The following is a 288,358-nucleotide window of genomic DNA, read 5'->3' as shown; positions in this document are numbered from 1 at the left end:
ATGCTTGCTCTTTACACTTTTATTTTTAAAATTGCATGAAAATAAGTTTAGATCTTGTATATCATGCACATATGCTCAAAGTTTTTTACATATATGTTCTTACATTAATTAATCAAAAAGACTTTCATGGAGTATTTACTATAGTTTGTTCATTAAATGCATTTTGAAGCCTAAATAAAAAACATATCTTGTTAATCTTAAATGATTCTCAGTGTATTGGAGAAAAGAGAAATACAAACAAGCACCTCAGGTCACTAGTTTTTATGCTTAGCTAAGAAATCATGCTTTGAGAGGTAAAATAATCTATCCTAAGAAATCTAGAAAAACTGTACATAAAGTGTAGAGTAGGTATAATAAATGAAGAATAGGACAGTAGGCAGAAATAACATCTGATGTACCTGGTTTGCACGACTCAGAAGTCTGGATTTCCTTTCTTTAGAAATAGAAGACTTTTGAAAGGTGTGTACAGTTGCAACATAACAAATTTTTAAAAGTTAACAAAGGTAGTTGTACAGATATTAAACTATTAAAATCATATATCAAAGGTAAAAACAATAATGTTGGTGCTTATTGCAAAAAGCCAGGTGAACAATATAACAATCTTAAATAATAACATTTAAAAAGGAAAAATAAAAAGTGAAGAGAAAAGAATATCTTGAGGGATATTTGAGCAGTAAACTGGAGAAAGTGTCATCAGGGAAAGGGAACATGAGTGCCTAAAATGACACACAGTCACCCACACATGTCAGAGATATGTTATGTCAACTGTGTTCAATGCTTTTACCTAGTTTACTGGTGTGCACATGTTCCTTAAAGTCATTTTAGCAGCAATAGGTATGGAAGTTCTCAAAGTTGATTATATAATTTGTTTAAATGCAGCTAATCAAATTTTAGAGCTTTGTTGGTGGCTCAGACTACAAAGAATTTGCCTGCAAGGTAGGAGATCTGGATTCAATCCCTGGTTTGGGAAGGGAAATATGGCTACTTACTCTAGTATTCTGGTTTGCAGCATTCCATGGACTGTCAAGTCCACGGGGTCTCAAAGAGTCAGATACGACTGAGCCACTTTCACATTTTAGCAAAGAAATAACACAAAGTCTATGTTCATACGGTCTACATATTCTAATGGGGGGGCTTAATTGGACTTCATGTGAAAGTATCTTTTAAAATTTCCCCAACATCATTATCTGCAGTTTGATAAGCATGTGAATATTTATTAAGATGATAAATATTAATTGTTTTCTATGTAGATTTCTGGCCTTTTTGCCTATATACCTCTCTTCTTCAGTATTACCTTGGAAATCCAGCTAGCTCAGATTTTTGAAACTCCAAACTCCGTTTCTTCATCTTAATGAAATGGTTTCATTCAGCTTGGTTTCTCCTTGTGTTGAAGTCTGGAAAATGTCCTTAAGGAGAACTTGGAGGCCCTTTGAATTCCAGCTGTTCAATGTTTAAAAATAAATATTTTCTTTGTTTTTCTAGTCATTTAGAGAAGGAGGTCAAATCTAATATCAGTTTACCTATCCAGGTCAGATACACTTCTTTATCTCTTTTTCAAGTTATCTGTTTGACTATTTTTATACAATTAAATTCTCTTTTTAATTGATCAGTGTATTCATTTAGTTTGTCCATTTTTATGTATTTTGATTGAACATATTGATTATAGTTATTTTAAAGTCTTTGTCCTCCAAATATAGCCTGTGAGTCATTTGTGGGTCTGCTTCTATTGTTTTTATTTCCTCTTATCAGTGATAGTTTCTTGCTCTTTATGTCTAGATATGTTAGACTCTAAGGTGAACTTTGTGTATATAACACCCCTGATCAACCACCAAGGAGACTAGGAAATAGTAAATAACAACCTCATAATACTTAGGCATTGACTTATGTTGTGTATTTTTGCCATTTTAGGGAGACAAATGAGCTTCTGCTTCACTTTTCTAGATTGTGATTCTCCCAGGTTTTACTTAAAAGTTTATAGGTTTACTTCTTTTCAGACCTAAAAACTGTGAGAAACACAATTTTGTCCTTCAAATGTTCAGTCCAACTCTCCAGACTTCTGACCACTTCTTTTCAAAATCTGACAGATTTCTTGAGTGGAAAACCAGCTATGTTCTTGAAGCAGGTCTCCTCCTTCAGGTTTTTGTTGTTGTTGTTGTTGTTGTTGTTGGCTTGTTTAATCTGAGCCTCAGGAGATGTAGGAGATTTCATTCCACCTTTTCTCTGGATTTAGCCTAGCTTCCCAGACTCTCTTGCAGATGTATATTCAGCAAATGGCCTGTGGGCATACCAGTTCACCTTAAATGACATATTTTTACAATTTATGTTCAAGTCTGTTGAAACACTAGAAGATTTACTAGTTTCTCTTAATCCATCAGTATTTTCTCCTTAATCCATCAGTATTAAACAGTTCACTTGGCGGAAACCTTACAAATATACTGTTCTCAGTTCACCAGACAATCAGGAAAGGAGAAGCCCAAGATTGCCTCAAAAGTATGTAGAGGGCTTGCTTACTACCAAGGCTTTCTGTGACTTTGTATTGGGACCTATAGATGCTTTAATTTGATACCAGCCTCACAATGTTATTACAGATGCACAAACATCATTATATATGCATGTGTGCTGCATGATAAGTCACTAGCTGTGTCTCACTTTTTGCAGCCTTATGAAATGTAGCCCACTAGGCTTCTCTGTCCATGGGATATTCCAGGCAATAATACTGGAGTAGTTTACCATGCCCTTCTATAGGGGATGTTTCCAACCTGTGTCTCTTGTGTCTCCTGCATTGACAGGAGGGTTCTTTACCACTAGAGATACCTGGGAATTCCCCCCTTACGTACATACACATACTATATACTACAAGGAGATCCAACCAGTCCATTCTGAAGGAGATCAGCCCTGGGATTTCTTTGGAAGGAATGATGCTAAAGCTGAAGCTCCAGTACTTTGGCCACCTCATGAGAAGAGTTGACTCATTGGAGAAGACTCTGATGCTGGGAGAGATTGGGGGCAGGAGGAGAAGGGGACGACCCAGGATGAGATGGCAGGATGGCATCACGGACTCGATAGATGTGAGTCTGAGTGAACTCCAGGAGGTGGTGATGGACAGGGAGGCCTGACATGCTGCGATTCATGGGGTCGCAAAGAGTCAGACACGACTGAGCGACTGAACTGAACTGAACTGAACTGATATACTACACACACATACACACACACACACACACACACACACACACATATTCTATATACAGTTATATGTATGTGCTATTTCAATTTGGTTCAGTTCAGTCACTCAATCATCTCTGACTCTTTGCAACTCCATGGACTGCAGCATGCCAGGCTTCTCTGTCCAGCCCCAAATCCCAGAGCTTGCTCAAATTCATGTCCATCGAATTGGTGACGGCATCCAACAATCTCATCCTTTGTCATCCCCTTTTCCTCCTGCCTTCAGTCTTTCCCAGCATCAGGGTCTTTTCCAATGAGTCAGTTCTTCCAGTCAGGTGGCCAAAGTATTGGAGTTTCAGTTTCAGCATCAGTCCTTCCAATGAATATTCAGGATTGATTTCCTTTAGGATGGACTGGCTGGATCTCTTTGCAATCAAAGGGACTCTCAAGAGTCTTCTCCAACACCACAGTTCAAAAACATCAATTCTTTGGCACTCAGCTTTCTTTATGGTCCAACTCTCACATCCATACATGACTACTGGAAAAACCATAGCTTTGACTAGTTGGACCTTTGTTGGCAAAGTAATGTCTCTGCTTTTTAATATATTGTCTAGGTTTGTCATAGCTTTTCTTCCAAGGAGCAAACATCTTTTAATTTCATGGCTGCAGTCACCATCTGCAGTGATTTTGGAGCCCCTCAAAAATAATGTGTCACTGTTTCCATTGTTTCCCCATCTATTTCCCATGAAGTGATGGGACCAGATGCCATGATCTTAGTTTTCCAAATGTTGAGATTTAAGCCAACTTTTTCACTCTTCTCTTTCACTTTCATCAAGAGGTTCTTTTGTTCTTCTTCGCTTTCTGCCGAAAGGGTGGTGTCATCTACGTATCTGAGGTTATTGATATTTCCCCTGGCAATCTTGATTTCAGCTTGGGATTCATCCAGCCTGGCCTTTCTCATGATGTATTCTGCATACAAGTTAAATAATCAGGGTGACAATATACAGCATTGACATACTCCTTTCCCAATTTAGAACCAGCCTGTTGTTCCATGTCCAATTTTAACTGTTGCTTCTTTACCTGCATACAGATTTCTGAGGAGGCAGGTCCAATGGTCCGGTATTCCCATCTCTTGAAAATTTTCCACAGTTTCTTGTATCCACACAGTCAAAGGCTTTGACATAGTCAATAACGTGTAATATTTATATATATGTAATTATATATATAAAATTCAATATTTTTATATTATTTGAGATAGTTTTCAAGTCATCTAATTAGCCATATTACTAGAAAGGACAATTTATTTTTATTTAAATTTCATTATTCATCTGGTAGCTATCATTATTGTAAACTACACAAATTTAAATATATAACAGAATAAATTTTAGATTTTTTTGGAATTGTAATAGACTTGACACATGTCATTTCAGAGCTTATACTTTTAAACACCATACTACACTGGCTTGAATAAGTAAACTCCTTCAATTAAAATTATAAATGTTAGGATAAAAAACTTTTTTCCATCATAAGTTATGTGAGAGTAATTTAGTTCAAGTTAACATCTCCCTTCTAGTAGCAAATGCATGAAGCTAAAGATTCTTGTTAAAACATGAGAAAGTGATGTTTCTTTTACTGAAAACAATGTGTTTAAAGAAAAAAAAATGGTTTCTAAGTTGATAGGAATGTGGCTGATGGTAAGATACTATAGTTGAACTCATACCTGAAAATTTGGTGGAAGTTGGAAATTTGAAACTGGCATTTCAAAGTGTAAAGTGGATGGTCATTGCATTGCGATTTGTCAATATAATAGAATATAAAAGTAGTACTATTCCTCATACTGATTAAGATTCAGACAAAATAATAGATCTATGCATCTAATCTTTTTTATTGTACTGCTGTCTAATGATGTATTTATTTCTAAAGTATTGGGTATTATCTACTATACCACAGATATGAATAATGATCAAAGAAAACTTCCTTGGATATTTTATGCACAAAGAGCACAGCATGGGATCCTAGCTCTACAAGTTTTAACACTTTTCAAGAGTCATTTTTTCTTATTAATGTAATTCATTATGTACTTACTATCTTGAATGAAATTTGAATTTAACTGTATACCAGAGGTCATGTGTGTGCATGATAAGTTGCTTCAGTCATGCTCGACTCAGTGTAACCCTATGGACTGTAGCCTGCCAGGCCCCTCTCTCCATGGGATGCTCCAGGTAAGAATACTGAAGTGGGTTGCCATGTCCTCCTCCAGGCGATCTTCCTGACCCAGGGATAGAACCCAAGTCTCATGTTTCTTGCATTGACAGACAGGTTCTTTACCACTAGCGCCACCTGGGCAACCCAGGAATCACTCTACAGTTGAAACATTACAAAACAAAATATTTATTTTATTATCTAATTTCATTTTAAATTATTTTATTTGCTAAAGTATCATTTCCAAAGAGGTAAAATTATGACTCTGGTCAAAATATAAAGTAAGAACATATTAAAAATAATATTAAATGTACTAAGTGATGAGGGTTCCAGGAACATGTTAAAATCATTCCAAGGAACACTTTAGAATTAGTTGTTTACAGTCAGTTCTAAAATAAGATTTTCAGGTTAACTTTAAATACAATCTGTGACCAATAAGACCAGAAGCCATAATCCTTGGGGGTTATCTGTCCCATTGACTAGAAATCATTTTATTCTATACTAGACAAAAATTCTCATTGTCTAACTGCTACACATACAAATGCCCCTCAATAGTAAGACAAGCCTAGAATGCACGAAATGCTACTTATATCTCTGGCCTATATATTTTTACTTGATTTTTTACTTTATAAATTAAACCTTTTATTGTATTTTATATGTTTTTATTTAAATATAGTAAGATGTATACTGAATGCATTTCACAAGGACATTTTACAGCTCTTTTATGTATAATTGACATATCACACTAACATATTGCACATATGAGAAGTGTATAAGATGAAAATTGCAGTATGTAAAAACTCATTAAATAATCATTCTATGAATAAGGTAATGAATATGTCCATCACTTCAAAAGCTTCCCAGTTGCATAAACATCTAGAAAGAATTACCTAGTACAACCTCCCAAGACAGAATCAAGAAGAAATACAAAATGCAAACAAAAGCTTCCCAGTTCCCCTTTAAAATACTCTCTTATTCACTTGTATATGGGTATCTAGATGTTTCAACATCACTGGTTCAAAATATTATTCTTATGTCATGGACTGCCTTTGAACCTTTGTTGAAAATCAGTGCCTGTATATATATTTCTGAATTATTTATGCTGCTCCTTTAATCTGTTTTCTATCTTTACTCTGGTACTACACTAACATTGCTATAACATTATAATAAGTCTTAAAATCAGGTGGTGTTAGAGATGATTTGATCTCTTTGAAAGTGATTTGGCATTCTAGATGCTAGGTCTTTCACATTTCTATGTGAATTTTAGAATCATGATGGATGTCTATTTCTTTTTAAATTTATCTAGAATTTTGATGGTTATCATTATAGATTGATTTTAGAATATTAGACATCTTAATATTGGGTCTCATACCTATGACTCCATATGCTTAAATGATTTTAGTTTCTTTCAGCAATATTTTGTAGACTTTAGTGTACAGATGTTTCCCATATTTTCCAGATGTATCCTTTATACTGCACATTTTCACACAATTGCAAATGTTATTTATTGTTTTTAATTAGCTATCTTATTGTTGATTGCAAGTATTTTTAAATGACAATTTAATTGGATGATATAATTGAGGTTCAAAAATAACTTTTTTTCTAAGTTGAAGAGACTGCTATCATATATTAAGTTATAATTGCCCTCAGTAACACTCTTCTGGCTCTCAAGGATAATATATTCAAACAAAAGTCACATTTCAGCTTATAAGCAACATTACAAAACTGTCAAATTGCATATACCTTTATAAAACTAGAATAATAAAGGAACAGAAATACTAGCTCACAGGCAAGTATATTACTACATCTGAAAATTATCTACATACTGCTTTAACCACTTTTAAATTGTATGTTGATATTCTTTCCTTCCACCTCTTGAAATTCTCTTACACTGATTATTGACATTTTTCAATTGCTCTTCTTTTTCCCTATAACCTACTCTCTAATCTTTTACTAATGTTTTGTTTTTCTATTTTGATACAGCTTTAAAATATAAAATTCATTTTGTATTAAAAGTGGGGACACATACATTTGTCTGTGCATTCATGTTCACTGTCAAAGATCTGAAGCAACTCGAGTGTTTATAAACAGATAAATAGAGATATAAAATGTGGTATATATACGCAATGGAATATTATGCCACCTTAAAAAAAAAGTGACACATGCTACCATATGGATGTAATTTGAAGATAGTATGCTAAGTGAAATGAGCCAGTCATAAAGTATTGTATCATATCACATGAGTCAGTTAATGTAATCAAATGTATACAGACAGAAAGCAGAATGGTGGTAACCAAGAGCTGGGGGAAGGAGTGAATGAGGAGTCAGTGCTTAATGGACAGAGTTCTAGCTGTAAAATTAAAAAGGTTTTGGAGTTGGATGGTGGTGATAGTTGTACAACAATGTGAATATTAAGAATATCAAGAATGTCACAGAACTATGCATTTTAAAAATGTTTAAAAAATACATTTTATTTTAGGTTTATTTTACCAGATTAAAAGTGCACAGTTAACAAAAAATAGAATATATTTTATAGCATGGTGATGCTATTTAACATGCTTGCATATACTTAAAATTTCAAGAACCCTACTTTCAGATAAGGTCATTCAAGATTTCCCAATGTAGAGTAAAAGAAAGCTATAAACAATTCACATTTTCAATGAGATTTGTCTGGAAAAAATTACAAAACTAGCCAATTTTGTTTATCATTACTATTATATTCTTATTTTACTAAAAAAGTGTGCAAAAGCACCATTTAGCAAACCAACATCACATTGATATATAGATAATATATGTAAAATAGTGCAGGAAATGAGACAAAGAATAGAATTTAATTTAAATAACGCTGACTAGACTTCCTTATCTGATAGCCATTATTTTTTTTTCTAATAGTAATTAAGTACTTCATATAAAGCATCTAAGCTCAGTTTACATTTGCATTTCATGAGGTTCTATAGAAACCTGATTTAATGACAGAAGGACATTAATGACAAGATCAAGAAACTTCTTCTGGGGATTATTTCTTTTTAATTTTTTTCTAAGCTAAGCTACCCAAGAGACAACTGGTTCTCCTACTTTTAGAAGATTAAAAAACATGTGTTGGGCATGAAGTGTTAGCTACAGTATTAGCTAAATAAATTAAAAATGAAATAAATCTTCTCTCTTAAAAAATATTTACCAGAAGATCTTGGTATTTGTTTTCCTCAAGCAATACATTCTAATAAATAATTCTATTTGAAAGAAAACATCTGGGGAAAATGGAGAAACACTGAAGGACTTTAAGCATCTTTGGCAAAGCTATAAACTTCACAGCTTCTGTTCAGATGGATCTGTGTTTGGTCAGGCTCCAAAGGATTCCCATGGATACAGGTGTTTGGGATTTTTGACTGCAGAGCAGAAATTCTAGGTGGAACCCTTCCTGCTTCTGGAGCCTTACACAAGTACAAGCTGCAGTTTGCTATCTTCATCCCTAATTGTAATAAAAAAAAAATATATATGTCATCCTAAGTGAAGCACTTTATTTGGATAATTGGTTAATTTTCAGATTCATGTATTTACTGAGATCCAAAAATTGTCCATACTTAAAGAATTCTAAAGATTCTAAAAACATTTCATACTTAACAGAATTCTAAAAAGGGTTTCCCTAGTGGTTCATATGGTAAAGAATCTGCTTGCAATTCTGGTGACCCATGTTTGATCCCTGGGTTAGGAAGTTCCCCTGGAGAAGGGAATGGCAACCCACTCCAGTACTCTTGCCTGGAGAATCCCATGGACAGAGAATCCTGATGGGGTACAGTCCATTGATCCCCAAACCTCAGAACCAACTGAATAACTAACACTTTCACTTTCACATAGAATTCTTTTAAAAGAACCTAGAAATATAAAAAAGAGAGAGAGCAAGAGAGTAAAAGTGAGAAAAAGAAAGGAAACTGCATGGGCTCTTTAGTTATTATAACTAAAGATCAGAGTTATTTTTTGTTAATCTAATTAGAGATATTATTTAACATTTTTATATTCAACACACAAATTTATAATCCTGAAAAAGAAATTTAATTCACTGAAGTGTCTAACTTGAAATTTCAATATATCATTTTCAATAAAACACTATAAGGTGAAGCAAATGATACAGAAAACTGTATCCCACATTGAGCACAATCTCAGAGTTATATTGAAGTTTAGCCCAGTACCTGAAAGTCTGTCTGACACCTAAGATGACTTGTTAAGCCATTTCACAAGAATTGATTTTCCTATCATATGCCCAGCATGGTGAGAATTTCAGAACTCCAATGTTCCCTGTGCTATTTGGGCCAATTACTTTATATCTCTAAAACCTAATATGCTTAACTGTAAGATAGGGATAATAATAGCACCTAGTTATTCAGTTCTTACAATGTGATGTATATCAAATGAATCATGGTGTCTGGTATATAGTAGTTTCTCAATGACTATTTACCATTGTTTTTAACACAAGCAGAAGTATCAGGTTATGATGATAATGATGGTGTTCTCATGCTAGATTGTGGATAAACACAAGAATTATGTAAAATATTTAAGTGTCTCGAGAAGAAGGTGCTTTTAATTTAGGGTACTATTTTCAGATTAAAATATTTTATACTCAGATTGAAAAAGTGTTTTCAAATCAGAATATATTATTGAGCTTGAGCAAAAGAGGACAGGAAATGATATAAGTACTTACTGCTACATAAGAGAGATTTATTGGAAATCTTTAACCTTTACTTGGATTTGAAAGGAAATTCTAAGAAATTACTTAGAATTTAGGCAGGATTGACTCTGATGAGTCTGTGAGGAAAATATGGCCCACCGTTGTTCAAAAGAGACTACTCAGTCAAAGTACATTTTAAGGAAATGTTTTGAAGGAAGAGAACGTGAAATAAGGAAGATGGAGGTAATTATTACAGTAACATAGGAATATGATAATAAGCATTAAGAATGGTATTTTGTTGAATGGGAATACTTAAGGAACCATTTCTTGTTAAGTCTAGACGGGGTTTTACATTGTGATACTGCTGCTACTGCTAATGCTAAGTCGCTTCAGTTGTGTCCAACTCTGTGTGACCCCATAGCCGGCAGCCCACCAGGCTCCCCGATCCCTGGGATTCTCCAGGCAAGAAAGTGGGTTGTCATTTCCTTCTCCAAAATACACCAATATCCCAAATACACCAGCACATTTATTCTCAATCAAAATACTTTATTCACATAACTGATGACTATCTGCACTCAATTTAGTGCTGAAATGCCAAACTGGGACTTAAGAAATATAAAAACATCAGAATTGCAAGACACTTAAATTGAAAATAATAATACATTTCAACTCATCATTATTGAAATAAAGAAAATCAATATGAATGATATACAATTACATGAACATTTACTTCTCTACAAGGAATGGAAAATCATAAATGGCTGAGGGAGGGCTAGGCAAGTGTCTGGTACCATAAAAGCAGGCAAAAGTCCACTATTTCAGAGGGACAGGTAGAAGAAAATACATCAGCCTTTAGAAAAACTCAAGAAATTCCATGGTAGCCTCCCTTGATCTTGATCTTTTCCAGCAAAAGGAATGCTGATTATGGGAGGAAGTGGAGAAGTAACATATTTCCATCTCATCAGAGGAATAGAAATATTTGGGGGTCCAGGATCCTAGAGTAATGGATGCAGAGATGACTACTGCTGTGGAGAGTGAGAAAACCTCCAGTCAGTGGTCTCAGGGAAAGATACAGGGTTCCTAATGAAAGGAAAGCAAAATTGTTCACACATGTGGAGAAAAAAGTATTAGTCACTCAGTCATGTCTGACTCTTTGTGACCCCATGGACCTGCCAGGTTCTGCTGTCCATGGGATTGCCCAGGCAAGAATACTGGAGTGGGTGGGCATTCCATTCTCCAGGGGATTTTCCTGATCAGGGATTGAACCAAGTCTCTCACATTGCAGTTGAATTCTTTACTGTTTGAGTTACCAGGGAAGCCCCCCGTGTAGGGTAAGGTACTTTCAATGCTATAAAGAAGAGACATGCTACCACTGAGGACAGGCAATAAATATTTTCTTGGGAAAACTTAATACAGATAAAAGGCATAATCTGGTTTCCAGGTGAGTGAAAGGGAGTGCTGAGGACTCCCTATGTCTGAGTTTGACTCAGAGACTGGCTCATGGGTGCCATGAATTATCTTTCAGCCCCCAACATGAATTTTGTGCTAGTTATAAGCCATGGTGTTCTATGGCTGGAAGAGCAGCAAGAATGTAAAGACAGCTTGTCTGTGACACTGGTGTACTGAGATTGCTAAACGTGAAATGTGCAACAAGCATAATGACATATACCCTTCAGAGCTTCAGGCCTCATCATGTGCACAAGATAATAGCAACCTACTGCTGGAGGAATTTTAATAATGGCTCATCAAATATTATAGCAACCAAAGCAAAACCCAACCCAGTTCAATGATTAAATATAGTCACTCAACCCTTGCCCTTGCCCACACTGGCACAAGACAATCGTAACAACAATGAAATAACAACAATAATAATGAAAATTAAAACTCTGCGCATAAATGATAATCTTGTGGCTAATACAATTTTGTATATCTCATGCTTTACATTTCTGAAGAATTAGAAGACTCATAAAAGCAAGTCAAAAACAAATATCATCAACAACAAAGAATTATTTCCAAAATATACAAGCAACTCATGCAACTCAATAGCAGAAACAAAAAACCCGATCAAAAAGTGAGAAAAAATATCTAAACAGACATTTCTCTAAAGAAGACATCCAGATGGGTAACAAACACATAAAAAAATGCTCAACATCACTCATTATTAGAGAAATGCAAATCAAAACTAAAATTAGATACCACCTCACACCAGTCAGAATGGCCATCAACAAAAAGTCTACAAAAAATAAATGCTGGAGAGGGTGCAGAGCAAAGGGAACCCTCTTGTATTGCTGGTAGGAATGTAAATTGATATATCCGCTATGGATGACAGTATGGAGATTCCTTAAAAAACTAGGAATAAAGCCACCATATGACCACGACTGCTTTTCACTTTCATGCATTGGAGAAGGAAATGGCAACCCACTCCAGTATTCTTGCCTGGAGAATCCCAGGGACAGAGGAGCCTCGTGGGCTGCCGTTTATGGGGTCACACAGAGTTGGACACGACTGAAGCAACTTAGCAGCAGCAGCAGCAGCAGCATGACCCAGCAATCCCACTACCAAGCATATACCCTGAGGAAACCAAAATTGAAAAAAAAAAAAAAAATCTCATGTACCAGAATGTTCACTGCAGCACTGTTTACAATAGCTAGAATACGAAAGCAACCTAGATGTCCATTAACAGATGAATGGATAAAGAAGCAGTAGCACATATGTACAATATAATCTACTCAGCCATATAAAGGGATGTATTTGAGACAGTCCTAATGAGGTGGATGAAACTAGAGCCTATAATACAGAGTGAGGTAAGTCAGAGAGAAAAATATAAATAACATATACTGACACATATATACATATACACAATGGAGTATTACTCAGTCATTAAAAAGAATACATTTGAATCAGTTCTAATGAGGTGGATGAAACTGGAGCCGATTATACAGAGTGAAGTAAGCCAGAAAGAAAAACACCAACACAGTATACTAACACATCTATATGGAATTTAGAAAGATGGTAATGATAACCCTGTATGCGAGACAGCAAAAGAGACACAGATGTATAGAACAGTCTTTTGGACTCTGTGGGAGAGGGAGAGGGTGGGATGATTTGGGAGAATGGCATTGAAACATGTATAATATCATATAAGAAACAAACTGCCAGTCTAGGTTCGATGCAGGATACAGAATGTTTGGGGATGATGCACTGGGATGACCCAGAGGGATGGTATGGGGAGAGAGGTGAGAGGGGGGTTCAGGATTGGGAAAACTTGTACACCTGTGGCAGATTCATGTTGTTGTATGGCAAAACCATACAATATTGCAAAGTAATTAGCCTCCAATTAAAAAAATAAATTTAAAATAAATAAGTTTAAAATTTAATAATAATAAAAAATAAAGTGGTCAAAAGTGATTAAAAAGAATAAATGACTTGATTAAAGACAGTCAATAACAAAATAATAATAAAAATGTATCATCAACAGATATAGAAATCAACAGAATTAGACACAGATAACCAATATATTGGAACACACATGCCAATACTTTAAAATAATAATTGTTAAAATGTTAAAGGAGTTAATAAAAATATAGACATCATGCATGTAAAAAACTGGAACTTCCCACAGGAACAGAACAAATAAGGAGGTCCAAAGCATATGCTGGAAACGTGAAGGTGAAGATATGATCGCAGAGATGGAGTACATCTGCAAATTCATCAGCAAACTAGTCAGAGCAGAAGAAAAATTAGTAAATCTTATAATAGGTTAAACTAGCTTATAAAAAACTCAAAGGAAAAAACCAAAATGAAACAAAGCAAGCAAACAAGAATCTTAGAGATTCTAAGAATTCAATGATAATGCAAGAGAGACTAAAGTACATTTTGTTGAAACCCAGAAGGAAAAAAAAACACCAAGTGAAGCAGAAAAAATATTTGAGGAGATGACTGGGAATTTTGAACATTACTGGAAGAAAACAAATTATAGATCTAGTAAATTCAGAGAGCCCCGGAGAAGAATTAAGATAGAAATTAAACACATCAAGAATAATGATAGTGAAACTACTGAACACCAAACACATACACAAAAAACCTTAAACTCAGCCACAGCAAAAAGGGAACATTATCTAGAGGTTAAAAAAAAAATCAAATATCACAACAGCTTGTTTATTAGAACATATACAAGTCAGGATCAATGATATAACATTTTGAAAGAATTGACAGAAAAAAGGCATTCCAAGATTTTATACCCATTATATATATAGCTTAAAAATAATAATGAAATGATGACATTTCAGAAAATTAAATACTATAAGAGTTTGTTGACAACAGGTTTGCACTAAAATAAATGCTAAAGGAATTCTTAAGGCAAAAGGAGTATGGAAACAAATGGAAATTAAAACTAAATAAAGAAATAAAAAGCACAAAAAAGGATACAAATACAAATAAAAAGCCCAGTTATTTCCATTATTATAACAATAATTTATAACCTAAGAGAGAACAGTAATACTATACTAAGAAGATTATAATATTTGAGAGTATCATGCATGATAAGAATAGTAGAGATTGAGAAAGAAGAAATAGAAATTATATTTGAAAGGCTTTTTACACTATATAGGAGTTGGAATAATATGGACTTTAGGTCACTGCAGTAAGTTAAAATATATATTGAAGTCCCTAGAGAAACCACAAAAAAATTTAAAAACTAGTACACATAATATTATTTTTATAGAATTTCTAGTTTTTCTTTTTTAAAGTGCATGCATGCTAAATATCTTCAGTCGTGTCAGACTCTCTGTGACCTTATTGACTGTAGCCCACCAGGCTCCTGTGTCCATGCAGATTCTCCAGGCAAGATACTGGGGTGGGTTGTCATGCCTTCCTCCTAGAGATCTTCCTGTCCCAGGGATCAAACCCATTTCTCCTCGATATGTTGCATTGGCAGGCAGATTCTTTACCACTAGCACCCTCTGGAGAATTGTTTGTTCTATATTTGTAGTAAGATGATTTCTTAAAATCAATACAATGAGAATTCATGACAATTATAAATTGATTTCTTTCAATCTAAAGTAATAATAAATATTAAAACAATTATTTAAAAATCCCATTCTAACAACAGCAAGTTAAAAGTAATAATTTAAAATTAATATGGATTGTGTTAAAGTTTTCTGTTATCTCTTCAAGTCATTTCAATTAACTTCAGTCTTGCACATAATGTAGATCTGGGGGTCACATAAAAGTCACACAAAGGAATGACCAATATGGGCATGCTCAGAAAATTCTCAAACTAAAGAGTTCCTGAGGAACTTCCCTGGAGGTCTAATGTTTAAGAATCTGCCTTCCAACGCAAGGGACATAGGTTCAGTTGCTTAGGAGAACTAAGATCCCATATGCCATTGGGCAACTAAGCCTGTGCACTGCAACTACAGGGCCCATGCACTCAGGAGCCTGTGCACTACAACTAGAGAGAAGCCCACACGCCACAGCTAGAGACACCTGAGTATCACAGTGAAGACCCCTGGCACAGAAACTAAGGCTCAGTGCAGCGAAATACATAAACAAACAAGCAAGAATTTTAAAAATAGATTTTATATAATATAGTTATATGTATGACTACATTTATATATATATATAATATAAATTTATAATTATATATTTGTATGAATATATAAATATATACTTATATATTTATTTTTAAATTATATTTAATATTTCTTGTAATTATTATAAAAATAAATTAAAATAGTCAACAGATTTAAATATATATTATAAATTATATAACATAAATATAAATATATATTTTTATATAATCATAAAATATAAATTATATAATATAAAAGATATATGTTATATAATTTATAAATTATAATTTATATAATTGTAATTTATATAATTATATATATTTACATCTATAAATACATTCATATTCATATGCAACTCCTGCTAAGTCGCTTCAGTCATGTCCGACTCTGTGCAACCCTGTAGAAGGCAGCCCACCAGGCTCCACCGTCCCTGGGATTCTCCAGGCAAGAACACTGGAGTGGGTAGTATAAAAGTCTTTCAAGTATAATGTCTATTTCTTCTCTCTCAGCCTTAGAATATGTCTCTTTAGTTAAGTCTTGTTACAATTTTCAAAAAGTAACAAATCTTTCTTTTCCCCTAAAGATGAGTTCTGTAGGATTTGGAAAAGGCCTTATATTTTGATCTCTTTTTCCTTCATAGCTTTCATGAATATCTGAAACACAGGCAGATGATTTAGTAGAGTCAAAATCTAAAATATTTTCCTGTGTTTCTGGGTGGGCCTTTATCTTGAGTTCATATCACGCCCAATTCTTTTACTTTGTAGCTTCCTTGTCAATAATTTCCCCCAAATTTTTATCACACCGAATCTCTCAGCACGAACAGTTCTTATATCCCATAAGCATCCTTCCAGAATTCTCAGCCTTTCAAAAAGCATGACATGATCTGCACGTTTTATCAGTCTAGGTTATCCAGAGTAACAGCATCAATAGGATATACATACATAAATATAATTTCACCGAAATATATGTCAAATTCTACACATACACATATATATGAGGAGATTTATTATACAAATTGGCTCACATGATTTTGGAGGCTAGGAAGCCCCATGATCTGCTGTCTGTAAGCTAAAGAACCAGGGACAGTTGGCAGTATAACTCACTCGGAGTTGAAGGTTTAAGAATCAGGTGAGTTGACTGTCAAAGTCCCAATCCAAGTCCAAAACCCGTAAGAACCCAGAGTGCAGACATCTGAGGCAAGAGATAAACTCAAGCAGAAAACAGCTTCTCATTTCTTCTGCCTTTTTGTTCTATTCAGACTCTCAAGGGACTTGATAATGTCTATCCTCAGTAATGTGGGTAGTCTTTAGTCCATATACTGATACAAATAAACTCAACTCTTCTAGAAAAACTCATACAGACATACTAAGAAATGATGTTTACCAATTACTTGAGCATTTCTTAGCCCTGTCAAGGTGATATATAAAACTGATCATCAAAGATTCTTACATGAATATAAAAGGTAAATGTCTGGCTAGAGTATTAGTTCACTCTATAAATTACTTTTTTATTATAGGTGTCACATTTAAAAGATTATTGGAATGAACTGATGTTAGACTTGATTCAAATTAGGATGGAATAAAAGAGGTCAGCTTTATCATGACACGTGAAACAACAGGCAGAATAGATGACACAATGATTTATAAATCAATGAACTTTAGGCAAAAAAGCACAGTAATTCCAGAGATATGAACAATACACAAGGTGAGCTCTGCAATTACCCTGGCTTACTGCCTGGAGAGTTTCCAGGCTGTGGTGAATCATTTTGGGAGTGCAGGGGTTGTTGGAGCCTGGTGTTCTCCCTGAGTTGAGGCAAAATGGGTAATCTGGTGAAGTATGTGGATAAAGATCAGAGAGCAGAAAAATGGAGATTAGACAGGTACACAGAATAAAAACTTGGAAAATCTGCAGAGGGAACCCTTGAACTGTCCAACAGAATAGTGATTGACACATACATGCACATTAACTAGTAGTAGCTGGGGAAGGAAATACCTACAAAGGCTTAGAGGTTCATATTCCATAGGGCTCATAATCTGCAACATTGACAATGGACTTGTGTTAATACTAGGAAATTGTTGCACCCCAAAAAAGTACTACTTCGTTCATAAGTAACAACTTAAAAAAAAAAAAAAGACTTGTACATATGACACTTTTTCAAAGTAAGTTAACCCTGTTTTAAAGAAAAGAGTTCAAGAATATATATAGGTATAAAAATATATAACACTCAGCAAGGTGAATTTCAGGATATTTGAAATCCAGTAAAGTATTACTAGATTTGCAGTGAACAAGATGAGGATGGCTCATAATGAGGAGAAAAATCAACCCATCAAAGCCAACTCAGTAGAAGCTCAGGCTTTTTTTAAACATTAGACTAGGTGTGTGATGTCATTAGAACAGATATTAAAACTGTATTCCAGTTGTTCAAAATGCTAGAATGAAGAATAATCAAATATATTAAGTAGATAAAGGAATCATGTGTTTAAAAAAGACATAAGATTTTACAGAGGAAAACTAGAATGTCTGGGATGGGAAATAAAATGATGGGAAATAGCAGATTAGACATTGAAGAAGAAAATATTAGGGATCTTGAATACCTACCAAGAAAAAATTATCAAAAATGAAACAAAGACAGAAACAAGATCCTCTCATCAGGAAAGTAAAAGAAGACTGTTTCTGTTAGCTGTAGCAAAACTCTAAGTTGCAAAATATACAAGTAACTGAATTATTTGAGAAAATACAGAGAGGGAAAAAAAAACAAACCTCTAATCATAAGACATAGGAATGATACTATATCAAGAGACATCAAAATCAAATTTCTCAAAAATAGTGATAGGCAATCGTAAAGGCAGCCGGAGGAAAATGGCACAGTATATACAGAAGACCAGATATAAAGATGAGAGTAAGTTTCTAGTTAGAAACAGCAGAAATGTTATGAAAATGGAACATCTTTAAAATAGTTAGAGGAAACAATACATGTTGATTTAGTATTCTATACACAATAAAAATTTACTTTTTTAATGGAGGCAAAGTGAAGACTATTTCAGTTAGCAGTTCAGTTCAGTCGCTCAGTTGTGTCCGACTCTTTGCGACCCCATCAATTGCAGCACGCCAGGCCTCCCTGTCCATTACCAACTCCCAGAGTTCACTCAGACTCAAGTCCATCAAGTCCGTGATGCCATCCAGCCATCTCATCCTCGGTCGTCCCCTACTCCTCCTGCCCTCAATCCCTCCCAGCATTAGAGTCTTTTCCAATGAGTCAACTCTTCGCATGAGGTAGCCAAAGTACTGGAGTTTCAGCTTTATTCCTTCCAAAGAAATCCCAGGGCTGATCTCCTTCAGAATGGACTGGTTGGACCTCCTTGCAGCCCAAGGGACTCTCAAGAGTCTTCTCCAACACCACAGTTCAAAAGCATCAATTCTTCGGTGCTCAGCCTTCTTCACAGTCCAACTCTCACATCCATACATGACCACAGGCCATAGCCTTGACTAGACGGACCTTAGTCGGCAAAGTAATGTCTCTGCTTTTGAATATGCTATCTAGGTTGGTCATAACTTTTCTTCCAAGGAGTAAGCGTCTTTTAATTTCATGGCTGCATTCACCATCTGCAGTGATTTTGGAGCCCCCAAAAATAAAGTCTGACACTGTTTCCACTGTTTCCCCATCTATTTCAGGTATACAAAAACTGAAAAAAAAATCATTATTACCATTGCATGAAATATTGAAAAGTTCTTATGTGGCTGAAAAATGATACCAGATGTATGTATGGACATGAATATGAAAATAAATAGCACAAGACACTATATGTGTGTGTATGTGCACATCTGTGTGTGTGTGTGTGTGTGTGTGTGTGTGTGTGTACTGTTTTTCTTAAAATTTAAATGTCTTTAAAATATAATTCTTTCAAGAAAAATAAAGACTACATATGTTGAAGCAAGGTGTTTGGTCACCACAACACAAACGTTATGAGGAGAGAAAAGGAAATACACTGTCATAAATAATTTGTCCAACTGACTCATTAGAAAAGACCCCAATGCTGGGAAAGACTGAGGGCAGGAGGAGAAGGGGATGATGAAGAATGAGATGGTTAGATGGCATCACTGATGCAAGGGACATGAGTCTGAGAAAGTTCTGGGAGTTGGTGATTGACAGGGAAGCCTGGCATGCTGCAGTCCATGGGGTTGCAGAGTCAGACACAAATGTTTTTATATGCAGAATGTTTTACTATCACTTAAGGCTAAAGTGGCCTAGAGAAGGGCATGGCAACCCACTCCAGTATTATTGCCTAGAGAATCCCATGGACAGAGAAGCCTGGCAAGCTCCATAGGTCCCAAAGTGTCGGACATGACTGAAGACTTAGCACACATGCAAGGTTAAACTGAGGTAAGTTAAAGTTGTAATAGTATGCAAAATGTATACAAAAGTATACAACTTTAACTTACCTCAGTTTAACCTTATGTAATAGTATCTACTTCTGATTCACTGACTATACTAAAGCCTTTGACTCTGTGGATCACAACATACTGTGGAAAATTCTTAAAGAGATAATAGCAGACCATGTTACCTGCCTCCTGAGAAACCTGTATTCAGGTCAAGAAGTAACAGAACCAGACATGGAACAATGGACTGGTTCTAAACTGGGAAAGGAGTACATCAAGGCTGGATATTATCACCCTACTTATTCAACTTATATGCTGAGTAGATCATAGCATCTGGGTCCATCACTTCAAGGAAAATAGATGGAGAAACAATGGAAACAGTGAGAGACTGTTTTCTTTTGCTCCAAAATCACTGCAGATGAAGACTGCAGCCTTTAAATTAAAAGACACTTGCTCCTTAAAAGAAAAGCTATGACAAACCTAGACAGCATATTAAAAGCAAAGATATTACTTTTCTGACAAAAGTCCATCTAGTCAAAGGTATGGTTTTCCCTGTAGTTATGTATAGATGTGAGAACTGGACCATAAAGAAGACAGAGCAACAGAGAATTATGCTTTCAAATTTTGGTGCTGGAGAAGACTCTTGGGAGTCCCTTGGTCAGCAAGGAGATCAAATCAGTCAGTTCTAAAGAAATCAACCCTGAATATACATTGGAAGGAATGATGCTGAAGCTGAAGATCCAATTCTTTGGCCACCTGATATGAAGAGCCAACTCATTGAAAATGACCCTGATGCTGGGAAAGACTGAGGGCAGAACGGGGCTACAGAGGAGATGGTTGGATGGCATCATCTACTAAGTGGACATGGATTTGAGCAAACTTTGGGAGATAGTGAAGGACAGGGAAGCCTGGTGTGCTCAGTCCATGGGGTCACAAATAGTCCATGGGGTCACAAATAGTCCATGGGGTCATGCAAAGAGCTGACTCATTGGAAAAGACTCTGATGCTGGGAGGATTGGGGGCAGGAGGAAAAGGGGACGACAGAGGATGAGATGGCTGGATGGCATCACTGACTCAATGGACGTGGGTTTGGGTGAACTCCAGGAGTTGGTGATGGACAGGGAAGCGTGGCTTGCTGCAATTCATGGGGTCGCAAAGAGTCAGACACGACTGAGCAAGTGAACTGAACTGAACTGAACAGAACTGATACCTAATCCTGATCTTGCACTAACTGGGCATCTTAAGTCAATCATGATTTTGTGAATGAGGGAGGCATTGTGAAATTAGAAGACTGACTAATAAATAATGTAGAAGCCTTTGGTAAAAGAAATAATAACACTTTTTTTTTTTTCTTATTGCCTTTAACTATTGTGAAATCTCCTTTCTATTTTTTTAAGCTCTGTTTGGAAATTAAATGTTTAAAATGCTATTTAAAACCATACAAATGCACTAATAGAAACTATTTTGCTAAAGAAATAATGAGTATTTTTGCTATTTCCTCTAACTATTGGGATAGTGTTTCTATACCTTTAAAATTAGCTGTGATAGAGAATTAAATTGTTTTCAATTCCATTTTTTAAATAAAATATATTACTTCTATAAAAGCAGCCTTTAAAATATTCCCAACCTATTTTAAAGTCTAATTGCCAAAATGAAATAAACTGTTTATTCATTAAAAATAGCTATTTAATTAATCATATAGTTCCTAATTTACTTTTCAAGCAATTAATACTATCAAGCTGTAGTCAGTACAGTTTACTGCTAAAAAACATTATCAACTTTTCAAAGAAGACTTTACAACCATGTACATTGCAGTTCAATTTGTATCACTGGGTTTAAACCACAGATTATTGATACTCCATGTTGTCACCAAGGGCTTCCCCAGTGGCTCAGAGCTAAAGAATCTGCCTGCAATGCAAGAGATAAAGGAGACGCAGGTTGGATCCCTGGGTGGGGAAGAACCCCCTGGAAGAGGGCACAGGCAACCCACTCCAGCATTCTTGCCTAGTCAATAGTGTCCAACGCTTTGCAACTCCATGGACTGAAACTTGCCAGGCTCCTCTGTCCGTGGGATTTCTGAGGCAAGAATACTGGACTGGGTTGCCATTTCCTTCTCCAGAGGATTTTCCTGGACCAGGGATCCAATCTGCTGCTCCTGCATTGGCATGCAGATTCTTTGCCACAGAGCCACCAGAGAAGTCCACTGTGTCAGTGAATGTTGCTAAAATTATATCATTATGCTTTGAATCTAATTTCAGTTTTCTAAACATCTACATAGTTTTAAGATGTTTGGGATATATCTCATATTTTCTTCTGGGGTCATCTCTTTCATTTTCCTCTCCATTCTTGTCAATATCTGCACTGAGCCAGTTGCTTAGGAACTTCCATTACAATCAAAATGTGAAAACACAATTGATGGAGGGAGGGAAGCCAGGGAAAGTCTGCTCTGACTGACCTATTGCTGTGGTCAAAAGCAATTACCACAGTGCATAGCTTTCTGTATTCTAATAAAATTCTGAAAAAATATGTCATGACCTTCTTCTTCCTGGGACTAAACAAGCTTTCAATAAATTAAGAGATTAAGGGCAAAAATGGTGTTAAATATGTTAAATATGGATAAAAATTAAAAATGTTATCAGCTAATCAGAAAACATAGTGTATATACATATATACACAGTTCTGTCTCAATAAAAGTAATATTTAACATAAAATTTGCAACTAAATTACAATTATGCATATTAAGCTTGAATTTTATGTTCATATTTATGTATAAATAGAGAGAGTATAAATACAAGATATTCTATAAATAGAATAGCTACTTTGGAAAAAGCACTTTCATTTCAGGTTTAATCCTGTAGTTTAGGGGAAATGAGTGAAATTAGTATCAGAAAAGAAGAATAAACTTTTTTTTTCTACTCTTTTAAATAATTCTGGCTGGTCAAAGAATTAAGTTGACTTGAGACAGAGTAAGAGGAGAAATTCAAACCAAAGTTTAATAGCCTGTATGTATACATGGCAGAGACCCAAGAAAACTGAGTCACTCATTAAAATGGCTGAAGCCCTCACCTTCAATTAGCCCGCCAGGCTCCTCTGTCCATGGGATTCTCCAGGCAAGAATACTGGAGCGGGTTGCCATTTCCTTCTCCAGGGGATCTTCCCAACCCAGGGATTGAACCTGGGTCTCCTGCATTGCAGGCAGAAGCTTTATCCTCTGAGCCACCAGGGAAGAAAATACCACTGTCAGCTAACTACAAAAGAGGAGGTTGGGGGTGGTGCTTTTGGAATTCAAAGGGAAGGAAGACAGTTTACATAGAGATGGAAAAGCAAATTTTTGTTAAATAAATGTTTGCTGGGCCATGAGAGACAATGAGACACAGAGTGGACTGTGATCTCTCGGGCACTCCCTCCACCACAGACAGCTCATATTCTTTGCAAATATCGGTGGCAAAAGCTCTATTCCAGGAAAAGGCACTCCATTTGAGCTTTTCTTAGGCAGTTAAGGAGAAGAGGAACGTTTCTTTCCTGAATCTTTAGGATCTTTACTGCTTTCAGCTCAAAACAATCCACATGCCAAAAAGACATTTTGGAGTTAGAAGTTTTCCTCCCCTACACTCGTCTCTTTCTGAACCTCATGTACATGGATGAAACTGAAATGTAACTCTTGAATGGGCATACAATGGATCTGACAGCTAAGAGCTGGGATTCATTATTAACACCAGGCTTGGAAGGACTTTTTTGACTACACGATATCTTTTAATCTCTGAACATTTGGCCTTTTATGGGTTCAGTCCCAAAGAACCGACTAGGGGTATGCACATATTCCTCACAGGAAGTTCAGGTTTCTCTGTCCTAAGCCATATTGTTTGAGCTGACAGGCTCCTTTCTCTTAATGAATATAAATGTTTTGTTCTTGATGTGACAATGCTCTCTGGGGGTTAGCAATTCAGAAATAAAGCCTTTTGACTTTAAAAGTAATTCAGCATGTACACAATGGAGTATTACTCAGCCGTTAAAAAGAATTCATTTGAATCAGTTCTGATGAGATGGATGAAACTGGAGCCGATTATACAGAGTGAAGTAAGCCAGAAAGAAAAACACCAATACAGTATACTAACACATATATATGGAATTTAGAAAGACGGCAATGACGACCCTGTATGCAAGACAGGAAAAAAGACACAGCTGTGTATAACGGACTTTTGGACTCAGAGGGAGAGGGAGAGGGTGGGATGATTTGGGAGAATGGCATTCTATCATGTATACTATCATGTAAGAATTGAATCGCCAGTCTATGTCTGACGCAGGATACAGCATGCTTGGGGCTGGTGCATGCGGATGACCCAGAGAGATGTTATGGGGAGGGAGGTGGGAGGGGGGTTCATGTTTGGGAACACATGTAAGAATTAAAGATTTTAAAATTAAATTTAAAAATATATATATATATATAAGTAATTCAGCAAGAGTCTTGGGACTAGAGAGAGCACAAGAGGCAAAGTGGCACTGTTCAAGTAAAAGCTTAGTTGCCCTTCAGGGAGAAGCCCTAGCTGCTCCAATATTGGTGAGACTTATCACTACATCATCAGTCCAGTGTCCCTGAGAGAGCTCGTGTAAAACTTTGGGAACAAGTACTATTGTTGGCAGCTCTTCTAATATGAGGCTTTGCTGACTCTTAAAATGCACGTATGGCAATTACATTTCTTCAAGAACCTACTGACCTCTGTACTTAATACTCACAACTTATTTCAGAGAAAATTCAATTGAAAATAAGAAAGTAGGTTACTCTCACCTTGCGAGATGGTGTCTGAGGACAGAAAAATGGGAGGAGCCCCAAGGCTTTGACCATTCTGGTAAGTGTAATGGACCATGAAAGTCTTTCTCAAACTTACAAAGACCCTTGGTAATATTTTCACATTATACAAAGACTTTTTTTCCCTTTAAAAATCCCAGGAGTTTCTCCACAGTAGCACTTCACTAATCATATAGAAAGCATGAGCTTATATATGCAGATGGAATTCAGATATTAAGTCTGAAGTAAATTTTCACTGAGGCACATAGGAAAGACAAGCAATTTGTGGAGAATTCCCTGAACACTATGATTTAGAGCAAATATGACTCAAATCTGAATGCTTTGGAGGGTAACAAAGTTCAGAATATTTTTTCCTTCCATGGTTTCCCAAATGCAAAATGAAAATGTAATTCTCAGTATAGATCCCTTAACTTTACATGTATTTAGTAGCACAAAATAAAAGGAAGGAAATATATCACTGTTGCATGAAAATAATTGAAAAAAGAAAGAGTCAAGCCCTAGCTAAAAAGAAAGAAAATGTATACTTTTTACTCAGGTAGGGTTGTACAAATTTAATGTTGCCAAATATTCTAATAAAATTCCCACTAATTTCTAGACTCTTATTAATATAATTTCAAAGACCCATTTAATAGATAAGCAGTACTAGTGAAAAGAATACATTAAAAAAGAAAATTTGAAGGAGATAAAATTTAAAATTTAACCAACTATATATATATATATATATATTTACTCCCATCTTTTAAGGAAATGGATTTTAGCTGAAGTATGAGCTTTGGAGAAGGAAATGGCAACCCAATTCAGTATTCTTGCCTAGAGAATTCCTTGGACAGAGAACCCTGGTGGGCTACAGTCCATGGGGTCACAAAGAGTCAGACACAGCTGAACAACAGTTTCAGTTCAGTTTCAGTATGAGATATTTATTCTGATATAGCCATCTATAAAAATATAGAATCACTGTACTGTACACCTAAAATTGTGATAATATCATATGTCAATTATACCTCAGTCTAAAAAGAATTGATGAAGACCTAAAACACTGGTTGTCTAAAAGAGCTTACTAGGATTTTTTTTTTTAGAGAAGGTTAGTAATAGGATGATAAACTTTAAAATGCATCAACATATATGCACTACCATGTGTAAAGTATTAATAGATAGCTAGTGGGAAGTTGCTATAGGACACAGGGAGCCCACTCTGGCACTCTGTGATGAATAGGAGGGGTGAGATGGGAGGGGAGGGAGGTTCTAGAAGGAGAGGATATAGAGGTTCTGGAGAGGATATATATATATTCTTAGGGCTGAATAAAATTATTACATGTTAGAAACCAACTCTACTTTATGAAGCAATTATCTCCCAATTAAAAATTTGAAAATATAATAAAACAAAAACAATTCTTTTTTTTTATTTTTTATTAAATTTTAAAATCTTTAATTCTTACATGTGTTCCCAAACATGAAACCCCCTCCCACCTCCCTCCCCATAACATCTCTGTGGGTGATCCCCATGCACCAGCCTCAAGCATGCTGTATCCTGCGTCAGACATAGACTGGCGATTCAATTCTTACATGATAGTATACATGATAGAATGCCATTCTCCCAATTGGTTTTAGAAAGAATTAACACAGAATGTTATTTTATTTGCACACAGGGTGTGATGTGATAATAATATGAAGTAATAAACAATATACACAGTTTTCTGTAACTACATTTCTTTAATCTGGTGAATGTTTCTCCTTTCTGGGTCACTTGGCATGAAGGCTTATCCAGAAGTCAATTATCAGAAAAGAATTTTTTAAAAAGTGTCAAATATTAGGTTACAGTTTAAGAAATAATTTCCCAACTATTGAGTAAATATATTAACTAGAAGAATTGTGAAGCAATTTGCCTTGATTTCCTTCCTTTCAGCTAAGGAAGAACATATTCTTCTGGGTTACTGGGGAAAGAAAAATCAAAAGTAGAGAAATGACAGACTGCATGATATCAGAATTTTAGAATACAGGCATGCATTTTCTCTTCCCCAGTGAATTAGCTTCCCTGGGACTAGTGACAGAAATGGCAACCACAGTAGACCTACACCTCAATCCCATGTGGATACATGGGAGATGGAGTCTTTCACTAGAATCATTTCAGCCACTCCAGCTTCCATTCAGCAGAACAAAGAATGGTACAGTAATGGCATCAGAGACAAAGATGAAAAAGTCAACACCATTATTATTATTATTATTATTATTTTTCCCGCAGCCCTATATTGACAAAACATGGTCCACTGGAGAAAAGAATGGCAAACCACTTCAGCACTCTTGCCCTGAGAATCTCATTAATGGTATGAAGAGGCAAAAAGACATGACACTGAAAAGTGAACTCCCCAGGTCTGTAGGTGCCCAATATGCTACTGGAGAAGACTGGAAAAATAGCTCCAGAAGGAATGAAGTTGTTGTTCAGTTGCTCAGTTGTATCCCACAGTTTGCAACCCCATGGACTGTAGCACACCAGGCTTCTCTGTCCTTCACCATCTCCTGGAGCTTGCTCAAACTCATGTCCTTTGAGTCAGGGATGCCATCCAACCATCCCATCCTCTTTTGTTCCCTTCTCCTTCTGCCTTCAATCTTTCCTAGTATCAGGGTCTTTTCTAATGAGTTGGCTATTCACATCAGGTGGTCAAGTATTGGAGCTTCAGCTTCAGCATCAGTCCTTACAATGAATATCAGGATTGATTTCCTTTAGGATTGACTTGTTTGATCTCCTTGAATGTTTTGGCCTCAGACCAAACTATAGGGAAGGAACACAGCCCCACTCATCTGCAGAAAATTGGGTTAAAGATTTACTGAGCATGGCCTTGCCCACCAGAGCAAGACCCAGTTTTCCCCACAGCTAATCCCTCCCATCAGAAAGCTTTCACAAGCCTCTTTTCCTCATCCATCAAAGGCAGACAGAATGAAAACCACAGTCACAGAAAACTGTCAGAACCATGTTATACCGCTTTCTCAGAAACGTCTCCTGGAATTTCATTTTACTCATTCCTCTCCCTTGCTTACTCTTTCCCCACCCTTAAATTAGACATTCTGGCTGACAAGTCAGCATTAGCCAGATGCCGTTCTGCATGCAGAACAACCCCCCTTCTCTCCAAAGACCTTTCTTTACAACTCTCATGTGATTACCTCCAGACCTCCAGGAGGAAGCTTTCTTAATCTCAGAGTTCTGGCCTTTGTTTTGCTTTACTGCTCTTAGTTAAAGACTACAAAATAAGTTACCAATAAATATGTGCTCAATGTTTTCTTGGGGAGTTGCTCTTGTGCAAGCTCTCCCTGCACTGTGTCTCTCATAATCCTGTGTGTTTATTATTTGGTGTGAAACACTGCAACCAGCCAACTGATCACATGGATCACAGCCTTGTCTAACTCAGTGAAACTATGAGCCATGCTCCACAGGGCCAGCTAAGACAGATGGGTCATGGTGGAAAGTTCTGACAAAACGTGGCCCACTGGAGATGGGAATGGCAAGCCACTTCAGCATTCTTGTCTTTAGAACCCCACGAACAGTTTGAAGGAATGAAGAGGCTGAGCCAAATGGAAAACAAAACAAAACAAAACAAAACACCCAGTTGTGGATGTGTCTGGTGGTGAAAGTAAAGTCCAATGCTGTAAAAAAACAATATTGCAGAAATGTCAACCCACTCCAGTGTTCTTGCCTGGAGAATCCCAGGGCCGGGGGAGCCTGGTGGGCTGCCGTCTATGGGGTCCCACAGAGTCGGACACAACTGAAGCAACTTAGCAGTAGCAGCAGCTGGCCTGTTCATGAAGCAGGCTAAATTTGAAGTGATCAAACAGGAAATGGTAAGAGTGAACATTGACATTTTGATGTTCATGAATCAAGGCAAACTGGAAGTGGTCAAACAGGAGATGGCAAGAGTGAACATCAACATTTTAGAAATCAGTGAAGTAAAATGGATGGGAATGGGAGAATTTAACTCAGATGACAGTTATATCTACTACCGTGGGCAAGAAATGGAGTGGCCCTCACAGTCAACAAAAGAGTCTGAAATACAGTACTTGGGTACAGTCTCAAAAATCACAGAATGATCTTAGTTCATTTCCAAGGCAAACCATTAAATATTACTGCAATCCAAGTCAATAGTCCAATTACTAATGCCAAAGAAGCTGAAGTTGAATGGTTCTATGAATACTTACAAAACCTTCAAGAACTAACAGCAAAAAAGATGTTCTATTCATTATGTGTGCTTAGTCACTCAGTCGTGTCCTACTCTTTGTGACCCTATGGACTATAGCCTGCTGGGTTCCTCTATCCATGGGATTCTCCAGTGGGTTGCCATGCCCTCCTCTAGGGGATCTTCCCAACATAGGGATCAAACCCAGGTGTCCCACATTGCAGGCAGACTCTTTACCATCTAAGCCACCAGGGAAACCCCAACATACTGGAGTGAGTAGCCTATCCCTTCTCCAGGGGATCATCGTGACCCAGGAACTGAACTGAAGTCTGGGTCTCCTGCATTGCAGGTAGATTCTTTACCAGCTGAGATACCAGGGAAGCCCTATTCATCATAGGGGACTAGAATACAAAAGTAGGAAGTCAAGAGGTACCTGGAGTAACAGGCAAGTTGGTCTTGGAATACAAAATGAAGCAGGACAAAAGCTAACAGAGTGTTGCCAAGAGAATGCACTGGTCATAGCAAATGACCTCTACAAACAACACAAGCGATGACTTTACACATGGACATCACCAGATGCTCAACACCAAAATCAGATAAATTATATTCTTTGAAGCCAAAGTTAGAGAAACTCCACAGTCAGCAAAAAAAAGACTAGGAGCATACTATGTCTCAGATCATGAAATCCTTATTGCAAAATTCATATTTAAATTGAAAAGAGTAGGGAAAACAACTAGGTAATCCAGGCATGACCTAAATTAAATCTCTTAAGATTATACAGTGGAAGTTAAAAATAGATACAAGAGATTAGCTCTGATAGAAAGAGTGTCTGAAGAACTATGGATGGAGCTTGGTGACACTGTACAGAAGGTGATAATAAAAACCATCCCCAATAAAAAGAAATGCAAAATGGCAAAATGGCAAAATGATTGTTTAAGCAGGCATTAAAAAGAGCTGAGAAAAGAAGAGAAGGAAAAGGCAAAGGAAAAGAGGAAAAATATACTCATCTGAATGCAAAGAATACCAAGGAGAGATAAGAAAGCAATAGAATGAGAAAGACTAGAGATCCCTTCAAGAAAAACAGAGATACCAAGGGAAAATTTCATGCAAAGATGGGCACAATAAAGGACAGAAACAATATGAACTCAACAGAAGCAGAAGATATTAATAAGAGGTGGCAAGAATACACAGAACTATACAAAAAATATCCTAATGACCAGGATAATCACAATGCTGTGATCACTTAGAGCCAGACATCTTGGAGTGTGACATCAAGTGGGTCTTAGGAAACATCACTACAAAAGTGGTGATGGAATTCAGGCTGAGATGTTTCAATCCTAAAAGATGATGCTATTAAAGTGCTGCACTCAATATGGCAGCAAACTTGGAAAACTCAGCAGGAGTCACAGGAATGTAAACTGTCAGTTTTTCATCCCAGTCCCTAAGAAGGGCAATATTAAAAATGTTCAAACTATTGCACAATTGCACTTATTTCACATGATAGCAAGATTATGCTTAAAATCCTTCAAGTGAGGCTTCAACAGTATGTGAACTAAGAACTACAAGCTGGATTTAGAAAAGGCAGAGGAACCAGATCAAATTCCCAACATCTGTTGGATCATAGAAAAAGCAAGAGAATTCCAGAAAAACATCTACTTTTGCATCACTGACTATGCTAAAGACTTTGACTGTGTGGATCACAACAAACTGTGGAAAATTCTTAAACAGATGGGAATATCAGACCACCTTACCTGCCTCCTGTAAAACCTGTAGCACGTCAAGAAGCAACAGTTAGAACCAGACATGGAACAAAGGACTGATTCAAAATTGGGAAAGAAGTATGTCAAAGCTGTATATTGTCACCCTGCTTATTTAACTTATAAGGAGAGTACACCATGTGAAATGCCAGGCTGAATGAAGCACAAGCTGGAATCAAGATTGCAGGGAGAGATATCAATAACTTCAGATATGCAGATGACACCACCCTAGCGGCAGAAAGCAAAGAGGAACTAAACAGTTTCTTGATGAAGGTGAAAAAGGAGAGTGAAAGAGCTGGTTTAAAACTCAATGTTCAATAAAAGAAGATCGTGGCTTCACTTCTTGGCAAATAGATGGGGAAACAATGCAAACAGTCACAGATTTTATTTTCTTGGGCTCCAAAATCACTGAGGATGGTGACTGCAGTTGTGAAGTTAAAAAATGCTTTCTCCATTAAGAAAAGTTATGACAAAGCTGGACAGTGTTTTAAAAAAGCAGAGACATCACTTTGTCAAATTAGATTCCTATAGTTGAATATGTTTTTTCCAGTAGTAATGTACGGATATAAGAATTAACTATACTGAAAGCTGAGCATCAAACAATTTATGCTTTAAAACTGTGATGCTGGACTCTTGAGAGTCCCTGAGACTGTGAGGAGACCAAACCTGTCAGTCCTAAAGGAAATCAATCCTGAATGAAACTCCAATACTCTGGCCACCTGATGTGAAGAGCCAACTCATTAGAAAAGACCCTGATGTGAGGAAAGATTGAAGGCAGGAGGAGAAGGGGACAACAGAGGATGAGATGGCTGGATGGCATCACCAACTCAATGAATATGAGTTGAGCAAACTCTGGGAGATGGTGAGACAGGGAAACCTGATGTGCTATATTTCATGGGGGTCGCAAATAGTCAGACATGGCTGATTGATTGAACAACAACCAGACTGGCAAAGGGATTAGAACTAACATTATATACTCCAAGGATGTAAATGCATAATGTAACAGAGAATTAGAAAAAATGAATCAACAGGAGAAGGTGGAGGAATAGGATGGGGAGACCACTTTCTCCCCCATAAATTTATCAAAAGATCATTTGAATGCTGAGCAACTTCCACAAAACAACTTCTGAATACTGAAAAAGCAGCCCATAAAAAGCAGCCCATTGTCTTCAAAAGCAGGTAGGACAAAACATAAAAGACAAAAAGATAGACGAAAGAATTAGGGACAGAGACCCATCCTGGGGAGGGAGTCATGAAGGGGGAGAAGTTTCCAAATAGCAGGAAACCCTCTCACCCACGGGTCTATGGGGAGTTTTGGGATCTTAGAGCACAACATAATTGGGAGGAAAAAAAAATACACACACACACACACACAGAATATGCGTCTAACCACAACTCCCAGTGGAGAAGTAGCCCAGACGCTGGTGTCCACCATCAGCGAGCAGGGCTGGACTGGGAGGTAAGGACTGGGTCTGAATGCCTTGAGTACAATCTGAGGGAGCTAACATGAGATAGCAACCCCAACTGTGGAGTAGCCAGAGAGAAAGAAAAAAAAAAAGAGAGAGAGAACTTTTCCACAAAAAACCCTCTAACCTAAGGCGCAGCTTCGCCTGCTCACAGAACAAAGGATTGACTGAATATCATAGGAGAGCTAGCTGCCTGCAGACAGGACCCTCTCCCTGCCAGAGGCAGAGAGGCAGGTGGGTGCAGCCAGAGATTGAAGGGGATGGGGGAGGGGCAATCTCGGCCCTAGAGATGTCATCCTCCACCAAACTGTGTGCAGGCTCCCAGCTGCTAACCAAGTCTTCCTGGGACCCTGAACGGTTGACCTCTGCCAGGAGGGTCATAGCCAGAGATAAGCTCCCCAGAGGAGACACAGGGCACACCTGAGATGGTGCTCTTGCAGCACACCCAGGAAACCGAGCAGCTGGGACTGGGGAGGTGATTAAGATGTACAGCACACATGGGACAGTGCACTCGCCAAGCACCTGGTCGCCTGAGCTGCTTGGACCTGGAAGGGGCACACAACACATGCCCAACTGAGTCCATTAGTTCCTTTGTGGAGTACCCATAACCTGAACCTGAGCAGCTTAGACCTGGGAAGTGCATGAAACCCAGGGCCTGCTTCAGACAGGTCCCTTGCAGAGCAACCTGGAGCCTGAGCATTATAGACTGGGAAAGCACATACCACCATGAGCTGGGGCAAACCCAATGTGGTGCATACATTGTGAACACTCCCCACACATGCCAGTGATATTGTTTGCAGTGTTCCTCCTCCCTCCTCATAGGGACTTCTCTGGTGGCTCAGATGGTAAAGCATCTGTCTACAATGTGGGAGACTGGGGTTCGATCCCTGGGTCGGGAAGATTCCCTGGAGAAGGAAATGGCAACCCACTCCAGTACTCTTGCCTAGAAAATCCCATAGACAGAGGAGCCTGGTGCAGGCTACTGTCCATGGGGTCGCAAAGAGTCGGACATGACTGAGCGACTTCACTTTCATTTTTACTTTCCCTCCCCACAGCACAACTGAACAAGTGAGCCTAAATACATGACCACCTTCACTGCCTTTTGTCAGGGCAGAAAGTAGACACTGAAAAGACTTGGAAACAGAGGAATCCAAAATAAACAAAGAAGAGGGAATGGCTCTGGAAGTGACAGGTGCAATGTATTAAAGCAAAACCAATACAGTAAAAAAATAATAATAAATAATTAAAAAAAATTTTAAAAGATATTTGAAAATAACCCACATTAAAAACAAAACAACAACAACAACAAAAAAACCTTGTGGTTAGTATTGACTAAGCATTGGAAGGGGCCTATAGACCTTGAGAAGAAGTATAAGCTGGAACAAGGAACAATATGAAGCTGAACTGACTCCACACTACCCTCAACAGCTCCAGAGAAATTCCTAGATATATTTTTACTATTAACATTTTATTTTTTTTTTATTTTTAAGTTCTTTATTACTCCTTTACTTTTCATTTTTATAACCTACTATTATCCTGCAAAAAAGGCCCTATTTCTAAAGCAAATTTCATATATATATATATATATATATATATATATATATATATATATATATATATATATATTATAATCTTTGTGATTGATTTTGTTTTATATTTTTAACAATGTATTTTTCATAGTCTAACCTCTACTCTAGATTTTTTATCTGCGTTTTGGTATTTGTTATCAATTTGTACCTTTTAAGAATCTAATCTTCAGTATCCATTTTTACTTATGGGTATGATTACTGGCTTTATTGCTCTCTCCCCTTTTGACTCTCCCTTTTCTCCCCCAGGTCACCTCTATCTCCTCCCTACTTCTTCTCTTCTCTACTTACCTCTGTGAATCTCCCTGGGTGTTCCAGGCTGTGGAGAACACTTAGGGAACTGGTTACTAGCTAGATTGGTCTCTCCCCTTTTGACTCCCCCTCTTCTCTTCCTGGTCACCTCTATCTTCCTCCTCCCTCTTCTCTATGTAACTCTGTGAACTTCTCTGGGTGTTCCAGACTATGGAGAATACATAGGGAATTGATTATTGGCTAGATTGCTCTCTCCCCTTTTGATTCCCCTTCTTCTCCTCCTGGTCACCTCTATCTCCCTCCTCCCTCTTCTCTTCTCCATGTAACTCTCAGAACCTCTCTGGGTGTCCCTCACTGTGGAGAATCTTTTCACTGTTAACCTAGGTGCTTTATAATCTGTGCTCCATGGATGGAGAAGTCTTGAGGCTACTATAAGAATAAGACTGAAAGTCAGAGGTAGGAGACTTAAATCCAAAACGAGAACACCAGAAAAAGCCTGACTCCAGGGGACATTAATTGGCAAGAGCTCATCCAAAAGCCTCCACACCTACACTGAAACCAAGCTCCACCCAAGAGCCAACAAGTTCCAGAACAAAACATACCACACTAATTCACCAGCAATGCAGGAACACAGTCCTGAGCATTAAAATACAGGCTGCCCAAAGTCACCAAAAACACAGACACCTCAAAATTCACTACTGGACACTTCATTGCACTCCAGAGATCCATCTCCACCCACCAAAACACAGACATAAGTTTCTCTAACCAGGGAACCTTGACAAGCCACTAGTCTAACCCCACCCACAGGGAGCAACCTCCACAATAAGAGGAACCACAAACTTCCAGCCTATAGAAAGGCCACCCCAAACACAGCAATCTAAACAAAATGAAAAGTCAGAGAAATATTCAGCAGGTAAAGGAACATGATAAATTCCCACCAAACCAAACAAAAGAGGAGGAGATAGGGAGTCCATCTGAAAAATAATTCAGAATAATGATAGTAAAGATGATCCAAAATCTTAAAAACAAAATGGAGTTACAGATAAATAGGCTGGAGACAAGGACTGAGAAGATGCAAGAAATGTTTAACAAGGATCTAAAAGAAATAAAAAAGAATCAATAATGAATAATGCAATAAAAGAAATCAAAAGCACTCTGGGGAAAACCAACAGTAAAATAACTAAGGCAGAGGATAGGATAAATGAGGCGGAAGATAGAATGGTGGAAACAAATGAATCAGAGAGGAACAAAGAAAAAAGAATTAAAAGAAATGAAGAAAACATCAAAGACCTCTGGAACAATGTTAAACTCCCTAACATTCGAATCATAGGAGTCCCAGAAGACAAAAAGAAAGGCCATGAAAAAACACTTGAGGAGATAATAGTTGAACACTTCCTAATATGGGACGAAAATAGCCACCCAAGACCAAGAAACCCAGAGAGTCTCAAACAGGATAAACCCAAGGCAAAACACCCCAAGACACATATTAATCAAAGTAATGAAGATCAAACACAAAGAGCAAATATTAAAAGCAGCAAGGGAAAAGCAACAAATAACACACAAGGGGATTCCCATAAGAATAACAGGTGATCTTTCAATAGAAACTTTTCAGGCCAGAAGGGAATGGAAGGCCATACTTAAAGTGATGAAAGAGAAAAACTTACAACCCAGATTACTGTATCCAGCAAGGATCTCATTCAAATATGAAGGAGAAATCAAAAGCTTTACAGACAAGCAAAAGCTGAGAGAATTCAGCATCACCAAAGTAGCTTTCAACAAATGCTAAAGGATCTTCTCTAAACAGGAATCATAGAAAAGGTTTATAAACTTGAACCCAAACAACAAAGTAAGTGGCAACGGGATCATGCTTATCAATAATTACCTTAAATGTAAATGGGTTGAATGCCCCAACCAATAGACAAAGACTGGCTGAATGGATACAAAAACAATACCTCTATATATGCTGCCTACAAGAGACCCACCTCAAAACAAATGACACATACAGACTGAAAGTGAAGGGCTGGGAGAAGATATTTCACACAAATAGAGACCAAAAGAAAGCAGGAAGAACAAAACTCATAACAGATAAAATAGACTTTGAAATAAAGGCCATGAAAAGAGACAAAGAAGGACACTACATAATGATCAAAGGATCAATCTGAGAAGAAGATGTAACAATTATAAATATATATGCATCCAACATAGGAGCACTATATATGTACGGCAAATGCTAACAAGTATGAAAGGGGAAATTAACAGTAACAAAAAATTGTGGGAGACTTTCATACCTCACTCACACCTGTGGACAGATCAACTAAACAGAAAATTAGCAAGGAAACACAAACTTTAAATGATACAATGGACCAGTTAGATCCAATTTATATCTATAGGACACTTCACCCCCAAACAATGAGTTTTACCTTTTTCTCAAGTACACATGGAACATTCTCCAAGATAGATCACATCCTGGGCCATAAATCTAGCCTTAGTTAATTTTTAAAAAATTGAAATAATTTCAAGCATCTTTTCTGATCACAATGCAGTAAGATTAGATGTTAATAACAGGGGAAAAAACTGTTAAAAAACAAACATATGGAGGCTAAACAACATACTTCTGAATAACCAACAAATCACAGAAGAAATAAAAAAGAAATCAAAATATGCATAGAAACAAATGAAAATGAAAACACAACAACCCCAAATCTATGGGATTCAGTAAAAGCAGTGCTAAGGGGAAGGTTCATAGCAATACAAGCTTACCTCAAGAAACAAGAAAAAAATCTAATAGAAAAACTAACTTTACACCTAAAGCAACTAAAAAAAAAGAAAAAATGAACAACCCCAGCGTTAGTAGAAGGAAAGAAATCATAAAAATGAGGGCAGAAATAAATGGAAAAAAAAACAAATGAGACTATAGCCAAAATCAACAAAGGTAAAAGTTGTTTTTTGTTTTTTTTTTTTTTTTGAGAAGATAAATAAAACAGACAAACCATTAGCCAGACTCAAGAAGAAAAAAAGGGAGAAGAATCAAATCAACAAAATTAGAAATGAAAATGGAGAGATCACAACAGACAACACAGAAATACAAAGGATCATAAAAGACTACTCTTAGCAACTATATGACAATAAAACGGACAACTTGGAAGAAGTGGACAAATTCTTGGAAAAGTATAACTTGCCAAAACTGAGCCAAGAATAATAAAAATCTTAACAGACCTATCATAAGCCTGGAAATAATAACTGAAATCAAAAATCTTCCAACAAACAAAAGCCCAGGATCAGATGGCTTCACAGGAGAATTCTACCAAAACTCTAAAGAAGAGCTAACACCTATCCTACTCAAACTCTTCCAGAAAATTTTAGAGGAAGGTAAACTGCCAAACTCATTCTATGAGGCCACCATCACCCTAATACAAAAAAACAAAGATTTCACAAAAAAAGAAAACTACAAGCCAATATCACTGATGAACATAAATACAAAAATACTTAACAAAATTCTAGGAAACATAATCCAAAAACATATTAAAAAGATCAGACCTCATGATCAAGTGGGCTTTATTCCAGGGATGCAATCAATGTGATATATCACATTAACACATTGAAAGGTAAAAACCATATGATTATCTCAATAGAGGTAGAAAAAGCCTTTGACAAAATTCAACATCCATTTATGATAAAAATCCTGCATAAAGCATGCATAGAAGGAAACTACCTCAACATAATAAAATCCATATATTGATAAAACCACAGCAAACATTATCCTCAATAGTGAAAAACAGTACACATTTTCCCTAAAGTCAGGAACAAGACAAGGGCGCCCACTCTCACCACTACTATTCAACATAGTTTTGGAAGTTTTAGCCACAGCAATCAGAGAAGAAAAAGAAATAAAAGGAATTCAGATTGGAATTAAGTAAAACTCTCACTGTTTGTAGATGACATGATCCTCTACATAGAAAACCCTAAAGACAATACCAGAAAATTACTAGAGCTAATCAATGAATATAGTAAAGTTGCAGGATATAAAGAGAACACACAGAAATCCCTTGCATTCCTATGCACTAACAATGAGAAAACAGAAAGAGAAATTAAGGAAATAATTCCATTCCCCATTGTGATGATAAAATACTTAGGACTAAATCTACCTAAAGAAACAAAATATCTATATATAGAAAACTATAAAACACTGATGAAAGAAACCAAAGATAACACAAATAGATGGAAAAATATACTGTGTTCTTGGATCAGAAGAATCAATATAGTGAAAATGAGGATACTACCCAAAGCAATCGACAGATTCAATGCAATCCCTATCAAGCTACCAACAGTATTTTTTAGAGAACTAGAACAAATAATTTCACAATTTGTATGGAAATACAAAAAAACTTGAATAGCCAAAGCAATCTTGAGAAAGAAGAACAGAACTAGAGGAATCAACCTGCCTGACTTCAGACTATACTACAAACTTATAGCCATCAAGACATCATGGTACTGGCACAAAGACAGAAATACAGATCAATGAAACAAAATAGAAAGCCCAGAGATAAATGCACACACCTATGGGCACCTTATCTCTGACAAAGGAGGCAAGAATATACAATGGACAAAAGACAATCTCTTTAACAAGTGGTGCTGGGAAAACTGGTCAATCACTTGTAAAAGAATGAAACTAGAACACTTTCTAATACCATACACAAAAATAAGCTCAAAATGGATTAAAGATCTAAATGTAAGACCAGAAACTATAAAACTCCTAGAGGAAAACATAGGCAAAACACTCTCTGACATAGCTCACAGCAGGATCCTCTATGACCCACCTCACAGAGTAATGGGAATGAAAGCAAAAATCAACAAATGGGAACTAATTAAAATTAAAAACTTTTGCACAATGAAAGAAACTATAAGTAAGGTGAAAAGACAGCCATCAGGATGGGAGAAAATAATTGCAAATGAAGCAACTGACAAAGACTTAATCTCAAAAATATACAAGCAGTTCATGTAGCTCAATTCCAGAAAAATAAACAACCCAATGAAAAAATGGGCCAAAGAACTAAATAGACATTTCTCCAAAGAAGATATACAGATGGCCAACAAACACATGAAAAGATGCTCAACATCACTCATTATCAGAGAAATGCAAATCAAAACTACAATGAGGTACCATCTCATGACAGTCAGAATGGGTACTATCAAAAAGTATACAAACAATAAATGCTGGAGAGGGTGCAGAGATAAGGGAACCCTCTTACACTGTTGGTGGGTATGAAAACTAGTACAGTCACAATGGAGAACGGTGTGGACATTTCTTAAAAAACTGGAAATAGAACTCCCATATGACCCAGCAACCCCACCGCTGGGCATACACACCAAGGAAACCAGAATTGAAAGAGACATGTATACCCCAATGTTCATCACAGCACTATTTACAATAGCCAGGACATGGAAACATGCTAGATGTCTGTTGGCAGATGAATGGATAAGAAAGCAGTGGTGCATATACACAATGGAATATTATTAAGATATTAAAAAGAATTCATTTGAATCAGTTCTAATGAGGTGGATGACACTGGAGCCTATTATACAGAGTGAGTTCAGTTCAGTTCAGTTCAGTCGCTCAGTCGTGTCCGACTTTTTGCGACCCCATGAATCACAGCACGCCAGGCCTCTCTGTTCATCACCATCTCCCGGAGTTCACTCAGACTCATGTCCATCGAGTCCGTGATGCCATCCAGCCATCTCATCCTCTGTCGTCCCCTTCTTCTCCTGCCCCTAATCCCTCCCAGCATCAGAGTGAAGTAAGTCATAAAGAAAAACACTGATACAGTATATTAAAACATATATATGGAATTTAGAAAGATGGTTACCATGACCCTATATGCAAGACAGAAAAAGAGATACAGATGTAAAGAACAGACTGTTGAACTTGGTGGGAGAAGGCATGGTGGGATGATTTGAGAGAACAGCATTGAAACATGTATACTACCATATATGAAATAGATCACCAGTCCAGGTTTGATGCATAGACAAGGTTCTGAGGGCCAGTGCACTGGGATGACCCTGAGGGATGGGATGGGGAGGGAAGTGGGATGGGTGTTCAGGATGCAGAACACATGTACACCCATGGTTGATTCATGTTGATATATGGCAAAAACCACCACAATATTGTAAAGTAATTAGCCTCCAATTAAAATAAAGAAAGAAAAAAAGAAAAAAGAAAATTAATCAACAAAGATGATACATACACACAAATATACTCACAAGTGGAATACTATTTAGCCATACAAAAGAAGAAAATTATGCCATCTACTTCAGCACCATGGAGGAACTTGGAGAGTATTAAGTTAAATGAAATATGCTAGAGTATGACAAATATGATATGATATCTCTTATATTCAGAATCTTAAACATACAACAAGTGAATATAGCAACAAATAATCTAACTTTGTGTGGGCTTCCCAGGTGGTGCTAGCTGTAAAGAAGCCACCTGCCAATGCAGGAGACATAAGAGATGAGATTTTGATATTTGGGTTGGGAAGATCCCCTGGAGGAGGGCCTGGAAACCAGTGCCAGTATTCTTGCCTGGAGAATCCCATGGACAGAGGAGCCTAGCAGGCTATAATGCCAGGGTCACAAAGAATCAGAAATGATTGAAGCAACTTAACAAAACAGGAAGAAGGAAGATCCAATACAGGGGAAGAGTAGTATGAAATACAAACTCTTTGTATAAAGTAAGCTACAAGAATATACTCTACAACTTGGGACTATAGAAAATATTTTCTAATAACTATAAATGTAATATAACATTTAAAATTGTGAATCATTACACTGTATGCCTTTAATTTATACATCAACTATATTTCAATAAACAAAATTTTCACCTCAGTGAAAACAGATACCATGGGGTAACATAGCCTACAAATTAAAGAACCAATTAGGAATGCAAATACCAGTGTATAGGGAAAACCATACTTAAGCACGATCTGGTCCAGCCATGTGCCCACAATGCCACACTGTCACTCAAAAACCAACTTGGAATTTAGAGATCTCCTTAAGTCAAAAAAGGGTAACAGGAATTCTAAACAGATTGAGTTTATTGACTAAGAAAATTTTAAATTGACAAGGAAAATCCTGATGCTATTGATTTATCATTATATAGCATGGTAAAATGTTTAAAACTATTAAAAATATAAAAGCTCTATTTCTATATAATTGAATTTATGACATGAAAAATCTATTAGCAAAGTATAGTTATAACAACACATTAAATTATGTAATATTTATAGAATGTGCCAACTTCTAAAGTATTCATTTAGATGTTTTCAAAATAAACCATAAGACAATGATAATGGTTATATCCATTTTACAGATGAGAAAACATTCTGAGAGAGACGAAGTATGTGATTACCCCAGGCTACTAAGCAGATAGAGAAAAATGGTTCTGAGTTCAGGTGGTCTGACTTGAGACTCTGTATTCCCAGGCTCCATGTGTTGGACTATATAGAAATGATAATATTATGAACTAAAAATTCAGACAAAATAACAAGTGTAATTGGTAACACAGAGGTAAACTACGTGGTGTTATGGTGTTACATATAGGCATTTATAATAAGCCAAAATATTTTGAAAACTTGTGCATGTTTGTTTTATATTTTAATATACCTGGAGCTTTAGAAGTAGAAGATAAGGCATTTTCCCCTGAATACTCAGGTTTATTGTTAGTTGTTGTTGGTTTTTTTTTTTTTTTTTTTTTTTCTGTTTTCTATAGTTTCATGGGATCAAGATCTTTAAATCACCTGGCTGTGGATAAGTGGGATAAAAAGTCATGCATGAATACTAGTTTGCTTGTTCATTGTTTTATTCAGATTAAAAAATATGTTGAATAATAATTGTATTTATTGAGGAAAAACACTTGTTAAAAAGTGTTAGCTTTGGAGGAGCATAAAGATGGCAGAGGAATAGGACGGGAAGACCACTTTCTCCCTCACAAATTCCTCAAAAGAACATTTCAACGCTGAGCAAACTCCACAAAACAACCTCTGTAGGCTGGCAGAGGACAGCAGACAACCAGAAAAGCAGACCATTGTCTTCAAAAACAGGTAGGAAAAAATATAAACGACGAAAAAGGAGACAAAGGAGGTGGGGAGGGAACTCCGTCCCGGGAAGGGAATTTTAAGAAGAGAGGTTTCCAAACGCCAGGAAACACTCTCCCTGCCGAGTCTGTGGCGAGTCTTGGAAACCCAGAGGGCAACATAACAGGAAGGAAAAATAAAGAAATAATTTAAACCAAGAGATTACAAGCCCAACAGTAACTCCCCCAGCGGAAAAGCAGCACAGACGCCTGCATCCGCCATTGGGAAGTGGGGGCAGGGCAGGGACGCGCGGGAGGCACGGGCTGCAGTGCTTTGTAAGAATCCGGCAGGAACGCCCCACGCGCAACCAGAACGATCTAACTTGCGCTAGCAAACCAGACTGTGTGATAGCTACAGCACGAAAAGCTCGAACATAAGACGCCGCCAGGACCGAGCACAGAACAAAGGACGGAACGGAAAAAGCCGGCTGCGGACCATCCCCCGCCGGGGACAGGCAGCCAGAGCCGTAAGGACTGGAAAGGGGCAATTGCAGACCCGGAGAGACTTTACTTACCTAACTGCAAGCGGGCTTCTTTGCTAAGACTTCTGGGGGTGCTGGACAGTCACAATCTGCCTCACGGGGGACGCCAGCGGTCCACCCAGAAAGTTGAGCAGCAGCGACAGAAAAGGTGACAAGCCGCGGCGATCACGCTCGCCAAACTCCTGAGCTACTCGGCCCTGGGAAGGGCACAAAGCGCAGTCCCAGCCGAATCTGTGCCTCTGAGGGCTGCCTGAGCGCCAAACCTGAGCGGCTTGGACCGGGAAGTGCACGCAGCCTAGGGCCGGCCCCAGACGGTTCCCGGCTGTGCATCGTAGAGCCGGAGTGGTTTGTGCGCCGCGAGAAGGGACAGGTCAAGCGGGGCTGTGACACTGTGAACACACGACAGTGCTATTTGTTTGCGGCATTCCCCCTCCCCACAGCGCGACTGAACTAGTGAGCCTGAAAAACCAGCAAACGGAAGAAGTTAAACAGAGGGAACCACCTTGGAAGTGATCCCACACGGCCCAAAACATCAGAGAAGAGCCAGATATATTTTTACTATTTTAAAAATCATTCCTTTTTTTTTTTTTCTTTTTTTTTCTTTTTTTTTTCTAACCTTTTTTTTTTTAATTGTTAAGTCTTCTATTTCTCCTCTAATTTTTATTACTATAACCTATTATTACTATTTTTAAAAAAAAAGACTTTTTTTTTTTTTTTTTTTTTAAGGCAAACACCATATATAGCCTTTGGATGGTTGTTGGTGGGTTTTTTTTTGTTTGTTTGTTTTGTTTTTTTTTGTTTGCTTGTTTTTTTAATAATTCTTGGTTTTTTTTTTTCTTTCTTTCTTTCCTGCTTTTTCCTTCTGCTTCTTTTCTTTAATATTGTATTTTTGAAAATCCAACCTCTACTCTAGATTTTTAACCTTTGCTCTTAGGTTTTTGTTGTCAATTATGTTCATTTAAAAACCCAAACTTCACTACCCAAGTTTACCTGAGAGCGAGATTACGGGCTTGACCACTCTCTTCTCCTATGGACTCTCCTTTTTCTCCACCAGGTGGCCTCTGTCTCTTTTCTCCCCCATCTCTTCTCTATCCAACTCTGTGAATCTCTGTGTGTTCCAGACAGTGGAGAACACATAAGGAACTGGTTACTGGCAGGATTTGTCTCTCTCCTTCTCATTCCTCTCTCTTATCCTCCTGGTCACCTCTGTCTACTTCCTCCCTCTCCTCTTCCCTCTATAACTCCGTAAATACCTGAGCGGGCCAGACTATAGAGCGCACATAAGAAAGTGACTACTGCCTAGCTTGCTCTCTCCTCTTTTGATCTCACCGCATCTCATTCCAGTTACCTCTAACTACCCCCTCCATCTTCTCTTCTCCTTGTAACTCAGTGAACCTCTCTGAGTGTCCCTCAATGTGGAGAAACTTTTCATCTTTAACCTAGATGTTTTATCATCGGTGCTGGATAGATGGAGAAGTCTAGAGGCTACTGTAAAAACTGAAGACCAGAAGCAGGAGGCTTAAATACAAAGCCTGAAAACATTAGAGAACTCTTGAATTCAGGGAACATCAAGCAATAGGAGCTCATCAAATGCCTTCATACTTACACTGAAACCAAGCTCCACCCAAGGGCCAACAAGTTCCAAAACAAGACATATCACTCAAATTCTCCAGCAACACAGGAACACTCCCCTGAGCTTGAATATACAGGCAGCTCAAAATTATTCCAAAACCTTTGATGTCTCATAACCCATCACTGGTCACTCCACTGCACTCCAGAGAGAAGAAACCCAGCTCCACCCACCAGAACTCCAACACAAGCCTCCCTAACCAGGAAACCTTGACAAGCCACTGATAGAACCCCACCCACAGTGAGGAAGCTCCATAATAAAGAGAACTCCACAAATTACCAGAATATAAAAAGACCACCCCAAACGCAGCAATATAACCAAGATGAAGAGACAGAGGAATACTCAGCAGGTAAAGGAACAGGAGAGTTGCCCACCAAACCAAACAAAAGAGGAAGAAGTAGGGAATCTACCTGAGAAGGAATTCCGAATATTGATAGTGAAAATGATCCAAAATCTTGAAATCAAAATGGAATCACAGATAAATAGCCTAGAGACAAGGATTGAGAAGATGCAAGAAAGGTTTAACAAGGACCTAGAAGAAATAAAAAAGAGTCAAAATATAATGAATAATGCAATAAATGAGATCAGAAACACTCTGGAGGCAACAAATAGTAGAATAACGGAGGCAGAAGATAGGATTAGTGAAATAGAAGATAGAATGGTAGAAATAAATGAATCAGAGAGGAAACAAGAAATACGAATTAAAAGAAACGAGGACAATCTCAGAGACCTCCAGGACAATATGAAACGCTCCAACATTCGAATTATAGGAGTCCCAGAAGAAGAAGACAGAAAGAAAGAACATGAGAAAATCCTTGAGGAGATAATAGTTGAAAACTTCCCTAAAATGGGGAAGGAAATAATCACCCAAGTCCAAGAAACACAGAGAGTTCCAAATAGGATAAACCCAAGGCGAAATACCCCAAGACACATATTAATTAAATTAACAAAGGTCAAACACAAAGAACAAATATTAAAAGCAGCAAGGGAAAAACAACAAATAACACACAAGGGGATTCCCATAAGGATAACGGCTGATCTTTCAATAGAAACTCTTCAGGACAGGAGGGAATGGCAAGACATACTTAAAGTGATGAAAGACAATAACCTACAGCCCAGATTACTGTACCCAGCAAGGATCTCATTCAAATACGAAGGAGAAATCAAAAGCTTTACAGACAAGCAAAAGTTGAGAGAATTCAGCACCACCAAACCAGCTCTCCAACAAATTCTAAAGGATATTCTCTAGACAGGAAACCGAAAAGGGTGTATAAACCCGAACCCAAAACAATAAAGTAAATGGTAACGGGATCATACTTATCAATAATTACCTTAAACGTAAATGGGTTGAACGCCCCAACCAAAAGGCAAAGACTGGCCGAATGGATACAAAAACAAGACCCCTCTATATGCTGCTTACAAGAGACCCACCTCAAAACAAGGGACACATACAGACTGAAAGTGAAGGTGAAAACACAACAACCCAAAACCTGTGGGACACTATAAAAGCAGTGCTAAGAGGAAAGTTCATAGCAATACAGGCATACCTCAAGAAACAAGAACAAAGTCAAATAAATAACCTAACTCTACAACTAAAGCAACTAGAAAAGGAAGAATTGGAGAACCCCAGAGTTAGTAGAAGGAAAGAAATCTTAAAAATTAGGGCAGAAATAAATGCTAAAGAAACAAAAGAGACCATAGCAAAAATCAACAAGGCCAAAAGCTGGTTCTTTGAAAGGATAAATAAAATTGACAAACCACTAGCCAGACTCATCAAGAAGCAAAGAGAGAAAAATCAAATCAATAAAATTAGAAATGAAAATGGAGAGATCACAACAGACAACATAGAAATACAAAAGATCATAAGAGACTACTATCAGCAGTTGTATGCCAATAAAATGGACAATGTGGAAGAAATGGACAAATTCTTAGAAAAGTACAATTTTCCAAAACTGAACCAGGAAGAAATAGAAAATCTTAACAGACCCATCACCAGCACGGAAATTGAAACTGTAATCAGAAATCTTCCAGCAAACAAAAGCCCAGGTCCAGACGGCTTCACAGCTGAATTCTACCAAAAATTTCGAGAAGAGCTAACACCTATCCTACTCAAACTCTTCCAGAAAATTGCAGAGGAAGGTAAACTTCCAAACTCATTCTATGAGGCCACCATCACCCTAATACCAAAACCTGACAAAGATGTCACAAAAAAAGAAAACTACAGGCCAATATCACTGATGAACATAGATGCAAAAATCCTCAACAAAATTCTAGCAATCAGAATCCAACAACATATTAAAAAGATCATACACCATGACCAAGTGGGCTTTATCCCAGGGATGCAAGGATTCTTCAATATCTGCAAATCAATCAATGTAATTCACCACATTAACAAATTGAAAAATAAAAACCATATGATTATCTCAATAGATGCAGAGAAGGCCTTTGACAAAATTCAACATCCATTTATGATAAAAACTCTCCATAAAGCAGGAATAGAAGGAACATACCTCAATATAATAAAAGCTATATATGACAAACCCACAGCAAACATTATCCTTAATGGTGAAAAATTGAAAGCATTTCCCCTAAAGTCAGGAACAAGACAAGGGTGTCCACTTTCACCGCTACTATTCAACATAGTTCTGGAAGTTTTGGCCACAGCAATCAGAGCAGAAAAAGAAATAAAAGGAATCCAAATTGGAAAAGAAGAAGTAAACTCTCACTGTTTGCAGATGACATGATCCTCTACATGGAAAACCCTAAAGACTCCACCAGAAAATTACTAGAGCTCATCAATGAATATAGTAAAGTTGCAGGATATAAAATCAACACACAGAAATCCCTTGCATTCCTATACACTAATAATGAGAAAGTAGAAAAAGAAATTAAGGAAACAATTCCATTCACCATTGCAACAAAAAGAATAAAATACTTAGGAATATATCTACCCAAAGAAACTAAAGACCTATATATAGAAAACTATAAAACACTGATGAAAGAAATCAAAGAGGACACTAATAGATGGAGAAATATACCATGTTCATGGGTTGGAAGAATCAATATAGTGAAAATGAGTATACTACCCAAAGCAATTTACAAATTCAACGCAATCCCTATCAAGCTACCAGCCATATTTTTCACAGAACTAGAACAAATAATTTCAAGATTTGTATGGAAATACAAAAAACCTCGAATAGCCAAAGCAATCTTGAGAAAGAAGAATGGAACTGGAGGAATCAACTTGCCTGACTTCAGGCTCTACTACAAAGCCACAGTCATCAAGACAGTATGGTACTGGCACAAAGACAGACATATAGATCAATGGAACAAAATAGAAAGCCCAGAGATAAATCCACACACATATGGACACCTTATCTTTGACAAAGGAGGCAAGAATATACAATGGAGTAAAGACAATCTCTTTAACAAGTGGTGCTGGGAAGACTGGTCAACCACTTGTAAAAGAATGAAACTAGATCACTTTCTAACACCGCACACAAAAATAAACTCAAAATGGATTAAAGATCTAAATGTAAGACCAGAAACTATAAAACTCCTAGAGGAGAATATAGGCAAAACACTCTCAGACATAAATCACAGCAGGATCCTCTATGATCCACCTCCCAGAATTCTGGAAATAAAAGCAAAAATAAACAAATGGGATCTAATTAAAATTAAAAGCTTCTGCACAACAAAGGAAAATATACGCAAGGTGAAAAGACAGCCTTCTGAATGGGAGAAAATAATAGCAAATGAAGCAACTGACAAACCACTAATCTCAAAAATATACAAGCAACTTATGCAGCTCAATTCCAGAAAAATAAACGACCCAATCAAAAAATGGGCCAAAGAACTAAATAGACATTTCTCCAAAGAAGACATACGGATGGCTAACAAACACATGAAAAGATGCTCAACATCACTCATTATCAGAGAAATGCAAATCAAAACCACAATGAGGTACCACTTCACACCAGTCAGAATGGCTGCGATCCAAAAATCTGCAAGCAATAAATGCTGGAGAGGGTGTGGAGAAAAGGGAACCCTCCTACACTGTTGGTGGGAATGCAAACTAGTACAGCCACTATGGAGAACAGTGTGGAGATTCCTTAAAAAATTGCAAATAGAACTACCTTATGACCCAGCAATCCCACTGCTGGGTATACACACCGAGGAAACCAGAATTGAAAGAGACACATGTACCCCAATGTTCATCGCAGCACTGTTTATAATAGCCAGGACATGGAAACAACCTAGATGTCCATCAGCAGATGAATGGATAAGAAAGCTTTGGTACATGTACACAATGGAGTATTACTCAGCCGTTAAAAAGAATTCATTTGAATCAGTTCTGATGAGATGGATGAAACTGGAGCCGATTATATAGAGTGAAGTAAGCCAGAAAGAAAAACACCAATACAGTATACTAACACATATATATGGAATTTAGAAAGATGGCAATGACGACCCTGTATGCAAGACAGGAAAAAAGACACAGCTGTGTATAACGGACTTTTGGACTCAGAGAGAGAGGGAGAGGGCGGGATGATTTGGGAGAATGGCATTCTATCATGTATACTATCATGTAAGAATTGAATCGCCAGTCTATGTCTGACGCAGGATACAGCATGCTTGGGGCTGGTGCATGGGGATCACCCACAGAGATGTTATGGGGAGGGAGGTGGGAGGGGGTTTCATGTTTGGGAACACATGTAAGAATTAAAGATTTTAAAATTAAAAAAAAAAAAAAGTGTTAGCTTTGGGTAGAAGATGCAGCTTCCTGTTTCAGAAATTTAGCATCTGAGGTAGCATTGACTTATGTAAGTAAAATTATCTAGTCACAAATTAACACAAAATTTTAAGTTCAGGAGAGCAAATTGTAGAGCTGAGAAGGGATGAAGCTGTTCAGAGGAAAATACAGGGTAATGCTATATAAAGCTGAGAGGATAAGGACAAAGCCATCAGGAATAGGAACACTGGAAGAGTGGGCACGTGAGGATAAACTGTTAAAAGAGACAGAAGTAGAACAAACACAGGAGGGAAGCTAGGAGAGAATGAAGATAGAATTCAAGAGCGGAGAGAGTTTCAAAGACAGGGTATGCTGTTTTGTACACAAATCCTGAGAATTTGATTACAATAAGTAACGTGTATATATGTGTGTGTGTATGTGTGTGTGTGTGTGTGTGTTCAGTCACTCAGTCGTGTTCAACTCTTTGTGGCCCTGTGAACCATAGACCACCACGCTCCTCTGTCCACAGGATTCTGTAGGAAAGATTACTGGAGTGGGTTGCCATGTCCTCTTCCAGGGGATCTTCCCAACCCACAATTGAAGTATATTGTGTTGCAATTATTGACATACATGTCAAAGTGCTACAATTATTGACATGTAAATCAATGATGATTTTGTAAGACTACAGTTGATTCATGAGTACAAAAGAGAGAACTAAATACATGGTTTACTGAGTAGAAGAAGAAGAAATATATAAATTCATATTAACTCTATTATATTAAAAAAATACCTCATGAATGATTTTGTGTATGATCTTGATTTTGAAGTTTTGAACTCTGACCATCAGATCAGGAATTAATTTACCAATGTTCTCTATGATCTCTGATCTTCCCTCTATTTGAAAAGAGCATGAGGGTACTGTATTTATAAAACTGTGTTCCAGATTTCCTTCCAGCTTAGCTAAGAAAATTACAAACATGGGATCTGATATGGGATTATTGATTATTATCAATAATCAATTGATTATTTTGTGAGTCTTAGAAGTAATTTTGGCTAGAGGTGATGAAGGTAGTAAATTAATATCATTAATGAAGAAAAATATTTCTGATTTTAAAATTAAAACTGTCATTTCTTGAAAAAGTTGCCATGTCTGGATGGCACACTACACTTTGATTAGTATGTGGGAGTGGTATTAAAGAGATTTTTAACAATCATGTTTCATCTTCTAAGCTTTATGTCCTTTGCTCATAAGTATCTTGAATTGCCTGTGAAGATGTCTTGAAATTCTTAAAATTTGGGAGGGAGATTAAAATAGAAATGAATTCCGGCATTTGATGACATTTACCATAGGGAAAAAATATAATGTGAAATAAAATCAACATCTTATCTAATCTTAATTTCTATTTTCTTAGTTTTACAATTGATTGAGAAACCAATCACATCTCATTTCTGCGTACCCTTCCCCCATTTCTATTCTTCAAAATCTGCTAGATGTATTAGATGCCCATATTTAGGAAATTTTATCTATGGAATTTTAAAAATATAGCTTCTTTTGTGTGAATTTGCTTATAAATATTTAATTTTAACTTGTTTCATCTCTCTTTAAGCAACATCACGTCTAAAATGGCAATGGATTCAGTTAAGAATAGATGATAACACATTTTACAAAGTAGCTCTGTTTTCTGTGTAATATTTCTAGGTTTTTGTTTTGGACATTTTCGGACTCTGTAAACTTGAAACACTTTTTCTTTTCTCCCTTAAAGAGATGAGAACAGATGTTGAGGAAGACATTTCTTTGGGTGTTTGCAGACTTCAGGGCTACCCTGGTGGCTCTATGGTAAGGAATCCACCAGCAAAACAGGACATCTGGGTTTTATCACTGGGTCAGAAAGATTCCCCGGAGAATGGAATGGCTCTCCACTCCAATATTCCTGCCTGGAGATTTTCATGGACAGAGGAGCTTGGTGGATTGCAGTCCATGGGGTTGCAAGGAGTTGGACATGACTGGGCGATTAACACTTCCATTATTCATAGACTTCACAGCATAGTACAGTCAGGCTTCACAATTTTATCTTGTTGAATTATTTCAAGATTCAATTTCACCAGTTGTCATTTCTTTGTTCTAAGACAATCCATACTGTAAGAGTGTCTTGGTCAATGAACAGACTATAGTGAACTTTTTTTTTTTTTTTTTTCCCCACCGCTGTCTGCAACCCACTCCAGTATTCTTGCCTGGAGAATCCCAAGGATGGGGGAGCCTGGCAGGCTGCCGCCTATGGGGTTGCACAGAATTGGACATGACTGAAGCAACTTAGCAGCAGCAGCAGCAGCTCTACATTCCCCATCCCTTCCCCATACTATTTTTTACCCTTTGCTTTTTCTTGGGGAATATGTCTTTCCCTTTTCCAGTTGATTCTTCCTTTTGTATGAAGCATCTGTTCCATTTCCTCTGACTGACTCCATTGACTCTAGCCTTGCTATTTATAATACCTCATGCATCTGGTATAATGACTAGTCCTGGGGAAGGTACATGACACAGGGAGGAGCAAACACAAACTCCTAATTTTTCACTAGGATTTATATTTGTTTCTTGAAAGAAAAATTCTTTTCTTTCCACTCCCCACAACTGCCAATACTAGGTGGAATTGTATAGGGTCAGAACATTTGGTTACATTGTCCCCTGAATTTTGAGGGAAAAAAAAAAAAAAAAAAAACTCAAGTAGGAACAAGTGAGAATAAAATAGAATAAAATAAAAACATCAAATAAGAGAGAAAGAGCCTTCAGTAAAATCATGAGTTTCTCATGACTGAGTCATTAATCATCAAAATCAGCTTGGTATACAAAAATGGATTTTTACTCCTTTAACAGATCTGAAAGGTATTTACTTGCAAACAGGAGACTTTTCACTAAATTAGAATATCAGAAACCCATATTTCTAAGATGAACTGTTCTACTTTGTGCTTCTCACAATTAGAATAATATCTATGTGCTATATTTTACACACAACCCCCCTTTTCAGTTTTTGTTTTGAGATTATATTCAGGCATTTATATCTTTGTATACAGATCAGTGATAGACACATTTTTTAGATCAGAAAAAAAAAGTCTGAGTATTTTTGAGTCTCATTATTTTGACCATAAATTTTCCTAAGGATCATTATGTTGTTTCATTGTTAGAACATTAATTTTTCTAATGAAAGACTTTTAGAGTGGACATGTATTTTCCTTGATTCTGTGCTTCAATTTACATTTTAAGTGCAGTTTTTAAAAATTATACATATTGAAAATCTGATCACATTCCCAGGCCCAAATCTCTGATATAAAAATTCTTTATTTTTCATAGATTTTAATTACATCCTATATATGTGAAGGTTTGGTTAATACATTGTATTTTAACATGCCAGAGCTTAATTATCTAGGCAAAGAATCACTTCATAATGATCATTATTTCAGGCCTTCAATCTAATCACAATCATTTTAAGTGATCATTTCTGTAGAAAACTAATAAAATACAAAGCAAATATTTCAATTTGATTTATCTCTACAATTCAGAAGATAAATTATAGTGTATACCATCAATGTATAAAATAAGATGTCATTTCTTTAACTTTGAAAATTAGTGGACACATAGTTGGAAAAGTACTTATTTTTATGAAGATCCTCTATAAAATTCAAACTTGAACTAAAAAAAAAAAAAGGAAATTATACTGCATCTAGTTATATTAAATATCCACACATTAGGGGGAAAACAGAATGCAAAATTTATAAAATCTTTACCAGTTAAAATATTGCATTGCTTTAAATAAATAAAAACAACCAGATCTATAATATATGACCTTAAATGAAAGAATATATGCGTGCTGATATCAGGTTTGTCATGACTCATGTTCCAAATGATTAAAAAAACAAAAAAAACAAAAACCCTGTGTTTTGTTGTTGCTGTTTGCTTATTTCTATTTCTGTTCTCTTAGGTTCAGTTTTTTGGTGGTGAAATATCAACAGCTTGTGTGCCCCTCCATTTCTTCTTCTTGGTTGTCAAACTATGAAGAAGTCACCACGATCTGTAGAAACCAGATTACTTAGGTTTGATTCAAGTTCTCTAATTTTACAAACTGCAGTAAAATCTAACAGAAAAGGATTTTCTGAGAAGAGGACTTTGGATGGTTTTCCAAATAGGTATCAGATGCTAATGAGCCATTAGGAAATTGAGCATACAGGACAGGCATAATCTAGGGATATCCTCTACAAAAGAGAAAGGAAAGCTTTTGGTTAAATGCAGGCATCTCTGCTCTCTTTACTTCAGTTAATGGATTGCTTACACAGAAAAAGCAATCTGTCTTAGGCTTGCCCTTAAGGAAGTCTAGCAAAACCACATATATGTTTTACGGACATACAGTTCATAGTAAAAAATACTATTTTTTTATTAACTTGCCATCAATGCCTAGAGTAGGGCATATCGATGCAACCATTCCCAACTTTACCGGACAGTTACTAAGACCACTTACATATACAGCATCATGGCATCGTTGCATGACAATGTGCCTTTCCCTGAAAAATTCTTAACAGTGAAATCATAGTACTAAATCAAATAGAAAGGTTTGTGCATTTTAAAAAGTACATACTTTTTGGTTTTATCTTAAAAGTTGCTCCAAATATCTTAAATATTTCTTTATGCAATATATTCCTTATGAACAGATTTATGCATAGTACCCTCAAAATACTCATTTTTTATCTATTTCAGGGTGTTGATATAATTGACTAGACTATTTAAACTAGACCTCTGTAATAGAAGACTTTCATGTGTCTCAATTTTAGAGGGAAAAAAATGGTTAGTCTGTAAGTCATTCTCCCAAATAGAAACAGGCAAAATATTTAGTCAGCCGTAATAAAATCACTCCCATTTGCTGGGAGCTCAGATGGTAAAGAATTACCCTGCAATGCCAGAGACCTGTGTTTGGTCTCTGAAGTGGGACAGAGGAGACTGGTGGGTTACAGTCCTTGGTGTCACAAAGAGTCAGACACGACTGAGCAACTAACACCTTTTTTTTTTTTTCTTAATAAGATCAGCAAAAAGGTATCACCCCACAATAAAATCTAATGGCCAAAAGTATGTTCCTTAAGTCATACCTAATAAGCATGCATTTCTTATGAAAGATGGCACATCTATTTTGCTCGGGAACTTTAGACCAAGATATAACACATAATGCTTTACACATTTATAATTAGACATCAAACACATCTATTGTTACTTTTCAACCTGTAAACCTGGACTTATTACTGTTCTTCCTTCTTCTAAGTCCAGTTCTTATCTAAAATAAAATAATCTAATTAGATGAGACCTCAGAGTATCCTTTTCATGAAACTGTCTCAAGGGCATTTAACACTTCTATTCAACCAATATCTAAACTTTCTATATTAACTATTTTAAATTGTGCTCTCTGAAAACTAATCCCATATGTCTACAGGAAAAAATGCTAATTCCAGCACTATCACTGGGGCTAGCCATGAGTTGACTAAAGATATGATTAATGGATGTGCTTATTTTTTTCTCTTCTTTTCCTCAGAGTGTTAGTGTAAGAATTGAAAATCAAGTAAATCTGGCAATATTCTAATTGCAAAACGTCTCCTTCTTGTGAGCCATGTAGTTAATCTAGAGTGTAAACCCTAAGCCAGTAAACATAAAAAATAGACAAGTCAATATTGTGAAGTAGTATTTGCAAAAAAAAAAAAAAAGATTCAAGCTAAAAAGAATGATATTTTGATCTATACATTATGCATACTCATGTATATTATATAAATGAAACATGAATATTCAGGGAGTTTATTAATATTATGTCTAGTTACACAGAAATAAAGGGATCAAAATATATTTATATATGACCTAAATGATATGAAAATCATACCGAGATTTTATCTGGGTAACATGGTTTATATAAGTGCTATGTAATTGCTGAAAAAAATGAAAATCTTATTTTCTATATTCACATTAATAGTATATTGAAAATATTCTATATATGTATATATATATGGAAAATTGTTTGATAGGTGGTTTAGGAAAGAAGGTAGAAATTATTCTTAGTATTTCATTATAAGGAAATTGAATATAAATGAGAAGTTGTATGTGATTGAAGGAATTAAAAGAGAACCCAGGAGTATACAACAGAGATAAATGCCTATCATTAGACCTGGGGAAACAGAAGTTGCTGGAACACAAAAGCAAGGCTGTAGGCTGAGGGCTGAGGACATGGCATGAGGGCTGTGACCACAGTCTGATTTGCCTCAGTGAGTGGAGACAGGTAACAGAGGACCTTGATTCTTTTCTCTCCTCTTGCCCTCTTATATTCATAAATGCCTTTCATTGGCTTATCCTGCAAGCAGGGTGCACCAGAGTCTGGGAGGGGATGCTATGAGTGATAGAAAGCAGAGTAGCAGAAGGTTGCTGCTGCTGCTGCTAAGTCGCTTCAGTCATGTCTGAATCTGTGAGACCCTATAGATGACACCCACCAGGCTCCTACGTCCCTGGGATTCTCCAGGCAAGAACACTGGAGTGGGTTGCCATTTCCTTCTCCAATGCATGAAAGTGAAAAATGAAAGTGAAGTCGCTCAGTCGTCTCCGACTCTTCCCGACCACATGGACTGCAGTCTACCAGGCTCCTCCACCCATGGGATTTTCCAGGCAACCATTTTCCAGGAATGGGTTACCATTGCCTTCTCCAAGGAGAAGGTTAGGTGTATACCAAAGAAGCCTAATGTATATTTTAGGGGAAAAAAAAATAAGAATGATGAGCCATTTCCAGATATCAAGAAAAGCCCAGGAATTGGCCAAAACCATGATTAAATTCCACTCTGAAGTATTCTAAGGCCCAGAATATTCATACCTTTCCATAGTAATTTACTACACAGCCGACTGTGTTAAGAGGCAGCATTCTGTGGGTGTTGGGAGCACCAAACTGTATCACAAATCGTGATTGGATTCTCAGTTATCAAAATATTCCTATTTTTAAGATAGAATTCATTTATGATCAGATTCCTTCCGATTAAAACAATAATTTTTCTACTTTCTTTTTTTTCTTAAAGAAGAGTAAAAAATGTCCCCTGTACATTTCTTTTACAATATAATAGGCACATTATTCTCTTGCAGTAAAAGGGTAAGTTGAAAAGGTAAGACAGCATCTACTTCGTCAATACATATTGATAAATTTTAGAAAATAAATTAATCTATGACAACACAGTAAATGTAAGCAGAAAATCTGCAGGAAAAATACTCAATAAATAGTTCAGCGTAAATGAGTTGATAAAATTTCAAGCTCTAGAATGATTAAATCAAACTAAAGAGAACAAGAATCCTTAACTTGGAGAGCAGGTGTTACTGGCATAGAACTTTTTCTCCTTTCTCTTGCTCTTTTTTTCACTTCTTAGGTATAAAAAGGTGATATTGAAAATCCTCAAGGTAATTTATTTAAATTGAATCTTGGTAAGCTAAAAATGATTTCTTCACATACTATCAGGATGAAGCAACATAGTGAGAGAAATATTAGAACTTAAATGCAATACTGTTCTCCAGCTCAGCACAAATGATTCTCCAGAAGCTAAAATAAGGAATAGTTGTGCCACATTTATCAAATCAAAGAGGAATACACTAAAACTTATATATGTAACATTATTTTTATAAGCAAAATATGTAGATAAACTTACCAATTACATTTTTGTAACATAGCATATTATTTCAATGACCGTATTATCAATTAACAAAACACTTTTCAAACTTTCTTTATCAGATTGGTTTTTATTATACCCTGAAGCTCTTTAATGAAGTTCATTGTCCAGAATGATATGCATACATAATGGGAGAACTTATCAATCATGTCGTTTGAATAACTAAACCCACACAAAAAGGCAGTTTCTTCTGTAGATGATAGCACAGGGCATAGTACTTAAGCTAATGAGGATTACCATTATTTTAACATGAAATACTGCTAGCAATTTCCTTTTTCAGAAACAGCTGATGAATTTTCACAGATTCAGTCAATATCTGTGAAGGTAGTGGAGTCTTATCAAAAACTTTGTCACTTGGTAGGGGAGAATGAAATAAAAATAGTTACAAATGGGCAAATATATGTGTATATATATATGTCTTTGCAAATATGTGTGTGTGTGTATATATATATATATATATATATATATGCACACACATACATACACCCTCAAGTTTATGGTTCAACACTATTTTAAACTAAGGAGCCAATTACAGATCAACAAAACTCAGGTGTAAATTGATTATTTAGGGCTTTCCCAGATTCTAAATTTTTTGTCATAGAAATAGCCTATATATCTGTGTTGACCAATACAGTAGCCACCAGTTACATGTGGCTATTGAGGAGTTGAAGGATAGGGAAGCCTGGCATGCTTAAGTCTATGGGGTCGCAAAGAGTCATGTAGGACTTAGCGACTGTACAACAACAATTGGGGAGTTGAAATGTGGCTGGTGAAACTCATCAACTAAATGTTTATTTTATTTAATATTAAATAGTTTAAATATAAATCTAAGTAGCCATTGTGGCTAGTGGCCACAATATTGAAAAGGCTAGTTCTAAGAGACAGTATGGTATCAGGAGACATGTGAGTTATCGAAAGCATATCCCCAAGTGTGCGTTTGAGCTCAGTTACTTCAGTCATGTCTGACTCTTTGTGACCCCATGGACTGTAGTACTCCACGCTCCTCTGTCCATGGGATTCTCCAGGCAAGAATACTGGAGTGGGTTGCTGTTTCCTTCTTCAGGGGATCTTCTCAACCCAGGGATCGAACTTGTGTGTCTTATGTCTCCTATATTGGCAGGCAGGTTCTTTACCACTAGCGCCACCTGGGAAGCACCAGCCGACTCAGCAGTAAAGAATCCACCTGCCAATGTAGGAGAAACAGCTTTGACCCCTGAGTGGAGGAGTCCCTGGAGAAAGAGATGGCAACCCACGCCAGTATTCTCACCTAGGAAATACCCATAGACAGAGAACTTGGTGGGCTATAGCCCACAAGGTCACAAAAGAGTTGTACACAACTTAGCAACTAAACAATGACAATATCCCACTTAATATACTGGATTTTCCAGGCAAGAGTACTGGAGTGGGTTGCCATTTCCTTCTACAAAATATACAACTAGTAAATATAAAACCTCTGTTACAGGCACAGTTATGACAGATATTGCCAAAGAATTATGGCACTCTGTCCCTTAGCTTCTACTGCCTCAGAAATCTTTCTTTCCTTTTTTTCTTTAATATTTTTTAACTGAAAGATAATTGCTTTACAGAATTTTGTTTACTGTCAAACCTCAATATGAAACAGCTGTAGATAAAAATATGTCCCCCCTCCCTCTTGTTAGTTGGTACTGGCATACTACCTAAAACAAATTGTCCATTTCTACAACATTACAATACTTTCTAAAATGAAATGTGTATCACAGTAGAAGTCAGGTAGTGGTACTGATTCTTAGAAACACTGAGAAACTGCCTGAAATGGCATGTCTCTGACTCAAAAAAAAAGGGAGCCTGTTCTTAGGCTAGAGAAAGCGAATACCAAGCTAAGATAATCAGAGAAAGTAATAACAACTAAGTATGTGAAAAAACAATAGAAGTTTTGGTGGGTTATTAATATTATATGTTGGTTTACTTAGAAGGGAAAACATGTGAAAATAATAAGTAGATGACTCTATAAGGCAATAAAATTATTGAAAGGAAGAAAACTATCCTTAACTACATACAGTATCACTTTCAGTATGTGTATTTAGAGATATTGTAAAAACAGTTTCTAAGTAGAGAGAGAGGGTGTTTTTATTCCAGGAACTATTAGAGAACAGGTATCAGAGTTATTCCATATACAATTAGAAAATTGGGCAAATTAGTTGAAAGAATGAAACTGAACCATTTTCAGATATTGGACAGCAGGCAGTGCAGACAGACAGATGTGAAACAAATATGGTGGACTCTTGGAGGTACTTTCTGGACCAAAGTGCAAGCTAAGTCCTTCATCTACATAGAGCAGAAGATTCCCATCCTAAAGTGAAAGAAATCAGAGTTTGGTGAGGAGAATATATGGATATTTAAATTATGTGTGCATCACAAAAGTGGGCAAAGAAGATGTAAGTGGTAATAAAATATTACTGAAATATTTAATATATAACAGTTTACCTAGAGGTGGGAACAGACCAAGTTCTGGCCATCCAGAGTAGAGAGAACTTGAGAATATGTAGGAATTCAGTAAAAACCACAGAAAAGTCACATTTTAAATGATGTTTGAAACTAGTCTTATAATAAAGGATAGTCTATATTCAGTTTATAAAAAAGTAGATAAATAAAACTTTGACCCTGAAAAACATGGAGATACTGGAGCAAGTTTGTTGACCAGAAATGAAAAACACTACACATTTTAACAAAATTCTATTAAATATGGACTTTCAAAATTAAAAGAAAAATATAATTTACAATAGCATTCTGAAATGAATATAATTTAGTTGTATAAAAGTTTCTTTTGTATAAATAAAAATGTGCAGTATCTGTATGTGAAAACTACAAACATTAATAAAATAGGTCAAAGAAGATATAAATAAACAGTGTTCATGGATTAACTATTAAAACTGCTCTTTGATTTATAGATTCAATACAATTTTAATCAATGTAACAGCAAGTTTTTTGTGTGATCTCAATCATTTGATTTTAAAGGTTACTTGGAAAAAGTAACTAGAGTAGTTAAGATTACTCTGAGAAAGTAAAGGTAATGTCTAAGGGTTTATGCTATCCACTTTCAGGACTTAGTCTAAAGCTCAGTAATCGGAGAAGTACAGTATTCACGTAAGAGACACACAGAGCAATGGAACATAAAACAGAGGCAAGAAATACACACACTCCAAAATGTCAACTGATTTTTCGTATAGATGAAAAGGCAATGCAACTGAATAACTGTTTTTTCAACAGTCAGTACTGGAACAACTGGATTTCCACATGCCAAAATATTGACCCATGATCCGTACTTCACACTTTAAACAAAAATGAACAAAAAATGAATAAGCCTTAAACATAAAATGCAAAAGTATAAAAACATCTTGAAGAACACATGAAAGAAAATATGTGTGGTCTTAGGGCTTGTAATGGTAAATTGAACATTATTAAAATTTTTAAATTGTGTTTGGTGAAATTCCTTATAAGTAGAATAAAAGCAGAAACCAGCAAAAATATTCATGAATCACATATCTGATAATGAACTTGTACCTATAATATTTAAATAACTCTAAAATGACACAAATATAAACTAATAAAAGTTGGACAAAAGATCTGAAGAGACAGCCCACCAGAGTGCATGAAGATGCAAATAAATACCTTAAAAGTTGCAGTTGCTCAACAACTTTTGCCTTTGGAGTAAACCAAATAAAACAACAAAAACAATAGTGCAACACTACTAAACATAGAAGAGAATATGTAATATTGATTTAACTACCAATGCCATGTTTTAGCAAGAATTGTTGAACTGTCAATTATCACTGTCATGACTAACATGGTATAAATTAAAAAAAAATAATATAGCTATTTTGGTAAAAAAGTTTGGCAATTTCTAATCAAGTTAAACATACCCTTGCTTTAACAATCAGATTGCAGTGCCCAGATATTTACTCAAGAGAACAAAACATATATAAATATATATCCACACAAATCTGTATAAGGATATTTGTAGACTTTAATTTATGGTTGTTCAAGTTAAACAGTCCAAAATTTGCATTAAATGAAGAATGGATAACCATGCCATGGTATATACATAAAGCAGAATACATATAGGAATGTGCTACCGACACATTCAGGATGAATCCCAGAAACACTATGCTTTGCAGATATAACTTTGTTCAAAGGACTATACACTGTAGAATTTAATATATCTGACTTTTGCGCAACAGTAAACAAAAGGGATAGAAAGTAGATTAGTCATAAATTGATGGGAGAGGGAGATGGGATTAACTTCCAGGGACCTGAAGGAACCTTTTGCAGTGACAGATACACTTTTTATCTTGATTGTGGTAGCAACTGCATGACTATATATGTTTGTCAAAACTTAGGGACTATTACTGTTGGTGATTATACTTCCATAAACCTGATGGAAAAATGAAGAGAAAATAAAATGAAATTACCATTTGCTGCCAAGATGTTGAACTGAATCACTAACCCACTGCTAGTGGGAAAGTAAATTAGTACATCTGCTTGGTACTGTGATTTCACAGCATCTATGAATGTTGAACACAAGCACACCTATAAGTATGCAGAAATGAATCAGCAGAAATGTATACATATGTGAAAATAATATGCATATGTGAACCGACAATAGTACTATTACCAAAAGCCTTAAAGTGGAAACCACCGAAATATTTACCAGAAATAAAAAGCTTTGAGAAGATGGAATTATGAAATTGCTTGAAAAATTGCAGAAGTTAGTAGAATCAAATGATTAATACATTTTTCAACAAAGTTCTAAATAAAAATGGTACAGAGTAACTTGCCATGATGAAAATATAAATCACAAATCTGCTCATGAATTAGCATGTATTTAAAAAGTGATTATTCTTAATATTGACCATATGTCCACAATTGACCAAAATTAAGTCAATTTTCTCTCCTGCCCACAGGTCCCTAAACTTTAGGTCACCCCCAACCTGAGCAAGCACTAAAGTAAGGAAAGTGCCTTCACATGAACTTATCCCCAGAATCGACTGACTACAGTGAGACACATTTCCTGTCAAACCATGCTGATTACGCATTTGGCTTATGCTCTCTCCTTTGTTCAATTTTCCTTTCCTTATTTCTTATCTATGAAGGCGGGGAAAAAAAGCATTTTTCAGTTTGATTTTGAGACACTTGGAGTTCCTGAGATGGGAGCATTCATCCTATTCACTAGTCTTTCTGTATAAAGGCTCAGCTTATCTGGCTTTGTTTTTATTTGACAAAGTAGCTGTACCAAAGTGAAGTCACTCAGTCGTTTCCCACTCTTTGCTACCCCATGGACTGTAGCCTACCAGGCTCCTCCATCCATGAGATTTTCCAGGCAAGAATATTGTGGTGGGTTGCCATTTTCTGCTCCAGGGGAACTTCCTGACCCAGGGATCGAACCCGGGTCTCCCACATTGTAGGCAGGCGCTTTACCATCTGAGCCGTGTGCTGCAATCTAGCTGTACCAATGACAAACATAAATACCTCTGGTGTACATCACTCTCTTAGGACTTTGCAAACATCAGTTTAAAACTGATTATACCCACTTTTTATCTCATGGTTTTTTATAAACATACTAAAACTTTCTGCCCATCTTTAGTGTTCCAGTTTCATTGAAAGCAGAACTTCACAAAAAATGAAATGTCTCTACTTGTATATAATTGTAATTAGAAACTCACAAAGAATGCCAGTTAATTTTATTATTTAAAAAAAAAATTAAAAATGTGGATTTAGGCGGAAGATTTAGAGGGTTTTTAATGCTTCCTTGTTTTAATTTTGTTTGTTTGTTTCCTTTCAGCCAAGGATAATGCCTAACGTTATTACAGGCCACATGTGGCCTAAATGATAGTATTGTTATGTCTTACGGAATGGAAGGTGCACCAGGAAAGGGAGAGAGATAGGGGACAGCTGAACGGCTGAACTTGGTGGAACAGGCAGAACACACACATTTATTAACTTCACCATCTTACAAGAGTGTGGTTCATGGCCCCTCAAACTAAACACAAGAGTAACATCAAATATCCCTGATCAGAGATCACCATAGTGAACCTAATAATTGAAATATTACAAGAATTACCAAAACATGACAGGGAGGCAGGAAGTAAATGAATGCTATTGAACAGAACTAGTACTGATAAGACATGCTTGAAGCAGTACTGCCACAAACCCTCAACCTACGAAAAACATAAAACAGTATGAAAAATAAAATGAAGGATCTCTGTAGTAAATTTCTATTAAAAGTATTTCAAGAAGCAAATCAGCATAGCCAATATGCACTATCTCTCTTTTCTATTCATCTTCAAAGGGATTTGGAAAATGTCTGAGCCTCTAAAGAATTACCGTATAAATCAAATAAGTGTTCGGAAATTAGGGTGAAAAAAATGTACGGGATGCACAGTTAAATCTCAATTTCGGATAAAAAATCAAATAAATTTTAGTTTATTACAAATGAATCAAATATGGCATAGTTAATTAAAAACATAATTAAAATTTGAAATCAACTGAGTGTCTTTCCACCTTCTAAATCCAGCAATCATATATAACAAGAGGATTCAGTATTTGAGGTCATTATGTTCTCCATATTTTTGAATATAGACTCTTGTTCAAAATAAATTGCAAATTTCTCAAAGTATTAAATGGATAGATGACAAACATTTTCAGACTTAGAAGCTATAAGTAAATTATCATTATTGTAAATAAAGCTGTGAAATAGGACAGAATTAAAATGTATCCCTATAATAGCAAATTGGAGTGAAAGTGAAAGTGAAAGTTGCTCAGTCATGTCTGACTCTTTGCGACCCCATGGACTATACAGTTCATGGAATTCTCCACACCAGAATACTGGAGTAGGTAGAAATCAGAAACTATATGCAATTAAAATATGAGGGTTCAGATATGCTCCTAAGTCGCTTCAGTCATGTCCGACTCTGTGCGACCCCATAGACGGCAGCCCACCAGGCTCCCCCATCTCTGGGATTCTCCAGGAAAGAACACTGGAGTGGGTTGCCATTTCCTTCTCCAATGCATGAAAGTGAAAGTGAAGTCGCTCAGTCATGTCCGACTCTTCGTGATCCCATGGACTGCAGACCACCAGGTTCCTCCATTCATGGGATTTCCATTTTAACATATAAAATTGAGCTTGGGAAGTATCTTTTAATGAAGTTTCTATTTTTAACTGAAAATGTATATTCTGTATTAGAGTGGAATGAAACTGAGAGAACCTATGGTTTTGTAGCATTTAAGTTTAGTATACAATTTAAATGATTACAAATAGATAAATTTTGCATGATGAGTTTGAACTTACAAATACATATCACAGGGAGAAATGCTCACAGACATATGATACAAATTTATGGTTATAGAAGGGGTAAGATGGGAGGGAAAAATTAGGAGTATGGGATTAACATTTACACACTATTGTATATAAAATAGATAACCAACAAGGACTTGATATATAGGACAAGGAACTTTATATCTTATAATAATATATAATAGGACAGTTTCTGAAATATAATATATACATATATATATATACACAAATTTCTTTGCTGTCCACCTAAACCTAAAACAACACTGTGAATCAATCATATTTCAATAAAAATATATACATATATAATATATAAATACATACATAATATTTAATTATAATATATATATATATTTAACCTTTTCTTTTGTACTGGGGTATAGCTGATTCACAATGTTGTTTTAGGTTTTGGTGAACAGCAAATGGACTCAACCATACATATGCATGTATTCATTCTCTCCTAAACTCCCCTCCTAACCAGGTTTCCACATAACATTGAGCAGAGTTTCATGTGACATACAGAAAGACTTTGTTGATTATCCATTTAAAATATAACAGTGGATTCACTTGTGAAGCCCTGGATAAGGGCACAGAAACAGTAAAATTAGAAGATCATATGGGAAGTAAAGTACATTTTTATGATGTCAATACAGAATTCTGAGATAATTTTAGAGAAAGAAATGACTTAGAAACTGAAAAAAATGCATGAAAACATATAAGGAATAGACATTCTGTTTGTGTGATTTTTAATATTCAGAAAAGTAATATTAAATTGCTATAGTTGTCCTATTACTAATATTTATTTCAAGACCAATTTTATATAAGCAATATTATATGAAAAGGATTATTTCTCCTAATAGAATTAATTCATTGGTATGTAAATATGAGTTTGAAAATTAGAAAAATTTTAATGTTTCTAATATCTAAAAGCAAAAGCCTTACTTTAAACAGTACATCATATGGCTACTCCAATCTTTTTCATACACTCAAACACCACATAATTTTGTCTTCTTTGATGATATCTTTGATTAGTATGGACCAGCTCCCTCTCAGTGTTTTTCTGTCCAGAATGTGTACCATGCATTTTATTTATATATTAAATGCCAGTCTCTTCCATTAGATTCTTAAGAACTGAGGATATATTTTATTCATATTTTTATTTCTAGCTTCTAAAATACAATACTACATGCAGTATTTCTTAGTAATTGTTTATTAAATTGGACTTGAGTCATAGTTCTAGAAGTGCAATTATTAAGTTTTGTATTTTCATTGTAAATGTAATTTCTGTTTAAGTTAGAACTTTGGGGTTATGCACCTTTGATTTAGATGCTGTACAAAGTATACAATATTGAAGATATATTACAAAAATATGCATTTTTCTACACAGAAAATTAAAATGTGGGATTGTCAGAAATGGTTATATATCTTGAAATAGGTTACATAGCTCTCTTTTGCCTTAGGCAACAGAAAATGCCAAGTGGTGTTCTTCCTTTTTTATCTTATCATTTCAAGGAATGGAGAAGCCTCTGCTGTCAGCATAGTATATTACATTTAGTTGTTTATTGAAATTCTGCCTACCTGAAAATATATTTGAATCTGCTTATTATTATAAACATCATATTTTAAAACTATAGATTGCATTTGCATTGGCAGTATTTGTGGTAAGGGAGATGCAGGTAAAAAGAAGCATTGACAATACCTTGCTTCTTTTCTTTCTACTAGTGACTTTTTAATGTGGTTTCATACTTTCTTCTGTAGCTCACAGCTCATAGATATACACAGACTTTAAGGAGCTATTGTTGATATAATTTGAAATTAATCTTTAGTGTCTAACCTTAGCTTTTTTGCCTGACATACCTCGTGGAGACATTCAGCTGTTTATCATCTTTTAGTGACATGGAGTCATCAAGATATATAGGCATATACACTGTTATAGGAGAAAGAAAATCTTAAAATAAATCAACAAATTAACCATCTGGTAAATCTAAATAATGAAAACTTCAGATCAGAGGTTTAGGAGCACAAAAGAATTACACACATTAATACACACATCATAAATCTATTATTTCCTTGTCTATACAGCTTATAAAAATTAGTATTTTGAATGCATATATTTTAATGGAAAGGATGTAAAAGAGAGTAATACCAATGGGCTTATCTATTTACATTCATTTAAAAACTATTTTTTTAGTAACATTTACAGAAATACATCAGAGCTTAATCACACAAAAGTAAAAATTATATTTGGCTTCTAAGTTGGCACTAATAATAAAGAATCTATCTGCCAGTGCAGCAAATGCAAAAGAATAGGGCTCCATCCCTGGGTTGGGAGGATCCCCTGGAGAAGGAAATGGCAACTTACTCTAGTACCCTTGTCTGGGAAATGCCATGGGCAGAGGAGTCTGTAAGGCTATAGTCTATGGGAGTGCAAGAGAGTAGAACACTACTGAGTGACTGAGTATAAATACTATAATTATATTCATATATAATAATAGCATTCATTCAACTTATATGCAAGAAATTATATAACATTATAATATATTGCAGTCAATATTTTCTTTCATTCTCAAACAACAATATAAATAGATAACATTCTCATCCTCACTTTGTAGATGTGAAACTAAGGCATATCAAATAGTTCATATATTTTAATTTTGGATGTTTGGGCTAGATTCTAGTTTTTCTACCAAAATGCATATCTCAAAATAAGAAGCTAATTTCGTAATGGATATATTGAGATTAGTTGGCTATTTAGTGAAGGAATCCAAATTCTCTTGATTTAGCCTACATGTTACTAGCTAAATAGGCTTTTACTTTAAAGTATTGTTTTTATTTTTTGTTCACTTTCAATTGTGTACTTGGTTTGACGTCCTATTACAATTTATTCTGTTTTGATTTCTATATAGCAAAATTTTTACCTTGTATCAAACTTCTGCTACCTTATCAGGTGCAGTGGACTTTGAAATACACAAAATTTAGCCCCAGGCTTTTTGTCTCTCTGTCTAAAACACTGTCACTTTTTCAAATCTTTTAACAAAAACAGATTCTACTAAATCTCTAGGGCTGGATATTTTTGGAAAGGAATCAGATGTTCCATTATTGTGTCAGGTCCATAGGGAAAAGCTCTTCTTTGGCATAATTAGTTCTCATCTGCCCTGTGTATATATGACCCTAAGAATATAATACATAATATTAACAATTTCCTCTCTGGATTCTAAGGGTTCCCTTCTCCAAATTATACTTGGAAATAAACATATGCCATTTCAGAAAGAAATATACTTACTCTATTACATGAGCTTGAAAGAAATAAGTCAATTTAACTGTTATCAACACAATGGGCAATCATGACAATTAGAATGTATTTCAATCTCATTTTGAAGCTAATCCATGATGTATTTTTAGATAAGAAGGAAAATAGACTTTGAAACACTGTAAATTGGGGGGCAATAAGCATAGAAAAATTTAATATACATGCAAATAATGGGTTTTATAAATCAATTACTATCTAATTTTCACAGAACTGTAGTTCTGTCTAGGTAAATACCTAGGTGAATATACTAATATTTTGCTTCCATCAGAGATTCAATCAATATATAAATGTATGCACTGACTGTTATACCATGAATTTCAACAGCATTTCATATACTGTTGAATCTATAACCGGTCCTCAAAAAATATTTGAAAAATGATAGGAGTCTAATGTCTATAGTTTTGATTGTTTTTTTAAAGTCAGTGGAATAGTCTTCCTTCATTTCTGCTGTACTTTTGTTTTTTCTTCAAGAAGCACAGATAAAAAGAGAAATTAACAATATATTAATTCCTGATTCAGAAATGAGCTAAGAAGCATATTCTGAAGTCAAAGATCATATGTGCTCTTTTATGCAGAATAATGAGAACGGGTAATAGCAAACTTTTCTGTCAATAACATTAGTATATTGTGACACACTGTTTATAATTTGTGCCTTAAGAGAGGTCACACATTTTTCCTTAAAGAAAGTTGATACATTTCAAGAAGACTATCTCCATCATATTCTATTTTTAAATAAATTTAGATCCATTTTTTAATTTTTAAGTAAAACTGCAATGGTTAATCTTCAGGTTAAATTGAATATTCAATAAATAATTCTTTAAATAGTATACTTTTCTTGTTTTTAAATCACAGGAAATTAGTACAACTAAAGGATTTCTTACAAAAATATAGGGAAGGAGCAGGTTGTAATGTACTTTAACGATTAATTTTTTCTTTGTTAAAGAAAATGCTGAGTTAATGATTTCAATGGTAGAGTGATTTTATAACCTTCTCTACTTCTTCAGAGATCAATTAGGTGATTTACATATTTAATTCAATAAAGTTTTATTATAGCTCTATTTTTAATTATTTTTTTTAGGAACCTTCAAACAGTTGTCCATAGTGGCTGCACCAATTTGCATTCCCACCAACAGTATAGATGAATTCCCTTTTCTTCACACCCTCTCCAGTACTTTTTATTTGGAGACTTTTTAATGATGACCATCCTGATCAGTGTGAAGTGATACTTCATTCAACAACAGCATAATTTACACTATTTTCAAGCACACACTGAACATTTTCTGGACAGGGGATAATGCTAAGCCAAAATACAAGTGCGAAGATTGAAATCATACCAAATACTTTTTCAATCATGATAGGAAACTAGTATTTAATTTGGCTAAAGCCTTTGAATGTGTGGATCACAAAAATTTGGAAAATTCTTAAATAGATGGGAATGCCAACGGCCTTACTTGCCTCCTGAGAAACCTCTATGCAGAAAAGAAACAACAGTTAGAAACAAATATGGAATGGACTGATTCCAAACTGGAAAAAGAGTTAAGTCAAGGCCATATATTGTTACCCTGCTTATTTAACTTATATACAGAGTACATCATGTGAAATGCTAGGCTGCATGAAGCACAAGCTGAAATCAAGATTGCCAGAAGAAATATCAATAACCTCAGATATGCAGATGACACCACCCTTATGGCAGAAAGCAAAGAGGAACTAAAGGGCCTCTTGATGAAAATGAAAGAGGAGAGTGAAAAAGCTGGGTTAATACTTAACATTCAAAAAACTAAGATCATGGCATCTGGTCCCATCACTTCATGGCAAAATAGATGGGAAACAATGGAAACAGTGGCAGACTTTATTTTCTTGGGCTCCAAAATCACTGAGGACGGTGACTGCAGCCATGAAATTGACTCTTTCTCTGTGGTTGAAAAGGTACAACAAACCTAGACAGCATATTAAAAAGCAGAGACATTACTTTGCTGACAAAGGTCTGTATAGTCAAAGCTGTTTTTTCCAGTAGTCATGCATATGAGATTTGGAACATAAACAAAGCTGAGTGCCAAAACATTGATGGTTTCAAAAGGTGGTGTTGGAAAAGACTTTTGAGAGTGCCTTGACAGCAAGATCAAATCAGTCAATCCTAAAGGAAATCAACCCTGAATATTCACTGAAGGACTGAAGCTGAAGCTGAAGCTTCAATACCTTGGTCATCGATGTGAAGAACTGACTCATTGGAAAAGCCCCTGATGTTAGGAAAGATTGAAGGTCGGAGGAGAAGGGGGCAACAGAGAATGAGATGGTTGGATGGCATCACCGACTCAATGGACATGAGTTTGAGCAAACCTGGGGAGATAGTGAAGGACAAGGAAGTTTGACATGCTGCCGTCCATGGGATCACAAGGAGTTGGATATGACTGAGCAACTGAAAAACTAAACGCAAGTGCAAAGCAATTCCAAGATGAACATCAACAGAATATAGAAACTATAATCTTTAGAGATGGGAAAATAGGATCTACTAAATATATTCCTTTCAAATTAATCCAGAAGATTCAAACGCTGAGACTTGGATAGGGTAAGGTATGGCCAGTCTGTCATTAAAGGTGTTAGTTACAGACAAAGACTTACACAGAAGGTAAAAACATTACTACAGGTCATTGCCATGTATCTGCACCTCTGCTTGTTGGCAAAGAGAAGCAGTTGGGTCCACAGTTCCTGCAATTCCTCCCATATCTTTAGCTTTTGACTTCTGGGCCATATATTATTAATAGTAATTAACCTATCCTCTAGGGCACTCTGGTTACCAATATGGGAAGCTTGAATGAGGGGACATGACTTCAAAGTTTCCAATTTGTCCTTATACTTTTCAGAATAGTCTTGGAAGGAAAGTTTTGACCAACCTAGACAGCATATTAAAAAGCAGAGACGTTACTTTGCCAACAAAGGTCCATCTAGTCAAGACTATGGTTTTTCCAGTGGTCATGTATGGATGTGAGAGTTGGACTGTGAAGAAAGCTGAGCACCGAAGAATTGATGCTTTTGAACTGTGGTGTTGGAGAAGACTCTTGAGAGTCCCTTGGACTGCAAGGAGGTTCAACCAGTCCATCCTAAAAGAGATCAGTCCTGGGTATTCATTGGAAGGACTGATGTTGAGGCTGAAACTCCAATACTTTGGCCACCTAATGTGAAGAGCTGGCTCATTGGAAAAGACCCTGAATTTGGGAAAGATTGAAGGTGGGAGGAAAAGGGGACGACAGAGGATGTAATGGATGGCATCACTGACTCGATGGACATGAAGAACAGGAGCCTGGCATGCTGCAGTTCATGAGGTAGCAAAGTGTCGGACATGACTGAGCAACTGAACTGAACTGAAAATTCCCAGCTTGTGCTTTACATATAATTCCTATTCCTGATAGCCTGCTCAGTACCAGACCTAGAAAAATAGCCTAGTATAAACTTTAAACCAGATTCCACTACTAAGTATAGTTAAATCTCGGTAATACACTCTGATTATTTATAGATGTTAGTGTTATGGTTGAATCACCACTAATGCAGTCTGATACAATTTTAAACTTCCAAAAATATTATTACATTAATGAATAAATCGTTTAGAGAATCTTTGTGTCTCTAGGAGAACTTCCACAAAGCATGATCTCAGATAGTATTTTTTCAAATAAATTTGAAATAACAAATGATTGACTTAATCCATCAATGAGAACCCCAACAGAAAATGCATTAAAGTAGGAAGCAGGGCACCCTGGCAGAAGACTGTCATCATTTATTTCTTCCTAAATCTCTAAAGAGATTTCGGTGGATATAAGAAAAAAAGAATATAAAATATTGGCTTGAAAAATGATGATTATCTGAGGAATGAAAATATTATTCACTATACTATTTATCTAGTTTGCTAATTTATTTGTTTATGAAAGAATTAGTAAAAGAAAATACTTGAGGCTAAATATCAGATCATTTCATGCGTTATTAAATGCATTAAATAATGGACACAATTGGGTGCTCTCAAAGAAGTATTGATTTTTGTGAATAACTATCAATACAACACTAATTACTATAAAATCCCAGAGAGCTATGTCAAAACCCTAAGGATGTTATTTTATCTACACATGAAAGAGGTTATGCTTAAATGCTTCATGTTTAGAATACTTAGAGCAAATTTTCGGATCAGAATAATGTTTGTTTTCAACTTTCTTTCAGAATGTATTTAAAGACATGAAGAGATAGTGCTAGACCACAAGAATAAATATTGTCCAGCTTTATACTAATAAATACATCAGACTATGGAAAGTTCTAAAATCCTCTATAAGTATTTTAGATGTTGTGCTAAGAAGAAATCTGAATAACATTCTTTTAATTGGTAAAACGGTGTGTTATTATGGCTATTCTGATCTTGAAAATATCAAGAACCCACTGCACATGAAAATAAGCTTATTATGTTTCCCCAAAAGATAATTTTCTCTATTTAAAGTACCATTCAAGTAATCTTTAACTTGTTCATTAATATGGGAACATAGTGTATATACACCAATGTATTAACATTAATTCCAGGTGAGAGAACTAAATTATCTATCTAAACTACTATGGATAAACAGATTCAAGGAAGCCCAAGAATACTGGAGTGTGTATCCTATCCCTTCTTCAGTAGATCTTTCCAACCCAGGAATCAAACCGGGGTCTCCTGTATTGGAGGCAGATTCTTTACCAGCTGAGCTACCAGGGAACCCATATATTCACACAGTAGATTATTACTGAACAATAACAGTGGGATGAACTATTGCCACTTAAGACAACATGAATGAGCATAACACTGAACAAAGGAATTCAGTCACAAGAGTATATATATGCTTTCAATTATAAGTTTCATCTCTAGCAAATAGATATATACTGTTAGAAGTCAGGATAGAGGTTGCCCCTGCTTGGGGGTTAATGATTAGAAGGAGGAAAAGGGGGCTTAGTTGTAATATTCTTTTTTCTCTGTATGTTTTCATTTTTTGAAACTGCATTAGGATTTTACTTATGATCTGTACATTTTTATATGCATGTTGTACTCCAAAAGTATATTGACAATACATGTAAATTGTGAAATTAGCAACTTTGGTCCCACAGTGTAGTATAAATGATTCTCAAGACACTTCAAATAATTTTTTTCACTAAACAAATCAATTTGCAATCAAGGGAAATTACCTTGCACCCTTCTTAAAACTATAGATATATTCAAATGATGAATACATTTGGTTATTACATATAACTGTCCTGATTTAATCACACTTAGATGACTAAGCAGCAAAATAATGCATCCTCTAGGTGTATGAATTATAGACACATAATTTCTACTAGTCATTGTTTGATATCCAAATCGCTCCTTAATGAATTTGTAATGAAAATGTTCTTTTTTTTTTTTTTTTAACTTTCAGGCAGACCTGATTCCTAACAGAATTTAGATGAGGGTTCTTCAGATGAATCAATTATTAAAAACAAATTTTGACACAATGTAATTCTCCCTTCCTCTCTGCATAGAGCCCATGATCTCAATAAGTTATCTTGCTTAATATCATGAGAGAACACTATAATATGTTCAGCCCACTTACAACCTATTAATCCAAGAAAAATTTGTATGTATTAGACTGAGAGGTATCACAGGACATTTATAAGGGCCCCCACCTCTATTTCCAAGGACCTCCCATTGATAGAGAGAAAATGAAACTTTGAACCTAAATGCAGGGCTGGCTCCATAATTCGTAAGCCAAAGTGTAAAATGAAAATATTTTGTCCAAATATTAAGGATTTCAAAATGGCAATAACAAAGCATTAAACCAACAGTAGGGCCTTCCTAAACATGGCGCTTCCTGTGACCAACCAGGTGGCAAAACTGATGATCCAGCTGCACACAAGTATTTTATCTACTGCAGCCTTTTCTCTATACACTTTTTTCTCTCTTTATCCTTCTTTTTTAAACCAAAACTGTAATGATAGTGTACAAAATAAGATGAGAAAAACTGTAATTTAATTATTTTAATTTTAACCTATAATACAACTTGCAACTTTTTTTTTTTTTTTAACTTAGAACAACTCCTCAATTGTATCATTGGATGCTAGTGGGTAACAGATGTCCTTTCTGAAGCTTCAGTTTGGGACAAATCAAGAGCTTAAATATGTGTCATCTACTATTAAAAAAGGCAGAAACTGAATTATTGATTTTTCATTGTTAACATATAAAGTGTAGTCATCGTTAAGTTTTATGTTCAATCAAGAAGAAATCAGAAAATATTAAGTGCCAATTCCATATTATATGGGCCATGAAAACCCCAGAACTTTAATTTTTCACAGTTCTAGGCAAACAGGAAAAAAATAAAATAAAAGAGTCCATTAAATGTTTTATTCTGCACCTCCACTACATTTAGAATACTAGTTATATTAAGTAGATTGAGTAAGGAACTGCAACGAGACCTGTTGACTCTACACAGACCACTGTGTATAATAGATGCATGTGGCAAATAAATATATTCAAACTAGTTTTCACACCACATATATTTTAATTTTGATCAACACATAGTGTTTAATCTTTTTTTGAATTACAAAAATAACATCCTTATTTAAATAGTTGAAAAGAACTAAAAAGTGAGAATTGAAAAAAAGAAACTCACTACCCAAACTTAAATTGATAAAGTATAAGTGCCGCCTTCTTGCACCTTTTATTTTTAATTTGAATATTTTTGATGATCAAATTTATTGTCAAAAAATCTTTGATATGTTACAGTACTCATCTACATCGTTTCCATCCTTTGAGCTCATTAAAAGCATGGAATAGAGAAATAAGCTTGGTAAGTAAGAAATAGTTATATCTTTTGGTAGAATAATAGATATCATTGCTTTAGTTTCTGAAATTTCTATGTAGTATTTCTATGTAACCATTAAAACATATTTTAAGTAGTAGTATAATCATCTTATTAGATACAGTAAAAGACATCCAAATAACAAAAGCAATACACACCACTTAGTAACTGTAAAATAATAATAGGCTTACTATAACTGAGTTCTCCGAAATGTGACTCAGTCGTGGAAAATATATTATTAATTTATAATTAGATAAAGCATCTCTTTGCCCATACTCAGTTACAAAAAAGAAAAAGATGGAGTTGTTAGGGAAGCACACTGACTGAAACCGCCCACCCTGGCCAGGCACCATAGTAACCATTTGCACGAGTTGTTTTACAACAGAAGGTCCTGTTAAGAAACAGAACTAATAAGCCTCCACCAATGGGAAGAGTGGGAAAGGTCAAAAGGAGACACCACGTGTCCAGCCACCTCCCAGAATCCCTCTCTCTGGCATCCATCTTGGCTGAACACGGCATGCACCACCAGGAAGGACTCTGAGTTAGGATGCTTGGTGAAAGACAACCTGGAGACTAATTCCATCACCATAAAACCCAAGACTGCAAGCCATGTTGACAGAGATGTTCTCTTGGGTTCCCTTACCCTACTGCTCTCCACCTGGATGCCCTTTCCCAATAAAATCTCTTGCTTTGTCAGCACATTTCTCTTGTCGGACAGTTCATTTCTGAGTGTTAGACAAGAGCCCAGTTTCAGGCCCCGGAAGTAGTCCCCTTTCCTGCAACAGAACACTGAATTTTAAACAGCTAGTAAGATCTGCATTAACCTCATTTAAAAAGTTGCAGGAAATTTCTCTTTACAAATGACCATGAAATCTATGTCAGTGAGAATGAAGAAAATAAATATCTATATTTCACAGGGAAAAAAACAGTATGTCAAAAAAGGAGAGATAGGGAGAAAGGATGGAAGAGAGGAAGGCAGGCAGGCAAAGAATGAAGGGGAGAAGATCAAACACAGTAATTTGAAAAGGAAAAGATCTGACGATACTATGTGTCGCATCTCCAAACCCAGAATATATTTTTCTAAATTAAATAACCTAATTTAAAATATAAATGATATACAATGAAATTTGAGCTCCAATAAAGCATAAAACCTAACTCAGAGAAAAACAAAATATTTCAGACTTTGTTTTATGAAACTATTACTAGATACCTTGACCAATTAAAGAAAATCTCTTCCCTTTTGTCTTCTGAAAGAATTATGGCCTGCTTTGTGAATTTCTGTACTATAATACCTTGCCATTCATCACACAATAGCTTAATTAATTCAGACTTTTTAAAAATTTTCTGATGAAACAGAAATATATTCACCTATATGCAAGTACCCTTACCTCAAAGGTTCAAAGTAGATTTAGGTAAGCTCATTTACGTTGAATACTACTGGAGGACCATGTTAAGTAGTTCTTTTGAAGCAGGCATTTTTAAACCTCTGTGGGAGCACTTGGAGGAATCTATGAAGCTGATCCTCTGAAAAAGGACCTGAACATAAATTTTGAACAAAACAACACATTTTAAAAGTATTTTGTAAGTAACATATTTAGAATTAAAAAAAAAATAATCTGTAGAAATATTGAATGACAGGAGATAAGGCAAAACTGTATTGCATTTTTTCTCTGATGTATAACACTGCTGTTAAACCTAGTATTTAGGGTTATTGGGGATGCTTTTATTGCCTCTTTACTTCCAAGGTGCAGACCTGAAATGTGGATGATATCATTACAACCAAGACTGCCTTTTAACTGACTTTCTGGGTCATGGAGATAATGCTGTTTTAGGTACCTTATATCAACAAAGATGCATGGAGCTGACGAAGCTTCAGAAATGTAGCCATCTAATAAGATGTGCCCTAGACAAGAACTTAGAGGTTTCCCAGATGGCACTAGTGTTAAAGAACCAGCTTGCCAATGTAGGAGACCTAAAAGAAGCTTCTCTGAATCTTGGGTCTGGAAGGTCTCCTGGGGGAGGAAATGACAACCCACTCCAGTATTCTTGCCTGTAAAATCCCAAGGACAGGGGAGCCTGGTGAGCTTTAGGCCATGGAGTCACAAAGAGTCAGACATGACTGAAGCAACTTAACACCAGACAAGAACTTGTTTTCAGAAATAATTGTGTTTCTAAAACTTATTGGCATTTTATCACCATCTTGCTTCTATGATATAAAGCTTCTTTACCAACAATTTTATACGTTGATCAAATGAAAAGATAATTTATCATAGGAGGACAAACATACTTTCAGCATTAGTTAATTTCAGTTAGTAAGGAGTTAAGTTTCAAATTATAATCTTAGTAGATCAATAATATATAATGGCCTAGAATTTAAATACCATGTAAGAACTGAGGCATAATTATGCAACAGATTTCTAATATTATCTCCGGAATTACAAGCATGTTAAATGAGTCATTAAATTAGACACAGAGAAATAGAGATATAAATATTGAAGCAATAATTTCTTCTGCAACTTGTCAAATGAGCATCCCTACAGAACAGATTTTTATCACCGGTGCACAGAAACGCTCCATCATTTTCTCTAGGGCTGTGATTTCTGCCTAATACTTGTTTTCCTACTTAAGCTTATTATTATCGCTTATTACCATCAAAAAAGAAATATTGAATAGCAAAACTGTAGTCTATGTGAAGTTTTTTGAAGCAAATGAATAGATAATTTATATTTAAGCTGATGTCTGACTTTCAATGAGCATACTTGTAGCAAACATTATAATGAGAATATTATGGCAAGATGTTTTACATACAAAGCTTACAACACTAAAACCACACTCTATACTCAACAGTAAGTTACCTCCAATTTAAATGTGATAGAACACATAATACATAATACAAATTATGCCTAATATTTATGTGGAACATTTATGAATTAAAAAGGGCTTCTGTGTGTAGTAGTTGGGGAAATAGAAACAACGTAAGTCTAAATGATCAGTTCAAACTTCATTGTAAAGTTGTACTGGAGTGTTTGCCATAAGAGCCTCATTCTGTTTTCCTGTTTATTGGGTTTTGTCCTCTATTGCATTTAGAGAATGAAGAACATCATCATGAATAGTTACTAGATAAAGAACAGGGTCATTGAACTGCTTTTCAAATAGATTCATTAGTGATACTACTTAATTTGATAGTCCTATCTGCCTTTTCCCAGTTAAAACTGAAATGAATAAGAATATCTGAATGCCAACTAAGTAGGCATTACTTTAATTGAAAGCCTGAGGGATTCATATAAAAATTTACAAAAAGAGAGAGAAGGGAGAGAAAGAGAACTACTGTATGACCCTTGGAAGAGCTAGCATTTTTCTTGAGAGGCAAAGATGTGAATGGTTAAGTAGCCTCTTGTTTGATCATGTCCTATTTGTGTGAACTTTGGCTTTCTCTTTAACTATCTTTGACTTAATACCTTCATCTGTAAAATATGCATGTTAATTTTCATAGTGCATTGAGTTGCATGAAAAGTACATTCTAACTGGAAAATTTAGAATAGAAAAAGCAGAGACATTACTTTGCCAACAAAGGTCCATCTAGTCAAAACCATGGTTTTTCCAGTAGTCAGGTTTGGATGTGAGAGTTGGACTATAAAGAAAGTTGAGTGCCAAAGAACTGATGCTTTTGAACTGTGGTGTTGGAAAAGACTCTTTAGAGTCCCTTGGACTGCAAGGAGATCCAACCAGTCCATCTTAAAGGAATCCAGTCAGGAATATTCACTGGAAGGACTGATGCTGAAGCTGAAACTCTAATACTCTGGCCACTTGATGTGAATAACTGACTCATTTTTAAAGACCTGGATGCTGGGAAAAAGTGACGGCCAGAGGAGAAGGGGACAACAGAAGATGGGATGGTGAATGGCATCACTGATTCAATGGACATGAGTTGGAATAAACTCTGGGAGTTGGTGATTGACAGGGAGGCCTGGCATGCTGCAGTCCATGGGGTCACAAAGAGTTGGACACGACTGAGTGACTAAACTGCACTGAACTAGTGCATAGCCATTCTGTAGCTATCAGCAACTTATTGTATGTATGTTTTGCTTTGTGTGTTCAGTTCAGTCAGTTCAGTTGCTCAGTCATGTCCGACTCTTTGCGACCCCATGAACTGCAGCACGCCAGACCTCCCTGTCCATCACCAACTCCCGGAGTTCACTCAGACTCACGTCCATCGAGTCCGTGATGCCATGCAGCCATCTCATCCTCTGTCGTCCCCTTCTCCTCCTGCCCCCAATTCCTCCCAGCATCAGAGTCTTTTCCAATGAGTCAACTCTTTGCATGAGGTGGCCAAAGTACTGGAGTTTCAGCTTTAGCTTCGTTCCCTCCAAAGAAATCCCAGGGCTGATCTCCTTCAGAAGGACTGGTTGGATCTCCTTGCAGTCCAAGGGACTCTCAAGAGTCTTCTCCAACACCACAGTTCAAAAGCATCAATTCTTCGGTGCTCAGCTTTCTTCACAGTCCAGCTTTCACATCTATACATGACCACTGGAAAAACCATAACCTTATCTAGACAGACCTTTGTTGGCAAATGAGGAGATAAAAGAATGAAATGTCTAAGCTTTATTGTTTTATCTGCTAATGCTATCATCATATTGATATAAACACATTTTATTTAACAAAAATGTTGCCACAAATCTCAAATGTACACTTATATTTTCTAGGGTAGTGATTAATCCCCAAAGCAGAACTCACAGTATTCTACCTCCACACAGCTACTAGCCAAGATATTGTTTAGTGCTTGTTTTTAAAAAGCACCTTGACTGATGAACCACTGGAAAATTTATTTAGTATCATGATTCAATTCTTTTTCATTTTGTTTTACAAGATAGCCTCTAACAAGAGTACCTTTCACTAGTTCAAAATTCTGAACAAGAATTCCAGCTGCATATATGTATATGCACATGTATAATTGATTCACTTTTTATAAACTTGAAACTAACACAACATTGTAAATCAACTATACTAAAAAAATGTAAAAACAAAAGAATAATTGTAAACTGTTACATTTGATCTATGAAGTAAAATTATATGTGTGTGTGTGTGTAAATGTAACATACAAAAAGTAACATTAAATTTAACAATAGGCACAACTGAGTGCTTACCATGCAACCTGTCTTGCATATACATTACTGATGTAAAGTTCTACAAATGATATATCATTATCTATACTCTATTCATGAGATGAACAAAATGATTCTTAGAAATATGAAGGGATTTCCCTAAAAAAGAGACAGAAAACTGAGGATTTGAGATTTGCTGACACTTTGATTGCTTCTTTGAAAGGTAACATTGAATAGTCTTTGTCTATTGGGATAAAAATGAGTGAGGATTTGGAGCAATGGCAAAAAATTACAAGCAAAACTGGAGGAAAATGCAATTGCTTAGCATGAATTTTGGAGGAGGTTGATAAAATGCACAATATGTTAGCCTTTAGAATATATCTTTTGTCTCTATATTTTTAGAATTCCATTTTAAAATGTATCTTAGCTGGCGTGCTGCAATTCATGGGGTCGCAAAGAGTCAGACACGACTGAGCGACTGAACTGAACTGAACTGAACTGATTGTAATAGTAATTATTTTTGATATATATTCATCAAATTTAATAATATATAAATATGACTGTTTTGAACTAGATTTTAGACTTTTGCTTACAATAGACTAATAACACTAAAATTTTATATATCTTAGTCTAAGATTGCATTATCTGTTAAATCTACATTATATAAATATGCCTTGACATATTATTTGACAAAACGTTTATCTAAATTATAAATCCCTCAGACGGTGGGAGAAGGCAATGGCAACCCACTCCAGTACTCTTGCCTGGGGAATCCCATGGACCGAGGGGCCTGGTGGGCTGCAGTCCATGGGGCCGCTGGGAGTCGGACATGGCTGAGCAACTTCACTTTCACTTTTCACTTTCATGCATTAGAGAAGGAAATGGCAACCCACTTCAGTGTTCTTGCCTGGAGAATCCCAAGGACGGGGAGCCTGGTGGGCTGCCGTCTGTGGGGTCGCACAGAGTCGGACACGACTGAAGCAACTTAGCAGCAGCAGCAGCAGCAGCAGCAGACAGTAAAACATCTGCCTACAATGCAGGATTCCCGGGTTCAGTCTTAAGTCTGGGAAGATGGTCTGGAGAAGGAAATGGCAACCCACTCCAGTACTCTTGCCTAGAAAAGTCTATGGGTGGAGGAATCTGGTAGGCTATAGTCCAAAGGGTCGCAAAGAGTCGGACATGACTAAGCGACTTCACTTTCACTTTCATGCACAATATAAATAAAGATATATTAGATATATGTGTATACTTTTCTGATTTCCTTTTGTTTCAAGGATTAGCATCATGCTGACAATCACCATGAAAATATACGAATTTGATTATCTTGGGAGGGTTTACTTTCATGATTAATAAATTCAGTAATATCTGTATTCATAAATGCATAGATTCACAGTTAACAAAATGGATTTGGCACTTAAAATTGGGTACTTTATTATAAATGGTTATTTTGTAAATAGCTTTACAATAAATACTTTCATTTTATAATCATATAAATAAAATAAATCACATAGTCATAGTACTCTGAATCTATTACTATACAAATTCTGTTTTCTGTGAACCTTTTCCTTATTTATATTATGCATTTTACATAGTATTTTTCTTAGTAAGAATTGAGTGTAAAAGTTAACATGCAAATATTTGCTAAATTGTTATTTTGATTATATATTACTAGTTTTTTAAATTCCATTTTTAAAGTATCATTATAAAAGACTTCTTTATAAACATATTTTTATATACACATATTTACAATGTATATGCAATGCATATAAATATATTCCATGTAATCATATATATATATATTTACTTGTATCAATTTACTACTTGATTCTTCTGCTTAGATTTTTACTGGTTACATCATTTGCTTGCTGCTTTTTTTTTTCCCCAGGAATACACAAATCATCACAAACTCAGGCAGGGGTTAGACAAAGTTCTCAAAATAATACACTGATAAGTATACATTTAATCAAATGAGTTAATTATAAAATAATTTACTAAAATTAATGGTCAATTCAACTAACAGAGTTAAACAAAGAACCTCAAGTAAACATTATCAAAGAGTGCTAAACAGTTGTTTCAACACTAGCTGGTCATTATGACAGAGGAAATATTATAACAGAGATCTGCATATTTAATCCCTATCTTCGAGGGAAATTTTGAGGTATTTCAGTTTATACTGGCATTTCATCCTTCCTTCATCTACATTTCAATTGCAGCAACTCTCTACTGTCTAGTGAGCCACAGCCATGTCCTGTCCAACAATGTCTGGATGGAAATCAGTGGTGTCAATATTCATTTGGTGATTTATCTCAGACCTAGGAATAGTGGCTGCTTTTATATCTTCATTACTCTTTCAGACATAAATATCCTTTGTATTAAATTGTTCTCTTTAAATTACTGTGTGGTTTCTGTCTCCTAACTGGACTGTGAATTATATAATTGATATTTTCTTTAATCAATACATTTAAGTGATCAAAAGGTATCATATCTCTCTGGTAGCATTTTAAAGTCTAAATTAATAGAGAAGTAAAAATAGAAGCAGGTGTTTTTGTTTAGTTGCTAAGTCAGGTCCAACTCTTTTGTGACCTCATGGACAATAGCCCACTAGGCTCCTCTGTCCATGGGATTTCCCAGGCAAGAATACTGGAGTGGCTTGCCATTTCCTACCAGGTAGATCCAGAAAATAATCTATGGCAGTCAAACCATCAACCATTGGTGATGACTTGGTTCAACTTAGTAGTAGTCTGCCACATTCTAGATATAATTTGTAGGTAGGAAAAATAAGAGATCAAATGGAACATGTTAGAAAGGAGATTTCAAGGTTGACTCTAGAGCTTCAGCACTAACAACTGAAAAAATTATGTTACTTTATATCATATAATGTAGCATGTGAGACAAGCAGGTTTGGAGGAAAATACTTGGTGTTTATTTTTTAAATAGTTAAGTTTATGTTTATATTAATTATGTGGGTTTTCCTTGTGCTTAGATGTTAAAAAACAGCTGCCTGTAATGCAGGAGACCCAGGTTTGATCCCTGAGTAGGGAAGATCCCCTGGAGAAGGGAATGGCTACCCACTCCAGTATTCTTGCCTGGAGAATCCCATGAAATAGTTCAGAGGATTGAGTTCTGGGATATTTCCATCATTCCAAATTAAGAGAGACATAAGAAACCAGAGAGCTGAAAATTGAACAAAATTTTGACATAGAACATAGGTCTAGCATTAAGGTTAAGGGAGAAAAGAATGGATAGCCCTAACAAATTCTACCCACAGGTCAAATCATATGAGAGTTAAGACAAAGTCATAGGATTTTGCAATTTGAAGTCATTGATAAATTGACATGAGTACTTTAAGCAGAAGAGTAAATGCAAAAGCCTATGTATACACACTATTGATACAATGTATTAAATAGACAACTAATAAGAAGCTAGTGTTCTGTGGTGACTTAAATAGGAAATCCCAAAAAGAGGGAAAGTGTGTATGTATATAGCTGACTCACTTTACTGTACAATAGAAACTAACACCATATTTAGGGCAGAAACAGTCCAATAAAAATTAATTTTAAAATGAGTGTAAAAGAGAGTAAGAGGAGAGATTTTGCACTTGTAACACATATAGCTTTTTAAGGAGTTTTTCAAGTTAGATTTTCTTTTTTTAATGGGATAGAATCATATATTTTGTGGAATATTTTATTGGAGAAGGAAAAATCCGTGACACATGAAAGAGACAGAGGAGAATTGCTATAGTGACATTCTTGAGTGGTTTGGACACATAGACTGTACTGAATAAGATTAGGGGTTGTCTCTAGCCAAAGGTACTGAATATTTATATCATTGTAATGAAAGAGAAGATAGCAGGAAGGCATAGAAGAAGGTGTAGTAGTGGAAACCTAAGTTCCCTTCTGATTATATTTTCTCTACTGGTATCGTCTGAGAATGAGGAGAATGCACTGAATGTTGGGGGTTTAAAGAGATAGGAGAAAGAATATAATATTTTAGCAGGAGAGGGGGAGAGTACATAGACAAGAGAAATATACAACAGATCCACTAGTAGTTTGCAAATTGTGAATTTAAAGTGAAACCAGTTAGCAGTGCTGTGAGTATAAAGTAGAACGGTTATATCCAGACATTTCCAGGGACATTCATGCAGTGAAGACATAAATGGAAAGCTGCAGTGACTGGAGGCTGTATTTTTTAAGACCGTAAAACTAAATGATTGAGGGACAAGAGTTTGGTGAATGAATGCCAATTTTGATCATGATAGATCATGAAATTTCAACTGAAGGAGGACAGAAGTGAAGACATGATTGAAAGACAGCGAAAAGTCGTTTGATCCACAGTTCAATATTCTGGAAAGTTTGAGGTACAGATAGAATCGGGACATTAGAGAAAGTGATCCGAAATGTATGGGTTGGTATTTAGAAAACTCAGTGTTGGATATTTACTATAGAAAGGTTCCAGTTTTTTAATGGGTAAGCCTACAACATACGGTAAAATAAGATGATGAATGCTAGGAAAACATAACCTCAGGGGTGTGGAGTTCTAGATTATTAAAATCATTGTCTCTGTAGATCATTTACAAGATGATCCCTACATTCACAGAGTGATTTTTTGAAAATATTTAGTAAAATAATGAATGTTAAATTTCATTTTTTTCATTTGCTGAGCTAGTTAAGGGCTTCATTTGTATATAGATTGCAATACTGCAATTTATTGACACATCTATATCCTATGATAAAACACTTTGGAAATAGTTTTTTTAGTATGCACATTGAAAATGCTATTCTTTCTTTTCTGCTCATTCAAAAATATTGCACATGGGTGTCAGACATATCTTCAGTGCAGATAAAACTAGATAACACTATTTTACAAATGTTATTATTTCATACCATGGGAGCTGTCAATTTCACAGAGGCTCACAACTATATTATTTAAAGAAAATAGAATGTATAGGAAATCAAGGATGTGCTACAAAGAGAAATATACAAAAATAAGACAAGTTTGCCAGTATAAGCATATAGCCCACTCTTAAACTGGTAATTAGAATTTTGGAGATATTTTCTATTTCTTGGTTCTATATTCATAATATGCAGCAATAATTTTTAACTAAGAGAAGGATTTTTCCACTGTATTATTATATATGCTTTAGGTAATATTTCATAAATATTTATTCATCCATAAGTAAAAAAATTATAATTAATTCCATTTCTTGTAGTTGGAGGGAATTTCATAACTTTTATTAAAAAATGTAAGAAATTATCAGATGCTGTACACAAGTATAATTACTACCAATGCTTTAAAAAATTGGAAACTATCTTTAATAACCTATTTTATTTCATTTTAGTGGTATATTTAACCTATATATGAGAGAGTACCAGCATAAACCAGATTTAATATATAAGAAATTTGTGAAAAAACAATTGCATGTCATTTTCATTTCCAGTTACTTTTAATAGCAAGCCAATTTAATTCAATATCAAATAAATTTACTAAACATAGGGTGTTTAAAGTACTTTGTTTAGTGTGGGAAAATCTTTAAATAATGCAAAAAGAGGCACACAAGTCATGGTAATAAGTATCATTGTATACATGTATTAAAAAGGTAGAAAAAATTAATCTTTCATGAAAGCTTTTAAGCCTTAAGATTCATGAAAAAAAAAAAAAGAAATATATAAATAGATGTTATGACCAGAACATTTAAAACAATCTTCTGGTAGTTTTAAAACAAGCAAAATTACCATACACAGAAAAATTCAACAGAATTTGAAAATTTTTACAAGGATGAAAAATGTGTTAATATCTTTAATATATAATTCACAAAATTCAGTAAAATGAATATAAAAATTTCCCAGTAGAAATACTGTGAAGGTTTATTGAGGGAGATTAGTTAGAATCCCAGGGTTAATGGTGGTTTCTCTAGGATTTATAAGATAGACTAGTGATAAATGTTGTTCTTCAGTTTCTAGGAGCTGAGAGAGGTAGTATTGTCTGGAAACGTAGCTTGAAATTTTAGTGAAGCAACTGTGAGGCCAAAAATATTGAAGACATGAGTACTCTGTGGTCAATAAAATGTAATTACAAACCAGTAAAAGATTTCAGTATGTTTGCCCGATGACAGCAAATTCCAGGCTCACCTAACTAACTGGGTTGAGATTTTGATGAGAGCTATAGAGTTGTTTTCATTTATGAGGCTATGGTTAACAGAGAAGACAGGGGCTGAAGAAATTGTGACTTAGAGTGACAAATGTGCATCTTACATGCACAAATTATAAATACTTATGAGAGTCAGGGTTCTCCGCCGAACAGAACCAATAGGATATGTATATGGAAAGTGAAAATGTTAGTCGCTCAGTCATGTCCAACTCTTTTTACCCCATGGACTGTAGCCTGCCAGGCTCCTCTGTCCATGGAATTCTCCAGGCAAGAATACTGGAGTGGGTAGCCATTCTCTTCTCCAGGGGATCTTCCCTACTCAGGAACTGAACTCAGGTCTCCTGCATTGCAGGCAGACCCTTCACTGTCTGAACCACTAGGGAAGCTTTAGAACTACACCAACAGCTTCCTGGGCTTCATTTGTTTTTTCACTTTACAGACAGTAGATAATGAATTCATCCTCCATAACTATGTGAGCTTATCTCTTAGGATAAATCCCTGATTGGCTAATAATAAATCTCTGATTCTGACCAGAACCAGAGAGAATAGTGGAGTCAGTAGTCCAAATCCTAATCAATCCAAAGGCCTGAGAACCAGAAGAGCTGGGTGTCTGAGGGCAGGAGAAGACAGATCTCCCTGCTCAAAAAGGGAGTGGATTCACTCCTCCTCTACCTATTGTACTCAGGCTCTCAATGAACTGGATGATAATCCCCCACACAGGGGAGGGTGATCTTCACTAAGTCTACAGATTCAGATCCTCATCCCCTCTGGGTCCTCATCCCTCACAGACCCACCCAGTAACAATGTTTTACCAGTGATTGAGGTATCCCTTAGCCCAACCAAGTTGACATTGAAAATTACCTATCATAAATAAATATTGTACCATGTTAGGGAGATGTGAGATTACTGAAAAAGCCTAGTTTGGAAATTAGTCTCAGGGTCTAAAATTTAGGGCTTCCCAGGTGGCACAGTTATAAAAAATCTGCCTGCCAATGCAGGAGATGCCAGAAACCTGGGTTCAATCCTGGGTTGGGAAGATCCCCTGGAGGAAGACATGGCAACCCATTCCAGTTTTCTTGCCTGGAGAATCCCATGGACAGAGGAGCCAAGTGGGCCAGTCCCTGGAGTTCCAAAGAGTCAGACATGACTGAGTGACTGAGCGCATGCGCACGTGCACACACGCACGCACGCACACACACACACACACACACTCAAATTTAACTTAAGTAAAATTATACTGGCAGTGGCATTTTGCTGCTCCAAGGAACTTGATATGACTCACTTGCCCTGTCTTCCGTTACAAATGTAGGGTGCTGGTACTGTTGAATGTGATGCTCACTTTCTGCATCTTCACATTTGAAATACACTTATGGATCATTTTATTTCCCTACTAGCCTTTTACTTGAATATTGAACATCCCACTATTCATTCCATTTTGATAATTTTACTGTTGGCTAACTCACAAATATTTTCAGCTGAATAAAATTGAGTACAGTTTATTAGTATTTTTCTTCTCTGCAATATTTTGTAATATTATAATATAAATTACTTGTTTTTCCATGGCCCTTAACCACCTAGAATTATGATTTCCGGATGTTTCTTAGGTAAAGGATTAAACTTAGGATATAGTTCTCATTTTCTTTTTTCTGAAAGCGATGTTTAAATTTTGACAGAGTAGAGAGAAACTTGCCTCCAATAACTTTAGAAAAGTAATTTCACAGTAACCCGCTGGAATTTTCAGAATTGATTTAGATTCAATAATTCAGTTACTAAGACCTTCAGTCTTGAATCAGTCCCTGGTAGTGCTGCCTTTGACCATCATAGATTCCAGGTAGTCTATTTGCCTGCCAAGTTTAATGTTTCATCATAAATCTCCACCTTGTTAATTCATATGGCCGACCTTGTCCTTTCTCAAAATGTTATGGGCTATCTTTACCCCTTATGCTTTGCCTCAGACTTTAGCACATTAATTTTCATCCTTTAAAATGTCCTTACTCGTCGTGAAAAAACAAAGGTTTTATGCTAGTGTTATAGTTTAAATGCTTTCTGCGATTTATTATAGGCCCAAGCAATTCCCTGAATCATTCATGCAAAGGAGGATTACTGTCAGACTGACAGCAGGATTTGTAATGTCAATAGAGGTAAACTATCAGAAATCTGCCATTAGCTTTTCTTTCAACCTCTTTTAAATGAAAGTACAGAAGGAAAGAGAAAATTGTAGCACATAAAAATAAGCAAAGTATATCTTAAATGGTTTGTAACAGTTTTGTTAACCACTGATTAATAAAATCCAATTGCTATCTTCTCAGTGATCATAAGGGTCTGAATGCTCAAGAATTCTATTTGCTATAAATGCCAAAGGGAAGTGGTTACATGAATGAACAGGAACATAAAACAGCTGACAGCTATTTTGCGATTGAATTCCCTGTAATGTCAATCAAAAGATTCTGCATCCAAGCAGGAAAATTAGTTGTAAGTGCCAGTAGGCATTTGAGGGCTGATTTGTCTTGTATTTACTTTCCTCAACCATGGAACTCCACTAAAAAAAATTAACTCTTTTAGTTTAAGTCATATATCCAGGTGCCCCTATTGAATTGTTAATGCTATAATTAATAACCACAACCTTAGATTAACTCTAAACAGCTGGACATTCACCAAGATAGAAATGAAAAACAACCCAGTTGGATTTTGTTCAGCTTTCATAGGGAGAAAGGAGAAGTCTGGGATATGGGTGGCTTTTTCCTTGATGAGTATATACATGTTTGACCCAATATTCTGATCAGTGCAGACAGGAATGGGCACTATGTGTGTGAACAGAATCTTCAGTAAGATGCTCTTCATTTTAACCCCAACCTTATTCTCTTCGTGTTCTAATATTCAGACTTGGGTCTTTGAAATCCTTTGGATCTGAAGACCATTCTTAATGTCATTACATTGAGTCTGAATGGTTCCCAATTATTTTGGTTTTAAATCAATCTTGGATGCTTTGAGTAAACCCACTGAGAGAACTCAAGCTCCCAATGTTCTGTCGAAAATGACCAGTCTGGTCAGATCCACCAGGAGGAGGGAGGTACTTCTGACCAACAAAACCATGACAAATAATAGCCTATTATATATGCACATTTTGTTCATTGTTTTATTATATAAGTTAATATGTGTGCTAAGTCATGTCCAACTCTGGGACTTTATGGAATGCAGCCTGCCAGGCTCCTCTGACCATGGGGATTCTCTAGGCAGGAATACTGAAGTGGGTTGCCATGCCCTCCTCCAAGGGATCTTCCCAAACCAGGGATGATATGAATGCATGTATGTGTGTGTGTGTATATATATATATATATATATAAAAATGGGTATATGTGTGTATATATATATGTATATATAAATGGATATATATATAACATATATATGAATGTATATATATGTATATTATATATAAAACAAATTACATTAAAAATAAATGATACAAAAGTAATATTTGGTCAAAGTATGATATATTCATACATAAATGATGCAAACTGGAAAACAATATGTGCATAATTTTTTTTAATTGAAAACTATTTCTGAAATTATGGTAAACAAAATGTTATAAAACTGCACATATATACAGCTTCATTTGAACTGAGCATCTACTAAACTGTCTAATTCATGGTAGCTGCTGCTTCTGCTGCTGCCAAGTCACTTCAATTGTGTCCGACTCTGTGTGACCCCATAGACAGCAGCCCACCAGGCTCTCTAGTCTCTGGGATTCTCCAGGCAAGAACACTGGAGTGGGTTGCCATTTTCTTCTCCAATGGTAGCTACTCAATACAAATTACTTGAATCAATAAATATTTTAACCAAAGACTAGTAAAAGAAAACCTTCCATGTATTTATCTAGCTTCATCTGCTCATTAAATAAGGAAAAGCAAAACAACAGACTAACAATAAATCTTCTCGGAGTGGTTAGACTCCAGGTGAATCTATGGTTTATTGTCCCTCGATTTTTTATGTTATCCTAATTTTCAATAATGACATTAGTAATTTTCATTAATTATATTTACTTTTTCTATCTCACACACACACATAATCAAATGCTTCAAACTGAGGACTATGAATAGAGGGGTATGTCATGGAAAGTGAAAGTCACTCTGTCACATCCAACTCTTTGTGATCTCATGGACAATATGGTCCATGGAATTTTCCAGGCCAGAATACTGGAATTGGTAGCTGTTCACTTCTCCAGGGGATCTTTCCAACCCAGGGACCGAACCCAGGTCTCCTGCACTGCCAGGAGATTCTTTACCATCTGAGACACCAGGGAAGCCCAAGAATACTGGAGTGAGTAGTCTATCTCTTCTGCAGGGTATCTTCCCAACCCAGGAATTGAACAGGGGTGCAAGTGGATTCTTTACCAGTTGAGCTGCTATAGAAGTTAGATGCAAATGAAGCTTTCTAAGGCAAACCTTAAAAGCAGAGGAGTTCTACAGAACATGACAATACCCATTCTTCTCAATGTATCACAAGTGAAGTCAGGTTTAGGCAGCCTACACACACAGTGGTCAATACTGTGACTGAGAGGTAACCCACACAGATTATATTCTGCACATAATGTTGTCAAAGAAGTCATCTTAAAATGATATGACTTTGCATCATAAATCTGCAAGTAGACAATTAATCTTGGTTTGGTGGGACAGCTTTTCTGGCTGTTTTAGTATCACTCACATCTGGTACTTGCACTTGGTTGGCTATCATCTGGGATAAAAGAGGTAATCAGCCCATGTGCCTCTCTTCTTCTAGTGGCCTAGTTTATACACAACATCATCTTCTATTCTAATTGGAAAATATAAAAACACAGGAAATGGCCATGAGAAAAAAACTTCTAAGCTTCTTACAATTAGTCCTTTGAGCAAAAACAGGCACATGGTTCCATACAACATTAGATAACCAGGACTCTGTAAAATTATCTGTCAAAGGGTATCTACAGAGAGAGTAGTGAAAAACTAGGGTCATTAATATCAATCTGCTACAGAATATCTGCACCGCAATAGAAGCTTCTTATTCTGGAAACTGGTCTTGTTAAAATGAACCAGACTTCAGAATCCAGAGATAGTTCACTTTTACTTCTCATGAGTTAACTCTGATTTGATGAGTCAGATCTGCCAAGTTACTAAAAGAGTATATATAATAAATGCACCTCCAGCTCTATACATTTGTATCTCCTCAGTCTCCTTTTGGTCCAGGAGCACTTAAATGCCTCTACTGGCTCTGCTTAGTGATGAGTCATTGACTTTTCCAGTGATGTCTGGGAATGAAACATGCGCAAGATCCCACTGTGCTGGTTGGTATGAAATGTAAAAATGTTAACACCATGCCAAGATACTTGTCAACATGTTTTAGGAGCTTTTGTCAATATTTGTGATAGAACAATAAAAAAGTTATTTAAACCCTTTGGCCATAAACAAGTCTTCTGAGGCTTCATGTATATGTTAATGTGCAACAAAAGTTTTCCACTTTACAACTTGAGTTAGGATGAATTATAGTAGTATTTGTTTTTCAAGAACAATCAGTTCCACAGGGTTATGAGGATCTCCATTTTGTCATCATAAACCACCTCTATGGGCGGAGACAAAACCAGTCAATCTTAAAGAAAATAAAAGCTGAATACTCATTGGAAGGACTGATGCTGAAGCTGAAGCTCCAATATTTTGGCCAGCTGATGCAATGCAAACAGCTGACTCATTGGAAAAGACCCTGATGCTGGAAAAGATTGAAGGCAGAGGGAGAAAAGGGCAGCAGAGGATGAGACAATTGTATGGCCTCATTGATTCAATAGATATACACTTGGGCAAACTTTGGGAGATGGTGAAGGACAGGGAAGCCTTGTGTGCTGAAGTCCATGGGGTTATGAAGAATCTGACACCACTTGGTGACTGAACAACAATAACAAGGGCTGAGAATTATGGCCAAGTAACTACTCAAGGCAAAGTTAATGTCCAGTTTCATGGTTACTATCTTTGATTTAAGTAATATGAGCTGTCAATCCATTCACTGAGGTTACAAAAATTATTCACAAATCTACTGAAGTCAAAGTAGGCAAAAAATGAACTACCCATCTAACAACAGAGATTTTATAAAGAGGAGTTTCTTCTTCCCCTTCAGTTCAGTTCAGTTCAGTTCATTTCAGTCGCTCAGTCATGTCCGACTCTTTGCGACCCCATGAATCGCAGCACGCCAGGCCTCCCTGTTCATCACCATCTCCCGGAGTTCACTCAGACTCACGTCCATTGAGTCAGTGATGCCATCCAGACATCTCATCCTCGGTCATCCCCTTCTCCTGTCCCCAGTCCCTCCCAGCATCAGAGTCTTTTCCAATGAGTCAACTCTTCGCATGAGGTGGCCAAAGTACTGGAGTTTCAGCTTTGGCATCATTCCTTCCAAAGAAATCCCAGGGTTGATCTCCTTCAGAATGGACTGGTTGGATCTCCTTGCAGTCCAAGGGACTCTCAAGAGTCTTCTCCAACACCACACTTCAAAAGCATCAATTCTTCAGTGTTCAGCCTTCTTCACAGTCCAACTCTCACATCCATACATGACCACAGGAAAAACCATAGCCTTGACTAGACGGACCTTAGTCGGCAAAGTAATGTCTCTGCTTTTGAATATGCTATCTAGGTTGGTCATAACTTTTCTACCAAGGAGTAAGCGTCTTTTAATTTCTTGGCTGCACTCACCATCTGCAGTGATTTTGGAGCCCCAAAAAATAAATCTGACACTGTTTCCACTGTTTCCCCATCTATTTCCCATGAAGTGATGGGACCGAATGCCATGATCTTCGTTTTCTGAATGTTGAGCTTTAAGCTAACTTTTTCACTCTCCTCTTTCACGTTCATCAAGAGGCTTTTTAGTTCCTCTTCACTTTCTACCATAGGGGTGGTGTCATCTGCATATCTGAGATTATTGATATTTCTCCCGGCAATCTTGATTCCAGCTTGTGTTTCTTCCAGTCCAGCGTTTCTCATGATGTACTCCACATAGAAGTTAAATAAGCAGGATGACAATATACAGCCTTGACATACTCCTTTTCCTATTTGGAACCAGTCTGTTGTTCCATGTCTAGCTCTAACTGTTGTTTCCTGACCTGCATCCAGATTTCTCAAGAAGCAGGTTAGGTGGTCTGGTATTCCCATCTCTTTCATTTGGGGGAAAAAATAAACATGCAATGTTCTTCAAATTTCCTTCACGTTCCTTCTAATACTCATGTCTAGGATCTCAACCAACATGGAAGAAGGCATGTCTATGCTGACAAAATCAGTGCAATTGCATTGATTTCTTGAATTTTTGTAACTGGTATTTCCCTTACATTTCTCTTGGATAAATATAACATTTTCATAGCTCATGAACATATATGAATATATGTATCTTATTAGTTTTTCAAAATATATCCTAATTTTCTTCATGGTGCTCTTTTGGATCTATTTCCTAAGATGTTTATGTTTGTCTACCATCATGGCACTGTTCCTATGCTAGAAGAAACTCTAAATATACCTTTCCTTAAAATTGTCTTTCTTTAGAATTAGTTCCCAAAACTATTATGTAGAACTGCATAAAATGGTCACTGTTTGTGCTTGTTAATAAGTAGATGAGGTGGCCACGTGCTCCGCTCTGCCAGGATCCTGGGGGTGCCACATAGATGTCTGCTTTAGATTCTAAAATACTGTCAGCACAGGTTTGTATCTACCACCAAAGATCTAAAACAACCAGGTAATTGCAAGAGAGGTGAACTTACTATACATTTCCAGCTAGACAGGTCCTGGTAAACAGAGAAATGGGGACTAGATTTCAAACCCTGAAAGGAGAAACAAGCAAACAAATAAACACCACACAAACTTCTACTCTATGGTCAAAAAGTGAAGGACTGAGAGAACAAAAGGGGAAAGGGAAGCTGGTCAACATGGGACATGCTGTACAGATGCTTGAAACAAATAGCAACAGAGCAGATGGACTGATTATACACACACACACATTGGCTGCTCCACTAGAACACAGATTTAGATGAGTCAAAGTTCACTAATTTAAAGGTATAATTGGCATGCTAAATTAGGGTAGAAAAAGGAATCATAAATAAAATGCTCAATTTAAACAAAAGAAGGCAGAAAAAGAGAAAGACAAAAAGAAACAAGGAACAACAGTGATAGATTAATCCTATGAATCAACTGCAACGAAAGCCCTTGCACACAGCATAGGGCACTTAGGATATCTTAGGCAAGGGTACATTAGCCTGAAGCTTAGTTCTCTGGCTACTTCCATCCAAAATGGCCAGGACAAGATGACACAGACTGTTCAATACAGACTGAAATATTTTTAGTAGAGACGATCAGAGTTTAAATCTAGAATGCAGCAGTTCTGAATACCTGCCCATGACCATGACTTGCAGGATGTTAATATCATTGTGTCTCTTAAATGATCATGCTTAGGCTCTCTTTTTAAAATTTTACTTGTTCATTTGTCTTTGGCTGTGCTGAATCTTTGTTGCTGTGCAGGCTCTTCTCTAGTTGCGGCAAACAGGGGTTGCAATGTGTGGGCTACTCTTGTCACAGAGCACAGGCTCTAAGCCCTGTGGAATTCGGTAGTTGCATCACATAGGCTCAGTACTTGTGGCTCCAAGGCTTTGGAGTTGTGGTACTCAGTAGTTGTGGCACACAGGCTTGATTGCTCCACATCACATGGGGTCATTCGGGATCAGGAATTGAACCCATGTCTCCTGTATTGGCAAGAGTATTCTTTACAACAGAACCACCAGGGAAACACCCTTAGTCCCTTTATTATTGGTAATGAGAACATGTTTAGGGGATGGAGAGAGTATATCAGATAACTAATATGGTCTGAGATGAATTATAGTGAGAAGGATATGAATGACGCTGAAAATTTCTTAGTCCTTATTTGACACTTTGTATGAAACTAGGGAATCTAAAAACAAGGAAAACTGAAATTATATTGTATTGTTTTAATGGTATATTAATCTGATCTTAAGACTATGATTTTTTGCAAGCTGATGTGAGTTTAATGAGATTCTGAGAATATCATCTTGGTAATACTTTTCTATTTTGAAAAGGTTACATTTAATTAGAAACATGAAAATAACTAATTGAAATTATACTGAAAACTTTAAAGTGAAAGTGAAGTCATTCAGTTGTGTCCGACTCTTTGTGGCCCCATGTTCTGTGGCCTATCAGGCTCCTCCATCCATGGGATTTTCCAGGCAAGAGTGCAGGAGTGGATTGCCATTTCCTTCTCCAGGGGATCTTCCCGACCCAGGAATCGAACCTGGGTCTCCCGCATTGCAGGCAGATGCTTTACCATCTGAACCACCAGGGAAGCCCATACTGATCACTTAAAGATGTTAAATAATAATATATTATGCACCTGCAGTCTTCCCAGGTGGTGCTAATGGTAAAAAAAACTGCTTGCCAATGCAGGACATTTCAGAGATGTGGGTTTAATTCCTTGGTTGGGAAGATGCCCTGGAGAAAGGCATGGCAACCCACTGTAGTATTCTTGCCTGGAGAATCCCAAGGACAGAGAATCTTGGCAGGCTAAGGTCCACAGGGTTGCAAAGAAACGGACAAGACTGAAGTGATTTAGCATATACACGCAGACATACATGAAGCAGGATTTTGCTTAAAACTATGATCCTGCATATTTGAAGCCACTTGAAGTAAAAGGGCTATGATTATATACCTACAAAATGGTTATTATAAAGTTTTCTCAAGTAATAACTTCAAGAAATAGAAGAGGCACGATTCTGTAGCAGGGCACAAAACCCACAACAACTAAAAAATAAAATGTAAAACTTTTATTATTCAGAGCCATCATTAAACAAATGAAAATGTAAATTGCATGTTGGTCATATATCTATGAACATTTTTCTAAACTATTTAAATATACAAATAACTCAAATCAGTATAAGAAAGACACACAACTCAACTGAAAATGGGCAAGCTATGTTAAATACATAATTACAAAAGAATGAAAAACCAATAAACACATATAAAGATGTTTAGTCTCCTTAGTCATTGGGAACATTCAAATTAAAGTCAGAATAAAATAATTTTGTTTTAATATCTAAAATGACTTAAGCTAAAAAAAAAAAAAAAAACTTTAAAAATGCACTGGGATGATCCAGAGGGATGGTATGAGGAGGGACGTGGGAAGGGGGTTCAGGATGGAGAACACGTGTACATCTGTGGCAGATTCATATTGATGTATGGCAAAACCAATACAATACTGTAAAGTAATTAGCCTCCAATTAAAATAAATAAATTTATATTGAAAAAACAAACAAAAAAAGAACAAAGAGATGAAAAAATTCAACTCTTAGTTTCACATTTATGGTGGTTGCATACAATGAAATAATAACTTTGGGAAACACTTTTCAGGCACTGTCTGATGAAGTTAGACACAGTTCTACCCAATAACCTAGTGATTCCACTACCAGGTACTTACCCCAGAGCAAAGAAAACACGTGTTTACAAAAAGGCACACCCCAAAATGTACATGCAGCTTGTGTTAATTTTCTATCACTGTGTAACAAATTACCAAAAACTGAGTAGTTTTAAATATCTTCCAATCATTATCTCACAAGTCTATAGAGTGGAAGTAGGAGTAACCCATGTCTGGGTTCTCCTGATGTTTCACAAAGCTGAAACCAAGGTCTTGGCCACGTTGCTTTACTTTCTGGAGTATCTGAGAATGACTACTATTAGTAATTGTTAAGGTTGTTTTTTCCATGCATATATTAGAATGATATTGAACTGTTTCTAGTATGTAGCTGTGTGAACGATTTTTAAAAAGCAGGTCAGGAAGCAACAGTTAGAACTGGACATGGAACAACAGACTGGTTTCAAATAGGAAAAGGAGTACGTCAAGACTGTATATTGTCACCCTGCTTATTTAACTTATATGCAGAGTACATCAAAAGAAACGTTGGACTGGAAGAAACACAAGCTGGAATTAAGATTGCCAGGAGAAATATCAATAACCTCAGATATGCAGATGACACCACCCTTATGGCAGAAAGTGAAGAAGAACTAAAAAGCCTATTGATGAAAGTGAAAGAGGAAAGTGAAAAAGTTGGCTTAAACCTCAACATTTAGAAAACTAAGATCATGGCATCTGGTCCCATCAATTCATGGGAAATAGGGGGAGAAACAGTGGAAACTGTCAGACTTTATTTTTGGGGGCTCCAAAATCACTGCAGATGGTGACTGCAGTCAAGAAATTAAAAGACACTTACTCCTTGGAAGGAAAGTCATGACCAACATAAACAGCATGTTAAAAAGCAGAAACATTACTTTGTCAACAAAGGTCTGTCTTGTCAAGGCTATTGTTCTTCCAGTGGTCATGTAGGGATGTAAGAGTTGGACTGTGAAGAAAGCTGAGCATCGAAGAATTGACGCTTTTGCACTGTGGTGTTGGAGAAGACTCTTGAGAGTCCCTTGGACTGCAAGAGATCCATCCAGTCCATCCTAAAGGAGATCAGTCCTGAGTGTTCTTTGGAAGGATTGCTGTTGAAGCTGAAACTCCAATACTTTGGCCACCTGATGCAAAGACCATGGTGCTGGGAAAGATTGAGGGCAGGAGGAGAAGGGGAGGACAGAGAATGAGATGGTTGGATGGAATCACCAACTCAATGGGCATGAGTGAGTTTGGTGATGGACATGGGTCATGGCGTACTGCCATTTATGGGGTCACAAAGAGTCAGACACAACTGAGTGACTGAACTGAACTGAACTGAACCAACTACCAACCTTCCTTTTCAGCTTTAATCCAATGACCCAAGATTGGATCCAGCAAAATTGGCTGGATTTTATGCAGTTACCTTGGCACTTGAGGATTCAGTAGCCAACAACAGACTCACGTGCACATTTTTGAAGACTCATGGGCCATTGCCAATGGTGTACAATCTGGTGCATCAGTAAACACTTCTTTAAGTTGCTCCTTTGGGGTAAATAATTTTTATCAATTTCTTGTCCTAACTGTCTCCCCCATACCAAGGTCAAATACATCTCTGCAGATTCTAAATCAATAATAATCAAGGCATCATCAAGACACTCTATATCCCTCCATTTTCCAGGTCATCAATGATAGTGACCAGGCATATATTACACAGGACAAAGTGCAGAATGCTCAATACTTGCACAAGAGAACTTTCACTTTCCATACTGGTCTACTCTCACTGGGGGAGGTAATGGCAAACCACCCCAGTATACTTGCCATGAGAGTCTCATAAACTCTAAAAAACGACAAAAAAAAAAAAAAAAAGACACCAAAAGATGAGTTCCCCAGGTCTGAAAGTGTCCAAAATGCTACTGGAGAAGAGCAGAGGAGAACTACAGATAGCACCAGAAAGAATAAAGCGGCTGGGCCAAAGCAGAAACAATGTTCAGCTGTGGATGTGTGTGGTGATGAAAGTAAAATCTGATACTGCAAAGAACAGTGTTGCATAGGAATATGGAATGTTAAATTCGTAAAGCAAGGTAAAATGGATGTGGTCAAGCAGGAGGTTGTAAAAATAAACATCAACATCTTAGGAACCTGTGAACTAAAATGGACAGGAATGGGCAAATTTAAATCATATGACCATTATATCTAATACTGTGGGCAAGAATCCCTTAGAAGAAATGGAGTACTCCTCATAATCAACAAAAGAGCCCAAAATGCAGTATTTGGGTGCAACCTCAAAAATGAAAGAATTATTTTGGTTTCCTAGGCAAGCTATTCAACATCACAGTAATCCAAGTTTATGACCCTATCACCGATGCTGAAGAAGCAGTTCCATGAAGATATAGAAGACCTCCTAGAACCAACACCAAAAACACATGTTCCACTTATCACTGGGGATTAGAATGCAAAGTAGGAAGCCAAGAGATACCTTAAGTTGCCGGTAAGTTTGGCCTTAGAGAACAAAATGCAACAGGGCAAAGGCTAACTGAATTCTGCCAAGAGAATGCATTGGTCATAGCAAATACTCCTTTTTAACAACATGAGACAACTTTACACATCAGTTCAGTTCAGTTCAGGTCAGTCATTCAGCCAGTCTGACTCTTTCTGACCCCCATGAATTGCAGCCAAGTAATGCTCAAAATTCTCCAAGCGAGGCTTCAACAATATATGAGCTGTAAACTTCCTGATGTTCAAGCTAGTTTTAGAAAAGGCAGAGGAACCAGAGATCAAATTGCCAACATCTGCTGGATCATCGAAAAAGCAAGAGAGTTCCAGAAAAACATCTATTTCTGCTTTATTGACTATACCAAAGCCTTTGACTGTGTGGATCACAAGAAACTGTGGAAAATTCTGAGAGAGATGGGAATACCAGACCACCTGACCTGCTTCTTGAGAAATCTGTATGCAGGTCAGGAAACAACAGTTAGAACTGGACATGGAACAACAGACTGGTTCCAAATAGGAAAAAGAGTGCATCAAGGCTGTATATTCTCACCCTGCTTATTTAACTTATATGCAGAGTACATCATGAGAAACGCTGGACTGGAAGAAACACAAGCTGGAATCAAGATTGCCGGGAGAAATATCAATAACCTCAGATATGCAGATGACACCACCCTTATGGCAGAAAGTGAAGAGGAACTAAAAAGCCTCTTGATGAAGGTGAAAGAGGAGAGTGAAAAAGTTGGCTTAAATTTCAACATTCAGAAAATGAAGATCATGGCATCTGGTCCCATCACTTCATGGGAAATAGATGGGGAAACACTGGAAACAGTGTCAGACTTTATTTTGGGGAGCTCCAAAATCACTGCCGATGGTGATTACAGCCACAAAATTAAAAGACGCTAACTCCTTGGAAGAAAAGTTATGACCAACCTAGATAGCATATTCAAAAGCAGAGACATTACTTTGCCGACTAAGGTCCGTCTAGTCAAGGCTATGGTTTTTCCAGTGGTCATGCATGGATGTGACAGTTGGACTGTGAAGAAGGCTGAGCACTGAAGGACATACAACCAGTCCATTCTGAAGGAGATCAACCCTGGGATTTCTTTGGAAGGAATGATGCTAAAGCTGAAACTCCAGTACTTTGGCCACCTCATGCGAAGAGTTGACTCATTGGAAAAGACTCTGATGCTGGGAGGGATTGGGGGCAGGAGGAGAAGGGGACGACAGAGCATGAGATGGCTGGATGGCATCACTGACTCGATGGATGTGAGTCTGAGTGAACTCCAGGAGTTGGTGATGGACAGGGAGGCCTGGCATGCTGCAATTCATGGGGTCACAAACAGTTGGACATGACCGAGCGACTGAACTGAACTGAACTGAACTGTAGCACGCCAGGCCTCCCTGTCCATCACCAACTCCCGTAGTTCACTCAAACTGAAGTCCATTGAGTCAGTGATGCCATCCAGCCATCTCATCCTCTCGTCCCCTTCTCCTCCTGCCCCCAATCCCTCCCAGCATCAGAGTCTTTTCCAAGGAGTCAGGTCTTCGCATGAGATGGCCAAAGCATTGGAGTTTCAGCTTTAGCATCAGTCTTTCCATAGAACACCCAGAACTGATCTCCTTTAAAATGGACTGGTTGGATCTCCTTGCAGTCCAAGGGACTCTCAAGAGTCTTCTCCAGCACCATAGTTCAAAAGCATCAATTCTTCAGCGCTCTGCTTTCTTCATAGTCCAACTCACATCCATACATAACTGCTGGAAAAACCATTGCCTTGACTAGATGGAACTTTACACAAGGACATCACCAAATGCCCAATACTGAAATCAAACTGATTACATTCTTTGTAGCTGAAGATGGAGAAGCTGTATACAGTCAGCAAACACTAAGCCTGGAGCTGACTGTGGCTCAGATCATCAGCTTCTTATTGAAAAATTCAGGCTTAAACTAAACCACAAGGCCAGCCAGATACAACTTAATACAAATCCCCTATGAATATGCAGTAGAGGTAACAAATAGATTTAAGGGATTAGATCTGGTAGACAGTGTGCCTGAAAAACCAATGGCAGAGGCCGATAATATTGTGCAGGAGGCAGTGAACAAAACCATCCCAAAGGAAAAGAAAAGCAAGAAGGCAAAGTGGTTATCTGAAGAGGCTTTACAAATAGCTAAAGAAAGAAGAGAAGTGAAATACAAGGAAGAAAGGGAAAGGTATATCCAGCTAAAAGCAGATTTCCAAAGAACAGCAAGGAGAGCCAAGAAGGTCTTCTAGGAACAGTGTATAAACCTAGAACAAAACAGCAGAAGGGGAAAGACAAACATCTCTTCAGGAAAATTGGAGATATCAAGGCGACATTTTGCCCAAAGAAGGGCACAATAAAGGACATAAACAGTAGAGACCTAGTAGATGCTGAAGAGATCAAGAGATGGAAATAATACACGGAGTAACTGTATAATGAAGATGCAAATGAACCAGATTACTATGATGATGTGGTTAGCCAACCAGAGCCAGACATTGTGGAAAGTGAAGTCAAATGGGCCTTAGGAAGCACTGCTGTTAATGAAGCTAGCGGACATGATAGGATTCCAGTAGAGTTCTTGAAAACCCTAAAAGATGATGTCATCAAGGTGTTACATTCAATATGTCAGCAAATCTGGAAGATCCAGCAGTGGCTACAAAACTGGAAAAGTTCAATCCTCATCCCAGTTCCCAAGAAGGGTAGCACTATAGAATGTGCTAACTATTGGACAACTGTAATCATCTCCCATGCTAGTAAGGTCATGCTTAAAATCTGTATCAATAGCCATGTCAAGTAATTTAAAGATATATATTAATTATGATACAAATTTTGTCAGCAGATATCCTTTACTCACTAAGTGGAAAATCCAAATTTCAAAACCTGTGTTTTCCAAGTGATGTGAGATTATGGATCAAATTCTTAGTAGAGGATAAGACATTCAATATTTATCAGTGTAAAGTATTAGAAAGGAAACTGGTAAATGTGCATCTTGAGGTTTTCACAAATCATATTGCTCTCTCCTGCCAAAAGTTAGCCAGGTAGAAAGAAATATGATCCAACAGGCACATAAATAGATAGAAACCATTTCTATACATTTTACTTCTCATGATTCAAATGCTTTATTTTATAAATTAAAGAGAATATAAAACAGTACATATAATAAGCATACTGCTTAATGTCAAAATACTAAATATAAGTCCTATATGTTATATCCTTATATTAAATATTTATAAGTCCCATATCCCTATATGTGCATGTACATGTACTTTTCATTCAGTGCTTTAAATGAGTTGGTGTTCAATATTATTATAAATTTAAGCCCATATGATATCAATATCAAATAAAACATAGTGTTGCTAAAAAGTATCAACATGCACATAATAAGCATTAAAGAAAGTGTAATTTTGTTCTAATTTTTCCTACCAGTAGACTATTACCTCTATGAGAGCAAAGGCCTGTGTCTGTTTCACTCCCCATCATAAACCAGGCACTTGTCATAAGACCAAAAACATGATAAATGCAGTGTATCTGTGTTAAATGAGCATCAAAAAAATAGATTAATTAAATATATAAATATACACATTCTCATTTTTTTTCAATATTTGCTTATTGTAGTGTAATTATTAAAGAATATGGTGAAACAGGAAAATTTAGCATTTCCTTTAATATATCGTTTCAACCTGGAATAGTTCTTTATGTTTAATTCCAGATCTACATCCCTCCATATCTGATGTTCTCAGGAACATTTATAATTATGCACCTATAATGTTCCAAAAATGTAAATATCATTTAAAAAACTGATGAAGGTCTCTCAGTATGTTAAAGTATCTTGTCCAATGAGATCTTGAGACAGTTCTGTGAATTGCAAAATATACTGGGAGGAAATTAGACATCATTGCTGCAAATCAGTTTCTTTCACATAGTATCTGAATTATGTGAACAAAGAATTAACTTTTTAGGTTTCCATTTCTACATTTGAAAATTTAAATGATTCATATAACTTATATATGAAACATTTTGTACATCCATTCATACCCATATTCCATGATATTCAGTTGAATCCATACTATGTTTTGTGCTGTTGAATATAGCTAATTTACACTATTAGATCAGTTTCAGGTGTACAACATACTGATTCAATGTTTATAGATTTTATTGAATTTAAACTTATTATAAAAATTAGCTATGTCCCCTTTGATATATAATATATCCCTGAAGTTTATGTATTTTATATATAGTGTTTGCACCTCTTCGGAGAAGGCAACAGCAAACCACTCCAGTACTTTTGCCTGGAAAATCCCATGGCGGAGGAGCCTGGTGGGCTTCAGTCCATGGGGTCGCTAAGAGTCAGACACGACTGAGCGACTTCAGTTTCACTTTTCACTTTCATGCATTGGAGAAGGAAATGGCAACCCACTCCAGTATTCTTGCCTGGAGAATACCAGGGAGGGAGAAGCCTTTTGGACAGCCGTCTATGGGATCGCACAGAGTCGGACACGACTGATGCGACTTAGCAGCAGCAGCAGAAGCAGCAGCAGCAGCAGCAGTCTGCACCTCTTAATCCCCATCCCCATTATAGCCCTCCACTTCCCTCTCCTCACTGAAAGCCGTTAGTAGATATAGATGTTCCCTAAATCTGTGAATCTATTTCTGCTTATTATATTTATTTATTTCATTTTTTAGATTCCACATATAAGTGGTAATGGTATTTGGCTTCCTCTGATATTTCACCAATACCTTCCAGGTCCATTCATGCTGCAGCAAATGGCAAAATTTCATTCTTTTTATAACTCAATAATATTCCACTGTGTATGTGTGAGTACACCTACCTACACACAAACACACACACACACACACACACACACACACACACTCCTATATAAAACACATTTATCCATTCACCTGCTGCTGCTAAGTCGCTTCAGTCTTGTCTGACTCTGTGTGACCCCACAGACGGCAGCCCACCAGGCTCCGCAGTCCCTGGGATTCTCCAGGCAAGAACACTGGAGTGAGTTGCCATTTCCTTCTCCAATGCATGAAAGTGAAAAGTGAAAGTGAAGTCGCTCAGTCGTGTCCGACCCTTAGCGACCACATGGACTGCAGCCCACCAGGCTCCTCCCTCCATAGGAGTTTCCAGGCAAGAGTACTGGAGTGGGGTGCCATTTCCTTCTCCGATCCATTCACCTGCTGATAGATTGAATGGTTTCCTACATATCTTGGCTATTATAAATAATGCTGCTATAAACTTTGGGGTTCGTGAAACCTTTTTAAATTATTGTTTTTGTTTTCTGTAGATATATACACAGGAATGGAATTTCTGAATAATATGGTAGTTCATTTTTAGTTTATTGAGGAACCTCCATACTGTTTTCAATAGTGGCTGTAGCAACTTACATTTCTACTGAGAAAGTGCAGTGGTTCCCTTTTCTTCACATATTTGTCAACATTTGTTATTTGATACTTGTTATGTAGACTACTTGATACTAGTCATTCTGACAAGTATGAAGTGATATCTCTTTGTGGTTTTGTCAATCAATACTATTTTGATTAAACCCATACCCGTTATCAGATGCTGTCAGCTTGAGATAGGAAGGATAAATAAGATGATTCCAGCAACCATGGAGGCACTACCATTCATTTACATACTATTTGTTTATTAATATATTAGTGGTATATTACCAGAGTTGAGGATTTGCAACAGAGACTGTATGCCCCTTGTGACCCTTGATAGGAAATTTGCCAGTCTTTATGTAGACCATGATGAGAAGCTCTCACACCTTAATTCACCCTCATTATAGGTCTATATACCTGGAAATTCAGAATTAGTATGTCTGGGGCCCTGGTAATAGGTTCCACAGAATAGGTACAAAACTGATTCTGGTATTTCTTTCCTCTGTCCCTATCCACATCAGTCAAGGACCTCTAAGTTAAATGTACAATGTTTAGAGGATATGCATACTTCATAAAATGTAAAAACAGCAATAGAATTCACTCTAAGGGGGCTACTCATAAATCTCTAAGGGGTTTAGCCCTGTCTGATTCACATGCAAAAAATGAGAGAAAACACATAAAGCTCTCTCCTAACTGCAGCAAATATTTCAGAATATAAGAAAATAAAACAAATATGAATTTTAAAAGCATTAGCTATACTTGTAAATATTTATCAACAGAAGTCCCCTTGGTAATAATTTGCAGTAAATCTACTGACACACAAGAGTAGCCTCTAATGTGGATAAAATTTCTTTCTAAAACCTTAGAAGCACATGACAGAAAATTCCAGAATCAAAAAAATCAATAGAAACAAATAATCTTGCAAGCACATATAACTATGTGTCATAAGAATAGATAACATTAAATAAGAATAGATAATATTAAATAAATAATAACTGATAACATTATTTTGCTCATCATCTTCTGATTTCTGGAAATGTTTTTTACATACACTTAGCTATAAAGTGGTAAAGTATGGAAATAGAGCCAGAATTTGAGTCCACCTTTATTAGTCTAAACATTCTAAAATTTGCCTTTGTAGATCATTTCTTTGTAACAGGGATATAATAGTTCTCATTACTTCATATTAAGTATGAATTGACACTGTGACATGCTTTACTCCCGAACTCCCACAGCAATGTAAGTTTTGCAGTGTCCTCACATTTGAAGATTCAACTACTGTGTCCAAAATAGTGTGTGCATGTGAGAGTGAGAAGGAGGTGGGGGGGGGTGGAGGGAGGGAGGGAAGGATGGTATTTGTATGCCTCATTTTAGGCTTCTATTATATTTCTAATCATCCTTTTGTCTAATTAAATTGAAACATTTTTAATAGGATCGTTAAAAAGAAATAAATTGGGTAGTGCATAAGAAATAGTACTTCTAGGAAAGCTGACCTTTTCCCAAAAGCAGAAAATAAGCAATATGGATGTTACTTTGTTAACATTTCTCAAAATGATAGAGTTAACCTTTTAAGGAAGATGGCAAAAATCTGAGCAGTTTGCGTCTCTCACATGTGGCCCCTAAGCTTCTAATGTCACAGAATTGAGAGCATGCATTTGCGCTCAGTCTCTAAGTCATGTCAGACTCTTTGCAGCCTTTTGCAACTCCATGGATTGTAGCCTACCATGCTCCTCTGAATGTGGGATTTCCCAGCCAAGAATACTAGATTGTGTTGCCATTTCCTGTTCCAGAGGGTCTTCCAGACCCAGGGATCAATCCCACACTTTCTGCATTTGCAGGTGGATTTTTACTGCTGAGCCACCTGGGAAGTCTAGAACTGCAGGAGAGCAGAGCTGTTCTCAAACACTGCTATGATGTGTTTCCTTTTTTCTAGGCATTAGGTGGGGATAGAGATGAATCAAATCATTAAATGTTCTCTTCCATTCATTGTTTTTGTTTATTTGTTTTTCTGCCCTCAAATTTTAGTTTTACTCTTCATCTGAGTTTTCATTAGCAAGTGTTAAGTCTTTGAATCAAAGATGTAAGTGTATTTAAAAATCTATAAAGTAAGGAGAAAGCACATAAACTGCTTTGTAACAATAGTAAATGGATCATATTTTTAACTATAAAAATCATATACAGATGTATAGTTACATATATAAATGCTCGTTGTTATATACATGTATTTCAATGATTCTCACTAAAATATGAGTTTCTTGAAGATTCTAATAAAACTATGATGAGAGAAGATCAAAAAATAATTTACTGAGAACAAAGTAAGGGCAAAAGTAACATAGTAAAGGAGGAGAAAAAAAAAGAAAACTTTATTCCTTGGGCACAAGCTGAAATGTTTCAGTAACATACACTGAGAGAGAAATGTAATGAATTATATAACTTTCAATTTTCAGTGGAAAGAAAAAATAATCGCTGCTCACCAGAAGATATTAACTTTATTTTTCCTGACACTTATCTTGCAGGAAAATTTATTTCCAGTCTCTCTACTCTCTCTAAAAATTGCTGAGCAAAATAATGAAAGCTGTCCTAAAGAACTCTTGTACAACACTTAGAAACATGCTCCTCAGAGAACTGTTTCTTGTATCAGCACATGGTTAGAGCTGAAAGGGTAGAACTCAAGCAGAATTCTCTTCTATGTTAGAAGACAGAAAGATGATATTGATTTTAATATTCAAGTATCTTGCCTTGACAGGTGAATTATGTTTAAAGCTCCTTTTATGTGTTAAATGTTGGCTGTAAATCTCATTGGCATTTCAGACACATAGAATATTTTGGAAGCTTCAGATGAGACAATTTGAAGGCAAAACATAGCTATTTATTTAATTTAAAATATCTGTAGACACAGATGTCATGTACTCCCAGGAATCTTTCCTAAAACCTCTCTCACATGTATAGAGTTTGTAATCATCCTTACTGTAGGGGAAAAAGTACCATTGTATAAGTCTCAGTAGTTTTTGAACAGGCCTGCACCATGATGGGGAGAAGGCAATGGCACCCCACTCCAGTACTCTTGCCTGGAAAACCCCATGGACGGAGGAGCCTGGTAGGCTGCAGTCCATGGGGTTGCTAAGGGTCGGACACGACTGAGCGACTTCACTTTCACTTTTCACTTTCATGCATTGGAGAAGGAAATGGCAGCCCACTCCAGTGTTCTTGCCTGGAGAATCCCAGGGACGGGGGAGCCTGGTGGGCTGCCGTCCATGGGGTCGCACAGAGTAGGACATGACTGAAGCGACTTAGCAGCAGCAGCACCACCACCACGATGAATGCAACAAATTGTGTGCTAACCAAATCCCATTCCCATATTTTTGAAGAAATTATATTAACTTGAACGTTAAAAATGAAACATGTATACTATCATGTAAGAAGCAAATTGCCAGTCTAGGTTCGATATAGAATACAGGATGCTTGGGGCTGGTGCACTGGGATGACCCAGAGAGATGATACAGGGAGGTTGGTGGGAGGGGGGTTCAGGATTGGGAACTCATGTACACCCGTGGCAGATTCATGTCAATGTATGGCAAAACCAATACAATATTGCAAAGTAAAAAAAATAAGAAATAATGCACGATGTTCATGAAAATAGAATTTAGATATGCTAAATGACAGTAAATGAACAAACACTTTATCAGGGTCTTCTTTAAAATAATATTAAATATATTCTTAAAGAGGAAGAAATGTTAACAATTTAGTAGAGAAGATGGCTATTCATGTTATAACATAGATGATTAACGAAAAAAATAAGACAGAAAATTAGAAATAGAGGAAATGAGAATATGGAAAGTATAGAAATCAAAAACCAAGACTTAAAATCCAAACATATTAATAATTAAATGAAATTAATAGAAGACTCCAATTAAAAGGTAAAGAGTGTCATAATACATAAAAAAATCAAGGTGAATTATATGTTTCCCAATGGAAAATTAAACAGAAAGATATAAATAAGCTGAAAGTAAGGGATGGGAAAAAAATGCCTTGCAGACATTAAACAGCATAAAGCTAGTGTGACTCACTCGTGTTATACAAGGTAAAGAATGCTATCAGAGACAAAAAGTGACATTTCTCAACAAATGAATGGTAAGTTAATCAAGAAAATATAACTCAAAATATGTACATACATGTAACCAAGTTTTCAAATATAGGAGAAAACTTGACAAAACTAAATGGAACAGAGACGAATCCCCCAATTGAAGACATTAGCAGACACTTTTCAATAATAAATAAAACAGTAGAAGAAATTCACAAGGATGTGGAAGATTAAACTCAACCTCAGTAGTCCAAACTCAACCTCACTATCATTGTGAAAAGGCAAATTAATCCAGGACGTGATAGGCTAGATACCTTCCAAAACATCTAAAATAGAACAATTCACGATGCCATATAAAAGGAAACTGGAGCAACCAGAACTCAAGGCTGGTGGAAACACAAAATATATGTGGGAACATATATATATACTGGAACTATTCTCTAGTTTTTTAAACAGCTAAACGATTCTACTCTTAGATATTTATGCGACAGAATGAAAACACAAATCTACTAAAAGCCTTTTAAAGAGTGCTTATTATAGGTTTCAATTATTTATCAGATCCAAAGACTTAAAACAATCTAGACTGGATAAATGACTTATGGTGTATTAACACAGGGGAATGCTACTCAGAATGAGAAACACTGAGGTACTGATATTATAAAAATATCAATAATCTCAAAAATATTATTGAGAGCAAATGAGGCTGGGAGTAAAAGACGGTACACACTGTATGATTCCATTTAAATAAAATTATGCAAAATACAATACTAAACTATGGTGATAGGGATTAGTTCAATTATTTCCTCTTGGTAGGGGTCTTCGCTTGACTGCATAGGGGCACCTGGCAACTCTGTAGGGTTGTAAAAATCTTCTGTGCTTTGCTATTTAATCTTCAAATTTAATAAAGTGATGCCCTTAATATTTGAATATTTTATATTATATAAAGTATGCCACAATAAAAAAATAGTAGTTCTGAAATATATATGCAATGTATTATTTTAAAAAATACTCATTAAAATGATTTCAGGAAAAGTGGAAGAAATGGAAGCTTGACTTTACATATGAGCTCCAAATAGTGCTAACAAGAAAGTGATCAAGAATGAGAACTTTAAAAATACAATAGTGAAAAAGAAAGACAAATCTCTTCCTTCTGCAGCTAACAGTTTGTACCATTCCTTCTGCTGTATATCCCATAAACGGATTGTAATTTACCAGAGGACAATGCTACGTAAGTGCTAAAGATAAAAGTATGTTATTAGAGTATATGTGACTTTCTGACTTAAGACATTTCAGATCAGAGATCTTGATATTTATTTAGTTCTCTCAGTGTCCCTCAGCTTTAACCTATTAAAAAGTGAAGTAATATCTTAACGTGAGAAACAAAAAAAATGAGTCTTAAAAGCTACCATAGATCAAATGCAAGAAGAAAGATAAAATACAAAATTAATGATAAGTACTTTTGTATTATTTGACTAAGATCTTTATATCTTTATGTAGAAAATATTAAATTGATCTAATTTGAGAGATATATATAGAGATATATAAAACTTCTTATAACATTGAAATGTGAATAGTCAATATTTCTATGTATTATTTTATGCTAAAGTCATCAAATTATTGCAATAATAGTAACATATATCTCACATCTAGTGCTAAGTCCCAATTGTAAACTATTACAGATAAACTACTGTATACTACAAAACTGAGACAACTAATGATGATGACAGTGATAAAGAAGAACGATGTATTTAAAGTTAATTTTCTTACTGATAGCTTACTATGTGGCAAGCATTCCACATTTACTCTACCTTTTCTACATTATATAATCAAACTGCCAATGTAACCTTTCAATGGAAATATTATTATCAAACCTTTAAAGTGGAGAAAATGGATGCCCCAATGTATAAGTTCAGTTTAGTTGCTCAGTCGAGTCTGACTCCTTTGAGATCCCATGGACTGCAGCACACCAGGCCTCCTTGTCCATCACCAACACTCAGAGTTTACTCAAACTCATGTCCATTGAGTCGGTGATGCCATCCAACTATCTCATCCTCTGTCATCCCCTGTTCCTCTAGCCTTCAATCTTTCCCCGCATCAGGGACTTTTCAAATAAGTCAGCTCTTCACATCAGGTGGCCAAAGTATCAGAGTTTCAGCTTCAACATCAGTCCTTCCAATGAATATTAGGACTGATTTCCTTTAGGATGGACTGGTTGGATCTCCTTGCAGTCCAAGGGACTCTGAAGAGTCTTGTACTATACTTAAAGCATTGGCAATATGTTAATGAACCCAAAATTAACCTTAGATTCAAATCTGTCTCTATTTTATCACAAGGATATGTGTTTAAACATGACTATTTGCAACTTATCAAACTGTAATCCCCATAACCTTGAAGAGTAAAATTAACAATCGTGCTTATACACTATTATATCTCTAGTGCAAAGTATGTCTCTGGCAAAAAAGAAAGCCATCTAGAAATAGTTCTTTTAAGAACTGTTCAATCTGTACAAACAACAACAACAACAAAGATTAAAAAAAGAAGACACATTTTGACCTCAAACAGGAAATATCATTTTCACAAAATCTAGGGTAAAAGGAAGCTTCTTTGCTTTTATTTTTTTTTTTTCCTTTAATCTTTTGATACAAGGTCCCTGAAGGGTACCTATAAAGACTTCAAAGGACTGTATGTGAAGTTGACACTGGAAACAGCACCTATTAACATTTCTCCTTTGAGATTAGAATGAAGGGTTGTTCAATGTCTTACCTGGTCTTGAGACTCAGAGGGAGAGACAAATCTGAAAGGTTTAAAGCTGAAATGCAGCGGAAGTCTGTCTTCATTAACTTATTTTAGCCCACAGATCTACAAAAAATAGAGAATAAAACTATAATTTGTTGAAATATTAGAGCATTTTCACTATTGTCATAAGAATATTTAAAATATTTTTGATTTGTACAATTTTTGCAACCTAATTAATTCATATACATTTTAATATGTATATAATAGCTTTCTGGTGTAAAAGTATTACAGACCAGCTTTGAAACTGACATATTTTACAAGACAAGAGGTTATTTTATAATAAAATTTAAGAAATAATAATTAAAGTTTATTGACAAGAATTCTTATTCTTAAAAAATGTTTAGGATTAAATCTTAGCACATTTAAATCCTGCAAGTTATTTTAAGATAAGAAATCTATTAAAAAATAACAATTTCAAAAATGCTGCTAAAAATGGTCAAATGTTATTTTTTTTCCAAGCATGGAATGTATGTAAGACATTAAAAAAAAAAAAATCTCTTCTCAATAAAAATGAAGAGAACCAGAATGTACAAAATAAAATTTACAAGAAGAGGGATGGTCTATATTTCTGTTGACTATTTGAGATACGGCACTATGCTGTGTCCTTAAAAATTTACTATTCATTATCATTCGTAAAGGGCAATTTATCTCAAGATTAAACTGCCAAAATCTGTTCTGATAAATATTGATTTTGGAAAAGCTCAATGTAGAACTTTCCCAGAGGGAAAATGAGAAAAATATCAATATGTCTTTTTATGCCTTTCCGGTCATGTAGTCAACCAGGCTGACAAATCAGATACACATAGTGAAAGTCCTCATCAAACAAAATGACCCAGGAAGTCAACTGAAAAGTTTTAGATTTTACTCAGCACACTGGTTAGTTAGTCCACAGAATTTTTCTTGACCAAGCCAAAGACAGATATCCAGGTACTACTGGAAATAAGCATAAAACTGTTCCAATCAGATGTAACATAATTTCAACCTAAGTTAGATTCAAGCTTTGATCTAAGTTTTTGTCTTAAGATGCCAGAAAATGAAACAAATTCAATTCAAAATAATCAGGAGAAAGGACATATTGAATTGAAGAAATGGAAAATGATATTAAATGTAACAAAATCAAAGTTGATTTTTTAAATATTAAGAAAAGTAATCCCAGAGAGAAAGAATAAATAAAAAAGAAAACAGGTAGGAAAAGCATAACTTAAAATAAAATACATGATTAGAGATGTATACAACCTGATTTTAAGGCTACAAAAGTGCTGCAGAGGAAAAAGAGTGTGGTATTCATGTTAGGGTAAATAAGTCTATCAATAGTACCTTATGTATTCCAGAATTTATACACACTTGATTTTTGACAAAGTCATTTGTCATGAAAAGGAAAGTAAATAATTTCAGGAATAGGTGCTTGTGCATCAAGTTAATTGCCAAGCCAGTGTTCATACAGTGCAGAAAGGGTAATTTCATTGCCTAATTTCATTCTTTCTAGTATTATACTTTCAGAATCCTCGTTTGTGTTTCTGTGTGTTACATTGCATATTTACTTTTCTCTCATCTTCTATTTTCAGATATATAATATTTTATAATGTATATATGTGAATCCATGTACATATATATGCATGTATATATACATGTCTCATCAGAAAATTGAGATTTTTGTCTCTTATAGACATTATAGTTTTTTAAATTGGGATCCTAAAAGAACAGTCCATGTATCTTGACAGTAATCCTGCTTTCAGATTATTTGACATCAGTCAAATCAGATATTACATTCTCCTATCATTTTACATTCTGAATCACTTCTTCCACTTTGTTCTTTTAAAAGAAGAAAAACTAAATTCTAATCTGACAGCACTATACCTTTAATATTGACAACTCATTTTAAAAAATGGAAATAAATCCATTCTAATCATAGCCAACTTGACCACATATAAAATCCCTTTCTCAAGATTCCTTTTCCACAAATCTTCTATAACTTTTTTTAATATCCATTCACATTTTGTCCTATGTCTTTTCTTTCTGAAACAAGTGGTCATTCTATTTTTTATGTATAGTTGCTTCCTTTAAGTCTTATTATTTTTGGAAGTGAAAGTTGCTCGGTCAGTCTGACTCTCTGCAACCCCCATAGACTATACAGTCCATGGAATTCTCTAGGCCAGAACACTGGAGTGGGTAGCCGTTCCCTTCTCTAGGGGATCTTCCCAACCCAGGGTTGAATCCATGTTTCTGACATCACAGGCAGATTCTTTAATAGCTGAGCCACCAGGGAAGACAACAAATATTAGAGTGCGTAGCCTATCCCTTCTCCAATGGATCTTTCCACCCCAGGAATCAAACCAGGGTCTCCTGCATTGCAGGTGGATTCTTTACCAGCTGAGTTAGCAGGGAAGCTCTTATTATTTTTAAGTAACTTTAATTATATATATATATAACTTTATAATATTGTATTGGTTTTGCCATACATCAACATGAATCCACCAAGGGTATACACATGTTCGCCATCCTGAATCCACCTCCCACCTCACTCCCCATACCATCCCTCTGGGTCATCCCAGTGCACCAGCCCCAAGCATCCTGTATCATGCATCAAATCTGGACTGTTGATTCATTTCATATATGATATTATACATGTTTCAATGCCATTCTCCCAAATGATCCCACCCTCTCCCTCTCCCACAGAGCCCAGAAAATTGTTCTATACATCTGTGTCTCTTTTGCTGTCTCGCAGACAGGGTATTCTTTCCCATCTTTCTAAATTCCATATATATGCATTCAGTTCAGTTCAGTTCAGTCGCTCAGTCATGTCTGACTCTTTGCAACCCCAAGAATCGCAGCATGCCAGGCCTCCCTGTCCATCACCATCTCCCGGAGTTCACTCAGACTCATGTCCATCGAGTCAGTGACGCCATCCAGACATCTTATCCTCGGTCATCCCCTTCTCGTCCTGCCCCCAATCCCTCCCAGCATCAGAGTCTTTTCCAATGAGTCAACTCTTCGCATGAGGTGGCCAAAGTACTGGAGCTTCAGCTTTAGCATTATTCCTTCCAAAGAAATCCTAGGGCTGATCTCCTTCAGAATGGACTGGTTGGATCTCTTGCAGTCCAAGGGACTCTCAAGAGTCTTCTCCAACACCACACTTCAAAAGCATCAATTCTTCAGCTCTCAGCCTTCTATACAGTCCAACTCTCACATCCATACATGACCACAGGAAAAACCATAGCCTTGACTAGATGGACCTTAGTCAGCAAAGTAATGTCTCTGCTTTTGAATATGCTATCTTGGTTGATCATAACTTTTCTTCCAAGGAGTAAGTGTCTTTTAATTTCATGGTTGCAGTCACTGTCTGCAGTGATTTTGGAGCCCAAAAAAATAAAGTCTGACACTCTTTCCACTGTTTCCCCATCTATTTCACATGAAGTGGTGGGATCAGAGGCCATGATCATCGTTTTCTGAATGTTGAGCTTTAAGCCAACTTTTTCACTCTCCTCTTTCACTTTCATGAAGAGGCTTTTTAGCTCCTCTTCACTTTCTGCCATAAAGGTGGTGTCATCTGCATATCTGAGGTTATTGATATTTCTCCTAGCAATCTTAATTCCAGCTTGTGTTTCTTCCAGTCCAGCGTTTCTCATGATGTACTCTGTATATAAGTTAAATTAGCAGGTTGACAATATACAGCCTTGAGGTACTCCTTTTCCTATGTGGAACCAGTCTGTTGTTCCATGTCCAGTTCTAACTGTTGCTTTTGACCTGCATCCAGGTTTCTCAAGAGGCAGTTCAGGTGGTCTGGTATTCCCATCTCTCTCAGAATTTTCCACAGTTTATTGTGATCCACACAGTCAAAGGCTTTGGTATAGCCAATAAAGCAGAAATAGATGTTTTTTCTGGAACTATCTTGCTTTTTCCATGATCCAGTGGATGTTGGCAATTTGATCTCTGGTTCCTCTGCCTTTTCTAAAACCAGCTTGAACATCAGGGAGTTCACAGTTCACATATTGTTGAAGCCTGGCTTGGAGAATTTTGAGCATTACTTTAGTGGCATGTGAGATGAGTGCAATTGTGTGGTAGTTTGAGGATTCTTTGGCATTGCCTTTCTTTGGGATTGGAATGAAAACGGACCTTTTAAAGTCCTGTGGCTAGAGCGGAGTTTTCCAAATTTGCTGGCATATTGAGTGCAGCACTTTCACAGCATCATCTTTCAAGATTTGAAATAGCTCAACTGGAATTCCAGCACCTCCACTAGCTTTGTTCGTAGTGATTCTTTCTAAGGTCCACTTGAATTCACATTCCAGGATGTCTGGCTCTAGGTGAGTGATCACACCATCGTGATTATCCAGGTGGTGAAGATCTTTTTTGTGGTCCACTGGAGAAGGGAATGGCAAACCACTTCAGTATTCTTGCCTTGAGAACCCCATGAACAGTATGAAAAGGCAAAATGATAGGATACTGAAAGAGGAACTCCCCAGGTCAGTAGGTGCCCAATATGCTACTGGAGATCAGTGGAGAAATAACTCCAGAAAGAATGAAGGGATGGAGCCAAAGCAAAAACAATACCCAGCTGTGGATGTGACTGGTGATAGAAGCAAGGTCCAATGCTGTGAAGAGCAATATTGCATAGGAACCTGGAATGTCAGGTCCATGAATCAAGGCAAATTGGAAGTGGTCCAACAAGAGATGGCAAGAGTGAACGTTGACATTCTAGGAATCAGCGAACTAAAATGGACTGGAATGGGTGAATTTAACTCAGATGACCATTATATTTACTACTGCGGGCAGGAATCCCTCAGAAGAAATGGAGTAGCCATCATGGTCAACAAGAGAGTCCAAAATGCAGTACTTGGATGCAATCTCAAAAATGACAGAATGATCTCTGTTAGCCTCTAAGACAAACCATTCAATATCATGGTAATCCAAGCCTATGCCCCAACCAGTAATGCTGAAGAAGCTGAAGCTGAGCAGTTCTATGAAGACCTACAAGACCTTTTAGAACTAACACCTAAAAAAGGTGTCCTTTTCATTATAGGGGACTGGAATGCAAAAGTAGGAAGTCAAGAAACACCTGGAGTAACAGGCAAATTTGGCCTTGGAATGCAAATGAAGCAGGGCAAAGACTAGTACAGTTTTGCCAAGAAAATGCACTGGTCATAGCAAACAACACAGAGAAGACTCTACACATGGACATCACCAGATGGTCAACACTGAAATCAGACTGATGATATTCTTTGCAGCCAAAGATGGAAACACTCTATATAGTCAACAAAAACAAGACCAGGAGCTGACTGTGGCTCTGATCATGAACTCCTTATTACCAAATTCAGACTTAAATTGAAGAAAGTAGGGAAAACCACAAGGCAATTCAGGTATGACCGAAATCAAATCCCTTATGATTATACAGTGGAAGTGAGAAATAGATTTAAGGACTAGATCTGATAGATACAGTGCCAGATGAACTATGGAATGAGGTTCGTGACATTGTACAGGAGACAGGGATAAAGACCATCCCCATGGAAAAGAAATGCAAAAAAGCAAAATGGCTGTCTGGGGGGGCCCTACAAATAGCTGTGAAAGGAAGAGAAGCAAAAAGCCAAGGAGACAAGGAAAGATATAAGCATCTGAATGCAGATTTCCAAAGAATAGCAAGAGGATATAAGAAAGCCTTCTTCCGCGATCTATGCAAAGAAATATAGGAAAACAACAGAATGGGAAAGACTAGAGTAGCTCTTCAAGAAAATTAGAGATACCAAGGGAACATTTCATGCAAAAATGGGCTCAATAAAGGACAGAAATGGTGTGGACCTAACAGAAGCAGAAGATATTAAGAAGAGGTGGCAAGAATACACAGAAGAACTGTATAAAAAAGATCTTCATGACCTGGATAATCACGATGGTGTGATCACTCACCTAGAGCCAGACATCCTGGAATGTGAGGTCAAGTGGGCCTTAGAAAGCATCACTACGAACAAAGCTAGTGGAGGTGATGGAATTCCAGTGGAGCTATTTCAAATCCTGAAAGATGATGCTGTGAAAGTGCTGCACTCAATATGCCAGAAAATTTGGAAAACTCAGCGGTGGCCACAGGCCTGGAAAAGGTGAGTTTTCACTCCAATCCCAAAGAAAGACAATGTTAAAGAATTCTCAAGCTACCACACAGTTGCACTCATCTCACAGGCTAGTAAAGTAATGCTAAAAAATATATGCATTAGTATACTGTATTTGTGTTTTTCTTTCTGGCTTACTTCACTCTGTATAATCGGCTCCAGTTTCATCCATATCATTAGAACTGATTCAAATGTATTCTTTTTAATGGCTGGTAATACTCCATTGTGTATATGTACCATTGCTTTCTTATCCATTCATCTGCTGATGGACATCTAGGTTGCTACCTTGTCCTGGCTATTATAAACAGTGCTGCGATTAACATTGGGGTACATGTGTCTCTTTCAATTCTGGTTTCCTCGGTGTGTATGCCCAGCAGTGGGATTGCTGAGTCATAAGGCAGTTCTATTTCCAGTTTTTTAAGGAATCTCCACCCTGTTCTCCATAGTGGCTGTGCTAGTTTGCATTCCCACCAACAGTGTAAGAGGGTTTCCTTTTTTCCACACCTTCTCCAGCATTTATTGCTTGTAGATTTTTGGATCGCAGCCATTCTGACTGGCATGAAATGGTACCTCATTGTGGTTTTGATTTGCATTTCTCTAATAATGAGTGATGTTGAGCATCTTTTCATGTGTTTGTTAGCCATCTGCATGTCTTCTTTGGAGAAATGTCTGTTTAGTTCTTTGGCCCATTTTTTGGTTGGGTCGTGTATTTTTGGAATTGAGCTGCAGGAGTTGATTGTATATTTTTGAGATTAGTTCTTTGTCTGTTGCTTCATTTACTATTATTTTCTCTCATTCTGAAGGCTGTGTTTTCACCTTGTTTATAGGTTCCTTTGTTGTGCAGAAGATTTTCATTTTAATTAGGTCCAACTTGTTTATTTTTGCTTTTATTTCCAATATTCTGGGAGATGGGTCATAGAGGATCCTGCTGTGATTTATGTTGGAGAGTGTTTTGCCTACATTCTCCTCTAGGAGTTTATAGTTTCTGGTCTTACATTTAGATCTTTAATCCATTTTGAGTTTATTTTTGTATATGTTGTTAGAAAGTGTTCTAGTTTCATTCATTTCACAAGTGGCTGAACAGGTTTCCCAGCACCACTGGTTAAAGAGATTGTCTTTTTTCCATTGTATATTCTTGCCTCCTTTGTCAAAGATAAGGTGTCCATAGGTGCATGGATTTATCTCTGGGCATTCTATTTTGTTCCATTGATCTATATTTCTGCCTTTGTACCAGTACCATACTGTCTTGATATCTGTGGCTTTGTAGTAGAGCCTGAGGTCAGGTAGGTTGATTCCTCCAGTTCAATTCTTCTTTCTTCTTTCTCAAGATTGCTTTAGCTATTCGAGGTTTTTTGTATTTCCATACAAATTGTGAAATTATTTGTTCTAGCCCTGTGAAAAATAACATTGGTAGCTTGATAGGGAGTGCATTGAATCTATAGATTGCTTTGGGTAGTATACTCATTTTCACTATATTGATTCTTCCAATCCATGAACATGGTATATTTCTCCATCTACTAGTGTCCTCTTTGATTTTTTTCACCAGTGTTTTATAGTTTTCTATATATATGTCTTTAGTTTCTTTAGGTAGATATATTCCTAAGTATTTTATTCTTTTCATTGCAATGGTGAATGGAATTTTTTCCATAATTTCTCTTTCTATTTTCTCATTATTAGTGCATAGGAATGCAAGGGATTTCTGCGTGTTGATTTTATATCCTGCAACTTTACTATATTCATTGATTAGCTCTAGTAATTTTCTGGTTAAGTCTTTAGGGTTTTCTATGTAGGGGATCATGTCATCTGCAAACAGTGAGAGTTTTATTTCTTCTTTTCCAATTCGGATTCCTTTTATTTCTTCTGCTCTGATTGCTGTTCTTTGACAAAATTCAACATCCATTAATGATAAAAACTCTCCAGAAAGCAGGAATAGAAGGAACATACCTCAACATAATAAAAGCTATATATGACAAACCCACAGCAAACAGTATCCTCAATTGTAAAAAATTGAAAGCATTTCCCCTAAAGTCAGGAAAAGGGTGCCCACTTTCACCACTACTATTCAACATAGTTTTGGAAGTTTTAATTACATATTTTGATTAGAATTCTTAAAACAGAGAATCCTTAATTCCTAATAAAAACTAGATATCAAGCAATTATGGACTATTATACTAAGAATTGTCAAATTTTTAAATACATTTTATAATTAGTAGATGCATTTTCTTTCTTATAGTAAACTATTTAATGTGGCTCAAAACATATTTAATAAACCCAAATGGCTTTAGTTCATCTATAAAAAGGCCAAAGGAAGAGAACTCTATATGCTTAGTAATTAATATTTCAGTATTTTACCTTATTTGGAAATGATCTAGATGGTCCATGAATATCCATTATTTAACTTATCTCAGTGTAAATTCAAACTTCAAAGTTACCAAAAAGATTTTGCAAACTATATTTACTTAAAGCATAATTGTTACAAAGTTTATAAAATTTTATCTTACATTTAATTTACTTTTTCTTAATAATTATGTTTACTCATGAGAATTTCATGAGAGATTAAATGGTAATCATTTTAAATTATCTCTTGTTGATGAGTTCTGTAATAGAGATAACATGAGTTTATTTAAATTTTAGTTAACCTGGGTAGAATAAAATTGCTTGCTTATATTATATTTAATATTGATAACTCTAAAGACATGCCTATTTTAATAAACTGATAAACTAATTTTTTTTTCTTGAAAATTATCCAAATCACATGAACTTGAGAAACAGTTGGCTTAGTTTCTGTATTTCTGAGAGGAAAAAACAATGAACATCCTTGTCAATACTGAACAACTCCCAAGGATACTGTGCACCCAAGATTCAGAGCTGCTTCCAAAGATAGCCAAAATGAAGGACTTAGCCAATTTCTCTGAGAGCTGTCAACAGTGGGTAGAATGTCAGCTGTGAATGGAGTACAACCCATGTTTCTTTCTGGCCATATTTTGGAGCCCTCAACCTACTTGTTGAGCTGCCTGCATACAAAGGAATCAATCTACTCCAGGCAAGGAGAAAGTCAAGCCTGATTTTCAGGACACAAAGCAACAGAAAAAGAAGGCAACAGCTATTCCTGGGAAAGAAAGGGTTGGCCAGAAAAAATGAGCACTCCAAAACCAAGTTTCAGTTCAGTTCAGTTCAGTTCAGTTGCTCAGTCATGTCCGATTCTTTGTGACCCCATGAATCACAGCACGCCAGGCCTCCCTGTCCATTACAAACTCCCGGAGTTCACACAGACTCATGTCCATCGAGTCCGTGATGCCATCCAGCCATCTCATCCTCTGTCGTTCCCTTCTCCTCCTGCCCCCAATCCCTCCCAGCATCAGAGTCTTTTCCAATGAGTCAACTCTTCACATGAGGTGGCCAAAGTATTGGAGTTTCAGCTTCATCATCATTCCTTCCAAAGAAATCCCAGGGCTGATCTCCTTCAGAATGGACTGGTTGGATCCCCTTGCAGTCCAAGGGACTCTCAAGAGTCTTCTCCAACACCACAGTTCAAAAGCTTCAATTCTTCAGCACTCAGCTTCTTCACAATCCAACTCTCACACCCATACATGACCACTGGAAAAACCATAGCCTTGACTAGCCATAACTTTGTTGACAAAGTAATGTCTCTGCTTTTTAATATGCTATCTCTTCACTTTCTGCCATAAAGGTGGTGTCATCTGCATATCTGAGGTTATTGATATTTCTCCAGGCAGTCTTGAGCACGGTTTCCAAAATCAAACAAATGGGATACCTATTTTAATTGTCATGAAGAAGGCTCCAAAAGACTGCAAGATTCCAAAATAGCTTCCTTGAAAGATTCATTACAAAAAGCTAGTGAAAAATTAAACACATGAAGTGAAGTGAAGTGAAATGAAAGTTGTTCAGATGTGTCCAACTCTTTGCTACCCCATGGACTATATAGTACATGGAATTATCCAGGCCAGAATACTGGAGTGGGTAGCCATTCCCTTCTCTAGGGGATCTTCCCACTCCAAGGATCAAACCCAGGTCTCTCGCACTGCAGGTGTATTCTTTACTGGCTGTGACATTGGGGAAGCCCCAAAATACATAAGGTACCTAAAACAAAAGACCATAAGACTGACGTGCTCCTATGCTCCACTCTATCCTTCTTTAGCTGAGTACTCCATCTATAAATCCTATGTCTGAATTACCTTTACACTCTGAAAAGACTACAATATGATAAATATAAGTAAGATCCTTCCACACTAACTAGGATATTCCTATTATCTAACCTCAAAGGAGGGCCTTTTGGGGCCCCTCCTCATGTTGCTGGTACACCAAGGGATTCTCTAGTAAATTGTTACCAGATATTCCCTTAAATAGCCAAGGAAAAGTAATATTAAAGGTAATGGAAAGCCTGTTTAAGTTCTGGTAGGTAACCAAGCTATACTCCCCAAACCTTACCCACTTCTGAGCCTGCATATAGGATCCTGCAAAAATGGAAAGGAAGCTACAAAGGCTGAGAATTCTTATCAGTGAACAGTAATGCCTGGTGAAGAGAGTAAAATAAGACTTAACATTGTTGTTTCCTTTATGAATTTATTGTTGTTGTTAAGTCACTCAGTTGTGTCCAACTCCTTGAGATCCCATGGACTGCAGCATGCCAGGCTTCCTTGTCTTTCATTGTCTCACCAGCTTTGCTCAACCTCATGTCCATTGAATCGGTGATGCCATCAATTGTCTCAAGAGTCTTTTCCAACACTACAATTTGAAAACGTCAATTCTTTCCAAATTTAGGCTTCTGGAAGGAAGCAGGGCAAAGGCTAATAGAGTTTTGCCAAGAAAATGCACTGGTCATAGCAAACACCCTCTTCCAACAACACAAGAGAAGACTCTACACATGGACATCACCAGATTGATGATATTCTTCGCAGCCAAAGATGGAGAAGCTCTATACAGTCAACAAAACCAAGACCGGGAGCTGACTGTGGCTCAGAGCATGAACTCCTTATTGCCAAATTCAGATTTAAATTCAAGAAAGTAGGGGAAACCGCTAGACCATCCATGTATGACCTAAATCAAATCCCTTATAATTATACAGTGGAAGCAAGAAATAGATTTAAGGGACTATATCTGATAGACAGAGTGCCTGATGAACTATGGACAGAGGTTCATGACATTGTACAGGAGACAGGGATCAAGACCATCCCCATGGAAAAGAAATGCAAAAAAGCAAAATGGCTGTCTGCGGAGGCCTTACAAATAGCTGTGAAAGGAAGAGAAGCAAAAAGCAAAGGAGAAAAGGAAAGATATAAGCATCTGAATGCAGAGTTCCAAAGAATAGCAAGAAGAGATAAGAAAGCCTTCTTCTGCGATCTATGCAAAGAAATATAGGAAAACAACAGAATGGGAAAGACTAGAGTATCTCTTCAAGAAAATTAGAGATACCAAGGGAACATTTCATGCAAAGATGGGCTCGATAAAAGACAGAAATGGTCTGGACCTAACAGAAGCAAGAATATATTAAGAAGAGGTGGCAAGAATACACAGAAGAACTATACAAAAAAGATATTCATGACCAAGATAATCACGATGGTATGATCATCCACCGAGACCAGACATCCTGGACTGTGAAGTCAAGTGGGCCTTAGAAAGCATCACTATGAACAAAGCTAGTGGAGGTGATGGAATTCCAGTTGAGCTGTTTCGAATCCTGAAAGATGATGCTGTGAAAATACTGCACTCAAAATGCCAGCAAATTTGGAAAACTCAGCAGTGGCCACAGGACTGGAAAAGGTCAGTTTTCATTCCAATCCCAAAGAAAGGCAGTGCCAAAGAATGCTCAAACTACTGCACAATTGCACTCATCTCACATGCTAGTAAAGTAGTGCTCAAAATTCTCCAAGCCAGGCTTCTGCAATACATGAACTGTGAACTCCCTGATGTTCAAGCTGGTTTTAGAAAAGGCAGGGGAACCAGAGATCAAATTGCCAACATCTGCTGGATCATGGAAAAAGCAAGATAGTTCCAGAAAAGCATCTATTTCTGCTTTATTGACCATGCCAAAGCCTTTGACTGTGTGGATCACAATAAACTGTGAACAATTCTGAAAGAGATAGGAATACCAGACCACCTGACCTGCCTCTTGAGAAACCTATATGCAGGTCAGAAAGTAACAGTTAGAACTGGACAGGGAAAAACAGAACTGGTTCCAAATAGGAAAAGGAGTACATCTAGGCTGTGTATTGTCACTCTGCTTATTGAACTTCTATGCAGAGTACATCATGAGAAACGCTGGGCTGGAAGAAGCACAAGCTGGAATCAAGATTACCGGGAGAAATAATAACCTCAGATTTGCAGATACCACCACCCTTATACCAGAAAATGAAGAGGAACTAAAAAGCCTCTCAATGAAAGTGAAAGAGGAGAGTGAAAAAGTTGACCTAAGCTCAACATTCAGAAAACGAAGATCATGGTCTCTGGTTCCATCACTTCATGGGAAATAAATGGGGAAACAGTAGATACAGTACCAGACTTTATTTTTGGGGACTCCAAAATCACTGCAGATAGTGACTGCAACCATGAAATTAAAAGACACTTACTCCTTGGCAAGTTAGGACCAACCTAGATAGTATATTGAAAAGTAGAGACTTTACTTTGCCAACAAAGGTCTGTCTAGTCAAGGCTGTGTTTTTTTCACTGGTCATCTATGGATGTGAGAGTTGGACTGTGAAGAAGGCTGAGTGCCAAAGAATTGATGCTTTTGAACTGTGATGTTGGAGAAGACTCTTGAGAGTCCCAATGTAGGAGACATGGGTTCAATCCCTGGGTCAGAAATACCCCTGGAGAAGGAAATGGCAAACCATTCTGGTATTCTTGCCAGAGAAATTCCATGGACAGAGGCGCCTGGCAGGCTACAGTACATGGAGTCACAAAAAAGTCAGACATGACTTAGTGACTAAACAACAACCCTCTCTCGTTGCCTGTGCAAAATTTCTGAGACCTGCCAACATATCCCAAAGGAGTTTACTTTGCAGAAAAGGTCAGCCACAAACTCAATTGTGCTGGCTCACTAGTTATCACTCTAAAAACTCTGGAGTCTTTCAAAGCCCAATTTTAGACCTGAAAGATAATTTTGAAAAGTTCAGATCACAAAATAAATGGAGTGTAATCTGAGAAGAGCTTACCCAATACCCAGAGAGAGGCAATTAATCTGAAAGAATCCACAGGACCTACTCTGTATCTAGGAGCCATCTCCAGACGATTCAACAGCTTTCTGTGGGTCCCACTTTGTTGCCAAAAATATAGTTATTACTTTTTACCACCTTCATTCAAGAGAAAACAATCCACAGATTGGGATAACAAGCAGCACAGCCCTCTTTCCAGAGAATTTGGGGCCAGAGGGAGTTCTACAGAGCATTAGAAGAGACAACGCAGAAGCAGGGCACATCGGCAAGGAAGTCAGCACTTTCTTTTAATACTAGCAGGTCCTATTTTTACAGTAAGATAAGCTAAAGCTGAGGAGAAGTCAATGGCAACCCACTCCAGTACTCTTGCCTGGAAAATCCCATGGACGGAGGAGCCTGGTAGGCTGCAGTCCATGTGGTCGCGAAGAGTCGGACATGACTGAGAGACTTCACTTTCACTTTTCTCTTTCATGCATTGGAGAAGGAAATGGCAACCCGCTCCAGTGTTCTTGCCTGGAAAATCCCAGGGACGGGAAAGCCTGGTGGGCTGCAGTCTCTGGGGCTGCACAGAGTCGGACACAACTGAAGCGACTTAGCAACAAGCTAAAGCTGAGTTGGGGTTGTGTCATTGGCGTATTTTGGGTTTCCTTGGAAGGTGTTTCCAATAAATGCAAGCTGACCTAGGTTTAAATGTGTGATGTGGCCTGGGCCACTGGGGTGATCTTCCTTTTGTGGGTCTAGATACAACAAATTAGATACAACAAATTTGCACAAATTGTTCAAATTATCTTTGAACAATACTGCTTATACAAATATACCCAACAAAAATGCATGCCTATGTGTCCCCAAATTCGTGGTTAATAATGCTTATTTGACGCAAGTTAGAAGCAATCCAGTGTCCATGAATATGAAAACAAATCAACGCATGCCTGCTCAGTCACTGCAGACTCTTTGTGACCCTATGGACTGTAGCGTGCCAGGCTCCCGTTTCATGGAATTCCTCAGGATAGAATACTGGAGTGAGTTGCCATAGCCCTCCTCCAGGGGATTTTCCCTACCCAGGGATCGAACCCAAGTTTCCTGCATTGCAGGGAGACTCCTTACCAATGAGCCACCAGGAAAGCCAAAACAAATCAGTAAATTGTGGTGTATCTATGTATTTGAATTTTATGGAATGGTGAAAATCAACTGATAATCCATACAACAACATATAAATATCTCAGACTTTATGCTGCACAACAACAGTGAGATCTAAATGAGAAAATGACATATATTTCAATTTTATAGATTCTATAAGTAGGTGGCATTAATTGATTGTGATAGATTTTACGCTTTATAATCTGAGCCACCAGGGAAGTCCAGTAGATTCTGAGTAACTGTTAATTTTGAGTGATTAGTGATTGGGAGAGGGCAAGGGTGGGGAACTCAGGATGCATGTAGTGAAAATATTTGTGATTTGGTTAGCTTTTTCAGGTGAAAAATATATGGATTCAAGATCTGTTTAGGGTTTTTTGTAGATATATTATCAGATTTCAGTGACAGATATGCTTAATAAATAAGTAAAAAAAAATAAAAAAAACTGGAGGCACAACAATGGTAATTTGGAGGAGTAACAGTGAGAAGTAGTTGGATCTGTTTTGAAGGTAGAAGCCATACTATATTCTGATAATACAATGAGTACTATGAGAGAACTATGTTATACACACCTTCTGAGAAACTAGGAAGTTAAACTTATCATTAAAAATAGGTAGCAGCAATATTATGGAGGTAACATCATGTACCTGGTTTATGATATGTGCTTTCAGACAGTCAAGTGTAGACCAAGTAGGAAATTTCAAACACACATCCACAACTCAGAACAGAAACCTGGGGAAAAACCACTACAATACTGTAAAGTAATTAGCCTCCAATTAAAATAAATAAAGTTTTAAAAAAAGGATATAGCAAAAGTAAAAGAAAAAAAAAAAAAAAAGGATAGACTGTATAGCAAATATTACCCCAAAAGTAGTGTTTCCATAGTAATATTACATAATTATACCTCTTTGTTAAGAAAAATTTTAGAGGTAGGATAAACATGTGCTTATAAAACATGCTCAGAAAACAAAATTGAAGCAAACAAAAAGCCAAACGAACAATAGTTTGGGTGTGACAATATTTGCAAAGCACAACACATCTGGCCTAACTGGTATATATAGAGCAGTGACTGTAATATATATATATACTCTTTTCAAGCATATGTGAATCAGTTTTTTAACTGAATATATAAAGAAGTTCTCAAAAATGTGATATAATGTATTTTAAAAGTTCTCTAAAAACAACACATCTTTATAAGCATACAGTGAACTTAGATACTTGTGTGAACTGGGATAATCTCTTTTTATATCCATGAAGAGATATAAAATAGGATACATTAAAAAGTGACTTTAGATAATAAATTTCATGACAACCACAGATATAAATAAGAAATTAATTAAAGTACCTTTGGAATAACACCTAAATAAGCCAGGAATCAAAAAACATCATAAATAGGATTATAATGTACTTAGAACTGATCAATAATGAATTTCTAAATTGTATAAATTTATATATGTATAATAAAGTACTTTCTATCATCTAAATGTATGCCATAAATTCTATCAATTATAAATTTTAAATTTATGTCATCTATATTGGTTCTTTAAAGTATTATTGCTCAATATTTTTGTTCTCAGAACACTTTTACAAACATAGACATTATTAAAAAGTATAAGATATTTTGTACATATAAGTGTTATCTTTCAAATATCAGTAAATGAATCTAAGTTTTTAATAGGAAAGCTTGTTCTTGAGAAGACTCATGATCTCAATTTGCCTCCCAAACTTGTTACATCCCTTTATGGTGTGTATTCAGTCTCCCTCCTCCTCACATCATATTTCTAAGAATACAGTTTTAGGGCTGCTAGGTATTGCGAATTCCAGTCACTTCGACATTAAAGTTTGGCTGGCCATGAGCCACAGACTGATTTGCCTTAGACAAGCATGCTTGTAGCCTATAGAAAAATTGTTTCCAAAGTTTTTCCTTTATAGTTCCTTTCATGGAATTTCACCTTCTAGCTCCCAGAGCCTCTGTAAAATAAGCAAGTTAAAAATAGAAGATATTTTATTTGATATTTTATCTATTTGGTTCCCAAAGACAGGGAGGTTAACTTAAAATTTAAAAAAATGGGGAAGAGAAAAATCTCTTTAATAAAACTGTGGCTCTCTTCCCATAATAAGTTTTACATTCTACCTACATATTATTCTTGCCACAGGGATCTGGTCCTTTAGAATAGATATTATCAGAGGGAAATAGATGAGAATCCATCAGCATGGTGCCACTCCAGTATTTGTGGATTTCAAGACAGAATATAACTGTGACATCCTTCCAGTACGTATCTTCTTCCTAAGAAAAGCTGAAACAAAACGGCTTGATCTACTACCTTATTGAATCTTAGCGTGACTGTCTTTCATTTGGACAGACTATTTCTACTCTCACTCTTATTTCAGATAGCTTTTTTTACATCAACTTATTAAACCTAGTAATTCCTAAATCACAATAAACTGTGGAAAATTCTGAAAGAGATGGGAATACCAGACAACCTGACCTGCCTCTTGAGAAATCTATATGCAGGTCAGGAAGCAACAGTTAGAACTGGACATGGAACAACAGACTGGTTCCAAATAGGAAAAGAAGTACATCAAGGCTGTATATTGTCACCCTGCTTATTTACTTTTATGCAGAGTACATCATGAGAAACGCTGGGCTGGAGAAAACACAATCTGGAATCAAGATTGCCAGGAGAAATATCAATAACCTCAGATATGCAGATAACACCACCCTTATGGCCGAAAGTGAAGAGGAACTGAAAAGCCTCTTGATGAAAGTGAAAGAGGAGAGTGAAAATGTTGGCTTAAAACTCAACATTCAGAAAACTAAGATCATGGCCTCTGATCCCATCACTTCATGGGAAATAGATGGGGAAACAGTGGAAACAGTGTCAGACTTTATTTTTTAGGCTCCAAAATCACTGCAGATGGTGACTGCAGCTATGAAATTAAAACACACTTACTCCTTGGAAGAAAAGTTATGACCAACCTAGATAGCATATTGAGAAGCAGAGACATTACTTTGCCAACAAAGGTCCATCTAGTCAAAGCTGTGGTTTTTCCAGTGGTCATGTATGGATGTGAGAGTTGGACCATAAATAAAGCTTAGCACCAAAGAACTGATGCTTTTGAACTGTGGTGTTGGAGAAGACCTGATAGTCCCTTGGACTGCAAGGAGATCAAAACATTCCCTCCCAAAGGAGATCAGTTCTGGGTGTTCATTGGAAGGACTGATACTAAAGCTGAAACTGCAATACTTTGGCCACCTCATGCGAAGAACTGACTCATTTGAGAAGACCCTGATTCTGGGAAAGATTGAGGGCAGAATGAGATTGTTGGATGGTATCACTGACTCGATGGACATGGGTTTGGGTGGACTCCGATAGTTGGTGATGGTCAGGGAGGCTTGGTGTGCTGCAATTCATGGGGTTGCAAGGAGTCAGACATGACTGACTGAAATGAACTGAATTCCTAAAAGGGCTATTTAAGACTGGCTCTTTGGCCCATGTTACTTGTTGGTTCTCTCACTCAGAAAGCATTTATCCAAAGTTTCTCAGCTATTTTGATCAAATTAATGGAAAAAAAAAATCACTAACACTGAGCCAGGCTCCTTCAGGGCTCAAAACCATTAATTTTAGAATGATGACCAGAAGTCTAACAAAATTCTCTGATTATTAGGCACCTTACTGATGAAATAAGAGTGTTCTCTCACAATCATTTAAACACAAATGCAGTATTATTGCACGGCAGGTGGATCTTAGGGTAGCTCCCATGTTTTCCATCTCCTGGTGTTCACACAATGTGTAATTCAGTTATTTTGAGTGTAAATGGAGTTTATGATTTGTTTTCAACTTGTAGAATACAGCAAAGGTGACATTATGTGTATGTGATTACACTCACCTAGCTAGAATCTTTTCCACCATTGTTAGTTTTGAAGAAATAAGGTGTCAGAAGAAATAAGCTGTCACAAGTAATACAACCCCAAAGATTTTAATTCTCCAACACACTAATAGAGTTTAGAAACATCCTTCTCCAGTCAAGCCTCTGATGAAACCCAGCCCTGGGTAACACACTGCTCACAGCTGGGTGAGATCCTCCACAGAGGATCCAGCTAAGTCATGGCCAGATTCCTGGGCAACAAAAATTGTAAGAAATTATTGATACATGTATGTTGATTTAGGTCACTATATTTGTTTTCATCTGTTTTGTAGTAAAAAAAGAAATACAAACAAAAACTAATATACATAATACCTTCACTTTCAGTCAAAAACAGGATCTTTTTTTGTGTTTTACTTTCCCCAAGGTGAACATTTCCACTGACCCAATTCTAACTGTGTAAATTGTGTGACTGCATTGGAGGCTATGAATTTTTTCATTACTGTAGCAGAGTATTTTCTCTTATTCAGGCAGATGAGTAGAAGTAACTAAAAGGGAGATGTTACACTTAAATCATTATTTACTCTAATCCTTGGTAGTTGGTTGAAAACCCAAGAAAATTCTCTCCCATTCTCCTGTAGCATGTTATGACCCACATCATTTTAAAATGGGTTTATTCTATTTCTTTTATAATTGAACATATATACCTAGCTACATTCCAAATAAAAATATTCTTATACTTCGTGACCTGATGCAAAATATGCATAAATTTTACTGAAAATATTAAATCATATAGAACAATAATCTTGATATCAATATTTCCTCTAAAATAGGGAAATTAATGGGACTGATTTTTCATAAAACTGAATAAAAAATTTCTAATTAAAATTTGCTAGTCTGTGAAACAGATAAAACAGTATCTTCTCTTTTATTTTTAAACATTATTTTCTATGTATAATTTAAAATATATATACATATATCTTTCTTGCAAATACAACTATCAGATCACCTAATCTGAACAGGTATTTTTATAAACCCCATAAATGAGTAGGAATTAAAAGAATCTAATTGGTTGCTGAAGGCAGTTACAACATTGGCCAAAATATAGGAATATATAAATATATATATGTTACAAAGCAGAACTACATGATCAAGTTTTATTATAGACTAAGACTAGGATAGGTAGGAGTGAGACTCAGGATAGGTAGGCGTGAGCAAGACTGAGGATAGGAAAGAGTGAGACACTACGATGACAGACAGAAGAGACAACATAAATCACGTGTCAGGAAGTGCTCACAAATCACTTTCAATTACTCACTTGTAGCACCTGCAGTCTTTGAGCTAGCAGGTAAGCAATGGTTTCTATCTCCAGATAAGAGCTGAGGAAAATATTCTGTAAAATGCAGTGAAGGGTGAAGAGTAAAATTATAAGGATCCTCTGTGTCATTAAAAGGTTAGGCTGTAAGACATGACTCGGCTGTTTAATTATCCCAGTGACTCCTAAAAAGAAAAGACCTGTAGTAATAATAGTAATAAAACAGTTGTTAGATGCCTGTAGAAAAAAATCTGATGATTATTCATAGGTGAGCCTCTGTCAGAGCATAGGATTGCCTACTGATTTTTTAATTTGTTTACATTTTTCTCACTAAATCATTTTTGTAAAAAATTTAAAAGTAAATACATTAGATATAAATAAGATGTAATGGGAAACCACTTGGGTTTGGTTTCACATGATGATATACAATATCATACAATACTGTAATATCAGATTTGGAAGGACATATTTTAAAGACTGATAATAATCTTTTTTATCATATGAGCTGGTATTTTTTAAATGTATGTTAAACTCACTCAACAAGATTTACAATTTTCTCTTTTATTTTTAAACATTTTATTATTTATTAATAGTATAGCATATATATATAATGAAATGTATATATCTTAAATCTTTAGTTCAATATGATTTGAAAACTTTATACTGTTTCATCCACCCTAAAATAGGCTACAAAGCAAGGTAATCACTACAGAGAGTCCCTTTCTGACAATGTCCAGTCAAGTCTACCCAGTCAACCAAATTCCATTTTTCTGATCTGTCACCTCACTTTAGGCTGACATTATAAATAGCAAATTGAATCATACAGTATCTAGTCTTCTGTTTACCTTTCACCCACATATAGATTTTTTAATTAATTTAAGTTTCATTTGATCCAGTGTTCTCCTTTCAGCTGATACAATGTATTCAAACATGGGCTTCCCTGGTGGCTCAGTGGTCAAGAATTCACCTGCCAAGGCAGGAAATGCCTGTTTGATCCCTGGATCAGAAAGATTTCCTGGGGAAGGAAATGGCAACTCACTCCAGTATTTTAGCTGGGAAATACCATGGAAAGAGAAGGTTGGTGGTCAACAGTCCATGGGGTCCCAAAGAGCCAGAGAGGACTTAGTGACTAAACAACAACAACATTCAAACACAGAAGTTTATCTATATTTCTTTATCTGAATTTGAGAACATTCTTGAATATGTTTGTGTTTGTGTGTTTTAATATATCTTGAATAAATGAGCAGATTACTTCATTGCTGGAATGCCAGGCTGGATGAAGCACAAGCTAGAATCAAGATTGCTGGGAGAAATATGAATAACTTCAGTTATGCAATGACACCACCCTTACGGCAGAAAGTGAAGAAGAAGTAAAGAGCCTCTTGAAAGTGAAAGAGAAGAGTGAAAAAGTTGGCCTAAAACAACATTCAGAAAACTAAGATCATGGCATATGGTCCTATCATTTCATGGCGAAAAGGTGGGAAACAGTGGCACACTTTATTTTCTTGGGTTCCAAAATCATTTTAGATGGTGACTGCAGCCAGGAAATTAAAGGATGCTTGCTCCTTGGCAGAAAAGTTATGACCAACCTAGACAGCTTATTAAAAAGCAGAGAGATTACTTTGCTGACTAATGTCTGACTAGCCAAGGCTATGGTTTTTCCATTAGTCATGTATGGATGTGAGAGTTGAACTATAAAGAAAGCTGAGCACTGAAGAATTGATGCTTTTGAACTGTGGTGTTGGAGAAGACTCTTGAGAGTCCCTTGGACTGCAAGGAGATCCAACCAGTACATCCTAAAGGAAATCAGTCCTGAATATTCATTGAAAGGACTGTTGCTGAAGCTGAAACTGCAATACTTTGGCCACCTGATGTGAAGAACTGACTCCTTGGCAAAGACCCTGATGCTGGGAAAGATTGAGTGTGGCAGGAGAAGAGGATGGCAGAGGATGATAGTTGGATGACATCACCAACTCAATGGACATGAGTTTGAGCAAAGTTCGGGAGTTGGTGATGGACAGGGAAGCCTGGCGTGCTTCAGTCCATGGGGTCACAGAGAGTCAGACACAACTGAGCAACTTTACTGAACTGAACTGAAAACAGGTACATATTTAACTTTCTAGTAAATTGCCAATTCGTTCCCCTAGGTGGTTATATCAGTTTCCTACCTACTATCAGGGAGTAAAATTTTTCTGCATTTTCCATATTCAAAAACATTTGACCTTCTCTTTATTTTTCTATGTTAGCCTTTCTAGTATATATGAGTAAAGATATCTTCTGTTGATTTCAACTTCATTCCATTAGTGATAAATTTTATCAACATTTCAATTCACTTTTCTACCTTTCATCCATCTTTTTAAATCTCATTCCAGTCCTTCCTGTTTTCTTCTCCACTAAATTCATTTGTTCTTTAGTAAAACATCAACAAATAACATATATTTGAGTATATTTCTGTACAATTTATTCTAATCCATTGTTTTATTTCTATACTTAAAAATGTATCACATTCTGTTAATTATTGTAGTTTTTATTGGATTTTAAATTAATATAAGTATCTTGATTTTTTTTCCTTAGAGAATACTTTCCCTATTCAGTCCTTTACATCTTCACATAAAATTATTTTTGCACTTCCTACAATTTTCTGGAGAGAAAATTATTTTTGAGTGTATATCCTCTTACTTTGTTTTTATATCTAAATGGCATATTACTTGGATGTAGAACACCAGGATTCTCTTTTTTCTTTTAAGAATCTTGAAAATGTTGATAATCATGAATCAAACATTTTCAAGAACACACTTGTAGTCAGTGTCTACTGAGACAAAGAAGGCTGCACACCATGAGGAAGCATGGGCTCTCACTGTAAGAGGTATAAATAAGAGCACCTATTGTGACTTTGCAAATCTCAACTATGAGAAAAACTTGACATATTATTGCTATTATAGTTAATGAATTTAAAATTTTGTACATTCTATTAATAACTCATGAAAAAAACTCAAAAAGTTTCCACTATTATAGATGCTTTATCAAGGAATTACTAATATTTGTAGAGGGAATTTTTTTTTTCCCCATCTCAACAGAGAGAGCTCCTTGGCATTTTCTTAAAAAAGAGATTTCTAAAAATTGGAATCAGTCAAAGCTTTCTTCACAGTAAAGGGGCATATGGGCATCTTCTGCTACTTGGGGAAAAATAAAGTTTTAATTTCTTTACTTGATTCAATAGAAATAATAAATCATTTTCATAAAGAACTTTGACTGACTCTAATAAAAGGCTTTTATTTCTAACATCCTCAGTGAAATTCTGTGTAATGATGAGCCTCACTCTAAGAAACTATTCTTAAACACCTGCCCCAAGAAACTAATGCAACTGCAGACATTTTTTAACACTTCAATTTCTTTTGGAGAGACAAATAGGATTTGAAAAATGAATATCTATTTTGGTCTCATTGTTAGAATGACAACTTACTAAATTATTTACTTAAAAAATATTTAACCACTCAACTAGCCACCTAATTAAGGCAATCAATCATTCATTATAGTATTCTATATCATAGTGTTCCTAGATTTTCTATCTTCTTGTGTCAACAACTTAAGTATCTTGCAGGAAAGAAGATGAAATATAGAAACTGCTTTATCCACTGTTTCTTTATATACAGCCCTAGGAGACATTTTCTTCCCAATGAAATTATTATTGATAACATCAATAAAAAGTTCCATTTGAGCCACAAGCAGGGATACTAAGAAAATCACAGTCATATATGAGCAGCAGTCTCATGAATTTTTCTGTTTGGGTCCTATTTCTGGGCCAAGAAGTATAAAACCATTTATCTTCTGTAGCTATACTTCTTACTTACGGTTACTTACTTACAGTTATATTCACATACATACAAAAACAGAAATCAAACTAACAAGAAAACTTTTTGTACAATGAAATCCAGATCATTGAAAGCAAAATATGAGAAATCTTAGGAATGCTAAATTTGCAGTATTAAGATCTCTAACACTATGCTGTTGAAGTGTGCCCTTCAGAGAGCCTCAAATCACATTATGTTATTGATAAAATTTGAGAAGTAAGCCTATCACTTCTCAATGACTGTTTTATTTAGTCTGACTGACAGCTCTTGAAAACTTTCAAAGAATATAGGTTTATGATAGCCCACTCTATTCCCAGCAGGGTGGGTGTATATTTCCCACTAGACTAAGAGGAATACTTTTAACACCTCTTCTGTTTTCTCATGTGTTACATGATCTTAACAATTTAGATAAACAGGGGCTTGGATTTTCTATTTAAAGAACCAGGTTTGTATTCCATACACATCATTTATGACCTTAAATGCATTTTTAATTTTTTTCCTGCCAGTTGTATTGTTCTTTGTATTTTTCTTTGAAATTTATCAGGATTATCCTGAAAATAATTTCTCATGAAATATTACTGTCATCCTTTTTATTAAAGTTTTTTTGTGTGTGTATCAGTGATATAACAATAAATACTGCATGCAAATGTGATTTAGTATTAGTAAATACAGTTGATTTTTTCTGATTTTTATTGTAGTACAACTATGTCATTGACAAACTCAATTTTTCTAAACTCTGTACTTATTTTTAAATGCAGTGGAAAGCTCAGAAAATTCATTATATCTCCTCTCAATCTATACATATTTATAATAGGGAGTTGTATCACTGTCAATCTCCCCATCCTCTATACCAAGATGTATGCTAGTTTAAAATCTGCACATAATACTTGAATGAAGATAATCCCAAATTAATTTCAGTCATTCTTAGCCTCAGCTACTACATGGTTCTAGTTGGTTATTATTGTGGGGAAAATGATAAGACTTAGTGTGTTAAACTATATAACTTTATGTTCCAGTTGATTCTGATACTACAGTTTTCCTTTATCATCCATTCAAAATTTTCATCATATTCAATGCTTACTTCTGCTGCCCAGGTTATTTTCTTAATAGGTTTTTCCTGAGTAATCTAAGGTCCTATTATGGGTGTTAGTCTCTTAGTCAAGTGTGACTCTTTGCAGCTCCTCGAGTTTCAGCTTTAGCATCAAATGAATAGTAAAGTGAAATATTATCTGACTAGGAAAAATGAACATATTGGTAACTGTCAAGGTTGTATTATGTGAGTATAATCTTATCTTATTGTTATATCTGTGTTACATTAGAACAGACAAAATAAATATTGGATGTAATTCTAAATATATATAAAATAATTTTCACTCTTAAAATCACATATTGAGATAATATTATTATTCCTTTAGCAAAATATATAATCTTCATATGGAGAAAATCAGAATTAAGTGTGAAAATATATAGGGAAATCTGGATAAGCTTGAATCTAAGACTGGTTAACTTCTTTTTCATTGAAAAATTGAAAGGAGGTTATAAGTAAATATAATATAATTTTAGAGAATAAATTTTAGACAAACTTTCTATAAGTTATAGCTTAACTCAAAATCCTACATGATCTTAGAAATCTATCAAACTCTCTTGAGTTTCTTTGTTACTCTGGAAACTGGATCAATATTTTCTCCCATATGCATAAAACAGCTTTCTAACAAAAGAAAAGGAACAAGATATACTTTTCTATAGTTAGCTAAGAAATATTTGAGCCTCTGAAATCCGAATTAAGTTTTATAAGTAATACTCTTCAGTTATTAGACTTTGCAATACAACTTTGTGACTAGTATTATAAGAATATTCATACATCTTGCCATAGAGTATAATTTTGCTATTACCAATTTATTTGTTTTTATTTATTTTAAAATTTTTTTACTAGTTCTTTTTTTTAAATTTTTAAATTTATTTTTAAATTTTGCTTTACAATACTGTATTGGTTTTGCCAAAGCAGTATGGTTGGTTAACTAGCAATATCTATGGCATATTGTATGTTTACAACTTTTTGGAAACATTCCATCTAATGTGTGCAGGTGTGTTCCTCCATGTTTATGTTTGAGTAAACATACCTTTCAAAAGCATTTTTTTCCCCTCTCAGATCTTACTTATCTAGGGTCTTCTAGTCACCCCATCTTGACTTGTGTCAAACAGACCTTTTTGTTTAAATATTAAAGTGAAAAAGTACTAAGCTGAAAGAAAAAGAAAAACCAGATATTAAAATATTCCTTCATCTTCTTCCCTAATGAGGGAGATGAGGAACATTATCTGACAATTATCTGATGACAATTAAATGATTAAAAGCATGGGAAAAAACTAGCAGAGTATTTAGACTTGGATATCCCTTTGAAAAGACTAGTTGTTCTTTTCTTGCTACACCATGATATGAGAAAATTAAGTAACTTGAAAAGTAAACATAAGTTACTGTCTACTTTTTGGAGGAGACTGTGCTGTTCACTGGACTACCTGTTTGGAAGACATAATAAAAATGACTTGACTTCAAGGTGGAACTTACCATCAAAAGAGAGGGTCAAATATATTTTGTCTAATTCTTAGTGATGATCAGGTGCATCCCTACTTTCATCATTGTTATAATAAACAGAAAGGATTAGGTATCTGCATATTGTCTTTATAAGAAAGATGTTGGAAATGAGATTTACAGATACACTTAATTCATAGTCATGTATACATAAATATGTGTAGAACCCTGGAATGATTCAGTTTTCCTTTAATTCTGAAAGCTTTTGATAACTAAATACAGTGACAATGAACAATGTGTATATTCAGAAAGTCTTTGCTATCTCAAAATGAATTTTAATAGACTATTATACCTCCCCCACAAGAAAATCTCATAAAATGTTGACAGAAAAATTTTTATTATTCTTAGTTTTTATTCTAACATCACTTGTGATTCAAGAATTTTGACTGAGTTTGAGTCTACCCACTGCTACAAAAGTGGGTAAGTAAAACCTTCCTGGCCAATCATGGATATTTGGAGATTTTACAAGCCTCTGCTCTCTTTTATTGGTTAAAGAATAATTGCCTTGTCCAAGTCAGATTGAAAGATACTTAATAAAAGAATATGGTTAGAATCACTGAGACAGAAAATCTTCATTTCCTTTGGAACAGTTAACTATAAAAGTAATATGCATTTTGAGTTGCTGAGGGCTATTGAGTAGGAAGGCTTACATGACAATGAATCTACTCAGAGGAATCATGAAACAAGAAATGTAGAGAGATTCAATTGACAGTGTTGAGCTTCAGCTTTAATCCAAATGAAAATGCCAATCAGCAAATGAAATTTTAAATTTTCAAAGGCTATCATACCCATATTGCTTAAACTAATTTGAGTTGATTTTTTCCATCACAAGGAAGCAAGGAATCATGACTAATGAGATGAAGAAATAATAATTAATGAAACAAAATTATTAATATATTTCATTATAATTATGAAATAATGCTAAGTAAGACTCCATTACAATACTATTAACTATATTAATTTCCTAGGAAATGAATTATCTTTTAAAATATTTAGAAAACATCAGGAATAAAAAGTTGATACTTAATAGAAGATATTTCTACAATGCACAACAATCACAAAATAATTAAAACAAAACATAATATCAGTCATTGATTTAAGGGAAAATTATTTTGTCAACAATATTCTCTCTGAAAAAATTCTAAATATTTAATTTTTATATTGGCATCTGTTAGGTAGAATAGGAAAAAGGAGTCTAGAATGGCAGTGGCTAAAAGACAGAGAAGGGGAAAGCCCATGAAAACAGAACAAAGGAAGGTCAAAGGATGAGAGTGAGAACCTCAGGTAAAATAATCAGCCCTCCTGGCTAGCCGAATTTACATACAGCAGGCTCATGGGGAGGAGAAAACATACAAAAAGAAGAGCCAAAATTGAGTGGGGGGTAAGGGGGCGCTTCTCTTCTCTTCGTGTCTTTTGGGTTGGCCTGCCCTCATGCCTGGAGGATGTATTTTCTTTTGCTTGCTAATAAAACTGAGCTATAACACTGGTCAGTCCATCGCTTCAAATTTTGCTAGTTACACACTCTCCAGACACATCTATCAGAAATAAAATTTATAACAATTATCTTAGGTTCTAGTAACAAGGACATCCGATTTTCTTTCTGACAACCATATTATCTTGTGTTTTGAAAATTCCAATCAGACACCTAAATGGGAGGATCTACCCACATATATTTGTTTTTCTTCATTTATAAACTTGTAGATACAAAATTAAAAGTGCAAAGTAGGTTCTAAGACTATCTGTTAGGCAGGAAGCCATCTATGAGCAACGAGAGGTGGCCCCATTGGCTAATGTCCAATGGCTGCCTAATCCCACCAAAGTATTTGCCAACCTCACTCCAACCATGCCCCCCTCAGTACTTCGAAGTGATTAGGGGATCAGAAAAATTCCCCACTGGCCGACTGGAGGGATTTTCCCCACTCAGGCACATGCACGTAACCTTAGGGTATCATGTACTTAGGTAACTTGGGTAGCCATTGGACTCATTAAATGTTCATAAATATTCTATGAATACATAGATCTAATTATACCAGACTGAATTATGGGAAAGACATGCATAGAAAACCCTCTTGTAATATAACTTGCAGCTGTCCATTAAGACTGTCAGTCAATATCCTACTGGATTACGCAAACAACCTTGCCCTATGAACTCTACACCCCAGCCCTCCAGTGTCATTGCCTTCCCTGGCCTGGCCCATCTCTCTCTTGAGGTGCTCTCTCTATTCTCTCTCTTCATCTTCAGTAAACTTGCTTGTAACCTGTAAGCAGGTTCTTCATATTCTTCTTTGCATTCTTATCAAGAACTGAGGTTCAAGGAAGAGGGGTCCCCTGACTCTCTTTCTGCTAATACTAACCATTTTAATTAAGGAAAAATGTAGTTTAATGCTATGGTAAATTTAACAAGTACTAATTTCATAAACTCTAACTCTTAAAATTTGTACCAACACGTTTTAGTTTAGTGTTATTCTATTTGGAAAATATACTTGGAACCCAATCAAATTGCAGATTAGAAAACCAAAGTAGTTGTAGTTGAAGCTTTGAATCAGGTACTATATATACTTGGTTCCTATCTATTAATTTGCAAGATCATAGAATAAACCAAATATAATATTTAAATGTTTTTCAGTTTCTAAATATAATTTGATCTTCTAAAAGTACTAAACTATAATTTTATTTTGGAAAATGTAAGGCTATATATCTCTTATAATCTGATTAACATTTTATAATTGAGGCTGGATTCATTGTAATTTATACCAAACTGAAATTTTTCCAGTGAATAATTTTATATTTGCTTAAAATAAACTAGGGCTTCTAGCTGTTCCTAATTTTCTTTTATGATTTATATGAAATCAGTGGCTATTTCTTTGTGTCTTCTCATTCTCAAGCAGAGTGCCTGACAAGTGTGAGTGTTCAATATATATACTGAATGAAGGAATACCTACTACATAACATACTTTCATGCTTTTTTAATCATACATTATTTCTACATATTTGTTAGAGATTATTAAGGACCTTATAACAAAAAAGTCATTGACCAGACAAGTTAGCTTTCAATGAATGATTAACAGAACAATATTCCTGTGTGTGTGTGGTGTTATTTATATTATTTTATTAAAGGCTGTTTTCCATTTATATGAAAGTACAGATATCTATGGGATAGGATCTCTACAATCATAGCAATGATGAAAACTATGTCACTTCATTGAAAAAGATGGATGGGAATTGCAACTGGACAAATAGTACATGCTAACAAAAGCAGAATGAAACAGGAACTGTCCCAGCAATTAAGCAGTAACACTCCACACTGCCAGTGCAAGGGGCATGCATGTGATCCCTGATTGGGAATCTAATATCCCCCAAGCTATGCAATGTGACCAAAAGATTAAATAAAGATAAAAAAAAAAAAGAATGAAACGAAACTATAAAAATTATTAGGTTTTATATTTTAAGAATTAGAATACAATAACTGAGAAACTGGGTTCTCCTTTACCTTAAAGCTTGAGGTATGTTTAAGTAATATCATATTACCAAGGTAAAGTTAAAATCTATAGAAATATTTATTTGATTATTTAGATAACTGGCATGAAAAGGGTACTAGCCTACTAGACTGGACTGGCATTTAAAATAGCCAGCTATAATAATAATAAAAAAAGAATAATCAACTCCAATTCTGGCTTTGTACATTATTAGATATGTAAACTTGGGGAATACTAAAACTCAGAAAGATTCATTTTCCTCTCCTGTAAACAAAGAATAACAGCAGGAACAACACAAATGCCAAATATATTACCTTCTTTGCCAAACTTCAGTACAGAAGTACAATGCTCTAATTGTCATTGTTGTATTGTAAGGTAGTCTATTGACTATTATGTATACTTTATGTCATTTAATAGGAATGAGTGTCCTGTGAGATAACAAAAATTACTCTCTATACAAATGAATTAGCTTAACAATACACATCTCCTACTATAAGTTCATTTAAAGAATTATTAATTTAAGTTCAGAGTCATCAAATACTCTTTGTAGAATGAGATGGAGAAGAGAAATTACATCAATAATGTGTTTCATGTCATCAGTTATCATTTTTTATCCCACATGCTGATTTATTCATTAAGTATATCTAGTTTTATCTACCAGTCTCCCAAGAGAGATGGTGAGATCCTTGAAAAATATACCATATTTAAGTTGCTAACAGTCCTAGAGTACATAATAGTAACTAAGAGATAGAAAATGTTTAATATTTGATATGTATCCAATTGTTTTTTTGTTTGGTTCTATCTTATTTTTATTTTCCTGGTTGACTAATGTAACAAGCTATAGAATATGTTTATGAGAGTTTTTCCTTAATGTCACCATAAAGCCACGTATTATATTTATCATTTTTTATTTTAATTAAAAATTTAATTCCTATTTTTAATTTCTCATTTAAACTTTCATAAATTATTTGCTTATATCCTCTGCCCATGTATTAGTATGGTTGTCCTTACTGATATTTTTAATGATTTTATATGCTAATGTTTATCTATAAAGATGTTATAAATTAATTTATTTCATATTATAATCTAAATTTCTTCTTTTGCTTCTAATTTTGTTGTAGTAGTAGCTGCCACTGTTGTCATGCTTTGTATACTCAGGGGATTGAAAACATGACTTTGCATGATATCAGAGTTAGCATATTTCCTTTGTTTCTAGATGCAATGTTTATCAGATGAAAAATGCTTATATATAACTGATTGGTGACTTGAACTATTCCTGAATCAGAAGCATTATTAAGTTAAAATAATATTATATTTTATATTTTCATGAGACAATATTTTCCTTACTACTTAAGAAAAGTGTTTCTAGCTATTTCACTTCCTAACATTTTTTTCCAGATATTTTTAAACATTTATAAACTTCAGAATGAGGTTTGGATTTTTGCAATTTTGTACATAAATAAGTTAAATTTACATTTAGTAATTTTTCCATATAATGCTGCTGCTGCTGCTGCTGCTGCTGCTAAGTCACTTCAGCCGTGTCCGACTCCGTGCTACCCTGTATACAGCAGCCCAGCAGGCTCCCCTGTCCCTGGGATTCTCCAGGCAAGAACACCGGAGTGGGTTGCCATTTCCTTCTCCAATGCATGAAAGTGAAAAGTGAAAGTAAATTCACTCAGTTGTGTCCAACTCTTAGCGACCCCATGGACTGCAGCCTACCAGGCTCCTCCGCCCATGGGATTTTCCAGGCAAGAGTACTGGAGTGGGGTGCCATTGCCTTCTCCTTTCCATGTAATAACACAGGGTATTTTCATTTAGTGGGAACTTCTTTTGACTTTATATTTAAACTTTTATATAATCATATGTTTTCAATATGCTATGTAGTTAGTCTTTTAATTCTGCATCCCTATATTGAATGAAATTGTGTCATAATATTTCTATAAATGCTTATAAATTATACAGATCTTCAGTAGCTATCTAAAAATCCTCACTTTATTATATCATTTCCAGGTTTTTCTAATATATATTCTTTAAATATACAACCTATCATAACCTAATTTTTATTTTTAATTATTTTTATATTTTCTAAATTTGTTTTATTTGGTAAGTCTTTCTAAGTAGCATTAGCAGATAAATCAGAGAGCAGAATGATGCATAATTTTGGATACTTTATTTAAATGTTTCTCATTCAAAAGGACAGACTATTTCAAGAGAAAAGACTTTTCTATCCTCATGTCTGAGATAATTTTAATATGTCCTTTTGTACATTTCTCAAAAACAAAGTAAAACACACACCAAAAAAACCTGTCCCTTTAACAAAAAATTAAAACTAAAATGGAAGGTCTCAATAAAGCCCTGATTCCCTTTAGGCACTAAATACAGAGTCCAGAGTCCAGAGAACCAGATCCTCTGGTCAGTAAGAGAATATTTGAGCAGCAATTTGAGGTTGCCTTCTTGTAAATAGAACATGGAAGTTCAAACAGAATGGGAAATTATAAAGGGGCTGAGACAGAGGTATAGGTACTCTGTGAATCAAAACCTGTTCATTGCAACAAGTTATAATTTCTGTCTCTTTTATTTTCCTCCCATGATAATGTTTTCAGGAAAATTCAGTCTACAAAATATTCTAAGATGAAGCAATAGAATGGCAATTGTCTCTGTTACTTGTAACTTTATTCAGAAAAAGAAGAATTCTACCCTTGGGTGAGGGGAAGTTAGGATCCAGGTGGGGCAGAGAGCATCAGAATGTAAAAACCTACAAGGCATGATTTTTAATATTTGTTGATCATCAAAATAATTTGTACTTTCATAAGAATACAGATTCCTCAAAGTCCTATCAAGTGTCAAATTTGTTTTTTCTCTGAATATATAGTATTAATAAGTTCTCCAGGGATTGTTTATATCCAGAATGTTCAAAAAATTAATGTAATGGGGGAAGAGAAATACAGATGAAATAGGAGGCTCCCATTATCTGATGAGACAATGGCGTCCAAAACAAGATCTTAGAAGTCATAAGTCTTATTTTATTAAATGTTTGTACTTTTTTTTTAGTTTAACCATTCAAGACTGCACTTTCAACCAGAAAAATAGGCTTATTGGACCAGAAAAATAAGCTTATGGTTACCATATCATAGGCATGGTACCTGTTATTCTTGAAGGAATCTCATTTTTACAACAAATGTCTTACCAATTGCCACTTGGAGCTAGTGGAAACAAGAGGCCAAAGGTAGCTGGAACATAGGCTTAAAGTTACTCAGGGAATTTTACAGCTTGGAAGAAACAGGCTCCTTTGGATTCTCTATAGATTGTAGAGGACTTTGTTTCCAAGCATACTCTGTTAGGTTACATACAGCAGCCAGAAATCCAGATTGATTTCCCAGGAAGTTTCCCTACCTCTCTGTAGGGTAGTTTGGAGAGAGAAGAGAGTATTTCTGTCTTACTGCTTGAGTCTTGTTTGAACTTTATGTAGGTTAGTAGATTCCCTACTTGATAACTGATTGCTGTGGCCTTTCAGAAGTCAGCTTCTACTTACTTTGCTTAAACATAGAGAAGTGCATATATTTATACAATGGAATATTACTCAGTCAAAATGATAACTGAATATCACTCAGTTATTATTTTGTAGTAAACTATAAAAAAAATGAAATTATGCCATTTTCAGCAACATGGATGGACCTAAACATTGTCTTACTAAATGAAAAAAGCCAGACAAAGACAAATATCATATGACATAATTTTTATGTGGAACGACACTACACACATGAAATTACAAAGAAAACAAACTTATGTTTACCAAAGGAGAAAAGGAGAGGAGGGATAAATTAGAAGTCTGGGATTAACATATATAATCTACTATATATAAAATAGATTACCAAATCGAATCTACTGTATAACACATGAAACACTACTCAATGTTTTGTAGTAACCTATAAGGGAAAAGTATATGGAAAAAAATCTATGTATGTATAATTGAATCACTTTTCTGTACACCCAAAATTAATACAACATTGTAAATAAAATATTCTTTCCTTAAAAGCAAACAAAAATAGAGAAGTATATGTTTGATCATCACACATGTTTTCATTATTTCCTGTTTCTGTTAAGAAATCCACTTCTCATTTAGGAATAGCAGTAGAGAAGCTGAATCTATAACTACGTGGATATTACATTGTGGGATTAAAGGAACCTCAGTGAAAATTGGATTTGGACAGGCATATAGGAGGAGCCCCCATGCTCTGTCACGGATCTGCAATTACCCGAAACATGAAGAGACATACGCCTACATCTCTGACAGAAATGTGCCTTTGCTTTACTATCCAGCACCAAGAAGAAAACCTCTTTCCGCCTAGTCCAACCAATCAGAGATCATAACCAATCAGAGGCTGTAGCAGGCCAACCAATGAGAAGCCTCCATATTTTGAATTATTCCAGTTGCTTCTAATGGATTCTTTGATTATCAAAGCCTCTCCCAAGTCCTTCCTTTTTCCTATAAAAACTAGCTCCCCTTCTTTTTTCTCTGGATTTGCCTCTGGTTCTCAATAGCATGCATTTCCCAAATTTCAGTCTTGCTGCTGTTACCGAATAAACTCACTTTTGCTGGTAAACTGGCTATGATTATAGTTTTCAATGCAAAGGAATTAGAAACTGATTCCTATAGCTCAAGAGACAAGGGACATAATGTCGTGGTTGTCTGGCACAGAAGCCTTGAAGTTAGGATGAAATAGAATTAAATGTTATACATTAAAATTCTGCTTGAACACCTGACATCACTATCATCAGCAGCACCACCTTCACCACCATCGTCATCATCATCATCTTTTTATTATTATTTACAGCCACCTGATTAGGGTGGAGCTATATCACCTGTCCTTTAGAGTGATATCTCTCACATGTTTTCTACCATCTTTGTAAATTGTGACAATTTTTGAGTAATCAATTGTTAGACCAGTCCATGGAGTTTCAAAGAGTCAGATACAACTGAGCAACTGGACAATAACACAATTGTTAGACCAGTGAAATATATCAGCATGTATATGCATCTTCCACTGGTCAACCCACAAGACTCCAGACATCCAAGGCAGAGGGTACCAGGAAGGGGAAAAAAAAAAGAAAAGAAAATTTTATGGGGACGGATACTGTGCAAGAGAACCTTTGGGGATCTGACTGCTTTTATATTACTGAGTGTATAAATTTTAGTCCATTGAATCGTGGCAAGAAGAGAATACTAGGAAAACTACTGGGTTCTACTGGTCCACTGTCCACTGGCCTTCTTATCTGCCCCATACTTTTGTGTGAGTTCAGAGCTCATATTACTACTTGGTTCTTTAGGGGTAAAGAAAATGGTAGGCTTTAGGTCTGGTTGCTCTAAACCACTGAGATAGTTGTTCCCTGTCTCAATGACTATTATCAGCCCAAGAAAGCTAAGCATTGGGTAGGTAGAGCTCAAAACAGAGACAGTTCCTTAAACTGTATTTACCTTAGCCATTTTGCCTTAGAGGGCAAGGGTAATGGCATTGATAACCCCAAAAGCAGAGTTTAGGACAATGACTAAGTTAAGGGCAATGCAAAGAAATGGTGTAAGCGTTCCAAACAGAACTCTCCAACAGCCTTTGGAGTAAGGGAATTCTAGCACACCATCATGATAACAGCTTCAGAGCATTAAGAGTTGGGCTGTCTACTCTCTAAACCTATGAAGAGGATCATGCAGAAAGGAAAGTGTGAAAAGGCAGTTGCTGGAAGGCAATGTCACAAGGATAATAGGATAAGTTCCATTTCCCCAAGGCTACACACCAGGAGGTAAAGATTAGGGAGATCTACTCAACTCTGTATTTTTCACACATGGCAACTGTGAATATATTGTTACACATGGGACAATATTATCTGAAAGAAACTAGAAACTAGTTAAGTTATTCCTACACATTGGGTAACTTTGAAAAGACCCACAGTGAACTAGCAACGAAGGCTGAGACATACTTTTGCGATAAGCTCCCACTGTCTCCCAGCAGCATCCAACTGGGAGAGAACAAACAATTTCCAGCTTCTCTCTGAGGAGCAAAGTGTTTGGGCTACACACTGAATGCTCTGATTTTATGGCTACCACATGAGAGATGGAGTCTACATAGCTTTAGCTCTGAAAGTGATTGGAGCTTGCATTCATAAGTACCAAAGGCTATAAAAAATAAAGAAGCAATTTGTTAGTGGGAATAAGTGCACTCCCTTTGGCCAGACACCTGGGTACAATGCAGAGAGCAAAGAGCCCATGTCTCAGATTCTCCTTGAAAGGAGATTGAATGAGTACTATTCTATCTGTTGCTTGAGGTCTGGTTTCTAATCAGCATATATCTATGAGCTGAGTATTATGCTTCTGGTTGGGACACCTATGAGTTTTGGCACATACTCAACTATTGGGAGTCACTTAAGCCTGGCAAATCCCAGGACAGAGGAGTCTGGTAGGCTGCAGTCCATGGGGTTGCTAGGAGTCGGACACGACTGATCAACTTCACTTTCACTTTTCACTTTCATGCATTGGAGAAGGAAATGGCAACCCACTCCAGTGTTCTTGCCTGGAGAATCCCAGGGATGGGGGAGCCTGGCAGGCTGCCGTCTCTGGTGTCTCACAGAGTTGGATGTGACTGAAGCGACTTAGCAGCAGTAGCAGCAGCAACAACAAACACAGAGCTTTGTAAAATCATAAAGATATGAGAGGCAACCAGGACCTCAGGCCAGGCTGATTGAAAAGATTCATCTACTACAGGAGACCAGTTTGTCAAGACTTGGAGACAGGGGGTGATTTATCTAATTAGAAGAAACCAACACAGAGAAGCAAGGAAAATGAAGAAGCAGGGGAATATTCTAAGCTAAAGTACAAGAAGCTTAATTATTTCAAACTGTATTTTAAAGCAACAGCAATCAAAGCAGTATGGTAGTGGCATAAAAACAGACCTATATACCAATGGAACAGAACAGAGAGCTGAGAAATGAATCCATGTACACATGGTCAAATAATTTACAGTGAAGTATTCAAAAATATGTGATGGGAAAAGGATAGTTTCATCAATAAGTGTTGCTGGGGAAACTGGATATCTACATACAGAAAACTGAAACTGCATTCTTATCTTACATCACATAAAAATCAACTCTAAAATGGATTAAAGAATTGAATATGTAAGACCTGAAACAATAAAACCCTATAAGAAAATACAAGGAGGTAAATTACTTGATATTGGTCTAGACAATGAATTTTTTTTTTGGGGGGGGGGATTTGACTTATAAACAAAGGCAACAAAGGAAAATAAACAAATGAAACTATACAAAACTACATAGTTTCTAGGTAGCAAAGGAAACCACAAACCATAAACAAAATGGGAATGTGACCAGTGGAATGGGAGAAAATATTTACAAATCATATATCTGACAAAGAGTTAATATATCAAATATACAAGGAATGCATATGACTCAATAGCAAACAAAACAAAACAAATAACCCAATTCAAATAATATGTAAAGTACCCAGAGGCATTTTTTTCAGGGAAGATGCACAAATGACTAATAGGTATTGAAAAGATGTTCAACATCACTGATCATCAAAGATCATCATGATGACTCCAGTTCATATTAATATGCTGTATAACTGAAATGTGCTACTGCTGCTGCTGCTGCTAAGTTGCTTCAGTCGTGTCCGACTCTGTGCAACCCCAGAGACGGCAGCCCACCAGGCTCCCCCGTCCCTGGGATTCTCCAGGCAAGAATACTGGAGTGGGTTGCCATTTCCTTCTCCAATGCATGCATACATACTAAGTCGCTTCAGTCTTGTCCGACTCTTTGGGACACCATGGACAGTAGCCCAGCAGGCTCCTCTGTTCACGGAGTTCTCTAGGCAAGAATACTGGTGTGGGTTGCCGTTTCCTTCTCCAATGAAATGTACTAAGAGAATATAACTTAAGTGTTCTCACCAAAAATTGTAAAATGGTAATTATGACAGGTGATGAATGTATTACTTGATTGGAAATATTTTTACAGTGTACATCAAGTCATAATTCTTACAAAGTTTAAATGTATTATAATTTTATTTGTCAATTATACCTCAATAAGACTGAAAAGAAAAGAGAGAGAAAGATACTTGTGTGGGTTTAGAATGCCATCTTTGTTCAAATATTTAAAACATTTGCTCTCTACCATCAGATTAGAAAGTATATAGATATTTCATAATACATTGACACAAAGATTTTTTGTCCAGTGCAGTACATATTTTGTTATATGAATATATTATATCTACTATGCTGCTGCTAAGTCGCTTCAGTCATGTCCAACTCTGTGCGACCCCAGAGATGGCAGCCTACCAAGCTCTGCCATCCCTGGGATTCTCCAGGCAAGAACACTGGAGTGGGTTGCCATCTCCTTCTCCAATGCATGAAAGTGAAAAGTGAAAGTGAAGTTGCTCAGTCGTGTCCGACTCTTTGCGACCCCGTGGACTGCAGCCTACCAGGGTCCTCCGCCCATGGGATTTGGCAGGCAAGAGTACTGGAGTGGGGTGCCATTGCCTTCTCCGATATCTGTTATAGGTAATTATTAAAAATAAATATTCATATATTTCATGTATTAAAATGAATAATTTAGACTTGTATTAAGCTGCAAATTATTTTAAAAATCTGACAAAAAGTGATTACATAAATATAGATTTTATTTTTGTCATATAATAAAGTTCTGAAGGCAGGATTCCTAAGGGGGATGTAGTTGTTAGAGTCATAAAAATAAGACTATTACCTTTCTACTCTATCCCTCTCAGCATGTGGGATTTGTGTCATACACATACATATTCATTATATATATTATTCATGTTTCAACGAACAAGAAAAGGAACGTATATCTTCATTCATTTAATCCCACTGATGTAGTATGGCCAACACAGATGCAGGGAGGCTGGAGTATTCTGTACTCTCTTCTCGAGCTTTTGTTGAAGGAAATTACTGATGAAGGTATTGCAGTGAGTGTTATTTGCATCTACCTACAAATATCTGTCAGCAAAGAGCAAACTGAGTAAGCCAAAAATAAACGAATACGCTGAAGATGAACATTTTCCTCTGACTGAATGGCAGTCTAAAAGCATCTCCTTTTGTTTTAATAGCAGGTTTTTCTAACTTGGTGAATGAAAAAAGCAACAGTGTTGGTTTTGTTTTCATTTTGTTTACAGAAAGCAAGACATGTCTATTTTAATTTCAGAAATGTATGTGTATTCAGTCCTCCCTATTATAGGTGTATAAATTTTTAAAATTATAGGTGTAAAAATTTTTATTTTTGAAGTATAATTTTCATTTAAAACAAGGGCTAAATTTATTACAGTGATAAGTTACTTATTTTTCAGTCATATATTTACAAATTATGTATTCAACATTTAAATGACAGAAACTTTTCTAGGTGCTGGTACTCCCACAGTGAAAGAATATTTAAACACATTTCTTTCCTAAAGAGGGTTCAGTTCAGTTCAGTTCAGTCGCTCAGTCATGTCCAACTCTTTGCGACCCCATGAATCACAGCACGCCAGGCCTCCCTGTCCATCACCAACTTCTGGAGTTCACTCAAACTCATGTCCATTGAGTCAGTGATGCCATCCAGCGATCTCATCCTCTGTCATCCCTTTCTCCTCCTGCCTCCAATTCCTCCCAGCATCAGGGTCATTTCCAATGAGTCAACTCTTCACATGAGGTGGCCAAAGTATTGGAGTTTCAGCTTTAGCATCAGTCTTTCCAGTAAACAACCAGGACTGATCTCCTTTAGAATGGACTGGTTGGATCGCCTTGCATCCCAAGGGACTCTCAACAGTTTTCTCCAACACCACAGATTAAAAGCATCAATTCTTTGGCACTCAGCTTTCTGCACAGTTCAACTCTCACATCCATACATGACCACTGGAAAAACCATCACCTGGACTAGACATACCTTTGCTGCCAAAGTAATATCTCTGCTTTTGAATATGCTGTCTAGGTTGGTCATAACTTTCCTTCCAAGGAGTAAGTGTCTTTTAATTTCATGGCTGCAATCACCATCTGCAGTGATTTTGGAGCCCCGAAAAATACAATCTGACACTGTTACCACTGTTTCCCCATCTATTTCCCATGAAGTGATGGGACCAGAGGCCATGATCTTAGTTTCCTGAATGTTAAGCTTTAAGCCAACATTTTCACTCTCCTCTTTTAATTTCATCAAGAGGCTTTTTAGTTCCTCTCCACTTTCTGCCATAAGGGTGGTGTCATCTGCATATCTGAGGTTATTGATATTTCTCCTGGCAATCTTGATTCCAGCTTGTGCTTCTTCCAGCCCAGCATTTCTCATGATGTACTCTGCATATAAGTTAAATAAGCAGGGTGATACAGCCTTGATATACTCTTTTCCTATTTGGAACCAGTCTGTTGTTCCATGTCCAGTTCTAACTGTTGCTTCCTGATCTGCATATAGGTTTCTCAAGAGGCAGGTCAGGTGGTCTGATACTCTTTCAGAATTTTCCACAGTTTATTGTGATCCACAGAGTCAAAAGCTTTGGCATAGTCAATAAAGCAAGAAGAGATGTTTTTCTGGAACTCTCTTACTCTTTCGATGATCCAGCAGATGTTGGCAACTTGATCTCTGTTTCCTCTGCCTTTTCTAAAACCAGCTTGAACATCTGGAAGTTCACGGTTCACATATTGCTGAAGCCTGGCTTAGAGGATGTTGAGCATTACTTTACTAGTGTGTGAGATGAGTGCAATTGTGTGGTAGTTTGAGCATTCTTTGGCATTGCCTTTCTTCGGGATTGGAATGAAAACGGACCTTTTCCAGTCCTGTGGCCACTGCTGAGTTCTCCAAATTTGCTGGCATATTGAGTGCAGCACTTTCACAGCATCATCTTTCAGGATTTGAAAAAGCTCAATTAGAATTGCATAACTACTAATTATGAATCTTTCTACAATATATATAACTGGAATATAAACAAGCATTGTAAGTTGAACACAAGAACATTATAATAGACAAAGTTTCTGTATGTGCTATAATAATATATACTGTAAAAATTATAAGAAAATCTAAAAAAAATCTATTAATGTTATAAACTTCAAAAAGATCTATAGATATAAGAATTTTATAGGCAATTTTGAAGATCATTTACCAAAAGAGGGCCAATAGCATTTGGTAATATGAACTAGCAAATTTCCTGTAATAAACTTAGCAATGGAAATTAGGGTTGTTGGGTGCAGGATTAAGCATACTTTGTAAATGAACTACTTTAACATACTTTTGAGATAAATATATTTTGTTTTTCTTTCTGTAGTTCTATTTCATGAAAATGACTGGCCTTATTTTACATCAGCTTATTCATAGAATAATTAAGCTTTTTATATATCAGCATAATATTATTCTTTTCTAATTAAAAAAGAAACACATTTACTGGAATGGTGGCCATACAAAGAAGTATTATAAGGGTTTCCAAGGTGGCAGTAACGATAAAGAGCTCCCTGTCAGTGCAGGTGACCTAAGAGAACTGTGTCCAATCCCTGGGTCAGGAAGAGCCTCTGAAGGAGAGCATGTAACCCATTCCACTATTCTGCTTGGAGAATTCCACAGACAAAGGAACCAGGAGGGTTACAATTCATGGGGTGGCAAAACATCAGACATGACTGAAGGGATTTAGCACATGTGTACTTAGACACATAATACTGCTTAAATTAATTGTTAATTTAAATCCTGTCTCTTCAAAGCCAGAAGCCTTGTTTCTGGTAGTCAAATGGAAATTTTAATCACTATTATGGTTATGCATTTTTGGAGAACTCATCCTTGGAATTTAGATCTCACTTGTAAATCCTCTGCTGAGGCTTGCTATAGGCCTAGAAATACTTAAAACTTGCTATGTTGGAGAATGACAAAAAGAAAATTGTGTACATTAGAATTCTATTGGAAGTATTCTACTGCCAATGAACCTATGCCAACTAATAAACTCTGCCATTTGCAAAAATTGTATGTTGCTAATGTAGATATAATTGAGTTTGTCTTTTTTACCTAATAGTTCAGTCTAATGAAAATATTTAAGTAGCAGTTAGAAAAATAAGTCTAGAGTTCTACAGACAGATCTAGTTTGAAATGCGAGTTACAAAGTCATTGGCATAGAAGTTGATGTTATCACTGAGGATGTATTTATACAGAACATAAAATTTAGACAGAAGTTAATAAGCTAAGAGGTCACTAAAGAAAGAAAGGAAGACAGTGAAGTTGCTCAGTCATGTCTGGACTCTTTGCGACCCCGTGGACTATAGCCTACCAGGCTCTTCCATCCATGGGATTTTCCAGGTAAGAATACTGGAGTGGGTTGCCATTTTTCTCCAGGAGATCTTCCCAACCCAGGGATTGAACCCGGATCTCCCGCATGGTAGGCAGATGCTTTACCATCTGAGCCACCAGAGAGGAGATCACTAATACTGTTTTAATGAGAGATTTAATCTAATTAAATCATTAGTCAATCACCAAGTAGATGACGCTTCAATAACACAACTACATAGGAACTTGTTAAAAAGAGGATCGGTAGTGAGGACCATATACTGCACAACTTAAGGGTAAACCGTTCACACTGTCCTCTATTTTTATTTTTTAATTGGAAAATAATTGCTTTACAATATTGTGCTAGGTTCTGCCATACATCAACACGAATTAGCCAAAGGTGTACACATGTCCCCTCCCTCTTGAACCTCCCTCTCATCTCCCCAATCCCACCCTTCTAGGTTGTCACAGAGAACTGTGTTGAGCCCCCTGCATCATACGCAAATTCCCACTGGCTACTTATTTTACATATGGTAATATATAAGTTTCCATGCTACTCTCTCTCTCCCACCCACTCTGTGTCCACAAATCTGTTCTCTGTCTGCGTCTCCACTGCTATAAGTTCATCAGTACCATCTTTCTAGATTCCATACATATGCATTAATATACAGAATTTGTCTTTCTTTTTCTGACTTACTTCACTCTGTACAATAGGCTCCAGGTTCATCCACCTTGTTAAGACTGACTCAAATGCATATTGCTTTGTGTGTGTGTGTGTTTTTTTTAAGCCGAGTAACATTCCATTGTTTACATGTACCACAATTTCCATATCTATTCATCTGTCAATGGACATCTAGACTGCTAGCAATAGAACTGCCATATGACTCACTGTATTCATGTTTTTGTTTTTTCATTTGAGTACTACTAACATATTAAATGTGCTTCCCAGGTGGCATTAGTTTAAAAAATCCATTTGTCAACAGGACACATAAAAGACGTGGACTTGATCTCTGGGTTGGCAAGATCCCTAAGAAGAGGAAATGGAAACCCACTCCAGTATTATTACCTCGAGAACACCATGGGCAGAGAAGCCTGGCAGGGCTGCAGTCCATATGTACTAGCCTAGAATAAATCACATTGTGCACTTAAAAAAAAAAAATCTATTCTATTTTGGAGTATAGCCACCTGGGATAGGTTTATGTGGATAGCAATGGGTAGTCATACATAATTTTTGTCATTAAAATCCTACAGTTCAATAAAGTTGAAGTCTCCTCTATGATCATGTGAGATGTTACCTCAGATACACTGTCCTGCTCTTTTGTTTTTCAGGAATATTGAAAATAAAATTTAAAGTACAACAGATTCCTGAGAATCTATATTTCCATGTTTCTGTGAGAACTTTTGAGTTGAGAAAATTTTCCATTTTTTCTCTCTTTTAACTACCAAACAAACTAGGATTAGCTGTAAAGCAAGCTGCACACTTGGTATGTAATGAATGCTACCAAATGTTCATGTTATGATTATTTTTGCTTCTAACTGGTTTCAAATCTTTAAAAGTATAGACTCAGTAACAAAATTTCCTTAATTTTCCTGGGTATAGCTTAGATTTTTGTCATATATTCTTTCTTGATTGTAATCATCTGTATTCATGAAAATAAGGACAAAAATTGCCACAAAATGCAAATCTCTATATCAGTGAACTTAAACAATAGAAATTAATGCTATATATCCTCAGATTCCAATGTGAGTCCACAGGGATGCCCTATCTAGTCACTCAGGATCCAGGCTCATTTCAACCTTTTATGTTGTCACCTAAGCTTGAGGATTCCTTCTTTGTTGCAGCAGGAGAACAGAAGGGAGGAGGATGCTTACTTATTTTTAAGTGCCTCAAACCAAAGAGATGCATATGATTTTTGCTCTCCGTCCATGGACAAAACTAGTCACATGGTCTCACTTCAAATGAAAAGGAAGATGGAATGTCTGTTGAGATCTAAGTATCGCCATATCATACTACAGATGAGACTCATGGATCTCCATTTCCTATAAAAGTCATTTTATTGACACTATTTGATTAATAAACAGGCTTAAAACTTTCAAGCAAACTTAATTAATCTTCATTTTGAAGTCCTGTTAGCACAGGTGTTCACTAGACAAATTATCCAACAAATGTTGACTCACTAGCAATTTACTCTAATTTCATCAGTTATTCATCTCAGGTTTCATTTATGCATCTGCTGTGTCATTATCTCAGTTCATTATAACATTACCTTTTAAATTTAATAGACCATTGCAGAACAATAGTTATTCATAAATAACAAAGGTACTAATTATAGAGGCTTACTGTTGCAACATAGTTCACCTTAATATTAATTGGATGCTTTTATCTTTTGAAATAAACTTGAAATAAATAGAGTACATGTATCAATAAAATCATAAAAATTACTTACAAATTCAAAAATAACTTTCCTGTGTTATGCCTATGAGAGATGATTAGATGTATCTGGGATACAGGTTTAATCTAAATTGGTTTGGTGGGTACTCTTGTTGTTATCAATTTTGAGATTTGAAACTTTATGAAGAATAAATATAATCATGTCAGCCAAAATTATGCTTTATATCCATAATATGGATTTTAAAAATGTACTACTAATTAACAAGTTCCAAGTTCAATTTAGAAACCATCTGACTGTAATCTAATTTTATTAAGATTTGAGATTCATAGAAAAAGAGCAGCAATTGTTTTTTATGACTTTTGCTAAATTTATACATTGTTACAGTGAAAAATATGACATTAGAATCTTTGATAGTATAATTTTGGAAATTTCACAACAAACCATGAGTAGCTAATTAACGTATATTGTAAATGCCTTTTCAAACTTAACTACAAGGGTAGAGCAACATTACTAACACTACATATGTGTGTCACGTCCTTCTCTAGATGGCAAACCAATAGGTGTGGAAAAACTTAAAAAATTAACTATGAAAAAAGAAAGATATTTATAAAGAGGATTGTCAGAAATATATTTTGTTCTTTCTTCATTCAAACATAAATATGGAAACTATCAAGAAGGTTATTTTAATGCTATTTGAAAGCTAGCAAGAAGGCTAAATACAAGTAAGAAGAAATCTATGTTATTAAAAACATTACATGCTAAGCGATTCAATAGTAGTGGAACATATACTTCTGATGTTCTAAACTATCTATATGAATTTGGAATCACAGAATTTTTATTTATTTCTCTTCCACTCTTCAGTATTTGATTAAATGCCTCTTACTGGCTGAATCTAAGGGCCAAATTTCTGGGAAGTGTAATTTCAGGTTTCTCCCTGAAATGCAAAGGAGGATGCTGAAGTGGGCCATGGTATTGAGTTTACAAACGCTATTCCATACAATGATTCTGAGAAAATGTTGAAATTAGAAGCCAGATTGCAGGAAACAAATAAATCAATTTAAAACAAGGGGATGCTTGCAATAATAGATGTTGACTCTTTAGGGAAGTCAGACAAGCAAAAAAACTAAAGAGGAAAGGGAAAATCTATTTTGCAGCTTCTCATTGATTTTGGCGGAGAGAAACTTACAGAATTTTTAAATCTACGTGATGAGGAAAATTAAAAGGGCAAAATATAATGACAATTAATAGATTAACGCTTGATAGAAAAGGCAAAGGGGAAAAGATATGATAAGCACAAATAGGAGTGGGAATTTTGACTGATAAGTTCTAACAGAGGGCTTAGGTTTTTCCTGTAAAACTAATAGAAAATGAGTTTTTTGAGATAATCTCTTGATAGTGCTAATTTAGAATCATACATTGGGTGAGTTTTCTCCAATCTCTTTTGTACCTCTAAAATGTTAAATGGTTTGGTAATTTAGTTGCTAAATCACGTCCCACTCTTTAGACCCCGTGGACTATAGCCCTTCAGGCTCCTCTGTTCGTGAGGATTTTCTAGGCAAGAATACTGGAGTGTATTGCCATCTCCTTCTTCCCTAGCCTGGCATTGAAGTATCCTGCATTGCAGGCAGATTCTTTGCCCACTAAGCCACTAGGGACCCCCAGAAATGTTAAATAATGTAAATGTAAATTGTAAAAAAAAAAAAAAAAAAGGCACTAACTTTTCCAAACTTTCAAAGTCTTTTAAGTGCCAGGCAATGTGAATTACATATACACACTCACACACATAGATATATTATTGGATTGACCAAAAAGTTCATTCAGATTTTTCCTTAAGATCTTATGGAAAAACCTGAGCAAACTCTTTGGTCAATTCAATTTGTATATATATATATATGCAATGTGTGTGTATGTGTGTGTGCACCTGTGTGTATATTTTTAGAGTATATACTCTAAAAATAAATAATACTATAACATTAAGCCATGGAAATAAAAACACTAAAACAAAGTGGTCTGTTGATTGCATGTATGCATTTGGTGCACTGAACTTTCAGGCTGTCAAATTACAAAGTAACTTGTAATTTTAGAGCAAGACACCTATATTTGTTGAAGCCCTATTACGCACTTGGAGGAAAGTTAAGATGTTAAAAAAGATAGTTATGATGTAGGAAGGATGTATAGCAAACATTATTTAGAAATCTGAAGTGATTTTTTTAGTTTTAATATGTGTTTGGATAATGTGCTGTGGGATTATAGAGAAGGGGAAAGAAGTTAATAGGATATGAGTTTCTGTGGAAAGATGTATGTTTTGAAATCTCTCAAGATCTTTAATATAGTAGTATTTTAATTCATTAAAAAGAGAGTGCTGACTATTATTTGGGACATTGTAATTATCTAGGATTATGTGTCCCTTAGGCTGGTATAAAGTCTTAGCTATAGACATTAACCAGGCTATTACAGAAAGACATCGACTATGCACCATTAAATAAAAAGTGAAAGTGGATAAAGTTGTCAAATAGATAATTTCACATCAAAGCAAATATTTTCTAAAATCTAGAGTCTTAATATTTGAGGAAAAACACTAATATATAGGACAGATAATCATCAAAACAGTGTTTCTTGAAATATGTTTGCTGAAAATTGAGTTTAACCCATGCTCCACTGAATACAGATGCATGCAATAGTAATATATGTAGTCATGCATTAAATGTTACATACACAAGTATTTCATATATATTAAATGTATTATATATATGCATATTATCTTATTGTATCTTATTATAAATGTATGAATATATTATATATAATGTGAACACATATAGCACATGTATACATATTTAAATACACACATAAAACACTTTTGTTATAGCATAGCCACTAGCAATCAAAATAGATATCATAAAAACCTCCCAGTGATAGTAGAAGGTTCAGCTGAGCATTGATCCCAATTTAATTAACAATTGCATCTGTGGAATCTTGTCTTATATATAATTCTCTTCCCAATAGATAAGTGACATTAAAGTCAATATGATTCTAGAAGACCTGAATTTATGAAATATGTACAATTGCATTTACCTTTGTTTTTATGAAAAATGTTCAACTGGACAACTCACCTATCCTCAGAAACATTTTAAAAATCTATGCTCTATGACATTCTCTTTGGAAACTACAGATTTTTAATGGTATTTCCAATAAATGGTAATGTTCTCACCCTCACTGGACCTATATTTGTAGTTACTCAGCAGAATCAGCATGGACATTATTTGAAATTTGGTTCAGATATAAAGATTGATGACACTCACCACATCAAGATAATGTGAGATGAAGCATATTTCTCACATGAGGTATTTGTGGACAAACCTAAGGAGAAGGGCTAGCAGATCTGGGATGGCTTGGGCAAAACAGTGGGTATAGCCTGGGTATACGGGTGAGAAGGTGAGATTGTGGAAAAGTTCCCTAGGGTGGAAAGTTTACATTTCCTCTGTGCACCAAAAGAGGAGGTTCTTGTGACTGGACTTAATGATTAGTCTGTCCAGGTATGGGGCAGGAGGAGAAACAGAGTGAAGCATGAAAAGAAGTCAGCAGTCAAGTTTCAGTAATGAAGTCATAGGCTTTCTTACATTTCACCCCCAAAGTCTGACTGGTAACTGAAATGTGCCAGCTAGGATGGAAGCAACCTAGACGTCCATCTGCAATGGAATGGATAAGGAAGTTGCAGTTCATATATATAATAGAATATTACTCAGCTATATATATAAAAAAAAAAAAAACACAACACACATTTGAGTCAGTTCTAATGGGGTGGATGAAACTGAAGCCTATTATACAGAGTGAAGTAAGTTCAGAAAGAGAAACACCAATATAGCATATTAATGCATAGATATATGGAATTTAGAAAGATGGTAACAATGGCCCTGTATGCAAGATGGCACAGGGGACACAGATGTAAAGAACAGACTTTTGGACTATGTGGGAGAAAGCAAGGGTGGGATGATTTGAGAAAATAGCATTGAAACATATATATTACCATATGTAAAATAGATGCCAGTGCAAGTTTGATGCATGAAGCATGGCACTCAAGGCTGGTGCTCAGAGTGCACCTGGATAGGGTGCACAGGGAGGTGTGAGGGGGTTTCTGGATGGGGACATATGTGCACCCAAGGCTGATTCATATTAATGTATAGCAAAAACCACTACAATATTGTAAAGTAATTAGCCTCCAATTAAAGTTAAATTATTTTTTAAGAAAGGAGAGACACCTTACTTGAAGCTGAATTTAAGTCTAATTTGTGGCACCATAAGTAACCATCTGTAAAGATAATGAAAAGCTCTGGAAGAGCACATGCATTCACTCATCCAAGATACTTGAGGGCAGCCAGGAAAGGATGTCCACAAGTGCCCAGGGCATTTGTTCAAATATCCAAGTGACGTCGTTGACTTTTACCTGTTGTCTCATTTGTTGGGATATGTGAGTAACTTTGCCAGTATTGATTATTCACAAGCATCAAAAAGGTTAGTGAATCAAAATTCCATGTACTCAATCAATAGAAAATTTAATTGTAGTATTTCCAGGTTTTGTTGGCTAGTAGAGGCATACTAAGCTATGATCAGGTTTCCCAAGTAGTGCTAGTGTTAAAGAACTCACCTGCCAGTGTAGGGGATGTGAGAGACGTTGATTCGATCTCTGGCTCAGGAAAATCCTCTGGAAGAAGGCATGGAAACCCACTCTAGTATCCTTGCCTGGAGAATCCCCATGAACAGAGAAGTGTGTTAGGCTAATGTCTGGTCCACAGCATCATGAAGAGTCAGACATGACTGAAGCAGGTTAGCATGCGTGCAAAGTATTGTCAGCATCCATTGCTGCTTGAGAGTACTGCCCCTTATTAAGGACTTTGAGAGTGGTAGTGGTTTAAATCATATATTCGGATTTTTTTTGGATAATTCTTGAGTGGCCTGTCTTTAGAAAAAAACTAATTGCTTAACATTGTGGATTCCAAGCGCAGTTTCAGTGTCCCACAATGTCTTTATAGAACAGGGCAATTGACAACAATATGGTACATATAGGAACAAGACTGGTGTAGTTTGTTTAGGGGCAAGAGCCCAAGAGAATTTGTGTGTGTGTGTGTGTGTGTGTGTGTGTGTGTGTGTGTGTGTGTGTGTGTGTGCATGAAAGTCACTCAGTCATGTTTGACTTTGTGTGATCCTATGGACTGTATAGTCCATGGAACTCTCCAGGCCAAAATACTGGAGTGGGTAGCTGTTCCCTCCTCCAGGGGATCTTCCCAACCCAGGGGATCTTCCCAACCCAGGGGTCAAACCCAGGTCTCCCTCATTGCAGGTGAATTCTTTACCATATGAGCCACCAGGGGGATGGGTAGTTTGGTTCCGTTGTTGCCTAGTAGATCATCTGATTCCAATATGACTGTCTAGAGTTTTTTCTAATGTGCTTAATCTTGGGTTCCATCCTTTACCAAGGATATTCTAGTTTAGGGATCAAAAGCAGCAGTTCTGTAATGAGCTCTGTCATGTGTGATGGTGAACTTCTGTCCTGGCAGTGTATGAACCTACAAACTTCTCACTCAGTTAAACCTAGCAGGCTCACCAGGGAGCCAAGGAGTTTAGGAGAGAGCTGACCTCTTCTAGCACTGTGGTACCTGGCAAGGAAAGGAGGACAGGAGAGAGTATCTCCTCCTCTAAGTAGACTATGTCAGAAAGCCCAGGTTTGACTCTATCCTGTGAACCCAATCATCATTTGAGCAAGGAGGCTTTAGTGGCTGTGCTGAGCTTGTGGGGTGCTGTTACTGTAACCCATTACACAGAGAACAGCTGACTGAAATCCTGTGAGAACCTCAGTTGCTAAACAGCTTTGATATATAACTATGAATTGTTGCTGTCATATCATGGAGTGCAGCCTTTTGCATGAGAAGCAATTTGCAGCCATCAGGAGTTATTCAGAGGCTCCTAGCAGCATCTCCAGGCAAGAATACTGGCACAGGTTGCCATTCCCTTCTCCAGGATTTCTTCCCCATCCAGAGAGCAAACCTGCATCTCCTGCATTGCAGGCTGATTGTTTATCATCTGAGCCACCAGGGAAGCCCCTACAAATCATAGGAGGCAGTTAGTTGCAAGAACTCCCTCCACTGAAGAAACTCCATTAGGCACTAAAAGATAAGCCTGCAGTATGAATATCTGTATTGACTCCTGGAGTTTCTGTTATAAAGAGCTCTGTTCGAACTGGGAAGATTTGTGAGAGAATACATATGTATCCCAGTATATGTAAATATAAGCATGTGAAAGATGATGCTGTGAAAGTGCTGCACTCAATATACCAGCAAATTTGGAAAACTCAGCAGTGGCCACAGGACTGGAAAAGGTCCGTTTTCATTCCAATTCCAAAGAAAAGCAATGCCAAAGAATGCTCCAACTACTGCACAATTGCACTCATCTCACACACTAGTAAAGTAATGCTCAAAATTCTCCAAGCCAGGCTTCAGCAATACGTGAACCATAAACTTCCAGATGTTCAAGCTGATTTTAGAAAAGGCAGAGGAACCAGAGAACAAATTGCCAACATCCACAGGATCATTGAAAAAGCAAGAGAGTTCCAAAAAATCATCTATTTCTGCTTTATTGACTATGCCAAAGCCTTTGACTATGTGGATCACAATAAATGTGGAAAATTCTGAAAGAGATGGGAATATTAGACCATCTGACCTGCCTCTTGAGAAATCTATTTGCAGGTCAGGAAGCAACAGTTAGAACTGGACATGGAACAACAGACTGGTTCCAAATAGGAAAAGGAGTATGTCAAGGCTGTATATTGTCACCCTGCTTAATTGACTTATATGCAGAGGACATCATGAGAAATGCTGGGCTGGAAGAAGCACAAGCTGGAATCAAGATTGCCAGGAGAAATATCAATAACCTCAGATGCAGATGACACCACCCTTACGGCAGAAAGTGAAGAAAAACTGGAGAGCCTCTTGATGAAAGTGAAAGGGGAGAGTGAAAAAGTTGGCTTAAAGCTCAACATTCAGAAAACGAAGATCATGGCATCCAGTCCCATCACTTCATAGGAAATAGATGGGGAAACAGTGGAAACAGTGTCGGACTTTATTTTGGGGGGCTCCAAAATCACTGCAGATGGTGATTGCAGCCATGAAAGTAAAAGATGGCCATGAAATTGATTTCTTTCCTTGGATGGAAAGTTATGACCAACCTAGACAGCATATTAAAAAGCAGAGACATTACTTTGTCTACAAAGGTCCGTCCAGTCAAGGCTATGGTTTTTCCAGTGGTCATGTATGGATATGAGAGTTGGACTATAAAGAAAGCTGAGCACCGAAGAACTGATGCTTTTGAACTATGGTGTTGGAGAAGACTTGAGAGTCCCTTGGGCTGCAAGGAGATCCAACCAGTCAATCCTAAAGATCAGCCCTGGGTGTTCCTTGAAAAGACTGATGTTGAAGCTGAAACTCCAGTAATTTGGCCACCTGATGTGAAGAGCTGACTCATTTGAAAAGACCCTGATGCTTGGAAAGATTGAGGGCAGGAGGAGAGGGGGACGACAGAGGATGAGATGGCTGGATGACATCACCGACTCGATGGACATGGTTTTGCATGGACTCCGGGAGTTGGTGATGGACAGGGAGGCTTGGTGTGCTGCGGTTCATGGGGTCGCAAAGAGTAGGACACGACTGAGCAACTGAACTGAACTGACCTGAAATGCATCCAAAAGCCAAAATGACCTAAGCGGTGTAGGGCCTAATTGATAGCAGTTGGTGCTGACAATGTAGGAGGCGACTTTTAACTGCTTAGGAAGGAAGCAGATTTCAGTAGATCACATGATGCCTAAGAGCTTCACAGAGATGTCAGATTTCTGAACAATCAATAGGGCAACAGCCCACCTCTACTGAGTAAGTACAACAATGAGCATGTGTTTCTTCCTGTGAGTGAATATTCTGGCAGGAACATGTCATTAATGTAGTTGTATACTTGGGTGCCTAAAAGAGTTGGTTCTTTCTCTTTTATGCCTGACTGTCTCTTTGTTTTTTCATGATGAACTTGATGGGCTCATATATCACAAAAGGTATAAGAGTTTTTTCCCTGAGCACTCTATAGAATGGAGACCGTTACCTGGCTGAGACACACAGGCAAATGGTTATAGAGTAAGAGTCTTTTCCCTTAGTCTAGCATCAGTCTCAGACACACAATCCGTTCAGTGTTCCGTGTGGGTTTGGGCTTAGATGCATGATTCACAGCTAACTTTAAGGACAGCCCCAATCCTGTGCTCATGTCCTTATATGCCAGATATCAAAACTGATTTAAGTCAGCACAATTTTAATTGGAAGCTCAAGAGGACTCTACAGAAGAAGCACAACTCAATGCAAGCTTGCCAGCAGTGAGGCCATCCCAGATGCTATGTGCAGAGGAAGTCAAGAGCCAGAGGAGAAAGATCTCAAAGGTGTGGTGATCACAGCTCAGAGCATCCTCTGAGTATGCCCATCATCATTTTTGGTCATTTTATTAAAGTTGAATGAAGCAATATGTGAAATGGCTCAGTTGTCAGGGTTGGTGACACTCTATTACAAAGAGAAACTTGACAGTTTATGACTCAAACAAAGGGTGCTTGCGGAGAGCTAGTCAGGTGCAAGCTGGTTTGGACCCATTAGGACAAACTAGGGGGAATGAGTTGGCCCTTCACAGTGTCAAGGAAGCTGGACTGGGAACACATGCATGGGCGAGAGAAATGTCCCATCAGTGCTAAAGGAGGAGATGCACACATGCAAGGACTTTTTTTTTTTTTTTTTAATCAGTCTTTCTACATGTGGCACCAAAGGGAAAGGAAAGGAGACACTTAAGAATCAGTAGTCAAACATCAAAAAAGGAGTCAGACTATTATAATCTTCCAAGTCAAAGAAAATGGAACTATAAGCACACAATTATTGCTACTTTTATAGTATTGAGTATTATATTAGCAAAAGCAATGATATTTGTTACACAATATTTAGTGTCTTCTATTTGTAAGACATATGCTATATACCTAGAGGCTATTTTATTATTAAATTTTATTGAATAATTATCCTTGAAATGTCACAATCTTAACAAAATCTTATATCATCATTCCAATATGTGAGGGAGATGAAGAGAATTATTGCTTGTGGATAAAAATTTTTACTTAAGAGCTCAAGAGTGAAAGTGAAAGGTTGTCAGTATTGTCCAACTGTCTGTCACCCCATGGACTGTAGTCCATGGGATTCTCCAGGCCAGGACACTGGAGTGGATCCCTTCTCCAGGAGATCTTCCCAACCCAGGGATCGAACTCAGGTCTCCCACGTCACAGGCAGATTCTTTACCAGCTGAGCCACAAGGGAAGCCTGAGTCTTAAGATTAAATAATTACTACCATATAGTTTACTTTGTAAAACCCCTCTCTTTCTCAACTGAGATACATAGAGACTTTAGAACACTATATTCTTAGCCTTAATATCTCTCTAGTTTGGCATTTTTGTAGAGGGGAAGTCTCAAAAGTTCTTACTTTATCCATTAAAAATTTCTCATAATTCACAACTATGTTTATGTAGGAGCTTTCAGTGCACATATGGGAAAATGTACTGAAAAAATGCTTATGTGCTATACATTATATATATATATACACTCACAAACACATTTATGCTTAGAGTTGGACTGTGAAGAAGGCTGAGTGCCGAAGAATTGATGCTTTTGAACTGTGGTGTTGGAGAAGACTCTTGAGAGTCCCTTGGACTGCAAGGAGATCCAACCAGTCCATTCTAAAGGAGATCAGACCTGGGATCTCTTTGGAAGGAATGATGCTAAAGCTGAAACTCCAGTACTTTGGCCACCTCATGCGAAGAGTTGACCCATTGGGAAAGTCTCTGATGCTGGGAGAGATTGGGGGCAGGAGGAGAAGGGGACAACAGAGGATGAGATGGCTGGTTGGCATCACGGACTCGATGGACGCAAGTCTGAATGAACTCCAGGAGTTGGTGATGGACAGGGAGGCCTGGTGTGCTGCAATTCATGGGGTCGCAAAGAGTCGGACATGACTGAGCGACTGAACTGACCTGAACTAATAGCATATAATGTTAATTCAATTTATTTTATTTATTTATATGCCTTCAATAAAAGATGAGTATCAGAATCACACTAATTATATATATTTTTTTCAGCATTATTGATTAGGAGTCCCTTCAGGAGGTGTGAGTTAGTGAGCTTTTCCTAGACTAAACAAGAATGATTATGCATTCACATTCTCTTTCTTTGGGCATTTTATCCTCTATTTATGATTAGAAGCTATACCTTATTTGCATAAACTAACTTATTTCTAAGAATAATATCCAGCTGAGAATGGCTAGAACCTGGGATATTTCTCATCACCTTTTTTTGCATTAGTGAATATGAGTATGCTAATAAGGACATAACAGCATTTATTTGCAGCTGACTTTTGCATTCACATTATATGGGTGCCAAGGATTCAGAAGCTAATAAATATTAATTTAAAATAAATATGCAGTAAGATACCTCTGAATTGCATTTTATGATGTGACATACTGTGGTCCTTGCCATTGATCAGAGTTGGTCCATTAATCTATCAATACACAGACCATGGTAATGACCCAGGAAAGCACAGGAAAATAAAAATCTGTAGAGCTTGCTTTATATTAATTTTAAACCTTCTGAAAAACAGTAAACTAGAGGTATGGCTAACAGCAAGAATTCAGGCCCTTGAATTAGGTGTACAGAGTGTCCATGGATAGTGTGTTTTCTCACATATTGAAAACTATAAATGGTCAACCTGGATGTAAGGACACAATGAGGCTTTTAAAACAGATAAGAACTGTTCCAACCTTGTCTGCATTTCACATTGTAAGAGAGAGTTTGAGCCAGCAAGCTTCATTGGTCCTTGGCATTAAGACAAGTTTTAGGTTGATTATGTGGTTTAATAACATATTTACTTTTTTAAATTATCTAATCACAATAAACTGTGGAAAATTCTGAAAGAAATGGGAATACGAGACCACCTGACCTCCCTTTGGAGAAACCTATGTGCAGGTCAGGAAGCAACAGTTAGAACTGGACATGGAACAACAGACTGGTTCCAAATAGGAAAAGGAGTATGTTAAGGCTGTATACTGTCACCCTACTTATTTAACTTATATGCAGAGTGCGTCATGAGAAACACTGGGCTGGAAGAACCATAAGCTGGAATCAAGACTGCCGGGAGAAATATCAATAACCTCAGATATGCAGATGACACCACCCTTATGACAGAAAGTGAAGAGGAACTAAAAAGCCTTTTGATGAAAGTGAAAGAGGAAAAGTGAAAATGTTGGCTTAAAGCTCAACATTCCGAAAACAAAGATCATGGCATCTGGTCCCATCACTTCACGGTAAATAGATGGAGAAAGAGTGGAAACAGTGTCAGACTCTATTTTTGGGGGCTCCAAAATCACTGCAGATGGTGACTGCAGCCAAAAAATTAAAAGACACTTACTCCTTGGAAGACAATTTATGACCAACATAGATAGCATATTGAAAAGCAGAGACATTACTTTGCCAACAAAGGTCCGTCTAGTCAAGGCTATGGTTTTTCCAGTGGTCTAGTATGGATGTGAGAGTTGGACTGTGAAGAAAGCTAAGCGCCAAAGAATTGATGCTTTTGAACTGCGGTGTTGGAGAAGACTCTTGAGAGTCCCTTGGACTGCAAGGAGATCAAATCAGCCCATCCTAAAGGAAATCAGTCCTGAATATTCATTGGAAGGACTGATGTTGAAGCTGAAACTCCAATACTCTGGCCACCTGATGCAGAGATCTGACTCATTTTAAAAGTCCTTGATGTTGGGAATGACTGAGGGCAGGAGGAGAAGGGGACGACAGAGGATGAGATGGCTGGATGGCATCACTGACTCGATGGACGTGAGTCTGAGTGGACTCCGGGAGATGGTGATGGACAGGGAGGCCTGGTGTGCTGCAATTCATGGGCTCACAAAGAGTCGAACACGACTGAGCAACTGAACTGAAGTATGTATTAAATATTACATTGAATTTCAGTATATATTTAAAGACTAAATCTTTACAGCTGACCTTAAAGGAATGTTTAGATTATCAGAAACCTTCAAATGTGAAGGAAGAAGATGAAAATTACTCTGTGAGTTAATGATAAATTTAAGAATAAAACCCACAATTACTCATCATGGAAGGAACATTTTTTTTTCTTCTTTCCACTTCTTCTTATACAGTTAATCATGTATAGTATTCATACATGACTACATGTATTTAAAAATTCAGATGATTTTAAACTATTAACACTAACTCAGATTCAACATTTTTTGGGATGACTATAATTTGTGATATATTCTTTTTGTTGTTTTTGTTTAGTCGCTATGTCCAACTCTTTTGTGACCCCATGGACTCTAGCCCTCAGGCTCCTCTGTCCATGGAGTTTCCCAGACAAGAATACTGGAGTGGGCTGTCATTTCCTTCTCCAGGAGATCTTGTGGATCCCAACCCAGGGACTGAACCTGTGTCTTCTGCTTTCGCAGGCAGATTCTTTACCACTGAGCCACAAAGGAAGCCTTTATTATTTTACTTGTTTAAATATTATTTTTTCATAAGCAAACACATTTTTGAAAAAGAAATTTGCTTATTTATCAATAAGAAATACACTATCATACACAATTTATCTTACTTGTGTATAATATTCATGCTACTTTAAAAATATCTAATTGTATAAAATGGTATATAACTTGTCATTAACATAGAGTTTGGGTTAAGCAAACATTTTACAGGTTGGTATGTATCATAAAATGTGGTAAATTTATACAATACTTGTAAACATTTGAGATCAGTTTAAATCAGTAAATAATAACCATCTATAAAACTATTGCAACCCTCAGCAAAAGAGGATTTCTAATAATGCTGCTTTCTATTTATATTTCCCAATTCTCTTATCAGCATTTCTATTAACTATCATCTCCTCTTGGACATTTATTCTTCCCCAGTGGACAGGCAAACAGATGTTGGCGCAGCTGGGTTGGATGCTGATATTTGTCTCTCTTGGATGGGTTTTCTGATACACTGAGAGTAGAGTCCTTTCCATTCTTTGGAGACTTAAGAAGTCACTCTAACACCGCACACAAAAATAAACTCAAAATGAATTAAAGATCTAAATGTAAGACCAGAAACTATAAAACTCCTAGAGGAGAATATAGGCAAAACACTCTCAGACATAAATCACAGCAGGATCCTCTATGATCCACCTCCCAGAATTCTGGAAATAAAAGCAAAAATAAACAAATGGGATCTAATTAAAATTAAAAGCTTCTGCACAACAAAGGAAACTATAAGCAAGGTGAAAAGACAGCCTTCTGAATGGGAGAAAATAATAGCAAATGAAGCAACTGACAAACAACTAATCTCAAAAATATACAAGCAAATTATGCAGCTCAATTCCAGAAAAATAAACGACCCAATCAAAAAATGGGCCAAAGAACTAAATAGACATTTCTCCAAAGAAGACATATGGATGGCTAACAAACACATGAAAAGATGCTCAACATCACTCATTATCAGAGAAATGCAAATCAAAACCACAATGAGGTACCACTTCACACCAGTCAGAATGGCTGCGATCCAAAAATCTGCAAGCAATAAATGCTGGAGAGGGTGTGGAGAAAAGGGAACCCTCCTACACTGTTGGTGGGAATGCAAACTAGTACAGCCACTATGGAGAACAGTGTGGAGAGTCCTTAAAAAATTGCAAATAGAACTACCTTATGACCCAGCAATCCCACTGCTGGGCATACACACCGAGGAAACCAGAATTGAAAGAGACACATGTACCCCAATGTTCATCGCAGCACTGTTTATAATAGCCAGGACATGGAAACAACCTAGATGTCCATCAGCAGATGAATGGATAAGAAAGCTGTGGTACATGTACACAATGGAGTATTACTCAGCCATTAAAAAGAATTCATTTGAATCAGTTCTGATGAGATGGATGAAACTGGAGCCGATTATACAGAGTGAAGTAAGCCAGAAAGAAAAACACCAATACAGTATACTAACACATATATATGGAATTTAGAAAGATGGCAATGACGACCCTGTATGCAAGACAGGAAAAAAGACACAGTGGTGTATAATGGACTTTTGGACTCAGAGAGAGAGGGAGAGGGTGGGATGATTTTGGAGAATGGCATTCTATCATGTATACTATCATGTAAGAATTGAATCGCCAGTCTATGTCTGACACAGGATACAGCATGCTTGGGGCTGGTGCATGGGGATGACCCACAGAGATGTTATGGGGAGGGAGGTGGGAGGGGGTTTCATGTTTGGGAACACATGTAAGAATTAAAGATTTTAAAATTAAATAAAAAAATTAATTAAAAAAAATAAAATAAAAGCTAAAAAAAAAAAGAAAACGAAAAAAAAAAAAAAAAGAAGTCACTCTACTGTGTAGTCCTTAACTCATTAGCACTAAGGTTAAGTGATGTTAAGATCACACAGTAATTGTCATTTTCAAATCTGAAGTTACTCACTATTCACATTTAGCCAGATGGCAGAATATTTTAAGTGCTTTGAGCCTTGATGAAATGAGTTATTCAAATAATATTTTCAGATTATTGAGGGTTTTTATTTTTTTTATTTTTTTTCTTTTTGTTTTTTTTTTATTAAATTTTAAAATCTTTAATTCTTACATGTGTTCCCAAACATGAAACCCCCTCCCACCTCCCTCCCCATAACATCTCTGTGGGTGATCCCCATGCACCAGCCCCAAGCATGCTGTATCCTGCGTCAGACATAGACTGGCGATTCAATTCTTACATGATAGTATACATGATAGAATGCCATTCTCCCAAATCATCCCGCCCTCTCCCTCTCTCTCTGAGTCCAAAAGTCCGTTATACACCACTGTGTCTTTTTTCCTGTCTTGCATACAGGGTCGTCATTGCCATCTTTCTAAATTCCATATATATGTGTTAGTATACTGTATTGGTGTTTTTCTTTCTGGCTTACTTCACTCTGTATAATCGGCTCCAGTTTCATCCATCTCATCAGAACTGATTCAAATGAATTCTTTTTAATGGCTGAGTAATACTCCATTGTGTACATGTACCACAGCTTTCTTATCCATTCATCTGCTGATGGACATCTAGGTTGTTTCCATGTCCTGGCTATTATAAACAGTGCTGCGATGAACATTGGGGTACATGTGTCTCTTTCAATTCTGGTTTCCTCGGTGTGTATGCCCAGCAGTGGGATTGCTGGGTCATAAGGTAGTTCTATTTGCAATTTTTTAAGGACTCTCCACACTGTTCTCCATAGTGGCTGTACTAGTTTGCATTCCCACCAACAGTGTAGGAGGGTTCCCTTTTCTCCACACCCTCTCCAGCATTTGTTGCTTGCAGATTTTTGGATCGCAGCCATTCTGACTGGTGTGAAGTGGTACCTCATTGTGGTTTTGATTTGCATTTCTCTGATAATGAGTGATGTTGAGCATCTTTTCATGTGTTTGTTAGCCATCCGTATGTCTTCTTTGGAGAAATGTCTATTTAGTTCTTTGGCCCATTTTTTGATTGGGTCGTTTATTTTTCTGGAATGGAGCTGCATAAGTTGCTTGTATATTTTTGAGATTAGTTGTTTGTCAGTTGCTTCATTTGCTATTATTTTCTCCCATTCAGAAGGCTGTCTTTTCACCTTGCTTATAGTTTCCTTTGTTGTGCAGAAGCTTTTAATTTTAATTAGATCCCATTTGTTTATTTTTGCTTTTATTTCCAGAATTCTGGGAGGTGGATCATAGAGGATCCTGCTGTGATTTATGTCTGAGAGTGTTTTGCCTATATTCTCCTCTAGGAGTTTTATAGTTTCTGGTCTTACATTTAGATCTTTAATCCATTTTGAGTTTATTTTTGTGTGCGGTGTTAGAAAGTGATCTAGTTTCATTCTTTTACAAGTGGTTGACCAGTTTTCCCAGCACCACTTGTTAAAGAGATTGTCTTTACTCCATTGTATATTCTTGCCTCCTTTGTCAAAGATAAGGTGTCCATATGTGTGTGGATTTATCTCTGGGCTTTCTATTTTGTTCCATTGATCTATATGTCTGTCTTTGTGCCAGTACCATACTGTTTTGATGACTGTGGCTTTGTAGTAGAGCCTGAAGTCAGGCAAGTTGATTCCTCCAGTTCCATTCTTCTTTCTCAAGATTGCTTTGGCTATTCGAGGTTTTTTGTATTTCCATACAAATCTTGAAATTATTTGTTCTAGTTCTGTGAAAAATATGGCTGGTAGCTTGATAGGGATTGCGTTGAATTTGTAAATTGCTTTGGGTAGTATACTCATTTTCACTATATTGATTCTTCCAATCCATGAACATGGTATATTTCTCCATCTATTAGTGTCCTCTTTGATTTCTTTCATCAGTGTTTTATAATTTTCTATATATAGGTCTTTAGTTTCTTTGGGTAGATATATTCCTAAGTATTTTATTCTTTTTGTTGCAATGGTGAATGGAATTGTTTCCTTAATTTCTTTTTCTACTTTCTCATTATTAGTGTATAGGAATGCAAGGGATTTCTGTGTGTTGATTTTATATCCTGCAACTTTACTATATTCATTGATGAGCTCTAGTAATTTTCTGGTGGAGTCTTTAGGGTTTTCCATGTAGAGGATCATGTCATCTGCAAACAGTGAGAGTTTTACTTCTTCTTTTCCAATTTGGATTCCTTTTATTTCTTTTTCTGCTCTGATTGCTGTGGCCAAAACTTCCAGAACTATGTTGAATAGTAGCGGTGAAAGTGGACACCCTTGTCTTGTTCCTGACTTTAGGGGAAATGCTTTCAATTTTTCACCATTAAGGATAATGTTTGCTGTGGGTTTGTCATATATAGCTTTTATTATGTTGAGGTATGTTCCTTCTATTCCTGCTTTCTGGAGAGTTTTTATCATAAACGAATGTTGAATTTTGTCAAAGGCCTTCTCTGCATCTATTGAGATAATCATATGGTTTTTATTTTTCAATTTGTTAATGTGGTGAATTACATTGATTGATTTGCGGATATTGAAGAATCCTTTTTTAAATGAATGTTGCCATACACAGGAGATCTTTAGACAAAATATGCTGTGGAACGTATTATCATTTATGTATAAAATTTAACATGTAGAAGATAAACAATTTGTATGGTGGAAATATAAGAACAGTATAAAGAATGGAACATGCAAAAAATTCCTATTCATGATTATTAGGGAAGAGTGAATTGCACAAATTTTTATGAAAAAATGTTCAACAGCATGGTCTAATTTTATTTCAAAAGGCTGGGCTGTATTGCTTTATACTTTCACAAGCCATATATGAACATCTAGCTCTTCTACATCAACAGGTGGTAAAGACAGATTTTTTTTTTTTTAATAATTTGGTTATATTTTTCTTAACAGTAAGAGACTTTATTTTGGGGGGCTCCAAAATCACTGCAGATGGTGACTGCAGCCATGAAATTAAAAGACACTTACTCCTTGGCAGAAAAGCTATGACCAACCTAGATAGCATATTAAAAAGCAGAGACATTACTCTGCCAACAAATGTCCATCTAATCAAAGCTTTGGTTTTACCAGCAGTCATGTATGGATGTGAGAGTTGGGCCATAAAGAAAGCTGAGTGCTGAAGAATTGATGCTTTTGAACCGTGGTGTTAGAGAAAACTCTTGAGAGTCCCTTGGACTGTAAGGAGATCCAATCAGTCAATCCTAAAGGAAATCAGTGAAAGGCCTGATGCTGAAGCTGAAGTTCCAATACTTTGGCAACTTGATGTGAAGAACTGACTCATTGGAAAAGACCCTGATGCTGGGAAAGATTGAAGAAGGAGGAGAAGGGGATGACAGAGGATGAGATGGTTGCATGGCATCACTGACTTAATGGACGTGAGTTTGCTCAAGCTCCAGGATTGGTGGTGGACAGGGAAGCCTGGTATGCTGCAGCCCTTGGGGTCACAAAGAGTTGGACATGACTGAACAACTGAACTGAACTGAATAATTAATGATGTTGAGCCTCATTTCATGTGGTTAATAGTAATTTGTATATCTTCTTTGGAGAAATGGCTGTTCATGTTCTTTGCCAATTTTTTTAATGGAATTGTTTGTTTTTTGTTGTTGTTGTTATTATTTACTTTTATTTATTAATATATATATATACTATTTTATCCAGTGGTCTATTCACTTAGGTGGGGAGTGGTAGGTCTCTGCAGTCCTCTGGTATTGTGTGTGTGTGTGTGTGTGTGTGTGTGTGTGTGTGTGTGTGTGTGTGTTTTAAGGCATATCAACTAGATTCCTTTCCCAGTAGATTATTAAACCTAAATTTAGACTTCCCTTGTGGCTCAGATGTTAAAGTGTCTGCCTACAATGCAGAAGACCCGGATTCAATCCCCGGGTCAGGAAGATCCCCTGGAAAAGGAAATGGCAACCTATTCCAGTACTCTTGCCTGGAGAATCCCATGGATGGAGGAGCCTGGTAGGCTACAGTCCATGGGGTCGCAAGAGTCGGACACGACTGAGCAACTTCAATTTAAGTGAATTTACTTTCAATATAAGGGGAAAATACCTTAGTAACCTATAGTTAATTGACTGATACCCTTCCTCTCATGTTGTAAATTGTGCTTTTAAACATCTATTAGTGTGTGATCCTCTTTGAATAATGAAATACCTTTTTATCTTTAAAACATAAGCAAATGCTCATATTCTTTGTAATGCCTCCCCCGATTACATCTGATTGCTATAATTGCTTTTCAGCATTAGATTTTTTTTCATTTGGGGGGTATTTAAATATATATATAAATTTATATATATATATATATATATATATACATACATACAGATATATATACACCATTTTTTTCACACTTGAGACACTAAATTATAATATAGATATATACACATATATGAACTTTTAAATTTCAATAAAATAATCTGAAATTCTACAAACTAGAAATAAAACATTTGATAGTAATGTATTTTTCATATGCTATAAATATATTTCACATCAAGTGTTACTATTTTTTAGTTATTCTGCTAATTAGCAATTATAGCTTTACATTTTATAGCTGTGACTCATGTTCTCGATTCATAAAAGTTAGACGAATTCAGTTAACCCTAGATTATAAGAGAACTACCAGTGAATTTATATCACCTGATCAAGGTGCTCCTTTATTTCCCATTTTCTGTTATTTTGTTTATTTTAGTTTCAACAGTTCCCTTTAAATATGCAATTAAACATTTCCATCTAGAATCATTATCTTTAAACAAATATACTAACTCCATAGTACTATAAAGGAGAAAGAAATGATCATCTCTATGTAAGACTGCATATTCCTATCACTCAGGTTAAACACCGATATATCAGTTTCGTAGTATTTTATTTGAGAAAATGCCCTAACTCACTTGTATGTTTAGTGTGCCTGTAAAAATGCTGATTAAACAAAAAAGTGGTATAAATAGATTCCCCAATAATATGGCAATTTAAATACATCTTTATACTGAACAGCTTAATAAGAAAAGGGTAAGGTGGAATTATATATAACTGTATCTGTGACACCTTAAAAGGGCCTATGCAGAAATGAAGAGGGAACATGCAAATGCTTTTCTCAAACACATGAAATAGCTCAAAAATGTGTCATGATTTTGCTTCATTTTCAGTTTTCTCTGTATGGTGTGGTTGTCTTCCTTGGAGAATTTTTTTAAGGGTTGCATTTTTCATTGACAAAATTTACATATAATGTTAAGGAATTTCTTTGTCATGAAATCTGTTGGGGTTATCCTCTTTTTCCTACTAATTTGAACCAGTCCTTTTGTGGGTCCACTGCACTCTCTCACCATTGGTTTCCTTTGTATTATATTCTAGTTATGACTTGTTTTTTTCTGAATCACAACTATTAGTCATTCTTTTATTTCAGTTTCATTTTGATACTGTACATATTTATTTAATATTTCAGAGAGTTTTTGAGACAGAAAATCTTACCTATACCTGAAGTGAAAGTTGCTCAGTTGTGTCTGACTCTTTGCAACTTCATGGACTATATAGTCTATGAAATTCTCTAGGTCAAAATACTCGAGTGGGTAGTCTTTCCCTTCTTCAGGGGATCTTCCCAACCCAGGGACTGAACCCAGGTCTCCCACATTGCAGGCAGATTCTTTACCAGCTGAGCCACAAGGTAAGACCAAGAATACTCGAGTGGGCAGCCTACCCCTTCTCCAGTGGATCTTCCCTATCCAGGAATGGAACTGGGGTCTCCTTCATTGCAGGCAGATCCTTAACCAACTGAGCCATCAGGGAAGCCTAAGAAACTTAAAAATACCTTTATCCTGGACACAGATATGACTGCTAACTGGCTAAGTATAGAAATATAGACTTAAAAGCACTTTGAATCCACTTTGAGAGCATACATGAATTGTTTCCTAAAAACTCATCCTGTTGAAAAGATACCTGGGCAAAAAAATCATGTTATTTTATAAAACTTTTCACTTAAAAATATTTCAAACCTTTCTATTCATCCTTAGATTTAATTTTACTAGGATCCATGGATTTCTTGTTTCCTTTTTCTTCCATTCATTCTGCTAAACTTTTATTTTAAATCTAAAAACTCTATTCTTTATCTACTACTGATTTGACAAGTTTTTCATAGCATACCTAGGTTCTGAAGAATGTTTTAAATTGCCAATCTCTATATTCTAAATTTTGTGTTCTAAATAGAATAAATAATTCTAAATAGAATAAATAAATAAATTATATGTTCTAAATAGAATGTTTGAAGTTCTAAATTGTCAACATCCATTGGATCATAGAAAAAGCAAGAGAATTCCAGAAAAATATCTACTTCTGCTTAATTGACTAGGCTAAAGCCTTTGACTGTGTGGATCACAACAGACTGTGGAAAATTCTTAAAGAGATGGGACTAGCAGACCACCTCACCTGCCTCCTGAAAGATCTATATGCAGGTCAAGGAGCAACAATTAGAACCAGACATGAGACAACAGGCTGGTTCCAAATTAGGAAAGGAGTATGTCAAGGCTGTATGTTGTCACTCTGCTTATTTAACTTATATGCAGAGTACATCACACAAAATGCTAAGCTGCATGAAGCACAAGCTGATACCAAGATTACCAGGAGAAACATCAATAACCTCAGATATGCAGATGACACCAACCTTATAACAGAATGTGAAGAGTAACTGAAGAGCCTCTTGATGACAGTGAAAGAGGAGAGTGAAGAAGTTGGCTTAAAACTCAATATTCAAAAATGAAGATCATGGCATCCGGTCCCAGCACTTCATGGCAAACAGATAGAGGAACAGTATAAACAGTATAAACAGTGACAGGCTTTATTTCCTTGGGCTCCAAAATCATTGCAGATGGTGACTGCAGGCATGAAATTAAAGGATGGTTGCTCCTTGGAAGTAAAGCTGTGATCAACCTAGACATCATAATAAGGCATAAGACATCATGATAAGGTGTTACTTTGCCAACAGAGGTCTGTCTAGTCAAAGCTATGGTTTTCCAGTAGTCATCTATGGATATGAGAGTTGGACTATAAAGAAGTCTGTTTAGTTCAGTTCAGTCATTCAGTCATGTCCCATTCTTTCCTATGGACTGCAGCATCCCAGGTTCCCTCTCCATCACCAACTCCTAGAGCTTATTCAAGTTCATGTCCGTCGACTTGGCAATGTTATCCAACCATCTCATCCTCGGTCCTCCCCTTCTCCTCCTGCCTTTAATCTTTCCCAGCATCAGGGGAAGTGAGTCAGTTCTTCACATCAGGTGACCCAAAAAAGTTTCAGCTTCAACATCAGTCCCTCCAGTGAATATTCAGGACTCATTTCCTTTGACTAGTTGGATCTCCTTGCAGTCCAAGAGAATCTCAAGAGTCTTCTCCAACACCACAGTTCAAAAGTATCAATTCTTCAGTGCTCAGCTTTCTTCATGGTCCAACACTCACATCCATATATGACTACTGGAAAAACCATAGCTTTGACTACATGGACCTTTGTTGGCAAAGTAATGTCTCTGCTTTTTAATATGCTGTCTAGTTTGGTCATAGCTTTTCTTCCAAGTAGAATGCATCTTTTAATTTCATGACTGCAGTCACCATATGCAGTAATTTTGGAGCCCAGGAAGATAAAGTCTCTCACTGTTTCCATTGTTTCCCCATTTATTTGCCATGAAGTCATGGGACCAGATGCCATGATCTTAGTTTTTTGAATGTTGAGTTTTAACCAGCTTTTTAACTTTCTTCTTTCACTTTCATCAAGAGGCTCTTTTGTTCCTCTTTTCTATGAAGTCTTGAAAGAAAAGAAAGCTGAGCACCGAAGAATTCATGCTTTTGAACTGTGGTGTTGAAGAAGATTCTTGAGAGTCCCTTGGATAGCATGAAGACCAAACCAGTCAATCCTAAAGGAAATCAGTCCAGTATATTCATTGTAAAGACTGATGCTGAAGCTGAAATTTCATAGTCTGGCCACATACTTCAAATAACTGACTCATTAGAAAAGACCCTGATGCAGGGATAGATTAAACACAGGAGGAGAAGGGGACGACAGAAGATGGGATGGTTGGGTGGCATCACCAACTTGATCGACATGAGTTTGAGCAAGTTCCAGGAGTCACTGATGGTCAGGGAAGACTGGTGTGCTGCAGTCCATAGGGTTGCACAGAGTCAGACATGACTGAAGGACTGAACTGACTGGCTGATGTTCTAAAGAATGTTCTAGACTCTGGGGCATTCACTCTTGATTAAGGATGATCAATATTATTACCACTATGGAGGTTACATTACACTGAGGAGAGACAGGCAAAAAATGAAAAATAAAAAAATATATTACTGAGTACATTGATATTTAAGATAAGGAAATAGTAAGAGAACGAGGGAGGTTAAGTAGATCAATGGTACCTGAGGAGGTTAAAGAAAGATAAAGTTATCTTTGAAGTCCAGCAGACTAATGTTTCTGCAGACTCGAAGGCAGTGAGGCAGTTAGACAGTTCTATGTCTATAGAAAAGCATTATCTTCCAAAAGAAGTTCCAGTATAAACCATAGCAGTCAGAACATCCCCAGCACGTCTGAGGTATGACCAATGGCTGGTGGCCAGCAGGCTGAAGCAAGGAGGAGAGTAATAGAAAAGGAAGTCAGAAAGATGGGGCTTTGTTGGTCAGTTAGGACCTCAGAGGTCACTCAAAGAACGCAGCTTCAAATGTGAAAGAAACACAGATTCATGGGTTATGAACACAGAAGATCACAAACTGTTTTTGATATATTTTTTAAAAGATTTATTTTAATGTGGATCACTTTTAAAGTCTATATCAAATTTGTTGGACCTCCCTGATAGCTCAGTTGGTAAAGAATCTGCCTGCAATGCGGGAGACTTGGGTTCGATCCATGGGTTGGGAAGACCCCCTTGAGGTGGGCATGGCAACCCATGCCAGTATTCTTGCCTGGAGAATCCCCTTGGACAGAGGAGGCTGGCAGGCTACAGTTCATGGGGTCATAAAGAGTTGAATTTGTTACATACAACACCGTCTCTGTTTTATGTTTTATTTGTTTATTTATTTTGCCATGTGGCACGTGGATCTTAGCTCCCTACCAGGGATCAAACCTGTGCCCCCTGTATTGGAAGGCAAAGTTTTAACTACTGTGTTGCCAGGGAAGTCCCATAATCTGGATTTAAAAACATTGCAGTGGAGCTCTGGTGAGTGTACTCTTGAGTTCAACAGGAAATTTGGGAGACCTTCTTATTGCATTCACCCAGATGAGGAGAGTGGTGATTTAGATCGGGGAGGCTGCATTGGAGGAGTGGGAAGTAACTTGATCCTGCATGTCTTCATCTTGTTCTGAAGTCAACAAGATTTCCTAATGGAATCAATAAACTGAGTGAAACAGTCCTCATCTTCTTGGAAATGGTCTTCTGTGTAATCTTTGATGTGGGGATTTGGTTTAAATATTAAAATGACATCATATGCTCCTCCTCTCTCTCAAAGACTGTTAAGCCCTCCTCCATAGGGCATGAATGCTTTTCTTGTTTGGGGTTTTTATTTTCTCAGTATCATTACACAGCTCTAAGTTACAGTTATTTTAAAGCTATTCTGGGTAGATGGGAAAACAAACAAATGTTCTAAGCTGTGGCATGATAAAAGATAATACCATCAATATTTGTAAGACAGTAATTTGTAGAGCAGTTTTAGATTTATAACAAAATTGAGAAGGTGGCATAGAGTTTCCCATGTACTCCTATTCCCACATATGTAAGGCCTTCCCCATTATCAACATTGCTCACTAGGATGGTACATTTCTTACCAAAAATAAATTTACATTGACATTTCGCAGTCACTGTTAAGTTGACAGTTAACCTAGACTTCACTCTTGGTGTTATGAATTCTATGGATTTGGACAAATGCATGTGGACTTCCCTTGTGGCTCAGACCATAGAGTCTGCCTGCAATGCTGGAGACCTGGGTTCAATCCCGGCTCAGGTAGATCCCCTGAAGAAGGGAATGGCTACCCACTCCATAATCATCCCTGGAGAATTCCATGGACAGAAGATTTTGATGGCCTATAGTCCATGGGGTTCAAAGAGTTGGACAGGACTGAGCGACTAACACTTTTATTTTCTTAATGACATGTATCCTCCATTACAGTATCATATAAAGTATTTTCACTGCCCTAACATTACTTTGTGTTACTGCTTATCCATTTTAACCCCCATCACCAACACAGAGAATTCTTAAGACTTTTGTTACATACTGCCACATTTTCTAAAACAGTAACAATTTATCCACCCTCCAAAAGAGAGGCTGACTTTGTATTGCATTGTCTGCACTTTAGTTATAATATCCTCTAGTAATTACTTTTGTAATTATTAGATTTTGATATTATTAAATTGACCTTAATGATCTTTAGCTGTGAAACACTGAGAGATGTATGAAACAGATACATTAGACACGATGTTCATTCCCCCCCATTCCTGTAGAAGACCCACAGAGAGTAGATGCTAATGGAAGCCAAGAAATATTTGAAATTGACACAACTGGTTCACCTTAAATAGACAAAAATTCACAAAGTTAACCAATTTTAGATAAGGGCAGACAGTGAGTGAAATATTATTTCAGAGTTTTATATTTTAAAGCTTTAAATAATATAAGCTAAGCTATGTGGAATATAATGTACTTATTTGTTTGCAAAATGCAATTTTTCCCTAATTTTAATTCACTAATAATAGGTTGAATTGTTTTCTTAAATTTTCATTTGTTCTCTATTATACTTGAATTGACTGAAATCTTTAGCCATTTCAGTAGAAGCTCTCTTATAGCACAGCTACATTGTATAGAGTAATTTTTAGACAGCTTTTATGAGAGAAAATTTAATTAAATTTTCATAGCTGAATCTGTATCAGGCTTTTGATGATATAACACTTAAAGCACAATATGCATTTTATTAAATAAAAACTAACAATCCATTTTGTATACTTAGTCATTAAGGAAAGCATTATCTCAAATTATTGAGGCAAGAGTAGAATGATAGTCAAAGCTAGGAAGACTTAAAAGAAGGTAATAAGCCAAGTTAAGATTAACTATCTGGTATTTTATATTTTCCAAAATTACTTTGTAAGTCTTTCTTTTATTTATGAACTTGACGGTCTTCTACGGCAGTCTACAATGCTTGGTTAAAAAGAGATGGCTAATAGGAAACTCACAGGCACTTTCCTCAAGATGTTCACCTCTGAGCTAGTATAAAGCAAAAGATGAACAGAGAGACATCCTGTGAATGCATGTGCATCTACAGCTTGAGACAAGGGCTAGGAGAACCTGAGAACTGAGGGTCCTTTATATGGACTGAGGGTGAGAAGCATGAGTTTTAACAAAGAGGTCTTCCTCCCTGACGTATGTTGAAGAATACGTCAGAAGAGAGTATGTTGGGTAAACAGTGAGTCTTCCAGTTAAAGGGTCCTGCTTTGGAAATAAAGTAGAATTAATAAACTCCAAGTTCTGCATGCCCACTATCGGTGGCTCTTCTATCTCTTACTCCTCAACCTCAATGCCTCATCCTTTCTACCATGTATATTTTCAGCAACATTTCAAGTACTTTCTCCAGCCAGTCTTTCTGTTTTCCAAACTGTTCTCTGTGAAGCTGAAAGAAATATATATATATATATATATATATATATATATATATATATATATATATATATATATATATATATATATATATATAATGTAACAGATATAAATCATGGAAATAATCCACTTAAAAATTGTCTCTGACTTCACAGAACCTATAAGATAAAAATTCTTAAACCTTATAATAACATCTGGATATGTGTATGCCTTAAAAAAAATTGGGGTATAGTTGCTCCACAATGTACAATGCAATGAAATAGCTATATGTATACATATACTCCTCCCTGTTGGAGCTCCCTCCCCGCTCTATTTCACTCATCTAGGTCACCACAGAGCACCAAGCTGAGCTCCCTGCACTATACAGCAGCTTCCCACCAGCTTTCTGTTTCACACATGGCAATTCACATACATCAGTCTCAGTCTCCCAGTTCATCTCACCCTCCCCCTATGACCACACGTCCATTCTCTGTCTGCATCTTTATTCCTACTCTGCAAATAGGTTCATCCGTAACATTTGTTTTCTAGATTCTACATATATGCATTAATATACAATATTTTTTTATTTCTGATTGATACCACTCTGTATGATGGACTCTACATCAAAAAAGGAAAAACAACTCAATTGAAAAAAAAAAAAAAAAGGGCAGAAGACATATCACTTTGAACTCAATCTACAGCCCTAGAACTTGGCTAGTCCCCACCTGTACTTATTCCATGTGAGTCACTCTTAGTTGTTAACAGCCTTCTGTTCGTAGCCCAGTCACAATCTTTGAGTCCACAAACATTTGTTTTCAGTATGCAGAATCCTTTCTCTCACTCTTCTCCTCATTCTTCACACCTTCATCTTCTATCTGGAAATTCCTATTTGCTCTTCAACATTCATTTGAATTGTAATTCCTTTGAAGTGAAGTGAAGTCACTCAGTCGTGTCTGACTCTCTGCGACGCCATGGACTGTACCCTACCAGGCTCCTCTGTCCATGGGATTTTCCAGGCAATAGTACTGGAGTGGGTTGCCATTTCCTTCTCTAGGGGATCTTCCCGACCCAGGGATCGAACCCAGGTCTCCCGCATTGTAGACAGACGCTTTACCATCTGAGCCACCAGGGAAGTCCATAATTCCTTTAGTGAATCATTTATTACCCTCCTCAGTGTTAAGACTGTCTCAACCATACTTTGCTTTTCAGCCCATGAAACATCTTATTTGCAGTCTTACTCTTTGATGCAACTCATTTCTCATAGATGCAACACCTCAGCCTTGAGAATTATACAAGATAAATGGCATACTCCCTACCTATATGGATATCACATTTTGGGAAGAAAGAGAGACATGTCAGATGACAATTAAAACACAAGGTGATAAAGAACATTATGAGAATATAGATGGAGTGTCCTGGGAACAGATAAGACAATGTTTAATCTGAACTTTGGTGGGAGATGGAGGAAGAGTTGGTCAGAAATAGCTCTGAAAAGAAAGTGATATTAGAGCTGGCCTTGCCTATTTAGTAATGGGCCTTATTGTGATGATAAAGGCAGAGACTGGACATAATCTCAGATGCCAATGCTTGCTGAAAGATGAAACTGGACACACACTCCACTAGGTTCATTTTTGTTAATTGGCATCTCTTTCTTGGTAAGAGATTTCTGACCCCTACTGAAAATGGCAGATATTGCCAGGTCATAAAAAAAAAAAAAAAAAAACTATGACAGGAGTTTAGGCTTCACTGCGATTGAAGCAACTTAGCAGCAGCCGCAAGAGCAATAGGGTCATTCAAAGTTTTGAAAAATAAAACTGATGTAATCAAGCGTCTTTTTAAAAATAAGGCTGGAAGGCAGAGGGGAAAACTCATTGCAAGATTTGAAGAAGTATGGCTTCCCAGGATAGGGTTAGGATTTTACTGCATAAGTTTAGAAGTTTAGCATAAAGAAATAAGAACTTGACCTAGAACTGTGACAGTTGGAATGAGGCAGAAGGGAATGAGCTGGAGAGTCATTTTGGAGATAATATATGTCAAACTTCCTGACCAATAATAGACAAGGGATACACCAGTGCCAGGGAGATTTGGTTTCTGTTGTGGGCACCTGGCCCATAGCAGTGAAATGAAGCTAAGCAGAGGAAGACAAGGACACTGCCTTGGTAGAATCTACTCACATTTGCAAATCTTGCACTTTTCATTTCATAATACATATTATAGATACAATTTTATAAAAGGTTAATTAATTATTTTAGTGGCTGGAGATACTAAGATTTATGTAATTTTTCTATTGGCATTTAGGTAATTGTCAGACTTTTTCCGTATTACAAAATAAATTTACATAGACAAGTATAAGGATAACATCATATAAATGCTTTGAAGTAAATTTCTAAATCAAAAGGAATATGCATTTTTGATACCCAAGGATCTTTTTTTTTTTTTTTAGGGAAATGAAGTTAGAGCAGTGGAAATATATAACAGCTCAGAGAGAAATCTATAACTTCACCATTTTACAAGTGAGTGTCGATGAATGACAGTAGATTTTCTACTTCCTGACAGTAAGTGTGGTCAAGAACAGAAGATGGTAGTCAGGAAAATTTGACAGTAGGGTATTGAACGAGATGTACTCTGGCTGCTCCTTTTAACTAAAAACATGATGGCGATTATCGTGTAGCCAAATGTATTCAAGACCTAAAGTATACTTCATTATATAGAATGATACAATAGTGTTCATACAAATTAAACTCTCAGTTTGATGAAGTGGCTGATTAATACTTTTCAGTAAGTGTCCTAATTTTAAATGATGTCTAGTTTGCACAGCGTAACTAGCAGGTCTCATGTTCTTGCAATAGAGGAAGCACACTGAATTCAGAATAATGCAACATCAGCTGAGTACCAGAATTAACTTCAGTTTATTATACAATGTTAAGCAACCACCTGTTTTCTAGAATCCAGTTCTCTCATTTTATACGTTAAACTGTGTACAATTCCACTACAGTAACCATGTATATTGAATGGCATTTAATAGAGCAAGAGTCAGTAAACATGTTCTGTAAATAGCCACTTAGGAAATCTTTTAGACATTTCAAGACACTCAGTCTCTTTTGCAAGTACTCACCTCTGCCACTGTAGCATGAGAGCAGCCAAACATTTCACAAATCAGCAGGCATGGCTGTGTTCCCATCAAGCTTACCAAAATGATAGCCCTAGATTTGGTCATCAGGATGTGTAGTTTTCCAAGTGCTGGAACAGAGGAATACAGGAAGGGTTTGTAGTACAACTCATTGTGTGTTCTTGAATCCTGAGACACAATGATTCTAAATTGTGCATCTTTCAGCAGTTTTTTTAAATTATGGGATACATAAATATTTTCTGAAGTAGTGTATATGGATATTAACAGAAGGCACAAAAATTAAAATACTCCTAAATTTCTACTGGAAATATTCTGAAACTCCTCAATAATCATAAAGATAGGAATGTGTATCCCTCAAACCAAATGCAATCCAAACAGCAACAAAATATATTCCAAGCTTCCTTAAGAGAAGATTTCAGAAGCTTGGCTGTCTTCCTCTCACAACTACATTTCAAAGGTCTTCAGTTGTCTTATTGTGAAATGCAGGAATGAACCTACAGAGATCAACTTAGCAGAACTGTTTGGTTTGAAATGGGTGGAACTGCCTGGTTTGAAATGGGTGGAACTGTCTTAAGCATTGCCATGGAGCCACTTTTGAATTATGGTTACATTTAGTTTCAATAAAGAAGTGTACCTGTGAAGAAAGATGGACTATTTATAAACATGAATCTCAAGTGACCAAAACAATGAAATAATCTAATACTATAAATTTATAGACCAGTGACTTTTTATATACAAATTATGGTTCTGTTATTTTCCTGCCAAGAAAAGCTACATTTTTAAACCTTGTATGAGATGAAGTATTGTGCTGCAAAATTAAACATTATGATTTATGGGACTTATTAAGTGAAAAAAAAAGAGTGTAATTAGTTTTCTAGTGCCAGAGGCATGTCTGAATTATTTGAGTGTGATATAGCCAGTTACGTGATAAACCTATAACCATGAGTTGATGGAAAATAATTGATATTCTCTCTTTTAATATCTTAAGATTTTTTAAATATCGTTGTTGTTGATTTTAATTATAAGGTGAGGCTATTAAAAGTAACCTTTTTTTTGGAATTTCATTGTAAAAACATGACATGGCTGGTGCTTACTTGAACCTATATAATTTAATTAAACAAGCAAAATTGGTAAAAATAATAAATGATGAAAAGTGGCATTAACAATGAACTTAGGGTATCATGCCTTGCTTTACATGACAGAACCTTCTCTTAGAATTTGCACTGGTGGAAAAGTATCACATTCTGTTCTCAATAGAGATTCCCCTTCTAGACGGCTTTGGTCTCCATCTGTGTCATCCTGGGGATGAGGCTGAGGGGATAGCCATTCCCGAAGGGACTGTGTTGCATGGCAATGTTAGAGGCATACACAGGAACAAAACAAAATCATGTGAGCCCCCTAATGGCCTTAACCTGTAACTACTTTACTATCATTTTCATAGACATATCTTTTCCCAAGCTTCTCTGGTGGCTCAAATGGTAAAGAATCCACCTGCAGTGCAGGAAAACTGGTTTGGGAAGATGCCCTGGAGGAGGGCATGGCAACCCATTCCAGTATTCTCGTCTGGAGAATCTCCATGGACAGAGGAGCCTGGCGGGCTGTAGTACATGGGGCTGTATGAACTGGAGCCGAGTAAGCGACTAAGCAGTTCTTTGTCCAAAGCACATAACACAGCTAAACTCACTGTCGAGGGATGGGAGAGAATGTTCTCCACATCATAAAGCAAAAACAGTGTAAATATTGGTAAAGATGAAGAGATTCACAGACTTTGAGAACAAACTGATGGTTGCGAGGGGTAAGGAAGGGGAGAAATGATAGGGAATTTAGGATGGACATGTACACACTGCTATATTTAAAATGGATAATCAATAAGGTCCTATTGTATAGAGCACTGAACTGTGCTCAGTAATATATGACAGCATTGATGGGAGGGGAGTTTGGGGAAGAATAGGTACATGTATATGTAGAGCTGAGTCTCTTCGCTGTTCACCTGAAACTGTCTCAACAATGTTAATGGGCTATGCCCAATAGAAAATAAAAAAAGTTTTTAAAAAGTTGAATAATTGCAGACAAATTTTCAATCTATCAAATTGGCCAAAAAGTTCATTTCAGTTTTCTGTAAGCTTTATGCAAAAACCTCAGTGCACTTTTTGGCCAAACCAATACCATACGTAGCTGCTATGTAGACAATATGGTTTGCATTTTAGCACTTTTCCAGAATTAAGGAAAGTGACAAAGTTAGAAACTTTCATTACAATGTATTTATTAGGTCTATTTAGTAAGAAATATAGCTTATAAAATTATTTTTAAAATGTTTAAAACTCATTTAATCTCACTGGTTTACTAAACAGATTCTGATATTAACATATGAAAACAAACAAACAAACCTTACAACATAGTAGCACCAAGGCAAAGCTCATGCCACCAGGGAATTCACAACTGACTGAGAAGCACAGGCATGTCAATAAGAATGACAGTATATGGAGAAAAACACTGTGGCAAGTCCTAAAATTGGCAACGTGTTATAAATATTTTTGAAGAGCTAGTAATTCAACTTGAGGTGTCAAGGGTAAGTTTTAGGAAAAGCTAAAGTTCTGAGCAGAATCTTGAAGGAGCGGTAGGCCTTCAAGTACAGTGATAAATGGAATTTCAGGCAAGAGGTATTAACATCAGCAAAGAAATAGGCATGTGGGTGACAATCAGCAAAGAAATGACAGCCAGGCTTCCCCTTCAGATCTCACACTCCTTGGAAGCCTAGATTTTGCACATCGGCCACCTTTGTGAGCTTTCCCATAAGTAGTGTGATCTTCCGGTACATTATTCACTTAAATTTTTTCTTTAAACTGATTCAGTAATTACTCTACTGTTGAGCCGTTATGACCATGATATCCCTGTCAGAGGCATTAATCTATTTTCTGGCAATCTGTCACTTGTTTAAGATTGTCCATGGATATTAATTGCTCAGTATTTCTGGCCTACTATGGATGAACTGGGGCTTTCCAGGTGGCTCAGATAATAAAGAATTTGTCTGCAGTGCAGGAGAACCAGGTTTGATACCTGGGTTGGAAAGATCCCCTAGAGAAGGGAAAGGCTATCCACTCTAGTGTCGTTGCCTGGAGAATTCCATGGACAGAGAAGCCTGGGGTCGCAAAGAGTCAGACATGACTGAGTGATATTCTCTCAATGGATGAAGAGAGTGCTTTCTCATAGACAAAAAATGTCTTCAGATTAAAAAGCAGGAAGATCAATGTATATATCATCTAGGTAAGAAATGTAAATGTATCTGGCAATACTGTATATCATCTGTATACATCCATTGGAATATGGATAGCATAAAAACACAGACCACAAAGAAACTTACCAACTTTAACATAGTAGGTATTATGGGAAGAAATGATGGACAGGAGGATTGTATTCGCTTTAACTGAATTCCTATTTTTTTGTTTTAAAAATAGAGGTGATATATATATATATACACACACATATATATACATACACATAAACATAAATATTTTCAAAACTGTATATTTGAAACCATAGGTTTCTTAAAAATATTTTTATGTTTGAAATATGCTGGAATTTTCAAAATGTATAAAATGAAATGTTTAGTGTGATGAGGGAAATTTGCTTAAATTCTAACAACCAACAAAATTTGAATTGCATTATCAATCTGCATAATTTATAGAGAAACAATATATTTAAAGCTTAACTGTAATCCATTATTCTACAATTTAAATGACACAATAAATAGCCTGAATTTATAATATTTGAATCTGAATATGGTAAAAACCAATAAAGTACAACACAAACTTCCTTAAACCACTGCAAGTTGTGAGTTCAAAGGGCTCATATAATTGCCAATGCTCAAAGTTAGTAACTCCTATCTGTACTTATCCAAGATCTGTGGTTCTAACCAGTTATGTATGATCCCTACCACCACATTAGCCATTTCTTCTGGGAGGCTCCATGTTGACATCATAGAAGCTCCCAGGAAAAGTTTGCTTTTGTCTTTTTTTTTTCTGTCTCTGACCATTTTGTTATTGTTGTCACATATCTTTGAAGCAATTGGAGGGAAATGTCAATATTTAGGTGAGCCGAAAATAGAAAACCCTTCAAAATGCTGAGCTGTTACTGAGTTCTCTTCATCCTATCCCCTGGACTCTCCAACTCTCTTCTTTTACTAAAAGCTCTCTCAGCCTTTATTTACAGTCAAGACATATTTTGAGGAATTGCTTAGAAACAGAAGAAACAGTTACTTAGAAACATGCTACCACTATGCTCCCCTTCCTTGTCTCAATACATACTTGCAAATTTATACATTGTGTCAACAGAAGCAAGAGATGACTAGGGGAGGAGGAACTGAGTATTACCAGTTCATTACATGTCCATTATCCACTTCCTTGATCACCACTCAATTCCTAGTATTATCAACTGTGCCCTTAACTTGATCTGCATTTTCTAAAGGTGGGTTTCAACTTATAGGCATTCCCTTAAGTGGATTCATGTCAATGTATGGCAAAACCAATACAGTATTGTAAAGTAAAATAAAGTAAAAATTAAAATTAAAAAAAAAAGTTCTAAGACAAAAAGAAAAAAAAATAAAGGTACTAACATAACGTCAACTTTTTAGTATATATAATTAGCATAGTGTGGTTCCATCTTTATTTTTAACAACATTGATATTAATGTGGCAGTTGCAAACACTTTACAACTTTTGGCAACCCAGCACCCTACACCTAAATTCACTATATGCTATAATGTGCAGAGGAAGGTTGAAAGTACATGAGGTAGTGGTTTCTACTTTACAGAATTAATGAGCAGGAATGAAGAACCCGGATGCAAAACTAAAGAACACATTTTGAGATAACAATCTGAAATCGTATTATTGCTGTTTAAGCATTGGAAGAACTAAATAAAGTTTCAAGTTTTTTACTGAAGATCTAAACAGAAATTATAGTACATGTTCAGGGGCCATATGAATATCTCTGACAAAGATAAGCTATGAATCGAGTTGATGCTTCTGTTGAAAGGGGATAAAACCACTCTAGTGGCGAGGCATTCATCACTGTAAGAAAAAAAAATATCAGTAATTTTATTCCCCATTCTGAGATTATCACTCACTGCTATGGTCTCCGTTATTGCAATAACAAATTGAGAAATAATATTTCCCCCAGGAAAATGTGGGATGCTTTAATGTTTTATGGCAGAAAGACGTTTTTGCAGACATTGCAGAAAGCTAATGTCTCCTTTAAATTAGGCTATAATTCAAATAGAACTATGAAATGCAGCTGCAAAAAGTCAGCCAAATAACTAAGTCTATACTTTCTAGTTTATCCGTATAGTATTTTTGATTTTTGTTTTTGTTGCTCATTTTGTGGATATAGGACGCTGTAGTCACATATCTTAGAATTTGTTTATATAATTAGAGTCCTTAGAGAAAAATTAAGCATCCCTAAAATGTGAGGTGTAAGGCTCAACATAAAGAGAGCAAGTTTATATTCAGTAACTTTTCCACTTGCTTTTCACTATTTTTTAGGCATTAGCCCATTCACTGATGTACTCACTAAGTCATGTCCGACTCTTTGCAACCCCACTGACTGCAGCTCACCAGGTTTCCCTCTCCATCACTGTCTCCCAGAGTTTGCTCAAATTCATATCTATTGAATCACTGATGCTAGCTAACCAGCTCATCCTCTGCTGTCCCCTTATTTTGTCTTCAATCAGGGTCTTTTTCAGTGAATTGGCTCTTCACATCAGTGGCCAAAGTATTGGAGCTTCAGCTTCAGTACCAGTCCTTCCAGTGAATATTCAGGGTTGATTTCCTTGAGGATTGACCGGTTTGATCTTGCTGTCAAAGGGACTCTCAAGAGTCTTATCCAGCACTACAGTTCAAAAATGTCAATTCTTTGGTACTCAGCCATCTTTATGGTCCAATTCTGACATCCGTACATAACTAATGGAAAAATCAGAGCTTTGACTGTATGGATCTTTATCAGCAAAGTGATGTCTCTGCTTTTTAATGTACATAAAAAGCAGAACTTTTTTGGCATAGCTTTCCATCAAAGGAGCAAGCATATTTTAATTTCATGGCTGCAGTCACAAATATATAGTCAGCAAAGATTGTTTGCCAGGCAAAATAAAATAGGCAGTGTATACTTGACTGAATGACAGTTGGGTTCTTTGCCATCAAAGAGTCCAAAATCAGGGGACAAGACCAGCAAAAGCAAGTTAAAAATAAGTAAGACATAATGAAAATCTATAATGTCAAAGAAAAAAAGTGAATTATTTCAGAGAGGATGTAGGTATTTAAAAAATGTTTTCTACAGTGTCTGTTTCCACATTTTCTAATATAAGTACAAATTCACCATGGTTTAGTCAGCTATATATTAATATATTTATTATTTTAAAGTATTTTATTTTTATACTATCATTAATGCACAAAAGTGTATAATGTATAAGAAAACTTAAAATATTATGATAAAATTAACACTCATACATCCAGCTTAAGAAGTAGCATATCATGAATACAGGGGTTGACTCCTCAGTGTGCCTCCCCCAAAGCCTTCCCTATCCTACCTCCCTAGTGGTAACAGCTGTCACAGTTTGCTAATTCTATTGAATCTCTTCATAATTTTACTACCCAGTTAACCTAACTACTGTTAAAAATTATGCTGGTGGAATCACAGTATACATATATTCTTCAGTGATCTCCTAAGCTTAATGTTTTTGCAGTTTCTCCATTTCTACACATAGATCAGAAGTTCATACATTTTTAGTGTTTCACTGTATAGCAACATTATGTTTTTCTATTGTGATTTTGACAGATGATGACTTGTTTTCCAGTTTGGTGGGGGGAGCAATTATGAACAATACTGAAGTGAACATTTCTGTTCACATCTTCAGGGACAGATATACAATCATTTTCTAAGATATATTTCTAAATGCTATTGCTGAATCATATGTTCACCTTTATTATGTAACAAAAGAATTTTAAAATAGAAAACAAAGACAAATAATGAACAATGTTAACAGCATAAAGATAAAAGTCACCTAAGCATATAAATAGATGCAGAAAAAAAATGATGAAATTAAAAATCCATTCATCAAAAACTATCAAAACTACTGTACTAAAAAAGAGAGACAGAAAACATATATTATTTGATAAAAAATATAAAATTTGCCTGTGAAAATGCTGAAACTAGCATTTTGTTATAGGAAGACTTTTAATTCATATTTTTTATTTAATGGCTATATAGCATCTCATGTTGTTACTATCTCCTTGAATCACTTTCAGGAGGTCTTATTTTTCAAAGCACTTAGGTTTGAAGAGTTCAAACTTATTGGCCTAAATTTCTTCATAAAATTATATTTTTTATTAGCTGTGTGGCTCTGTTTCCTTTTTCCATCTATATTATTTTTTATCTTTGCTTTCTCTTTTGATTTCAGTGAGCCTGAAGAAATACAGGTTCATGTTATTATGTATTTCAGAGAAACTGTTTGGCTTTGTTGATTTCCTTTCCTTACAGTTTCATTAATTACAGATCTCATCTCTGACATTTTCTTCTTTTGAGAGTCTTGATTTTATTCTGTTTTCCTTTAATATCATTTTAGACTCAGCTGAATATTTTATACTTTATTATATCTCAAAGGAAAGCACTATATTTCTAAACACAACTTTACCTCTTAGACATTTATATAATGTTTTAATTATTATTCATCCTTAATACTTAATTTCCAATATAGTTCTTCATTTGAGGCTAGAATTGCATTTTTAAGTTTCAAAAATATATTTTCAGTTGTTTTAATATTAATCTATTTGCCTTCATTCAGAAAATGTTGTCCATACAAAAATAAATGTTTAAGTATCACAAAGAGTCGGGCACGACTGAGTGAATGAGCTGATTTGATCTGAACATATTTCAGTATAACCTCAAGGTCTCAGAGGTTGACCTTGCTTTGAAAGTCATTTAACCCCTAGTTTTCCTTTCACTTCATTTCAATCTTAATTATAATAGAAATTAAAAAATGCAATTCTAACCTCAAATAAAAAAAAAACAGACTGGATATTGTTTCCAACTTAAAAAAAAAAACACAGCATTTAAATTAAATCTACACAAATGTCACACATAATGTTGAAATAATTAAGCCTTTTTCTTTCACTATCAGTTCAGTTCAGTTCAGTTCAGTTCAGTTCAGTCCCTCAGTTATGTCCGACTCTTTGCGACCCCATGAATCGCAGCAGGCCAGGCCTCCCTGTCCATCACCAGCTCCCAGAGTTCACTCAGACTCATGTCCATCGAGTCCGTGATGCCATCCAGCCATCTCATCCTCAGTCGTCCCCTTCTCCTCCTGCCCCCTATCCCTCCCAGCATCAGAGTCTTTTCCAATGAGTCAGCTCTTCACATGAGGTGGCCAAAGTACTAGAGCTTCAGCTTCAGCATCATTCCTTCCAAAGAAATCCCAGGGTTGATCTCTTTCAGAATGGACTGGTTGGATCTCCTTGCAGTCCAAGGGACTCTCAAGAGTCTTCTCCAACACCACACTTCAAACGCATCAATTATTCGGTGCTCAGCCTTCTTCACAGTCCAACTCTCACATCCATACATGACCACTGGAAAAACCATAGCTTTGACTAGACAGACCTTAGTTGGCAAAGTAATGTCTCTGCTTTTGAATATACTATGTAGGTTGGTCATAACTTTTCTTCCAAGGAGTAAGCGTCTTTTAATTTTTTGGCTGCAGTCACCATCTGCAGTGATTTTGGAAAAATAAAGTCTGACACTGTTTCCACTGTTTCCCCATCTATTTCCCATGAAGTGATGGGACCGGATGCCATGATCTTCGTTTTCTGAATGTTGAGCTTTAAGCCAACTTTTTCGCTCTCCTCTTTAACTTTCATCAAGAGGCTTTTTAGCTCTTCTTCACTTTCTGCCATAAGGGTGGTGTCATCTGCATATCTGAGGTTATCGATATTTCTCTCGGCAATCTTGATTCCAGTTTTTGATTCTTCCAGTCCAGCGTTTCTCATGATGTACTCTGCATAGAAGTTAAATAAGCAGGGTGACAATATACAGCCTTGACGTACTCCTTTTCCTATTTGGAACCAGTCTGTTGTTCCATGTCCAGTTCTAACTGTTGCTTCCTGACTTGCATACAGATTTCTCAAGAGTCAGGCCAGGTGGTCTGGTATTCCCTTCTCTTTCAGAATTTTCCATAGCTTATTGTGATCTACACAGTCAAAGGCTTTGGCATAGTCAATAAAGCAGAAATAGATGTTTTATCTGGAACTCTCTTGCTTTTTCCATGATCCAGCAGATGTTGGCAATTTGATCTCTGGTTCCTCTGCCTTTTCTAAAACCAGCTTGAACATCAGGGAGTTCACGGTTCACGTATTGCTGAAGCCTGGCTTGGAGAATTTTGAGCATTACTTTACTAGTGTGTGAGATGAGTGCAATTGTGTGGTAGTTTGAGCATTCTTTTGCATTGCCTTTCTTTGGGATTGACATGAAAACTGACCTTTTCCAGTCCTGTGGCCACTGCTGAGTTTTCCAAATTTGCTGACTATAGTCAATACTATTTCAAAGAAGTCCTGGATCTGTCATTTCTATGAAGCATTGTTATTAGAAAACAAATAAAAGGTATAGTTTTTCCAGTGGTCATGTATGGATGTGAGAATTGGACTATAAAGAAAGCTGAGTGTCAAAGAATTGATGCTTTTGAACTGTGGTGTTGGGAAGACTCTTGAGAGTCCCTTGGACTGCAAGGAGATTAAACCAGTCCATCCTAAAGGAGATCAGTCCTGAATATTCACTGGAAGGACTGATGTTGAAGCTGAAACTTCAGTACTTTAGCCACCTGATGTGAAGAACTGACTCACTGGAAAAGACCTTGGTGGTGGGAAAGATGAAGGCAGGAGAAAAGGGGACAACAGAGGATGAGATGGTTGGACGGCATCACCGACTGGATGGACATGAGTTTGAGCAAGCTCCAGGAGTTGGTGATGAACTGGTAAGCCTGGCATGCTCTAGTCCATGGGGTTGCAATGAGTTAGACATGACTGAGTGACTGAACTGAACTGAACTGAATATATTTCATTAGTACCTCAAGGTCTCAGAGTTTGATCTTGCTTCGAAGACCATTTAACCCCTAGTTTTCCTACTTTCATTTCATTTCAATCTTCTTCACATTTCTCATTACAGTGCTAGCAAAATGGTTTATTCCAGATTTTCACTTTTATTCACAATTCTACTAGTTCTTTACTAGTTTTTATTCTGTATGCTGGCATAACTTCAAGTCATCTGTTTGCTTTTAATATAAAACAGAAATCTTATGAGTCAAAGTGTGCTTAAAACCATTTGCTTTATTCTTCCATCTATACTGGGGGGCTTCCCTGGTAGCTCAGAGGTTAAAGTGTCTGCCTGCATTGTGGGAGACCCAAGTTCAATCTCTAGGTCAGGAAGATCCCCTGGAGAAGGAAATGGTAACCCACTCCAGTATTCTTGCCTGGAGAATCCCATGGAGGGAGGAGCCTGGTGGGCTACAGTCCATGAGGTCGCTAAGAGTCAGACATGACTGAGCGACTTATATTTCTTGTTCAGTTATTTATTCAGCCAAGATTTTTTGAATCCTGCTGCTGCTGCTGCTGCTGCTAAGTCACTTCAGTCATGTCTGAGTCTGTGTGACCCCATAGATGGCAGCCCACCAGGCTCCCCCATCCCTGGGATTCTCCAGGCAAGAACACTGGAGTGGGCTGCCATTTCCTTCTCCAATGCATGAAAGTGAAAAGTGAAATTGAAGTCACTCAGTCGTGTCCGACTGGTAGTGACACCATGGACTGCAGCCTACCAGGCCCCTCCATCCATGGGATTTTCCAGGCAAGAGTACTGGAGTGGAGTGCCATTGCATTGAAGCCGAGTATTTCCCAATGTATGTTTTATGTGCTGATGATATAACGGTGAACATTCAAAGTCTGTGTCTGCGAAAGACAGAAATAAATACTATATTAAATAGAATAATAGTTAAGAAGTGCTAAGAAGAAAAAGAAACCAGAGTTAATGGATATTGAGTGAATCTAAATATTCTTTAGAATAATCCTCTTGGAAAACTTCTCCAAAACATGACATTTAAGCTGAGATTTGAATAATTGGCCCAAATAAACCATATGCCTATTTGTAGGAAGAATAACTCAACTTAAGAGAAAAAAAAAAAAAAGGCTCAAAGATAATGCAAGAAGATGATACCTGATATGTTCAACTACATGGAAGTCAGTATTGCTAAACTTAGGGAGCACTTGGACAACAGAGGTAAGGTAGAAGTCACAGCTAGATATCTATATTTGAGTGTTGTTATCTTGTAAACAAACATTAAAAGCAACTTTTGTGGATATTAATGACCGGCATTTGGTATTTTATAGAAAAAAACATTTAATGTTATTATATTTCTGTTTATATTTATATATATTTATATTATTTTGTTTGGTAAATCTCTTTCTGCTTGAGTGATTATTTGAAACTATTTGTTAAACCTTCAAACCTGAAGCATCTTTCTAAAGTCCATTAATATGCATGAATTTTACCAAGAATAAGATGAGCAATTTAAATCTATACCTTCAGATTTAAATTAGGATATAGATATTTTAATTTTACTTTTAGCTTTCATTTATTTTATGTTTTATGCATTTATTAGGTTATTTTGTGTCATTAGGATCTTTTCTTACTAATCCTTTGTTTTGTTTAGTTTCCCCTTTTTGTCTCTTTTCTTACTGTAATGAATTCTAAGGGAATTAATCAACTTTACCTTCTAAAATTTCCCATTTCCTCAATCTTCATTGAATTGAATGAAGATTTTATGGCCTCCAATGAGAATTATAATCTTTATTGCATTTTCACTTCTCTGCACTGTGTTCTTAATTGAGTTCCTTTTCTTTTTGTAACCTGCTTCTTAGATTTATATCTTTGCATTTCTACTTGTTTTCTTCTTATGTTACATAGTTTTATTTTTCTAGAAGTAATATCACCTTGGATACTTTGGGAATTTAAAGCAGACCTTCTCTAAAACTTTTCATTTTTTGTCTCAGTTCTCAACCAGAGGTATTAGTTTCTTAAATTTTTCCTGTATCTAGTGGTTTTCCCTAGTGCAACAAGAACTCTGCTGCAGTATAATTTTCATTTGCTTTATTATTCTTATTGTTGCTCATTCACTTTAAACGAAGAAACAAATATCCAAATACTTATTTTGCAAATATCAAATTGTGATTTTTGTTTACCTTTGAATGATCCTTTCCTCATTTTTATTTTTCACAAGTTTCTGGAATTAAGATTTGGTGATGAACCATGTAGGAAAAGAGTTACACTCTTAGAGTGAGAGAAATAAAAATAAAATAGAAGAATCAGAAATGAAAGAGTCACTGGATTGCAAACACAGAGAAGTACATAATAGCAAATATTGTACTTTCAAAGGATATTAAAGTAAAAGTTGAATTCATACTTTTAATCATAAAGGTATACTTCTCATCATCATTAAATTAAAGATTTATAAGAAAATTGACACTACTGAAAACATAGTATAAAATGTCAGCTTAATTTATTGAGCTGCTTTTGAAATTATTATTCTTAAATACAGCAAATTTTATTTAATTTTGAAGAGTTATATTCTTAAATGTTAATTTTGTATCTTATATTTAATGAAGAGTAAAGATGGACGGCTAATACAAAATAGCCACTTCCCCCATTCCTTTAATTTCATGTGGAATAAATTAATTATATCTGGTTTGTTCATCTTAATTGGTAAATCTCCTATTAATTTATCTTAAGATAATATTTTCTACCAGTAATATGAAAATCAACGTTCTGATTCATCCATCTTGGCTATGCCTTTCTGAAAGTAGTTTTTTCTCTAAACCTCCTATTTCCATGGCTATCCAGCAATGGCCTTTGAGAACAAGCTTTTAATTTTAGCAGTGGACTAAAAAAGTGGATTTCTCTTTTGAATGACTGAATTTAATTCTAATTTTATAGCTAAGTTATAAAATGTACAGATGGAATTGTGAAGGGTGATCTTAAACTAAATATATAAATCTGAGACCCTGATGATTTCTGGCTATTAAATTGCTCTTATTCTTAGAACTACTAATAAAAAACTCACTTGTAATTTCTTTTTTTTTTTCTCTCTTCCATAGATGAGCTAAGCTTTTAACCTTGGGATTCTGGCCTAATTCCAATTATTTAACTAGATTCTTCTCCATTCTATTTACTACTTTTTCAATATACTGTGATTTCTTTAAAAAGATAAAAGTCTAAAAATTATGATCACAATCTCAGATCATCTTTCCCCAGATGTAGTGATATTCTTTGTAACTGAGTAAATAGTGAAATAGTGAAACTCCAGATTGAGAAACATTTTAAATCCAGATGACTCAGATGGTAAAGAATCTGCCGGCAATGCCAGAGAACCAGGTTCAATCCCTGGGTCAGGAAGATCCTCTGGAGAAGGGAATGGCTACCCATTCCAGTATTCTTGCTTGAAAAATCCCATGGACAGAGGAACCTGGCAGGCCCCAGTCTGTGGGGTTACAAAATTGGACACAACTGAGTGACTAACACTTTCAGATCATAATATTTTAACTCAGAATTGATACTGGTATAAACCTAAAAGTTTATTCCTCATATTTAGCACTCCAGAGTAGGTGTTCCTGTCAGGGAAGGCTCTGTTCCATGTGGTCATTCAGGAACCAGGCTGACCTGGGTGCTACTCAGCATGTGACTTCAAGGTTGTTGTGGCCTTGCTCACCCCTGTCAGCCAAGAGGAAAACATGACTTAAAGAGCATGTGTGAGAGGTTTCGATGGGCCAGGCCTGAATACAGGTACATCCACTCACATTGCACACATGGTTACATTTAGCTACACCGGAACCAGGAAAAAATTTCTAATTCTGTGGCCAGCAAGGAGAGGAAACAGGAAGTGACAGAATAGGAAACAGTCTCTGTCACAAAACATTGAGAAGAATAAAACATTCATATAAGAATAAGTTGATCCACAGACCCATTTTGCCTGAGACTGCCTTGATCTTAACACTGAAATTCTCATGTCCTCAGTCTCAGGCATATCAGGACAATTTTTCTGATGTAAATAAACCTTTTTAAAATATTAAGAAAAAAATGACTTAGAGTAATGTTTTAATTTCAATCAATCTTGTTATAGGCAAGTAATCCAAAATTGGATTACTGAAGATAAGTAATCCTTTATAAATATATATGTGTATGTGTATATATATATGTATATTATTGTGATATAAATGGTATGCTAACTAGGAATTCATATGACAAAAAATGAAAAAAAAATTGAGATCTATGAAAATTTAGCAATATAATATGATTCTGTATACATTGATTACCATTTTTAGTTATATAAATAGTCATAATTAGCAAAATGTATGAGCATATTTTCCCACACATTTGTCATTTTATATCATTTCTTTATCTTTAGGCATGTATATTTTTTTAATTGTTGTAACATTTTGAGATTAAAAAAAGGCAATCCCCTAGAAAACAGCAATATAATTTAAATCTATTACTACACAGGTAATATCTAAAAATATGTCATATGTAAATATAATATTTTAATTAAATGATAGGGAAATGTTCATGGTATATTATAATATACAGAAGCAATATTCGTTAATAGTATCTGTATTATTTAAAGGCATGTGATCAGATGATATATGAAAATAATACAAGAGAACGTAACAACACTCATATCCAGATGGTGTATCTATGGTTACTGAATTTTTCTTTTGCTTTTTAAAATTGTTCTATATATTTTCAAAAATTTGAACTAAGTATAGATTTTACTGATAATGAGAAAATACAAACATTATTTTATCTTAAAATCAAATAAAATAATCTTAGTATACAATTGGTAGATGGGTATGCACTTCTGCACCATGGATAGGGCTGAAGAAATCTGATTTTGCATATTTTTCAGAAGCATATGTAAGCTATAGTTTAATATTTTTCCTGTTTGTTAGCAACTTTTTAAAAAAGATTGGTTTACTATGTTGATTTCCCTGAGGAAATATTTTTCTGTTACCAAGAATTAGTGATAGAGACTTTATTTCCTTTTTAACGACCCTCTCAGCACTTTTTAAAAATTCAATGTTCCTTTTAATTTTCAAAGAAAGTCAGCTTAAAAAAATTGCATGTAACCATGTGGCTTTGAAAAATGACTTTTTAAAGTACCAATTTGAATATATACTGAAAGGTGCATGAATGTGTGTGTGTGTGTGTTTATGTGCGTGTGTATACATAAGTATTAAATATTTATTTATTTCAAGAATGCCTAATATGATGTGGCCAAGTCTGAGTTACTAGGAACTCAAGCTTTCCGCACTGCAGATTTCCAATCAGCAGTAATAAAAACTTTTAAAGAAGCATCTAGCGTCTGTCTACTGAGTGTCAGGTACCATGTTAAAAGCAGGAATTAAAAAATCATGAAGCTTCCTATTCCCTGCACTAAAGGGAGACAAAGCAGCAATTTTCTTACAAATACTGGAATGAGTTGAGGTTTAAAGTTCTGTGGATACTCAAGACATCACATATGAATTATACCTGATTAAAACAGGAAAGTGAAAGTGTTAGTCATTCAGTCATGTTGGACTGTTTTCGACCCCATGGACTATAGCCCACCAGGCTCCCTTGTCCATGCGATTCTCCAGGCAAGAATACTGGAGCAGGCTGTCATTCCCTTCTCCAGGTGACCATCCCAAAAAACTTCTTTAATTTTTGTAGCTGTTTATCAGATGAGTTACTGAGCAGAAAGGATTCCCAGAAGCAGAAAAGGGCATGTTTAAGAGAACAAAGGCATGTGCAAACAAAGTACCATACATCATATATCCTTAAGCTCTTCACACAGCCCACCTATTCTCCAGGATTTGATAAATGTCACTTGCACTGTGCCTGTCCTATGTGTCCTAAAATCTTATGCTGCCTTCTGTACTTTAGGGATTAGCACAGACTTGCTCCCTGCCTTGACTGTGTAATGATATCAATTTAATGCTTATTATCCATTTTAGGTGTCAGCAATCAGTTAAAGGGCTCTGTTTCAGTGTGATTACAAGAGGGACTAGATGCCAAACCCAAGAAGCATGGGTTGCATTCTGATTATCCAAGTCAAATGAGAAAACATACAAATAAAGAAAAGAGAGAAGATATTTTTGAACACACAGACATATGAACTAGCTACAATTAACACTTGGCACAGGGTTTCCTATTGATTTTATATGCTAGATTTACTTTTCTTCTCAGTGCAAGCTGAAACGTTATATTTTTCTTCTTTCCCTGTAAGTAATTATAATAAAAAATAACTGGCAACATTTCATGTAGAACTTGTTTGTCCAAAGTACATCTAAATGATTTTTCAGCCATCTTTAGATAAAGAAATCTCTGCTGCCACTGATTTAGGATAATGCTAAGTAAAAAGAGCTGTCTCTGCAAAGAGCATCTTAATCACAAACCTGCAATTTGGAGTGCTTACCGTTGCAACATAAAATGTGATGGGCATTCATGTGATCGCTGCTTATTTTCTTTGGTGATATTAAGTTGGCAAGTTTGACATGTTCTCCAACCTGGCAGCTAATGTTATCTTGTTGTCAGGTATAGTCACTGGGCTGGAGGACAGATTACCATCATATTCACTGTTTTTGAGGAAACTCACAAGCCATTTCTGTTGGTTTCCATTATGGTGCAAAACATTGTCCCCAATTTAACTGCTTAAGGCAACTCATATTTATTCCTCATAGTTTCTGTGGATCAAGAATCTGAGCCCAGCCTAGCTGAGTCATAAATGAATGAAAACCTGTACTCAAGGTGTTGGTCAGAATGTAGTTTCATCTGAAACTCAACTGAGAGAAGATCTGCTTCCAAGTTCACACAGGATGTTGGCAAAATACATTCCCCCATTTCCTTGTGGGTACTTAAGGAGAGTGAAGTGAAAATATTAGTCACTCAGTCATATCCAACTCTTTGTGACCCTAATGGACTTTAGCCCAAGAGGCTCCTCTGTCCATGACAAGGATGAAGTGGGTTGTCATTCCCTCTCCAGGGTCCAGGGGATCCTCCTGACCCAGGGATTGAACCCAAGTCTCCCACATTGTAGGCAGAATTTTTATCATCTGAACCACCAGGAAAGCCTCCCTCTACCCCACTTTTTGACTGGTTTTTGGCCTAGGCTTCATTCAGGTAGTACAAACACCCCTACACAGCCCCTTTCCACACTGGAGTTCCCAACAGGATCACTTGCTTTCTCAAATCAACCCAAGGAGAGTATGAGAGTCCAGAAAAATGAGTGCTACAATTGTATGTAATTTACTCCCATAATCATGTAGATATAATCACATATATACTGTCATCTACTGGCTAGAGGTAAACCACAGGACTCCCACAACCTTAAAGGAAGGAACTGATACAAGAGTAAGGACATCAAGAGTCAGGACAACAGCAACCATCACAGAGTCAGCCAGTCACATCACCTGGCAACCTTCTAATCATATTCACGGTCTAGGAAAAATGCATCTGGCTATGCCATGCAATATAACTAAATGAAGTCTAACATAATATTTCCATGTTATATTTATTCTGCTATAATCAAAGCAAAACTCAGAAAATACTACTACCCCACATTCTATATACTGAACTTCAGTTAAATTTATTCACACAGAGGTGGAAGACAATTTTTAAGTGACAATCACATTGAAAACATTTATCAATCTAACTTGCAAAGAAAACTTAAATGAATACCAATGCCTCTGTTACATAGCAGAAATCATCTAGATTAAATTAGCAATCTCACATAACAATAGATAGAAATAAAGAATTTTAACATGCAACTTATTATAGATTTAAAATATTATAAAGCTTTGAATTTACTAGATTATTGAATCTATATCCCAAAGTGTACTTAGTAAATTTGAATAAATGAATGATAAAACAAACTCTATTTTGAATCCGAACTCAAAATTGTAAACTCAAGTATCCTGGCTAAGACAGATTTTTAGCACTTTGAAATGACCTTTTGATTGAGTATGTGATTTTGATAAGTTGAAATTTTATATATTAAAATACTATAATAAAATATCTCTAATTACATCCTTTTTTCTACATATATCTCAAATCTAGCTGTGTATCCAAATCGCTCATACTACCAATTTTTTTTTTTTTGCTTCAGCATTATCTCCTGTTTATACCACAGAAAATGTCTCTTGCTGCATATAATGTCTTGATTTTCCAATTCATTTTCTACAGAGAAAGGAGCAAAAACATATTCAATTAATCCATCTTGCTTTTGGTCTCCATTTTAAAAAACTATTTTGAAGTTTTAGATTCTGTTTGGAGTAAAAGCCCGATTCAGTAACTTTGTCTCTATAGCCATGTGGGGCTTCCCAGGTGGCCCTCGTGGTAAAGAACCCACCTGCCAATGCAGGAGACAAAAGAGATGAAGGTTTGGTTCCTAGGTCGGGAAGATCCCATTTAGGGGGGCATGGTGACCCACTCCAGTATTCTTGCCTGGAGAATCCCATTGACAGAGGAGCCTGGTCAGCTATAGTCCGTGGGGTTGCAAACACTTGAACATGACTGAAGTGCTTACCATGCATGCTGTAGTCCTGTAGAATTTGCCACTTTGTAAGGACTCCAACTTGACTTATTTTATATGCTGCTGTTCTAAAATTTTCTTCCAGTTACTGAAAGGGCCAAGCTCCTTATCACCTGACTGGTCTTACACATAACATCCCCTAGTTCACAGTACCCATATTGTCCCTCACTTGAACAGCTATATCTCACTCCCCAGGTCTCAGAATACATATTACTTCATATAACTAGTACTGCAATGGTAAACGAATGTCAAGGGTGGTAGATTTAGCAAGTCAACTTTGGTTAAGATTTGTACTGTGACAAGCTCAGTCCAAAAATGGAAATTAGACCATCTTGGGGGGATAAGCTAAGTATAGCAAATGTGTTTTAGTTAAATGCAGAGGTAGTGTGATTCCGTTTGGAACACATCATAAACATGCATTATAAAAACATTAAATAACTAAAAGGAAACTTGGCATCTAGAAATGAACATTATTTATCATTCCTGACCTTTTTATGTACATATTCATACCTTATATAGAACCTGTCCGATGAGTCAAGATGGTGGAGGAATAGGATGGGGAGACCACTTTCTCACCCACAAATTCATCGAAAGAACATTTAAACACTGAGTATATTCCACAAAGCAACTTCTGAAAGCCAGCAGAGGACATCAGGCACCCAGAAAAGCAGCCCATTGAATCGCCAGTCTAGGTTTGATGCATGATACTGGATGCTTGGGGCTAGTGCACTGGGACGACCCAGAGGGGTGGTATGGGGAGGGAGGAGGGAGAGGGGTTCAGGATGGGGAACATGTGTATACCTGTGGTGGATTCAGGTTGACGTATGGCAAAACCAATACAATATTGTAAAGTAGTTAACCTCCAATTAAAATTAACAAATTTATATTAAAAAAAAGAATCAGTCCACAACAAATTACTTTTGGAAACTCATTATTAAATATCAAATTATATTTCATATATAAAATTTATAACAATTTAATTTCATTATTTTATTATTAAAAATTGTATAGATCACAACAAACTGTGGAATATTCTTAATGAGATGGTAATACTAGACCACATTATATGCCTCCTGAGAAACTTGTATGTAGGTCAAGTAGCAACAGGTCAAGAAAGAACTGGACATAGAAGAATGGACTGGTTCAAAATTGGGAGAGGATTACATCAGTGTTGTATATTGTTACCTGCTTTACTTATGCATAGAGTACATCATGTGAAATTCTGGGCTGGATAAATCACAAGCTGGAATCAAGATTGCTGGCAAAAATATCAACAACTTCAGTTATGCAGTTGATACCACTCTAATGTCAGGAAGTAAAGAGGAACTAAAGAGCCTCTTGATGAAGTTGAAAGAGGAGAGTGAAAAAAGCTGACTTAAAACTGAGCATTCAAAAAATGAAGATAATGGCATCTGGTGTTATCACTTAATGGCAAACAGATGGGGAAAATGTGGAAACAGTATCAGATTTCATTTCCTTGGGCTCCAAAACAATGTAGACAGTGACTGCAGCCACAAAATTAAAAAAAACTCTTGCTCCTTGGAAGAATAGTTTTCACAAACCTAGGCAGTGTATTAAAAAGCAGACATCACTTTTCTGACATAGGTCTGTATAGTAAAAGCTATAGCTTTTCCAGTAGTCACGTGTAGACGTGAAATCTGGACATAAAGAAGGTTGATCACCAAAGAATTGACACAACTGAACTGTGGTGCTGGAGAAGACTTTTGACAGTCCCTTGGGCAGCAAGAAAATCAAATCTGTCAATACTAAAGGAAATCAACCCTGAAGATTCATTAGAACTGATGCCGAAACTGAAGCTCCAATACTTTGGCTACCTGATGCAAAGAGCTGGCTTATTGGAAAAGACCCTGATGTTGGGAAAGATTGAGGGCAAGAGAAGGGGGTGACAGAGGATGACATGGTTGGATGGCATCACTGACTCCATATAAGCAAACTCAGGGAGATAGTGGAGGACAGAGAAGCCTGGGATGCTGCAGTTAATCAGGTCATAAAGGGTCAGACACAACTTAGTGACTGATCAACAACATTGTTAAAACTATTTCCTTGGACCACAATTTACTCAATCCAGATTTTTTAGATGAATAGTATTTTTTTCCTAAAATTTTATTATTTTAAACTTTATTATGTTGGACATTCTTATAGATAAATCACTCTATATACTTTTTCCCATAAAAATCACTATCTAAAGATTAAATAGCCAAAAAGCATAGGTAGTCTTAAGCTGTTCATTATGAAGATACCAAATTACACTGTGATAAATAGCTTGTAGTATAGTTTTGAGTTATCTAAATTCTCAAATGCCCATGACTCTGAATTACTTGTAGAAGGTCAATTATATGCAAAGAAAGACTAATTCCATGTTATATAGTATAATTTTAAGGGAAATTAATTTTAAATGCCTTGATATTTTATGTCCCTTCTCAGTACAAAATAAAATGTATAACAGCATGATTAATTTATATAGTACTTCAAACTCTGTAGTTCAACAGGTATATCATACATTTAGAGACAGGTGCTAACTGGAGAAGGATAACCAGCTCACCAGCTACCCTCAGTGTTGAATTCAGTTGATAATTTTGCCACAGTCTCAGGCACATTAATCGCAAACATTTGTTTTACAGGATACAAGGAGGCAATCCATATCTGAGCAATAAATTCCAATTATTTTTCGGTAGGTGGCTAATGAGGGAAGAGAACAGTCTCTCTCCTAAAAATGGCAGAAATACAATCAGGGACACTCATGTGGAGTATCACTTCTGTATTCATGCTCAATTGTAGGCCGCATTTGAACTGTGGTGTTGGAGAAGACTCTTGAGGGTTCCTTGGACTGCAAGGAGATCCAACCAGTCCATTCTGAAGGAGATCAGCCCTGGGATTTCTTTGGAAGGAATGATGCTAAAGCTGAAACTCCAGTACTTTGGAAACCTCATGCGAAGGGTTGACTCGTTGGAAAAGACTCTGATGCTGGGAGGGATTAGGGGCAGGAGGAGAAGGGGACGACCCAGGATGAGATGGCTGGATGGCATCACGGACTCGGTGGACGTGAGTATGAATGAACTCCGGGAGATGCTGATGGACAGGGAGGCCTGGCGTGTTGCGATTCATGGGGCCGCAAAGAGTCAGACATGACTGAGCGACTGAACTGAACTGAACTGAACTGAACTGAGAGTGTCAGTTTTAATAAAATAAAAATAGTATTCTTATAGCAGAGAATAGTGTGTATTATGCTGGTATTTAATACAATTTGGGTTTCTAGGGCAAGACAGTTCACAGTGAGTAAATGCTTGGATACAGGTGTTCTGGAGCCCTAGACCATCCCAGGGATAACAGATGTACTGAAAAGGTCAAGCAGTTCAGCACTCTACATGGCTTCCTCTTTCTTTTGCAGCACATATTGCAGAAAGTTTACATTTTATACAAATTTATCATATAGAAATGGCACATCTTAATGTTTTACTTTTTTAACAAATATATATGCAAACACTGCAATTTCATACTGAATGTCTTAATTATACAGAGCATTCCTAATATTACATGCCATTGCTCTATGTCAATGGAATATAGCTTAATTTATGTAATCATCTGTGTGAAGTAGGATCCATGAAAGAAATACTGTGCGAATAGGCTTCCAAAGCATTCTGCATGATATTTTGACACTGTTTTGGATTATCTGCATTAATATTATACTTCATTAACACAAACAATCAAGAGTTGGCAGTATTGATTGGTATTGTTGCCAAGAAAGCAGAGAGTTAACCTACATTTACATGAATAAAAATGGATTTATGACAAACCCTTGGGCATAGGAGTAAATGTGAAATTCATTTCAAAGCAAACATGTCAGTGAATATATGATTGACTCAAAGCTCTGTGTAAACAATGGCTACATATTTTTTTATCATTTCATTTGAAAACTAAAGCCATTAACTTTAGTAATCATTGGTTTATATGTAGATTTTCACATGAGGGAAAAATACTTGTAAAAAATATGCCATTTGCTATGGCAAGTTTGGGATCAAGATTATCAACTGGAGTTAACTGATTCCCGATCTGACAGACTTATGAGGATTTTTTTGCAACAAGATCCATTTCCTAAAGGGTTAACATAATAAAAATGGGAAAGACTCCATTTATTCTAACTTAAAGGACCAGGCTTAATATATTCCATTCAATCATATGGTACTTATTGATATCTCTAAACAAAATACTATTGGGAACTAAATATGTCATATCCTGAAATTAAGAATAATATAACAAAACCTCATATTTCTAAATCAAATTAGAAGATGATTTAGATTAAATTTTCAAAGCAGGCCCAATCAATTTTAGACCATAAACATTTAATCTGTCAAGGGCTTAGTGGTATGAGCTTCTGGTGGATGAGTTACATATGATAAAGTTTCATTTTCCAAGAAGGGGAATTCTCAAATTCCCATCTTTGTATTCTTTGATCATGTACTCTGGAAATGAATCTAGGGATTCCTTTAATCCCAGTTCCATAGATGGTTATTGGCTTTTACACAGTAAATGAACACTAATTAGATAAGATTGTTCTTTATGATAAAACATTGGAGAGAAAAAAATACTTGAAATGCTTCACTGAGAATCAGAAAGATACATTGCATTATTTCATAGTTCTACTTCACAATTCCTAGGTGCCTATGTACTTTCTTGATATCCCATTCTTAGTTAGCTGACTGGCATGTATGAGTTGTGTTTTTTAGTAATAGTTTCTTTTAAAGCACATCTGTTTAAATGTTCATTGTTCTTCACACCTGCATGAGACATCATCTAAGTGAAAGAATGACTGAACAAATGATTCTTTACACTGTAACTTTGTATTTTATATTATGGTATTGAAAACAGTTAAACAACGTCATTGTCAAGGATGAGATTACAAGGTGATTACTGTGGCTATGTAGCTTTCAGTGTAAAAAGACCACACTGGGCAGTACGTAGGTTATTCTTTACAAGCAGTGCTGTGGAATATAGAAACGAGAAGAGATACAAGGAAATAAAGCAATGGATAGCCATTATATCTCCAAATTTTCTTACTATTTTTCTCTATTAGAAGTCTCAGCAGCTGTGTGATCACAGATAATAAACAATTTAGGAAAGCAAATATTAGCAGTAGAGTAACATATGGAGAAGGCAACAGCACCCCACTCCAGTACTCTTGCCTGGAAAATCCCATGGACGGAGGAGCCTGGTGGGCTGCAGTCCATGGGGTCGCTGAAAGTTGGACATGACTGAGTGACTTCACTTTCACTTTTCACTTTCATGCATTGGTCCACTCCAGTGTTCTTGCCTGGAGAATCCCAGGGACGGCAGAGCCTGGTGGGCTGCCGTCTACGGGGTCGCACAAAGTCGGACACGACTGAAGCGACTTAGCAGCAGCAGCAGCAGCAGCAGCAGCAGAGTAACATACTACTGGGCTTAACCTGGTAGCTCAGCTGGTAAAGAATCCGCCTGCAATGCAGGAGGCCCCGCTTCGATTCCTGGGTCAGGAAGTTCCCCTGGAAAAGGGATAGGTTACACACTCCAGTATTCTTGCCTGGAGAATCCCCATGGACAGAGAAGCCTGGTGGGCTACAGTCCATGGGGTTGCAAAGAGTCGGGCACTACTGATTAACTAAGCACAGCACAGCAGCACCACACTACTACTAATAAACTAATAAACTACATTAAAATATCACTTAATTTTCAGTGATTTCATTGGCCTTATGTACTTGAGAATTTAGGAGAACACTAGATACACCGTGTGTTCCAACTTCCTGTTTAAAAGTAAAAGAATAAATCAAAAGCAATTCCTTACTATTTATGTCATCTTATATAAATTGTTTAAACTCATACTGCTTAATTCAAAAACTGGGTAGTATAATAGTTCCAAATTCACAAATAAGTCACTAAGACGATATGCACAGATATATAAAAATGAAAAAGTAGCTGTCATATAGTAAGCATTTAATAACATGTAGCTATCATCATTATTATCACCATGGTTATTTTTATTTGACTATAATTTAGTCCTGTTATCTCTGCCATATGGGATTGGAAACCAGAAACCAGCATCGATCTAAGGACAACCAAAACAGACTAGGGAAATAATCTCTGTTTTTACTAAGGTGTCTAGGAAAATGAATCTTCCCAAATACATGGTGACATTTTAACCAGCCTCAGTGTCCCAAGGGTTTGAAGTTCAACATTCACATAGAGAGTGCAGCAAAGTTAGAGAGACTTACATAAACAGGAAGAGAAGCAGAATGAGAGAAGCTGAAACATACATCAGAGAAGTCAAGAGAGTAAAAATTAATACCTATTTCAGAGGAGATGATAAGAGATGAGAGTAACTAAAGATAATGTTAGCCCATCAGATCTATTATTTAGTTCCTAATATAAATAAGTTATATTTCACTTCTTGGTCAGGCCATAGCATTTTCATATACTTGCAATTAGCCCTTATCCTTGAAGGAAAGAAGTTTCTGTTTTCTAAAACAGTAAGAGCTCAAGTAACATATAATTTCATCTGTTTCCACACTGTTCAAAATAAAGGCCAGAGCTTAGATGACATAACATAATCATATTTCCATGCCTTGGTAGGCCAAGACTTGGTTGCTCTTTGAAGGTCCAAAATGTCATTTTACCTCACAAAAGCAAGGCCATTACATGTTAGCATTTTTTACACCAAAGAGTCATGCAGAAAATTATGCACATATGCTTGAGAAAGTACAAACTATGACTACCCAGTTTTTAAATAAATAGGCATAAAATATTTTAATCCAAATTGGTTTGTTGAACTCTGAGATTGCTTTCTCTTTTTAAGAGGCATGGAAATATTCTGGAATAATTTTCTTCCAATCTAGAGGACAGACACAGGCCTGAAGATTCTGAAAGTGAGAGTGAAGTTACTCAGTCGTGTCCAACTCTTTGGGACCCCATGGACTGTAGACCACCAGGCTCCTCCATCCATAGGATTTTCCAGGTAAGAGTACTGGAATGGGGTGCCATTTCTTTCTCCAGGGGATCTTCCCAACCCAGGTATCGAACCCAGGTCTCCTGTATTGTAGAGAGACACTTTACCATCTAAGCACCAGGGAAGATCTTGGGAACACTACAAAATACAGAACTTCTTCAAGCCCTTTGAATCAGAGTTTACCTGCCAGAGATGCCCTGTAACTAGTTAGGTTTATGATAAAACATAATACATCTAAACCTGAGTTTTGGTGAAAAGACACTGATATTAGAAGACATAAGGCTGGCTATATGACTATATCTACATCTCTGAGAAAGTAATTTAATTTCCCTGCTACTCAATTCCCTAATCTCTAATGAGATATGGTTATAAAAGATTGCCTACAGTAACCTCTCCAATCTTCCAATCTGTAAATTAGCTTGTCAAGTCCCTGACATATCAGAATAATGCAGATAATGTTGCTACACTAAACATAATTTTATATCTTGGGATTGTTTAATCCAACCAAGCAATCATGCTCTAAATGTGGTGATATTTAAAACTGACACACACAGTCAGCTGAGATGCTGAGAGGTGACACATTTTATCATTGTTTGCATTGGACACAGTTTTGTCAGTTCTGAATATGTTCAATATCATATTAATAAATTATGCAAATATGTAAATATTCCTATGTTACACTAATTCTGTAAAAAAAAAAAATGGGGAATTTTAGGTCAACAAGGTTTTGTAACTTAAGAAGATTTTTTCTCTGAATTGGCTTTCAGCCTTTGTCTGCCTGTTTTTTTTCCATTGAATTTGAAAAAAAAAAAAACATGTTCCCAGGTAAAATGAATAGTCCAGAGTTTATTTTGCATGATTAGGATTAATATGGCATTCATGGGTAGTACAATTTTCCAATGGCAATGAAGATTTGGGTTACATCCAAACTCTACCATTAGTAATTTTTTCCACCTGATTTCAGACTTTCTTTCTTACTAATCACATTTACTTAAGAAAGCTAAATGCATCAGGGAAGGGATGCTTATAGTGAGATAGAGACAGTGAGGTCAGCACTGTTATCAAGGGAAGAGCAGCACTTTCCACACTCCTTTCCTTCCTCTCTCAGTTTTCATAAACCCTCTTTACTTCATGAGATTTCCCCTTGAGAGAAAATCTGCAGGTAATTGCCTCCTCCCTTCTCAGCAGTCCTCTGGAACCACGATTATGCTTCAACTATGGTAACTACAAAAAGCACAATTCACAGTAATTATGCTTGTAAATATTCTCCACACTAGAGTGTAAATGCCTTGAAGACAAAAAATCGTATTTCTCCTTTATATGTCATGTCTGACTCTTTGTGACCCCATGGACTGTAGCCCGCCAAGTTCATCTGTCCATGGGGATTCTCCAGGCAAGAACACTGGAATGGGTTGCCATTCCCTCCTCCAAGGGATCTTCCCAACCCAGGGATCAAACTGAGGTCTCCCACATTACAGGCAGATTCTTTACTGTCTGAGCCACCAGGGAATCCCATATATCCTAGCACACCTCCTTAAAATAAGAACTCACCGAATATTTGTTCAATTATACAAACCTGGAATCCTGAGGCTTAATTTCCTCTGTGCTGTGTGTGCTCAGACACTTGGTCTGTTCAACTCTTTGTGACCCCATGGACTGTAGCCTCTAGGCTCCATGGAATTCTCCTGGCAAGACTACTGGAGTTAGTTGCCATATCCTCCTCCAGGATATCTTCCTGACCCAGGGATGGAAGCCATGTCTCTCGTGTCTCCTGCATTGGCAAGCGAACTCTTCACCACTGGTGCCACCTGCTGACCGTCAACTCTTTTCCTCTGCTGATCATCAACATTCAGAGTATCTGACTCACTTTATAATGGAGGATATTTAATGGTTTATTGAATGAGACAGATTCTGAATGACCAATTATTTTATTCAATTTATAGGACTGTCTATTTAGTAATTATCCTGTAATTTTTCTGTAGATTTTGTCAAGTCTTGGTATCAAGACTATGCTGTTCTCATAAAATGAGTTGGCAAGTATTCCTCTTGTTCTTTCTGAATTTGTGTGAGGTTACCAATATTTCTACCTTAATAATTTGTGCAAACTCATCTATGAAGTATTTAATATTGTAGTTTTTCTGTTGGAAAGCTTTGTTTAGGATTCAGCTTTCTCAGGAGGTATAAGATTATTTAGATTTCTCTATTTCCTCATGAGTTATTTTTGGTAAATTCTGTTTTCTATGGATTTTATCCATTTTATGCAAACTGCTAATTATGATATAAGCTTTTTCATTATGTATTTTACTGTCTTTATTTTAAACAGTAATAATGATGATTAATTTCATATAATACATTTCATCCATTTTAAGTATACAGTGTACTACATTTTTTACCAAGGGCAAACATTAGAAATAGTTTATATGAGAAACATATGAGAAGTAGTTTATAAACATTAAAAATCCACCGATGGGTATTTTAAAATATATACAGTCATATAGGCACAACCACAATCAAAATACAGAATGTTCCCACTGCCCCAAATATTGTTCTCATGACTTTTTGCAGGCAGTTACCTTGATCTATCTCTTTGCTCCATGAAACCCTTAATCTGCTTTCTTTTATTATAATACTGCCCTTTCTAGAATTGAAAAGAAATTGTACTATATTCAGTTGGTAGTCTAAAGAATTTTCCAGGCCAGAATACTGGAGTGGGTAGTCGTTCACTTCTCCAGGGGATCTTTCCAAGCCAGGGATCGAATTGAGGTCTCCCACGTTGCATGTGTATTCTTTACTCAGCAGAGCCACCAGGGAAGCCCAAGAATACAGGAGTGGGTGGCCCAAGAATACTGGAGTGGGTAGTCTATCCCTTCTCTAGCAGATCTTTCCAACCTAGGAATCAAACCAGGGTCTCCTGCATTGCAGATGGAGTCTTTACCGGGTGAGCTACCAGGGAAGTCCATGGTCTCTCTCTTTGCTTCATGAAACACTTAATCTGCTTTCTTTTATGATAACTGTGCCCTTTCTAGAATTTAAAAGAAATGGTTGGCCTTGAAAAACATGGAATGGAATTGCATGGATCCATTATATGCAGATTTTATTCCAACAAATATGTACTAAGTTACCACACAATTTGTGATTGGTTGAATCTGTGCACAGAGAACTATGGAGACAGAGAGCGAATATAAAGCTTTACCTGGACATTCAATTACATGGAGGGTCAACATTCTTAACCCCCTGTGTTATTCAAATGCCAAGTGTAACATGTGATCTTTTGTTTGCCTTCTTTCATTTTCAAAATACTTTTGATATTCCCATGATGATGCATGTATCCATAAGTTTTTTAACATCATTACATACAGTATGTGTCTTTCTTTGTCAGGCTTACATCACTAAGCATAATACCCACTGGGTCTATCAATGTTGTTGCAAATAGGAAATTTCCTTTTTATGGCTGAGTAATATTCCACTATGAGATAGATATATATCACATCCCCTCTATTCATTCATCTGTTGATGTGCACTTAGGTTGCTTCCATATCTTGACTATTGTAGATAATGTTGCTATTTTGAATATTAGTCTTTTCTCAATCATATTATTTGCAAATATTTTCTACCATTAAATTAATTGTCTTTTTGTTTTATGTATGACTTCTTTTCTTGGAGTCATCTCTGATCCCTCTCTGAGAAATTTCATATTGAATCTCACAGAAATTATTTTGACTAACTTTAAAATATATAGAATCCAAGGACTTCTCAATAGCATTATTAAAACAAAGCTGATGATCTAAGCATCATGTTTCTTACCTGGATTATTAAGATAATCTCCAACTCATCTCCTTAATTTGGTTCTTATCTGTATCAGTCAATTTTTTACCACATCAGCAAACCGTAATTCGTATTGTGCCACTGCTTTTATTTTTTTTTCAAGACATACACAATCAGATCCCCCATTACTTCATTGAACTAACCTACTATTTTTTCCTAACTTTCTCCATGGTATTTGTAGTAACTTGAAAGGCATTTCCCCAATGTATTGCAATGTAATTGTTTTTGAACTGACTCTTCACTTTGGCTGGAATTTCTACCCTGTATCTTCACTGCTACCTCATTCATGTTATTATTCATTTGTATTTCACTATAGCTTTTTCAGTGAGATCTCCCTAAATAACCTATGTAAACATGAACTTCCTTCTGCAAATAAAGACTCTTCATTGCCCTACTTCATTTTTATTCTTACAGCACTTATTGTTCCCTCACCCAATACATGTACACAGTGTGTTCACACACACACACACAGAGTTTGTATTCACTTTATAAAATACAGTCTCCATTATAGCATTATAGCAGGATACGTGTTTTCATCTACTTGTTCACTACTTTACTTCAAATGCCTGACAAAATGGTATGCTCTCAATAAATGTCTTATATAACTGAATACATTACTGAATCTAAATTATAGTGTCACGGTTACTGTTGTCACTAATATAATAAGATCTCAGTTTCTCTCTGGTCTCATTTCCAATGGAGTGAATATTTTAAATTCAGAAACACAAAATGTATCTCCAATTCTCTGTGAACCATTAAGTTTTTCAAATAATGCAGACACTGAAATGATCTTATAAAACCTACTGAGGCAATTTATTTCTCTAAAATTACAGAAGATAAGTAAAGAAAATCAGAATGTTGAAAATGTTCCTTCAAAGTGAACTTCCAAAAACCCTAGGTCAAAAAAAATACCAATAGTGAATTGTATCTGCCATCGAAAGCTAACACATTACAGAGTTGAAATAATAAAATTAATTCACTAAACACATCACATAATGGTTGTCTGACCAACTCAACCTCTGTATAACACTAGGTACTCAGTTGTTTCCACATATTTTAAAGGGCACCTTTGATAATATGGAAGTTGCTACTGATTGAGACTGTACTGCGCTTACTTAATAACAGACAAAGAGCTAAACCATAAGTAAAATAAGTTTCCTGTCAATAATAAGTATAGAAAATTATAATTTCTCAAGCAGAGAATATCAGAAATATATTCTAACTAAATAGCAGGAGGGATTTTAATTTGGGAAACATGAAGGATATGTGCTCATAATGGAAGACAGTTGCATACTCTTAATTGTTTATTTTATATGTGACTGATTAAAATTTCATACAAATAAACATGTAATATAAGCATTTAGTGCCCTCTTTGTCATTAAACTAAACTCAGGTCATTTAAAAGAGTTCATGAACCAGAGTAAAAATAATTGTATATGAAAATTCTTGTAAAGAAAACATCAAGAATAAGATTAAAAAAAATACAGAGATATCTGACATGTTTGCTAACTACATAGATGGAAAGGAGAATACTTGCTATGAACCTACTGTTTAGATCATTTTTAATTTACTTTATGATAAACACACAATTCAATAGCTTAATACTTGTGTCACATTAAACTGTTTGCAGAAAAGTAACAGGTGAATCACACAGATATAAGACTGCTTTGGATTTAATAAACACATGAATCTAAAGCTCCATCACCTTCTTACCTATGGACTTACTAGAAAATACATGAAATATCACTCTTTTAACCTATGTACTAAGATAAGAAGAAAAAAGAACATATATAACTATTGGAAAAATAGGGGCAGAATCCTCCATATGTGTTTAATGTGCTTTTATATTTGAAAGATAAAAAAATATTAAAAAACATTGTAAATGCTCAAAACTTTTCAAGTTAGGCTTCAGTAGTGCATCAACCTAGAACTTCCAGATGTACAAGCTGAGTTTAGAAAAGGAATAAGACCAGAGATCAACTTGCCAACATCCATTGGATCATAGAAAAAGCAAAAGGATTCAAAAAAAAAAAAAATCTACTACTGTTTCATGGACTACACTAAAGCCTTTGACTGTATGGATCACAACAAACTGGAAAATTCTTAAAGATGAGAAAACCAGACCACCTTACCTGTCTTCTGAGAAACTTACACAAAGGTCAAGAAGCAAGAGTTATACCCAGACATGCAGCAACAGACTGGCTCAAAATTGGGAAAGGAGTATGTCACATTGCTTATTTAACTTCTATGCAGAGTACATCATGAGAAATGCCAGGCTGGATGAATCCCCAGGTGGAATCAAGAACTGGGTGAAATAACAACCTCAGAATTATTAAAAACAATCTGCATAGATGATACCACTCTTAATGACAGAAAGAGAAAAGGAATGAAAGAGCCTCTTGATGACGGTGAAAGAGGAGAGAGAAAAAGCTGGCTTGAAACTCAACATTCAAAAAACTAAGATCATGGCATCTGGTCTGATCACTTCACAGTAAATAGATGGAAAAGTGGAAATAGTGAAAGATTTTATTTCGGGATTTGAAAATCACTCTGGACATAAAATTAAAGATACTTGCTCTTTGGAATAAAAGCTATGACAAGCTGGACAGCATATTAAAATGCAGAGACATCACTTTGCTGACAACAGCTCATATAATCAGAGCTATGGTTTTCCCAGTAGTCATGTATGGATGTGAGTGTTGGACCATAAAGAAAGTTGAGCACTGAAGAATTGATGCTTTTGAATTGTGGTGCTGAAGAAGACTCTTGAGTGTCCCTTGGACAGAAAGGAGATCAAACCAGTCAATCCTAAAGGAAAACAACTCTGAATAGTCATTGGAAGGACTGATGATGGAACTCCAATCCTTTGGCCACCTGATGCAAAGAGCCAACTTGTTGGAAAAGACACTGATGCTGGGAAAGATTGTGGGTAGGAGAAGAATCAGGCAACAGATGATGATATGATTGGATAGCATCATGGACACAATGTGCATGAGTTTGAGCAAACTTTGGGAAAAAATGAAGGACAGGGAGCCCTGGTGTGCTACAGTCCATGGGGTTGCAAAGAGTCAGATACAACTTAGCTAATGAACAACAACACAGAAAACTCACAAATTGGCTAATTAAGTAAAGTTAAAAATTTTATTTGCTGGGTTTTCCTTTACACAAATCTATACACATGAAATATATTCTATATATGATAACATAAACACATGAAAAAGGTAACAAACAAGAAACAACCAAAATTTTTTTCATGGAATATATTTTTATCGAATATTTTCTGTTTGCTTTTTGGTCTACTATGAAATCACAACACTTATTTGTGCATCCTCCATGTACCATAGCAAATGCTTTATGATCAGCAAATTCATACATTTACTTTACTGTGAAACTGTAGATATTAATCAAACAGCCTCAATGTCTTTGAGGATTAAAGTTATTAACTGTTAAAATATAACTAACCATTTGACAAGAGGTTATATTTTCCCACTAACAGTGATAATAATTGCTTTTTATCAAGATAATGGACATGAATGGGCAAAGTTTGTGAGATGGTGAGGGATAGAGAGACCTGGCATGGGGTCACAAAGAGTTGGACATGACTGGGCAACTGAACAAGATCATCAAAATGTTAAAAAAAAATATTAACTGCTACCGATGAAGTCTAATATCATCAATAACTTTCTATTTCTTAATAACCTAAAGCACACATACACTAAAACCCTAAACAATGTACTTTTAAAAACTGGAATATGGGTGGCCATATGAGAAACAAATTCTGGCATAACAAGTTTCTAACATCTTCCTGGATACAACAAAAGCGTTCTTAAAAAAGAAAGCAAGACAATAAAATTCTGAGATTCCCATTGACATATTTTAATTAGAAGTAAGGTTGTTTACAGTCTTGGGTAGAAAAACAACAAAGTTTGAGCTAAAGCAAGAGATCTGGTAAAGTTTACCAATTTTTTTGTGCTTCCTGGAGTTGTTGATTTGGCAATACTGGCTGGGATTATATTAGAAATGGTGAAAAATTCAGTATCTGACACAGAGGAAAAAATAGAGATAACATAATAAATTCATATAACAAACATATATCAAATGCATTTAAGAGAAAAAATAAAAATATGTGAAGAACAAAGACAGTAAAAGTAATTCCCAAAGCAGAAGACCCACTACATTAAACTAAAATCAGAGTGTTAGAAAGATTTAAAATTTCATTGAAGTGAAAGAAAAAGTGTATCTTTATTGTAGAGTCAAACCTTAAAATGGAAAACAGCATGAAAGATATAAAGATACAGATGGGAGCTGACTTAAATCTTATTCAATTTGGTGTCTGCTTCCAAGAAAAATAATACAAGATTTTAAATACAAAATTAAGTATGAAAGTATAAGAAAGTGTAAGAAAAAAACACAACAAATTACAAATTCAATTTTATTGAATAGTAACAAAAATAAAGAGTATATTTCCATTAATTAACTTCATCATTATATACTGTTTTACACTTACAGATAGCATTTTCATTGCCTTTGATAAAGAACTGTATCAAAGAGGTTTTGCTTTGTTTTCTTTTTTTTTGCTTAGTTTTCTCAAAGAGACATAATGGTAATTATTTCCTTTAGTATAGGTTACTATTTAATATTTATACTTTAGATAATTTATTTCAGCTTTTCAACATGCTATTAATAATATCATGTATATTTTTAGCATTTGTTGGCAATTTCAGGAAAACTTCTGTTCAAGTTTGTAGCTCCTCCCCTCAGCATTTGAGTCTTCCATAGTGTAGCTTGTAGCTCCACACTTTTCAAGCTGCTTCTTTTCTCACTCTGTAATTTGGTTGCTGGGTGCTATGGAACATACTCAGATGTACCATGATCACTGCATCTAGATTTTAATGATTGATGGCTAATTAGTAGCACAAGAAGAAGTAGGGTTATTCTTGAAAGTGATCTTGACACCAAGATAGATGAAAATAATTTAGCTACATATAAAAATGACTGCGAATCACAAAGAAAAAAAAAATCACTGAAACTAAAACAAGCTGAATTTTTACTTAGTCCAATTCCTCTAATACCTAAAGCTACACCAACGTCTCTTTATATGTCAAAGTGAAAGTCAGTGGAATAAGACACAGGTCTTAACGCACTGAAGATAAAATGTCATATTTTCATATTTTTAGATCTAGGTGATATACTGTTAATCAGTTAAATTGAAACTTATTTTCCCTTAGTTTAATGGTGTATGTGCTTTGGATGAAGTCACATTTGAATAAGGAAAAGATTTTTTAGTCATCCAGCTTTTCAAACAACTTATGGGGTTGGCCTCTGATACAAGCATTATTCAAAGGCCAAACACAATTAAATCATTTTGGTAAGTTCTAGAGGATGAAAATATGACCTATATATATTGCAACAACCCTGAAGAAGGCTGTTATGATGGGGAGATGCTTCCAAACCTGAATATACACATGGAATGTTCTTGTCTAATGTACATAGGTGAAATTAAACCTATAAGTAATTTTTCTAACAGAAGGGAATTAAAGAAATATTGGGTAATTAAAAAAAATAACAAAACCGTCAGAGATTATGGCTGCAAATGAAATTAAATACTATGCATTATGATAAACAGAAGGTAGAGAAAAAATATGAAAGAATGATTTGATTTTTCATTTTGGTAGCCATATGATATGATCTAACTTTAAAACACATTTTAAATAATACCTTCCAAATAATCTTGACTCCAACAATCTTAAAGAAATGATTGAAAAGCCGTTTGATCTCCATCATCTCTCAGGTGAAGTACAATGTGGCATATCCAAATACAATGCAAGAAAGCTACTAAACATATGAGGTAGATTTGCATAGAGTGGCAAAAAATTATCCAGCATTATTAAATAACAATAATAAAAACATAAGTCTAAGGTGTGTGCTACAAAATTATACACATGCATATATATTTGAATCTGTATATATATATACATATACACATATATAATATTTTAAATAAGTCAAATGCCTTATTTACATATGCATTTAAATATTGATTCGAAAAAGAAGAGACTTCAGAATGATATGCCAACTGTTAATAGAAATTATTTCTGATAATGATTGAGTAATAGAGAAGTTGAACAAAACTAAATTGGGAAAATGGAATATTTTTACTGCTAAGCTAAATAATTATATATTACTTAAATTAGAGAAAATGAGCATATTTTATTTTAAGATTTATCACTGGTGATGGTGAATAAGATTTGGCACTAATCCTCAAAGAATTCACACTAATAAAGTAGACAGATATGTCAATATAGTTTTATTAAAATCTTTCATTCTGAACACATTTTTCAATACTTAAGACCATGGGTTCCATGTACTTTATTACAGATATAGTAATGAAGATACCAGACAAAATATTCTTTCACATCATAGTCAACACAACAGAGTAATGCACAAAGGTTGCTGAAGCTCAGAGAATGTTCTTACTAGGGGAACAGTCACCAGAAAAGGTTTCCAGAAAAATGTAACATAAGAAGTATCTAAAAGAGTGTTTGTTATCTACAGAAAGGGGAAAGACTTTTCTGGAAAAGAGGCAAGACATTAAAACATGTGGAGGTATATTTGGGGAATATCAAATAAAATAGTATGATCTTTTCTTGGGGGGGGGTGCTCCATTCTTTTTTTTAATTAATTAATTTTTATTGAAGGATAATTGCTTTACAGAATTTTTCTGTTTTCTTTCAAACCTCAGTATGAATCAGCCATAGGTACATATATATCCCCTTCCTTTTGAAACTCTCCTCCATCTCCCTCCCCATATCACCTCTCCAGGTTGATACAGAGACCCTGTTTGAGTTTCCTGAGCCAGACAGCAAATTCCTGTTGGCTATCTATTTTACATATGGTACTGTATGTTTCCATGTTACTCTTTCCGTACATCTCACCCTCTGCTCCCCTCTCCCCATGTCCATAAGCATATTCTTTATGTCTGTTTCTCCATAGTTACCCTGTAAATAAATTCTTCAGTACCATTTTTCTAGATTCCATACAGATGCATTAGAATAAGTATTTAACTTTCTCCTTCTGACTCACTTCATTCTCTATAATAGGTTATAGGTTCATCCACCTCATTAAAACTGACTCAAATGTGTTCACTTTTATGGCTGAGTAATATTCCACTGTGTATATATTCCACAGCTTCTTTATCCATTCATGTGTCAATGGACATCTAGATTGCTTCCATATTCTCAGTTCAGTTCAGTCGCTCAATTGTATCCGACTCTGCGACCCCATGAACTGCAGCATGCCAGGCCTCCTTGTCCATCACCAACTCCCAGAGTTCACTCAAACTCACGTTCATTGAGACGGTGATGGCATCCAGCCATCTCATCCTCTGTCGTCCCCTTCTCCTCCTGCCCCCAATCCCTCCCAGCATCGGATTCTTTTCCAGTGAGTCAACTCTTCACATGAGGTGGCCAAAGTATTGCAGTTTCAGCTTCAGCATCAGTCCTTCCAAAGAACACCCAGGACTGATCTCCTTTAGGATGGACTGGTTGGATCTCCTTGCAGTCCAAGGGACTCTCAGGAGTCTTCTCCAACACCACAGTTCAAAAGCATCAATTCTTCACCACTCAGCTTTCTCCACAGTCCAACTCTCACATCCATACATAACCACTGAGAAAACCATAGCCTTGACTAGACGGACCTTTATTGGCAAAGTAATGTCTCTGCTTTTTAATATGCTATGTAGGTTGGTCAGAACTTTTCTTCCAAGGAGTAAGCTTCTTTTAATTTCTTGGCTTCAATCACCATCTGCAGTGATTTTGGAGACCAAAAATGTAAAGTCTGACAATGTTTCCCACTGTTTCCCCATCTATTTCCCATGAAGTGATAGGACCAGATGCCATGATCTTCATTTTCTGAATGTTAAGCTTTAAGCCAAGTTTTCACTCTCTTCTTTCACTTTCATCAAGAGGCTTTTTAGTTCTTCTTCACTTTCTGCCATAAGGGTGGTGTCATCTGCATATCTGAGGTTATTGATATTTCTCCCAGCAAACTTGATTCCAGCTTGTGCTTCCTCCAGCCCAGCATTTCTCAAGATGTCCTCTGCATATAAGTTAAATAAGCAGGGTGACAATATACAGCATTGATGTACTCCTTTTCCTATTTGGAACCAGCCTGTTGTTCCATGTCCAGTTCTAACTGGTGCTTCCTGACCTGCATACAGGTTTCTCAATTTATTTACAATTGTTATGCCTTCCTCTTGGATTGATTTCTTGATGATTATGTAGTGTCCTTCCTTATCTCTTGTAATCTTCTTTATTTTAAGGTATATTTTGTCTGATGTGAGGATCGCTACTCCAGCTTTCTTTTGCTTCCCATTTGTATGGAATATATTTTTCCATTCTCTCACTTTCAGTCTATATGTGTCTTGAGGTCGGAAGTGGCTTTCTTGTAGACAGCATCTGTATGGGTTTTGTTTTTTTGTATCCATTCAGCCAGTCTATGTCTTTTGGTTGGAGCATTTAATCCAGTTACATTTAAAGTAATTATTGATTTATGTTCCTATTGACATTATCTAATTGCTTGGGGTTGATTTTGTAGATTTTTTTTTCTTCTGTTTAATTTCTTGACTATATAAGTCCGTTTAACATTTGTTGTAAAGCTGGTTTCATGGCACTGAATTCTCTTAACTTTTGCTTGTCTGAAAAGCTTTTTATTTATCCATCAATTTTGAATGAGATCCTTGCTGGGTACAGTAGTCCTCTCAACATATTTGTTGAGAGGAAAGGAGAGAAAGAAAAGAAAGAAAGAATAGCTATACAAAGTTAAACAGAAGTAGATAAAGAAAAGCAAACAAAAGAACAAATGTGTAACAATAAAAGGAATAAATTTATAAAAATAATGTTTAAAACTTATAATTAAAAAGGATTAAAAAAGAGGAAAACTCCATAGAACTGCAAAAGCCCAGTGTAGAGGCAGAGGTTTATGTGAACAATAAAAAATGTGACTGAGAGAAAAGAAAAAAAAAAGCTCAATAGCTTAATTGGATTTTATAATGCCAATAAAACTGCCAACTATAACAGAGGGAGAAAAAAGGGGAAAAAGAAAAAAGTCACAAAAAATCTACAAATCAAGTCAAAAGATAATAATAATAAATGTTTTCTTGAATCACTGCTGTCAGAGTCCTTTCCCATGATGGGAATCACAGTCCACTTCAGCTCCCTAGGATGCCCTGCCACACTGTGCTGATCTCTGGACCTGCCGTGGTGGCAGCTCAGATTCTAATCTGGTCCTACTCCTGTGTGTTCTTGCCTCCAATGTCCACAGCTATCAGAGCTAGTGTGTTTCCTTTTGTGCGAGCTCTCAATGGCCTTTCATATATCCCATAGACAGAGTCTGCTTAGTGGAGTGTGTAGATTTAATCTGCAGCTTGTACAGCTGGTGGAAACGTTTTGGGTCTTCTTCCTTAGCCACACTGCCCCTGGGTTTCAGTTGAGGTTTTATTTCTATCTCTACGTGTTGGTCATCCACTGGGGTTTAGCTCCTGAGGCTGCCGTGGAGGGCTTGGGTTTGCCCATGTGAGGGCCAGGTGTGGAAGTGGTGCAGCTGCTTGGGTCACAAGGATTCTGGCAGCACCAGTTACTCAGGGGGGTAGCGGCTAGGGTAGTAGGAAATATAGTGTTCTAGAAGAGTATGGCAACCAGTATTGGTCAATACACTCCAGTATTCTTGCCTGGAGAACCCCTTCTCGACAGAAACCTGGCAGGCCACAGTCTAGAGGGTTGCACAGAGGCCAGGACCAAAGTGACCCTGAGCGCAGAAACACAGGATTTTTTTTTTTTTTTTTTTTGCCGGTGGCAGCTCTGCTGCAGTGACAGCTGAGCATGAAGGTGCTGAAACTGCTTGCCTTGTGGGGACCCTGGTGGCGCCAAGTGTTCAGGGACAAAGACTTCTTTCCTGTCAAGAGTTATAGCCCTATCATAACCTTTTTTCGAACATCTTGTAGCTGGCAATCAGAAGGCCTCTTTGGCCAGTCTTTCTCCGTAGCTCTGTCCATTCAGGCATTTAGAGGGATACTTTGCCTGGGGTCCTACTCTGTAGATCAGTGCATCAGGCACTTAAAGGGGCACTCTGTGTGGGGTCCTACTCTATAGTTCAGTGCCTCGTTCGATGGGCCAGCCTCTCTATTGTTCAGCTGCTGATGCTGGCATGTGGAGAGAGAGAGGTTATGGTGATGGCTCCACCCCTATGTGTTACTCAGCAGTATCACCTTGCTTCCATAGCTGCCTGACTTTCATCTACAGGCATTTCCCACCACGATCTCCCTCATATCCCCTCTATCCATCTCTCTGCAGTCAACAGCAGCCCTTACATTGGGATTGCTCCACAATCCCTAAACTCCAGCTCCCAGCTGCTGCCCCTTCCTGGAGACCCACGTTCCTTCCTGGCATATGTATGGCTGCGGCAAGGACTGTCCGATTTTCATCCCATTTAGGCTACCACGGATCAGCTGTTTCAGTCTCAGCCTTAAATGTTTCTCCTCTGACTCAGACAATTGCCCTGCTGTGGGGATCGGACCCCTGCTTCAGTTCCCCCACGTGCTGAGGGCAGGTCCATTGCTACTAACACTCCTGTTTTTCCCCCTAGTTCCTTCATCCTACCGACCTTTGTGTGGTTGTATATACTCTTTTCCACTGGTCAGGCCCTCCTGTCCACTGTTAGCTGGTGTTCTGCATGCATTTATGTGTCTGAAGGTGTATTCCTGATGTATCCATGGAGAGAGATGTACTCCATGTCCACCTACTCCTTCGCCATCTCGTTCTTCCATGATCTTTTTGAGCTTTGAGAATCGAAGAACTTAAGGAACTAAAAAGAGGTCAACTGTAAAAGAATTTAAGCCAGGGCAGATTTTTGTTTTTATATTTTCCTCACAGGAAGAATGAAGAATGGTGTTTTAAAAAGACTGTTACAAAGATGAATAGGAGAATGAAACAAAAGAGGAATATAGAGGACAGAAAACTCTAATTTAGAGAAAGAATTCAGTACAAAACACAATGGACAGTGACATTTGTGATGACATCATAAACTTAGGATTCAACAGGCATTAGAAAGTATATCAGTAGGACTAAGCCATACAAATATGAGGGAATACATGTGATTTATTTTTTTTTGTAAAAATAATTATTTAGTAAACATGATGATACATTTCTAGATTATAATAGATTTGTTTTTGTATTTCTTACAAAAAGCCAGTTTACAGACTCATTAAAAAATTCCTGAGGATTTAAATAGCTCAGTTGATTAAGAATCTGCCTGCAATGCAGGAGACCCCAGTTCCATTCCTGTATAGGGAAGATCCGTTGGAGAAGGGATAGGCTACCCTCTCCAGTATTCTGGGGTTCCCCCGTGGCTCAGCTGGTAAAGAATCTACCTGCAATGTTGGAGACCTGGGTTTGATCCTTTGGTTGGGGAGATCCCCAGAAGCGAAAGGCTACCCACTCCAGCATTCTGCCCTGGGTCGCAAAGGGTCTGACTGGACTGAGCGACTTTCACTTTATTTCAATTGCCTACTAAATGGACAGAAAATCAACAACTCTTTTAGGTTGGGCACAAATTTACTACTGTCTGTGTTGTCCATTTACTGGACTATACAGGGAAAAAAAACTGTACATATCAATTTGAGAATCCAAAGTTTTGGCTTAAAACATGTACACACATACACATACCTTGCTCAGAGCGACACCATAAAACACATAAAATAAGGTTGAAAATGAAGTTTGGTCCTTCAGAGATAGTCAATTTCAAACAAAATTTTTTAATCAATTGCAAAATTCATGTGGGAGATCACAGTTAATTCAGTAGAAAGTATCTAATTATTATGTATTTATAAGAAATGTATGTTCATAACCATCCATATCCATAGTTTAAAGATTCAAAAACACTGCTAAATTTTAAGAAAATAGTGTTAGTTTTATTAATTCAGTTTATCCTAGTATGATTATAGAGATTAGCATTTGTTCTAAAGTATAACCTTCAAGATTTAAGTAGGAAATAATATTATAGTTTATACTGATATTCATTTAGAGTTTTTTTTTGTAATAAGAAAGGATTTGTGACATATGAGTCAATATGTTCAGAGTTCAATTGTTCATTGGATAATTCCTTTCTTGAGAAATAGATTAGTAAATGAACTGAACTGCAGGTTTAATTGAAACAAATTATTTATTTATATATGCATTAAAGGGATACATGAGTAACTGCATAAAGCTCATTTAATCTTTAACACAATCTAAGTCTTTAACATATAATTCATTCCCAAATTTAATTTGTGCACATATATAATTTCTGAATGTTTTTGCGATTTTGTTTCAAATAAGCAATTCTTTCCTTGATGGCCAGTGTAAAGCAGCAGAAGTAATACTTCGGAGCAAAGCTATTAGCAAGTCATATCTGGACAGGAATTATTTCCCTCTAATTATATCTGTTCTCATGATGAGCTTCCTTTCAATATTACTCATCTAACATTTTTACAATTAAAAGCTAATTGTAAAAATTTATGGTGAAAGAGAAAAAAATCTGCATCCATTACTATTCTGTCATATGACATTAAATAAATTAAGTTGTCTTCATTTAAGTGAATCCAGGAAATAGAAATCTGACATAGTCTCAACTAACTAAACCAGGATATCTGAGTTTACCACCTGCAGGTGATAATTATTTTTATAATAAGATATTTTCCACTTCTGAAAAGAGTTCAAGAGAATTTCAAATATCAATCAAAATGTGGTAAACTACAAATAGGATTTAATTTGCAATATTTTATTTAGAACATGACTTTACAAATTTTGAAGAAAATGTAGTAAAATGGTAAGTAAAGACAGGATAAAAAAGTCACTAAGAATCTTTAAGGAACAAATATTAGGTTAATAAAGAAAGGTAACTACATAAATAGTTTTTCTAATTTTAGTACTTAGTCATTTACCACAATGTCAACAGTTATCAGTAATTCAATTGCAAAATTTAAAAAGGCACTTATTTTAAATGATTCTAGCTAGGAAGGGAAATGAATTGAAACTGTCTGAGCTATTTAAATTATTTTTATCATACAATCTCCCTAAAGGACATTAATTTAATTTGAACAGATCAGAGCAGATTATTGACTGAGACATGCATCCCTAGGTATTTAATAGATAAATGAAGCAGATTAAAATGAAGTCTATCCAATGTGATAACACTGAACGTGGATACTTGTGTTTAGACATTTTTTTGTCTTAGGACAAATTTAAAGTAGTATTTAAGCATTAACTTTCATTGGATATATGAAGAATATATCAATTGATGGCATTAAAAAATAAAAAGGAAGAACATAAAACAAGCAACTGATAGATAGTGGCCATTGCTATCTAACCTGAATGTAAGTCTTTTCCATATGACATAAAAGTGCAAACTTCTTTGTCCATGTGATTGAAGTGATATTTTTCAGATTTCATTACTAGGTAAGGAAGACTCTGATTGTCAATAATTTGGACTCTGGATTCTAAGGCCCTGAATTCAGGAAATCGAAATCTGACTTTGCATACTGCCTCTAAGCATCAGCTATTTCAATTCTAAAATGGTGGTGTAATGTTTAATTTTAATGAGAGTAACCTAAAGTGGAGTAAATATTTAATAATACTTCTAAAACACTTAGCATAGTTCTAGACATCAAGTAAATGTTTTACATTAAGTAAAACATAATAATAATAAAATATAGTAAATAATAGAAATATAGCTCTTGGTTTTATTGATGGCTTAATTCTTTACGTAGCTCCTCATTAAGTGAAAAATATGTCAAAATTTTCATTTAACTGTGTAATTGATTAAAGTACCTTGTTTTTATTAAAAATGAATAAAGATCAAATGAGTAATCTGTCAGGGTAAATAGACATAAATTAGTAACTCATGTTACTGTAGCATGATCATATTTCTTCAATAGTTTTGTAACTTTTCACTATGACTTGAACCTTCATTAATCATGGAAGTCATTCATTCATTTATTCATTCAACAACCAGTCTATTGTCTCTTCCACTGTAGACCTCATAGCTTGATTCTGACACTAGTTTGATTTTAACACTAGCAGACCCTCCATTATTGTGTTTTGTTTTCGAATTCAAGGTGCCTAGCAAACTGCTGGCCTCCAAAAGCACGGGGTGGAAAGTTATGGAATTCTCAAGAAATGAAAGAACTATGTTTTAATTAGCATGGCATTGTTCCTGGGAAGTTCGGGATCACTGATGGAAAGATTGAGGAGACTAAACCTGATAACTCCTATACTATATAAAAATTGTAAGGCTAGAACTGGCTAAAAGTAAAGGTGACTGTGGGATTTAGATATAAAAAAAGGGCCACGTAATCTTCTTTGTAACCGGGAGAGTCACATTAATGTTAGTAAGATGGGCAGCCACTTGTTTGCCTGTTTCATTTTATTTATGACTCTTACCCTAATCGTCAATTTTTACAGTGGTGGAATTTTACACATCAATGCTCAACTGCATAACTGAACACAAAGAGAAAACAAATATGCTGCTAAGTTAGGAAAATATGTCAGGATAAACAGAGAAGAGAGATGGCGGATTTTGGAAAAGAGCACTTATAATGATGCAGTACTGACTATATACTAGAAAAACAGGAAAAGGATCGGAATGGGAAATTCACTTATGGATAGAAATTTTCTTATGGATTTGTAGGGTCAATGACAAATAAGTGATTTGAAGGGTGAAATGTAATAAATAATGCTGGAATTTATCAATTTAGAAGTAATGGATTTTCTACTCATCTAGGAAAAAAAATAATATACACATCAATTCATGCTAAAAATCAACAATTAAAAGAGGGAAGGTAATGCACTGAAGAGATTAATGATTTAAGTTATAGATTTCAGTGTTTATTGGTATTTCATTCAAACTTAGCAGTCATATAATGATTCCCCCAGCCATTTCTTATATAAAAAAATATGCTAACCAAGTCTCTAAGTCTAGTACTGTCCCTACTTAATAATGTATGATGGTTATGCACACAGATTTGCAAATATCACCAATTTTATTGTCCAATTATATCAAAATTCAGTAGATGGAAGCCAATGAAACACCTAGCTACTCTCATGAAAATAATCTATTTGAAATAGTTATATGATTAAAAAAAGAATATTTAATAGATTTAGAATATCAACACACATCCTTAAAAGTCAGAGTAATTATTATTCATCCTTGAAGTAATTTTAAATATTATCATTTTATTAAGTACAAGAGATGATAAAGAAGGATGAATCTGTAGCTTATCATGAAACTTCTGCTTTCAAGGCACAAAAACATCTAAAATGGGAAGAGAAAATATTAAAATAAAGAAAATGAATATTCATGCAAGTGATACTGAAGAAATATAGATAATGCTTATACTGAAAGTAAGTGAAAGAGTTTATAATTTCTACTGAACTGAACATAGGAAAAGTAATTACTTGATGGTCAGTTTTACTAACACATTTTAAGAAGGACCTTGGCCTGTCATGGCAAAATGAGAGCCTGAATTACAGCAGTATTTCACTGCTGCAGTATAAATTTCTGTTTTCTTCAGAAGTGAAATTTTTCAGCAGAGAGTTGAAGAAAGAGAAAAAAGAAAGTCTCCTGAGATAAGAAAATAAATGGACTAGATTTCATACCTTAGTAAAAGCTTTTGCTTTAATGTTAATGTGTGCTACAATGATAAGGTTATTGGCAAGGACACAAACTTCGCTTTTTATATTTAAGAGTTATACTATGTTGTATGTTTATTTGAAAAAGGACAGATGGGCACTTCCATCCATTCCTTCTCTGAGACTGCTTAGGTAAAAGGAAGTATTTTGACTAGATAAGATCGGGACAGATGAGAAAATTCCTGGACCTCACTTTCATTCCAGGGCCTATCGTTTTATTCCATACTGCCAAATGAAAGACGCTTTCCCCAGGATAAAAAGGTAATTAATTTGAAAGAAAGATCCTTTCTTTTAATGTTTATAAAAAGTCTTAAATGTTTAGGATTAATTCAGTATCAGTGAGATATTACCTGTTGCTTTTTTGTGTTAAGAAATCATTGGAACAGCTTTCTTCACCTCTAGAGAAGCAGGCAACAAATGGAAAAACAAAAACCTCCATATCCTCATGCTAATCCTCCCATAAATACACACACATTGATTACAAAGATATCACCATCCTAGTCAAAGTCAGTAGATCGGCCTGTATATGTAGATAGTGGGGAAAAACTGAATGCTTTCTCTTTAAAAAAAAGTTAAAACCTAAGCCAAGAGAATGCACTGGTCATAGCAAACATCCTCTTCCAACAACACTAGAGATGACTCTACACATGGAAATCACCAGATGGTCAATACTGAAATCAGATTGATTATATGTTTTGCAGCTGAAGATGGAGAAGCTCTATACAGTTATCAAAAATAAGACCTGGAGCTGACTGTGGCTCAGATCATGAGCTCATTACTGAAAAATTCAGAATTAAATTGAAGAAAGTAGGGAAAACCACTAGGCCATGTGAGTATGACCTAAATCAACCCCCTTATGGTTACACAGTAGAGGTAACAAATGCATTCAAGGGATTAGATTTGATAGAGTGCCTGAAGAAGTATGGACAGAGGTTCATAACACTGTACAGGAGGTGGTGACCAAAACCGTCCCCAAGAAAAAGAAAAGCAAGAAGGAAAAGTGGTTGTCTGAGGAGGCCTTACAAATAGCTGTGAAAAGAAGAGACATGAAAGGCAAAGGAGAAAGGGAAAGATATAACCATCTGAATGCAGAGTTCCCAAGAATAGCAAGGAGATATAAGAAAGGCTTCTTAAGTGAACAGTGCAAAGAAACAGAGGAAAACAGTAGAATGGGAAAGACTAGGGATCCCCTCAATAAAATTGGAGATACCAAGGGAACATTTCATGAAAAGATGGGCACAATAAAGGACAGAAAAAGCAAAGATGTAACAAAAGCAGAAAAGATTAAGAAGAGGTGTCAAGAATACACAGAGAATTACACAAAAAAGGGCATAATGATCCAGATAAGCACAATGGTGTGACTCCTCACCTAGAGTCAGACATCCTAGAGTGTGAAGTCAAGTGGGCCTTAGGAAGCTTTACTACGAACACAGTTATTGGAGGTGACAGTATTCCAGCTGAACTATTTATAATCCTAAAAGTTAATGCAGTTATAGTGATGCACTCAATATGCCAGCAAATTTGGAAAACCCAGCAGTGGGTATAGGTCTGGAAAAGGTCGGCTGCCATTGCAATGCCAAAGAATGCTCAAACTACCACACAATTGCACACATTTTACAGGCTAGCAAGGCAATGCTCAAAATCCTTCAAACTAGGCTTCAGTTGTATGTGAACCATGAACTTCCAGATGTACAAGCTGGATTTAGAAAAGGCAGAGGAAGCAGATATCAAATTGTGAATATTTGTTGGATCATAGATAAAGCAAGGTAATTCCAAAAATTATCTACTGCTACTTCATTGACTATAAGAAAGCCTTTGACTGTGTGTTTCATGGCAAAATGTGGAAAATTCCTAAAGAGATGGGAATACCAAACCACCTTAGATGTCTCTTGAGAAACCTGTATGCAGGAGAAGAAGCAACAGTTAGAACATAAAATGGAACAATGGACTGGTTGCAAATTGGGAAAGGAGTACATCAAGGCCTATATTGTCACCTTGCATGTACTCTATGCAGAGCACATCAGGCAAAATGCCAGGCAGGATGAACCACATGTTGGAATCAAGATATTTGGGAGAAATATCAACAACCTCAGACATACAGATGACACTACTCTAATGGCAGAAAGTGAAGAAGAATTAAAGAGCCTCTTGATGAGGGTGAAAGACAAGAGTGTAAAAACTGGCTTAAAACTCAACATGCATAAAACTAAAATCATAGCATCTAGTCCCATCACTTCATGGCAAATAGATGAGGAAAAAGTAGAAAATGTGATAGATTTTATTTTCTTGGGCTCCCAAATCTCTTTGGATGGTGACTGTACCCATGAAATTAAAAGACACTTGCTTCTTGAAAGAAAAGTTATGAAAAATTGAGACAGTGTATTAAAAAGCAGAGACATTACTTTGCTGACAAAGGTCCATATAAGCAAAGCTATGTTTCTTTCCAATAGTCATGCATGTGCGAATTGGACTATAAAAGAGGCTGAGCACTGAAGAATTGTTGCTTTTGAATTGCAGTGCTAGAGAAGACTCTTCAGAGTCCCTTGGACGCCAAGGAGATCAATACTAAAGGAAATTGACCCTGAATGTCCATTGGAAGGACTGATGTTGACACTGAAGCTCCCATATACTTTGGCTATATGATGGGAAGAGCTGACTCACTGGAAAATTACCTGATCCTGGGATAAATTGAGGGCAAGAGGAGAGTGGAGCAGCAGAAGATGAAAACATTACATAGCATCACTGACTCAATGGACACATTTCTGAGGAAATTCTGGGAGATAGTGAAGAATGGGGAAGTCTGGGGATGCTTCAGTCCAAGGAGCTGCAAAGTGTCATACATGACTTAGTGACTAAATAATGAACAAAAGAGAAAACCTAAGACATGGAAGCAATCTAAGTGTCTAGTGTCTGCTCTATGAAGATACACATACACACACGGGTATTACTTAACCATAGAAAGGAATGAAATAATGTCATCTGTAGCAACATGGATGGACTTATAGGTTATCATATAAGTGAAGTCAGCAAAGGCAGATACCATATATTATTTATACATGGGATCTAAAAAATTATACAAATTAACTTATTTATAAAACAGAAACAGATTCACAGACAAAGAAAAAAAACTTATGGTAACCAAAGGGAAAAATAGAGGAAGAATGCATTAGGAGTTTGGGATTAACAGATACACATATATGAAATAAATAAACAACAAGGTCCTATTGTATAAGATGGGAAATGTATTTGCTATCTTAAAATAACCTATAATGGAAAAGAATCTGAAAAACAATGTGTGTGTGTGTGTGTGTGTGTATGCTGGGAAAGATTAAAGGCAAAAGGAGAAGAGGGTGGAAGAGTTTGACATGGTTAGGCAGCATCACTGACTCAATGGACATGAATTTAAGCAAACTTCAGGAGATAGCGAAGTATAGGAAGCCTGGCATGCTGCGGTCCATGGGGTCACAAAGACTCAGACACGACTTAGCGACTGAACAAAAACATGACTGAATCACTTTGCTGTACACCAGAAACTAACATAACATTTTAAATTAACTATACTTCAATTTAAGATAGAAGACCAAGGTAAAACAAACACTTCAGGCTGAGGGCTTTATTCCCACAATAATGTCCCAAAGATAGAATGTAGTGGTCTACAATTATGATCAACTTTCCATCCCTGCCCACATGTAATGTGCTAATTTACATCCTCTCCCAAAAGAACAACTTGAGAGATGAGTCCCTTCTTGTGTTAAGTTCCATCACTCATGCACACCTTTACGGGAATTGCTTCCTGACAAGTTACAGGTGTGTATGTCTATGAAAGATTCTGGTGGGAGAATGAGTGGTAGTTTCTGCAAAATCTGGTTTTCTTGGTACATGTGATGATGGCAATATAAACAGAACCTACTCAGGACTGTTTCTAAAGACTCTATCAAATCCATCATTGTTGATTTTACAGTTTTCAATTTTTATCACTAGGTAAAGTTCAGCATCCTCTGTGATGGCTGGATGGCATCACTGACTCGATGGATGTGAGTCTGAGTGAACTCCGGGAGTTGGTGATGGACAGGGAGGCCTGGTGTGCTGCGATTCATGGGGTCGCAAAGAGTCAGACATGATTGAGCAACTGAACTGAACTGAAAGTTCAGCATATGTTACATCATGGGTATTTACCTAGATCATTCTTTCTTAAACCATACATTTTTATAAAGCTTGAGATTTCTAGGTGGTAATGTGATTTGTTTTATAAGAACAGGAAGCATCAATCTGGCTTTGCTAAGGAAATAGCTTTTGTTATCATATTTACATATTTGCAAAGCTTTCCACTTGATTCAGCTTTCTCTATTTATGTGACTATTTTTTTTTTACAGGAATAATATTTGCTTTGCATGACTTGATTTATTTTTTTTATTTGTGCTGTGAGTTTATAACCATTAATGCTTTGGACTTTTAGGAAAGAGATTTCAAAATACTACCTAACCCTTACTCTGCTAGAAGTTTAAGCTCAATGATTTTTCATGGAAGTTATTGATGCTGCAATTAAACAGAAGGAGCTAATAGTTTGCATAAACAACCTATTCTCATTTTATTTCAAAACAATATAGCATTAAAACTACTCTTCGGAAAATAAACTAAAAATGTTACACATATTTCATAGGTAGGTTGGAAAGGACCCTTGAAATATTCCAGTTTGTACCCAGACAGCTTTCTCTGTAACTCAGTATGTGGGAACTACTATTGGAATTGAAAATAACTAAATGAGAGCAATATATATGGAAGAAGTCTACATTAAGAAGAGAAGAATAGACTAAGTGGGTGCTTTTAGCAGAAGGTAGGACATAAGACAGATTTTTTAAAAATATAAATTTATTTATTTTAATTAGAGGCTAATTACTTTACAATATTGTATTGGTTTTGCTATACATCAACATGAATCTGCCACGGGTGTACACGTGTTCCCTATCTTGAACCCCCACCCTCCACTTCCCTCCCCATCAAGGCTATATAATGCAGATATTATAGTTTCTTCAACAAATAGTGCTGGGAAAACTAGGTATCCGTACACACAAGAATGAAGTTGGACTCCTGCCTGACATGGGCTTTATCCTCTAGATTGGAAAGAAGAAATACAAGGGCAAGAAAGAAACCTTTCTTTGGAGGCCAGGAAGGGACAGCTTCTCAAGGTATAAAAGTTACATCAAAATTTTAGATACCTTTTTTGCAAGTTTCTCTTAAATTTTCAAGTTATAACTCAATTTAGGATGTTCTTCATTATATGTCCTTTTAATATTTCCAATGAAGAATTTGGGATTATGGATCTAAAAACAAAATTTCACTAATTTCCATTCTATAGCAACTCATCTTTCCTGGTGGCTGGAGTTAGAATGAGTGTGTGTCATTTGCTCAGTTGTGTCTGACTCTTTGTGACCCCATGGAAGTTAGCCTGCCAGGTTCCTCTGTCCATAGAATTCTCCAGGCAGGAATACAGGAGTGGGTAGCCCTTCAGCCTGAAGTGTCCAGTCCATTCTCCAGGGGATATTTCCAAGCCAGGGATCAAATGCCAGTCTCCTGCACTGCAGGCAGAATCTTCATCATCTGAGCCACCATGGAAGCCTCATACACCTAAAATGAACTGTAATTAATTTTAAGTCTACTAGTTAAGACAAAAGGAATTGAACTGCTAAGAACATGATTGATGAGCCAAATTGCTTGGTCTTATTTGTGCTTTGCATGTGGGGCGGGGGAGCATTTTTGGTAGTGGTAATTACATTAACGTAAGACTAATGATGAAATACTCAAAATTCTCCAAGCCAGGCTTCAGCAATACGTGAACTGTGAAGTTCCAGAGGTTCAAGTTGGCTTTAGAAAAGGCAGAGGGACCAGAGATCAAATTGCCAACATCCACTGGATCACTGAAAAAGCAAAAGAGTTCCAGAAAAACATCTATTTCTGCTTTATTGACTATGCCAAAGCCTTTGACTGTGTGGACCAGAAAAAACTGTGGAAAATTCTTCAAGAGATGGGAATACAGACCATCTGACCTGTCTCTTGAGAAACCTCTATGCAGATCAGGAAGCAGCAGTTAGAACTGGACATGGAACAACAGACTGGTTCCAAATAGGAAAAGGAGTATGTCAGGGCAGTATATTGTCACCCTGCTTATTTAACTTCTGTGCAGAGTACATCAGGAGAAACGCTGGGCTGGATGAAGCACAAGCTGGATTCAAGATTGCCGGAAGAAATATCAATAACCTTAGATATGCAGATGACACCACCTTTATGGCAGAAAGTGAAGAGGAACTAAAAAGCCTCTTGATGAAAGTAAAAGTGGAGAGTGAAAAAGTTGGCTTAAAGCACAACATTCAGAAAACTAAGATCATGGCATCTGGTCCCATCACTTCCTGGGAAATAGATTGGGAAACAGAGGAAACAGTGTCAGACTTTATTTTGGGGGGCTCCAAAACCCCTGCAATGGTGATTGCAGCCATGAAATTAAAAGACACTTACTCCTTGGAAGAAAAGTGATGACCAACCTACATAGCATATTCAAAAGCAGAGACATTACTTTGCTGACTAAGGTCCATCTAGTCAAAGCTATGGTTTTTCCTGTGGTCATGTATGGATGTGAGAGTTGGACTGTGAAGAAAGCTGAGAGCTGAAGAATTGATGCTTTTGAACTGTGGTGTTGGAGAAGACTCTTGAGAGTCCCTTGGACTGCAAGGAGATCCAACCAGTCCATTCTGAAGGAGATCAATCCTGGGTATTCTTTGGAAGGAATGATGCTAAAGCTGAAACTCCAATATTTTGGCTACCTCGTGCGAAGAGCTGACTCATTGGAAAAGACTCTGATGCTGGAAGGGATTGGGAGCAGGAGGAGAAGGGGACGACAGAGGATGAGATGGCTGGATGGCATCACTGACACTATGGACGTGAGTCTGAGTAAACTCCGGGAGTTGGTGATGGACAGGGAGGCCTGGCGTGCTGTGATTCATGGGGTTGCAAAGAGTCGGACACGACTGAGCGACTGAACTGAGCTGAACTGAACTGAGCTGAATATGTTCAGGTTTCAGGTTACATCTTAGTAAATCCATAGTGTTTGCATTCCTTTGTTTCTACCTGTTTCACGCAACATGCTTTTGTGGCCTATCTGCACCTCATTGTATCAGAAATTTGCTTACTGTGATTGCTCTGTAGTACTGCATTATACTGACATATCACAATGTATTTATTCCCCCACTGAAAAGCACATAGAATTCTTTTTTTGCTTGGATATGAAAAATAAAACTGCTATAAACATTCTTACACAAAATGTTTTATGCACTTAAGCACGCTTCTTAGATATATTTTAAAAGTATAAATATAGGGTTAGACTAAATTTATGTAAAAATAAATGAGAACTCGAGAAGCAGTTCTTTCCAAGCAGTTTCATCATTTGTACTCTAACCAGAAATTTTAAAAAATATTGTTGCTAAATATTTCATTCGGTAGTTGTCATTTTCAGTATGTTTTATTTTCAAGTAAAAATTCTTTTATAGAATGCTACTTGCTCCTGGAGCACAAAGCCGAACTCTGTAGTTTCTTCGTCCTGATATTCCTCCACTTCTGTATATTTCAACCCAGACTTATTTCCCAGACTGGTGAGTTAAGGGTCAGAAATAAAAACAATTTGCAATACTTAGTTTTATCAATATAAATAGTAAAAGAAATATTCTACTGTTGATTGAAAATATAAAAATCTTATCCTGTGTTGTGCATTCTAAATCTAAACAGATGTTATTCTTTTGTCATATCACTTTTAAACACACAAATTATATAGAAGCTTTATAATATAGTTGTCAAACTTGACTGGAATTAGTTTAATTCACCAACCTCACAATATAAACATTGGATCAAAGTTTTAAAACAAGAACTAAATCAACCACAGCTTTCCGAAAGTGTGGCTATTTTATCAAACACTGAAGATATATACACTTTGAAAATATCACTATGTACCTTTCCAAAGAACTCAAAAAAATTCCTAGTCTGTAATAATATGTATAGCAGAGACAATAAACAATCTACCAAAACCCATGCTCACTGTTTCATTGTAAAGAGCTGTCAATGGAAAAAAGCTGTGCATTCAGGGAATGAAATCACATAATTTTCTACCAGGTGGTATTAAACACTATTTATTTTTTTATCTCTGGTGTTGATGCAAAGCTTAAAAGTCTGCCCTAAACTAATATGTAACGAATAACTAGGAATCTATGGTAAATAAAATTCCTTTAACTTCAATTATTAAAGCGACTTACAGTACTTAATCTCATGGATGCATTTTCCAGGCACTCCAGGCGTGTCTGACTCTTTGCCTCTATATGGATCATAGACCACCAGGCTCCTCTGTCCTTGGGATCCTCCAGGCAAGAATACTGGAGTGGGTTGCCATGCCCTCCTCCAGGAGTTCTTCCTGACGCAGGGATAGAAACTGAGTCTCCTGTATCTCCTTCATTGTAGACAAATTCTTTAGCCACTGAGCCACCTGGGAAGACCAATTAATGCCATACTTACTAATATATACTTGGTCTGTGTTGAGAGGATATATTCCATGAATAGATCCCCAAATACATAATAGCTCAAGCATACCTGAATTTTTATGCTTGACCATTTATGTAAAGAATATTAACATAGCTGATGGAGGGTCGGCTTGCTGCTACAAGATGCTAAAGGACATTCATGACTCTGATGTCCCTATGACCCTTGTGTTTTCTGCATGTCATCAATGGAAGAGGAAAATGGAGTGTGCCCACCTGCTTCATAACATCCTGGACTGGAAATACCATAGTAACACTACTTTATTATCAAGAACACAATCATATGGTCGCATCCTACTCTACAGTCGGAGAAGTACATATCTGGGTGCCCAGTAATAAGAAGTAAATATTTTATGATTGGCTTGGAGTCACTGCAAAACTATGTCTAATTCATCATCAACTTACACTGGTTTATACTCTATTGCTGAGTCATGATATAGCAGGGTTCCAGTGATTTTATTTTTATAAGTATCAGTTTTAAAACAAATCTGCCTTTATCTCCAGACTTTAACCAAAATAACTCAGTTGGGAGAGCTTTAAAGAGGGTTTAGGCAACTGTTTTCCATTTCTTTGTGTTTCCCAGGTGGCACTGGTTGTAAAAAAAACTACTTGTCAATGCAGGAGATATGAGACATGGGTTCATTCCTTAGGTCAGAGGGATTTCCTGGAGAAAGGCATGGCAACCCACTCCAGTATTCTTGCCTGGTGAATCCCATGGACAGAGGAGTCAGTGGGCTACAGTCCATGGGGTTGCAAAGAGTCAGACACTACTGAAGCAACAGTACAACACCAGACTTTAAGACCCATTTAATATAATTGAAATAAGAAGTGCATCACCCCCTTTTATTGTAGTCAAGCACTAGCAATTAAGTTTCTCAAAATCCCCTGTGTACTGTGTGTATCAGACACTATTATATGAATAATTTTATTGACTAATATGTGGTCCAATGAACTTCTTGACCATTTGTGGAAACAGTTCAGTTCAGTCACTTAGTCATGTCCGACTCTGTGACCCCATGGATCGCAGTACATCAGGCCTCCCTGTCCATCACCAACTCCTGGAGCCTACTCAAACTCTTATCCATTAGGCCGGTGATGCCATTCAACCATCTCGCCCTCTGTTGTCCCCTTTTCTTCCCGCCTTCAATCTTCCCCAGCATCGTGGTCTTTTGCAATGAGTCAGTTCTTCACATCAGATGGCCAAAGTATTGGAGTTTTAGCTTCAGCATCAGTCCTTCTAGTGAATATTCAGGACTGATTTCTTTTAGAATGGACTGGTTGGATCTCCTTGAAGTCCAAGGGACTCTAGAGTCTTCTCCTACACCACAGTTCAAAAGCATCAATTCTTCGGCGCTCAGCTTTCTTTATCGTCCAACTCTCACATCCATACATGACTACTGGGAAAACCATAGCTTTGGCTAGACGGCAAAGTAATGTCTCTGCTTTTTAATGTTCTGTCTAGGCTGGTCATAACTTTCCTTCCAAGGAGTAAGCATCTTTTAATTTCATGGCTCCAGTCACCATCTGCAGTGATTTTGAAGCCCCAAACAATAAAGTCTGACACTGTTTCCACTGTTTCCCCATCTATGGGGCATGAAGTGATGGGACCAGATGCCATGATCTTAGTTTTCTGGATGTTGAGTTTTAAGCCAACTTTTTCACTCTCCTCTTTCACTTTCATCAAAAGGCTCTTCAGTTCTTTTTTGCTTTCTGCCATAAGGGCAGTGTCATCTGCATATCTGAGGTTATTGATAGTTCTCTTGGCAATCTTGATTGCAGCTTGTGCTTCACCCAGCCCAGCATTTCTCATGATGTACACTGCATAGAAGTTAAAAAAGCAGGGTGACAATATACTGTCTGGACATACTCCTTTCCCAGTTTGGAACCAGTCTGTTGTTCCATGTTCAGGTTTAACTACTGCTTCCTGACCTACATACAGGTTTCTCAAGAGGCAGGTCAGGTGGTCTGGTATTCCCATCTCTTGAAGAATTTTCCGCAGTTTGTTGTGGTCCACACAGTTAAAGGCTTTTGCATAGTCAATTAAGCAGAAATAGATATTTTTCTGGAACTCTCTTGCCTTTTCGATGATCCAATGGATGTTGGCAATTTGATCTTGTTACTCTGCCTTTTCTAAATCCAGCTTGAACTGCTGGAAGTTCATGGTTCATGTACTGTTGAAGCATGGCTTGGATAATTTTGAGCATGACTTTACTAGCATGTGAGAAGAGTGGAAGCAGGCACAGGGACTAATGAATGACATTAATGTGACTTGTTGGGAAGTGTCCACTTTTAATTAAATAATAATTATCTACATACCATACTACATGTCATATGTTCATATGGTGGGCATCAAGTGTTTTGGAAGTTTATACAGCCACATTTGTGATGGTCAGAAATCCAGTAAACTACTGTGTAAAACCAGGTAGAAAGCCAGAATATCTGGGTCTAATTTCCACCTCAACCATATGAAGACTAACTTTTTGCAATATTGACTTTGTAATATTATGCCAAAAATTTGAAAGAATACTTGAAGCTTCATAAGATTTTCTGCTAACCTAAATAATACAAGTCATGTTTTATTGAATATTGGGTTTTTTTTAGCAATTTCCTCTATTTCAGTATAATTCAATGTTATGTTTTAAATGAGATTAAGATAGGTTTTCATTCACCCAAGAAATACTTACTTGCTATCAATTACCTTCCAGTCATAGTTTTAGGCATTAGGAAAACAGGAGTGAAACAACAACCAAAGTTATAGCACTCAGAATTAAAAATATGAATCTTATAATAAAAGGTATTATAAATATAAGATATTGGATAAGTTCTATTACATAATTGTGCTACCAAATTTATCCACCTTAAAAATGAGGGGTACTACTAACCATTCTAGTAGTGGTGGTGCTTTATTCGCTAAGTCATGTCTTACTCTTGTGACCCCATAGACTGTAGCCTGCCAGGCTCCTCTGTTTGCAGGATTCTTCAGGCAAGAATACTGAAGTGGGTTGCCATTTCCTTCTCCAGATCCATCCTAGTGCTTTTAAAAAACAGATAAAGTGAACTAGTGCCACACTGTTCATGAAATGTCCAATATATATGAAGAATAGTAATTTCTTTACTAGAGAAATATTTATTGAGCACATACCCTGTGCTAAGCAACACATATCTGTCACAATAATTACTTCTCATCACAACCCTGTTATAGTGGTATCTTCATTCCTATTTTAAAAATAATTTAGTCACTAAAGTCACATCCCAGCTCTTATAACCCCATGGGCTGTAGCCCACAAGGCTCCTCTGTTCATGAGATTTCCCAAAGTAAGAAAACTGGTGTGGGTTGCCAATTTCTTCTCCAGGGGATCTTCCCAACCCAGAGATTGAATCCATGTTTCATGCATTTCAGGCAGATTCTTTTACTTCTGAGCTACCAGGGAAGCCTGATTTCAGACATATGGAGACTATAATTCTTATGCATTTCACATGCTGAAATTAGATTTAAATGTAGTTTTTCTTTTTTTATGTGCAAACACTATATTCTTCTCATTTTGCCATATTGTCTTCTTTCCTCTGTTGAGTGTAGAGAGCATTTAGTTGAGAAATGCAGATTTTATTTGACATTAAGACAGCATATTTGAATATGTGATTTTATTACTGTATCTATTAAAATAATATGGAAAGTATCTATCTTGTTAGGTTATTCAGGGTAAAAGTTTTTATGTACAGGCTTTTTAAAAAATTTCAGTACTTTGAATATATCATTCCATTGCTGTATACCTACTTTTATTTTTCTGATGATACTTCAGCTGCTGATCTTTTAGAACTCCTTGTAAGTGAAGAAATGTTTTGCTTCAGTTGCTTTCAAAATTTTCACTTTATGGTTGCTTTCAATATTTTGGCTATGATGTATCTAGGATTAGAACTCACAGTGGAACAGAGATAAATTCTATGTTTATCCAATTTGTTAATGCTAACTTGATCCTTGGATTAGGCCATAATTTATTCAAACAAGTGTATGCATAAGGCCAAATTGGGAGGTGAGGAAGCAGGTGGGGGAGAGCTCAAATGTCAGACTCTCTGTGTTTTTAATAAGATTTAGTTAATTTTATTGAACCAATGATCCTCCATTTTCTGTATGCACTAAGGAAAATTCATTTAAAAAATAAATGATATTTTCATAATTTTCTCTAGTTAAATGATTGTATGGTTGGGAAGAAGGCCTATCAAGTTGTTTACTCCTCCATTTCAGAAGTCCTGTCCCCTCTTGACTATATAAGGGAAATTAACATTGAAGCACAATTACTAGACCTTAGCAGAAGCAATATAGACTTACATCAGGAATTTTAGGCAGCATATTTAAATCCTGATATAATGTTGTTTGTTATTATGAAGGGAAATGAATAAATCAATTGAATTTTCATCACATTTAAACCTGAAGGACAGAGATAATGCCCAATTTGTTTTTAATTTTAGTAACTAGCATTTAATAATGTTTGATATTTTAAACACATGTTATATTACTGTATGAATGTGGTTACTGTGTAATAATTTTCCAATGTTTACTTCAATAGACTAAAATTGCATGAGAATAATAGATATGTATGTTTCACACACTTGTTAGAGTCTAAGGTCATAACTTAGTTCTTAGCATATATAGTCATCCTTCATTACCCCAGTGGGATTGGTTCCAGGATCTGTGAGAACATCACAATCCATGGATACTCAAGTCCTTTGTAGTCAATGGTGTAGTACAATCATCCATTAATGATTCCCACTCATTAATTCAACCAACTTTGGATTATGGTTGGTTAAATAAGCAACATAGAAGCTGTAGATATGGAGGACCGATTGCAGTAGAAACACATGCCCTCTCTGTTACGTTTTTGAGCGATGAATGATGGAGGTCCAATGTGTAGTGTGACTTAGTAAGCCTCCCAGCCAGGACAGTCTTTTGAATTAAGTTTTGTTTGTTCAACAGAATGGTTGATCTAATGTTAGGCGTTAATTTTTGAAAAGCAATGCAAAAAGTTACTGTTAATAATGTCTGAAAACCATTTCTTGTTTAGGTGGATACTGCCAGACACACTATCAGAATGAATCAGTACATCTTCTAGTTCTCTGACCCAGTTGGAAGAAAAAGAGAAAAAGAAACAGTGCTGTTCTTATTCCTGAACCAGGGGTAGGTAAAGTGCCAGTTCTTGCTGGAAGCTGTGGAGACAATTTGTGAAAAGACATCTAAGAAAATACCATAACTATAAAAAATTCTACTTTGTATAGCAAGAAAGCAAAATGAGATTTTCTTTCTTTACTTCCAGCTGAGCCACCAGTAAGACTAACAATAAAATAATAGATACCAAGGATGCCCCCAAATCAAAGTAAAGTGCTAGACGACCCACAGAGGACTCTAAGAGGAAATGACTTGAACCTGATTTTGCAACACTTAATTAGCAGCCAGCTTAAGAGTAGTGTAGTAGATTGTAGTTTCTTCTTTCTTTTTCCTAGTCATAAAGAAGACAAGAAAAACCTCAATTGCCTTGGAGATAAGTAAAGCTATGTGATTAATTCTATCCAATTTACTGTGGGATAAATTGGCAGGAAGCACTTGTGGGCTGAAGCATGGGGAAGCAGTGATGAGACCTCCATGTATTTTTCCTAGCACATGAGGTTGCTGCAAGTACCAGATGGCCTACCTAACCATGGAGGAGTCTCTGTTACACTGGTTCCTGTGTATCTCTACAGAACAGACCACTTCCATGTCAACCTAAAACAAACTAACAGTGTATGTAAGAAAGAAATAGCTGTTGCACTATATTTCAAGATGTTGTTACAGCATAAACATGTTCATCCTGACCAATGCTGACATAAATGATGAGATTGAAATGGCTGAGAAAATAAATCCCTTTAAGGAACTCTTTTGAGTTACTCATCAAGAGACTGAATAATAATCACCTTGTTTCATTGGAGGAAGAAGGGCTTCAAGAGTACCAAAAGGAACACCTGGCCTGTGTCGCCAAGATTCTCTTAGCATACAGAGATACTCAATAAGAAGCTAGAAATCGGTTGATGTGATCTGTGGCATTAAAAAAACAGGGCTGCAACTGACTTCCAAAATTACCAAGGAACTATATTTATAGGTGTTCTCAAATGTAACAAATATAAACAAAATCTCTAAAATTAACCATTTCAGAACTCTGGAAACTAATCAATACCACAGAATTAACTAAAAGTCATCTATCCAAGACAAAATGCTTAATCTTGGTGACTCAGTGGTGTCTGTGACATTATAATTTTGGGCTATTTCCACCCACCCCCTCTCTCACTCAATGGTTTGGTAGTAGAGAAAAGCCATAAGTCTTTTAGCCTTAAGAAAAGATGACTGTCCTCTTCTGAATTTCCATAAAAAGTCCATTCCCAGAGCACAGTCAATGTTTTGTCCAAACTTTCAGATTCTTAGAAAATCTAGATTTTCTGAGTGTGACATCCATTTCATTTCGCACAGACCTCAGATCAGCAAGGTAGGGTGAGTCAACTTCCAGGCCATTACTTAAGCAAAATAAAATTGCCAGAAACTTCTCAGTTGCCTACAGTTGTGGTAGTTTGGTCAGGAATTTCAAAAGAAATACCAGCGAATTAGGGGGGAACTTGGAAAGGTCGAATATATAACGAGTATCTAAAAGTTTTGTATACCTGCAAAATTGTGTATATGCCCAAGAAAAAAAATGAAAAAGAAGATGGCTGATCTTGAAACAGTGCACCAGCAGGCACTGAAAATTAAGGTTGTTCTGTAAACTGAAAGTATTCTCATATAACTCCCTTTGCAAGGGAATAAAAAAAAAATAAGCAAGACAATTAAAGAAATCTTCTGACTAATCATTAGCTGGACATTAAGTTATACTGACTGAATGGTGTGTTACAGGAAGCCAGGCTTAAAAATAAAGATAAGAACTTAACAGCAACAACAACTACAACAGCAAAAACAATGACTTGCTAATTAAATACAGCAAATGAACAAAACTCAGTGTCCACACACTGCAGGAAATGCAAAGAATAGTACCTATATAATCAGTTCAGAAAAGATTAAAAAAAAAACAGTGACAAGTAACCAAGAGGTTGGGTTGAGACTTGAGGAATCTGGTACCAAAGGTATTATGTTAGTTAAAATGTCAAGTATTCGACAAAAAAGATTATGAAATATTGAAAGAAGTTGGAATGTATGCCATTTATACCTAGGGTGGAAAATATAAAATTTTCCTTGAGGAGGCTCATATTTTTAACTTAGTAGATAAAATGTCAATTAAGTTTATAAACATTTCCAAAGAACTAAAGAAAATCATGTCTACCAAATGTATGTTAACATTGTCTCACAAGGCAGGCAATGCCATTGAAGAGAGAGAAATTATAAAAACTAACCATATTCTATAGTGGAAAATGTAAAAACCAAATAATATATTCACTAGAGTGGTTTAGCAATATGCAGAGTTCTCAAAATTATATGATTAGAAGTAAAAGAAAATCAGCAAAGAAAAATGAACACAGGATCATAGGCCTGTGGGACACCACATACATAGCAAAGCAGCATATGCATGGTACAAGTCCTATAGAAAAGTAAAAAGAAGCAGAAAAAATTGGAAGACATAATAGTCAAAACTCCCCAGTCTGATGGAAAATATCAATCAACACATTAAAGAAGCTCAACAGACATCAAAAGGGGTAAATTTACTTATACTCATCTGGACACATCATACTCAGATGTGAAAGAGAAAGATGTGAAAGAAGACAATAAAATATACCATGTACAACTCATCCTCATTAGAAATATTATGAAAATTGGAGGTGAGAAGACAGTGAGAATCATCTTTATAGCACTGAAAGGAAAAGACCACAAACCAATAATTCTATATGCAGCTAAACTCTCCTCTAGAAATGGATAAGTTAAGATACTCATAGATAAGACTGAGAGAATTCGTTACTAGTAGAACTGCTCTAAAAAAAGAAATACTAAGGAAATGACAGGCCACTGACAGTAACTTGAATCCACACAAATGAAAAGAATTTGACAAAATTCAATATCTTTCATGATAAAAATACTTACCAGACTAATACTATAAGGGAATTTTCTCTACTGGATAATAAGCATCTATTTAAACAAACAAACAACTTTTAAACTTTTTTATAACTTAACATTACACTTAATGGAAGAAGACTGAGTAGGTGTCCCCTACTGCAAGCCGATCCAACCAGTCCATTCTGAAGGAGATCAGCCCTGGGATTTTTTTGGAAGGAATGATGCTAAAGCTGAAGCTCCAGTACTTTGGCCACCTCATGTGCAGAGCTGAATCATTGGAAAAGACTCTGATGCTGGGAGGGATTGGGGGCAGGAGGAGAAGGGGACGACCCAGGATGAGATGGCTGAATGGCATCACGGACTCGATAGACGTGAGTCTGAGTGAACTCTGGGAGATGGTGGTGGACAGGGAGGCCTGGCGTGCTGCGATTCATGGGGTTGCAAAGAGTTGGACACGACTGAGCGACTGAACTGAACTGAACTGACAATCAGGAACAAAACAAGAATACCCATTTATGTCCTTACTATTCAATATTGTTTTGGAGTTTCTAGCCAAGACAATTAGGCAATATAAATGAGTCATTTATAGAAAAGAAAGAATTACAACAATCTCTATCTGAAGATGAAATAACTATGTATGTACAAAATTATGAGAATTGTACTAAAAAATTTGAGTGTAATAACATCATAGGATACAAGATAAACATACAAAATACTCCTAGTTCTATGCACTTTAATAAAAAATTCAAAAGAATTAAAATAATCCCATTTGTACAGCAGAAAAAGCAATAAAAAAACCCAGGAATAAATTTAACAAAAAGTGTGAAACTTTCACATTGAAAATGACAACATAGAAATGAATTAAGATCTACATGAATGAAGAGACATCTTGTATTCATGGATTTTAAAACAGAATTTTTTTAAAAACAGAATTTTTAAATGGCAATAACTGTCAATTTATTTTCAAATCAAACATAATTCCAATCAAAATAGTAGTATTTTCTATTTGTTTGTTTATTTCAGAATTTGGCAAGCTATTTCTCAACTTCACATGAAATGTAAGGAACCCAAAATAGCTGAAACAATCTTGAAAAAGAAAAACAAAGTTGCAGGGTTCCTGCTTTCAAAACTGACTACAGACCTACAGTAATGAAGATCGGTTTTTATTGGCATAAGGATAGATACAATGGACTAGAACTGAGACCTAGAGATAAACCCTTATACTTAAGATAAATTGAGTTGCCACAAGTATCCCAGGACAATTTAAAGGAAAGAATAGTCTTTTCAAATATATTCAAGGTCTTATTAAGGAGCAGTTCCCACTACTTAATCAAAGTAAACCACACCTATACAGCAGAATTTATTGCCAGTGCCTCAGGAAACATACTTCATCAGTCTTCCCATTACACCTGGCCAGAGATAGGGTAGGAGTAGCAGGAGAGAATTATGTTCCAAGAGATTCTCCATGCCTGCTACTACTAAAACAATTTGGTATCCTGGAACCTTTGAAGTCAGTTTAACCTGGTATGAAGGATCACTTTCTCTTGAAATGCTGAACAATTCACATTAGATTAATTATAGTAGTAAATCCTCCTATTTTTAACCTAAAAAAGTGCGTGCTTAAAGACCGTACTTAAAAATCTCTGAGAGATAGCTTGGCAGAGTGTGAAAAATACAAACTGCTTTCAGAGACGGGTCACATATTAGAAGAATTTTATCACTGTTACTCTGGCAATGCTGCTGGGATAAAAGGATTTATCTTGTCTGTCTTTAAATATTAGAATATATAAAAAGAGAGGGAGTATGTATCACTAAAAATGTACGGCTCACAGAATATTTCTCAGCTGTCTATCAAAAACATCTCTCACAAGAGGTATTCTCTATCACTATTTAAAACACAAATTGCTTCCTTCACGTTTAACTCACTAATAAGGAAGTCAAAGCATGCAAAGATAGGGGATCATGATTTTGTTATCGTATCTCATTCCTATTCATATTTTCACCTATTTTCTCCTAGATAAAAACAACTTTTTTTCTTTAAAACAGTCTTGAAAAACAGTCATGTCCCTTTTCAGTGTAGTCTTTTTAGCTTTATATCTTAATTGATGTGCTTCTATAGGACTTAAAATTTTGTTAACTAAAAGAATCAAATTTCTAATTTATTCTCTACAATTTTTCCTCTTTCCATCCACTCTTGACATAGCTGCATTTAAGGGCTCTGTCTCTACTACTGCTCTTGTGAATGTTACTGATAATCTCCATGTGCCAAATCAACTGATTAAGTCTCAGTTCTCACTTTAGTTGATTCAAGCAGAATGTGATAGTCGATACATATGACATCCTGTCTTTAGCTGTATGTGATACTCTCTTGGTTTTATTCAGGCAATCTCATCTCTTTGGCCCACTTATTCCATATGGTGATCTGTAAATGCCAGCACAGTTGGTCTTCTGGTGTCTAAATATATTCTCTAGGCTGCTGCTGCTGCTGCTAATTTGCTTCAGTCGTGTCCAACTCTGTGCGACCCCATAGACAACAGCCCACCAGGCTCCCCCATCTCTGGGATTTCCCAGGCAGGAGTACTGGAGTGGGTTGCCATTGCCTGCTCCATTCTCTAGGCAGGCTTATCTAAACTAAAATAATAGCTGATTGCTCTGAAGTTTGTCATTAATCCTGATCCATTTCCACAACTCCATATTTCTATATTTACTATCTCCACTTGAATGCCTTGAAAACATCTTTAAGATAATATATCACAAATCAAACTCTTAACCATCCATACCCAACTCTGATGCATCTCAGAATTTCCATATTTCAATAAATTATATCATATTTCTAATTATTCTTTCAAAATTCCTAGATCTATTTCTAAGCTCTTTTTATCATCACAACCCATATCTAATCTACCAACAAATCATTTTCTGGATATTTTCAAAACATATCCAGAATCCAACCACTTCTCAACACCACACATGCTAATCAAAACTACTATAATGTTTCATTGTGTTTAATGCAATAGCATTCGAATATTCACCCATTTTCTACCCTGATACCCTTAGAGTCTTCTTTCCATACAATAGTCAAACTGACATTCCAAAAATCATACCATGTCAATCTTATATTCCACATTTCCAGAGGTTTTCCAAATCATTTACAAAAAACTCAGAGGTAATGACATAGCCTCCAGGGTCCTATGTAACATACCTGCTGGGCCACCTTTCTAATCTCATCTCTTGGTGTCCTCTCCCTCACACACTCAAGTCCATCTCCACTGGATTTATCACTAAGCCTCAAAGGTACCAGGACACTCTAACTTCAAGACTCCTTCCCAATTCCTAGAATATTACCTTCCCCAGCAACCCATATGATTCACACTATTTCTTATAAACATATAAAAACTGAGCCTCCTTTTTCCAGTGGTCAATATGCGGCCTATGAAATATATACATCAAAAAGAGCTCATAGTACTTACTGAATAATTAAACTATGTTCTCCCCTCAAGACCAGTGGAATTAGGTCTCTAGGACTGTGATCCTAGAAACGGCTTAAAATATTCTCTAGATTTTGATATAGCAAATCCTTTCGATTTTGAAACATCACCAAATTTGAGTATCATTGACAGTTATAACCAGAGTTAATGCAACACGTTCAATAGATAAGCTTATTTCACATGGAAGACAAGTTTCAAAAGGTTATAAATCCACCCATGTATCCATTCTTTAACCTCAGACTTGAGCATTTTGGCAGAAAAGAAGATGAGGATTATACAAGAAAAGGTAGAAAATTTATGAAGTTCATTAACTTAACTACAGTTCTTGGGCCTAAAAAAATGATTTAATATATACCATTCAGATAATTAGTGACATTGAACTTTTTTTTTTTTTTTTTTGATGTGCCAGCTGGACATCTGGTATGTCTATTTAGGTCTCATGATCACTTTTGATTAGGTTGCTTTTGTTTACTTTTATATTGAATTGTATGAGCCTCCTGATGAAAGTGAATGAGCAGAGTAAAAAAGCTGGCTTAAAACTGAACATTCAGAAAACTAAGATCATGGCATCCAGTCCCATCACTTCATGGCAAATAGAAGGGGAAACAATCAAAACAGTGACAGATTTTATTTTGAGGGGCCCCAAAATCACTGCAGATGATAACTGCAGCCATGAAATTAAAAGACAATTGATACTTGGAAGAAAAGTTATGACCAACCTAGACAGCATATTAAAAAGCAGAGACATTACTTTACCAACAAAGGTCCACTGGTTTTTCCAGTACTGATGTATGGATGTGAGAGTTGGACCATAAAGAAAGCTGAACACCAAAGAAGTGATGGTTTTGAACTGTGGTGTTGGAGAATACTCTTGAGAGTCCCTTGGACTGTAAGGAGATCCAACCAGTCCATCCTAAAGGAGATCAGTCTTGAATATTCACTGGAAGGAGTGATGTTGAAGCTGAAACTTCACTAGGCTACAGTTCATAATACTTTGGCCACTTGATGTGAAAAACTGACTCATTGGAAAAGACCCTGAGGCTGGGAAAGATTGAAGGCAGGAGGAGAAGGGGATGACAGAGGTTGGGATGGTTGGATGGCATCACCGATGCAATGGACATGAATTTGAGTAGGCTCTGGGAGTTGGTGATGGACAGGGAAACCTGGCATGCTACAGTCCATGGGGTCGCAAAGAATCAGACAAGACTGAGTGACTGAACTGAACTGAACTGATGAGTTCTTTGTGTGTTTTGGAAATATCCTTTGTCAGTTGCATCAAAGCAAGCATCTTCTCCCATTGGGGGGGGGGGGGATATATATATATATATTCCTTTCAATTTCCAGTGTCCCATAAGATAATTTTGCTTGCATGCTTAGTCATGAAGTCATGTCCAGCTCTTTTCAACCTCATGGACTATAACCCACCAGGCTCCTTTGTCCATGGAATTTTCCAGGCAAGAATTCTGGAGTGGGTTGCCATTTCCTCCTCCAGGGGATTCTGAACCTGCATACCCTGTTTAGTGGGTAGATTCTTTACCACTAAGCCACCTGGGAAGCCCTGTCAAATCCTGACTTCATTCCCAAAACCATAGAACATGGAAACGAAACAATCATATATATGGCATAATTAGGAGAGGGAAAACACTAAATTTCAATTTAGACATATAAGTTGAGAATAAGAATGTACACATAAGCCAAGGGAACACCCAAAATCAGCAAAGCTAGGTTACAGCTCGTAACAAACAAGCAGTCTGAGAGACTCTACAGAGATGAGGATGGGCAGTGTAATCTGAGAAGTGGCAAAACACACATATAACCACTCTCAGAAAGAGTCTCAAGCTGTGAGTCAACTACCAAGAGCTTTCTGAGATATGACAGATCACAGCAATGTCTACAAAACAAACGAAAGGACCAACAAGTGAGTGGGACCAGATGAGGTAATCTGGGGAGATGCTGTTTCATGCAGATAGGAAAATATTTTGGTAAAGGATACATTGATAAATATTACATTGGTAATATTTGGTAAAGGTAAATGGTACACTGGTCTTGGAGGACCAGTGATAAAATGAAAGAAGAAAGTAAGTGGTAGATGTTAAAAGTCCTACAGAAAGAGTATCACAAAATTCAAAGATCTCTCAATCCCCAAAGAAATAAAACAAAGCATCATCTATTAACGTGAAGCTTCACTAGATGAAAAATCATGATCTGAATGTTTAGCAACACAGGAATACAGGGCAAAATTAGCTTTGACAAAGTTTGATATAGACATTTTTGTCAGGAAAATATCTAAACTATCAAAGACCCAGTGGAATCAAAGGAAGTGAAACCCATGTAGGTAGTAAGTCACTGTGAAGTCAAAACCTTAACATTTGTACAGAGAAGCAGCCAGCATCACGGAAGTCCCTGGCTGTTCCTTCACTGTTCATTGTGCAACACCAAAGGGTATATTTTTATTTAGAAATAATATTAGTTTTCAAAATAAGACAGTACAAGGTATGTCTTAGCTAAGATGTAATAGAAGTTGCATAATTTATCAGGAAGCAGGAATGCCAGAGAAATAAAGAAATTAACCCAAATTATCAAAAACCTGGTTTTGCTTATCATCTTTGGTGTTGACCTCAGTGGGCCTCAAAGTATGACCCTAAAGCCATGATATTAGCAATTAATAAGGTTCAAAATCTCGTGGCATAAACCATTTTCACTCCACGTAGATACATTAGAAGTTTTGGTTTTACAACCCTGGTGTTACAGAAAAATTCAATGGGAACTTATGTGTCTCTAATAGTGTAAAAGGTTTTTTCAAGTGAGTAGTCATTTGTGATAGCTGCCCGCTCAACAAAGTATTCATTTTTGATTGATGGTGCCCTTGTAACACTGGGAAGAAGAGGAGAGTAACTTTGATTAATGAACAAGAAGAAACTGTACTCTGTAAGAATGTGATCCAGAAGAGTGGCCATGGTTATTGATTTCAGTTATATATATATATATATTTTTTTTCCCTCTCCTCTAAAACTCCTTTGGATATCCCAGGAATAGGGATTAAAAAGTTGTAGCTATATTTATACAGAAACCTATATAGAAATGTTAAGAACTTATATCAAATCTGGAGTGGGTAGTAGTTCCTTTCTCCAGGGGATTAAATCTAGGTCTCCCACATTGCAGGTGTATTTTTTCCTAGCTGAGTCACCAAGGAAGCCCAAGAATACTGGAGTGGATAGCTTATACCTTCTCCAGGGGATATTCTCAACCCAGGAATCAAACTGGGGTCTCCTGCATTGCAGGCAGATTATATCAAAACAATTATATATTATATCAAAACAATTAGTGACAATACAAAAGAGGAGGTCAAGAGAAAACAGGAGGACTCTTTTAAATAAATATCTATTTACACTGTTAGCTAGTTTTAGAAGCAATATATCTTTATATCAACTTCAATATGACCAAATAAATATTCCTTATATGCACCTAAGTATATTAATTTATATTAATACAAATATAAAATAAATATGTTCCCAAATTAATTTTCACAAGGAACTTCTAGTTTAATTTGCCTCCCTTGGGTTTCAAACACTTAGCATATTTAATGATTCCTAGGAAACCAACAAATTTCAACAACAGTAAAACTTGCTTGGAAAGTAAACAGATTCAATAAATGCATTCTCAGGTAATAGTTAATTCAGTAAAATGCCATACTTCGAACAAGCTTTGAAATTAACATTGAATATTTGAAATCATTATTGTTAAGAAAGAAACTCCCTTTAAGGCAGCAACATAATGTTTTTTAATCCATTAGTTTACAAATTGGAATAATCACAAGTATGATTTCTTTGTACCTCACCACACCTATTACACACACATAGACATATATAGTACTCTGCAGACTAGTAATTGTAATATATGAAAGTGAAAGAGGAGAGTGAAAAAGTTGGCTTAAAACTTAACATTCAGAAAACTAAGATCATGCCATCTGGTCCAATCACTTCATGGCAAATAGATGGGGAAACAATGGAAATGGTGAAAACTTTATTTTGGGGGGCTCCAAAATCACTGCAGATGGGGACTGCAGCCATGAAATTAAAAGACGCTTACTCCTTGGAAGAAAAGTTATGACCAACCAAGACAGCATACTAAAAAGCAGAGACATTACTTTGCCAACAAAGGTCTGTCTAGTCAAGGCTATGGTTTTTCCAGTAGTCATGTATGGATGTGAGAGTTGGACTATAAAGAAAGCCGAGCACTGAAGAACTGATGCTTTTGAACTGTGGTGTTGGAGAAGACTCTTGACAGTCCCTTAGCCTGTAAGGAGATGCAACCAGTCTATCCTAAAGGAAATCAGTCTTGAAGATTCATTGGAAGGAACAATGCTGAAGCTGAAACTCCAACAGTTTGGCCACCTGATGTGAAAAGCTGACTCATTGGAAAAGACCCTGATGCTGGGAAAGATTGAAGGCGGGAGTAGAAGGGGACAACAGAGGATGAGACGGTCAGATGGCATCACTGACTCAATGGACATGAGTTTGAGTAAACTCTGGGAGTTGGTGATGGACAGGGAAGCCTGGCATGCTGCAGTCCATGGGGTCTGAAAGAGTTGGACACGACTGAGCAACTGAACTGAACTGAATACTAGAATAATAATATCCAAGAACTAGTGTTAATCAGAAAATCTCCTGTGTGACACTGCCCTTACAGAAGGTGATAGGATTCTGGAAACAGTTACTATGAAGAATCAATGCCAAATGGGTTAAAATCTGTACTCTAATTATGCCATCTGATTCTTGAGAAGAAACATTAAAAAAAGAAATCTGGATTTAGATAGTTAAGCAAAATTTACTTGTCTTTGAATGAAGTTTTTAACAGAGTTCCAACTAATTGTTGGAAGCTTGTCCAGCACTCTTTCATTTCTAACATATATAAAAATCTAGGTAATTCTATATGCATTCAGTGGCTTAATTAATTATCTGTTCATTAATTCATTTAGCAAACCTTAACCAAGCACCTTTTGTAGATCAGGTAATCAGTACAAAGGGCACTATGCAGACAGTATACTTGGCCTCAAGGATCTTACTGTTGTCAGTTTCCTGCATTCAACAGTGATTAAGTTCAGAGATGTGGAGCTCACAACTGGAACAAATACTTTCAGTGTAAAAGTTTAGTGACAGTATGAAACAGGAGGTTAGTTTTCAGAGATATTATGCTTGAAATAAGATCTGAAAAATTATGATTACCTAGTTTCATAAAATCAATACTATGAATTCACTGGATGGATTTATATTTAAGAATATATAGTGACAACAGGATATCACATTTGAAACATCTCCTTGCTTTTTCCCCACAATGTTAAAATAATTTAGGATAAGAAACAAGAATTTCTACATAGCCATTTTGGGGATTGATTGAATTGAAATTCAGGAGTAAACTGTTTACTTCTAGTTACCTATTTATTAATTATAATAGCTATCATTTACTGAGCTCTCCATTACTTCATATATATTAACATTAAAGTCTGATGACAATATTGAGAAGTTGGTGTTAACAATTTTTTCATTTCATATGTGAGGAAATTTAAGTAAGCAAGTTATCAAATTTGCCCTACGCCTCAACAATAGAGTAAGTAAGGAAGCCAAAAATCTAGTATTAGCAGTCTGACGCCAATGTCTGTGTCTTAACACTGTTACTATTGTGTATAGATGTAATATATATATATATATATATATATATAATTTACATAGTATTTCATGTACTTGGGTGTTATTTAGGTGGTAAATATTATGAATATATTTGTTTTTCTTTTTGCTCTTGGTGAAGAGGAGATAATATTGAATAGCAGATAAGAGTTTGCAAGTAAAGTTTAAAACAAAAAGTTAACAGGAATATAATCAATAATGATGAAATAATATCTTTCTATAGTAACTAAACTTATCATAGTGATCATTTTGCAATGTATTCAGTTCAGTTCAGTGGCTCAGTCGCGTCCGACTCTTTGCGACCCCATGAATCACAGCACGCCAGGCCTCCCTGTCCATCACCAACTCCCGGAGTTCACTCAGACTCACACCCATCGAGTCAGTGATGCCATCCAGCCATCTCATCCTCTGTCGTCCCCTTCTCCTCCTGCCCCCAATCCCTCTCAGCATGTATAGAAAAGTCAAATCACTATGTTGTGAACCAGGAGCTAACATAGTGTTACAGGTTAATTATACTTTAAATCAAGTGAGCAAACAAACTTACAGGAAGAAAGAGATCACATCTGAGGTTACCAGAGGTGAGAGGTGGGGGGAGGGAGAAATAGATGAAGGGGGTGTTCCAGTGATAAGACAAATAAGTATGTGGATGTAGCGTACAGTATGATGATTGTGGTTAACAATGTTGTATGGTTTATATAAAAGTGGTTAGGGAGTAAATTTTGAGTTCTCATCACAAGGGGATTTTTTTCCTTTTATTTTGATTTTATATAGGATTATGGGTGTTTACCTAAAGTTACTGTTATAATCTTTTCATGATGCAAGTCATTCAAATAATCATGCTATACACCTCAAACTTATACAGTGGTGTATTCAATTATATCTCAATAAAACTGGAAGAAACATTAAAAAGTTAACAAAGTACCTCTGACTACTTTTGCAAATCCAAATAATAAGTAAATGTACTAAAGAGATGACAGTAGAAGTTTGCATACAGATATGAACCACCTCTCCTTGCAAAGGAAAAACAAACAGAAAAAGCACTTTCATGAATGTAAATAATTTATCACATTCACCTAAATTCTCATATCTTTAATGTTCTCATACTAAATATGTAGTTTTTCAGAAAAATTAATGATATGGATACTTGCTTACTGTTTTTTTCTCTTTTTTTGCCACACCCGCGGCATATGAGAACTTAGTCCCCTCTCCAGGGATCAAACCTGTGCCTCTTGCATCAGAAGTTCAGAGTCTTAACCACTGGATTACCAGGGAAGTCCTTTACTGTCTTATGATTCCTACCTTTCCTTTTCAATTTGGATTATGAATTAAAAAAAAAAATATATATATATATATAGTAAGCTGAATCTTCTTCCAAATGCTGAATACTGTCTCTTTGAACCTCATAAGACCCTAAATAGACAATCTTTACACACACTTTCATGATATGGTAAAATGAGAAGGCAGAACACTGTTTAAAATATAAATAATTTTCAATATCAGCTATGTTTATAGTCTCAGTTATATTTAGTTTACATGATTTAAGTTTTTGTAAGCTTAATTACTGTTAAATCTAAAGCTTTCAACACTAGAAAGTAATATGATACATCCAACCCCTTTAAGATTTAAAGATTTTTACTGCAACCTTTAAAATGTTGTTATGATATATGCATTATTGTATCTTTCAAAAGGTTAAGAGTAAGATACAACTACACATGGTATCAGACAACAGCCCACATTTGCTGCTTTATCCTCATCTTCCAAAGAGATTGGTCTTAATACATTTCAACATAATTTAGTTACATTTTTCTAATTCTTCGAATATTTTTTATTAAACCAAGAAGTTCACCCTGCTTATTTAACTTCTATGCAGAGTACATCATGAGAAACGTTGGGCTGGAAGAAACACAAGCTGGAATCAAGATTGCCAAGAGAAATACCGATAACCTCAGATATGCAGATGACACCACCCTTATGGCAGAAAGTGAAGAAGAAGTAAAAAGCCTCTTGATGAAAGTGAAAGAGGAGAGTGGAAAAGTTGGCTTAAAGCTCAACATTCAGAAAACGAAGATCATGGCATCCGGTCCCATCACTTCATGGCAAATAGATGGGAAAACAGTGGCTGACTTTATTTTTGGGGGGGGTCCAAGGTCATTGCAGATGGTGACTGCAGCCATGAAATTAAAAGATGCTTACTCCTTCGAAGGAAAGTTATGACCAACCTAGACAGCATACTGAAAAGCAGAGACACAACTTTGTCAACAAACTTCCATCTAGTCAAGGCTATGGTTTTTCCAGTAGTCATGTATAGATGTGAGAGTTGGACTATAAAGAAAGCTGAGTGCTGAAGAATTGCTGCTTTTTAACTGTGGTGTCAGAGAAGACTCTTGAGAGTCCCTTGGACTACAGGAGATCCAACCAGTCCATCCTAAAGGAGATCAGTCCTGGGTGTTCATTGGAAGGACTGATGTTGAAGCTGAAACTCTAATACTTTGGCCACCTGATGCAAAGAGCTGACTCATTTGAAAAGACCCTGATGCTGGGAAAGATTGAGGGCAGGAGGAGAAGGGGATGACAGAGGATGAGATGGTTGGATGGCATCACTGACTCAATGGACATGAGTTTGGGTGAACTCCGGTAGTTGGAGATGGACAGGGGGTCCTGGCGTGCTGCAGCTCATGCGATCTCAAATAGTCGGACACGACTGAGCGACTGAACTGAAGAAGTTCATAACTTAATGTCTCTGTTTTATCTTGTGCATTCACATTTTAAGAATATAAGTGTAACAAGGAAGAGAAATGTCTACCAATAAGCACATTTCTTTTTTTCAACTCTATTATAAATCAGCACACAGGCTAGCATATCAATGCTAAACATGATCTGCTTTGACTTTTTACAAGTTGTTTTCTCAGGAAATGCAAAATTTTGTAATAAGGACAGAAACAATGATTCATTTTTATAGACTCTACTTCCAAATTCAGATTTATTGTCATTTAAAAATTGCCTGCATCAATTCATCCAAGTTTATATATATATTCTAATGTGACATATTACATAGTCACTTTTAAATCACTGTATAACTAACTGTTCTTTGTGATAGTGCTGTCATAATTTTGAATTTTTTTAAATTTTTTATTGAAGTATAATTGATTTATAATACTGTTTTAGTTTTAGGTGTACAACACAGTTGTCAAAAATTTTAAAAGCACATATTTTACATTTTTCAATTATTGTGTGCCTATTGACATGTCTAATCCTTGAAGCCTTGTATGCTCATAATTTTCAATGGATAATTATTTCTGCTTCCGTCAGTCCACCTTGCAAACAGAGACACAACATATGATATTAGGCTTTACAACATGCACCAATTGATTTTCTGGGTCCAAAACACATTAGAGCGCAAACCTTATTACATATACTAATTCATTTTCAACAGTAAAATTGATACAGAATATAGAGAAAGAAAGAGCTGCACATGCATTAACAATGTTTAAAATTTCCTTTGGAGAAAAAAAGAAACAAAAACAATGGTTAAAAACAAAGGAACATAAAAGGAAATGATGACCTCTTAAGGTAGGAGGCTTTTTTTTTTTTTTTTCCTGTGACACTGGTACACACTGTCTGTTTTGCCTGGAACATTCTCCTTATACAGGACCATTAACTTTGCTTCTGGTAATTCTTTGATTCTCATCTTAGGCGCCCTTTCCTCTGAAAAGCCTACCCTTACTTACAATATTTAGTTGTTCATTCCATGTTCTTGAATTTCACAATATCGTATGAGATTATTGGACATAAAATTTACTTATTTTTGGCTGAATGACTACTCTCTACATAGATTGCATAAGAGAGATCAGACACTTGTACAATTTTTTTCTTGTTATATATGCCAGTCTATGCTTCAGAAATTGGATAAAGAATGCGTGGATGGAAGGACACTTACATAGAAATATGAACTGGAGAGTGGGACTTCCCTGGTGTGTCAGTGGTAAATCCGCCTACTAATGGAGGAGACACAGGTTTGATCCCTGGATCAGGAAGATGCCCTGGAGGAGGAAATGACAACCCACTCCAGTATTCTTACCTGAAGAATCACGTGGACAGGATTCTAGCGGGCTTCAAAATCACTGTAGATGGTGACTGCATCCATGAAATTAGAAGATTCTGTACCTTGGGGAAAAAAATTAAAAAAAAAAAAAAACTTTCACAAACCTAGACAGAGGATTAAAAAACAAAAAAGAAAGAAAGAAAAAAAAAAAAAAAGACATCACTTTGCTGACAAAAATCCTTACAGGCAAAGCTATGGTTTTTAAAGTAGTCATATACAGATGTGACAGTTGGACCAAAAAGAAGGCTGAGCACCAAATAATTCATGCTTTCAAAGTTTGGTTCTGGAAAGACATTTGAGAGTCCCTTGGACAGCAAGGAGATCAAACAGGTCAATCTTAAAGGAAATTAACCCTGAATATTCATTGAAAGGTCTGATGCTTCCGTTGAAGCTCCAATACTTTGGCCACCTGAAGTGAAGAGCCAGCTCTTTGAAAAAGACTGTGATGCTGGGAAAGATTGAAGGCAGGAGGAGAAGGGGACAACAGAGGATAAGATGGTTGGATGGCATTACTGACTAGATGGACGTGAGCTTGATCAAACTCAAGAAGATGGTGAAGGACAGTGAAGCCTGGTACACTGCAGTCCATGGGGTTACAAAGAGTTGGACACAACTTAGTGACTGAATAACACAAAAAAATATTCAATGGGTCACAAAAGAGTCAGATATGACTGAGCAGCTAAATAATAATACCTTCTCCATTTCCTTTTTCCTTCCAAGGAGTCATTATCTTCAAAAGGAACAGGTTCACTCTAAAATCTCTCATATGTGTGACCACTATCTCTTTCTGATACATAAGTTTCCACCCTCTGTTCCTATTGTCAGTAAGCATACTTAGGAAAAGGACAGTCTAGATATGCTTGCATCTTCCATAAAATGAATGTGAGTAAAAAAGTTCATACTCTTAATGAAACATCCCTATGTAATAGAGACCAAAAGGTCATATACCTTTCAGAAAACAAAATATGTAAAAACTACTATATATCTAGCTTCTGCCAGCTTACTTCTGTTGATAAACAAATGCTCTCAATTTATATATGACAATGAAATCACAATATTGACAGTTATCTCTTTATAGTGTGAAATAAACTGTGAAATGTTTTACATACATTTTAAATATTACTAACTTATCTTTGAGAGATATTTATTTTTATTGGAGATCGAATCATTCATGGTTGTTCATTCTTTAGATGGCATATTTCAATTTATATATAAATAAGTGTAAAATAAAAAAGTGAACATTATCTTCAGATAGATATATACATACATATATATGTATATGTATGTTTCTCTGCGTGTATATTTATATATACACAGACACACACACATATATATATAGTATCCCCTGTTGGCTCAGCAGTAAAGAATCCACTTGCTAATTCAGAAGATGCAGGTTCTATCCCTGGGTTGGGAAGATCCCCTGGAAAAGAAAATGGTAACCCATTCTAGTATTCCTGCCTGGGAAATCCCATGGACAGAGGAGCCTGGAGTGCTACAGTCCATGGTGTTGCAAGCCAATACCACTTATTGACTAAACAAGAGTATACACACACACACACACACACACACACACACACACACACACACACTCCCCTATATTTACATTTTATATATATATATATGGGCTTCCCTGGTGGCTCAGAGGTTAAAGCATCTGCCTCTAATGCAGGAAACCTGGGTTTGATCCCTGGGTCTTGCCTGGAGAATCTCATGGATGGAGGAGCCTGGTAGACTGCAGTCCATGGGATCGCAAAGAGTCGGACATATATATACATTATATATATATGTCCAATTGTACAATTATTTATATATAATTTCAAGGATTCTACATGCACATGCTTAAAGCTGTAAGGCTTGAAATTCAAGTTTAAGACACTTCCCATTTTTTTCAATATTTCTTACAAGATCTATTTTTGTCTTAAGATCTCTAAAACACAATAAGTTTATAAGACTTAGTCCAAAGTTGTTCTTTTACATTTCAGAAAAAAGCATGTTTATGAAGGGATGTGAAAGTGAAAGTGCTAGTCATTCAGCTGTGCCACCTCTTGGCAGCCCAATGGACTATGGCCTGCCAGGCTCCTCCGTCCATGGGATTGTCTAGGCAAGAAAACTTATCCAGGGGATTTCCTGACCCAGGGATTGAACCCAGGTCTCCCATATTGCAAGCAGATTCTTTACGCTCTGAGCCACCTATTCCTTTAAAATGCATCTCAAGAGAGAGGGAATCAATATTTCTGTGAAGTTTCTAAAGAGATTATGATCTAAGACTAGTATTAGAAAGAAATGTATTAGCACATACAAAGTGAGATAAATACGAAAAAGCATATTTTCACTTAGAGCAGCATACAGCTTCAGACACACAGCAACACGTTATCAGTCAATGAGATTCTTTTGGTATGCTTTTCATTAGCCTTAACAGTTGATGAGGAACTTTGTGTGTGCCTATGTGTGAACAGATGGTAGTGAAAAGGAAGAACAAGAGTGAGTTTCAAGTGAACAAGAGAGAGACTTGACTACTTTTCTAGTCATCACCTTATAGCTTTTGCTGCTGCTAAGTCACTTCAGTAGTGTCCAACTCTGGGCGACCCCATAGACGGCAGCCCACCAGGCTCCCCCATCCCTGGGATTCTCCAGGCAAGAACACTGGAGTGGGTTGCCATTTCCTTCTTCAATGCATGAAAGTGAAAAGTGAAAGTGAAGTCGCTCAGTCATGTCTGACTCTTAGCGACCCCATGGACTGCAGCCTACCAGGCTCCCCCATCCATGGGATATTCCAGGCAAGAGTACTGGAGTGGGGTGCCATTGCCTTCTCCATTACAGCTTTTATCTGGTTTTAAAATACATGGGTCTCCATTTCACAATGATTTCTCTTGAGAAAACTGAAAAATAATTCTGATTTGGATAATAATGAAAATTACAATTTTGTTTCTTAGTTAATTAAGTCATAATAAAATAAACAGGTCATCATAAACAATGTTTAAAACGGGAAGACAAGATTTGACTTAGATTTCTAGGTGTGAAAAAGCAAGACATTCTATTAAAATTTCTAAATATGAACATCTCCAGTTGTAGTGATTATTTTCCTGTTTGTAAATGACAGTATTTAAAGCATTTTGATTAAACTAACTGATTATTTGACTGGATTGGTAAGCCATTTTTACCCAGATCATTGAAAGGCTGCTATATGTTGACAAAGCTATAATAACTTCTATCATAAAGGTAGCAAAGCCAATGTCTCTCTGTGCGTATATGGTGGTTTAGTCACTAAGTCATGTCCAACTCTTTGACGCCATGGACTGTACCCTGCCAGGCTCCTCTCTCCATGGGATTTCCCAGGCAAGAATTCTGGAGTGGGTTGCCCTCCTTCTCTAGGAGATCTTCCTGACCCAGGGACTGAACCCTGGTCTCCTGCATTGCAGGCGGATTCTTTACCAACTGAGCTAGCAGGGAACCCCTCTGTGTGTATAACATATTTATTTGTACATAAATACTGTCAGTAATTTTACCCCTATTGCCCATAATGCATGTCCAATATGAATAGATGACAATGACAGCGAGTCAAGGGGGAATGAATGCTACAAAGCATTTACTTAGTCTATAAAATTCAGAATTTGGATATTAATCTAAATACTTTTTGTCCAGGTCCTTTTGTTTTTATCTCTCAATTCCTTCTTGTTCCCATACTCTGACCTCAATGAAACATAATGAAATCCTTAGTACTTTTATCCATTCTATATTTAAAGTATTCTTACTTGCTTATATCTTTCTTTTAATAATGGAGAAGAAAAGTGTGCTTAGTCTGCCTTTTGATTCTACTGCTACTTTCCCTTGGTATTTTTAAAATCATTGCTTCTTTTATTCATTGAATACACTTTTTCTAGAAATGGTTAATTAAGACCAAGAATTATCTTACTAACTTTTCAACTGATTGTAATTGGATGTCTCCCTAAAGTATTTTCTTTAAGTCAGCAATGAAGATTTGAAACAGAGAGTATGACACTAAGTAATAGATTTCCAGGTGGCCTTTCTCCAGTGAAGCTGATCACTCCTTCCACTTTTCCCTTTAAGTAACAGGACCTGGATGTTAATAATAGCCCCATCCACCCTGGTTATAAACCTGGGATATAACATTGCCTCTTCTGTTTTCCTGAATGTTGCCCATATCTTTTGAAATCACTGTTTTATTAAAGTATCTTCAAATTATCAAGTTTGTGTTTATTATTTGTTTTCTCTAGGATCCTGACTATCTATTTCTTCTTAAATTACATTTCCTCTCACATGTCTAGTGGACTCATTTCTATTTTCCTTTCTAGAATTCTTTGTGAAATCAATCTTTTCCATAACCTGGCCCTACATTTTAGTGCTTTCTAGATGCCCCTCTTTATACTTATTCCTCTAACTCTCTATTCATTCACTACCTCATTGCTTAGTTTATCATCGATAGTGAAATAAATTACTTATACCTATCTTTAGCATAGGCTTTTCTGGTAGCATGGGTGTGACACTTGAACTTCTGATCTAAGAGATGTATTAAGTCAATGGTTCCCAATCCCTGGGCCATGGACAGGTATCGTATGTTAGAAACGAGGCTGCACAGCAGGAGGTGAGTATCAGGCAGTGGAGCAATTTATTAATTCATTGTGCTATGCTTGCGGCAACTTCAAATCTCTATATATTCTGGATTAAAGTCAAGGTGGAATATCCCGATTGGCACAAAATCACTGAAATGTTTGCTTCTGTTTCCAACATCCTATCTTTGCGAAGCAGGTTTTTGTTTCTTTTATTTATTTTTTTTTCCCTGCAGTAGCAGTTAAAAAAATGAAATTACAGAGTAGACTGAACATAAGCAGCACACTTGAGGTATCACTGTCTCCCATCAACCCCAGATAGACCCATCAAGCTGCTGGAAAACAGTTTCAGAGTTCCGGCTAATTCTACACTATGGTGAACTTATAATTTTTCATTATAGATCACAGGGTAATAATAATCGAAATAAAGTACCCAATAGATATAATGAGTTGGGTCATCCCGAAACCATCTCCCTCACCTGCCTGTCTGTGAAAAAACCGTCTTTCATGAAACCAGTTCCTGGTGCCGGAAAGGTTGGGGACCGCTGTATTAAATGACTCCTCCTATGTGTTTCCAAACTGAACCCCACCATCTTCCACCTCCACATTTACTTCCATCTTCACTGAATGGCATTCCATACACCAAGTTGCTCAAGATTAGAAATTGGGTTATCATTGGCCACTTTTGTCTAATTACCTCTTTCCAGTCACAACATTTTATCAGTTTTATCTCTTCATGTTTCTTCAATATTATTTCTGGATTGTACTGTCATTATTACTAACTTAGTTCAAGCACAAATAACTCTTAAACTGAATTACCCCAGTGCTTTTTTCATGAAAACCTATCATGGTGTCCCATGCTTCAGACTTTCTCTCAGGCTACTACCTGAGCCCTTATCTCTAAACATCAGTCTTTATCTGACCAACGGAGACTCCAAATTATGTGTTTAAGTTCAATCTACTATCCTCTTTAAAAAGCTGTTCCTTGTTTTCTCATTCAAGGTTACTTGCCAAAACACGATTCAATGGCACTCTATTCATATGTCTACTAAAACATCTATCACAGTGGTAGATAAATACCTGTTATTTTTTGAAATCAATAATACTGAATATGTATTTTAATTAATAATATATTACATGCAACACTGTAAACATGCATTCTAACAAATATTACATGATAAAAACCTTAAAAGCAATGTGAACCTTTGCTCCCATATAACTCATTTTAATAAATATATAGAAATATTCTGCTATAAGATTTGCTAGTCTCATTGAAGTTATCATTGAAGATTGCCCTGCAGGTACTATAATGCACCAGGATGCAACATGCCATACCATATGGACTGTTTTATAAATATGAAATTCAAAATAAAATGAGAACATTTAAAATCATTTTCAGGTTATATAAGTAAATAAAAAGATATTTGATATTATTTAAGAGTAAAATTATATTAAATTTTTAAAAAGAGTTACTATTATATGATGAGAGTAGAAATTCTTACAGGATAGAGCTTTGGGTTAGGTTAAGATTGTATCAATACTTAATTCTATTCTTCTTCAAAGTTCCCATTAATGGAGAATAGTTGTATCCTTTGAAAAGATAGTCTATGTAAACTAGGGCTCAGATCAATTCTGCTTTCAGCCTGCAATAAAACTGTCATAGAGATTTACCAAATGAAACTAATGATCAGCAAAAGTAGCAGGATTAGCAACTCAGTCAGACTAGTGATACTGAAGTCCTTGCCAGCCTGAAGAAAGAGGCAGCTTAACGATAATAATAAAAAGTAGCACTTGTTATTGTGTGTTGACTTTTCTATTTTCTTCTCAAGCTGTAAATTGAAGAATTCAGACTTTAAGTATTTGTAGATTAAACAAGGAACATAAAATTAAATACTTCTCCTTGGGGAGAAATCAATAGTTATAGTTCTCTCTTTGAAGTTATTATTTTCTATTCTCACCAAAAAGAGAGACATATCAATATTTTAACATCAGTGTCACACTCATCCTTAGTTAGCCACTTGTTTGTGAGTGTCCTCTGATGGTACTAAAAATGTCTGTAATGTTTTCCAAATAAAACTCCGTCATAAGAAAACAAAAAAAAAAAAAGATCGGGCCATTAATAGTAACTTAATAAGGGTATTTCTGTTTCCTAAACTTAGAATTTAATGATCACTTAATTACACAAGCCTGGCAATGGCACTCCACTCCAGTACTCTTGCCTGGAGAATCCCATGGACAGAGGAGCCTGGAAAGCTGCGGTCCATGGGGTTGCTGAGGGTCGGACTCGACTGAGCGACTTCACTTTCACTTTTCATTTTTATGCACTGGAGAAGGAAATGGCAACCCACTCCAGTGTTCTTGCCTGGAGAATCCCAGGGACGGCAGAGCTTGGTGGACTGCCATCTATGGGGTCGCACAGAGTTGGACACAACTGAAGCGACTTAGCAGCAGCAGCAGCAGCAGCATGTATCTAAAGTAGGAAATGCCACTAAATTTATAATGGGAAAGGCATCTTTCTCAGTAGCGTCAGATCTAATTTCAAGAAAATTAAAGAATTCTGGTTTAAGTGTCCACATTTTTAATCTAATGCAATCATTACATGAAAGTAATACAAAACCATTCTGTCTAGAAGATTTGAATTTAAATGCCCAATGAATATTATAAATACATGCTGAGTGTTATTAAATCTTAAAGAAGAAGGAAATTCTGCTCTTTGTAACAACATGGATGAACTTGGAGGACAATATCCTAAGTGAAATAAGACAGTTATAGAAAGGTAGTAAGTGGAATTTCACTTATATGAGCCATTTAGAAACTCAGACTCATAGACACAGAGAATACAACAACTAACTATCAAAGGTTGAAGGGTTGATGGAAGTGGGGAGTTATACAATGAGCATAAATTTCATTTATGTAAGACGAATAAGTTCTAGAGATGTGCTATACAAACTAGTGCCTAAAGTTAATAATAGTATATTCTTCACTTCAAAATTTAAGATAATTGGTGTCATATAAAGTATTCTCACAAAAAATAAATAGAAACTCTGGAATTTGTTGGACAGGATTTGACTGTAGTGTTTTTATCTCTATAATGTCCTTAGTCCAAGCTCATCTTAGTGTATATATTGAATATTAATTATACTTCAATAATGCTATTAAAAGAAAACAATACAATTAAAAATTTTTATTTTTTTTTAATTTTAAAATCTTTAATTCTTACATGTGTTCCCAAACATGAACCCCCCCTCCCACCTCCCTCCCCATAACATCTCTGTGGGTCATCCCCATGCACCAGCCCCAAGCATGCTGTATCCTGCGTCAGACATAGACTGGCAATTCAATTCTTACATGATAGGATACATGATAGAATGCCATTCTCCCAAATCATCCCACCCTCTCCCTCTCCCTGAGTCCAAAAGTCCGTTATACACAGCTGTGTCTTTTTTCCTGTCTTGCATACAGGGTTGTCATTGCCATCTTTCTAAATTCCATATATATGTGTTAGTATACTGTATTGGTGTTTTTCTTTCTGGCTTACTTCACTCTGTATAATCGGCTCCAGTTTCATCCATCTCATCAGAACTGATTCAAATGAATTCTTTTTAACGGCTGAGTAATACTCCATTGTGTATATGTACCACAGCTTTCTTATCCATTCATCTACTGATGGACATCTAGGTTGTTTCCATGTCCTGGCTATTATAAACAGTGCTGCAATGAACATTGGGGTACATGTGTCTTTTTCAATTGTGGTTTCCTCGGTGTGTATGCCCAGCAGTGGGATTGCTGGGTCATAAGGTAGTTCTATTTGCAATTTTTTAAGGAATCTCCACACTGTTCTCCATAGTGGCTGTACTAGTTTGCATTCCCACCAACAGTGTAGGAGGGTTCCCTTTTCTCCACACCCTCTCCAGCATTTATTGCTTGCAGATTTTTGGATTGCAGCCATTCTGACTGGTGTGAAGTGGTACCTCATTGTGGTTTTGATTTGCATTTCTCTGATAATGAGTGATGTTGAGCATCTTTTCATGTGTTTGTTAGCCATCCGTATGTCTTCTTTGGAGAAATGTCTATTTAGTTCTTTGGCCCATTTTTTGATTGGGTCGTTTATTTTTCTGGAATTGAGCTGCATAAGTTGCTTGTATATTTTTGAGATTAGTTGTTTGTCAGTTGCTTCATTTGCTATTATTTTCTCCAATTCAGAAGGCTGTCTTTTCACCTTGCTTATATTTTCCTTTGTTGTGCAGAAGCTTTTAATTTTAATTAGATCCCATTTGTTTATTTTTGCTTTTATTTCCAGAATTCTGGGAGGTGGATCATAGAGGATCCTGCTGTGATTTATGTCTGACAGTGTTTTGCCTATGTTCTCCTCTAGGAGTTTTATAGTTTCTGGTCTTACATTTAGATCTTTAATCCATTTTGAGTTTATTTTTGTGTGCGGTGTTAGAAAGTGATCTAGTTTCATTCTTTTACAAGTGGTTGACCAGTTTTCCCAGCACCACTTGTTAAGTACATATGTCCTTAATGTAAGCAAGGGAACTGTTTAGATGGTATATTTCTCTCAAGATGTGTGTGCATATTTATGCTTGTCTTTAACAGTCAATTTCAAACAATTGATTATATTATGTAATTAAGTAATCTCCTACTCCTTGATTATTTTTCATAGTTAACTCAGCTGATTATTTTGGCTTGTACTGAGGTGAAATGACCAAGGTAGACATGGCCTTAAAGGCATAATGACTTATAAGTCAAGTTATGTCCTTGGTAGTCATCTCATCTGCATTTCTGATATCACCTTGGTCTCTATCTTTTAACTGAACTCTTCCCTCACTATCTTTGGGATTTACAGGTACTTGCACAGCCCAAATCTCACCTTTCATGCCCTAACAGCAAATCACCTCATATCTCATTTCTACTCTACGCAGCATTTCATTTCTGATAATTCTATTTGCTTAACATTTTATAGCACTATATACTAATACAGTTGACCCTTGAACATCATGAGTTTGAACAGCATGAAAGTGAAACCTGCTCAGTCGTGTCTGACTCTTTGCGACCCCATGGACTATACAGTCCATGGCATTCTCCAGGCCAGAATACCAGAGTGGGTAGCCATTCCTTTCTCCAGTCATTTCTTTAGCTTAAAAGAGAAGACTAAAAGGAGATGTGATTAAAATCCATTAAATTATAGGCATTTGTCTATATGAAACCCTGAAACAACAGAAGGTAGGGATAAGAAAAAATTGTTACTTGAAAAAATAATCACAGATTAAAAATAACTATAATTTTTTAGGGGCAACAAATGTATGTCAGATTTTATATTCAATGGGAAATAGATGGGGAAACAGTGGAAACAGTGTCAGAATTTATTTTGGGGGGCTCCAAAATAACTGCAGATGGTGATTGCAGCCATGAAATTAAAAGACACTTACTCCTTGGAAGAAAAGTTATGCCCAACCTAGATGGCATATTCAAAAGCAGAGACATTACTTTGCCAACAAAGATCCATCAAGTCAAGGCTATGGTTTTTCCAGTGGTCATGTATGGATGTGAGAGTTGGACTGTGAAGAAAGCTGAGTGCCAAAGAATTGATGCTTTTGAACTGTGGTATTAGAGAAAATTCTTGAGAGTCCCATGGACTGCAAGGAGATCCAACCAGTCCATTCTAAAGGAGATCAGCCCTGGGTGTTCTTTGACAGGTATGATGCTAAAGCTGAAACTCCAGTACTTTGGCCACCTTATGTGACGTGTTGATTCATTGGAAAAGACTCTGATGCTGGGAGGGATTGGGGGCAGGAGGAGAAGGGGACGACCCAGGATGAGATGGCTGGATGGCATCAGTGACTCGATGGACGTGCGTTTGAGTGAACTCCGGGATTTGATGACGGACAGGGAGGCCTGGCGTGCTGCAATTCATGGGGTCGCAAAGAGTTGGACACGCCTGAGCGACTGAACTGAATTTAACTGAACATTTCATCTAAAATTCACATTAACACCAAGATGTAGAAATGACTGTCTTTATTTTATGGATGAAGTGAAGTGAAGTCGCTCAGTCGTGTCCAACTTCTAGCAACTCCATGGAGTGCAGCCTACCAGGCCCCTCCGTCCAAGAGATTTGCCAGGCAAGAGTAGTTGAGTGGATTGCCATTGCCTTCTCCAGTAAGTGGCATAGTTGACATTCAAATGCACAACCTGCATAAACACCAATTTGATTAGAGCTTCCTAGAAGGTGCTAGGGGTAAAGAATCTATATGTCAATGCAAGAGATTTAACAGACACTGGTTCAATCCCTGGGTTGAGAAGATCCCCTGTAGTAGAAAACGGCAACCCACTCAAGTACTCTTGCCTGGAAAATTGCAAGCACAGAGGAACTTGGGGGACTACATTCCATGAGCTTGCAAAGAGTTGAACATGACTGAGCATCTGAGTGCCATAACAAAAGTTTACTACAATGACTATACTGCAAATCTAATACAGTATAAACCTAAGGAATGATTTATAAGATTTTGGAAAAAAAAAAAAAATCCTTGATTTGAGACCAGGATGCCTTACTAATATAAAACATAATACTTGGTAGTGTGTACCATGTTCCTGAAGTCACCATCAGAGAAGAAGATCATGGCCCTATGTGATACAGTGCTTCATACCTCCAACAGAGATTCCAGAGACAGTTGAAGTGAGCCATAGGTTTGACTGAGCATGGACAAACAGTAGGCTGCCTTGTACGGTAACTTGCAGATAATATATGCATTTTCAATAAAGAGTACAGAGAATTTAGAAATATCTTACAAGAATTATAAGCAAGGAACTACTTACCATTTTTGGTGTACTTTAGAATAATTGGATATACTATGCTGTAATTCAATTTAGCAGATTGGCATGCACTATACTAAAACTTACACTGTTTATCATAAAATCCTCAAAAAATGTGATGTAATTAATACTCTCTACCTCTTTTAGACATAAAAGAATTGAATCTCAAAGATATTAAAACACTTACCAATTGTATATAGGCAGTGAATGGTGAAGCACAAACTCAAAATTAGGTAGTCTAATTGCAAACCTGCATGTTGCATTTTTAGACCAGAAAATACATTAGATCATGAGGAAATAAAAAACACACTCAACTCATTAAGGGCACAGCAATTTTATGGGTATAAAGGTCCTTGGGTAATAAAAATACATCAGGATCAGTGAATTTCCACTACCTTCTCTGGACAAAAATTCCAACCCAACACCCCTTGCCTCACGCCACCACCAAATGGACAATCTATTATATAAACACAGAAAAGAAATCACAATAGTGACTTTGCAGGAAAACTTAGACAGAAAATTACTTCCTAAGGATTTTGAAGCATCAGCCTAGACTAGACCAGGGCTATTATTACGAGTGTAGCCCATTGAGAAATCGGCAGAGAGAACACGAAAGACAACTCTAGATAGACACCCACAGCAGAATAAGGAGCAAAAAGGGTGATATATCATTCAGGGGGCACTCCTTGTAGGAGGCTCTGAGGGATAATTCACATCCTGACTCTTCCAGTTTTGGGTGACCATACATAGGTCTTAAAGGTTTTGTGGCTAATGATAATATCACTCCAGTTTCTGTCTTCTTCTTCACATTGCTTCTTCTCTGTGTGTTTGTGTGTCTCAGTTCTATATGTGTCTCAGAGGGACATTTCTGTTGGTTTACAGGATGATCAACTCTCAAAATCCTTAGATTAATTATATCTTCATATTTTTTTTTCATATAGGATGATATTCACAGGTTTGAAGGATTAGGATGTTAATATATAGTTTTGGAGTTAATCATTCACCCTAACATTATGTGGAACATATTTATATCCATCTCTGTTGCTTTTCTACACAAAATATCAAGAACATTATCTGGGACCTCTTCTCATGAAAAAATCCACAAAAGATGGGAAAGTCACCAATTGCTATTTCTTTCTTTCACATATACACTCTGCTCAAGTTTCTACACATTTTTCATTTCTCTTTGATACCTTCACTTATAGTACTTTTTTGTTTTAATGTTTTGTCCAAAGTTTATAATCATTAGCAGTACGTCTCGTCTGATAGGCATGATTTCTCTATTACTGGAAGAGAAACATGCCCAAACCCATTTAATTTGATTTAAATTCTTTATATTCAAAGTATTGTCTGTTCAACACTAACATCAGCAGCCCCTGGAAGATTGCTACAAAGGTAGATTTTCAGACTCCATTCCAGAATGAGTGAAATCAAATATGCATTTTAACCAGATCACCAGTTGATCTTAGGATATTAAAGTTTGATTGTTATTGCTTACTGGAATATACTTTCTTCTTTCCAATTGTTTATACACCTATATTTAATAGTTATTATGATTCTTAATATACTTGAGACAAAAAAGGAAAATATGTATGTCTGCATGTACTGGGAAGGGTAAGGAAAATTTGGAAAATTGGACACAAACTTGGGTCTTTAAAGACTGTGTAGCATATGTTGTTAAAGAGCAGCTGAGCTAATCATATGTCTCCCTCAAATTTATTTTCTATCAGGACTATTTAAATATTATTATTACATATATTTGAAATGGTCCTATTTCATAAAAATTTCTGAAGATCAAGTACTTTTGTTTATCTAAGTTCACAGATGTACTTCTCACATTTACAATTGCCTGAGAAGGGAATGGAGATGATGGAGAAATAGTGTGCCCCTCCCCTCAAAGCAACTTCTAAGAAAGGAAAATGTGACTCTCATTTCATATCAGTTGCTCAGATGTGTCCGACTCTTTGCAACCCCGTCAGTGATATTTGCTGCCTGAAAATCCACTTACATTCCATGGAATTCTCCAGGCCAGAATAGTGGAGTGGGTAGCCATTCCCTTCTCAGGAGATCTTCCCAACATAGGGATCAAACCCAGGTCTCCTACAGTTCAGGCTGATTCTTTACCAGCTGAGCCTTTAGGGGAGCCCAACTCTGCATTGATGACACAAGACTTCTATGGTCACTTAGAAATCTCATCAATTTATCACAAATTTGAGACCACGAACAGACTTTCCTGATTCTTCGGCTCCAGGCTCCATCAGTAATACTTACTGCCTGAAAATCCACTTACAGACAGGGCTTCATCATTACCATGGGTGGAACCCACCATCTTAATAGCGATTTAGCAACAATGTTCAGTCTTGCTGAAGTACCCAAATTACATATTTCTTATGATGGCTGAGGTAGTCTTTTTCACTGTGATTTTACTGGACTTAAACTGAACTTGTTTCCCTGATCTAAGGGATATAATATGTTTCTCTTCTATTCTGTATTTTGCATTTTGTCACTTGAGTATTAAGTGACACTTCCTTAAATCTGTGATTTACAAAGCACTCCAACAGGAGTTAGGGAATTCAAAGCACTTCCACTTTCCACAGGTGATTCATGGCAGGGAAGGTTCAAGAAGGATTGTCATTGTAAGGTCCAAGCAGTCACATGCCCACCATTCCCTTCTTGTTCTCCCAGCTCTGCCTTCCTTACTCCTACTCTTCAATTCACCATCGCATCTCCTTCCACATTCCTTTTCCTAATTCTAATCAACCCACACAGTATCAATGACCTGCTGTTCAGGAAGGTGCCTTCCGCTTCATAAGTAGATATGGTCACCTCCTCAGAGGAGCCTTGCTCTATCAGTTGTCTGTGGTGTATAAAAAGTTACCACTTACTTGTGGTTTAAAAAAAAACACAGTTTGGTAGATCAAATAAACACACATCTGTTCTCTTACAGTTCTGAAAGCTAGAGGAGAGAAATGTTTTACAATGGGCCCAAATCAAAATGTCAGCACAACCAGGCTCCCTTCAGAAGAGGAAGCAGCTTTCCCAGTTTCTAGAGCTTCATTCCTGTTACACTCCTTGGCCTACAGTTCCTCTCTCCAGGTTCTCAGCCAGAAGAAGTATTATCACATTGAGAATGGCTTGGGACCCAGGTCACTTTAAGTACTGCAATGCTTGCAGCTGGACTACTTCTTCTCTAGAAACAAAACGGGACTAAAAATCATGACATGCATGCACAGTTGGGGAAAATATGGACCCCAAGTATACAAAGATACCAAAAAATCCAACTGCCGCTTCTGAGGAGCCTGAAGCAAATCAGGGTGTCAAGAGCAAAAGCAGTGTACTGTGCATGTCCCCTGCACACATCACCATCTGCAGTGTGGGCAGAACATCTAAGCCATGCCTCCAGGCTACCCTTAGACACATCTCTAACATCACCCCATCTGAGGAACCAAGCCAGGAAACCTGTTGTTTGTTCTCACTCCCTGCTGCTACAACAGGGACCCCAAAAGAGCCTCGCCTGAATTTCCCAGCCTCTGATCAAGTTCTGTTGATTAAGAAGGCCAAGCACCCTGGTTGGTAAAAACATTATCCTCTCCTCTCCTATGTAGTCAGTCTGCCTTTATCTCTCATTCATAAGGAAACTGTGAGTGCATTTATTGTTGCTCTTTAGTTGCTAAGATGCATCCAACTCTTTTTGACCCCATGAATTGTAGCCTGCTAGACACTTGGCACCCCACTCCAATACTCTTGCCTGGAAAATCCCATGGACGGAGGAGCCTGGAAGGCTGCACTCCATGGGGTTGCTGAGGGTCGGACATGACTGAGCGACTTCAGTTTCACTTTTCACTTTCATGCACTGGAGAAGGAGATGTCAACACACTCCGGTGTTCCTGCCTGGAGAATCCCAGGGACGGGGGAGCCTGGTGAGCTGCCGTCTGTGGGGTTGCACAGAGTCGGACATGACTGAAGCGACTTAGCAGCAGCAGCAACAGACTCTTCTGTCTGTGGGATTTTCCAGGCAAGAATACTGGAGTTGGTTGCCATTTCCTTCTCCAGGGGATCTTCCCAACCCAGGGATTGAACCTGCCTCTCCTGCATTGGCAGGTGGATTCTTTACCACTCAGCCACCAAGGAAGCCCCATTTGTGCATTAGATATGATAATCTCCCCACCTTGAAGTCTTAAGTTAATGGTATCCACAAAACTCACTTTTGTCTTATAAACTAACATTCACAAGTTGCAGGTATTAATATGTAGATCACTTTGATGAACACTATTCAGTGCACCACACCTGCTTATCTGCTTTACTGTTTCATTTGCTGCCAAAGCATTGAATAACAAATTACCAACACTTGCCAGTGCCTTCATGGAAAACATTCAGAGGGAATAAAATGTACACTCAAGAAAGTACAAAGGCAAAACTAATAACATGGAAGTGCTACATACTTTCGGAAATATATTAACTAAAACTTTGCTGGTGATGTTTGTCATTTTTTGATAAAGGGAAACAATATCAAAAATGAAAAAAAAATCATTTCAATTACCAAAAAGTAAAACATTAAATAATATATTGAAAGAACAAACAAAAATAAAAAAAGATATTTCCATGCCAGGAAGGACAGTTTGTGACTCATATAAGTAGGTAATGAACAAATTTTGACTCACTATACACAAAGCCAAATTGACTATGGTTCCAGAAATAATTACTGAGAAAATCAGAGGTTCATAAGCAGAGCTTTATTATGTATGAGCTGAGAAAGGAACTCGGTAAAAACAACACATGGAGATACGTTAGCACAATGCTTAGTTTTTAAAAAGCTTTTATGTGAAGACTTGCTCAGAAATAGAATGATGTTATAAGCAGATTACATAAACTTAACTAGATTCCGAACTTTCACATAACATTGGACTGAATTTCCAATTTTTATTCCCCTAAATAGGAAAACATTTTCTAATTCTTGACATCCCTTTGATAAATCACATTAGCAGCATTTGCTGATATATGTAGGGGAAGTTGACAGGAGCTGAGGTTAGTCCCACAACTATAATTTAAAAGATTTTATATTTTATATCAAAATCTTTTATTTCACAGAATTTGTACAAATGCCTAACATGTTTGAAGTATTCCTTGTACTCATTTCCTGGAGCTGGCTTAACAGAGTACCACTAACTGGATGATTTAAGCATCAGAAACACATCATCTCACAGTTTTGGAAGCTCAGAATCCAAAATCAGGGTAGAGTCCATCTGAGGATCTTCTCCATGAGTCTCTCCCAACTTCTGATTTCTCTGTCAGTCACTGACTTGTTGGTACAACTCTCTAAGTCTCCATGTTCCCTCTATGAGTGTCTTTCTCGGGGCCCTAATTTCCCCTTAACATATATTTTAATGAGGTCCCCTCATGACCTTATATGAACTTGACCATGTTTCCAATTGAGTCACATTCGAAGGAACAAAGGTTAGGGCAGGACTTCAATATTTTTGCTGGGTTGGTGAGGGACATAATTACAATATTTCTATTTATTTGTGTTGGACTTTGGTCATCTCTTACTATCAGATAATTTAGGGGAGCCAAAATTTTGATAAAAACTATAAAAGAAAATATCAAAATAGATAAAAACTATTTCCCTATGACTCTCAGTACACATACACACAAATGTAAGAATTAGGATAGTACTGAGATTATTATAAGTGGTGAGACACCACAACCTCGCTTATTAAGAAATACAGATTTCAAAGAAATATTCTCATGAGACACTGGAGTTTCCTAAACCAGACTGAATTAAAGTGAATGTCAAGTGTTCATAATAAATAAAGTCACAAGCTAAATTCTATGTCACAAGCTAAACTCTACATGGGTCTATGTGTATAGATGCATGTGCACATTGCTTAATTAGATTCACATTTTCCCTTTCATAATTTCCTAAGTTCAATTTGAGAAAAGAGAGAAAGTCTTCGAGGACAGTTTTTATTAAATTTTTCTCTAGCCCTTTTTTATGGATGCTATATATTTTCCTTTCAATATATTAAAAAAAAAATTCTTGTGATGATTCAGGTTTTTTTTTTTTTTTGGTACTCTATAATTCTTCCTACTGTGTTAATCTGACCAAACTTACTTCATATTTGGTTTTCTGAATCAGTTACCCTGCCTAATTAAGTTCAGTTGAGAACCCCATATGTAAAGTCTATAGTAGTTCTCTGTCTATTTTGATGGGCTCAATATCTTATACTATTTTTATACATACATAGACAACCTTAATTACTCTTTTCTAGAACTTTAAGTCTATATTATATAAGCCACTAAATTTTTGGACACTAAATTTTGCAACTCTTTGTTGAAGTCCCTTAAATTTTATTGTATATTTTTTTCAGAACCAAAGTTTTCTATAACAGTTTACTATTTGGTCATGAATTAATTCTGCTCATAAATTAATTCTGCTCATAATTAATAGCTAGAATACAGACTGCTTGTATGTTGGTGACCACTTTCACTTACCAGTGAATTCTTTTTTTTTTTAATATTTTTAATTTTACTTTATTTTACTTTACAATTCTGTATTGGTTTTGCCATACATTGACATGAATCCACCACGGGTGTACATGCGTTCCAAAACATGAACCCCCCTCCCACCACCCTCCCCATAACATCTCTCTGGATCATCCCCGTGCCCCAGCCCCAAGCATGCTGTATCCTGCATCGGCCATAGACTGGCGATTCGATTCTTACATGATAGTATACATCTTTCAACCCCATTCTCCCAAATCATCTCACCCTCTCCCTCTCCATTGCTTTACTATAAATCAAAACAGAAAGGCATATTCTGCATTAAAGTGTATCACTGGATTTTAAGAGCTCACTTATAAATGGTGGCAATTTTAGACATGAAGATATCAATTCAAGGACCATAAATTATTGAACAGATCACCCTCCTCAACAAAGCAGCATCAGCACAAATTGATAACATTGACACAGGTCCCCTGTTAGCTCAGAGGAAATGCTTCACAATCACATCACAGTTGACCAAATCATCACACAGAGCTGGGTGCATTTAATCACTTCGTGGGTTTTTTTGGCATTTTCTGAGTAAAACATTCTATGCAGAGTACATTATGAGAAACGCTGGACTGGAAGAAACACAAGCTAGAATCAAGATTGCTGGGAGAAATATCAATAACCTCAGATATGCAGATGATATCACCCTTATGGCAGAAAGTGAAGAAGAACTAAAAAGCCTCTTGATGAAAGTAAAAGAGGAGAGTGCAAAAGTTGGCTTAAAGCTCAACATTCAGAAAATGAAGATCATGGCATCCAGTCCCATCACTTCATGGGAAATAGATGGGGAAACTGTGGAAACAGTGTCAGACTTTATTTTTTTGGGTTCCAAAATCACTGACGATGGTGATTGCAGCCATGAAATTAAAAGACCCTTACTCCTTGGAAGAAAAGTTATGACCAACCTAGATAGCATATTCAAAAGCAGAGATATTACTTTGCCGACCAAGGTCCGTTTAGTCAAAGCTATGGTTTTTCCAGTGGTCATGTATGGATGTGAGAGCTGGACTGTGAAGAAGGCTGAGCGCCGAAGAATTGATGCGTTGGAACTGTGGTGTTGGAGAAGACTCTTGAGAGTTCCTTGGACTGCAAGGAGATCTAACCAGTCCATTCTGAAGGAGATCAACCCTGGGATTTCTTTGGAAGGAATGATGCTAAAGCTGAAACTCCAGTACTTTGGCCACCTCATGGAAAGAGTTGACTCATTGGAAGAGACTCTGATGCTGGGAGGAATTGGGGGCAGGAGGAGAAGGGGACGACAGAGGATGAGATGGCTGGATGGCATCACGGACTCGATAGATGTGAGTCTGAGTGAACTCCAGGAGTTGGTGATGGACAGGCAGGCCTGGCGTGCTGCGATTCATGGGGTCGCAATGAGTCAGACATGACTGAGTGACTGAACTGAACTGACCCTCTCTTGCAAGATTATTCTTACTATAAATCTTAATGAAAATAAATTTCTAGGAAACTTAAACTAAGAAACTGTTCACCTAAAGGTAATTAATATTATACAAGTTTAAAGAGTATGAATTCTTGGTGTAAGTTTTTGATTACTTAATGTGAAGCCATCTCAGAACTAAATTAGTGAGACAGTAATCAAAAAAGGTTAATTCTGGCCAAGTAGTCAGCACACTACCAGACCACCTGACTTGCCTTCTGAGAATTCTGTATGCAGGTCAAGAAGTAACAATTAGAAATGGATATGGAACAACAGACTGGTTCACGATCAGGAAAGGAGTACATCAAGGCTGTATATTATCACCCTACTTATTTAACTTATTTGCAGAGTTCATCATCCGAAATGCCAGGCTGGATGAAGCACAAGCTGGAATCAAGATTGCCAGGAGCAATATCAATAATCCCAGATATGCAGATGACACCACCCTTATGGCAGAAAGCAAAGAAGAACTAAAAAGCCTCTTGATGAAAGTGAAAGAGGAGAGTGAAAAAGTTGGCTTAAAACTCAACATTCAGAAAACTAAGATCATGGCATCCAGTCCCACCTGTTCATGGCAAATAGATGGAGAAACAATGGAAACAGTGACAGACTTTATTTCCCTGTCCTCCAAAATCACTTCAGATGGTGACTGCAGGCATGAAATTAAAAAATGCCTCATCCTTGGAAGAAAAGTTATGACCAATCTCGACAGCATATTAAAAAGCAGAGATATCACTTTACCAAAAAAGTCCATCTACTCAATTGCTATTGGTTTTCCAGGAGCCATGTATGGATGTGAGAGTTGGACTATAAAGAAAACTGAGTGCAGAAGAATTGATGCTTTTGAACTGTGGTGTTGGAGAAGACTCTTGTGAGTCCCTTGGACAGCAAGGAGATGCAACTAGTTCACCGTAAAGGAAATCAGTCCTGAATATTCATTGGAAGGACTGATGCTGAAGCTGAAACTCCAATACTTTGGCCATCTGATGTGAAGAACTGACTCATTGGAAAAGACCCTGATGCTGGGAAAGACTGAAGGTGGGAAGAGAAGGGGACGACAGAGGATGAGATGGTTGGATGGCATCACCGACACAATGGATACGAGTTTGTGTAGGCTCCTGGAGTTGGTGATGGTGAAGGAAGCCAGGCTTGCTGCAGTACATGGGGTCACAAAGAGTCAGACACGACTGAGTGACTGACCTGAACTGAAGTCTTCACACTAATGAGCAATATGTCAGCATATCTGAAATTAAATATAAAATCCTTAAGGTTTTCTTTTTTTAACCTGTGAATTATCTGATTTATTTTGTCTATTCTATATGTATTCTTATATGAAAACCATCTACTTTTTTGTTAGCACTTGCTATTACAACATATAAAATGAGTTGTTATAACATGATAATTGACACTGACTACTGTACTACTTAGGGTTCTCCATAGAAACTGAAGCAACAGGATGTATATGTATATACACAGAGAGAGATAGTTATTTTATGCAATTGGCTGACATGATGATGGGGCTGGCAAGACTGAAATTTGCAGAGCAGGCCTATAGACTAAGAGATGTTAAAAAAGTTGACCTGAGTTGTAGTTCAAACTCAAAGACATTCTGGAGGCAGACTTTATTTTTTCGGCCAAGGGGTACCTCACTCTGTTTGGTCGACAATTATTTGGGTGAGATCCCTACATATTTTGGAAGGTAATCTGTTGTAGTCAAAGTCACTGATTTAAATAGTAATCACATCTAAAAAATGCATTTCCAGCAACACCTAGATAATATATATACAATTGATCAATATTTTGAAATCCCTCTAATTGCTAAAATTTATTTGTAAATCATTGCAGGCAGATTCTTTACCATCTGAGCCACCAGGAAAGCCCATTGTAAATCAATATTCAGAGTAGTTTCTTAGTCATGCCCAGAAACACATAGAGTGGAAAAACTTTTGGGTGGCCCTGTTGTGCATGTTCCCAGGTAAGATCTAATAGGGTGACGCTCTGGCTTCCTGTTTCAAATTTTATCCTACAAGTGTTCTTCTTATGGCCTATTTAGTACCATCTAAAACAAATGTGCCTTCTTTTGTGACTTTTCCATGTAAAGTGACCCCAAATTGTACTACTAAGGTGTTGGCTAATATCCTCAAGTGCAAGGAGACTGTGGTAAGGTTTATGGAGAAAATATTATGTGTTAGAATTATTAGCTGTGAGTTCAATGTTAATGATCAACAAAACATCAAAAATACTTTAAAATAAAAACATTCATAAAACATATGCATTGATCACCTGATAAAAATGTTGTGACCAGAGTCTTTTAGGGACTCAAGCTTGTATTGGACCCAGAAACAATGCTTCCTTAATTCAGTGTTTCCGTGACTTTACGCAATGTTACTATGATGACTAGTGAGAACAGACAGCAGGATTTCCTTTGTTGTTGTTGTCTTAGTCACTAAGTGATGTCTGACTCTTATGTGACCACATGGATGTAGCCCACAAGGCTCCTCTGTTCATGGTATTTCCTGAGCAAGAACTGGAGTTGGTTATCCTTTCCTTCTCAAGGAGATCTCCCAACCCAGGGGTCAAACCTGCATCTCCTACCTTGGCAGGTGGATCCATTACCACTGAGCCCCTAGGGAAGCCCCAGGATTTCCTTGTATAGTTGCATTAATGTCTCTTTTATGTAAATTCACTATTTTTATGTCTTTAATATGCATTATTGTGAGCTTTAAGAAGAGTTTATTCTAAATACAGGTTGAAATTATTCTGAAGAGATGCAGAGATTACATATGTAGATGAATAGATGGATAGAGTGACCGAGAAATACATACACATGCCCTCAAATAGAAGCCGATGCATTCATTTATACACACATTTTCTAGAAACAATGGCACCCAGCTGCATTTGGCACACCTAGTGCACAGATGTAACAAGAAATAACAAGACACCATGGACAAATGAATGTTTCTGGGACTGGGAAATCAGAAGTATAAAATATATTTGCAACATAGTATGCCAGAAATGTAAAATGTGCTCAATGATAGAGATTTGTAAAAATATTATACAAACAAGCTTGGAGTTACTCCCAATAGAAAAACCTATGACTAGTTGAACCTCCCATCAAATCAACTTAGAATTTGCGAGTTAAATTTTATGTAAATGAACAAAATACATGGAAAAAATGGAAAGTTCTTACTCACGGAATAATGTCAACAAATAAATGTAGAAGAAAGGATGAAGTTAGAAAATCACTATTTGGCAATCATCATAATAATAACATACAATAAAAGAAATGAATGTAAAATGAGTAAGTATAAGCTGAATGAAAAGAAGGACACTTATTTGTATTCAAAGTGTATCCACAGACAGTACTTACTAATTTCTTAAAGTAAAAATAGAAACTTTTCTATGGAAACCCCCCAACAGACAAATCCTCAACCAGGTGACAAAATTAACATCAAAAATAATAATAAAAAATCATGTACATCATAATATAATACACTGAGTAGAAAAATAATTTCTACGACACTCTATCAAGAATGCATAAGCCAAATTTAATCATGAAGAAATATAAGACACCCGTAAACTTAGGCTCATTCTACAAGCATACACTTTATCTGCCAAAAGTGTAAAGATTATGAAATACAAAGAAATACTGAGGAGCTATTCCAGATAAATAGATATTAATTTTTTCTTTCAATTCATAATAAGTAACACTGCCAATCAAACTTTACTGCTTTAATTTGCTCCAAATTTTGTGATTCTTCCCTGTCAGTGTAAATATTAGTGAAAATAGAATTAGTACAATAATAGAATTTTGTCTGGGTCCTCATTTGAAAAAAAATGTAGCATATATCCTAGTTACAATCAAACTGTTTCCAAAGATGATACAAAAGGCAATCATGGTAGGATTGTCTTACCTACATTTTGTGAGTATATAAGGAGTAACTTGAGAAATCTGTATGCTGGTTAGGAAGCAACAGTTAGAACTGGACATGGAACAACATACTGGTTCCAAATAGGGAAAGGAATACAGCAAGGCTGTATATTGTCACCCTGCTTATTTAACTTACATGCAGAATACATCATGTGAAACGCTGGGCTGGATGAAGCACAAGCTGGAATCAAGATTTCCAGGAGAAATATTAATAACCTCAGATATGCAGATGACACCAAACTTAAGGCAGGAAGTGAAGAACTAAAGAGCCCCTTGATGAAAGTGAAAGAGAATAGTGAAAAAGGAGGCTTAAAGCTCAACATTCAAAAAAAAAGCTCAACATCATGGTATCTGGTTCCATCACTTCATGGGAAATAGATAGGGAAACAATGGAAACAGTGACAGACTTTATGTTTTGGGGGGCTCAAAAATCACTGCAGATGGTGACTGCAGCCATTAAATTAAAAGACGCTTACTCTTTGGAAGGAAAGTTATGACTGACCTAGACAGCATATTAAAAAGTAGAGACATTACTTTGCCAACAAATGTCCACCTAGTTGAGGTTATGGTTTTTCCAGTAGTCATGTGTGGATGTGAGAGTTGGACTATAAAAAGAGCTGAGCACCGAAGAATTGATGCTTTTGAATTGTGGTGTTGGAGAAGACTCTTGAGAGTCCCTTGCACTGCAAGGAGATCCAACCAGTCCATCCTATAGGAAATCAGTCCTGAATATTCATTGGAAGGACTGATGTTGAAGCTGAAACTCCAATACTTTGGCCACCTGATGCAAAGTGCTAACTCATTTGAAAAAACCCTGATGCTGGGAAAGATTGAAGGCAGGAGGAGAAGGGGACAACAGAGGATGAGAAGGTTGGATGGCATCACCAACTCAATGAACATGAGTTTGGTAAACTCTGGGAGTTGATGCTGGACAGGGAAGCCTAGCGGACTGCAGTCCACATGGTCGCAGAGAGCTGGACATGAACTGAACTGACTGACTGACTGAACAGAGTAACTTGAAGATTTTAAATATACACAGTTTTCTGTTTGTTTGTTTGTTTGTTTTTTAGCTACAAGTTTCTATTGATAAGAGCACAGTACCTTGTCCAGCCACTCCCAGGCAAATTAAGTAACATCCTAGGAGAACCAATAGAAGAGTTTGACATAGCTTTTGGAATCTGCAAGATATAGAGAACGGTACTAGGAATAAAAAAATCTAAGTGTTACAGGTTATGGCTAAACTGATCTGTGATAGCAAGTTAGAGAGAGATCAGGCATCTTTACCAGTCAAAAAAATCAACCAGCTAAGAGCCATCATCTAACTTCAGAGGGCTTCATACAGGTTGAATTTATGGTCTCCATTGATGAATCCTTCGTGTGTGCTAAGGAAATATCCAAACATCAATAACCACTCAAAACATGCAAGCACACCCAATTTCATGCCTTCACAAATCACCAAAACACATTCCCAACTGTGAGGTCATTATAATACATGTAAAAAATAAGACTATTAGTAACATAGAAACCAAATGGAAAATGTAAAGTATCTATAAATCTTTCACCCTTAGGTAAGAAATTAAATGTTGGTAAAGTATGAATTTGCAGTAACAGAGAAATAAAGTTCTAGTATATGTGTAAAGCTCTACATTATGTGAAGTTCTATTATATATATATGTATATATAAAGTTATATTACATATTTATGCAAATAAATTATTTAAATTTTTAATAAGCAAAGTTCACCATTTCTCCCATCCCTTCACATTCCACCTCTGGCAACCATCAATCTCTTCTCTGTACCTATGAATTTGTGTTCTTAAAAAAATTATGTTTATTATTTTACTATACTATTAAAATATATTATTATTAGCATGGTAATTAGCATTGCTATAATATAGCAATAGTAATATTTAATTTTAATAAATTACTATTGATCTGCTTATATATAAAATGTACTTAGAACATTTCATTTTCTAAAGTCAGGTCAGTCAATAGGCCAACAAATCTTAATAGTACAAAAACTTATCTCATTTTCATAACCCTCCATAAAGCCAATCCAACTGATTTTTCATTAACTCTCAAAACATATCATTCATTGTGATACAATAGATTTCCATATTACCCTAAGACTACACAGATGAGGATATCTCATTATTTTGAGACTGTATTATTTTTTATAACTTACCTAATGCTATCTCACTCTCAAGAGTCAGTAAAAGTCCCATCACCTCCTTGAAACCCCTTAGATTCCTATTTTGTTAGTTTAAAAATATATATATATTTATTATCACATAATTACATTCTCCTATACTAGATTTTTATAGGGGAGCTCTGCACATTTCATTAGAGAATAAGTTATTGGGGTGAAAATATCAAAATATTCAACCTGAATGAAATTGTCCTGTGTACAAAATGGGAATTCAATATTTATTCAATGACTGCTATTCTGATCCACAACTCAAAATAATTATAAAGAATGTGCAATGAGGGAGTACCCTAATGACTTCTGAAAGTATTTTAATGTCTCTACTTTGCGATTTTTCACAATTTAAATGTCTGTAGAGAAAATATTTTTAAAATGTGATGATGAAAAGTTCAATATATTAGTGGTCTGAATTTTTAAGCTACATGTTTTTAGCAAAACAAATTACCCAGAGGAATTCTAAATTCTCCAAAGCACACTGGTAGTATAACCAGTGCTGAGACATATTAATTCATTATTGATAAATTCTCAGAATTTATAACTTTTTATGAATGTTTCCATATCCCTTTTATACCCTCAGGAAGCACACAGGTCCTAGGAGAAAGTAAATGAAAATTATGGCCCTATTGGCCTCAAAATAAGCGTTTTCTAGATGAAATATGATTACATATATAAACTTTATCAAGATATAGCAAATACTAGGAAATCAATTCATATTCTGGAAAAAATCCTTGTACTAGAGTGAAAAGTGAAAGTCCTTCAGTCATGTCCAACTCTGTGACCCCATTGTCTATACCCCACCCGTCTCTTCTGTCCATGGAATTTTCGAGGCAAGAATACTGGAGTAGGTTGCCATTCCCTTCTCCAAGGGATCTTCCCAACCCAGGGATTGACTGCTGGTCTTCTGCATTGAAGGCAGATTCTTTACATCTGAGTCACCAGGGAAACCTGTGCTAGAATAGTCTATGCCGACTGCATCTATTAAAGTGTGAGCCTATAATGTTCTATTTAGAATACCGATACCTATTTGATTGGCAAAGACTTACTAAAACTATAAGTTTATGATTCATCCAACAGTTCACTCACCTGCCCATCAATCAATTTAATCATTCATTTATTCCTGTGAGTATGAGTGTATAAGTTAGTCAGCCTCAATGTCTTAGGATATTAATTAGATATATGGTTAAGGTAATAATTTGTACATATCCTCTTGAATAATAAAAAATAAACATTAAATTCTTATCACATTAATATTTTTTGGTATCACTTATGTGCATTTTTACCCCACACATGAAAAATTTAATTTAGTAAAAGTACAAAAAAAGAGCAAGAGATAAAGAGGATTATTCCCAGGAATAGTCAGCATCCAATGAAAAGTCTGTTGAAGAAAACGATGGGCATGTGTATAATAAACATTCTACTCTGATAAAGTTATAATAATATTTATATTAGTAAGCCAAATATCTTTTCCAGGTAAAAGGGTGAGAAAGTCAGGAAAACTATGTCTAGAGTTTCTATTATTTGAGTTGAATATCCAGTCAACACATTAGACTAATTTGATGATCTGGGACATGCTATGTTCTAAGACTCTACCCAAAATTCATAAGGATTCATAAGGGTCTTAGAAGAAAGAGAAACACAAGGAGAACATCATATAAAGATAAAGGCATACGTTGGAATTATGTTGCTATAAACCAAGGAACACTTTGGAGTACCAGAAATGGGAGGAGGCAAGAAAGGTCTCTCTTCTAAAGACTTGAGAGAGAGAGAGAGAGAGGGGCCACCCAGCAGACACCTTGATTTTGGATTTCTAGCTTCCCAAACTGCTAAAGAAAATTTTCTGTTGCCTTAAGTCACCCAGTTGGTGGCACCTTGTTATAGCATCCTTAGGAAACTAATCATCTAAGAACTACATGGTTTACACTGAATGTCATCGGAAACTAGGTCATCTAAGAAACACACTTTTTACACTGAATGCCAAAAATCTTCACAACTGGCTACCAGTGAGAATAGAGAGGCTGCGGGTGTCAGTTATACCTGGTCTGCTGTCATGCATTTATGTGGTATGATTTAAATGAATTTCTTCAAAACAACACACAAGTAAGGCATATGACAAGAGCAACTTCCTTTCTATGTTCAACAGTATACTTCCTTCGTCACCTAGTAACAGGAACATTAAATATTGTAACTGCAACTTAACTTCAGACCTCTATTTAAATGCTTATCTTAATATTGGTAAGAAAATGGATCTAGTACTCTTATCTAAAAAAAGAATGTGAAATCCTAGTTGAATATTTCCATGGAATACATATTTTATTCCCTTTGTCTTCCAAAATGCCACTAAACTGAACAGATTATAAGATGAATAGAAAAATTATGCCTCCCCAAGATTGATTCACATGAATTTCCTCCCACAACTTACAAGGAAGTCATGTGACAAGAGCAATCTCAGTGCACAATTGTGTATACCCTCTGTCACCTAGTAACTATTGCCGGCAAAATTATCAAATAAGTAATTGTAAATGAACTTGATAAAGAAAGAAATTTTTTGAAAACATATTTTATTAGAGGTATCTAGATTTTGCATATAGATTTTCCCACCAAATACCATCAAGGATATTTACTAAGTTTTTGTGATTGATTTGTCTTCTAATTTCTGAAAAATAATTATAAATACATAGATAAACAATGACATTTTATAAATTGTTCTACATTCAAGGAGATTGCATGAAGGCCTATAATATTAGGCTATTGGTGTAGAGCTTTTAACCCAAATTCTGCATTCTTAAATTCTGTGACATAATAATGCACTAGGTACTTCAGCCTATCCCCAGTGTTACATACGAAAGTTTCTATTTACCTTTAGTTGTTTCCTTTGTAATAAGTGTAGCCAAGTATAGCCAAGCCAGGAAAGTTACCGTCTGTTTAAAAAAAAAAATGGATGTGTTTTATTGCCTTGAACCAGCTGTAGAGTTGACTCTCGAGCTGTTGCAACATGGGTTTGAACTCTGTGGGTCCACTTATATACAGATTATTTTCAACAGTTATGTACCACCACACTATCTGATCTGCCTATGGTTGAAGCTGTGGATGTAGAACCACAGATAGGAACGACTCATTGTAAAGTTCACTTGAATTTTCAACTATGCAGGGGTCTGTGCCTCTAATCCTTACATTTTCAAAAGTCAACTATGTCTATTATTTCCAACTTTTTTTGTCTTATTTCTACATCTCACTCCTGGTGTGTTCAATATTGCACAAACCTATATTGTCATCACAAAACATCTTAACAGCTACGTCCATGAGTAACTGTGAATTATATAACTACTATACACAAAACACATAGAATATATTATATCAAACAGATACAAATAGTATAATTGGTATGTAAGTGTGGGAAGACAACAGAAAAATTATGAAAACTGATTTTCTATTTTTACAGGAATTCACTGCAGTCTATTTGTTTGCCTATAAGCTTCTATATTTTATAATTGTTGAGAACAGAACAGTAGATGGCTATTATTACTGTAAGGGCCCAGATTTCTCATTTAGGGTGTGAAAAGACTTTTTGAGAATAATAAACAAAGAGACATATTTCTTGCTAGCATTTTTTTAACCAGGAAAAGTTTCTGGATACATTTGTAAAGGATAAAAATCTTTGTTCTGTCTCAACAGAGCTATATACAAT

This window comes from Capricornis sumatraensis, chromosome 6, assembly GCF_032405125.1.
Source record: "Capricornis sumatraensis isolate serow.1 chromosome 6, serow.2, whole genome shotgun sequence".
In the NCBI taxonomy this organism is placed as follows: Eukaryota; Metazoa; Chordata; class Mammalia; order Artiodactyla; family Bovidae; genus Capricornis; species Capricornis sumatraensis.
The sequence above is the reverse complement of the archived record's forward strand: the minus strand, read 5'-3'. Positions refer to the sequence as shown.